This window comes from Oryctolagus cuniculus, chromosome 15 (assembly GCF_964237555.1).
Source record: "Oryctolagus cuniculus chromosome 15, mOryCun1.1, whole genome shotgun sequence".
Classification (NCBI taxonomy): domain Eukaryota; kingdom Metazoa; phylum Chordata; class Mammalia; order Lagomorpha; family Leporidae; genus Oryctolagus; species Oryctolagus cuniculus.
This window is the reverse complement of record NC_091446.1, coordinates 20,347,207-20,635,564: the sequence shown is the minus strand read 5'-3', so window position 1 is coordinate 20,635,564 and position 288,358 is coordinate 20,347,207. Positions and strand designations below refer to the sequence as shown.

The window sequence follows — 288,358 nt, the reverse complement described above, 5'->3', positions numbered from 1 at the left end:
GATAAAGCCATCCTAAACAATAAAAACAAAGCTGTAAGCATCACAACATTACATTTCAAGACATACTACAAGGCTATTATAATCAAAATAGCCTGCTATTGGCACAAAAATAGAAATGGAGATCAATGAAATAGATTAGAAACATAGGAAGTTAATCCACACATCTACAACCAATATTTAACAAATGAGCTAAAATCACTCCTTTCACATTTTGGAAAAAGAACAGTCTCCTCAACAAATGGTGTTGGAAAAATTGGGTCTCCATATGCAGAAGTATGAAACTACGCCTAACCTATACCCTACACAAAATCAACACACAGTGGATCATGGATCTGAACTTAAGACCCAAAACCATCTAATTACTAGAGGAGAATATCAGGGAAACTTTGCAAAACAATGGCCTAGGCAAAAACATCTTGAATAAGACCCCAGAACATAAACAAAATTAAAAATAGGCAAATGGATTACATCAAGTCAAGAACCATCTGCACAGCAAAGGAAGCACTCTACAAAGTGAAGAGGCACTTGACAGAATGGGAGAAAATATTTGCAAATTATATATCTGATAAAGGATTAATATCCAAATATATAAGGAGCTCAAAAACAAAACAAACAATCCAGTTAAGAAGTGGGCTAAGGACATGATTTTTTTTTAAGATTTCTTTATTTACTTGAGAGGCAGAGTTACAGGGAGAAGGAGAGACAGAAAGATCTCCCATTTGCTGGTTCATTCCCCCAAATGGCTGCAATGGCCAGAACTGGGCCCTACCAAAGCCAGAAGCCAAGAGCTTCTTCCAGGTCTCCCATGTGGGTATAGGGGCCCAAGCACATGGGCCATCTCCTGCTTTTCCAGGCCATCAGCAGGGAGCTGGATCAGAAGTGAAGCAGCTGGGACTTGAACTGGTGCCCATATGGGATGCCGGCAACACAGGTGGATGCTTAACCTACTGTACCACAGTGCTGGTCCCTAACAGTCATTTTTCAAAGGATGAAATACAAATGGCCAATAGACGTATAAAAAGATGCTCAGGATCACTAATCATCAAGGAAATGCAAATAAAAATCACAATAAAGTTTCATCTCATTTCAATTAGAATGGCTATAATCCAAAAATCAAAATATATGCTAATGAGGATATGAAGGAAAACGTACCCTAATACACTGTTGGTGGGAATATAAACTAGTACAACCATTATGAAAAACAATATTGAGATTCCTTAGGAATCTGAAAATTGATTTTCCTACCGTATGACCCAGCCAGTCCACTCCTGGGTAACCAAAGGAAATTAAATCAGCATACAAAAAAGTTATCTGTTCCCCATGTTTATAGCAACTCCATTCACAATTGCTAAGTTATGGAATTAACTCAGATGTCCATCAACAGATGATTAGATAATGAAAATGTGGTATATGTACATGATGAAATACTACTCAGTCATTAAACAAGAATGAAATCCTGTCTTTCATTACAAAATGGATGTGACTGGAGATCATTATGCTTAATGAAATAAGCCAGCCCCTAAAAGAAAAAATATAGTTTTTTCTGATTTGTGGCAGCTAATATATATAGTACAAAAAATGTACAGAGAATGTATATGAATGAAATAGACATCTTGAGGTTTGATTAGTCTTTATAACCATTTGCATTTATCTATATCTCTGAGGAACAGTGGTCTTTCTGCTTAGTACATGTTGAATTCTTTATTTAGTAGACATTTGAGCTTGTGATTGAATAGTGTATTGAGGTTATGTCATCACAAAGATTAAAATAAGGGAACATGAAAGAGATGGGAGAGAGTGAGGGAGAGAGGGTGAAAATATCACTATGTTCTTAAAACTGCATCTATGTTATATATGTAATATACGCCCTTTAAATACATAAATTTAAATTTTTTAATTCTACAAATTCAATTAAAGCATAGATTCATCATGGGTGCTCTGTATTCTTAAGAACTCATCCAATTTCTTTAAAATAAACTTCCACAAAGCTGAGGTTCAAATACATTTTTTCAGCTTTTTTAAGGTATAATTGACAAAAACAACATATATTCAGTGTAGAGTGTGATGTTTTAATATAGCTGTGCACTGTGAAATAACTACTGTAATCAGTGAATTAACACATTGGTCACTTATCATAGTTCATTATTTGGTGGTGAAGATACGTGCTATCTGCTCTCTTAGCATACTTCAAGTATACAGTACATTATTACTATGAGGCACTTCAAAAAGTTCATAGGAAATGTGTATTAAGCAAAAACTATTAATGGATTCCAAAATTTTTGCACCACAATAAACTTAAAATTTAATTCAACTTTTATGAACTTTTGAACTTTTCAAAATACACTCAAATAGTTATTATGTTGTGCACTATAGCTCCAAGCACATACAAATTTATATGTACCCTTTGACCAAGAGTACCCCATTTCCTATAATCCAATTCCTCTTAACCACCCTTCTATTTTGCTTCTATGGGTTTAATCTGATTAGATTCCACATACTCATGAGATCACAGAGTCTCTTTCTATGTCTGACTTATTTCACTTAACATGATGTCCTCCAGTTTCAGACATGTCATAAATGGCACAACCTCCACTTTTCTTAAGGCTGAGTAATATTTCATTGTATACATGAGTGCACCACAGTTCCTCCATTCATTCAGCAGCAGACACTTAGGTTGATTGAACATCTTGGCTTTTGTGAACAATGCTGCAGTGGACATAGGAGTGCAAATATCTCTTTGGCATACTGATTTATATCCTTTGGATGTATACCCAGTAGCAGGATTGCTGAATCACATAGTAGTTGTATTTTTATTTTTGTGGACTTCCATACTGTTTTCCATAATTTCTCTATCCTCCACACTCTCACCAGCATTTGTCCCTTGATTTTTTGTTAATAGCTATCCTGAAAGGTAGGAGAGAACACCTTATTGTGGTTTAAATTTGCATTTCCCAGAGAGTTAGTTATGTTGAGCATTTTTGTCACATACCTACTGACCATTTATGTGCCTTCTTTGGAAAAAAAATGCCAAATACCAAATTTTTGCCTGTCTAACATCTAAAGTGAGTTTCTAGACTTATTTTAATTTTACTTTTTCTGAACTTATTTTAATCCAATGAGCTACTGTGCATTTTTAATTGGAGAGGTTAGTCCATTTATATTTAAAGTAATTATTGACAAGAAAATAATATCTCCATTTGGTTAAGTGTTTTCTGTTTCCTTTGCAGTTGTTTTATCCACCTCTTTCTTGATGCATTCATTTCTGTTTCATTCTTTCTTTCTTTTGTATTGATAGACTTTGATTTCTTTCTCTTTTTCTGTGGGGTAATTTGTATAGGTTATTCTTTGTGGTTATCAAGGAGTTTACATAAAATATCTCATTACAGTCTATTTTTACCTGATGCAACTTTAACTTCCCCTGGACATAAGAGCTCTCTACTATTACCTCTCTTATCCCCAAATTATATACTAGTGATATCAGAATTTATAACTATTTATATTACATATACAAATAATTTATATTTTTTTGACAGGCAGAGTGGACAGTGAGAGAGAGAGAGAGACAGAGAGAAAAGTCTTCCTTTGTCGTTGGTTCACCCTCCAATGGCCACTGCGGCCGGCGCGCTGCGGCCGGCTCACCGCGCTGATCTGATGGCAGGAGCCAGGTACTTATTCTGGTCTCCCATGGGGTGCAGGGCCCAAGCACTTGGGCCATCCTCCACTGCACTCCCTGGCCACAGCAGAGAGCTGGCCTGGAAGAGGGGCAACCAGGACAGAATCCGGCGCCCTGACCGGGACTAGAACCCGGGGTGCCGGTGCCACAAGGAGGAGGATTAGCCTAGTGAGCCGCGGCGCTGGCCTATATTTTTTCTTAATACTCTTCTCTTTCAACTTTTTTATGTTTTATTGTTTATTTTGAGGCAAAGATATACAGGCAGACAGATGTCCCATCCAGTGATACACTCCCAAATGCCTGCAACAGCCAGGGCTATCCCAGGCCAAAGTCAGGATCTGGGAACATAGTCCCGACTTCCCTGTGGGCAGCAGGAACCCAACCACCATCTGCTGCCTCCCAGGGTGTGTAGTACCATAAAGCGGGAACTTGGAGTTGAGCTGAGGTTTGAACCCAGGAACTCCAATGTGGATGTGAGCATTCCAATGAATGCACTGCAGACCTGCCTCTTTCAGTTTATAGAATTAAAAGTGGACACACTGACCCCTGCTACAGTAATGCATTATTCTGTTTTTTTGTATATATATTTGCTTTTACCAACAAGTGTCATGCATTCTTATAGTCTAATGTTGCTCTTTCACATTCTTATGCTTAACCTTAAGAATTCCCCTTAGCATTTCTTGTAAGGTGAGTCTAATGGAAAAAATCTCCCTCAGCTTTTGTTTGAGAAAGTATATTACCTTAATTTCTAAAGGACAAGTTCACCATTTATTTGACAGAGTTAATTTTTCAGCCTCTTGAAAATATCACCCACTCCCTTCTCGATGGCAAAAGCATTTGCTGGGACAAACACTGATAATCTTTTGGTTGGCTCCCTTGTATAGAACAAGTTGCTGGCCGGCGCCGCGGCTCACTAGGCTAATCCTCTGCCTTGCGGCGCCGGCACCCCGGGTTCTAGTCCCGGTCGGGGCACCGGATTCTGTCCCGGTTGCCCCTCTTCCAGTCCAGCTCTCCGCTGTGGCCCGGGAGTGCAGTGGAGGATGGCCCAAGTGCTTGGGCCCTGCACCCTCATGGGAGACCAGGAGAAGCACCTGGCTCCTGGCTTCAGAGCAGCAGCCACTGGAGGGTGAACCAACTGCAAAGGAAGACCTTTCTCTCTGTCTCTCTCTTTCTCTCACTGTCCACTCTGTCTGTCAAAAAAAAAAAAAAAAAAAGTTGATATAATCTTGCTGTTTTCAGAATTCTTCCTTAGTCTTTAATTCTTAACAGTTTTGCTATAATGTGTCTTATCACAGGTCTCACCTAATTTCATGTCACTTGGATATAGATATAGATTTCTTCCCCAGACTTGAGAAGTTTTCCACTAGGGCGAGGTTAATGGTATAAGCACCTGCCATCTCCTACCCATTTGCTGTGACTATTTCCTCAGTTGCCTGATGTGTGGGAGTCTGTCAGGCAGCTTCTGGATTCTCTCAGAGAGGGCTGACCCATGCAGAACTGATTATTTGGTGCATCTGTGAGGAGCAGGAAAATCAGGAGCCCCTGTTCCACCATATTGCTGATATCCAGAATGAATAAATATGTCTACTAAAAGAATAAAAATACCTACTGAGGGCCCATTATGTAAGAGGTGTTCCAAGTATATTATTTTAAACCCTTGCAATAATCCTGAAATGTAGCTTTTCTTAATCCCACTCTGTTGAGGGTGAGACCCAAGGATGCTCAGTAAATTGCAGAACAAATCTTTAGAAGGTGATGGATTCGAACACAGTGCTGCCTGTTTCTTACACATGATTGTAACTGCTATGTGCTCCTTAGATACAAACCAAATACACACTCACAAAACTGACACCACACATAGGCACAACACAGAGACACAAGTAAACACATATACACACACCCATTACTCACATATACAGTATAATAAAATCAATAGTATAATGCACTCCAAGTGCCCTAGGGCAAAAGAGAAGGATAAATGAATTCCAAATACAGAAAAACATCTGGAATATGTAAGCTGACTTTCACAAACTGTGAGTTAGGAAAATAGACTCTAATAGGAATACATTAAATCTACTATATTATGACAATATTGCAACAAGATAAATACATCTTCAGACACAAACTAAATAACTCACTTTTTTTTTTTTTTTTTTGACAGGCAGAGTGGACAGTGAGAGAGAGAGACAGAGAGAAAGGTCCTCCTTTGCCGTTGGTTCACCCTCCAATGGCCGCCGTGGCCGGTGCGCTTCGGCCGGCTCACCGCACTGATCCGATGGCAGGAGCCAGGTACTTCTCCTGGTCTCCCATGGGGTGCAGGGCCCAAGCACTCCTGGGCCACAGCAGAGAGCTGGCCTGGAAGAGGGACAACCGGGACAGAATCCGGCGCCCCGACCGGCACTGGAACCTGGTGTGCCGGCGCCACTAGGCGGAGGATTAGCCTATTGAGCCGCGGTGCCAGCATAACTCCTGACAAATCTAGAACAGCAATCATATTTGGTTACACGATATTTATTAGCGTTTTTATTTAAGATAAGTGAATGTCAGGGCCAGCACCATGGCTCACTTGGCTGATCCTCCACCTGAGGCGCCAGCATCCCATGTGGGCACTGGGTTCTAGTCCCGGCTGCTCCTCTTCCAGTCCAGCTCTCTGCTGTGACCCGGGAAGGCAATGGAGGATGGCCCAGGTGCTTGGGTGCCTGCACCCGCGTGGGAAACCAGGAGGAAGCACCTGGCTCCTGGCTTTGGATCAGCCTAGTTCCAGCCATGGTGGCCATTTGGGGGGTGAACCAATGGAAGGAAGACCTTTCTCTCTGTCTCTCTCTCTCACTGTCTAACTCTGCCTGTCAAATAAAAAAATAAAAGGGGTAGTGAATGTCAAATTTAACTTTATACCACAGGTCTTATTTTCTGAAAGATTTCAAAATATATGTGGTAAATCAGGAATTATACAATTAAAAAATTAATGGAGTTTCAAAATCCAAACATCTAAGAGCATGATTTCCTTTTACTCCAAAGGTTTAATTAGAGACACCTTCAACCAATGGCGAACTAACTGACTTTCAGTTGATTTTAAAAACAAAGGTGTAGGCCGGCGCCACGGCTCACTAGTCTAATCTGTCTGCGGTGCCGGCACCCCAGGGTTCTAGTCCCGGTTGGGCCGCCAATTCTGTCCTGGTTGCTCCTCTTCCAGTCCAGCTCTCTGCTGTGGCCCTGGAAGGCAGTGGAGGATGGCCCAAGTGCTTGGGCCCTGCACCTGCACAGGAGACCAGGAGGAAGCACCTGGCTCCTGGCTTCGGATCAGCGCAGTGCGCCAGCCATAGCGGCCATTTGGGGGGTGAACCAACAGAAGGAAGACATTTCTCTCTGTCTCTCTCTCTCACTGTCTAACTCTGCCTGTCAAAAAAAAAAAAAAAAAAGGGGGGGTGTAAAAGTAAACATGATGTTAAAGTAAAAATCACTGAGAATAGTGCCTAGCAAACAGGAAGTACTTAACAAACATTAGATGAAAACTGAGTAAATGACAAATGCAGTCTATCAACCTACCACTGCGTTGTATGTGGAATGTTTTTAAGGTTCTAACATACATTTAGTATAAGTAAAATTTCATTATCTTGCTATTTTATTTTAAAACAAATATAACAAAGGAGTTTCTATGAACTATGTGAAGAAAAATATCAGTTTCTTTCATTTTAGCAAAAGCACAAAAGATCAGAAAATCTTTCAAGAAAAATTATTATTGTTTAATCAATAAGGAATATTTGTGTAGAAAGAAGTAATGCATCCCTGTTTTTAAGTGCTTTTCATAACACGTACGGGATAAAATTACCACAGAAAAGAATCCTATTTCTAGTCCTAAGCACTGGAATTGAGTGGACTACTTAAGTGACTGAAGATTTTCACGTGGACAATAATCTTAAACTAAATATGAAAGGATGCAATGTTTTTATTGACACTCATTTTTTAAAGGAAGATTCCAGAAACAATCCTACAATTGTTCAGTGGTTCGCCTAAAATAAAATGTTTTGTTTAGAAACAGGAAGCAAATAACATAAAATAAGGTTTGGATTGATTTTAAAGACAATGCTGCTGGCTAGCTGGGAAATAACAGAAGAAAATACTCGGCTCCTTTTTGATAAATGATTAATCTACGTTTTTAAAATCTGTGACAGGAAGGCAGAAATCAAAGCCTGACTTTGTTAGCCAGCAGACTGTTTAGAGAAGGAAATTCTCTCACCTGAGAGTACATTTTGTTTGCAATAAATAATTTGTAATACAAATAAACAATTTTACATCTCATTTTATGACTGCATTTTTAATGAAATAGGTAGAAAAGACATTAAATAACACCCTTTCCTTTATTTTACAATTCTGTGACTGTCAGAGTTCTGATGGATGAGCTCCAAGTTGTTACAGTAGCTACACCCTATTCCATTTTCCTTGCATGTTACAGCAGCTCTTCACAGGAAACTTCCCGTGTGCAAGGGAACAAAGAGACTGGGGATGGAAGAGATGAGGAGTGGAATCCTTGTCCTCAAGAGCTTCTAATGGAGCTGGGGGGAGTGACACGCACTTCGGAAGGAAAATAGCAGTTCCAGATGGTGTGGGCTAAGAGCCAAAGCAGCGCTGTGATCATTCTGCAGGAGCCGCAGGAAAATCACCCCTCCCAACTCTTGCTGTAAGCTAGTAGATGCTAACGTCCCTTGCTCCTGTTACCTATTTTTTATAATCTCTCTTAGCACTTTATTTTAGCATCCTTGTTATTCTATGTCATCCTAAATTTATATGTTTACTCATAAGATCAGGAGAATAAATCTTGCCGCAATACATATAAGCACAAATTTGGCTCACAACCTTAGTGAAAACAATCGTGTTCTCCCTCTCTGGAATATGACAGAGAATGGTAATACATTTAGGAAAAAGACAAATAATGAGAATAAGGATTCTCAGCCTCAACGCTATTGGTGTTTTAAGGCCGTCAGATATTTTTTGCCATCCTGTGCATTATGGAAGACTGACCAGTCAGTATCTGTGACCTTTACCCATTAGCCACCAGTAGCATCCAGGCCAGTTATAAAAACCAGAAATGAATCCAGATGTAGACAATGGTATAAGTGGAGGCAGTGGACAATATTATCCCCAGTTGAGACTACTGCTCTAGAATGATCAATTATACCTCAGAAAAGAGAATTATAGATACACAAGGGCATTTCTAAAAGTTCATGGAAAGATGGCGTTAAAAATAAGTTTATTTTCATGCAAAAAATGTTTGAAACCTATCATGGTTTTCTCATATTACATATTTTCCATGAACTTTTTAAAGGAATTTTCATAAGATGAAGAAATGAGGTTTTACTTTTTTTTTTTTTTTTTTTTTTTTTTTTTTTTTTTTTTGGAAAGGAGACAAGTGAGAGTGTTCTCTCCCATCTGCTGGTTCACTCCTCAAATGCCTACACTGGCCCCAGGCCAGGCTTCAAAGCCAAAGCCAGGAATTGGGAACTCAATCCGGGTCTCCCATGTGGATAGCAGGAGCCCAATTACTTGAGCCATTACCATTGCCTCCCAGGGTCTGCATAAGCAAGAGCTGGAGTCAGAAGCAAGAGGTGATTACCAACCCCAAGCACCCTGATATGTCATATGGGCATCTAAACCTCTAGCTAAAATGCCTGTTTCCCTATGAACTTTTTGAACACCTCTTGTGTATATGACTGCAAAAATTTTTATGACAAATCTATGAAATTTTTGGAGTACGTGTGTATGCACTTGCAATCCTAGCCAGTCTCTGGAATAAAGCAACAAACAGTATTAAGAGATTTCAGTCACACAAAACAAAATAACAGAATTCAAAACACAAGCAATTGCATCATTTACTAGAATTAATCACTTCAGTAGTACTTATAAGCTTTTGGTTTTTTTCAGGGGTTCCTATATAGAAGCATTCTAACCAAATCACAGCTTTGCCCATCTGGAGAGCAGCGAATGAGTTGGATACTGAAACTTGATTCCTGCGCCCGAAGACTGCCAGTAATCTTGAGGAGTCGTCTGTGTGTCTCCCCTGCCACCAAGGAGAACTCTCTCTCTCTAATCAAACTTAAGACTGTGGTTTGAGTTCATTAAAAGCAGTGCCATTTTTCTTACACTTTGACAATCAACCCACAAGAAAATAAAGAGAAAATAAGAAGAGGAAACTATTATATTTTCATATGTAGCAAATGGAAGGTTTCCCCTTAATCATTCAGTTACCAATTCTGGAAAAAAATATATTAAAGCATATTTTTGAAGGGAAGAGAAATCACCTTGTTCTTATAGTAAGTTTTTTTTTTTTTTTTTGAGAGGCAGAGGTAGAGAGTGAAAGAGAGAGAGAAACAGAGAGAAAGATCTTCCTTTTCCGTTGGTTCACCCCCCAAATGGCTGCTACAGCCGGTGCGCTGCACCGATCCAAAGCCAGGAGCCAGATGCTTCCTCCTGGTCTCCCATGTGGGTGCAGGGCCCAAGCACTTGGGCCATCCACCACTGCCTTCCTGGGCCACAGTAGAGAGCTAGACTGGAAGAGGAGGAACTGGGACAGAATCCGGTGTCCCAACCGGGACTAGAACCCGGGGTGCCGGCGCCGCAGGCGGAGGATTAGCCTAGTGAGCTGCGGCACCAGCCCTTATAGTAAGTTTTTAACATTAGGCTTGTATATCAATTTACTAGTGAAAGTTTCTGGCCACAAGTAACTGAAAGTTGGCCACAATCAAATACCTTGGAATAAATTTAACCATGGATGTCAAAGCTCACCATGGTGAGAATTACAAAACACTAAAGAAAGAAATAGAAGAAAATACGAAAAAATGGAAAAATCTTCCATGTTCATGGACTAGAAGAATCAATATCATCAAAATATCCATTCTTCTAAAGGAAATTTACAGACTCAATGTGCTATCAATCAAAACACCAAAGACATTCTTCTCAGATCTAGAAAAAATAATGCTGAAGTTCGTATGGAAACACAGGAGACCTCAAATAGCTAAAGCAATCATATACAACAAAAACAAAGCCAGAGAAATCACAATTCCAGATTTCAAGACATACTACATGACAATTATAATCAAAACAGCCTGGTACTGGTACAAAAACAGATGGACAGACCAATGAAACAGAATAGAAATGTCAGACATCAATAAAAATATCTATAACCAACTTATATTCGACCATGGAGCTAAAACCAATCCCTGGAGCAAGGACAGTCTCTTCAACAAATTGCTCTGGAAAAACTGGATTTCCACATTCAGAAGTATGAAACAGGAACCCTACCTTACATCTTATACAAAAACCGATTCAAAATGCATTAAAGACTAAACCTACCACCTGATACCTTCAGAGTATTAGAAAGCATTTGGGGAAACCCTGCAAGACACTGCCATAGGCAAAGAGTTCTTGGAAAAGACCCCAGATAATAAGCAATCAAAGCAAAAATTCACAAATGGCATTACACCAAATTGAGAAGTTTCTGTATTGCAAAAGAAACGGCCAGGAAAGTGAAGAGGCAACGGACAGAATGGGAGAAATTATTTGCAAACTATGCATTGGATAAAGGATTAATAACCAGAATATACAAAGAGATCAATAAACTCCACAACAACAAAACAAATAACCCAGTTAAGAAATGGGCAAAGGACTTAAACAGACATTTTTCAAAAGAGGAAATCCAAATGGCCAACAGGCACATGAAAAAATGTTCAAGATCACTAGCAATCAGGGAAATGCAAATCAAAGCCACAATGAGGTTTCACCTCACCCCAGTTAGAATGGCTCACATACAGAAATCTACCAACAACAGATGCTGGCGAGGATGTGGGGAAAAAGGGACACTAACCCACTGTTGGTGGGAATGCAAATTGGTTAAGCCACTATGGAAGTCAGTCTGGAGATTCCTCAGAAACCTGAATATAACACTACCATTCAACCCAGCCATCCCATTTCTTGGAATTTACCCAAAGGAAATGAAATTGGCAAACAAACAAGCTGTCTGCACATTAATGTTTATTGCAGCTCAATTCACAATAGCTAAGACCTGGAACCAACCCAAATGCCCATCAACAGTAGATTGGATAAAGAAATTATGGGACATGTACTCTATAGAATACTATACAGCAGTCAAAAACAACGAAACCCAGTCATTTGCAACAAGATGGAGGAATTTGGAAAACATCATGCTGAGTGAATTAAGCCAGCCCCAAAGGGACAAATATCATATGTTCTCCCTGATCGGCGACAACTAACTGAGCACCAAAGGGGAAACTTATTGAAGTGAAATGGACACTATGAGAAACAGTGACTTGATCAGCTCTTGTCCTGACAGTTGATGTACAATGTAATACTTTATCCATTTTACTATTTTTTTTGTTCTAGTACCATTGGTTGAACTCTGTAATTAACACACAATTATTCTTAGGTGTTTAAATTTTAACTGAAAAGTGATCCCTGTTAGGAATTTGGAAAACATTATGCTGAGTGAAATAAGCCAATCCGAAAGGGACAAATACCACATGTTCTCCCTGATCAGTGACAACTAACTGAGCACCAAAAAGGAAACCTGTTAAAGTGAAATGAACACTATGAGAAATGGTGACTTGATCAGCCCTCGCCCTGACTGTTGATGAACAACTTAATATGTTATCCCTCTTAGTATTTTTTGTTTGTTTGTTCTACTTAATACTTTTGGTTGAATACTGTAATCAATACACAATTCTTCTTAAGTGCTGAAACTTAACTGAAAAGTGATAACTGTTAAATATAAGAGTGGGAATAAGAGAGGGAAGAGATGTGCAATTCGCGACATGCTCAAGCTGACTTACCCCAAACGGCAGAGTTAGAAACATCCCAGGGGATTCCAATTCAATCCCATCAAGGTGGCATGTACCAATGCCATCTCACTAGTCCCAGTGATCAATTTCTGTTCATAATTGATCATAATGATAGGACTAAGAACCAAAGGGATCACATAAACAAGACTAGTGTCTGCAAATACTAGCTGATAGAATAAAAAAGGGAGAGAATGATCCAACATGGGAACTGAGATACACAGCAGACCCATAGAATGGCAGATGTCCTAAACAGCACTCTGACCTCAGAATCAGCCCTTAAGGCATGCGGATCTGGCTGAAAAGCCCATGAGAGTATTTCAGGCATGGAAAACCAAGACACTCTGGCAAAAAAAAAAAAAAAAACAACAACAACAACAACAACTAAATAAAAGATCTCCGTGAGTGAGATCCCAGTGGAAAGAACAGGTCATCAAATAAGGAGGTACCTTTCTCTGAAGGGAGGAGAGAACTTCCACTTTGACCATGGCCTTGTCTAAATATGATCAGAGTCGGTGAACTCAGGGGGCTTCCATAGCCTTGGCAGCTCATGACAAGAGCCTAGGGTGATTACTGACGCCATAAACTAGAGTGTCAATTTGTTAAGTCAACAACAGGAGTCACTGTGCACTTCCTCCTCATGTAGGATCTCTGTCCTTAATGTGCCGTACATTGTGATTTAATGCTATAACTAGTACTCAAACAGTATTTTTCACTTTATGTTTCTGTGTGGGAGCAAACTGTTGAAATCTTTACTTAATGCATACTAAACTGATCTTCTGTATATAAAGAGAATCGAAAATGAATCTTGATGTGAATGGAAGGGGAGAGGGAGTGGGAAAGGGGAGGGTTGCAGGTGGGAGGGACGTTATGGGGGGGAAGCCATTGTAATCCATAAGCTGTACTTTGGAAATTTATATTCATTAAATAAAAGTTAAAAAAAAAAAGAAATTAAAGGGATACAAATTGGGAAGGAAGAAGTCAAACTATCCCTCTTTGCAGATGATATGATTCTTTACTTAGGGGACCCAAAGAACTCTACTAAGAGACTATTGGAACTCATAGAAGAGTTCGGCAAAGTGGCAGGATATAAAATCAATGCACAAAAAATCAACAGCCTTTGTATACACAAGCAATGCCATGGCTGAGAAAGAACTCCTAAGATCAATCCCATTCACAATAGCTACAAAAACAATCAAATACCTTGGAATAAACTTAACCAAGGACATTAAATATCTCTACGATGAAAATTACAAAACCTTAAAGAAAGAAATAGAAGAGGATACCAAAAAATGGAAAAATCTTCCATGCTCATGGGTTGAAAGAATCAATATCATCAAAATGTCCATTCTCCCAAAAGCAATTTATACGTTCAATGCAATACCAATCAAGATACCAAAGACCTTCTTCTCAGATCTGGAAAAAATGGTGCTGAAATCCATATGGAGACACAGGAGACCTCAAATAGCTAAAGCAATCTTGTACAACAAAAACAAAGCCGGAGGCATCACAATACCAGATGTCAGGACATACTACAGGGCAGTTGTTATCAAAACAGCATGGTACTGGTACAGAAACAGATGGATAGACCAATGGAACAGAATAGAAACACCAGAAATCAAACATCTACGGCCAACTTATATTTGATCAAGGATCCAAAACCAATCCCTGGAGTAAGGACAGTCTATTCAATAAATGGTGCTGGGAAAATTGGACTTCCACATGAAGAATCATGAAGCAAGACCCCTACCTTTCACCTTACACAAAAATTCACTCAACATGGATTAAAGACTTAAATCTATGACCCGACACCATCAAATTATTAGACAGCATTGGAGAAACCCTGCAAGATATAGGTACTGGCAAAGACTTCTTGGAAAATACCCCAGAAGCACAGGCAGTCAAACCAAAATTAACATTTGGGATTGCATCAAATCGAGAAGTTTCTGTACTTCAAAAGATACAGTCAGGAAAGTGAAGAGGCAACCGAAAGAATGGGAAAAAATATTTGCAAACTATGCAACAGATAAAGGGTTGATAACCAGAATCTACAAAGAAATCAAGAAACTCCACAACATCAAAACAAGCAACCCACTTAAAAGATGGGCCATCCTCAATTTATGGATTTTGCTTTAAATATTAACTCATGATCCATCAAAGGTTGCAATGTTCCAGACCTCTTATCTGCATCCCATCAGGAAGAGGGGAAAAAAAGGCAACAGAAAGAAACAATGCACTTACATTTATGTCTCTTTGGCCAATACTGCATCACACTGGCTCCTTTTACTATGAGAAAACTTTGAAATCTGAGGCTTTATATTTGAGTCTAAGGAGATTAAACCACCCAACCTACAGAATCACTCAACATAGGAATTTTTATCCCCGTTATTATTTGCCATTTTTCCTTCCAATCATGCTGTACAAGTTTTTACTAAGAAATTAGAATCCTCTAAAATGGTATTTAATATCCAGAGTGCCTGCTACACTTGCTTATGACATGTCCCCTGTAAAAAGAGGTGACAGGGTGTCTCTGTCACCATCTCTGTGGATTGCACTGCTTGACCTTATTGTACTGTATCCAAAGACAGACTCGGTGCACTTGGTAAGAATCAGTGCCCCTCAACATCTGTAGGGCTACGCTCTTGACTTGATTCTCGCTATACTTCCTGTTGTTCTTTCAGGTGGACCCAAGTGGGCTGTTACTCTGCCAAGGCTGGACCCAAAGGGTTGGTACACCCAGGGAATGGACACAATGCTCTCCAGATGCTTTACTGCTCATCTTGAGACAGTCCTAACTCCACACTGACCATGTGGGATATGTCCTGACCAGCCAAGCCCTTTGCTATGTTGCTGAGTCAGAGCCAAACCCAGATCTTGACTCAACCGGACTTTCCACCTCACTCTCCTCTCTGCACTTACAGTTCATTCCAGGGCCCTAGAACCCTCGCTCTCTACCTCCTTCAGCTTTTCTTTCCATCTTAGAGGCTGGAGAAGAAGGGGGTCAGTTAACAGTTGTTCCTGTCCTGGATTGGAAGGGTAAAAGCATCTTCCAGAACTGAGAAAGCCATAGCTTTCTTCACTACCATGGTCCTTTGGAGCAGCTGGAATTTTCTTCTGCATCAAATAGAAACATAAGAACTTTCCACTATTTAAAAGCTAACCAAAGAATCATAAAAAGTCCATCAAGGATCTTTGTGTGCACTTAAAAATCAAAAGCCTTTGGCAAAGGCAGCTCCAATGAAGCAGGCTTTTCTTTAAGTGACCAAATCAGAGGGTACCAAAAGGTTAGGAGGCCATTAGCAATGGAGCTGTGTGTACTTTATAACCTGGTAACAGAAGAGACAGATCAGTCCAACAAGGTGCAGGCAGAGTCAGCTCCCACCCCACCCAAGATTGGTCCAACATCCTACTTCCTACCCCAGCCCCATACAACCAGTCCTCCTCTTCCAAGGTTCCATCTACAGAGAGTTATGTATTAGAAGACCTGGGGCCAGTGCTGTGGCACAGTAGGTTAATCCTCCAGCTCAGTGCCAGCACCCCATATATGGGCGCAGGTTCTAGTCCTGGTTGTTCCTCTTCCCATCCAGTTCTCTGCTATGGCCAGAGAAAGCAGTAGAAGATGGCCCAAGTACTTGGGCCCCTGCACCAGCGTGGGAGACCGGAGGAAGCTCCTGGCTCCTGGTTTCGAATCAGCACAACTCTGGCTGTTGCGGCCATTTGGGGAATGAACCAGCGGATGGAAGATCTCTCTCTCTGTCTCTACCTCTCTCTGTAACTCTGCCTTTCAAATAAATAAAATAAATCTTTAAAAAAAAAAAAAAGAAGAAGACCCTGTTGATGGGTCTGTGTCAGTCAATATTAAACTCAACTTAAAACCATGGGCAGTCTACTATGTATATCTCAGAAAGATTTGCAGATGAATAGAGCATTGTAAATAGCAAAAAATGACAGTGGTCAAAAGAGATGGAGGCGGTGGAAAGAGCAAGGCTTTGGCATCAGGTGACCAAGTTTCAAATGTTGACTCTACTACTGGCTCCTGCGAGACCTTGGACAATTACTTAACCGCTGTGAGCCTCATTTTCCTCATCTTTAAGATGGTAAACATGATGTCTTAAGACAGTTAAATGAGGCAAGACAAGGTATACTGATGTCTACCAAAGTAACACACCTGGTACACAGGACATGCTTACAGAGTGGTAGCCAACGTTATTAAAAACAAATAGTTAAATTTCGTAGGCAGGAAGCTCAGAATTCAGATAATCTTGGTGTCATAAGTATTAGGATCAAACAGGCAATGGTGGGGTGGGTGTTGTGGCACAGCAGGTTAAGCCACAACTTTGGGCACCCACACCCCCTATAAGAGTACCTATTGAGTCCTGGCTACTCAGGCTCTGATCTGTCTCACTGCTAATGTGCCTGGGAACCAGCAGATGATACTCAAGTACTTGAGTCCCTGCCGCTATACAAGAGACCCTGATGGAGTTCCAGGCTGCTGGCTTTGGCCTGGCCCAGGTCTCACTGTTGCAGCCATTTGAGCAGTAAACCAGCAGATAGAAGATCTCTATCTATCTATCTATATCTGTGTGTGTCTCCTTTTCTTTCTATAACCCTTCATTTCAAATAAATAAATAAATCTTTTTTAAAAGGGGATGGGCAAGAGCCAGTGGTGTAGCATAGCAAGTAAAGCCGCCACCATCCCATTTGGGCACCTGGAAAAGCAGTGCTTAGGCCCCTGCACCCACATGGGAGACACGGAAGAAACTCCTGGCTCCTGACTTGTAACTGGCTCAGCTCCAGCCATTGCAGCCATTTGGGGAGTGAGCCAGCAACTGGAAGATCTCTCTGTCTCACCCTCTCTCTGCCTGTAACTCCACCTCTCAAATAAATAAGTCTTTATAAACAAAAAGGGGATGAGGGCAACATGATTTACTTTCCTTTGCTTTCTTGCCTTCCCCTCTGACTTCTGTACACTAAGGGAGGAATTACTTGCTTCTGGCTGAGAGGTTTTTTTTTTTTTTTTTTTTTTTTTTTTTTTTTTTTTTTTTGACAGGCAGAGTGGACAGTGAGAGAGAGAGACAGAGAGAAAGGTCTTCCTTTGCCGTTGGTTCACCCTCCAATGGCCGCCGCTGCAGCCGGCGCACAGCGCTGATCCGATGGCAGGAGCCAGGATCCAGGTGCTTTTCCTGGTCTCCCATGGGGTGCAGGGCCCAAGCACCTGGGCCATCCTCCACTGCACTCCCTGGCCATAGCAGAGAGCTGGCCTGGAAGAGGGGCAACCGGAACAGAATCCGGCGCCCCGACCGGGACTAGAACCCGGTGTGCCGGCGCCGCAAGGCGGAGGATTAGCCTATTGAGCCACGGCGCCGGCCTGCTGAGAGGTATTTTCAAAACCCCTCAATTCATATTTTTGTTTATTCCTCAACAGTATTTCCACTGCTCAGTGTTAAATCTTGTTTTTCTCAGATCCTGCTGTCTGTAAGTAGTTTATTGGAATTTAATTATAATTGATGCATTATGTTTTCATGCAATATGTTATTTTATAGTATAGTACATTAATTGATACCACATCTAAGCATTAACAATCTTATATATCATGATGTCAAGAACACACATGGTCTTTGACATATGGTAGTGTAGACCACTTAAGTGTTTGCAGTGAGGCCACAGTCTCCTGAATATTGGACATGGCTGTGGTCCTGCTTCTGCCTAAGCAGGCCTTGTGAAGGCACACCTTCCTACATGGAATGCAGCTGCTGTAAGCAGAAGGTTATTGGGTTATTATTAGGTATGGCTTTAAGGCAAACACCTTATCATATTTCAAGGGTGAGCCAAGAACAACATGAGCTTTTTTTCCCACCGTAAATATGTCACATGATGCTAACCTCCCTTGCTTGTGCCTGCTTGGTATTCCTTTACTATGATTAGTCCAGCTGGGCATTCCTGAGTGTTATTTTACTAGATGAACCCTAGACTAAGTAATAAAAGGGACTTGCTGGATCTATGCAGCGGTGTTCTCTGATGAAGGCTCCTGTGTCCCAGCTCATCATCTGATGCTCCACATACTAGACTATCTCTCTCCACAATTGTTGTTATCTTTCTAACACAAAAGGACATTTTAACGAACAAAGAATTTTTAAATCCTATCTTACCAGTAAAAACCACAATATCTTCTGGAGCCTTCTAAGACAGGTATCTCTCTTTCTCATTAACTTTTCTAGCAAAAAGAGGTAAAGGACGATGTTGTGTTTGCAGAAATATGGAACTTTGTTGGGACTTCCCCCAACCTCTTGCTTTACAGGGTGGATTTCCTTTTTGTTATTTACATCTCGTGGCTTTGCTATCTTACTTTGATAACTTGAGTTCTAATTCCAATTCAAAGTCACCAAAAGCCCCAGTGTCAACCCATCCCTCATTTATGAGACTTATATTTCCTCATCTTTAATGAGGGAGCTGGACTACTTTGCTTTTAAAGTAAAATCAGAATGAAATTAAACACAATTAGCCCTTATTATCAGTCACAGACTAAAGCAGCACATCATCAACTTAGTGTAAACTAAAAAAAACTATTGTTCAACAGCTGGAAACTGTCACAAATATACATCTAGACCAACTCTGCCTATAAAAGTGAGTGACACCCCCTAGAATTTCAGTTCACGACTTTTACTACCACATGTGGTAGCCAAGACTAAACCTCATTTGTCAAGTGACACGGTGGCAGCTTGACTGGTTACAAGCTCATCAGTGAAGAAAGGGAAGAAGAAAATGTCATAAATATGGGAAAGAGTGCTGGTAGGAGATAAGGCAAATGGTATACTGAGAAGCAAAAAACATACCAAAAAAAAAAAAATACCAGCTATTTGAAGAGGGAACTTAATTAAAGAATTTTCAATTCAGTATAAAGTTGTAGTTACTCAGGCAAAAGAGACCCAAGTATCCTATCAACATTTCAGATGAGCACATCACACTGAAAACTTCTAAAGGGCATGGTGGCTTTCATCTGAAATGATCTTCTCCAGGATAAATAAATCCAATCCCTTCAAATTTTCCCAAGGAAAAAACCCATTGCAACCAACACAAACTACTGGTATGTTTCCTTGGAACAATGGCAAACATCTTTGTGAGTGTTTAATAAATTAGAAAATTAAACTCATACTTGCTATCATAAATGCATGCTCCATGCAAAGAAGCTTAAGTCAATTTCAGCACACTGAGCTGCAAATTTGTTATTATTCCTCCTTCTCAATAAAGATGCCATAAACCACATCTAAGTGCACAGGAGACATTTACTTCCACTACATTTTTTAGTCAGATAGATGCTATAAGTGGTTCTGTTCTACACTTTAACTACATTTTAATTTAAATATATTTTTCATCATAGCTTTAAAATTATCTTCACTAAGTAACCCAAGTTTGAAATAATGGCATACATTATTTTCAAAATACATTTAAAATCCTCTGAATCCAGATATTTATATATTCCACCTGTGCTATTTCTTTTAGATTCACTCAATGGTACTATAATTTTATGGAGTTTTAAAGTTGTAGGCCATATGATGCAACTGCCAATTATCCAGGCCCTATTTCTGGAGCACATTATCAGAAAATTCTATGAAACAACAGGAAGTTTAACAAATATAGACATCTTTAAGAAGCTACCTGATGAAAATTTAGCAGATACAAATTTCTGAAGGTTAAGGGATGAAAAGCAAATATAATTAAATATGAAGAAGTCAAAGGTGTGATGTAGAAAAGAATAGGAGGTATTCTGACTCATACACACCACACTGGAGACTAGAGAATCTGTAAGATTAAACAATGCCCTTTAAATTCTTATATTCAAGGAAAAAGCCTCACTTCCAATGAAATTATTTTGAAGGCCTTAGGGATTTGCCACTGAAGTGGGAAGGAATTTTTTGCAGGTACAAAAATGAGTGGTCAGATATGCGTTATTTCAAAGGGAAAGAGAAAACAGTCTGAAGACTGTATTGGTCTTCTACTGCTACTATTACAAACCAACACAAACTCAGTGGCTTGAACAATACTTCTGCATTAGTTTTCAGTTCTACAAGCCAGAATTCTGCCCTGGATAACAGCCATGTAAGCCAAGATGCTGGCAGTGAAATTGGGAATGACCCCCTAAAATTTATACTAAAATGTGGCCCTTTAAAGTTCCCCAGAAGATGGCCGTTGCCATGACTCACTAACTAGGTTAATCCTCTGCCTGTGGCGCCGGAACTCCGGGTTCTAGTCCCGCTTGGGACGCCGGATTCTGTCCCGGTTGCCCCTCTTCCAGTCCAGCTCTATGCTGTGGCCCTGGAGTGCAGTGGAGGATGGCCCAAGTGCTTGGGCCCTGCACCTGCACAGGAGACCAGGAGGAAGCACCTGGCTCCTGGCTTCGGATCGGCACAGCACGTGGCCACAGCGGTCATTTGCGGGCTGAACACACGGAAGGAAGACCTTACTCTCTGTCTCTCTCTCTCTCTAACTCTGCCTATCAAAAAAAAAAAAAAAGAAGTTCTCCAGAAGCGCCATCTGGGATGCCACATATGCTACCAGAATTTGGGATACCATTAATAAATCCCCAATATTAATAAGCCTGAGAGGGTTCTTGTGGGTTCATCTGGGTTCCCCAGATGGCACTTCTGGGAAACTTTAAGGAGCTACATTTTTGTATAAAATTTAAGGGGTCCATCTCCGATATCAGAAGGACTTCATTCTCTTCTGGGGGTTCCAGGAAAAATCCATTTCTTTACCATTACCAACTTTAAATACTGCCTGCAGTCCTTAGCTCATAGCCCCTCCCTCCATTGTCAAACATTGTCAAAGCCAGCAAGACTGCATCTTAAACTAATTTCAGTTGAGAAAATGATCCACTTTTTTTTTTTTTTTTTGACAGGCAGAGTGGACAGTGAGAGAGAGAGAGAGACAGATAGAAAGGTCTTCCTTTGCCGTTGGTTCACCCTCCAATGGCTGCTGTGGCCGGCACGCTGCAGCCGGTGCATCGCACTGATCCGATGGCAGGAGCCAGGTACTTATCCTGGTCTCCCATGCGGGTGCAGGGCCCAAGCACTTGGGCCATCCTCCACTGCACTCCCAGGCCATAGCAGAGAGCTGGCCTGGAAGAGGGGCAACCGGGACTAGAACCCGGTGTGTCAGCACTGCAAGGTGGAGGATTAGCCTATTGAGTCATGGCGCCGGCCTAAATGATCCACTTTTAAGGATGCATGTGATTACACTGGGTCCACTCAGAGTTTCCATGATACTCCAACACAAATTTCTTAACTATGCCTGCAAGATCTGTTACCATGTAAGATGACATACTCACAGGTTTGGGTTAGGGCATGAACTTCTTTGGGGGTCATTGTTCCATCTACTACACCATAAAGCAACAGTGAAAAAATACTCCAGGAAACAAGCTGCTCATCAGAGCCTTCCTCTGGTGAAGCTGGGCTCCCTCCACCTAAAGCACTTGTTCAAGACAAAATTCAGATTCAGGGACAGGTGTTTGGCCTAGCAGTTAAGACACTGAAGTACCCCTTCCCCATATTGGAGTACCTGGGTTTCATGCCTATTTCCAGCTCCTTATTCCAGCTTCCTGCTAATGCACACCAGAGGGGGCCACAGTGCTGGCTCAACTAGGTGGGGTTCTGCCACCCACATGGGAACCAACACTGAGTGCCTAGATCTTGGCTTTGCTCACCCCACCCTGCTCTAGCCATTTTAGGCATTTGCAGAGTAACAGTAAATGAGATCATTCATATTTCTCTCTCTCTCTCTCTCTCTCTCTCTCTCTCTCTCTCTCTTTCTCTTCAGGATATGGGATGTCCCCTCCAGAAAAGATGACATTTTTCTATAAATAGAGAAATGGGAACTGACTTAGCAGGATGACTGAGTAAAGATTAGGCCTAGAAAGTATTGACGAGGGTTCTTCTAGATACTATACATACATGAAATCATCCAGTCCTCACAGCAGTGTTATACAGTAGGAATCTTATTATCATTCTGTTTGCCAAATGAGGAAACTAAAGCACAGAGAATATGTCTAAAGCTATGCATTGGGTAAGAAACAGAGCCCCTGCCCAAGAGTCTGAACAATACACAATCAGACAATACATAAAAACCCTCACAATACACAACTCTATTGTTGATCAATTCTGGGGTAACTTGCAAGTAATTCGTGACTAACAATGTTTTTATAAAAGTGTCAACAACTTATATTTGAGTCAAGATTATGACAACACTCTTGTCAATACACTTTGTTATGGATTTCTGGTTGCTATCTACAAGTTGAAGAAGGAACATGCTTTAACTAGTCAATTAATCTAAGTCAGTTGTTATCATGCTTCACTAGGTATAAGAATCACCCGAAATACTTTTTTAAATGTAGATTTGCTTGGCTCTAACTCTAGAAATTCAGTGTTTATTCATTAGAGTTTGTAAATTGTATTTTTAACACTGAAGTCTTTCTGATACATAAGCCTGGCACACATTAAGTACAATGTAGGGCAACTAGAAAAATGACCTGCCCGAGCCTCCCCATGGCTCACCTTACAAAAAAGCCCATAAATCAGACCAAAGCACTCACTACAGCACACAGCAAAAGTCTGCTTGTCTGTCTGCCTTTCCGCCTTTAAAATCAACATTGTATCTCATTGCCTCATCTCTACTGTTGTCTCCGGCACTTGCATGTGTCTCAGGGCTGAGTAGGTATCTGCTGTTCAATGAATGTACAGTTGAATGAGCAAATTAATGATGATTTGGTCTCAGATCTTGCAAAAACATATTCAAGTGGATCAATTTAGGATCCCAAAAGTCTCATTTACTTGAATATCTGCAAGCAACTGGGAAAAGAAATTGAAAAACGAAAAGGAACACCATAAGCTAGGCTCACCACTTCAGGTCCTAGAACAAAGCACAGGAGCGGAAGCTGTCATGCAGCAGAAGAGACGGGTGACAGCCTCAGCCTTGGTGAGTGACATCTCCTACCAGAGATGGTCAGCTTCTCCGGGGTAGACAGGTGTCCCCTGTGCCACCCACAGAGCCTGATTTACAAGGAGGTGATTCCAGAGGGACCAGGAAATAGGTCCCTTGATTAAGAGCTTGTGTTCTAGCTGGGATGTAGGTTCTGTATGGGCGCCTTTATTAGGAGGTGCTCATGAAGAAGTTCTCACTGTGGGGGGGTCTTTGTACTCATAAGCCAAGATAAGTTTCTTTGGAAGTTTAAATTGTTTCCAGAGAATTTTCAAATGAAATTATTTACTTATTCAGCTCTGTCCCTCTACGAGTAGCTACCTGCCTGTGGAAGTGTATGTCCTTTCCTTTAGCAACACAAAGCCCACCTCCGTTTTCGCAGAAGTGAAATCCGATTGGCCCTCTGACTGCAGCACCTGGCCAACACTGGCTGTGTCATTTGTTCCACCTGCAGAGTTGCACGCTCCTCCCGTGACACTGAGCCTCACGTTTACCATGTATAAGCAGGCTCCTTATGCCTAAGGTGTGACCTTTTTGTTTCTCAGCTCTGACACCCACTCTGGTGTTAAAATTCTCTTTCATCTCCAGCACTCCTCCGCCTCTAACATCCATGCTCTGTGCTCAGACTTTATGTAGCTATTCTGTCAAGATTTCATCTCACCCTACGACGGTACAGTCTGTCAGCAGAGGACTAGTGAGAAACTCGCAGACCAAGTGTCCTTCCCCACAGACTGCCCCTTTACAACCCCACACTCTGACATCATTATAGAATTCCAAATAAAACCTGGGTGTGCTCACCTAATGCACAAAAAGTCAATCGTTGACACCAGTGTGGTGGAAGAAAATACGAATTTATTTTGTCAAGCACAAAAAAAAAAAAAAAGCATTTGGACAGCTATGACTTAATTCCTGCATTCCCCAGTGAGTAGAGTGTGGTAAATCCTGCAGATTGAAGTCGGAGTAAAGCAGTGTGTGACCAACTCCTGTGCGGGGGTCTGGTTGATCCATAGTGCCTGTGGCCTTCCTTTGATTGCTCAGGGATAGGACAGCCAGTGCGTTCCAAGAATGCTGTGATGCACAGTCGTCTCCATCGATCTGGGGTCTATGGGTAGATAGTCTATGACTTTGATGAGCACCTGGGGTTCCTATGCAGCATCTCAAAAATAAGGTCTAGGCCGGCGCCATGGCTCACTAGGCTAATCCTCCGCCTTGCGGCGCTGGCACACCGGGTTCTAGTCCCGGTCGGGGCACTGGATTCTGTCCCGGTTGCCCCTCTTCCAGGACAGCTCTCTGCTGTGGCCAGGGAGTGCAGTGGAGGATGGCCCAAGTCCTTGGGCCCTGCACCCCATGGGAGACCAGGATAAGTACCTGGCTCCTGCCATCAGATCAGCGCGGTGCGCCGGCTGCAGCGCGCCAGCCGCAGCGGCCATTGGAAGGTGAACCAACGGCAAAGGAAGACCTTTCTCTCTGTCTCTCTCTCTCACTGTCCACTCTGCCTGTCAAAAAAAAATTAGAAAAAAAAATTAAAAATAAGGTCTAGCATTAAAGATGTTGACTATAGACAATTTTGAATCTCGTGGACTCTGCCTGACCCATGCACTGCTCCGTTAATTCCCAGAGTTTATCTTTAATGAGGAATTGACTTGAAAAAAAAAATCAAAGTGGAGAAAAAAGAATTGAGCCGGCGCCGCGGCTCACTAAGCTAATCCTCCACCTTGCAGCGCCGGCATACCGGGTTCTAGTTCCGGTCGGGGCGCCGGATTCTGTCCCGGTTGCCCCTCTTCCAGGCCAGCTCTCTGCTGTGGCCAGGGAGTGCAGTGGAGGATGGCCCAAGTGGGCCCTGCACCCCATGGGAGACCAGGAGAAGCACCTGGCTCCTGCCATCGGATCAGCACGGTGCGCCAGCCGCAGTGCGCCAGCCACAGCGGCCATTGGAGGGTGAACCAACGGCAAAAGGAAGACCTTTCTCTCTCTCTCTCTCTCACTGTCCACTCTGCCTGTCAAAAAAAAAAAAAAAAAAAAGAATTGAAAGCCACGGGCGATAAATTCTACCCCAAAGACATAAGGAAAGGGCCGTGGCTTCGACGTCTGCCTCCCCCTATCCACAGGCTGGCCCTGTTCCTCTGAAGCTCCCGCACTGCATCACACAGTGGTGCCCAGGTGAAGCCTCGCTCACCTACTGAATTTCCATTCACTCGTCCTGCCTGTCACTCAACACCTGAACACATCACCTCAAGGTCTGCTGTTTATGTAGATTTTGTGAAGCGGGGTGGGGTTTGTATTGGCTGTACTTGGACAAGAGGATTAATCTGGTGCCAGTTGCTCCCGCATGGCCACAAGCAGAAGTCAGCTTTTGTGTTAAAGTAATCCTTTATTTTTTAATCCAGAAAAACTTAATGCTTGTGTTTGAATTTTGGTATTAACTATTCCTCTCAGCTTTGTATCCTACTAAAACCTCATCCAAGACAAGAAACAGCTGTCAAATAGTATCTCACCCCATCCCTGGTATCCCATCATGGTGACCCTGCACCCTCAGTAACTGTGAAGGATGTGACCGTGTTCAGTCATTATGCACCAATAAAGACCAATAATCAATCACACCTCTTCATTCCTTTTTGTGCTTTAAATTCAGTGGTTTTTACCTTCTCCCGGCTTCAGCATCATTTTTATCTCCACCTCTTAGATCTTCCTCCTAACTCCCATGGCCTTCCTACCCTAATTCCAGAGCTCTTTTCACAGCAAAATGTTGACTCCAAGTCTACTTTGTATTTTGGAGAGAGGGTGATAAACCATAAGTAAAGTCAATAAAAAAGGAAAAATATTGTTATGTCTTGACCATTTCCACCATGACAAGCTAAGAGAACACAAGCTCTTAAATCATGGCTTGATTTTCTGTAAGTCACTCTCTCATTAAATTTTAGCATTTCAGCCAGCGCCATGGCTCACTAGGCTAATCCTCCACCTGCAGTGCTGGCACACCGGGTTCTAGTCCCGGTCGGAGTGCCAGATTCTGTCCCGGTTGCCCCTTTTCCAGGCCAGCTCTCTGCTATGGCCCGGGAGTGCAGTGGAGGATGGCCCCAGTACTTGGGCCCTGCACTCCATGGGAGACCAGGAGAAGCACCTGGCTCCTGCCTTCGGATCAGCGCAGTGCGGTGGCCGCAGCGCACCAGCCGCAGTGGCCATTGGGGTGGGGGGGGGGTGGGGTGAACCAACAGAAAAAGGAAGACCTTTCTCTCTGTCTCTCTCTCTCACTGTCTACTCTGCCTGTCAAAAAATAAAAAAAAATAAATTTTAGTATTTCTTTTTTCTTCTGGAATGTTCTTCTTCCTTAAAGTATGTTATCACAAAAATTAAAAGAAAAAGAAAGAAAGAAAGAAAGAAAGAAAGAAAGAAAGAAAGAAAGAAAGAAAGGAAGGAAGAAAGAAAAGAAGGAAGGAGAGAAGGTGGGAAGCACATTACAGGATTTAAATTGTATTTATGAGATACATGAGATCTGTTCTCTTTATAAAGAAAAAAATTCTTAAGCCCATTTTCTCTTGTTTCACTCTGCCAAGAAATGTAAGTACCTAATTTTGGGAGTAAACTGTGACTCAGAGAACAGATTGCAACTGCAGGTATTTCCTTAGACCAGAACCCAACAGTGCTACCACCAGTGGCACAGTGCATTTCAGTGGCACAAAATGCACGCCTGTAGGTCATCAGGTTGTAGAAATCGTTCCCACAGTTACTGTAACACCAGGTAATTCCCTGGTGCATTTCAGCATTTATAGTCATTCTCCATAATACAGCTAAGGGAGTAATCAAATGTTCTATGTCAGCACATAAAACAAATGCCTAAAGGATCAAAAAGTAATCTTCTCTTCCATGGTCCATTGTTGTGTAATTTCCTGGTTGCCTCCAATATTGGTGCTTTGAGATACTGTTAATTGTGAGGACGGATTAGTGGAACTGGATAGCACTGCTTTACTTCCAAAGGAGGAATTCACACCTAAGACCTCACAAAATTGCCGAGATCCCCTTGCATCTTGGCACAGAAGCTCTGAATGCAGTCCTCAAAATATAATTTATTCTCATTGTTCCCAAACTTTTCTCTTCATAGTCGACCCTTTTTAAGATCAATTTAGAACAGAGTCCTCCATATATAAGATCATAAAGGACAAGCACTCAGCTGAAGCTCCGAACTCTTACCTTTCTCCTCACTCCTTCCTTTTGTCTTCTTAATATTAGAATGAAAATAATTACATGCCTTATAATTGCTTTAGGGTAAAACAAGTTAACATTTAAGAATATTTTATAGGCCGGAACCGAGGCTCTCTAGGCTAATCCTCTGCCTGCGGCGCTGGCACCCCAGGTTCTAGTCCCGGTCGGGGCACTGGATTCTGTCCCAGTTGCTCCTCTTCCAGTCCAGCTCTCTGCTGTGGCCCGGGAGTGCAGTGGAGAATGGCCCAGGTCCTTGGTCCCTGCACCCCCATGGGAATCCAGGAGGAAGCACCTGGCTCCTGGCTTCTGATCGTTGCAGAGCGCTGGCCGCAACGTGCCAGCCATAGCAGTCACTTGTGGGGTGAACCAACGGAAAAAAGAATACCTTTTTCTCTGTCTCTCTGACTTCAGATTGGTGCAGCTCCAGCCGTTGCAGCCATTTGGGGAGTGAACCAGCAGATGGAAGACCTCTTTCTCTCTTTCTCTCTCTCTCTCCCTCTCTCTCTCTCTCTCTCTCTCTTTCTCTGTGCCTCTGCCTCTGCCTCTCTGTAACTGCCTTCCAAATAAATAAATCTTTAAAGGGGGGGGGGCATTAGTCCCATTCATAAGGAATCTGTCCTCATGACCTCGTCCCCGCCCCAAAGCTGCATGTCCTAACACCATTACATAGGGTTAGGATTTCAAATATGACGTGGGAGATACAAGCATTCAGCCCAAAGCCACCTCCATTGCTAAACCTGTGCCACCTGCTTGGCAACTATCCGTGCACTGAGAGAAGGCAATAGCTGAAGTGTGTGGTGTGTGCTTTCAAAGACCTTTAATGGATCCAATGAAAATGCCAACTGCCTAGGCCCTGGAGGCAGCTTGGCTGGTTTCTAAAATCAGAGGTTGATTTTCTGCCATGATGTCAAAGTCTTTCGCGTATTTGCATGCATTCTGTGGCTTGAGGCAATTACCTTAATCCTGCCAAGGAAGAGCTGGTGACAACAGCAGCTCTACCTCTAAATCTTGCCTCTATAATCACCGTGGTTCAAGGATCTACAAAGTTTAAGTTAAATGCATAATTAACAGAAAACAGTCATTTTCCTTTCCAAGGCAAGCTACAATGAATGATTGCAACGTATATAAAAATCATGTTTTTGCTTTATAGTATGTTTATCAGTAAACATTTTAAAACATTCTAATGGTAAGCATGGAAATGACTGTATCCACTACAACTAAAAGAAACAAAATTGATGTCTCTCAAATTTGAACAGTCTAAAGCTATACAAATTCTCCATTCACAAGCTGACTCCACAAATGCCTGCAATGGGCAGGGCTGGGCCAGGCCAAAGCCAGGAGCCAGGTACTCAGTCCAGACTCCCCACATGAGTGGCAGGGATCCACCTACTTGAGCCATCACTTGCTGTCTCCTAGGGTGCACAATAGGCAGCAGCAGGAATCAGGAGCAGAGCCAGGACTCAAACCCAGGCATTCTGCTATAGAAGAAAGCATGCCTACTGGTAGCTTAACATCTAGGCCAAATACCCACCTCAGAAGTTCACATTTTAATCTCTCATGGAGATCCTAACTTTATTAGTATTTTTATGCTTTGTTATTGTTGTGTTTCTCAAAAGTTTGAGGGAAATACTAATTTTGACAGAAATAATCACTAATATGGGTCAGGTTAATGTCTGATGAATCATGAGAACTCTTCATTTGATTATTACATTGTACTAAATTTTTTTTTATTAAAACTGTCACCATGGGATGGACAATGTGGCACAGCCAGTAAAGCTGCCGCCTGCCGTGCCAGCATCCCATATGCATGCTAGGGTTCAAGTCCTGGCTGCTCCACTTCTGACCTAGCTCCCTTCTAATGTGCCTGGGAAAGCAGTGGAAGATGCTCCAAGTACTTGGGACCCTGCATCTATGTAGGAGACCTGGATGAAGCTCCTGGCTTTGGCTTGGCCCAGCCCCAACCATTGTGGCCATTTGGAGAGTGAACCAGCAAATCGAAGATTTCTCTGTGTGTGTGTGTGTGTGTGCATCTCCCCTCTTCTCTCTCTGTAACTCTGCCTTTCAAATAAATAAATATTTGTAAAAGTAACTGCTGTCAGGTTCTAAGCCTGAGTAGCATGAATTAACTATGTCCAGTGACCAAATCTAAATTTGAATTAAATGGTTAGATGCGGGTCCAAGAAACACAGTTCCTGAGAAGGACACAGCTTCTGTATATTTTTTATGATTTATTTATCTATTTGAAAGGCAGAGAGAGAGAGAATCTTCCATCTCTGCTGGTTCACTCCTCAGTTTCCCAGAATAGCCATGGCTGGGCCAGGCCAAAGTCAGGAAACAGGAACCCTATCCAGGTCTCCCACATAGGTGTCAGGAACCCAAGCAGTTGGGTCATGGCCTGCTGCCTCTCAGATGTGTTAGCAAAAAGTTCAATAAGAAGTGGAAGCAGAACTCCACCCCAGGCACTCTGATATGGGATGTGGGCATCCCAAACACAGTTTAACCCACTGTGCCCCATTGCCCAGCCCATTTATTCTCTTTTGATTCAGGGAGATTCTATGGAGTTTTCTTCAGTCATTGAGCATTTCTGATTATAGATAACAAGACCTAAAAGAGCGGGTAAAATATTAAGTGTACTGTACACACCTTTTAGGCATGACTTCTCCTTCCCGCCCTAGTTCTGCTTCCAGTCACTGCTGTGGTGAATTTGCTTGGTTTTTCATAGATGCAAGCTGATGGTGCCGCACACTGGTCCCTGGTCCAGCACCTCTTGCTCCTTGCCTCGGGGTTCCTCTGAAGTGATGCCAGCTGATACCTCCGGATCCACCCAGCACTCATACATATGCAACCTGGGATTGCAGAGGAGCTAGCGTCTATGGAGATGCTCCTGACTGAGGGAGGAGGAAACCTATGTGGAAATACTTCCCCCAGGCAGTAAATTGGAGGGCATATTTCCTAAGTCTCCCCATGGGGGGGTCCTGGAGAAAAGTGCAGTCACCAGCAGCCAAGAGAGCAGTGCATTCGTGAATTGGATCTAACTCATTTGAAGGCTTCCTGGAATCACATTCCCAAAAATCTCCTCTGTGCAGCCTTTATTTCAGCCTTTGTCCCAGAGTAAGTCTGGGATAAGCAAATGTCCCCATCACTACTTCAAGGATGGTCTTTATAAGGCATACATTACCTAATGAGAACTACACGTATGACTAACGGATAATGGAGAGCATTAGTGTTCTCCATTCAAGCAATCATGGAATCCCGCTATGAGCAAGACCTCAGAACCCCTCTAACACAAGTGTCAAAGAAGGCACCGTCAGTTTATTGAATCTGGCATCACCAGATCTGAGGACTCTCATTTTGGAATCAGTTGATTTCTGTAGACACAAATTTGTTTTTAAAGACTGCTTTTATTTATTTGAAAAGCAGAATGACAGAAAGAAAGAGACCTTCCGTCCACTGGTTCACTACCCAAATAGCTACAAAAGCCAGTGCTAGGCCTGGCTGAAACCAGGAGCCTAAACTTCATCCCGTTCTCCTACATGGGTAGCAGGGCCATCTTCCAGTTCTTTCCCAGGTGCCATAGCATGGAGTTGAATGGGAAGCATAGTAGCTGGGACTTGAACTGGCACTCCAGTCTGGGATGGAGGGTCACAGGTGGCAGCTTAACCCACTGTGGCACAATGCCAGTCCCAAACACCAGCAATTTGAGCTACCCACACCAATTTGGAGGGATGTCCTTTATTGTGATGTGGATGGTAATCACTAGGCTTAGTGAAGTCAGACCTGTGGTTGGCATTTGGGATTCAAATCCATACCTCAACAAACATACAAAAAGTTAACCTTAGTATTACTGTTATATATAATATGACAGTCTTTAGTAAAGAAATTCCAAGATTCACCAAAAAAAAAGGTAATAAAAACCCACAATCAGATGAAAAAAAAAAAAAAGCAGAAGTAGACTATGACAAAGATATTGGAACTATCAAAGAGGGATTTTTAAAATAACTATTTAAAATAGTAAATGTTCTAACAGAAAAGGTAGACACTATGCAAGATCAGAGAACACCAAAAACGTTAACTACTACTAACACATAAAGAAACCCTGGGTATGGCATTTTCAAACCACTGCTACACAAAAGCAGAGAGATAAGCCACAGCACCATAGAGGAATGAGGCATAAAAGCAAAGCAACCTTTTTATCAGAAACCATAGACGTAAGAATGCACTGAAGTCACAAGTTCAAAATACCGAGAAGAAAAAAAATAAATTCAACCCAAGATTTCAATAACCAGCAAAAAGATTCCTCCTAGGTGAATGATAAATAAAAACTTTTCTAAAAAAAAAGAAAAAAAACTAAGGAATTCATTTCTAGATGAATGTATAAGAAGAGTTGAAGGAATTTCTTCAGGCAAAAGGAATATGGCATAAATTAAAATCTTAGACTGACAAATAGGAATGAAAAGCAGTGGAAATGGCATAAACAAAGGTAAAATAAAATTTTCTCAATTCTAATTTTAGAAGGTTTAAAGAAAAATTTTTTAAAAATCAAGTGTTTATGTAAATATAAAAATAAAATAAATAATAAAACAAGCATAAACGATGAGTGGTCCTTCAAGGTCCTTACAATTTATATGAAGAGGTACAATTTATATGAAGAGGTATAATGTTATTTTAAGGAAAACTTGGATTACAATTATATATATTATTATATATAATATATATTATAATTATATATATTTATAATATATATAATTATATATATTATAAATTCTAGGGGAAAAATTTTTTTAGAAATGTATAAAAATAGGATCACAAAAACTGCTCAATTAAACTGTGGGAAGGCAAAAAAGAAGAAAAAATGTATAAAAAAATAGACACAGGGCAGCAGTGTGACATAGTAGGTTAAGCCTCTGCCTGTGCTGCCAGCATCCCATATGGGTACTGGTTCATGTCCCGGCTGCTCCTCTTCTGATCCAGCTCTCTGCTATGGCCTGGGAAAGCAGTGAAAGACAGCCCAAGTCCATGGGCCCCTGCACCCACATGGGAGACCCAGAAGAAACTCCTCGCTCCTGGCTCCTGGCTTCAGATTGGCCCAACTCTGGCCATTGAGGCCATCTGGGGAGTGAACCAGCAGATGGAAGACCTTTCTCTCTGTCTCTGTCTCTCCCTCTTACTGTCTGTAGCTTTATCTTTCAAATAAATAAGTAAAATATTTTTTTAAAAAATCAAATAGACAACAGCTAGCATTACGATAGATTTTGAACCCAACCACATCCAAAGCACTCTAAATAGGAACAATGATTAATCCTTCGTGTCTAATATCAGGAAATACACATAATAATCAGAGGGGCAAGCTGAGGGGTTTAATTAGCAGATCCATCATGGGCTAAAATGACAGCATGTGAGGCTAATGGAGGCAATGCCAAGTTGAAACAGAAGGACAAGTTGTTGAATATGCCTATCACACTCCCTTTCCTTTTATGCCTTTGGCTGGACATCAAGTCTCCAAAATCAACCTACTTTTGAGGAGCGCACTCCGGATCAAAAGGGAAGATGAATTGTGTGTCCTTGCACTCTCTCCAGCTGTGCAGGGGGGACACACCTTTCCTTATTTGTACAAACAGTAAAGAACAGGAAAAGATGTATTTTTAACAACTAAACATTTATTTAACTTGCACTGTCTGTTTTACGGTTTCTACTTAGGATACATTTCACATCTGGCTGCTTTCTAAAGACTTGCTATCTTCCTGGCCGACAGTCCCTCATCTCTTCCATTTCTTCTTCACTTGATTAGTCCATCTGTCAGCAAATCCATCTTTTTCTCCCTCTTCCCCTCATATTCCACCTCACAAAGACACTTCTAACTGCACCAAGCAAATGAATCCTAGACAACACAATTCCACTAAGAGGAATATAATGTGTTTTTAATGTATCCACCAAATGACACATTCCCCACTCATCTCATTCTCATACAGAAAGCAGTCACTTGTCTGCCTTCACATCTTAAGTGAAAGTAAACTTCATTCTTTAGTTCTGTCTTCTAACAGCCATAACTTGTGATAATAAAGGTTAATATACTGGGTGGAAGGGAAGTAAATTCAAGATAATGATGAGAATGATCCTATATCACCCATGACAGATTCTGAACTCTGTGTAGGCAGCAATTAAGGAAGAGCTTCAGAAACCACAAACACATAAATAATATTCCTAGGAAAACATCTTCGTTGAAACTATTCTTGCAGGCTTCATTGAAGAACTAGTTCAGAAAGAATGGGATGACAACGTTGGGGTCCCTATCAGGGGCAGACCTGTCCTCAAATATGCATAGAAAATACGGAGGGGTCTCAAAAATCGGCCAGAATGGGTTCCTAAAAAAAGCCTCAGACAGCAGGACAATCTCCAATTCAAGAACCTGGAGAGAAGTAAAGAAAAACACTGGTGGTCTACAAATGTGAATGACGCCTGTGGCGGCTAGATGGCAGCCAGCTGCCCTGAATATCTGCTGCGGTCTAGCTGTACACTGACAAGGTGCAAGGCTGCCAGTAGAGAACCTTCTGGCCAGGTGAATCTTCATGGCAAGTGTTGAAAGCTGCTTTCACATGGGATGAAGTTTCCTCCAGTGAACTCTCAGGATTTCTTCTCTTCACAAATAAAGTTTTGAGGCATGTATTTTAGAAAAAGACACTAAATGAAGGGGTAATTTTTTTTTTCTATAGACCATTATGCATAAGAAAGAGAGAGGATATGAAGAACAGGAATGAATGGGCTAGGGAGGGACAGGACAGTCAGGAAAATGCTGCAGGAAGGCTCAGAGTAGGTGCATCTACCACTTGCCCACCCTGTAGGACTGGGTGTGTCCTACAAAATCAAGATGAAATATACACCTATACATGAAGGGAATAGGAGAGGATCAGGCACAGTACTGGGTATCAACTTGCAGCCCAGTGATAAGAATGTTTGGGAGCCAAGAGAGAGTGCTATTCTGAGGCAACCTATCATAGCCCTCCACAAAGTTAGGGGCATGTCTGGGGACCTGGACTTACCTGCCAATGATACAAATCCCCAGTTCAATTGGCAATATCACCTTCCTATTCTCTCGGCTTCATTTTTTCATTCAGTGCATCTAACCTCCATTCTCCAGAGCACCATAGGACCCAGCCAACCCACCCCAGTTTACCACACTCCACTGGGAACTGAAATGTAGGAGAAAGAACTGACCTGAGTCACTAGGACTGGGTTAGGGGAACAACATTGTCCACTGTGGAAGAAGTAAGTCCATACGTGGCTTCACTGGGCATAAGGAAGCAAATGGCAAGGAGTGGTTGGGCTTCTGGTTTCAGGGTCAAAGTGGAAATTCCACTTCCAAATTTCCAGGAGAAAGAAGGTGATTGACTCAACAAGAATCATGTAGCAGCCAGTCCACTGTGACCAGAGGGTCACCAAACCCTCCTTTGGACAAGTGAACCAGTGCCAATAAGGGGATCCAACAGAAGGAAATGAAACAAGAGCTACAGACCCAACCACAAAGAGCACCGCACCCTCCACCCTACCAAGTAGTCACGGGACTGCCAGTGCCTCCTTCAAATTTTCCCACTTATGCCACAGGTCAGGTAAGACAGGGCTGAGGTAGCAGTGATGGACTCAGGAAAGGCTACATGAGAGATAAGTAGAGAAGCCACAATATCTGGGACTGAGTTCCACTAAACATTAGGTCAATGGAGATCTTCCCACACCTAACCATGCTTTTCATTTCACTTCTAAGAGTATTCTTTTTAGAACTGCTTGTTCATTCATTTTCATATGCTTGAAAGGAAGAGAGATGGAGATAGAATTAGATAGAAATCTGCTGTCAGCTCACTCCCCAAATGCCTACAACAGCCAAGGCTGGGCCAGGAAGAGGCCAGAAGCTCAGAATTCCATATGGATCTCCAAAATGGGTAGAAGGGACCCAAGAACTTGAACCATCACGTGTTGTCTCCCAGGGTATGCATTAGCAGGATACTGGATCAGAAGCAGGACTCAACCCAGGTACTCTGATAGGACATGTGGGCATCCCATGAAGTGATTTAACTGCTATGCCTTCCTCTGTTTTGCTATTTTATTAGGACTTTTCATAATCAAAGGTCATCCAGATTACAGTGCTGTAAGATTGAATCATAAAATTGTGCATCTAATCCTTTCTTTTCTCTCTATAATTTCCACATTGTTTACCAGCCTTTCCGAAACTGAAACAATAGATGCAAGAGTATTTCTCTACGCATTAAAGCAAACTGCCAGCTGACACTCTTTGCAGTACCCACCCCACCCAGTTGCATATATAAATTCTGCTGTCATTTTTACAGCAGCTCTTGTATAAATCAGGACATTTTATTGTTTGATATTTTACATTGACAAATTTCCAAAATTAGCTCATTTTATGTTCCTGCAAATCATCACACTGGGGTAATGAAGGATGAGTGTTCAGGACAGGCAATGGCATAGCAGATGCTACCGAGTACATCAGGCATTGCATTTTTTTTGTCTTCTTCCTGCCTGCCCTAGCTCCTTCTCCACTCAGCTTCTTCCTTCAACTATGGTAGTCTTATTATAATGAATTTCTAGAATGAAGATGGCAAATAGCTCACCTCTCAGGAGCTGACACTTGTGCTGTCCTGACTGTTGAGAAGAAATCTGAGGCCTTATTTGGGCTCAATTGGACAGAGTTCTGGGATGGATTAGTGATGACTGCAACAGACGTAGGAAGGAAGAAGTTTTCATGCAGAGATGGCCTGTCCCTACATCGTTCAGAAGAGGGGGATATATAGATCAAATATCATGGAGCCTCGTATCTGAGGGGATGCTGTTGCCACTGTACTGGCATTAAATTATGTGAAACAAAGTTTAACATTGGCACTCATGAGGCGTGCAGTTTTGCATACACACAATCTTGGAAACAATCCTTTGTACTTGTTAATTTGTGTGAGCCAAGCACTATTCTAAGTGTTTTAGGTGTAGATTTTTCTTTAATTTTCATAATAGTTCTATGAACCAATCACTACTACTATCCCTGTTTTGCAGAAGAGAAAACAGAGAAGTTAAACAACACATCCATATTTGAAGACCTAGTGGATGGTGTAGATGGGAATTCAGGCCAGGCTGTCTGAGTCCAGTGCTGTTACCTCCTGTGTTGTATGCACTCCAGACTACAGGGAACTAATAATGACTGAGACTTACAGGCAGGACAGCCAGGAAGGGACAATTATTAACTGCATAACACATTCCTTCACACCAACCTCATGGCTGATTTGATTCAATCCTGGTCAAGCACTTTTAATGTACTGTCTCATCGAAGCTCCAAAACAAGTTCTATGGGGTCATTGTGATTATTCTCAAACACACACATTCAGCGTTGCAAGCAAGCATTCAAAATCGTGAATACTGTAGACACAAAGCTCAAATAGGCTATAGAGCCAAGTAACTCTTATCACTACATTTAGAAGATCAGATGAAAACTGATAATAAAATCAGGTATAACTCCAAGAGGAGACAATGGAGTAGAATCAAGCTGAGTCTATAAGGAATCACATTTGAATGGATGGCATACATATTTATGCTGCATCAACATCACTATCTTCTTAACCACATCAAGTGAAGATGTCAGCATTGTCTGGACAGCTAGATATGTTTGACTAGGGCTGTGACTAGTGGGTTGGTTCAGTAATAAATATGCGAGGAAAGAGGAAAGAAAGAAGTTATTTCAGAGGATAAACACTGAGTAGAAAAAAATGCATTCTTAGAAAGGGGCCTGAATTGAAGGAGATGGAGCCAATTAATGATATTTAATTACTTTTATCCAATAGAAAAAGTAAAAGCATTTGCTGCAGCTTCCTCTTTCTATTCCAAGTCCCTAAACACTCTCAAGAATATATTTTAAAATAATAATTATTGAATATAAGCAAAGAGAGTCCTCAATGGAACAGACTTGGCATCCAAAAAACATGGAAATCAGAAGGAATGGGTTGAAGAAGGAAATCACATCCCCTGAGCAAGAGATGGGAGCTTCAACAAGTTTTCCATCCCTGGAGGTAGTGAAGGCTAGAAGTAGAAGGGATCCAGTGGCATTAACCCCAACCAACTTTGTTCTTTTATGGAGGTGAAATTCATATGACCTAAAAATTATCATTTTAAAGGGGACATGATCTCAGTATAGTGGAATCTTCATGATGTAGTACAACCATCACTTCTAGCTAGTTCTAAAACATTTTATCAGCCCAATAGAAACCCTGTACCCATTAAGCTGTCACTTCCTATTTTTCCCTCCTTACAATCCCTGGAAACCACCAAGGTGTCTCTTGTCTCAATGGATTTGCCTGTTCTGGGTATTCCATATAAAGGAATCATTTAATATGTATATTATTTTTGTATCTGGTCTCTTTAACTGAACTTAATGCTTTCAAGGTTCATCTGCATTGCATCAACACATCATCCTTTTCAGGAAGAACTATTGCATTGTAGGTATATGCCATATTTTTTCATTCATTGATGTACATTGAATTGCTTTCACCTTTTAGCTACTGGAAACACTGCTGCTATGAATATTCAATGTAGAAGTATTTGAGTATCTGCTTTCATTTATCTTCGGTGTGTGTGTGTGGAGTTGCTGGATCACATGGTAGTTCTGTTTATCTTGTTGATCAAATGCCAAATTGTTTTTTGCATTCAATGTATCATTCTAGGTATAGGAACTGTGGTGCAGAAAGTTAATGCATCACTTGGGATATCATATCCCATATGAGCATGCCTGGGATGGAGTTCCACCATGCTTCTATTACGGCTTCCTAATAATGCATCTGGAGGGCAACAAATGATGGCCCAAGTACTTGGGTCCCTCTTACCCACATGGGAGACCAGATGGGGTTCATGATTCCTGGCTTCAGTCCAGCCCAGTCTCAGCTCTTGCAGGCATCTGGGGAATGAAACAGCAGAGGGAAGATCTTCATGTCTCCCACTCTGTCACTCAAAAATAGACCTTCAAAAATATATAATTCTCCATTTCTGCTGGAAGTGTATAAGAGCCCAACCATCTCCTATGTTTGTATCCTCACTTAACATTTTCCACTTTTTAACTGTTATCATGGTCATTCTCTTGGAAAAAGCATTATCTTGTGCTTTTGATTTGTATTTCCCCAGTGACTAATGAGGTAAACCATCTTTCTCATGTGCTTATTGGTCATTTGTATATTTTTATAGATACATTTGTTCCAGTCTTCAATTCATTTTTTAATCAGACTGTCTATTGCTGTTAAGTTGCAAAAGTCTTTTATCTATTCTGGATTCTATACCCTTACCAGATTTTTGACTTGCAATTTTTTTCTCCCGTTCTATAGGTAGTTGTTTCACTGTCTTGATAATGTCCTTTATTGCATGAAAGTCTTTAACTTTGATTGGGTCAAATTTATTTTTTCCTTTGTTGATTGTGCTCTACAAGTCTCAATAAGCCTCTTCATGGCTGTCCATATCTGTTGCCCCTAGATCCTGTGTTTTCCTAAACTACTAATCTTCTCATCTTCTGCTCTCTCTTGAACCCACTCAGTAGAAACTTCTCATAGACTGATCAGCCCCTCTTCATCCCACTCTGGAAATTTTCTCTTTCATCCTTGCCTGCAAAGATCCCTTCATTTTACCTCTCTTCTCCTCATAAACCCCTTATTTTGAAAGTCTTTTTCTTTATTTTTAACCTAGAACCAAGTTCAAGCTATGTCCGTTCACAAATTCCTCTCCAATTATTCTACAGCTTTCTCTAAAGGGCTCCCTGCCTACCCCCTTCTCTCAACAAAACTTCATGAATCACCTGCATTGACTTTCTGTCTCCCTTCTCACTGAGATGCAGTCAAGCCTTGGCCACATCTCTGAAACTGCTCCCACAGAGACCCCTCATAATCTCCAGCTGGCCAGTTTTTTAGGACACTTTACAATTCCATTATGACAGGTCACCTCTGAAGCATAAGACATAACTTGTCAGTGCTTCCTTGTTATCCTTTGTCTCTCTCACTCCCTTTGGCTTCTATGACAAAAGTCTCCCAAAGCCGAAGAGATGTGCAATTCGGGACATGCTCAAGCTGACTTACCTCAAACAGTAGAGTTAGAAACATACCAGGGGATTCCAATTCAATCCCATCAAAGTGGCATGTACCAATGCCATCTCACTAGTCCCAGTGATTAATTTCTGTTCACAATTGATCATAATGATAGGACTAAGAACCAAAGGGATCACATAAACAAGAATAGTGTCTGCAAATACTAGCTGATAGAATCAAAAAGGGAGAGAATGATCCAACATGGGAAGTGAGATACACAGCAGACCCATAGAATGGCAGATGTCCTAAACAGCACTCTGGCCTCAGAATCAGCCCTTAAGGCATTCGGATCTGGCTGAAATGCCCATGAGAATATTTCAGGCATGGAAAGCCAAGACACTCTGGGGAAAAAAAAAAAAAAAAAACTAAATGAAAGATCTCCACGAGTGAGATCCCAGTGGAAAGAATGGGTCATCAAAGAAGGAGGTACCTTTCTCTGAAGGGAGGAGAGAACTTCCACTTTGACCATGGCCTTGTCTAAATATGATCAGAGTCGGTGAACTCAGGGGGCTTCCATAGCCTTGGCAGCTCATGACAAGAGCCTAGGGTGATTACTGACGCCATAAACAAGAGTGTCAATTTGTTAAGTCAACAACAGGAGTCACTGTGCACTTACTCCTCATGTAGGATCTTTGTCCTTAGTGTGCTATACATTGAGATTTAATGCTATAACTAGTACTCAAACAGTATTTTTCACTTTATATTTCTGTGTGGGAGCAAACTGTTGAAATCTTTACTTAATGTATGCTAAACTGATCTTCTGTATATAAAGAGAATCGAAAATGAATCAATGATGTGAATGGAAGGGGAGAGGGAGTGGGAAAGGGGAGGGTTGCGGGTGGGAGGGACGGTATGGGGGGGAAGCCATTGTAATCCGTAAGCTGTACTTTGGAAATTTATATTCATTAAATAAAAGTTAAAAAATAAATTAAAAAAAAGTCTCCCAAAGCCAACAGTGTCTGGAAAATGAGCAAAATTTCTCTTTATTGAGCACTCACTATACATTTCATTAGAGGAAGAAAGGATGTTATTGTTATGAGCATTTATTTTATTCCTCTTTTATAATCTGACTTAGGCACAAATAAAAAGCTTGTCTGGCATGGTTTGACATTGAAAATCAATCTAGGATGGCCGGCGCCGTGGCTCAATAGGCTAATCCTCCACCTTGCGGCACCGGCACACTGGGTTCTAGTCCCGGTCGGGGTGCCGGATTCTGTCCTGGTTGCCCCTCTTCCAGGCCAGCTCTCTGCTATGGCCAGGGAGTGCAGTGGAGGATGGCCCAAGTGCTTGGGCCCTGCACCCCATGGGAGACCAGGAGAAGCATGGAGCCCCTGCCTTCAGATCAGCGCAGCGTGCCAGCTGCAGCACGCTGGCCGCGGCGGCCACTTGAGGGTGAACCAATGGCAAAAGGAAGACCTTTCTCTCTGTCTGTCTCTCTCACTGTCCACTCTGCCTGTCAAAAAAAAGAAAAAAAGAAAAAGAAAATCAATTCAGGGGCTGGCATTGTGGCATAGCTGCTGTCTGCAGTACCAGCATCCCATCTGAGCACCAGTTCGAGTCCCGACTGCTCCACTTCCAATCCAGCTCTCTGCTATGGCCTGGGAAAGCAGTAGAAGATGGCCCAAGTCCTTAGACCCCTGTACCCCCATGGGAGACCTAGAAGAAGCTCCTGGCTCCTGCCTTTGGATCAGTACAGCTCACCTTCGGCTGCTGTGGTCATTTGGAGAATGAACCAGTGGATGGAAGACCTTTCTCTCTCTCTCTCTCTCTCTCTCTCTCTCTCTCTGCCTCTGCCTCTCTGTAATTCTGCCTTTCAAATAAATAAATAACTCTTAAAAGAAGAAAATCAATCTGATATAGAAACATGACAATTCTGCTATAAGTACTGAGTATTTGGAAGATTGGTATTATACAAGGAGGCTTCAAAGAGTTCTTGAAAGAGTGGAATTAAAAGGTGATGTGAGGGGTCACCATTGTGGTACAGTGTGTTAAGCTACTATCTTTGACACCACATCCCATACTGGTGCTGGTGCAAGAACTGGCAGCTCCACGTATGATCCAGCTCCCTGCTTATGTGCCTGGGAAAGCAGCAGACAATGGCCCAAGTACTTGGATCCCTGCCACCCAGGAAGGAGACCAGGAAGGAGTTCCAGGCTCCTGGCTTCAGACTGGCCCAGCCCCAGCTCTAGCGGCCATTTAGGGGAGTAAACCACCAAATGGAAAATCTCTCCCTCTCTCTCTGCTTTTCCCTCTCTGTAACTCTGCTTTTCAAATAAATCAATAAATATTTAAAAAAATGATGTGACTTTTCCATGAACTTTTTGAGCTTCCTTATAAATTTTGGGAAGTACCAGGAGAACCACAAGCCAGAGCTCAGAGATGGGCAAGTCTTAGGAGTGGTACCTGCTCAAACAGAGCAAAAACAGAGCCTACAAAGTGGATACATGAAATGGTAGCTAGCAATTTACAAGAGGATATTCTGACTTACAAGTGAATATAACTATGAGGTTCTTTAAGCAGCTTTGCTCATGTATCTAAATGTTTATTAATAACACATTAGCTAGAAACAAATTGAGGGAGCTTAAAAGCACTCAGAATTTAAGTATGATTACATTGACCCTCTGGGATTCGATGTAAAACAAAGAGGTAGTGTTTCTAAAGTGGTTGATTAAAATCAGAAGCAGCAAATGCTTTAATAAGAATTCAACATACAACCCAACCATAAATAACATAAACATAATAAGATTGTCCACAGAAATAAGAAGTCTAAGGGTATTATCTTCCCCCAAGTGGCTTGATAGAGAGGTCAGATGTTAGCCTCCTCTCAGTCCCCCTTCTCCTCCAGGTTGGCCCCTGTCTCTTCTTCTCATGACAAGGAGTTCCAGGTTAGTCCTCAAACATCAGTATCATCAAGGGCATTTATTTAAAAGGTCCTTGTGTTTCAGTACATCAAAGGACAGGGGAAGGGGAAGAAGTGAGAGAAAATCTGAAATATATATATTTTTTCAAGTGGAATTATACTTATCTGGTTAATGCCCTGGGCTACCTCCTATGTTTAATAAAACTTCCCTCTCAGAATCCCACAGAGTTTGCTAGAAGGAAGTGGTGGGCAGAAATGTGATGAATATGTAAAGCAAACTCAATAACATAAACACAATCAGAGGGACCTGTTTCAGAGGGGCAGTGCCCCTGGTGCTGTGAATTTCAATTCCAATGCCTCCCCAGTTACAGAAAGGTAGAGCCAGCGCTTTCTGATGATCAGGCAGCTCTATTCACCTCATTAGTTTGTTTTTCCCTCCAGGATAGGACAGTGGAAAGGAGAAAGTCAATTTTCTTTTCATCCAAGCAGATTGAATTTTGCTAAACTAAAATGAGCTCTGGATAAGTAAAGGTCAATCCAGCCTTGGATCTTTTTCTTCATTAACACAAAATCAACACCAGCATAATTGTTTTTCAGGTCTTTTACCAAACAGAGATACTTGGAGATGCTGTCAGCAGAGCCCAGTGATGCATGCATTATTTCACCAAAATCATGAAACTGCAAGTCAACGGTCAATGCATACATGTCGATCAATGCATATGCACTTGTATATAAAAGCATGGTTAATATATTCCACCTTGTTAAATATACTATCATTAAGACTAGAGAAAATGGTCTTTTTTTAAAGAATGGGACCAATTCTGTTGTGCAATTTTGCTTACTCAATTGTTTTACCTCCTTCAGATCTCAAAGTATCAATAAAAGAAACCAGATACTCTGACATGCTGCACTACCTCTCCCTTGACCAGAATCTTCACCTATGTTCATATCTTCTTAAAAGTGAATGTTGCTAAACTGAATAGAACTTGGCAGTTCAAGGCCGGCGCCGTGGCTCAATAGGCTAATCCTCCACCTTGCGGCGCCAGCACACCAGGTTCTAGTCCTGGTTGGGGAGCCGGTTCTGTCCCGGTTGCCCCTCTTCCAGGCCAGCTCTCTGCTGTGGCCCGGGAGTGCAGTGGAGGATGGCCCAAGTGCTTGGGCCCTGCACCCCATGGGAGACCAGGAGAAGTACCTGGCTCCTGGCTTCGGATCAGCGCGGTGTGCCGGTTGCAGCGCGCCGGCTGCGGCGGCCATTGGAGGGTGAAACAACGGCAAAGGAAGACCTTTCTCTCTGTCTCTCTCTCTCTCACTGTCCACTCTGCCTGTCAAAAAAAAAAAAAAAAAAAAAAAAACAACTTGGCAGTTCATTGAATAAAGATGCTACAGCTAATTTTAAGTTTGAAATTTACATGATTGTAACGTGGACAAGGGAAAATTTGGGTTTAGGGTTAGGTAGATGACCAGCTAGCTTTTAATAAATTGGCTTCACCCCAACTCCTGCTGGAACCCTGTCTTGACTCCCCTTCCCAAAGTCACCCCTTTTTAGCATGAAGCAGCCAGAGCAATCATTGTCCAGTCCACCCTACGAGGTGTTAGGGTACATTTGTGTTAAAGGGGGGATTTGAGGAGTCAAATGGTAATTAATAGGTAGTCAGGGTGGTCCAAATGGAGTTTAGCAAGAACAAACAGACCCCCCTGCTTCTTTCAGAATCTCCAAATGCACCATGAGAGTAGTGGGGGAGCTCTTCTCCAGCTCACAGCCTTTTGTGAGAACAAGTTACCTCTCCCACCCTTCTGGGTGGTCTTTTGTTTTTTCATGAGCAGGCCAGACAGGAAGGAGAATTGTAAATCAAGTCCTTTAGGTTTTGTGCCCACCTGGTAACTGAATGCCAATCTGATTGTCAAGTTTTTTCCCTAAAGGCACTCGGATCTGGCTGAAAAGCCCATGAGAGTATTTCAGGCATGGAAAGCCAAGACACTCTGGCAAAAAGATCTCTGTGAGTGAGATCCCAGTGGAAAGAACAGGTCTTCAAAGAGGGAGGTGCCTTTCTCTGAAGGGAGGAGAGAACCTCCACTTTGACTATGACCGTGTCTAAACAAGATAAGAGTCGGAGAACTCAAGGGGCTTCCATAGCCTTGGAAACTCATAACTGGTGCATAGGGAGATTACTGATGCCATAAACAGGAGTGTCAATTGGTAAAGTCAACAACAGGAGTCACTGTGCACTTACTCCTCATGTAGGATCTCGGTCCTTAACGTGCTGTACACTGAGGCTTAATGCTATAACGAGTACTCAAACAGTATATTTCACTTTGTGTTTCTATGGGGGTGCAAACGACTGAAATCTTTACTTAATGTACACTAAACTGATCTTCTCTTCTGTAAAAAAAAAAAAAAAAAAAAGAAAGAAAGAAATTTTCAATTCCCAACTTGACTCTCACTGGGATTAAACATGACAATAGGTCTGATCTGATTTCATCATCATTTAAAAAAAATCATCTATTAGTTTTCACTTTATGTTTCTGTGTGGGAGCAAACTGTTGAAATACTTACTTAAGGTATACTAAGCTGATCTTCTGTATATTAAGATAATCGAAAATGAATCTTGATGTGAATGGAAGGGGAGAGGGAGTGGGAAAGGGGAGGGTTGTTGGTGGGAGGGACGGTATGGGGGGGGAAGCCATTGTAACCCATGAGTCGTACTTTGGAAATTTATATTCATTAAATAAAAGATAAAAAAAAAATTATACTTAAAAATCCAAATGCTGGCCGGCGCCATGGCTCAATAGGCTAATCCTCTGCCTTGCGGCGCCGGCACACCGGGTTCTAGTCCCAGTTGGGGCGCCGGATTCAGTCCCGGTTGCCCCTCTTCCAGGCCAGCTCTCTGCTATGGCCAGGGAGTGCAGTGGAGGATGGCCCAAGTGCTTGGGCCCTGCACCTCATGGGAGACCAGGATAAGTACCTGGCTCCTGCCATCGGATCAGCACAGTGCACCAGCCGCAGCACGCTGGCCACGGCGGCCATTGGAGGGTGAACCAACAGCAAAGGAAGACCTTTCTCACCTGTCTCTCTCTCTCACTGTCCACTCTGCCTGTCAAAAAAAAAAAATGCTGTGGGGCCTTTTGGGTTCTTTCTTCTCTTAGAAGGCCTCCTCCATGCCGCTCCAACTGGAGGTCTTTGATTCCAGTAAATCCTTTTAAATCTCAAAAAAAAAAAAAAAAAATTGGCTTTACCTATTAGGGTTATTACTAGTGCAAACCAAAGAAGAGAAACAGTAGAAGACATGATAGGAAACTATAAATTGTAATATATCATTATAACATCAACCCGCTACTTTTGAAATGATGCCCTTTTAATTTATACATATGGTCTTTATATTTAATTTGGGGAAAAACTTTTTTTTAAAGATTTATTTATTTGAGATGCAGAGTTATAGGGCAAGAGAGACAGAGAAAGAGATTTCCATCCACTGGTTCACTTCCCAAATATCCCACAGCAGGACTGGGTCAGGCTGAAGCCAGAAGCCTAGAACTCTATCCGGGTCTCCCACATGGGTGGCAAGGGCCCAAATACTTGGGCCAACTTCTGCTGCTTTCCCTGGCACATTAGCAAGGAAGTGGATGGGAAGCAAAGCAGCAAGGACTCAAACTGGGGCTCATATGGGTATGTTGGCCTCACAGATGATGGTTTAACCTGCTGCACCACAATACCAGCCCCAGGAATACTTTTTTAAGATAGTAAGTTTTTTAAAATTGTAACTTATGGGCACCATTTGGCCTAGCAGTTACAAAGCATATCCCATATCAGAGTGCCTGGGTTCAAGTCCTGGATCTGTTCCCAGTTCCAGCTTCCTGATAATACATACTCTGAGAGGCAGGTGATAACTCAGGTAATTGGGTTCCTGCCATCCACATGGAAGACTAGAATTTCTGGACTCCTGGCTTTCACTTGGCACAGCCCCAGCTGTTGTGGATATCTGGGAAGTGAACCAGAGAATATCAACTCTCACTCCATCTCTGTCTCTATTGCAAACTCTGATTTTCAAATAAAATGAAAATAAATAAGTTAATTTTTAAAGGTACAGAAATAAATAAAATAAAATTATGAACTGAAGCCCAAGGACATAATCTAATAGATTGTAAGGTAGAAATAAAGCCTAACTGTTATTTAGACTAAAATAAAATCAATGTTATCAATTTTTCCCAGTCCATGAAGCTATTTTCATGAAGAATAAAACAATGTTTTAGGATGACATCTGATTCAGAATCCATTTGGGAAAACAGAAACCATATTCTACATCTACAGAATTCATTTAGGTGAGGTTACCACAAGGTCTTCACGGAAGGGAAAGCTGGATTCCCCAAAAAGACAGGAAGGCTGCATATGCCAGCAAAGGCATAGAAGGAGCTGGGGGACTGAGAGAGTCTCAGCTTCACCTGTGTCTGCACAAATGTCTCCATTCCAACTTCAGCTGCCTTGTCTTTCCAAAGCAATGTCCTGTCTTAACTTGGAACGTGAGTTCAACCTTTTATAATTCTGCAACATGTGCCACAGTTAAATTATGAGTATGATTTTCAGTAGAGTGACAATTTACTGAAATTATAAGAAATCACATTGTTTTAGGACTCATGAGTGTGTTTGCATGTTTCTAGATTTTTACAGCAGCCGTTTATATTTGAATATATACTTAATCAACTATACATATTTACACTATTTCTATATCTGATTTTTAGACAATTACTTGTATTAAATGTAACGTGCTATAAAATAATAATTATATAAAAGACATAAAAATTTTAGAAACAGATAGTGGGAGTTTATTGAGATTAGCTTATAGCAGGATTCTGTTTTTCCAAAGGGATTCATTGTTTATTTTAAAAATAGTGTAGTTGGGACCAGCATTGTGGCATAGTGGGTTAAGCTACCACCTGCAAAGCCAACATCTCATATGGGCACTGGTTTTAGTCCCAGCTACTCCACTTCTGATCCAGCTCCCTGATAATGTACCTGGAAAAGCAAGGGAGGATGGCCCAAGTGCTTGGGCCCCTGCATCCACATGGGAGCCTAGAAGAAGCTCCTGGCTCCTGGCTTTGGCCTGGCCCAGCCTGAGCTATTGAGGTTTATTGGGGAGTGAACCAGTAGATGGCAGATTTTCCTCTGTCTCCCTCTCTTCCAATCTCTCTTTCTTTCACCATTACTTTGCCTTTCAAATAAATAAATCTTTAAAAATGAAACTACTTGAGATCTTTACAATGGGTCCTTCATTTCCTTCACAGTGGGTTACAGGAAGTATGGCTCATTTCAGTACAAATCCTGTTTTCCTGTCAGTGACATTTCAACATTTTTTAAAAAAAAATATTTTCCATTTTGAAGCCTGATCTGCAAATATATTTAGATCTTAGGTATATGCACAATAACTCAGGAATGATCGTTCTGCTGAATGCTTTATGTTTTTGTTCTTGTGCTACTCTTCTTCCACCGCAAATAAATGTTATAAAAGACAAACCTTCTGTTACCAAGGAAACTATGCCACTTTGCATGGTTTGTTAATAGTCTCCAGTGTCATCTCCGACGCATGTCCTAGCACACTCTGTATTCCAGATGATGTGGTGAGAATTCTGCTTTTGTTCATCTGTCAGGCCCTGACACATCAGGTAATAACTGGTTTCATTTATTCTCTATTTGCCCTAAACATAATCTAGAATAGCTGATTTACTGCATCTAACATTTACCATATTTATAGAGATGCCAACATATAGAGATGCATTTCAGGAAACAAGCATGTTGACTCCAAAACAGAAGTAACATTCACCACTTAAAATAAAGAAACACAAGTCTAAGAAGCAGAACTGTTCTGAGAGGAAACTTTATACAGGTTACTCAGTACTTTTCTGAGAGCCATGGCTTACCACAGAATAAGGGGGGTCCTTGAGCTGACAGTCATTCACTCCAGGCTTCTCTCCGATAGCAAGCTGCTCTGTTCTGAAAGGATTTCAGCTTATGAAAATTAAACTACTCCACCCTCAGGAATCTGAACATGGCTTCTCCCTCCTTCATTATACAGTATGAAAGTGACTTTCATCCTATGAGTACTGAAAGGAAAAGGAAGCGAAATTTTACAGAAGAGAAACCTGGCCAAACATGAGGAAAATATCAAACAAACCAAGGAAAGGGACTTTCTACAAAATTTCTGACCACTGAGAGGAACTCCAAGGACCCCTAGAAAGGAAAGAAAAACAAAGAAAGAAAAAATATATGATGTAACTCTCCAGGAGCCCTGAGACAGGGGGAGAGAGGAGACAGGGGAAACATACAGTGTAATCTTTACATGTTGTTGAGTGAAGAATGGATCTGATTGAGCACTCTATATACTTCTATGCAAAACAGGCTAATCCCTGAAGGATTCATATAGCATCTCATTAGCATACACTTTCAGTTCCCTGATTGGTTGTTATCCTGGCCTCTTGATTGGTTGTTATTTTGGGCTCCCCCCCCCCATTGGTTAAATCTGTACTCACTTCTCAGAAAGGTGTCAATCAGAGAGAGAAACTTTGTGTATAAAAGAGCTAGCACTTGCAAGTTTCTCTAACAACTCCTCCCTTGAAGTTCTTCTCCTGAGTGCTGCAGCCTACTATCCCTGTTCCCCTGGAAATTGTTATTCAATATGAGACAAGACCCTACATCACTCTCATCATTCCCTACCACTACTACCAAAAATTGCCAATGTCATCAAAAATATGGAAAATCTGAGAAACTGGCCAACCAAAAAAAACTTAAAGAGACATGGCAACTAAATACAGCATTTGCCATCTGGAGTGGAATTCTGCAACAGAAAATGGACTTTGAGTTAAAAACTAAGGAATGTGAATAAAATTATAGTATTTGACCATAGTATATCAGTACTTGTTCACTGATTACAACAAATACACCATACTAAAATAAGAGGTTGTTAATAGGGAATGCTAGGTTTGGGATCTATGTGAACTGCCTGTGCTCCATTGCCTTTTTTCTTTAAGTCTAAAACTGTTATAAAAATCCAGTATATTTTGAATAAAAATCTTAACTACCTTTGTTGTTGCATGAGCACAGGTGATGACCCTTGTATAAAGCCAGAGAGAACTGGGTGGATTACAGTACTGTAACCAGGAGTGTAGGATTCAGGCAAAAAAGGGGTCCTGGAACAAAAGTTGAGCATCTCAAACAATTTGCTAAGTATTTAATCTCTTGAGCTGGCTTTTCAGAGCATGTTCTAGATAAGCTTATCTTGCAATAAAGTACTCAGATAGGGTTGGAGCACCAGATACAAGGAAGACAGATTTTTTTTTATATACAATGTAGGAAGAGCAGAAAGGGCCCTCCCCTCCCTTTCTATATCCAGGACACTTACTTAACCCTGGCTATAAAAACCCTAGCAGGGGCCGATGCTGTGGCGTAGTGGGGAAAGCCCCTGCCTGCAGTGCTGGCATCCCACATGGGCACTGGTTCGAGACCCAGCTACTCCACTTTCGATCCAGCTCTCTGCTATGGCCTGGGAAAGCAGAAGAAGATGGCCCAAATCATTGGGCCCCTGCACCGGCATGGGAGACCCAGAAGAAGCTCCTGGCTCCTGACTTCAGATTGGTGCAGCTCTGGCCATTGCAGCCAATTGGGGAGTGAACCAGCAGATGAAAGAGCGCTCGCTCTCTCTCACTCTCTCTCTCGCTCTCTCTCTCTCTTTCTCTCTCTCTCTCTGCCTCTCCTTCTATCTCTGTGTAACTCTGACTTTCAAATAAATTAATAACTCTTTTTAAAAAAAAAAACCTAGTAAACTACTCTTCAGAGAGGCAGTTTATTTTCAGAAACTATACCTACCTCCCCACAGTCTCCTTTACTTGTCATGAGTAAATTGCAAGTCCAGACTAAGGCTAGTTATTTGGTGACACCCCAAGCAACGAACTCTTTCTGTCCGATAACAAAATTGGCTATCAATATGGGACTGTCCCTCGTCTAGGATTGGGGTGCCCAAGAAGAGACAGAGGGCAAGGCAACTGGCAGCAGCAGCTCACCCAGGGCTTACCTGCTCTTAGGGAATGTTGCTCCATCCATTGTCTGGGCGGTTTTTCTTAGTGCCTGGTGATACAGTTTCTAACTAAGAGATCCAAAAGGAAGCTGTTCAGCTGGACCCCTTCCTGTTCAGTCCCTAATGGAATCAGAGAGTGAGTCATTTGGGATTACTGCTCCAATAAGTGACCAAAAGTTGCTAAAAGTGAAAACCAGGACAGAAAGCATACTATTAGAAATAACCATGAACCACAGAGAGTCAGCATTACAAGAATAAAGGAGTCGGCCGGCGCCACGGCTCACTAGGCTAACCCTCCGCCTTGCGGCACCGGCACACCGGGTTCTAAGTCCCAGTTGGGGTGCCGGATTCTGTCCCGGTTGCCCCTCTTCCAGGCCAGCTCTCTGCTGTGGCCAGGGAGTGCAGTGGAGGATGGCCCAAGTGCTTGGGCCCTGCACCCCATGGGAGACCAGGATAAGTACCTGGCTCCTGCCATCGGATCAGCACGGTGCACCGGCCACAGCGTGCTGGCCGCGGCGGCCATTGGAGGGTGACCCAATGGCAAAAAGGAAGACCTTTCTCTCTGTCTCTCTCTCTCACTGTCCATGCTGCCTGTCAAAAAAAAAAAAAAAAAAGAAAAAGAAAGAAAAAAGAAATAACGGAGTCAGGTGTTGCTCTGGGAGAGGAAAGATCATCAAAGGGTGGTCCAAGAAATCTCTGGGTGAGGCTTATCTGTCAGTCTGGGTTACTCAACTCTAACCTTCTCTTTTCCCATATTCATGTTTGGAGATCTCTACATGGAGCAAATAGAAAGTTATAGAGAATTTCTTGTCCCAAATAATAAAAGCTTTACCTTATTAACAAAACTAACTACAGAAGAGGGAGTTTATTGGGAAAGGCAGTGATGCTATTTGTAGGCCAGGGAATGTATCCATAACCCAACACCAAGGAAATTAGAAGTGATTATCTAGGAAAATGGGAAATACCCAACCCAGTGCCTCCCCTCCCAAGTCCGAAGGCAAAGCACTTCCATGCTGCTAGAATCCCCAGAGAGGAGATCTCTTTAGACCTGTAAGAGAAGGGATAATGGGGCAGGGCCACAACCAGTACCTATCTCCGGGCCTGAACCCTCGGCTCTTATTCCCCTGACTCCATGGCTATCCCTCCATGAACAGGACGGCTCAGCCAGCACCGTCTCCAAGGCTCATCTATCTCTCCTTCCCCAGTAGCATGCCCAGGATTACTCAGCACAGGACTGGCTAGAAGCCAGGGAAGTAATTCCCCCTCCATTAGGTTGCAGATGGGGAGGGAGGGTTGATAGATAGGCATGTGTCAATCACTACCTCTGACTTGTATAATTAGAAGGCACACTTTAAAGGCCTGACAGCCAACATGATGAATTCTTGGCACTGCTCAGGGGCATTTTGATAACACAACCCCACCAGGGCACATATTCAAATCTTAATGACCACCAATCTGACAGCTGAGGCAAAGCCAGCTGTGCTAGCAAGGGCCCAGGAGGAAGCTGATTAGCAGCAAACTTGACAACACGGCAACCACGTGAGAATGACAGCTGAGGAATCAATCCCAGTGATGGCCCCAAGTTACCCCAGAATACAGAAATTAGAGCACTGTATGAATATGTTGCTAAAAGGAATGCAAGGGGTAAGTAGGACCCCACAAATCTGGAGCAAGCTGAGACAGACACACCAGCAACTGGAAAAGAATCCCTTTGCCGTCCTAGAGAGGCTAAGAGAGTGTCTCAGACAGTAGACTTCTTGGTAATCTAAAGTCAAGGGAAGTTGAGTAGTTCTAAACACCTACCTCCTATCTCAGAATGCTCGGCACATCTAAAGAAAGCTTCAGAAATTAGCCATTGGTTCTTACACCAATCCCTCTCTAATTGGTAGAGATTGTCTTTTTTAAGATTTTATGTATTTATTTGAGAGGCAGAGTTACAGGCATAAAGAAGGAGATACTGAGAGACAGGTCTTCCATCTGCTGGTTCACTCCCCAAATGGCTGCAACAACTTGAGCTGGTCCAGTACGAAACCAGGAGCTGCTTCTGGGTCTCCCACATGGGTGCAGGGGCCCAAACACTTGGGCCATCCTCTACTGCTTTCCTAGGCCACAGCAGAGTTGGATTAGAAGAGGAGCAGCTGAGACACAAACCAGCACCCATATGGGATGCCAGCAACACAGGCGGAGGCTTACACCACCGCATTGCCCCAAGATTGTCTATAATTTGTCTTTTTTTTTTTTTTTTTGGACACGCAGAGTGGACAGTGAGAGAGAGAGACAGAGAGAAAGGTCTTCCTTTGCCGTTGGTTCACCCTCCAATGGCCGCCCCGGCCAGCGCGCTGCGGCCGGAGCACCGCGCTGATCTGATGGCAGGAGCCAGGTGCTTCTCCTGGTCTCCCATGGGGTACAGGGCCCAAGCACTTGGGCCATCCTCCACTGCACTCCCGGGCCACGGCAGAGAGCTGGCCTGAAGAGGGGCAACCGGGACAGAATCCAGCGCCCCGACCGGGACTAGAACCCGGTGTGCCGGCACCGCAAGGCGGAGGATTAGCCTAGTGAGCCACAGCGCCGGCTAGAAATTTATCTTTGAGTGGGAAAAAAAAAAAACTAACCATAAATTGCAGTATTGTTGGACTGTTTTACCACAAAGATCTGAAAACTCTTCTGCATTTTTTCAGGGAAACTCTGAGAGCTGAGAGAGCTAGGATTAAAGGAGAGAAGTCTTACAATATGTAGATAATATTCTTATCTATAGCCCCTCAAAGGAGGTTTCTGATAACACCAGGATTGAAACCTTGAATTATCTAACAGAGAGGAGCTATGAAGTGAACTGTGAAGTAGTCTTGCTTTATAATAAACCAGGCACAACAGAGCCCACCCAGGACTACAAGTTGGCCATCTGAAACTTGGCTCTGCCCAAGACTGAGAAATAGTTACAGGAATTCCTGGGAGTGGCCAGCTTTTGACAGATTTGGATACCCAATTTGGTGCTAATAACAAAACCCCTCTGTGACATGTTAAAAGGAAAAGAAGCAGAACCCTTTGGATGGGATAAACAGTGTGATCAGTTTAAAAACTAAAGGAGCTTATGTTAAGCATGCCCACTTCAGTACTACCCACACCTGGAAAATTCCTTTGACTTGTACCTACCTGAAATACAGGGGATCACAGTGGGGGTCCTAACCCAGATGTCGGGATGATGGAAACAAGTGGTGGCTTACACAGTATCCTGGGGATGACCACCCTACTTGCAGATGGCTTGCAGCCACCTGTCTGGTGGTTAGAGAAGTGGAAAAGTTGGCCATGAGCCAATCCCTAATTGTCTGGGCCCCATACCAGGTGGCAGGTGATCTGGAAACCGTTGACTGGTGGCCAGCTGCCTCAGTGTCATGCTTGTTGTTGGAGACTCCAAACATCACTCTAAAACTCTGTCGGACTCTGAATCTGCCACACTGTTGCCAGGGGTTCAAGACTCCCCAGCACAAGACTGCCCCAAAATGAAAGAACTGATATACTCATGTAGGAAAAACCTGAGAAGTGAACTCTAACACAGAATAAATGTTTGTTGATGGTCAAGTAGTTTTATCATTAATGGTCAGTGGAGGGCAAGGTACACAATGGTATCTTTTCCTGGACTGCTGACACTAAGAAACTCTAGGGATATCTGCACAGAAGGCAGAAATAGTAGCCCTGACTAAGGCACGAGAACTGGGAATAGGAAACTCTAACAGTCTGTCCCAGCTCCAGGTATGCCATCTCAGCAGCCTGTGCTCATGGAGCCTCCTGGGAAAAAAGAGGGGTCTTAAATGCTAACAGCAAAGTAAGTAAATATGGTAAAGAAATTCTGAGGCCACTGCAAGCTGTAGCAAAGCCTAAAGAAACAGCTGTTGTACAATGCAGAGAATGCCGGAAGTAGGATTATGAGATAATAATAGGGAAAAGCAAAGCCATTGTTCTCACAAAGATAGGGCAGCCATGAGAGAGGAGACCCTCAGTTACCTCTCATCCCTTCCCTGAGACTTTAGAAGTTTGACCTAGTTACTCCCAGGCAGACTCTCAGGAAGCCCACCGAGGGGGTTTTCAAAATACACAATCACCAGCAGGTATACAGCAGACAGCAGGAAAAACATCTGGATCCCCCGGAGCCTAGAGTGGGCTGTTAATTATTAATTATGCCCATGGCTCCATACATTATGGTAAGGAAACAATGTATAACCAACTACAACTACTGAAGGTAATCAGAACCCCAGGGATGAAGGAATTGGTAGATAAAATACCAAACAATAGACCTGTTGTCTTACAAGTGATGTGCGACCCAGCCTCCCTTTCCACAGCTAACCAAAGCAGTGAAGTCAACTTCACCCAGAGAAGACTGGCAGGTCAAGGTCACAGTTATGCCTACAGCCCCAGGCGGATTTAGATGCCTCCCCCGGCAGAGCTGAAAAGGCTGGAGAAGTCATTAAAACCATGCTAGAGAAATTGTCCTGAATTCAGTTTGCCTACGACTATACAAAGTGATAATGGGTCAGCTCTAAGGCAGAGTTAGATTTTCATGCGGCCTGGAGACTCCCAGCCATCCAGAAAGATTGAAAAAGACCATTGGACCCTAAAAATAACCTTAGCTAAATTTTGCCAGGAAACATAACTGGTTAACGCTCATACCATCACCTTAACCCATGTTAGAGCAGCTCCCAAAGGAAAATTAAGCCTTGTCTCTTTCGAGTTGCTCTGTGGGAGACCCTCTCCCAGTACATCTGGCCCCTAACCCACCCAAGAATGGAACAAAACATGTAACAGGGTAAGTAGGGACTATTCTGAACAGATAGGGAAATATGGACCTACCCTCACCTAACACGGTAAAGGGCCACCCATATGAAGCAGAGAGTGAGTCTCCTTAAAGACTTGGAAATTGGGCTCTTGGAATCAATACCATTGGGACAGGACCCTACCTGATTCTACCAACCACTCATTCTTGTCCAAAATTACAAGATGTGACTCCTTGGATTCTCCAGACCCAAGTGACAGAAGCTCCTGAGCCTCCCCTGGTCCCTCCTGATAGATATTCCGGTGAGCTGGTATCAGACCTAAAATGCATAAATAAAGCTTTCCTTTCCTCCCACTCGAGGCTCACTGTTTGGTGACGCCCCATGTGATGGACCCTCTGTGTCTGCTACCAGCACCATCTGCGGCATAGTTGGGTCTCTTCTTCCCAAGGAGTGCCACAGACCTGCATGCACTCTTACCCACAGTGTGTGTGGTAAGAGGGTAATGTGTAGCCCCAGAAAGAAGCCTTCCAGTTCTCTCCCTGGAAATCACCTTCTTAATGCTGCTTTTGCCTTTGTAATCGTTCTCAACAGAGGTGAAATTTAACACAGCAAATACAATCAAAGGCAGCCCCAGGCTGGGCGAGGCCTCTGCCCACTCCTGGGAGTGTTCCTGAGGCTTTGCAGCCTTACCTTCTTTGTCTGGCTGCCATTCCTTGAAGATGACAGAAGATGTTACTCATCGAGGACTGTGCAGTCTTATAAGGCCACTGTCCCTTATGAAAGTGCATGCGCCTGTGAGGACAGCCAGACTGAAGCGGGGGTCAGGAGTGAGAGATGGGTTCTCCCGGCCCAGCTGCTGCTGCTCACGGAAGATTAACCTGCACTTGACCGCCATCGTCTTCTCTCTGGTAGTGCAAATGTAGCATCCACAGGGATGTCTGTCGTGTTCCCCAGAGATGTTTGCTTTCTGTTAATCCTGGTTTAAAATGGCAGTCATTAGCTTTACTACAATTTAAAATGTGCCACGTTCCAGCTGCCGTGTGCTGGAACACAGAGGGTTACAGGACATGAGGGGCTGTAGTGGTCCAGAAGCATCAACCGCATTCTGGATCCAGGGAAGTCCTTTTGGCTCAGAGCCACTGCACCTGCAGCATGGGGGCAGCACCACGCTCCACAATCACTAGAGACTCCTTCTGGCTTTGTCTCTCCTTTGAAACCAGAGCTTTGGATCCACATGCCTTGTCGCCAGCTTCATGCCCACCCAACTGTCTTGTGCAGCAGTCCGACCACACATGAGTCTTGACATAACATATCCCAGGTTGTGTGACTTAAATAACAGTCACTTTTCGCTCTCATAGTTCTGGAGGTTAGAAATCCGAGAGCAAGGTGCAACCGGGGTTAGTATCTGGTGAGGCCACTCCTCCTGGCTCCTTGTCTTCAGCTGGCCTTTCCTCTGAGCCTGCAAGGAAGAGAGAAGGGGTGAGGATGAGGAGAGGAAGAGGCCTGGAGGAAAGAAAGAGCAATCTGGCTTCTCTTTCTCCAATAAGGCCACCTGTCCCACTGGTTTAGGGCCCCACCACTATGACCTCATTTAACCTCAATTACTTCCTTAACAGCTCTATCTCCAAATATGAGCACATGAGAATCAACACAAGAATTTCAGGGAGACCCATTTCAGGAAACCTAGGGTAACTTTAATAACGCAGTAGAAGATCACTGGCTTTGGTATCAGAAAAGCCGAACTTGAAACCAAGCTCACTAAAGGAATCACAAAATATAGGTCACTGCCTTCTCTAATCTGTTTTCTGGAAATAGGAGTGCACATTTAGCCCTAGCACTTGAAACATCCACGTCCCACACTGAAAGGCCTAGGTTCAATTCCCAGCTCCAGCTCCGGACCCAGCTTCCGGCCAATGCAGACCCTAGGATGAAGCAGCGATACCTCGAGTAGTGGATTTCCCACTACCCACATGGGAGACCCGTGTTCAGTTCCTGGATCCCAGCTTCAGTCTGGCCCAGCCTCTGTCATTTGGGGCATCTAGGGAGTAAGCCAGCAGTTGGGAGATAGCTAGCTAACTCACACAAGCTCACTCTCTTCCTCTCTCCTCAAATAAATAAAAATAAATAATTTTAAATAAGAACAAAAACAATACCTACAAAATCACAGTTGTCACAAAGATAAAAATGTGATGAACTCTGTGAAAATGCATTATAACTGTTAGCAGTTCTCAATTATGAATTATGGATCTGCTGGTTCTGGAAATAAGTGCAAAAAAATAAAGTATTAGGAGGAGGGAAGCAACAGATTACAGATGTGTCAATTACAGATGTCTCAATCAGCACAGCAACCCGGCCAAGCTCTGGGCATCCCAGAGTGCAGTCAGCTGTGTACTTTCAGTATCTCTGCAGCCCCTATCTGAACAGGTTCCAAATACAAGGCTCAATCAGCTAAACTCTGCACCCTGGGGCATTGACTGCAGCTAATAGAAGGAATTTGGAAAACTGGGTTGAAGCCACGGAGCGCTCCTCACTGAAACAGTTGAGTGCTAATTGCTTTCTCAAAACTTAGACTTCTGCTTGTTGGAGGATGAACTGGGTCCTCAGTGGGCAAGATTTTTGCATTGTACAAATAAATCTCAATATAAAGAACACAATGTCTTTGATCCAAGCAACAGCTCTTTACCCCTGAAGTCATACAGTCTTCCAAAGCAAAGCCAAGACCTGCTCCAGACTCATGGTTTACAATTATTCTAGGAAACCAATATTCAGCACCAACTGTACTGGGTTTCAAGACTACAACAGAGAAAATAGCCAGATACACATTGTTCCTGCTACCATGGATCTTACATTCTGGGAGAAGACACATTAATCGAGTAATTGCATACTTTTTTTGATAAGGGGCTATCATTTGGCACAGCAGTTAAAATGCCACATGGGATACCCACATCCCTTATTATACTGCCTGGGTTCCAGTGCCTGTTCCACTTTCAATTCAACTTCCTGCTAACACACACTCAGAAGGTGATGGGTCAAGTACTCGGGCCCTGCCATACACATGGGAGACCTAGCCGGAGTTCTTGGCTACTAGCTTCAGTTTGGCCCAGCTGTTGTCAGCATTTGGAGAGTGAACCAGTGGATGGAAGTGCGCCCACGCTCGTTCGCTCACTCGCTCTCTCTCTCTCTCCCCCCTCTGTAACTCTGCATTTCAAATAAGTGAAAATAAATAAATAGAAATTCTTAAAATAATTACTCTCAGAAGAATACGTTAGAATTGAGTGACCCTGAGGACATAAGTGACAGGTGAGCTGAGTGACTAGTTAACTAGAAAGTGATTAGGGCAGGGAGAGGAGAGTGGATCAGGTCAAAGTTCTCATGGCGGGTGGGATGGGGCGAGTGTGAGGGGCGTAGAGCACAGTGTTGTGGTTGTGGTGCTTGACCAGAGTGGGGAATGTGGTGTGAGTTGAGGCTGGAGCAACAGTAAGAGAAAAAAACTCCCCAGGCCCTTGTAAGACATATTATATAGACCTGTTTTCCAAGGAGCATAAGAAACCATTGCAAGGCTTTAACTTGGTAAAAAGAGGAAGATATGATCAGATTTGTTTCTTTAGTTTTGTTTGGATGGATTCCCTTGGTTATAATATAGAGAATTGTTTAGACTGGAGGGAACACATATTGTCAAGACACATATGAGAAGGCTCTGGAAGCTGTTCTGGCTAAAGCAAACAGTAGCCCGGACTAGGCTGTCAGTGGTAGATATTCATTCATTAATCCAATATGTATTGAGTTTCTCTGTATGCTGGGTTCTGTGCCAGAAGCTGCAGATGGATAGAGGTAGAGGGATTTGAGCAACAGTAAGAGATAAACATGACCTTCTGATGAATTAGACCTGGCATGCAAGGGCAAGCTGTTAAAAATAATTTCTAAGTTTCTGCCTCATTAAATACAGAATGCAGGGGTCTTTGGGGAAGAAGATTGGGCAAATGGACCTAGATGGTTTGAGTTTGCAGTTAGAGAATTTGCGATATCAAGGGGCCAGCAAGTAGAGGAAATCCCAGTTTAGAGGGGAATATGACACATAGATGGCAGGTAAGGTTATGGGTGTGATCAGATCCTTGAGCTGATCCTGAAATGAAATCAGCATATCTCAAGGATACCCGCACTCCCAATTTTATTTCTGTACTATTCACAATAACGTAAGTATGGAATCAACCTAGATACCTATCAGCAGATAAAGAAAACGCAGTAGATACGCATAATGGAATATTATTCAGCCACAAAATACATTTCAGCAAAATGGATAAACTGGAGGACATGAACTAAATCAGACACAGACAGAAAATACTGCATGTCCTCTCTAATATGTGGAATCTAAAAAAAATGTCTGAATGTAGAATAATGATTACTAGACAGTGGGAAGGATCATGAGGAGAGAAGGGATAGCTAACGTACCAGAACACATGTATAGGAGTAGTAAGTTCTTGTGTTTCCTAGCACAAAGCAGGGACTATAGCCCACAATAACCTCTAAGGTATTTTACAAATGGCTGGAAGGGAGAAGCTCAAAGCCTCCTAACATGGATTGGTGATAGAGAGATGGCAATGTTGATTGTCCCGACGTGATCACTGTACACTGCACACTTGTGCATGTACCAGAACTTCACATTGTACCTAGAGGCATGTGACATTGTCACATGCTAACAAAAAGAATTTTTTTAAGTCTAAAGAAATGGAAATGCCAACTACAGTTTGATAATTACACATTTAATACAAGTAATAAATTCCCACACTTACACCACAAAAATATACAATAAAAAAGAAAATTCAAAGGACAACCAACACTTAATGGCTGAGATTCAAGTAAAAAAACCTGAAAAGAAATCCAAAAAATTAGTAGCAAGAGGATCGAGGAAAACTTGGCTGATGGAGTTATGGGAACCAAGAACAATGGAAATTAGTCAATAGTGGAAAATTCCAATCCTGGGTCAAGGTAGAGAATTTTTTTCTGTTTTTGTTTGTTTATTTGACAGGCAGAGTTAGACAGTGAGAGCGAGACAGACAGAGAGAAAGGTCTTCCTTTTTTTCCATTGTTTCACCCCCCAAATGGCCGCTACAGCCAGTGCGTTGCGGCCGGCGCACTGCGCCAATCCGAAGCTAGGAGCTGGGTGCTTTCTCCTGGTCTCCCATGCAGGTGCAGGGCCCAAGGACCTGGGCCATCCTCCACTGCACTCCCGGGCCACAGCAGAGAGCTGGCCTGGAAGAGGGGCAACCGGGACTAGAACCTGGGGTGCCAGAGCCACAGGCAGAGGATTAGCCTAGTGAGGCACTGCACCGGCCCAAGGTAGAGGATTAAAAATACTCACTTGTTCCAGACCTGTAGACCACTGATTTTGTTAGAACAAGAGAATAGAGTGTGGGGACAATATTAGGGAACATTCTCCACAGACATATGGTGTGGGGAGCAATCCGGACTGGACTGAGTTACTGGAATTAAGACTTATTCTATGCATCTGCTCTCCCACAATATGGCGCTGGGAGAGAAGTAAACAGCTTCCGCACAGCTGCCTCCAGTTCAACCAATTAACTGTAGGACTTGCTCCTGATTGGAGAGCAGCGTACTCGGCATGTGGGCAGCCGAGTTGGGATTGGCGGAGGAGGACTATAAAGGAGGAGAGAGACGGCATGCACCAGGAACATCTATGGGGAACATCTAAGGGAACCCGTGCAGCCCCCGAGAAAGCCGGCCGGCGGTGTGCCGCTCCCCTGCGGAAGTGGGGAATGCGGCCAGGGGGAACTGCCCTTCCACGGAGGTGGAAGGGATAGTAGCCAACCCGGGAAGAACCAGCAGCAAACCCGGGGAGGGCCGAGCAGACGAAAGAACAGCGCAGGGTCTTGTGTCGTTCCCCCACGAAGACGGGGAGCGACAATATGGCAATGAAGAGAGAGAAACTGGAGCTTGGGTACCTGGATACATCCCCACTTCAACCCACAGCTTTGCTTCATTCAGTTCAGAAATTCTGGAATTTCTACCTCAGTATTCCCGCTTCACAAAAGTACATCAACTCCGAGATCAAATTATCACAGGGGTACCCTGGAACTCAGCCAAGGGCATCCACCCTGGCTCAGAAATGCAAGGGAATATACTGCATTTGTCAAATCAACTCAGGAAATAACGCCCCAGGAAGGCCATGGTCCACAGTCAGGAAGTCATTTGGAAGGGTTCCAAGGATAGGAAGGAAACATTTGACAGCCAACACAAGGCTTTTATCTTTATTAACAAAATCACTGCTCTGGGTAATGTTTCAAAATGAACAAATGCTTCTGTTAATGCAGTTGCATTCATAAGTAACAAACCCACTGTTTTACATGGCAAGCAATGGTGACAGATCTATGTCCCTAAATACTTCATTTCATTAACTAAAGCTGTCTACTTCTTTAAGCATTAACTCACTGAGTCCTGCCACTTAGATAAACTGCCTGAAGCAGACATATATTCCTTATGATCCCACAAGTCTTGCTTTGCTATAGCTCCTCTTTGTTTTATTGCATGAGCTTTATGGTTGCAAAAGGTTGCAAACTGTCATTTGTTGGTGGTAGTAATTTAGCGTCTAATGAGCAAAACTCACAAGCCACCCAGGAGGTGCAGAGGCTCAGGAGACATTTGCAGCACAAATGGGAGAGACTGTGTAAAGAGAGCATTTGTGGCTCAGTTATGGAAATCAGTCTGAGAAAACAGGCTCCAATGTTGCTTGAAAAGGAAATACAAGGAAAGAACTTTGAAGGCAGGTTATTGATGGAAGGAGACTAGGCCAAAGAGAGTCAGCTGATGCCATGGTGATTGTAGGAATACCGTAATAATCATATCATTGATAGTATCAAGCACTCATACTCTGGTCCCATATACTGTGCCAAGGGCTTTGCAATATGATTTCATCTGATCATTATAGTAAAACTCTGATTGCTTAAATAACCCAACTGCTCTGAACTTCACTTTATAAATCTGCAAAAAAGAAATTATAGTGGCCGGCGCCGCGGCTCACTAGGCTAATCCTCCGCCTTGCGGCGCCGGCACACCGGGTTCTAGTCCCGGTCGGGGCGCCGGATTCTGTCCCGGTTGCCCCTCTTCCAGGCCAGCTCTCTGCTGTGGCCCGGGAGTGCAGTGGAGGATGGCCCAAGTGCTTGGGCCCTGCACCCCATGGGAGACCAGGAGAAGCACCTGGCTCCTGCCTTCGGATCAGCGTGGTGCACCGGCCACAGCGCGCCAGCCGTGGCGGCCATTGGAGGGTGAACCAACCGCAAAAGGAAGACCTTTCTCTCTCTTTCTCTCTCTCTCTCTCTCACTATCTACTCTGCCTGTCAAAAAAAAAAAAAAAAAAAGAAAGAAAGAAAGAAATTATAGTAATGGATTATAGTAATGGTCCCAGGAAACACAGACAGGAAAATCAAAACTAAGTAAATGCCACTACATCAAACTAAAAAGTTCTGTACAAAAAAAAAAAAAAAAAAAAAAAAAAAAAAAAAGACAAACAGAACATCTGTAAAGGGTTAATATCCAAAATATGTGAGGAGCTGTGGCAACAGTTGGCCTAGAAGTTAAGACACCTGCATCCCATATCAGAGCGCACGGGGCTGAGTCTCAGCTCTGCACCTAATTCTAGCTTCCTGTTATTGCATTCCCTGGGAAGCAGCAGGTGATGGCTCAAGTAGTTGAGCCTGCCATCCAACCTGAACTGAGCTCTCAGCTCCTGGTTTCACCCTGAGCCAAACCCAGCGATGGGAGACCTTTGATCCCTAAGTTATATTTATATAAGTATATATACACATACAAAAGAGTACATGTAGGGGCTAGCAGGTAAGGTCGCTGCCAGCATCCCATATGGACGCTGGTTCAGGTCCCAGCTGCTGCACTTCCCATCCAGCTCCCTGCTATAGCCTGGGAAAGCAATGGAAGATGGCCCACCTCCTTGGACCCCTGTATCCACGTGGGAGACCCGGAAGAAGCTCCTGGCTCTCCTGGCTTCAGAGTGGCGCAGCTCAGGCTGTTGTGGCCATTTGGGAAGTGAACCAGCAGATGGAAGACTTATTTTCTCTCTCTCTCTCTCTCTCTCTCTCTCTCTCTCTCTCTCTTTCTGCACCTCTGCCTCTCTGTAAATCTGCATTTCAAATAAAAAAAAATCTTAATAAGTATTTGTAATGAGTACAAGCAACTCAGTAGCAAGAAAATAAACAACCCACTTGAAAACTGGGCAAAGGACTTGAATAGACTTTTCCACAAAGAAGACACAGAATTGGCCAATGTGTATATGGGAAAAGGCTCATAGTCACTAACCATCAAAGAAATGTGTATTAAAATCACAATGACATATCACCTCACTCCAAAGAGGATGCTAGTTACCAAAAAGACAAAGGAGAACAAGTGCAAACGAGGATATGCAGGAAAGGGAACCCTGGTATACTGTTGGTAAGAATGTAAATTTGAGCAGCCATTATGGAAAATAGTACGAAGTTTCATGAAAAAGCAAAATTAGAACTTCCATGTTATCCAGACATCCCATTACCAGGTACATATCCAAAGAATGTAAAATCACTATATAGAAGAGATATCTGTACTCTCAATAGTCACAATAGCCAAGATACAGTGTTCATCAGTGCATGAATGAGTACATGAAGTAAGACATGTTTACACTGTCAGCCTCAAAAAATAAACTTCATCATTTTGACAATATAGATGAAAATACAGGCACAGAAAGACAAAGACTGCATGATGTCACTTACACAAAAGGTTCATGGAAAATGGAATTGTAAGATAGCTTATTTTGGGGCTGGTGCTTTGGCATACTGCATAAAGCCACCGCCTGCAGTGCCAGCATCCCATATGGGCGCCAGTTTGAGGCCCAGCTGCTCCACTTCCAATCCAGCTCTCTGCTATGGCCTGGGAAAGCAGTGGAAGATGACCCAAGTCCTTGGGCCCCTGTACCCACGTGGGAGACCCGGAAGAAGCTCCTGGCTCCTGGCTTCAGATCGTCATAGCTCCAGCCATTGTGGCCAATTGGGGAATGAACCAGTGGATGGAAAACCTCTCTCTCTCTCTCTCTCTCTCTCTCTCTCTGCCTCTCCTTCTCTCTGTGAATAACTCCAACTTTCAAATAAACAAATAAATCTTTTTTTAAAAAGATAGCTTATTTTGTCACAAAAATATTTTGAAGTATGTATCAATGAGATCCTGCATCACCATGTTCACAGCAACATTGTTCACAATAGCCAAAATTTGGATCCAACCAAGGTGGCCATCATCAGATGAATGGATGCAGAAAATATATATACAATGGACTACTATTCAACTTTAAAAAATGAAATTCTACCATTTGCAGCAAAATGGATACAATTGGAGGACATCATATTTAGTGAAACAACCCAGATCCAGAAAGATAACCACTGCATGTTCTCCCTTAAATGTGGAAGCTAAAATTTAAAAAACAAACAAGAAAAGAAAAGAAAAACAAAGAAATGCCTATGTGTATCCATACTGCTGCATATATAGTTTTATAAATCTTTGTTTTATAAATTTGTCAAACCAATGGTTAGGAATGTTATACTACTATATTTTTTTTTCAAATCAATAATCTTTTATTGCATTATTAAAATACCACAAGACACAATCTGGGTTCTTGTTTCTGCAGCCGGATAACTTTTAGGTCTTATTCATCAGCCTGTTGAACTGTTCCTTTTTCAGAGACATAGATACCATCCAAAAATTTTCTGATATCTTTATTTTTAACTGTTGTTGCCTGCTGAATCAAAGCAGCTGAATTTGAAACAAGTTCAATGTCATTTCCTTCAAGCACTAATTCATCTTTCTGGGCTTGAGACACTGAACAGGCAACACCTGGCCTCATCCGAACCCTTCGGATGTACTTTTCACCCAAGAAATTTCTAATTTCAACAAGAGACCCATTCTCTTGAATAACCACGTTGATGGGGAAGTGAGCATACACTGACCTCATCTTGTATCGGAAGCCCAGTGTAACTCCCTTGATCATATTCTGTACGTGACTACAGATCGTGCGAACAGTTGCCAGTTCCTTTCTATTTCCCCACCATTTGTCAACCCGGAGCCTCTTCTTTTTCTTTCCCAGGAGACTGAGTTCCACATTGATGTGATTGAAGTCCCTCCGCAGGGTTCCTCTGGGCCCCTTCACAATGACTGTGCGCCCCTTCAGACTGATGTCGACATTTTCTGGGATGTCGACCGTCTGATTGCTGAGAATGGTCTTCATTCTCGCAGTAGATGCGGCAAAGAGAGCATACTACTATATTTTTTAATGCTCTGTGATTACTTTAAAATTTACTGCATATGGGTGAAATGGTCATTTTTCCATTCAGTTATTTATAACCATTGTTTATATTGCCACTAAACTAGGATCTTTTTGTTTTTTACCTATTAAATTTCTTATTTGGTGAAGTATTAAGCCTTTTTACCATAATGTAATTTTAAAATGTTATCTCAAAAACTGAAGGGGAAAAATAAATAAATGGAGAAGAAAAGGGGGTGGGGGAGGGAGGGAGGAAGAGAATTTTATGAGGTTCTTAGAATTGTATCTATTTTTAAAAATATTTTTAAAAAAATATTTGAAGTCCATGCATACAAAGCTGTCTTCACATAGTTCATCAAAATGTGTATTATGAAAAGATTGTGAATGGATTTCAGAAAATTTTGCAAATAATTAACTTATCTTTTAACTCTGTCTTCCACAAACCTCTTGAGGTGCGTTCATACATGGAATCTCAAAAACTCAAACCCACAGAAGCACAAAGTAGAATGGTGACTTCCAGAAGCTAAGGCAATGGAGAAGATGACACCGGTCAAAACACACATAATTCCAATTAGAAAGAGTAAGTTCAGGAGATCTATCGTACAACATGGTAACTATACTTAATCACAATTCATTGTATACTTGAAAATCACTTAAGATAGTAGATCTTAAGTGTTCTCACCACACCAAAAAAAAACTAAGTATGAGAAGTAATGGGTATATAAATTAGCTTAATTCACTCATCTAATAATGTATACATATATCAAAACATCCTGTTCTACATCATAATCATATAAAATTATTAACTTAAAATATTTTAAACTTATTAAAATATGAAAAAATTATAATAATCACGAAGATCACAAAAATAACATCAAGCACTGCAGATAGATTTTAAATCCCAGTCTAGGGGGTGGCACTGTGTCACAGCAGGTTAAGCCACCGCCTGCAATGCTGGCATCCCATAAGGGCGCCGGTACGAGGTCCAGCCGCTCCTCTTCCAATCCAGCTCTCTGCTATGGCCTGGGAAAGCAATGGAAAATGGCCCAAGTCCTTGAGCCCCTGCACCCGCGTGGAAGACCCAGAAGAAGCTTCTGGCTCCAGGCTTCGGATCGGAGCAGCTCCAGCCATTGCAGCCAATTGGGGAGTGAACCAGCGGATGGAAGATTTCTCTCCCTCTCCCTCTCCTTTTCCCTCTCCCCCTCCCCTTCCCCCAGTCTATCTGAATTTTTAGCAATAGTGCCACATATCAGACCAGGAATACAGAACAGTGAAACTGTTTTATACAAGTGACTCCAATGAACTGTGTGACTCAGGATCAGAAAAGTGAAATAGTCTTTTTCTAGCTTCACCTCTGAAAAATCTGGAGGTTGGACTACACAAATGCACTAACTCCTCTGCACTTTACCATCCATATCAGGCCATATCCTGATTCACTGTTTGAAAGCCTCCAGAGACTAAGGAGACAACTTCAAGAGCTGGTCCATGCTATTTCAAGAATAGAAAAGCAGTTTGTCGGGCTGGCGCTGCGGCACAGTGGGTTAAAGCCCTGGCCTGCAGCACTGGCATCCTATAAGGGTTCTGGTTCACGTCGCAGATACTACACTTCCAATCTAGCTCTCTGCTATAGCCTGAGAAAGCAGCGGAGGATGGCCCAAGCCCTTGGGCCCCTGCACCCATGTGGGAGACCCGGAAGAAGCTATTGGCTCCCAGCTTTGGATCTGCCCAGCTCCAGCTGTTGAGGCCATTTGTGGAGTGAACCAGCAGATGGAAGACCTCTCTTTCTCTTTCTCTATGTCTCTACCTCTCTCTGTAACTTTTTCAAATAAAATAAAATAAATATTTTTGAAAAAAAAAAAAAAGAAAAGAAAAGCAGTCTGTGTAACAACCATTATGAAATTGAAAGACCTGAAAAGCCCCCTGGAAGTTTTAGGACTGCTAAAAACACTTCCAGCCTCCACTCTCAGCTCCAGCTAACTCGTAACAGATAGTTAAGAACAAGAGCTAAATAAGCAGGATACTGATTTCCTTGCCAACTCCTACCACTGGTAAAATGGGAATAGAGAATACTTTGTGACTTACTCTCAGGTTGTTCTTCTATTCTGTTAACAGTTCTATTCAGGTACAGTTGACATAAACAATACATACATAGAGAATTTGAAAATGTTGACACATGTACTCCTATAAAATCATCAGCAGTCAAGACAACAAGCAAATCCATCACCCACGAGATGTCTTGTGCCCCTTTCTCCCTCCTCTCTGATCTGCTCTGTCACTACAGATGTAGTTACTTTTTTTTTTTTTTTTTTTTTTTTTTTTTTTTTTTTTTTTGACAGGCAGAGTAGATAGTGAGAGAGAGAGACAGAAAGGTCTTCCTTTTCCATTGGTTCACCCCCCAATGGCCGCTGCGGCCAGCGCACCACGCTGATCCAAAGCCAGGAGCCAGGTGCTTCTCCTGGTCTCCCATGCGGGTGCAGGGCCCAAGGATTTGGGCCATCCTCCACTGCACTCCCAGGCCACAGCAGAGAGCTGGACTGGAAGAGGAGCAACCAGGACAGAATCTGGCACCCTAACTGGGACTAGAACCCGGTGTACTGGTGCTGCAAGGCGGAGGATTAGCCTAGTAAGCCACGGCGCCAGCCAGATGTATTTACCTTTTCTACACTGTCATATAACTGGAATTTTACAGTTTTGGTCTAGGATTTTTGAGTATAATGATTTTGAGATTCACTGATCTTGTAGTATATACCAGTTTTTCTTTTTATTGCTGAATATTCTATTATATGCATATAATAGTTTTCTATTGCTGACTATTCTATTGTATACACATAACAAAGTTTGTTTAGTTACCCATTTGTTCATTTAAGTTGTTTCCAATTATTGTCCATTAAAATACAATTGTTGTGGGTATTTATATGTCAGTCTTTGTATGGAAGTGGGATTCATGGATAGAGATGAGACACCAAGGCCTATAACAGGAAGTAGTCTTTTATTATTATTTATGCAGGCATAAGGCCCAGGTGGATTTTTATCCAAAAGCCTCAGTTCTGAACAAAGAGGATTATTTCCTTATGTATGGTTTTAGCTTTTGTCTGCCTTATATGGCTACATGCATACATTTGATTGGATATTCTAATGCTACATGGCAGCCACAGGAATTGCTACAATACTACCCATGTGTACATGGTTACTGATTTTTTTTCCCACACACTTACTGAGCAGTACACTGTCTAGCCAGGGTTAACACCACCCCTTCGTGCTAACAAGCAGGAACCACAGCAGACAGTAACTTCCCAGGCAAGCAGATAATAACTTATTTCATTCCCAGGATGGGTGCCTCCTTTCTCTTCTTCTGAAGAAGGCCTCTACCACAACTTTAATCATGTTAGCTAGAAACAAATTCAACCAAAAGACAAAGGCCCCTACCGCAGTATGGCCAGGTGCTTCTATCCCTAGGACCGTGATAGCTATATCCTAGGTCAGGTATGTGTGTAACCTTTTAGGAAATTGCCACAAGTGTGTCTTAATTTCACATTACCTATGGTAGAACATGATACTTCCCTCTCCCACAACCCTGGCCACCTGAGGTATGGTTAGTGTTCTCCTAGTCTAGCAGTTCCAATAGGCAGTATCTCATTATGGTTTTAATATATGTTTCCCTATTGACTAATAAAGTTGAGCATCTTTTCATGTCCTGTTATGCCACCTATAAATCTTCATTAGTGAAGTGTCTATTCAAATATTTGCCCAATTTTTAACTGGGTTGTTTCTTTTCTTAAGTTTTGAGATTTTCATATATTCTGGATATAATTATTAGCAAATATTTTCTTCTACTCTTTGATCTGTTGTTTCATTCCACTAACAGTGTATTTCAAAAACAAGCATTTTTAATATTTATGAAATCTAATTTATGGATTGTCTTTTATGGATTGTTGCTTTTGTTTTCATATCTAAAAAGGATTTGCCTAACCCTAGACAACTAGGAGTCTTTTTGAATATGTTAATAATTTTTCAAGTTTTATTTGTGTCTATGATCCATCTGGAGCAAGTAAGTGTTTAAGCATATCATAAATACAGATCTCAGTTTGTTTTGCTGAGTGTGGATACCTGTGCTCCTTTGCAAGGGCCACCATAACCAATTGCCACAGACTGGCAGCTTACATAACAGAAACTAATTTTCTCACACTTCTACAAGCTTGCAGTTGAAAGTCAAGGGATCAGCATTGTTGGTTTCTTCTGAGGCCTCTGTCCTTGGCTAGAAGAGAGCTGTCAGTGCCGGCACTGTGGTGTAGCCAGTGAAGCCACCATCTTCAGTGCTGGCATCCCCTATGGGTGCCAGTCTGAGTCCCAGCTGCCCCACTTCAAATCCAGCTCTCTGCTATGACCGGGGAAAGCAGTAGGAGATGGCTCAAGTCCTTGGGCCCCTGCACCCACGTAGGAGACTTAGAAGAAGCTCCTGAGCTCCTGGCTTCAGATCAGTGCAGCTCCAGCCATTTTGGCCATCTGGGGAGTGAACCAGTGGATGGAAGACCTCTCTCTCTCTCTCTCTCTCTCTCTCTCTGTTTCTTTCTCTCTCTCTCTCTCTTTCTCTCTCTCTCTCTTCTTTGCCTCTACCTCTCTGTAACTCTGCCTTTCAGATAAATAAATAAGTCTTTAAAAAGTCTTCACATGGTCTTCCTTCTTCCTTGTATGTTCTTTCCTATATATGTTCTGTGTTCCAATCTTTTCTTCTGACGTGGACACCAATCTTACTGAATTAGGGATCATCCCAAGTATTTCACTTTAACTTAATCACCTCTTTAAAGACCCTATCTCCAAAAATAATCACCTTCTAATCCTGGGGCTTAGGACGTTAACACATGAGGTTTTGAGGAATACAATTCAACCCACAACAAAACAAAACTGTGCCAGCAGCACCAGGTAAAAAAAAGACTATCTTTTCTCCATTAAATTGGCTTAACAACCATCACAGTCAATTGTCCATATGTTTGTGGTTTATCTGCTGAACTCAATCTTCTATCCCATTGAACTCTTGTCAGTCTTCAAGCAAGTAACACACTGTCATCACTGCTCTAACTTTTTAAGTCTTGAAGTCAGGTAGTGTTAGTCCTCCAACTCTGCCCTCTTTCAAAGTCCCTTGAGTCATTACAGGTCATTTGCATTGCCATATGACTTTTAATATCAGCTCATAAATATATACCAAAAAAATGGAACGTTTTATTGGGATTGCACTGAACTTATAGGTCAATATGGGAAGAATTAACATCTTGACAAGACTGACTTTTTCAACTCATTAAACAAAATACCCGTCTTCATTGATTTAACACTTCTTTAATTCCCTCCTCAGTATGAGGCAGTGTACAACCTTTGTCATATTTATCCCTTAACATTTCACATTTGATGATACTATAATTTCAATTTCAAATTGTTCATTCCCAGTATATAGAAATATAGTTAATTTTTGTACATTGATCTTATGTTTTGTAACTTTTCCTAAATACATTTACTAGTTGTGCTAGCATTTTTATAGATTACACTGAATTTTCTACATAGAAGATCATGGTATCTGTTTTCACCTCACAGGGGCAGAATACATATCCTTTTCATCATGGAACTTTCTCCAAGATAGACCATATGATAAGCCACAAAGCAAGTCTCAGCAAATTCAAGAAAATCCAAATCATTTCATGCATCTTCTCTGACCACAATGGAATGAAGCTGGAAATCAACAACTCAAGAGCCTTTAGATCATGTACAAACACATGAAGACTGAACAACATCCTCTTAAATGAACAGTGGGTCATACAAGAAATCAAAAGAGAAATCAAAAAAATTTTAGAAACAAATGAAGATGACAACACATCATAGCAAAACTTATGGAATATAGCAAAAGCAGTGCTAATAGGGAAGCTTATAGCAATTGGTGACTACATGAAGAAGCTAGAAAGGTACCAAATAAATGAGCTAATAATGCATCTCAAGGAACTAGAAAAAAAAACAACAAGCCAAATGCAAAATCAGTAGGAGGAAAGAGATAATTAAAATTAAAGAAGAAATAAACAAAATTGAAAACAAAGAAACAATACAAAAAATCAGTGAAATGAAGAACTATTTTTAATAAAGCAAACAAAAATTGACACAATTAATTCAAAAAAAAGGAAAAGACCCAAATCAATAAAATCAGAGACAAAAAAGGAAATGTAACAAGAGACACCACAGAAATAAAAAGAATCATCAGAAATTACTACAAAAAGCTGTATGCCAACAAATCAGGAAACCTAGAAGAAATGGATAGATTACTAGAAACATACAACCTACCAAAATTGAGTCATGAAGATACAGAGAACATAAACAGAACAATAACCAAGATGGAAATTGAGTCAGTAATAAAAAACTCTCCCAACAAAGAAAAGCCCAGGACCAGACAGTTTCCCAGCTGAATTCTACCAGACATTTAAAGAAGAACTAATTCCAATTCTTCTCAGGCTATTCAAAACAATTGAAAGGGAAGGAAACTTACCAAACTCCTTTTATGAAGCCTGCATCACCTTAATACCTAAACCTGAAAAAGATGCAACAGAGAAAGAGAACTATAGAACAATATCCCTGATGAACACAGACGCAAAAACCCTCAACAAAATACTAGCTAATCAAATCCAATAATGCACCAAAAAGATCATTCACTTAGAACAAGTGGGATTTACCACTAGTATGCAGGGATGGTTCAACATTAACAAATCAATCAATGTGATACATTGCATTAAAAAATTGAAGAACACAACCAAATGATCATCTCCATGGATGCAGAGAAACCATTTGATAAAATACAACATCCTTTCATGATGAAAACCTTAAACAAAATGGGGATAGAAGGAACATTCCTCAACACAATCAAAGCAATATGTGACAAACCCATGGGCAGCATCCTACTAAATGGAGAAAAGCTGGAAACATTCCCCTTAAGATCCAGAACCAGACAGGGATGCCCATTCTCGCCATTGCTATTTAATATAGTCCTGGAAGTCTTAGCCAGAGCCATTAGGCAAGAAAAAGAAATCAATACAAATAGGAAAGGAGGGAATCAAATTATCCCTATTTGCAGATTACATGATTCTATATAGAGAGGAAGCAAAAGACTCCACTGAAAGACTATTGGAACTCATATATGAGTTTGGTAAAGTGGCAGGATACAAAATCAACACAGAAAAATCCATAGCCTTTGTATACACAGACAATGTCATGACTGAGAAGATCAGTCCCATTCACAACAGCTCCAAAAAGAATCAAATATCTTGGAATAAATTTAACCAAGGATGTCAAAGATCTCTATGATGAAAATTACAAAACACTAAAGAAAAAAATAGAAGAAGACATTAAAAATTGGAAAAATTTGCCATGTTAATGGATTGGAAGAATCAACATCATCAAAATGTCCATACTACTGAAAGCAATGTATAGATTCAATGCAATCCCGATCAAAATACCAACAACAATCTTTGCATATCTAGAAAAAACTATGCTGAAATTTATATGAAACACAGGAGACCTTGAATAGCTAAAGCAATCTTATACAACAAAAACAAAGCTGGAGGTATCACAATACCCGATTTCAACACATACTACAAGGCAATTATAACCAAAACAGCCTGGTACTGGCACAAAAACAGACTTGTAGAGCAATGAAACATAATAGAAACTCCAGATATCAATCTACGCATGTATAGCCAACTTATCTTTGATAAAGAAGCTAAAATCAACCCATGGAGTAAGGACAGTCTCTTTAACAAATGGTGCTGGGGAAACTGGATTCCCATGTGCAGAAGTATGAAACTAGACCCCTACCTTACACCTTACACAAAAATCCACTCAAAATGGATGAAAGCCCTAAATCTACGGCTTGACACCACTAAATCATTAGAGAAAATGGGAGAAACTCTACAAGACATTGGCAAAGCCAAAGTTGACAAATGGGATCACATCAAGCTGAGAAACTTCTACATGGCAAAAGAAACTCAGCAAAGTCAAGAGACAACCGACAGAATGGGAGAAAATATCAGCAAACTATGAAGTTGTTAAAGGGTTAACATCCAGAATATATAAAGAGCTCAAGAAATTCAACAATAACAAAACAAATGATCCAGTGAAGAAATGGCAAAAGACTTGGGCATTTTTCAAGAGAGGAAATTCAAGTGGCCTACAGACACTTGCAAAAATTCTCAGGATCATTAACCCTAAGGGAAATGCAAATCCAAATCACAATGTGGTTTCACCTCACTCCAGTCAGAATGGCTTGCATACAGAAATCATCAAATGACAAATGCTGGCAAGGATATGGGGAAAAAGGTACCCTGGTCCACTGCTGGTGGGAATGTAAACTGGTGCAACCACTACGAAAGACAGTATGGCGATACCTCAGAAATCTGAATACAAACCTACCATATGATCCAGCCATCCCACTCTTAGGAATTTATCCAAACAAAAAAAATCAATATATGAGATTTGATGATTGCTTACGTCCCTCGTCTCTACCATAGAGGAAGTGTTTTGTTTAGGTTTGTTCTATTCTGTTTTCTTTTTCTTCATACTATTTGTTGAGCTCCATTACTTAAAGTAGGGTTAACTATAAGATCATTTAGCATACTGAAAATAGATCATGGTAAAGGTTAAGAGTCAGAATCCAAGAGGGAGGGGGAAGAGAGGCTGCAGAGGTGGAAGGGGTGGGAGGAGATCCCACTATGTTCCTGAATACATATATATTAAACTTGTATAACAAATAAAATTTACAAAAATAAGTCAATGGTATCTGAAAATTAAAAGATATTCTTCTTTATTTCCAATGTGGATACCTTTTCTCCTTTCTCTTGCTATATTGCTCTGGCTAGAGAACTTCCAGTATAACACTTACTAAAAGTATTGAGAGGGCCAATGCGGTGGCACACTAGGTTAATTCTCCACCTGCAGCGCCCGCATCCCATATGGGCACCGGGTTCTAGTCCCGGTTGCTCCTCTTCCAGTCCAGCTCTCTGCTGTGGCCCAGGAAGGCAGTGGAGGATGGCCCAAGTGCTTGGGCCCTGCACCTGTGTGGGAGACCAGGAGGAAGCACCTGGCTCCTGGCTTCAGATTGGCGTAGCTCCGGCAGTGGTGGCCATTTGAGGAGTGAACCAACGGAAGGAAGCCCTTTCTCTCTGTCTCTCTCTCACTGTTAGTAACTCTACATGTCAAATAAATAAATAAAAATCTTTAAAAAAAAAAGTATTGAGAGCTAAATCCTAATGTTTTTTCTGATCTTGGAAGAAAAGCATTTGATATTTCACCAAATATTTTGTAGCCAGTCTTTTATCTTTTTCTTTTAACTTAGAGCTATCTTTATATTTAAAGTATGTTTCTTGGAGACAACATACAGGTGGTTACTTAATTTCTTCAACTGCTTTAACAAAAATGCCATAGATTGGGCAGCTTATAAACCAGAAAATGCGGTTGTCAAAATTTTAGATACTGGAAAATGCAAGATGAAGGCAGAATGAGTGCCTAGCAAAGGCCTGCCTCCTGGTTCACAGATGTCCATTTTCCTACTGTATCCTCACATGGTAGAAGAAGAAATGGAGTTTAGGACACTAGTCCCATTCATGAGAGCTCTGCTTCCCAAGGACTGCTTCTCCAAACATCATCTTAATGGGGATCAGATTTAGTTAAATTTAGGGGGACACAAACATTCTGTTTACTGTAGATAGGATTTGCCTTTTTATTAAGATCACAATCTTTACTTTTAAATTGGGCTTGGGCCACTTACCTTTAATGAAAATATTTTATGATTAGCTTTAAATCTATAACTTTCCTATTTTCTTGCTTTTGTCCTATAAGTTCTTTGCTCCCCGCTTAGGACAGTTTCCTGGGGGCAGACGCGGAGCAGCCGCTGCCTTCAGGCTCTGCCCACTCCATCTGGGCACTCAGTACCTGAGAAGCCTGCAGCGCTCCCGTCACCAGGGAGACCATTTCCTCCTTGTTCTTTTGTGATCGCCTCCACTTTCAGGATGCTGTGGTCACTCCTTTTAATCTGATCTAGTTTACAGGAGCTTGTGGAAAATGGAGTTAAGGATAACCCTATTTTTGGTGCAAACACTTTGGAGTCCATGCAGTTTTTTCCAGCATACGCATGTCTTGTGAACTTTTGAAAGACCCCTTATATGCACGGATGCCTGGCACACAGCAGGCTTGCCACAAATGTTTGTTGAAGAGGAAACTCTGATTGCAGCACCTGACGCAGTAGAAAGGATCAGCAAGAGATGCCTCGGACGCCAACCTACAAATGCAGTCTGGAGCCATCTGTCAGGCTCTGGAAGGTCCTGACAAAAAGCCATCAATTTTCCGGAAGTAGCAGACGCAGGCTTTCCAGAAGGGAGCTGGGCTGCAGAGCAGGCTGCGTGGGGGAGAGGAGAGCAGCCTGGCTCGAAGTCTGTATCTGAATGGGTTGGTCTCTGCTTGACCTTGTGCAACCTGGGAGCAGGCGGACACCGTCGCCTGTTGGTGAACCTGCCCCTCACATAAACCCCTGGGCTTGGCTCCAGTCCCTTCTCCACTTAGCCCCTCATCCTGTCCTCTGCTCCTCTCTGACTGCAACTGCCCCCTCGGCCCCCGGGGCGCAACGCCTGGGGGAGGCACCGCAGTGTGTGCTCTGGCTTGACCGTGGCTTGAACGCACCCCCCACACACAGTCCCTGTGCCAGGAGGCGGGGCAGCCTGCAGGGGTGCGGCCTGAGGGGAGGCGTGGCACTCAGTCCCTTCTGCACACAGTGGGTTCCCCAGGTCTCTGCCGAGCTGTGACTCAGCAGAGACTGCCCCACCCCCAGGACTAAAGAAGGAGCCAGTGATCTTAGACTTTGAGCCTCCAGAAGTGGGGTTGAAATAAGCTTCATTTCTTTGTAAAGTGCTCGCTCCCAGGTGTTCTGTGATAGTAACAGCAAACAGACTAATACAGAACAGCCGGGCTCAGTGTCCTCACCTGTAAAATGGATATAAAAGCAGCATCCCCCTCAGAGGGTTGTGGGAGGATGAACAAAAACAAAGCATTTGGAAGGGCACCCACAGCCCGTGCGCTGCTAGCCATTAGCTGCCTTTCCTTCTGCCCCCTCCCCGTGTGTGCCCCGCCCCTGCCTCCTCACCCACACTCTGCCCCAGCTTCCTGTTTGAGCTGATTGACGATGCAGCTGCCCACCCAGAAGTCTCCAAGGGGGAACCACCAGTGTCCAGGAGGCCAGAATACCGCAGCCTCTCTCCTAACCACGAAGGTGCGTTCTGCGACCTGGCGTGGAAGCCTGAAGCCCTGGGCGGTACCAAAGTGCGTGTTCCGAACCCCCTCTCCTGCGCTGCTTCCTGCACCTAGGCCCTGCAGCATGGCCTTGCATCCCCAGTTCATCATCTGCCACAATGTCGGCCCTGGCGCCCTCTGTGCGTCCCGACTTTTGCACTTCGAGGCCGTTAGTAAGCAGAGCACGGGTCGCTGGAACCCAAGCGCTGTGATATCATGACACTCAGCTGACAGCTGAGAAGGCCGCTAAGTGACTCCTGCGCGCGTGGGGCATACAGTGTGGGCCGGCACAGGACGTCAGCCCAGCACTCAGCCCGGTGCACACCCCTGGGGTTTCTGTTCAGTGTTTTTAATCTGTGACGGCAGAGACTTCCCCGCTCGCTGCTGAGTCAGCACTGGGGATTTTGAGTTGGCTGCCGGGCCCTCCAGAGACACAAAGGACCAACGTGCTGAGCCAGGGATTCCAGGCGACTCCCTGAGGCTTTTTTTCCCCCTTCCAAACGGCTTCATCAATAGGCTGCAGGCCCAGCGAGCACTGTGTTTCCTCAGGTGGCATTGAACCCAGCGGACTTGCAATGCGAAGGAAGCCGGTGGCCTTGCCCTTAGCCAGCGCCTCCCCAGCCAGGGCCTTCCCTGAGCCCGGAGGCTGTGGCCGCGGCCAGCTCCAAACAGGCATTAAGTGAGCTGGCGGGTGTGGCGTTCATGCTCCTGGACACGAGGAGCACGAAGGGAAAGGGGGGGGGGGGGCATCCATCTGGGCCGGGGGTCCTGAGCCAAGGTACCCCAGGAGTCCACAGGCTGGATGGAGGCGGGGCGGGGTGGCGCCAGGGACATGGAACAGTTCCAAGCAGGCCAGAGGCTGAGCTCGGATCCCCTCCTACTCACCCTGAGCCTGAAAAACTGTCCCCTGCCCCAAACGGTACAACACGGCGACACGCACGACACCCAACACTGGACAGAGGAGCAGGGCAGGCGCTGGCGGGTCACTTACCCCTACAGCCCAGGTGCCATGTGGGATGGTGGCATAGCAGGTGGCGACTTCACCTGCTGAGCCACAACACCAGCCCCATCGCGGATATTTTAGACCCTGAGATCCAAGAGACAAAATCAAGGATCTGAGCTAGAATAAAATCCAACATGTAATTGAGTACAATGTTTCATAATTTAAGTCTATTAATGAGAATGAATTTTGGGGGAGGCAGGGGAATAACACTTTGCTACTCGGGAGTTCAAAGTCACGTCTTCCACCAAGTTGACTGCAGATGTTCACATAAAGTCTGTTCTTGCTCAGAGCCCACACAACAGAGGCAGGTGGCAGGCGGCAAGCTGTGGGTGTGGGTTTTGACCTCTTGGCTGCATGAACATTCACCCCACGCTGGATGCTGCTCAAGGCATGAGTGGATGGAGCAATAGCTGTGTCCTCAGGATACAGTCTGGGTAATGGGGGAGGCTCACAGGTAAACATCAAGCACAAATCACTATGATCAGAACAGTAATGCAGACACGGTGACAGCTCCAATTAAGGGGTTCCGTGCGCTCGCTGATATCAGAGACTTCCTGGAAAGGACCTCTTAGGTCTCAGGGATGAACTGGTGTTTGTATGTCCTGTGTGCGTGTATGGGAGAGGAATGGGGTGGGGAGAGGGAGGGTGAGAGAGAGAGGGAGAGGCCAGCCTACACTTGGGCCTTAGAAAATCATACAGTTGTTAGAGAGCTGCGTGGCAAGGAGCTTGACGGGGATGCTACTGCAGGAGCCCCAAACAGAGGTGAGACAGGCTTGTCTGGAGGAAGAGACGGTGAGGATGGAAAAAGAAGAGAGGTCTGCAAACTGCTGGAAACAGCAGAAGGGTTGCTGGGACTTCCAGGGCCTTGGGAGAGACTCATTAGGGGTCCCCCAAAGGAGGGACCTGAAGCAATGAAGGTGACAGAGTATCCCAGGCTTTGGTCATCTGGGGACTTGGGGTCTCACGTTACAGAGCCAGCAGCTGTGGGTACAAGAAAGTGTCTCACTAGTGGATTGGGAGGGAGGCCCTCAAAGTCGAAGAAGTCAGGGAGACTTGACCAAAAGCTCTGGGGAGCCGTGGGGGTGGAACGGAGGTGCTGAGGGGTCTAGCAGGGTGCCGGGAGCTGGGGGCAAGCGAGGTCGAAGCCAGGCGCTGAGCTTGGGCTGGCTGCCCTGTCATCCACTACTGTGTAACAGGCACTGAAGACAGGGATTCATTGGGCCTCTCACAGTCCCCTGAGCTTCCTGGGTGTGCCTGGGACTCTCCCCAGAAGTCTTTGCAGCTTTGTCCTTTGTTTCTTTGCTCAGATGTCACCCAATTGTCTTTCCTATGGCCAGCGCTCCTTATCCACTTCGATGGCCCCAGCTTACTTCCTCTTGCTGCACTTTTTCTTCTTTCCGTTGCAATTTGTTACTTTCTAGAATTTAAAGCCATTTATTTATTAGGTCATCGCTTAGCTCCCTTATTCCCAGGTGCCAGTTCCATGACAATGGGGAGTGGCACAGCTTTATTCTCTGATAAATTCGGGCTGCTCCTGAGCAGTGCTCAGTGGGCCTCCGGCAAATGAATGAATAACTCCCCCGGGCCTCAACTCACCTGGCACAGGACCAGAGAGGCATCTGTGGCCATCCAGTCCTATCTCATTCTCCTTCCAGAGGGATGCTGGCTACTACTGCCTGGTCATTGGTTTGCTCTTTGTCCCCTTGCTGGAACATAATCACCATGAAACCAGGAAACACCTCTCCTTGTCCAGTGCTGTGTCCCTAAAACAGAACCTCGCCTAGCACATGGCAGATGCGTGGAAAGTAATTTCTCGCAGTTTCCATCAAATGCCTTGCACTATCATCCTGCTTCCCAACCAACCCTGATGCTCAGCCACACCTAATAAAAGGCCTGTGTACACAGCCCTTGGTCAATATTTCCTGAATCCCTGGCATTTGTCATTTCCTGTCTCCAGGTAGGGCACTGGCTGGAAGGGTCTCACATTCTCCCGGAGCCACCATGGGATCCAAGGATCCTGGAGGCAGGAATGGGAGGTGCCCTCGGCCCCGCCTGCCCAGCTGTCCACAGTGTGGTTTCACACACTCTGGAGTCAGCAAGCCTTCCTGTGAGCAGGATCCACAGTGGACCTTGTTCCACGCAGTCCTCTGCATGAACCCTGCTGGCAGGTCCGCCCTCCCCTGGGCCTGGTTCTGCATCTGTAGCCTGGCTCCAGGGCCCTATGTCTGCTTTCTGTCTTATGGTGGATTCCCAGAGTGTGAGGTGTGCATATCTATGGCCAATTTTAATACATTGTAATTAGTCATAGCTGTCTTTACAATAGTGCAAAAGAGGAATGGGGAAATGCTTGACATAATTTTGTAACTCCCCAAGTCGACTTGAAGGGGCAGCCTGGGTCGCATATATCTGAACACCTGTGTCAGTCTTTCTGTTACACTCCTTTTGTGGTGTATCTCATCCTAACAAGAAGACGTGATTCTCAATTCATGAATAAAATAAGAAGACTGATCATGTAAGTTCTCACTTATGTGGAAAAAGGCAGAGAATAGCTCAGCTCTGCAAGTCACTCATTGATACACCTAATTGGACTCTTTTCAAACTGGATAGCACACAGTTTGTTTTGTCCCCTAAGTTTTCATAAACAAAAGTTTTCATTGTCCAGTGCTCTCCCAAGGTAGCCTGCCTGAGTCATATTTCATGTTTTCTAAGTGTGGTCCCCAACACCTAATACAAACCAGGTGTGCTTTGAAATCGTTCAGTTAATGACAATGGATGCAGGAGACCATCTGGGGAGTCCAAATAAATGCACATCAACTACGCTGCTCTAGTACACACATGGCAGGATGAAAAAGAGATGCCAGCAGCGACTCTACGCCCTGGTTCTAGACACCAGATCATTGTCTGTCTAACGAATTATGTGCGAAATGTCTGAGGTGATAAGGAAAAACCGTATGTAGACCTTGAAATAGCTTAAAGGGTAAATAGTGCATGCCCTATATGTAATGCATGAGAATGCAAAACATAGAAAATTGCACAAAAGAAGTCAGACTCCGATTTCCTGCAAGGATGCTTGCTGTCTACCAATGAATGAATCATATGTTGTTACATATTTTAAACATCTGAACAGCACCACAGAGATTCATAAAGGCTGATTTTCTCTGATCTCTTTGTTGCAAGCCATCTTCCTTGTCACGCACATAATCACATCTGTAACTGATGCCTTGGATTTTGCACCCTTCTAAAAGTGAACGCCACAGCTATGTCTTCCATAAAACTGGATGTCATGTTGTAATTAGAGGAAAAATAAATCTTACCGTCTTGATGACAACCTGTACAACTGACCCAGAGGACAGAGATGGCTCTGAGAAAATAGGGACTTCAATAGCATAATTTTAACATTGTCAGGTTATTCTGATCTGTCTTAAAACTCACATGGTCTTTGCCATAGAAATTACTTTCGCAATCATGTATCACTTTGGAAAAGTTAGTAATTCAGGGACTTCTATTTTCAATGGCCAAAACAGCAAATGTACGAATGCTGTAACCAGATAGCTCGCCCACCCTTGTGGGCTTTGCATGATTGCTTCAGCCTCAGCCTCGGGCATCTAAGAGAAGAGGGCAGCAAGAGTCACCGTCGGTTACCTGGAGGCAGCTAGGCAGCAACAGAGTTGGAAATGCGTTAGACTGGTGCTGTGACTTTTATGTGGAGAAGATGCTTTTCCTACTTAGCAATAGTCTGACTTTCTCAATAAAAAAAAAGATCTTAGTACAAATATTACATAGCTCTGACTCAGATCCTGTAGGACTTTAATCAATAAGCTTTTAAAACTTTTTAAATGAAATAAAAGATCTTGTTATTGCAAAGACTTAACACTTTGAGCTAAAGCTCACTGACAAAGGAAAAGGAAATTTTAATGTAATGGTGATGATGACAGTTCAGTTGACTGAGTGCCCACCATGAGGCAGGCACTGTCCCTTAGGTATTACATGGAATGTGTGAGATCATTACCCCCATTTTACAGATGTGAAAACTGAAGCACAGAGTCACTTGACTGAAGTGACAGCTAGTGTGAGTCACAGCTGTTACAAACACTACACTTACTGCTTCCTAGCGACAGCTACCAATTAAGGACATGCCAGGGCCCCCTATGATAAGCATTTGTTCATTTGATAAAATGAGGTAGAACTTTGCATGCTCATTTAATGTGTGAGGCAGCTTTAGAATAAAGAGATCAACAACTTTTCCCAAGCACACTGCTCTCATACCTCATTTTTAACTCTATGCTGTGTTAGAAGTGTCGATGCATTAAAAGGATTTGCATTTCATCCTTTTCAGAGGTGAAACTTTTCCTGTTTCCTCCGGTGGCATTCCACTCCCAATACATCTCCACATAGACAGAGCCTCTGCAATGAGAAGGACAAGTAGAAGAGGGAGTGGGAGAGGGCAGTGTTGTGGGTGGGAGGGAAGTTATGGGGGAGGGAAGCTATTGTAATCCATAAGCTGTACTTTGGAAATTTATGTTCATTAAATGAAATAAAATAAAATATAAAAAAAATTAAAACAAACAAACAAACAAAAGACAAGTAGAAACCTTCTAGCTTCTGAACACAACCACATACGACCTGGTCACTGGCCACTGGGAAGCAGAGACCCACAGTGCTGCCCCAAGGGGTGCCACTGAGGACGCAGACACGAGGTGAGACTGCAGTATCTGTGGTCTCACTGAGCCTGTGACTTTCTTCTGCCGCCTCTATTTACCCAAATTACAACTGTGCAACAGGGCAAGAAAGGACTGAGTCAATAAAGCCTTTGTTTTCTGACCCTTAGAGAGATAACCCCATGGAACCTTCCATCTGTCTTCTCCAGGACAACTCTCGCCCTCAGCACTTATCTCCATGGCAACTGGGGAGTGCATCCATGAAGCGGTACTTCTCCATTTTACACCTGTCTAAGGGTTAAACTCATTAACCACTTTCTTTGTCAGAACATGACAATTTCCAGCATCTTGAATTTACCTTTTGATGAATTACAAAACCCCAGGAATCACATTGTATTCTTTCATACCCTTGCTGCACGGCTTGTCACCTATGTGTGAACTTGTACAAGTTAAGCCCAGTGAGACCCAGCCTCCTTTCTCACCCCTACAATGAGCATGGAAATACAAGAATAGTGGCAGGATTTGGATGGCATAATGTATTGGGGGTGGGGGGTGGAATGTAGAGCAATAATTGGTATTTAGAAAGTGCTCAACAAGTGTCAACTTCACCCTTGGAGAGCAGAAGGCAACTTTGCATCCCTGTAGCAGGAGCAGGCACTGACTGATCAAGCAAGGCAGATGTAACTGATCCTTTAGTCCCAAAGGTTCCCAACCCTTCTCTTTTAGGAATGCTGATAGCACTTCTCACAATGTAATGCTCCAATTAGCTTTTCCAATTGAATACCCAGGCTTGATAGAGTTAATTAGGTAAGATTCATATTAAATAGCCATGTGGCAAAACATACAGTTTTAATAAACTAGCCAACCTCACATCCTGACAGCCAAGTACCTTTGGTGATTGAAGAGAATATTCCTTGCAAAGCACTTCTGGATTGAGAAAGTAAGCTAGGAGGAATTGAAGAAAACCACTTCCTTCCCATCTTCAGGAATGGAACTGAAGTTCTCACCTCTGCACACTACCAATCAGTGGGCAGAACTTGCTTCTTTTCTTCTAGGGAATTGGACAAAAGTGATCTGAGTGAATGATCATGAATAATCAGCTGTTCCCTGATAGGTGCCTCCTTGTAAGGCTCAAAATAGGATTAAAAACAGGCAAACTTCACTGACGTGCACTAATGGAAGCAGAGCCGTGTCTGTAACTACTGACAAAGCTGAAAAGTTCTGTGTGCTGTACTTATTTAAAGATTTATTTTATTTATTTGAAAGGCAGAGTTACAGAGAGGCAGAGGCAGAAAAAGAGAGAGAAAGAGAGAGAGAAAGATCTTCCATCTGCTGGTTCACTCCCCAGCTGGCTACAATGACCAGAGCTGAGCTGATTTGAAGCCAGGAGCCAGAAGCTTCCTCTGAGACTCCCACAGGGGTACAGGGGCCCAAGGACTTGAGCCATCTTCTACTGCTTTCCTAGGCCATAACAGAGAGCTGGATCAGAAGTGGAGCAGCTGGGACTCGAACTGGTACCCACATAGGATGGCAACACTGCAGGGGGTGACATTACCCACTACACCACAGTGCTGGCCCCACATACTATACTTTTTAGATGATGTGGTAGTCCAACTAACCATGAAGTGGTACCAAAATCAATACTTCCCACATTTCCCCAGTGCACACCATCTAACTAAATGAAACTCATTGACCTACTGTGACATAAACACAAGCAAATTCTTTACACCAAGCTCTGTCAACTGTGGGACACGTCTCTTCACCCCATTCTTCTCTCTAAACCCAGAACAATCGGTACATTTTACACACAGATTACTCATTTTCTTTATGCACTACAAAACTCTTTTCTTCAATGACATGATCAGCCCTTGTCTTGACTGTTGAGGAACAACTTACTATTTTATTCCTTTTAGTATTTTTTGTTGTTGTTGTTCTTTTTGTTCTACTTTAATACCAACTGATTGAACACTGTAATTAATACACAATTATTCTTAGACGTTTAAAATCAACAGAAAAGTGATCTCTGTTAAATATAAGAGTGGGAATAAGAGAGGGAGGAGATATACAGGTTGGCACATGCTCACTCAGACTTACCTCCAATGGTAGAGCTAGAAATGTGCCAGGGGATTCCAATTCAGTCTTATCAAGGAGGCATGTACCAATGCCATCTCACTTGTTAAAGTGATAAGTGTTAGTACATAATTGATCAAAAAGATAGGGTAAGTGTCGAAGAGATTTCACAAATAAGAGCAGTGTCTGCAAATAATGAAGGATAGAATTAAAAGGGAGAGAATGAGCCTGCGGGGGAAGCAGGACACACAGCAGACTCATAGAATGACAAAGGCCCTAAACAGCACCCTGGCCTCAGAATCAACCCTTGGGGCATGCGAATCTGGCTAAAAGGCCCATGAGAGTCTCACAGGCAAGGAAAACCAAGACACTGTGGAAAAAACAACCTGAATGAAAGATCTCGATGAACAAGACCCCAGCAGAAAGAATGGGCCATCAAAGAAGGAGGCACCTTTCTCTGAAGGGAAGAAGGAACCTCCACTGTGATATGGCCTTGACTAAACAAGTTCAGAGTTGGTGAACTCAAGGGGCTTCCATAACCTCAACAGCTCATGACAAGAGCCTTGGGTGATTACTGACGTCATAAATAAGAGTGCCAATTGTTAAACCAACAATGGGAGTCACTGTGCACGGTGCTCCCCATGTAGGATCTCTGTCCTTAATGTGTTTTACTATGAGAGTCAACGATAATACTACTAGTCGAACAGTACTCTGTATCTTGTGCGGGTGTGTGGGAGCAGTCTGTTGAAACCTTTCCTTAGTATATACTAAGTTGATCTTCTGTATATAAAGATAATTGAAAATAAAACCTGATGAAGAGTGGGATGGGAGAGGGAGTGGGAGATGGGAGGGCTGCAGGAGGGAGGGAGTTGGGGGAAGCCACAACAATGCAAAAGTTGCTCTTTGTAAATTCACCTTTATTAAATAAAAAAGGAAAAAAAAAGACACATGGACAATATCACCAAAAAAAAAAAAAATGCTTTTCTTTCTATTAATTACTTAAATACAAAGACCATGTCATCTATTTCTTCCATCTTTTCACAGCATAATGGGTCCAGTAAACATTTATTGGCTGGTTTATCATAACTTCTATGTAAATAAATTCTCTAAAACTTGTAATGAAAGATTAACCTGAAATACTTCACAAGAAAATATTCCCTCCCCTTCCCTGATCTTAAGCACACAAAATTTTTAAGCCAGAAAGGACCCGAGAAATTCCTCACCAGATCTCCTCGTTCCTTATGTGAATTGACTGAGGCTAATTTTGTAATAGTCATACAGCTAAGAGGAGCCAATCTGGGGCCCGTGTCCAGACCTGCAGACGTACATTTCCTGATACACAGCACAGTGCCCCAGGATTGGACTGGCCACTGCAACTCAGCAGAGAGAAGACCAGTCCTGGAGTTAACGGACATTTGACCAAGTTTCTCTCACTAATTCGTCTTGGGAAAATCATTTAATCCTTTGACCACAGAATCCATAGCTGCAAAAAGGGAGATGATAACTCCTGCATAATCTAGCTCAGAGTCTGGTAAACTTCAGTCCATAAACCAAATCCAGTATGCACTTTCCTGATAAAGGGTTTCATTGGTGGGTCTATTTGGTTACCTTTTGTCTATGGCTGCTTTCATGCTACAATGGCAGAGTTAGTAACAGTTCATACGGAAACCATATGACCCACAAAGCCAAGCTATTTACTACTATTTGTCTTTTTACATAAAACATCTGTTGACTCCCAATCTAATCCACATGTGGTATGGTTGTATGAATCCAACATAGTTAAATAGTTTATACAAAGGTTCTGAAACTGCAGAGTGCTATACTCTCATTCTAAAAATTCCTTTTACTGACAACATGAGTAATATTTACAACAGTAATCATAAAAAATCTTTACAAGGACAATTGAAATTTTCAGTTTAACAGGCAGCATCTAAATGGCAACATTGCTTGATATGAGGTTGTTTCCGAACTGTTCATAGCAATGCGTTTTTGCAGAGCCAGGTGATATCTAGATTCTAGGAATATTCCAGAAATAATTAAATTATGTATTTATACAAGATGACTTTTCTTGGAATAGCAGATCATCCACAGAAGGCATCTGCCCTCACTTTCATCATGAACCTGAATTGCCACATGGGCACCACACTAAGTATCTGTAATTATCATAAGTTGTAATTAACATTCACCTGGAAACGCTGGCTGACACAAACTAGCCTTTGGCATTGAGCTGTTGCCCTAAATATTTAAAGCTTTTCCACTGGCATTTTTGAGGGGTAGGTTGGTGGCTCCAAGTGATTTTGCCCTAGCTTGAGCTCTGAGAACAGCATCAGCCAAACAGGATGAACTGTCCTCAGCGAGGTGAGCGAGGTAACCATGGGCCATGCGAACTCACCGCCCTTCCCACTCTTGGACCAGGAATCAAACTGGGGATTACAGGCTCAGGAGTTAGGAGACGAAATTCTCTTCAGTAGTCCCCGGATGGAGGACCAGGGGTCAGTTATTTACCCAACCTCAGTTTCCTCAATGTGGACAGGGAGCTAAAACCTGAAGCAGATAAAGAGAAAAGAAAAAAATAGAAGTGATAATACACACAAACAGGGCAGACATCTGGCACAGTGGTTCAGATGCTACTGGTTAGCCTGCAACCCATGTCAGAGTGTTGGGGTTGTCGTCTGCCTCCTGCTGCAGATTCCAGTTTCCTGATAATATGCACCATTTCAGGTAGCAGGAAATAGGTTAACTACTTGTGTCCTTGACCCAGGTGAGAGACCCAGATGGAGATCTGGGCTTCTGGCTTCAGCCCAACCCAGCCTCAGCTGTTATAAGCACTTGGAGTCTCTCTCTCTTGCTCTCTCTCTCTCTCTCTCTCTCTTGCTCTCTCTCTCTCTCTCTCTTTCTCTCTGAAAACTAAGGCACAAAGAGCTTAGGTAGCTTGTTCTAGATTTAAGCCTTGATCATCTGCTCTAGAACTCCCAATACTAACCACTGTGCTTTTGCCATCAATCTATGTGAGATGGGGTAGAACAGGTACAGCAGTGGTTACACTCTAGTCAGTGCCACCCAAATGGCTCACAGATACAAGCTGCAGAGAAGGTAGATGGTTAATCAAAAAAGGAGTGCGATAATAGCATTTTCTCTCTCCTTATTGGTGTGTAGATATAGAACTTCACAAGCATGAGTGAGTGGAGTCATCTGCAGCTAACAGAAATGGCATGAGTAAAGTCATCTGAGTGCAGATAAAAATAAATATAAAACTCATTCATACTAGCTAATAAATGTTCACCATTTCCAGTGTACAGTGGCCTGTGGCTTATAGCCTGTCACTTGATTTGCATGGTCACCTTTTCAGGGTAAGTTGGAGATACTATATCACTTGCAAGTATTTCAGAATTTATCTCCTTGCGGGGGGGAAACAATAAAAAATAAAAAGAAGGAAAAAAAAAAGAATTTATCTCCTAAAATTTGCCTCTTACATTTGAGAGTATTTTCCCACATATCTAAAGAACCATTTTCACACTTAACAAGAATTATAATTCACTAATATCATCATTGAATTAATATTTGAATTTTCCCATTTTTCCAAAAATAACTTCAATTGCTTTTATTTAAAAAAAAAAAGATAGCTTCCTGGCAAACTCAAAAGGCTTCCATAGCCTTGGCAACGCATGACAAGAGCCTTGGGTGATTACTGATGCAATAAACAAGAGTGTCAATTGTTAAATCAACAACAGGAGTCACTGTGCACTTTCTCCCCATGTAGGATCTGTCCTTAAGCTGTTGTACTATGTGAATCAATGGTATAACTAGTAATCAAACAGTACTTTACACTTTGTGTTTCTTTGTGAGTGCATGAAATCTTTACTTAATATATACTAAATTGATCTTCTGTATATAAAGATAATTGAAAATGAATCATGATGTGAATGGGATGGGAGAGGGAGCGGGAGAGGGGAGGGTTGCAGGTGGGAGGGAAGTTATAGGGGGGAAAAAGCCACTGTAATCCAAAAGCTGTACTCTGGAAGTTTATATTTATTAAATAAAAGTTAAAAAAAAAAAAAAAAGAAAAAAATAGCTTCCAACCAATGTGCATCCCATGTGTTTGGCATTTATTTTAGCACAAGTTTTATTTCCTCTGTGTTTTCCTTTCCCATTCCCCTTTGAATGGATGGACTTTTCTTTTCACACTTTTATTCCCATCAGTTACAAAGTTCTATCAGTGTTATGTTCTATTGCTTCCGCAATTGCTCAATAGTATTAGCATGCATGCTTGCCTTTCAAAGGATAAAATTAATTACTAACTTTCCGACAAAATAGGGACTTAAAAAGGATTTAACAAAAATTATACCATGATATCTTCCAGTGGTATCTTCCCTGCTATCTTCCTAGTATTCTAAATTTAGCTTTTAAAATTCTCTGTAGGGGGACAGTGTTGTGGTATAGCAGGTAAAGCCTCTGCCTGCAGTGCCGGCATCCAATATGGACTCCTGTTCGAGGTCTGGCTGCTCCACTTCCAATCCAGCTCTCTCTGCTATGGCCTGGTAGAAGATGGCCCAAGTGTGTGGGCCCCTGCACCCACATGGGAGAGACCTGGAAGAAGCTCCTGGCTCCTGGCTTTGGAATGGCCCAGTTCCAACCATTGCAGCCAATTGGGGAGTGAACCAGCAGATGGAAGACCTCTCTCTCTCTCTCTCTCTCTCTCTCTGCCTCTGCCTCCTTGTAACTTTGCATTTCAAATAAAGAAAGAAAGAAATATTTTTTAAAAAGGAAAACTTCTCTCTCTCTCTCTCTCTCTCTCTCTCTGCCTCTGCCTCTGCCTCTCTGTAACTCTTTCAAATAAAAAGGCAAATCTTTAAAAAAAATTCTCTATGTGGTAATACACAATGTAGTTGCAGTGAATATTGGAGTTATAGTCAATGATTTAGAATTATCTATGTAGTTACCAACTTGTATATTTCTTTTGGGGTTCCTATTTTCATATTGAAGTATAGTCTTAATTCTTTCAACATCAAATAAAAACAAAACAACAAAGTAGGGAAATGCGTGTAGAACTATTGAGAGCTGTGTACCATAAACAAGAGGTGCCTGGTGCTGTGAAGCCAAAGAAAGGAGGCATGATCTGGGCAGGGTTTCAGAAAGATTTCCCTGAAGAGTAGCCACTGAGGCCAGATACATAGGCTCAACGGGAAAGGGCAGTGAGTGCAAAAGACAAGAGGCATCCCAAACAGAAGAAAAGCACAGCCATGTGCCTCAAGGAGGAAGAACAAGATCTCTTCCAGCGTGGTGCTGGAAGCCAGAGGACCTGCATGGAATGAGCAGATCAAGATAGGCAGACACGAGACCGCATACAGTGTTGTGAGCCATGGCAGGCAGTCACTGAAGGACCTTCCTAGGAACCACAGCATGGAGAAGGGTTCCAGTGCAATAGCAGGAGAAATGAGGAGTCTGCCAGACTAACACATGCAAGAGCAAAGAGTGGCTTTGACTCCAGTGGACGTGGACATGATGCTCAGCAAGCCGTCAGTGACAAGCTGAAGGTGCATGACATGGAAAAGGGGGAGGAGGTAGGACAGACACTGGCTTTGCCTTTGTCCAAACCTAATCAATACTGCACAAGGGTAGCTGATGAGAATCCAACCAGATGGGACTTTCCCTCAGATTCACTGCCTGCCCCTATTTAAAATGCACTTAGAAGCCCATAAAAACAACTTCCATTAGGGCCCTTTATTCCTCTCCAATAAAACTTGAAGCTTTCATTAGATCCAATGAAATTCTTAATAACATCTTCTTAATTATCCCATTTAAGAAAACATTTTACATGGTCTAAATACAGTAGTTATTTGGTATGGACAAATGTATTCCCAATTAAACAATCATTTTGTTATATGTTATCAGCTTTAAAATCTGTAGTCTGAGACCTTTCAGAGAAAGAAATTACTTTATTTATAAGAGCTGGACTGGAAAACCTGACCTTCCCAGCACAAATAAGGCAGAACTGACCGCTAGGGTGTGGAGCAGGCTTTAGTAGGCTCTATGGCCCAAGTTCTCATTTCCTCTGATGTACTTCTCTTCCTATGATTTATTTGTGCCCATATCTACATGAAAGAGAGGTGTCTATGACACATGGATCCTCTCCTATTTGCATCATCAAAACCTTCCTCTGAAATCTCTGTGTCAGATGAGAGTCTGAAACCTCTGAAAACTAAAGGCAGAGAGATGAAACACAGAAGTTTGGCCAGCTAGCAATGACCCAATGGGAGCACGTGTCAGATTTCCATCTTCAACAGCTCAGAACAGAGTATCAAAGCCAAAGGAGTTTGGATGGAGGGGACGTTAAGAACTACAGAACTGGCACTTCCAAGTGCCACCATGGAAATATCTAGAACACCAGCATTAACAGATTCTTGGCTGACAGTCACCAAAAACAAAATTTTCAGCACTGATTTCTAACCAAACCCTACACTAAATATGGACTTGATTTCTGCCCATGTGAGCAGGCTCCTGCAAGGCTTACTTTGACCCAGCCCACTGCCCAGGAGAACAAGGAGACTGAAATAGCATGACCATGCACTTGGCCTGTGACTTTGTGCTATAACAACAGAAACGGAAATGCACAAATCCACCCTCCTCTTTTGCCTGAGTCACTCTGAGTTCAAAATCTGGATGAAGAACTGGGGTGAACGGGAGGCTGTCTTTTTCTCATGGAACTGAGAAGAATATTCTAAATCAGGCATCCTTCTTTCTATAATTTTTCATTGATTTGTCTGTTCAACTCTTCAGCTGCTATTTCCTGAGTATCTGTCTGTGCTGGAGTCTGGGGCTATGAGGCAAACAAGAGAGTTCTGGTCCTGCTCTCACAATGACAAAAGCCAGTGGTGATCACATCATTTATATAACGGATACAAAATAGTCAAACTCCGAGCTTTGTGCATGTCAGTGATACCCCAGTAAAGTGTGCTTTAGAAAACCAGGATTAGACCACAACTTAATTTCACTGACAACACATTTTTGTGGACGCTGCACCTTTTTCAGTCTGTGACCTCAGAGAACTCCGTTGACCTCCAAGCTTCAGGCTCCTCATCTGGACTTTAGACCACATGACCTGCAAAGTCTGTAATTCTGATTTTTGTGGACTCCAACCACATATGACTGCTGATTCAAAGTCATGCTTCTCTGGAACAGACACATCTGGATTCCAAGAAGCCCCTCTGAGGGATGGAGAAGACGAGCGAGACTGGGTCCTTGGGGTGCTTTCGCTGGGTCTCCGGCTTTCCTCCATTCTCCCTCTACTTTCTAAATCTCTCCTGTGCACTGGCTAGAGAAAGGAAGGGGCACCTGCAATGTGTTGCTTTTGTTTCTGATAAGAATGGAAAGACAGTGGTGAGAGATTTAATGACCCCTGATGCAATCCCCTGACATTTCTAGTAACTAACCTAATATCCAGGGAGCGAAGTGACTTGAGGAGGATCTCTCCACAGAAAGGAGTAGGCCTGGGACAAAGATGTCCATGTCCAGACTTGAGGGGCAAGCTCCTCCTGACACCAGTACAGTGCTACATTGTTCCAATGTCTCTGTCCTTTGGTCCTCATGGTTCAGTGGCGAGAAGAGTAGACCAGTAGTCCTGAATATTGCAGTGATCCACTGTGTGGCCAAATCACTTAGCTTCATCAGCCTCATCCCCACAGTCAGCAGGGCCAGGGAAGGACTGGCTAACACATATGGCCATTGTGTGAATAGAAAGAAAAAGGGAATTTCAATCTGGACAGTGTCCCACCCACACATACCAGTGAGATCATTACTCTTGGGAATGGTGGTAGTAATGACCATAGTGAATTATAAAGGATAAACTTCACCCAATCCAGTCAGGATTTTTGTCACTTAAATTTGTGACCTCCAAATTGCCTCTAAACAAGGTACCCACGAGAAACATATCTTGTAAAACTAGGTGAAAATTTTGAGAAAATTCCAAAATAAATCTAGTTGGCATAAGGGTTTGTGTATAAAACACAAATGAACATGATCCAAAGACCAGAATTTCACCAGGGGAGGGCTCCTGTCGCCCCTCTGTCACTGATGTGATTGCACAGTGGGCCCCCTAGTGAGCCAGACAGGTGGAATGACTGAGTGGGGAAGCACTCACCTAGGACACTAAGCGTGGGGGCAACTTTCCAAGTTTAGATTTGTTGCTCTAATGCACTGGATTTATTGTTGCTATTAGCATTACTATTAGTAGCTTGGGATTAACAACAGCATTTTTTAGAGGGAGGTTTAACTCTCCAACTATTTTTCTCTTTTTCCTGGTATGCAGTTGTCTTAGTCACAGACTGGATAGTGTATAATGAACAGGAATTTACTGGCTCACAGTTCTAAGGCTGGGAAGTTCAATATTAAGGTGGTGGCATCGCAGGGTGGACATTGTGCCACAGCAGGTCAAGCCACTACTTGGGATATCCACATCCCATATCGAAGAGTCCCACCTCTGCTTCTAATCAAGTTCCTTACTAATGTACCTGAGAGGCAGCAAATGATGTCCCCAGTACTTGGGTTCCTGACTCCTATGTGGCAGATCTGGGTAGAGTTCCTGGCTCTAGGCTTTGGCCTGGCACACCTTAGTTATCATAGGCATTTAGGGAGTTAGAACTAGTGGATCAAAGACCCATATATCTATCTACCTATTTCTAGCTTTCATACAAATGAATAAACTTTTAAAAATTTAAAGGTGGTATCATCTGATGAGGGCACTGCATTTTACATGGTGGAAGGCATCCCATAGCAGAAAGGCAAGTAAAGAGAGAGGGGCTGGCACTGTGGCATAGCGGGTAAAGCCACCGCCTGCAGTGCCAGCATCCCATATGGGCGCTGTTTCAAGTCCCAGCTGCTCCACTTCTGATCCAGCTCTCTGCTCTGGCCTGGGATAGCAGTAGAAGATGGCCCTGGTGCTTGGGCTCCTGCACCTGCGTGGGAGACCTGGAAGAAGCTCCTGGCTTCGGATCAGCGCTGCTCTGGCCTTTGTGGCCAACTGGGGAGTGAACCAACGGACAGAAGACCTCTCTCTCTGCCTTTCCTTCTCTCTGTGTGTAACTCTGACTTCCAAATAAGTAAATAAATCTGAAGAAGGAGAAGAAGAGGAGGAGGAGGAGAAAAGAGAGAAGAAGAAGAGAAAAGGGAGAAGAGAGAAAGAAAGGAAGAGGAGAGGAGAGACAGAGAGAAAGAAAGAGCAAGAGGGGGAGAATCAACTCCTGAGATAATGCATTAGTGAGAACTCTGCCCTCATGACCTACACATATCCTAAAGGTCTCACCTCCCAGTACCATCACAATGGCAATTGAACTTCAATGTGAGCTTCGGAGTAGATGAATCTTCAAACCACAGCAGCTTTGGACATGGATATCAGTTAAGGAAAACAATTATTGTCAAGAAAATGGTAAGAATAACCAGTGGTCCCACCCAACCCTCCCTCCTTCCAGGCCTTGGGTGAAGACTTACAGTCCTGAAGGAGAAAACCGATTTTCACTTTTTGATTAGCATCCTCCAACCATACTTCAGAAACAATTCACGGACAACAGAATTAAAAGGTAAGCTTACTTGGGTGCAAAAATTTTTTGAAATCCACTCACATGAGGAATATTGAAAACATTCACAGAAAATGTGTACAGGGAGGGGGGGCGCCTTAGGGTGTGATTGGGACTTTGGGCAGTCACTACGGGAGGCTCCATACAATCTGGCTCCCTGATTCCCTGGTGAGGGTCATCGCTGTGGAATCCATGCTTACATCAAGTACTGCATGAATGCTTTGTGTGGTTCTTGTGGCAGTGTAGGCAAATATTATACCCATTGGAGCAAGCACCAAGGCATTGGTCTCTGAGGAGGTAAATGTGAGACTATGCCAACAGAGCAGAACTAACCTGCCATTTGATTAAAAAACAATGAGAGATTTACCACACCCAACCTGGGAGTCACCTTGGACACTCTTCACACTAGTGCACTGAACAGAGCTCCCTGGCCACACCAACCACACACCTCCAGGTAGTCACTGAAAATTCAGGCACTCCATTAAGCCACAGAGGGATAGTCCAGAGATAAAAGCCATCACAGGGAAAAAGCAAAACAAAACAAAAAAGAAACTGATGAGTACCTCCCACAAATGCAAAATAATGAATGCAGCAATTCAGAAAAAAAGAATAAAGAAGACAACATGATGTCCCCAAAAGAACACAACACAATGAACAGATTAAAGAAATGACAGAAATTAAATTCAAAAAATTGATCATAGGATTATTTAGAAGTAATCAGAAGCAAATCCATGAACTAATGAAATTCATACATGACATGAAAGAAAATTTCTCTCACGAAATTAGATCTTAAAGAGAAATCAAAATTAAATCCTGGAAATGAAGAATTCAATAGAACAAATAAAGAACATGGTGGAAAGCCTTAACAATAGACTCAGTGAAGCAGAAGACAGAATATCCAAGTTGGAAGACAAATCTCTGGAAATTTTAGAGTCAGACCAAAAAAAAAAAAAAAAAAAGAAACTAGAAAACTAAAAAACACTAATGGAGATTTGATTCTATCAAACAACCCAACATACAGGTCTTAGAAGTTCCTGAAAGTGTGGAAAGAGAGAATGGAATAGAAGGCCTTCTTATAGAAATAACTACAGGAAAAATCCCTAATTTGGAGAAAAAAGGGACATCCAAGTACAGCAAGCACACAGAGCTCCTAATAGAAATGACCAGAAAGGTCTTCACAATGACACATGGTACTCAAACTCTCCACAGTAAAATATAAGGAAAAGATTCTAAAATGTACATGTGAGAAATGCCATATTACTTTCAGAGGATCTCCAATTAACTCTCAGTTGACTTCTCATCAGAAACCCCACAGGTTAGAAGAAAATGGTGAGATATACTCCAAGTCTAAGAGGAAAAAAAAAACTGTCAACCCAGAATACTATATCCTGCAAAGCTCTCATTTGTGAATAAAATGAAATAAATACCTTCTATAACAAACAGAAATTGAAAGAATTTGTCACCACCAGTCCAGCCTTACAAAAGATGCTTAAGGATGTGTTACACCCAAAAACACAGAAACATGGTCATCACTAGGAAAGAAGGAAAAGGCAGAAAATCTCCCAGTAAAAGTACAAAATAAATCCAAAGTAAACAATAGGAATATGTATCTAAAAATGGCAGGGCCAAATGAGTACTTATCATAGTCATCTTGAATGCAAATGGCCTCACCTGGCAGAATGGATTAAAAAACAAAACCCAACTATTGGCTGCCTACAAGAAACACATCTCACCAACAAAGATACATGCAGAATGAAAGGGAAAGCATGGAAAAAGATATTCCATACTACCAGAAACAAAAAAGAGCTGTTGTAGCCATCCTAATATCAGACAAAATAGACTTTAACACAAAAACTGTCAAAAGGGACAAAGAAGGACACCATGTAATGATAAAGGGATCAATTCAACAGGAAGATGTCACTATTGCAAATGTATATGCATCTAATTAGAGGGCACCTGGATATTTAAAAGAAATATTAAGGTATCTAAATGATGACATAGACTCAAATACAATAGTAATGGGAGACTTCAATATCCCACTTTCAGCAATGGACAGATCAACCAAAAACTCAGCAAGAAAACAACAGAGTTAATTGACACTATAGACAAAATGGGCCTAACATATATCTACAGAACTTTCCATCCTACAGTTGCAGAATATACATTCTTCTCACCAGTACCTGGAACTCTCTCTAGGACTGACAATATGCTAAGCCATAAAGCAAGTCTCAGCAAATTCAAAAAAATTAAAATCATGCCATGCATCTTCTCTAACCACAATGGAATGAAACTAGAAATCAACAATTCAGTAATCTCTAGAAGATATGCAAAGAAAGGAGACTAAACAACATACTCCTGAATGAATAGTGAGTCATTGAAGAAATCAAAAAATGTATGAACACAAATGAAAATTATAATAAAACACAACAAAATTTATGGGATACAGCAAAAGTAGTGTTAAGGGGAAAGTTTATAGCAATTGATGCCTACATAAAGAAATTGGAAAGGCACCAAGAAAATGAGCTATCAATGCATTTCAAGGATCTGCAAAAACAGCAAACCAAACCCAAAACTAGTAGGAGGAAATAAATAATAAAAATTAGAGAATAAACAAAAGCAAAACAAAAAATACAAAAGATCACCAAAACAAACAGCTAGTTTTTTGAAAAGATAAAATTGACACAACATTGGCCCAAATAACCAAAAAAAGGAGGGAGAAGACCCAAATCAATAAAATTAGAGATGAATAATGAAATGTAATAACAAACACCACAGAAATAAAAAGAGTCAACAGAAATTACTACAAAGAGCTATATACCAACAAACCAGGAAACCCAGAAGAGATGGATAGATTCCTTGACACATACAACCTACCTTAATTGAGCTGTGAACAAACAGAAAACCAGAACAGACCAACAACCAAAATGGAAATTGAATCAGTAAGAAAGACCTCCTCAACAAAGAAAAGACCAGGACCTTATGGCTTCACTGCCGAATTCTACCAGACTTTTTAAAAAGAACTAACTCCAATTCTCTTCAAGCTATTCAAAACAATTGAAAGAGAAGAAATCCTCCCAAATTCTTTCTATGAAGCCAGCATCACCTTAATTCCTAACCCTAAAAAAATACAACAGAGAAAGAGAACTACAGATCAATTTTCATGATGAACATAGACACAAAAATCCTCAACAAAATTCTAGCCAGTTAAATCCAATAACACATCAGAAAGATCATTCACCTGGACCAAGTGGGATTTGTCCCCGGTATGCAGGGATGGTTGAACATTTGCAAATCAATAAATGTGATATATCACATTAACAAATTGAAGAACAAAAACCATATGATTATTTCAATGAATGTAGACAAAGCATTTGATAAAATAAACACACTTTCATGATGAAAAATCTGAGCATCTTGGGTATAAAAGAAACATTCCTCAACACAATCAAGTCAATTTATGACAAACCCATGGCCAACGTTCTATTGAATGGGAAAAAGTAGGAAGCATTCCCCTTGAGAAATGGAACCAGACAAGGATGCCCATTCTCACCATTGCTATTCAATATAGTCATGGAAGTTTTAGCCAGAGCTAGTAAGCAAGAAACAGAAATCAAAGGGATAAAATTGGGAAAGAGGAAGTCAAACTATCCCTATTTGCAGATGACATAATTCTATATATAGGAAATCCAAAAACTCCACCAAGAGACCATTCGAATGTATAGAAGAGTTTGGTAAAGAGACAGAATATAAAATCAACACAAAAATATCAACAGCCTTCATATACACGGACAATCCACAGCTGAGAAAGAACTTCTAAGAACAATCCTATTCACAATAGCTACAAAAATAATCAATACCTTGGAATAAATTTAACTAAGGATGTCAAAGCTCTCTATCATGAGAATTGCAAAACATTAAAGAAAGAAATAGAAGAGTATATAAAATCTTCCATGAATAAATCTTCCATGTTCATGGATTAGAAGCATCAATATCATCAAAATGTCCATACTACCAAAAGCAATTTACAGATTCAATGTGATACCAATAAAAATACCAGGGACATTCTTCTAAGATATAGAAAAAAATGATGCTGAAATTCATATGGAAACACAGGAGACCCCAAATAGATAAAGCTATTTTATATTATAAAAACAGAGTCAGAGGCACCACAATACCAAATTTCAGGACATACTACAAAGCAGTTCTAATAAAAAACAGCCTGGAACTGGTTCAAAAACAGATGAGTAGAACAATGGAACAGAATAGAAACTCCAGAAATCAATCTACGCATCTACAACTAACTTATCTTTGAAAAAGAAGCTAAAATCAATCCCTGGAGCAAGGACAGTCTCTTCAACGAATGGTGCTGGGAAAACTGGATTTCCACATGCAGAAGTATGAAGCAAGACCTCTACCTTACACATTAGACAAAAATATCCACTCAAATCAATGACCCAATACTATCAAATTATTAAAGAACATTGGGGAAACCCTGCAAGACATTGGCATAGGAAAAGAGTTCTTGGAAAAGACCCCAGCGGCACAGGAAATCATACATAAAGGGAGCAGTCCAATTTAAGGAAAACATTGCATCGACTGGAGAAAAAAAACAAAAAAGATGTTTAACCTGGATGTGGAGAATATAATGACTGAAAATGACTGAAAGGGGTTGAGGTTCTGATAATATTCCGTTTCTTTCTTTGAAAGGCAAAGAGATAAAGGGGTGGAGAGATAAATAGAGATCCTTCCTGCGTATTGATTCACTTCTCAAATGCCCATGATAGCAGGGCAGGGACATCCTAATGCCAGGAGCTAGGAACTTAATCCAAGTCTCCCTTGTGAATGGCAGGGACCCAAACCCAAACTACTTGAGCCATCACCTGCTGCCTCTCAGAGTGTTCATTGTCAGGAAGCTAGGACCAAGAGAAGAGCCAGGAATCAAACTCAAGCTGTCTACCATGAGACACAAGCATCCCAAACAGTGGCTTAACTTAGGCCAAATGTCCATCCCAAGGTTCTATTTACTGGTACAAGTGTGTGCATAATAAATCATCAATCTGTGTGCTTATTATTGGCTCGCTTTCTGTATGGATGCTTTTATTTATTTATTTATTTATTTTTGACAGGCAGAGTTAGTGAGAGAAAGAGACAGAGAGAGTAATAGACAGTGACAGAGAGACAGAGAGAAAGGTCTTCCTTCCGTTGGTTCACTCCCCTAATGGCCGCCATGGCCGGTGATACGATGATCTGAAGCCAGGAGCCAGGTGCTTCCTCCCAGTCTCCCATGCTGGTGCAGGGACCCAAGCACTTGGGCCATCCTCCACTGCACTCCCAGGCCACAGCAAAGAACTGGACTGGAAGACGAGCAACCAGGACTAGTGCCTGGCGCCCCAACCAGGACTAGAATCCAGGGTGCCAGCGCCGCAGGCAGAGGATTAGCCAAGTAAGCCACAGCGCTGGCCGGATGCTTTTCTTTTTTTTTTTTCTTTTTTTTTTTTTTTTACAGGCAGAGTGGACAGTGAGAGAGAGAGACAGAGAGAAAGGTCTTCCTTTGCAGTTGGTTCACTCTCCAATGGCCGCCGCGGCCGGTGCACCACGCTGATCCAATGGCAGGAGCCAGGTACTTATCCTGGTCTCCCATGGGGTACAGGGCCCAAGGACTTGGGCCATCCTCCACTGTACTCCCTGGCCGCAGCAGAGAGCTGGCCTGGAAGAGGGACAACCGGGACAGAATCCGGCGCCCTGACTGGGACTAGAACCCCGGTGTGCCAGCACCGCAAGGCAGAGGATTAGCCTAGTGAGCCGCGGCGCCGGCCCCGGATGCTTTTCTTAAAGAAGAAATTTAAATCAGAAATAAACAAGCCAGAAAAATGTATTAAACAATTCAATCCTAATTGGAAAAAAAAATCAAGTATAAACATGTGAGGCAATGTTTTCAAAAGTGTTTAAACATTGTGTGAATCCTCATCTCATTTGAAGGGGAAAAGTAACTATTAGAGGAGAAAAAAAGCCTCAGTCCAAGTCATGAGGGGATTCTTTGGGCAGCAAACCCTTATTTACATGGTTATCCAATACCCATTTCCTTTTAGAAATATGCCTTGAATACTACATTTCCTGATTTGTCTTAATATCTATCCAGAGGTACTATGGTATTTAAAAAATTGCTGTTAGGAGTCATTAAGCTGAAAAATGCTGCTATCAAACCACAGAATCTGAGCAGAAATACTGTGACCCTGTGGTGCTATGACCCCGTATCAATTTGATGGGGGATCAGAGCAGATGACAAAGATCTCAATCAGTCAGGCCCTTCAAACCACATTTACGTGAAAGTAACTCTTGGCTGTTGAAGGCAACCTCCTATTCCAGCGGAACCTTGTTTACAGTGAATAGGCTGTAGCCAGTTGAGGGTAAAGAGGAAGGAACTCCAGTGCTTCAATGAGTGAACATGACGGCTTCAGCTCATGAAATGGCATCAGAGCAATAGGAACCCACTCGGGCCACAGCAGGCCAGAGCCCTGGCCCTAGAACAAACACCAGCACATCTAGGAGACCCACAAGCAAGATTGGCAGCAAAGACCACCCCTTGCTGAAGTGAGCGCCTGAAGAGGTAAACACTGATAGAAAACAGAAAGGCCGATCCACGACAGCGTAAATTGGTACAGCTGCAATGGGCTGTTACCCAGAAGTCCCAGTAAAGGACATGCATAACCCCTGACCCACACATTCGGCTCCTCAGGATCTGCCCCGGAGAATTCTGACCACAAGTGCCCACAGAGACATGAATGAGAATGTGCTTCACAGACTTGTATGTAATTCCATCCACAGGAGAATGGAAAAATAAATCAGATACATTCATACAATTAAATGCCATTCAGCAGAAAAGATGCCGAACTAGAATGCATATCAATCTGCCTTTACCTTACAAATATGTTTTTGATTAAAAGAATGCAATCATAATTTACAAATTTTAGAAACAGGAAAAAAATTTTATTATAGATGATAAGATAAAAAGATAGAAAAGATAACTATCCAAGTTAAGTACAGTGACTTCCTTGAGAAGAAGAGAGGGAGATATGAATAGGGAGGGTATGAGGCATTCATAATGCCTCAAGGTAAAGAGCTCACAGATATTCATCATGTTAATCTCCATACCTTTTGTATATCTGATATTTCATAGAACATTTAAAATGTAATCTCGGCCGGCGCCACGGCTCAATAGGCTAATCCTCCACCTAGCGGCGCCGGCACAACGGGTTCTAGTCCCGGTCGGGGTGCCAGATTCTTTCCCAGTTGCCCCTCTTCCAAGCCAGCTCTCTGCTGTGGCCAAGGAGTGCAGTGGAGGATGGCCCAAGTACTTGGGCCCTGCACCCCATGGGAGACCAGGAGAAGCACCTGGCTCATGCCTTCGGATCAGCGCGGTGCGCTGGCCGTGGCGGCCATTGGAGGGTGAACCAACGGCAAAGGAAGACCTTTCTCTCTGTCTCTCTCTCTCACTGTCCACTCTGCCTGTCAAAAAAAATGTAATCTCAAAAATAAAATTAGAATTCACTCACTCATTCATCCATGTATATGTTCATTTATTCAATAAATATTTATGAGCATCTACTTCATGTCAGCCACCCTTCTAGAAGCTAAAAAGGGAAATGAGAGTAGCAGTAAGGGTACTCCATGACCTCAAAGTTATATGGTCTATTTGGAATGAAAATACACACAGGGGGATTCAGACAACAATGTAAGCATTTAACAGTGGAGGAATGTGTTGAAAACAAAGGCACCGCTTGAAACAGAACTTGGCTGTCAGGCACGTGGCCACAGATGAGGCAGATCCTGGAGATGAAGCAAGACCAATCCCACAGAAACAAAGAGCATAAATTCTGCATTGGGTTCCATGCAGTTCTTTCTGGCAGGTGGCTCAATCCAAGTGGCAAGGACTCCCACTCAGGCTTGGGAACACTTTTTATAAAGGCTAAAATTCTGCAGTGAGGGTGATCTCATGCTTTGTTGTGCTTTCTTTTCAAGACCAATGCCACAACTCTTTTCATGAAGGTGTAACAACGATGGGGCTGGATGCATCAGTCATTCTAATCTTTGTGTTCAAAGAGCACTCTGCAGCTGTTTTTCCCAAGGAGCACTTAATGTAAGAACGTATTTGTTCTCACTAGTCTATGCTCTCCCACTCAAAAGAATCAAGGGGCATCACAGAAGGGTTCAGTTCTTCTTGTTGACAACCATTTGTGTAGGACCAGGGAGGGAGTGTTACTGGTCATCACACGATGCCAGAGTTGTCTAAGAGAGGAGATAAGACAGCTTCTTGAATTCTATCGGCCCCAAGGGAAAGAACAACTTGCAACATTATTTATAGCCTGTATGATGCTAATAACAGCAGTAGCCAGCAAACTACATAGTGGTCTGACTCTAAGAACAGGCAGTTCAACTCAGCAGGGAGTATCCACAGGGCTGGCACAACAGCCTCTCAGAGCGCTCCAGGTCTCACCTATGCACCTTGGGAAATGCTAGCTTTCCCAATGTACTGACCCCCAGTCTTTGGATGCTCCTCTTGGGACTACTAAGAGCTGTACGTGCCTTCTTGATTCTCTGAATCCAGGTACCATCTGTTATTTATATTCTCTTAGGATTGGATTAAATATTATGTTTACCTTTATTTAATAGTTCTTTTTTCAAGATTTCATTTTCTTATTTTAATTTTTATTAATATAGAGAACAAATTTTATACATTTCACAAGTACAAGTCCAAGAAGACAACCACACTTCCCTCACTCCCCTGCTCTGCCCCAAACCTCCTCTCTTTTCTTAATTTTTTTTTCAGAGAAATAATTTTAATCCACTCTACATTCACAGGCTTAATTCATGACTAACCACAATAGTCAACAAGTAAAAACTAGGAAGACCACACTTCCCCAAGAGTATTAACATTAGTTAAAAATGACAACCATATATCAAAATGACCATTTTATTCCTATACATCCTTTTGTATTCCATATTACCTGCTATATATCAGAGAAAACATGATATTTATTTTTTTTACTTTTTTTTAAAGATTTATTTATTTATTTGAGAGGTATAGTTACAGACAGATAGAGGACAGACAGAGAGAAAGCTCTTCCATCCATTGGTTCACTTCCCAAATGGCCGCAATTTGAAGCCAAGCATCAGGAGCTTCTTCCGGGTCGCCCACATGGATGCAGGGGTCCAGCACTTGGGCCATCTTCTGTTGCTTTCCCAGGCCAAAGGAGAGAGATGGATCAGAAATAGAGCAGCCAGGACTCAAACCAGCATCCATATGGGATTCCACCACTGCAGGGGGCAGCTTCACCCACTATGCCACAGCACCAGTCCCTGATATCTTTCTTTTTGAAATGGGCTTATTTCAGTAAGTATAATGGTTTCCACTTGCATCCATTTTGTTGCAAAAGACAGGATTTCATTCTTTTTTCTGGCTGAGTAGTATTCCATTTTGCATATATGCCACATTTTATTTATCTAGTCTTCAGTTGATGGACAATCAATCTGGGTTAATTCCATATCTAAGCTATTGTGCTTTGAGCTGCAATAAATATGGAGTGCAAATGGTATACAAATGACTCTTTCATATGCTGATTTCATTTCTCTTGGGATAATTCCCAGGAGTGGGATTTCTGGGTCATATGGTAAATCTATTTTCAGATCTTTGAGGAATTTCTATAATGCTCTCCATAATAGTATTAATATTAAATTTTCACTGGGGCCAGCGCCTTGGCTCACTTGGTTAATCCTCTGCCTGCAGCGCCGGCATCCCATATGGGTGCTGGTTCTAGTCCTGGTTGCTCCTCTTCCAGTCCATCTCTCTGCTGTGGCCCAGGAGAGCAGTGGAGGACAGCTGGAGCGCTTGGGCCCCTGCACCCACATGGGAGACCAGGAAGATGCACCTGACTCCTGGCTTCAGATTGGCGCAGATTCTGCTGTTGCGGCCATTTGGGGAGTGAACCAATGGAAGGAAGACCCTTCTCTCTGTCTCTCTCGCTGTCTAACTCAAACTTTCAAATAAAAAAAAGTCTGTGTCTAACTCTAGATCATGAACATGTCATGCCACAAATTTTCCCTTTAGTTTTTACATGAATGTGATTCATCTTGAAGATCTGCTCAAAGTAGGGAGAGGATATCTCAATCTGTCTCTCTCTCTCCCTCTCTCTCTCTCTCTCTCTTTCTCTTTCTCTTTTTCTCACACACACACCTCAAAAGTACCACATGGTAAAGCTAGAAGCAGAGGGCACATTACCCTGCTTTTAAAATATGTCTGGCAGATTTCAAGGATCACTTTCACATTTAAAAGAAACAGTTAAGGGGTCAACATTGTGGTATAGCAGGTAATGCCACTGCCTGTGAGGCTGACATCTTATGTTGACATTGGTTCATGTCCCATATGATCCACTTCTGATCCAGCTGCCTGCTAATGTCCTGGGAAAAGCAATAGAACATGGCCCTGCCACATGGGAGACCTGGATTAAACTCTTGGATCCTGGCTTCAGGCTGGTCCAGCTCTGGTCATTGCCACTATCTGGAGAGTGAACCAGCAGATGGAAGATATGTGTGTGTGTGTGTGCACGCGCACGCGTGTGTGTGTGTCCCTCCTCTCTTTGTAACTCTTAACTTTCAAATAAATAATCTTTTTAAAAAAGAGAGAGAGAGTAAACGGCCAGCACCGCGGCTCACTAGGCTAATCCTCTGCCTGCGGCGCCAGCACACCAGGTTCTAGTTCCAATCGGGGCACCAGATTCTGTCCCGGTTACCCCTCTTCCAATCCAGCTCTCTGCTATGGCCCGGGAGTGCAGTGGAGGATGGCCCAAATCCTTGGGCCCTGCACCCCATGGGAGACCAGGAGAAGCACCTGATTCCTGGCTTCAGATTACTGTGGTGTGCCAGCCACAGCGCGCTGGCCACAGCAGCCATTGGGGGGTGAACCAACGGTAAAGGAAGACCTTTCTTTCTGTCTCTCTCTCTCTCACTGTCCACTCTGCCTGTCCAAAAAAAAAAAAAAAAAGAAAGAAAGAAATCCCTCCCCTATACCCAGGGAGGAATATTAAAAAAAGAGAGAGAGAATAAACAAATGAATCAGACCACCTTCTATTCAAAACACCATCTCTTATGAAGTAGCAGTGAGGAAGCTCTAGAAGAGCAGATGTGGGACTGGCACTGTGGCATAGTGGGTAAATTCACCGCCTGCAGTATCAGCATCCCATCTGGGCACTGCTTTGAATCCCGCCTGCTCTACTTCCAATCCAGCTCTCTGCTATTGCTTCCTGCAATGATCTATGATTCATTCATTCCCATCTATGAGCTATTTAGAGGAAATTATCCATGGATTGTATCATTAGTTTAAAAGCCACTGCAGCTGTTTTTCTGTCAGTATAATGTTAAGGCATGCAGGATCATTAGTTGAGAAAACATATTTTGGAGAAGGTATATAACTGGTTCTCTCACTGGAACACTATGATTTATGTTGGAGAAACACAGCATTAGAAATTAAACTTTTAAGCATAAGTCATCTTTAGGACTAACATCTGAGTCTCTCTTCTCCCCTGACACACCCCACTGCAACCCATAAGGGGAATTCATAGGCTGAAAGACGGCCAGAAAGAGCAAGAACATTTCGAGAAGTGCCAAACATACTATGAAGACATTCCCATAATAATTGCAAAACTATGGATCCAATAAACTATGTCTCTATTGATTCATGCTGCTAAAAAGCAAGAAGCCAGTCTAAAGTTTCATTATTCTACTTGCTATTATTCTGTTGGACCATAACAGCCTATCTTTCTAGGTTTGGATCTGACTACTGACAGCTCTCTAGGCCATGAGGAGGGTGGCAAATGTGCCTATTACACCTCTGCCCACATTACTGATGCTGCTATCTTATTTTCAACTCTATTCTTGACTTTCACATCATCTCTTCTCCTCTTTTCTACATGAGAGTGAAACTCAATATGAGATGGCATTCAATGAAATCTATAAATGTCATGTTATTGTTTTCCAGCAAAAAATCATGGAAATGTATATTCAGAATATTATCTTACATTCTCATTATATTTCTTACTACCCAACACCAACCGAGCCATTCAAGTCGTTCTAGGGAATGGAATGTAGTCTGAAACATCTCCATAAACAAAGCAGATATGGAAAACTTAAGAGTAAGGGGAGTCAATCAAGTTTAATAGAAGGCAAAGACTAGGTTTGCTTGAGTATTTCGCAGGGCTATTGTCAGAATCTTGATTTCATGGCTTGCTCACATTAAGAGGTACAGAAGTGCATTTTATTATGTTGATTCTCAGGGAATCCTCCCACCTGTTCCACTGTTTTCCATGATTCACCTATGACATAAGGGCAGGAAGCTCAACGTCAGCTTTGTCACATTAAATATTTTGTGATTTTGAGTAAATCATCCCATCATGCTGAGCTTTATAGTCTTTACATGTAAAGCTGAAGATGTAAAAACTAAAAAAACTAAGGCCGGCGCCGCAGCTCACTAGGCTAACCCTCCGCCTTGCGGCGCTGGCACAACGGGTTCTACTCCCGGTCGGGGCACTGGATTCTGTCCCGGTTGCCCCTCTTCCAGGCCAGCTCTCTGCTGTGGCCCGGGAGTGCAGTAGAGGATGGCCCACGTGCTTGGGCCCTGCACCCCATGGGAGACCAAGAGAAGCACCTGGCTCCTGCCATCCGATCAGCGCGGTGCGCCAGCCGTGGCGGCCATTGGAGGGTGAACCAACGGCAAAGGAAGACCTTTCTCTCTGTCTCTCTCTCTCACTGTCCACTCTGCCTGTCAAAAAAATAAAAAAATAAATAAAAAATAATAATTAAAAAGAAACAGAATTTTGAGATCTAAATAAGATAACACGTGTTGATGAAGGGCGGGATGGGAGAGGGAGTGGGAGAGGGGAGGGCCACGGGAGGGAGGGAGGTTGGGGGGGAAGCCACAACAATACAAAAGTTGCATTTTATATTCTACTTAAAACTATTGGTTGAACTCTGTAATTAATACACAATTACTCTTAGGTGTTTAATTAATGCTATAACTAGTACTCAAATAGTATTTTACACTTTGTGTTTCTGTGTGGGAGCAAAATGTGGAAATCTTTACTTAATATACACTAAATTGATCTTCTGTATATAAAGATAATTGAAAATTAATCTTGATGTGAAGGGAAGGGGAGAGGGAGTGGGAGAGGGGAGCATTGTGGGTAGGAGGGAATTTACGGGGGTGGGGGGGAGGAAGCTATTGTAATCCATAAGCTGTACTTTGGAAATTTATGCTCATTAAATTAAAAAAAAAAAAAAGATAACACGTGTAAAGTACTTAACATAGTACCTGTTTTATAGTAAGTAAAGAATTCCCATTGCATTGTTATTAGAATTGTTCCTGGGAACTCAGTGACTAATTTTCAAAAGTGAATCTCCCTTTTTTTTCAGGCAGCCGGCAAGATGGCGGATATCCAGACCGAGCGCGCCTACCAGAAGCAGCCGACCATGTTCCAGAACAAGAAGAGGGTCCTGCTGGGGGAGACGGACAAAGAGAAGCTCCCGCGCTACTACAAGAACACTGGGCTGGGCTTCAAGACGCCCAAGGAGGCTATTGAAGGCACCTACATCGATAAGAAATGCCCGTTCACCGGAAACGTCTCCATCCGGGGCAGAATCCTGTCTGGCGTGGTGACCAAGATGAAGATGCAGAGAACCATCGTCATCCGCCGCGACTACCTGCACTACATCCCCAAGTACAACCGCTTTGAGAAGCGCCACAAGAACATGTCCGTGCACCTGTCGCCCTGCTTCCAGGACGTCCAGATCGGCGACATCGTCACGGTGGGCGAGTGCTGGCAGCTCAGCAAGACCATGCGCTTCACCGTGCTCAAGGTCACCAAGGCCGCCGGCACCAAGAAGCAGTTCCAGAAGTTCTGAGGCCCACGCCCGCCCGCTCCCCAGACAAATAAAGCGATTTTCCCACTCAAAAAAAAAAAAAAAAAGTGAATCTCCTTCATATGTGAATAAAGGAAAGTATTAACAAAGTCCTGATTCATATGATTACATAACCATAAAGGGTTTTTAAAGCAGCCCACATTTTTTGAACTGAGCATTTATAGGAGGTGAATCCATGCAATCCAATATAATAGTGGAAACCATTGCATGTGTCTACAGGGTTCAGGTGAACAAAAACACACACCGGTGTGAAATCGTTTAGAATATGCACCAGAGTGTCTGTAATTAATGTCTCTTGGCAGTAGGTTTGGTGGATTTGACTTTTAACATTAAGTAAAAACTAAAATTGGGGAAAATGGAGTAAGAAAACTGGAAGAATCACGTTCTTATTTTTAATATCTCCTATTACTTCATTATGATGATCAAGGAAATAGATATTTAGAGCATAATGCTGATGAACTATACACAAGGGAAAAGGCACTTAGGTGAAAACAAAAATGAGCCATAATCTTGCTGTAAAAGGATTAATGCATCCTCTTCCAAATCCTTCTACTCCTTTATATATGACTATGCAGCAATATTTATGATAATACCTAATAATGCCAGCTACCCAGCAGATTTTTTAATGAGTTAGAGTTTATCATGGATTCATAATGTACACAGAATTTTTTACTAACTTATATCTTGGCAACTTTTTCCTATATCTTTAAATATTCACATAAATAATACTAATAATTGCTTAATATCTCAAAATAAGAATGCATAATTTTTTATATAACCAATTTTGGAAACATTAGATTCCTTCCTTTATAAAATACATAAATAATGCTTTCATGCCTCAGTTAAAATTGATGTGTCTACAGCATATGTATGTATTTTAAGAGTGGAAAGACAGAGGTGGAACCATTCTTTCTAAATAAATATTTGCAATGTGTAAGTTCAAGATTCATATGCCGACTTGAAATGTGGTCCTACAGAAAGGATTCCCAGAGAACAACACATCTGGCACATAATTTTTCACTTTTGCCACAATCCCAGACTAGCATGTACACCTGTTTGCAGTCTAACCTCCCCTCTCCAGTACTGAAGGAGTTGGATGTTCTTACAGGCAATGCAATAAATCTTTAGGAAAGATACCCATAAAGTCTCATTCAAGATACTTAGTGTGGGAGACTGGCAGAAACAGAAAATCCCAACTATAATATCACTGAGCCATTTGAGAAATAGGCAATCAAGTCTCGATTAATGAGCATTTCCCACATCATTTATGCCCAATGTCACTGCAGCTTACTTGTGAAAACTCTTACATCGTCCCAGAAGAAATACCATTTTCTCTGGTTCTGAAATCTGTTCCCTCCGATGTCCAATACTGTTTCCTATGCTGCACCAAGAACAGTCAGGTACACATAAAAAAGTAAAAGAATTATCAGATTTAAGCAAGACAAAGAGAAAACAAATAGCTCTGAAACACAGAGGATGATTTTTAAATTGCAGCCCGAGGCTATCTTCAGTTTCCTTAAAGGTTCTCTTCTGTATCTCTGAGCCCCAGATAATTTCATGTTTCTTCCTTACAACTCAGGAGTAGCATCAGTATGAGTTAGCCAAGCAGAAAGTGGAAAATGTGTATCTTTAAGGTCAAGCTCAAATGCACTTTTTTTTTTTTTGACAGGCAGAGTGGACAGTGAGAGAGAGAGACAGAGAGAAAGGTCTTCCTTTGCCGTTGGTTCACCCTCCAATGGCCGCCGCGGCCAGCGCGCTGCGGCCGGCGCACCGCGCTGATCCGATGGCAGGAGCCAGGAGCCAGGTGCTTTTCCTGGTCTCCCATGGGGTGCAGGGCCCAAGCACCTGGGCCATCCTCCACTGCACTCCCTGGCCACAGCAGAGAGCTGGTCTGGAATAGGGGCAACCAGGACAGAATCCGGCGCCCCGACCGGGACTAGAACCCGGTGTGCCGGCGCCGCAAGGCGGAGGATTAGCCTAGTGAGCCGCGGCGCCGGCCTTCAAATGCACTTCTTCACAATTGTGTTTCTCAATCCTTTTTTCATTATCATCATGCTAAGAAGCCCTTCTTGACACTTTTTTCCTAATTGTTGCCCTCTGGTGAGTTTGCAGTCCTTCAGATATACTGTATATTATACACATTGGATATCTATAAACTTAAAAATCTTACCCAGGGGCCGGTGCCGCGGCTCACTAGGCTAATCCCCTGCCTGTGGTGCCGGTACTCCAGGTTCTAGTCCCGACTGGGGCGCCAGTTCTGTCCCGGTTGCTCCTCTTCCAGTCCAGCTCTCTGCTGTGGCCCAGGTCCTTGGGCCCTGCACCCGCATGGGAGACCAGGAGGAAGCACCTGGTTCCTGGCTTCAGATCAGCGCAGCGCACCAGCCGTAGTGGCCATTTTGGGGGTGAACCAACAGAAGGAAGACCTTTCTCTTCGTCTGTCTCTCTCACTGTCTAACTCTGTCTGTCAAAAAAATATTAATTAATTTTAAAAAATCGTACTCAGGGGCCAGTGTTGTGGGTTAACAGTGGGTTAAGCTGCCACCTGCAATGCCAGCATCCTACATCAGAGTACCAGTTTGAGTCCTGACAGCTCTGCTTCTGCTCCAGCTCTGTGCTAATGTGTCTGGGAGAGCAGCAGCAGATGGCCCAAGTACGTAGGCCTCTGCAACCCATGTGGGAGACCTGAATGGAGTTCCAGACTCCTGGCTTCAGCCTGGCCCAGCCCTGGCCATTGGGGCCATTTGGGGAGTGAACCAACAGATGGAAGATCTCTTTCTTTCTGTCTTTTCATCTCTTTCCCACAATGCTTTTCAAATAAGTAAAATAAATCCTTAAAAAATACTCTTCTAAAATAAAAGCACACTTTTTTGAGTGTATTAAATATTCAAGTTGGTATTAATAAACACTTCTTGAACCATTCTTGATGCAAATATATAGCATTCCCAAGACAGTCTCTTTACAATTTCTTATTTATATAAGGTGAACATATGTAATGTATTTCATATGTACAGATTTAGGAATATAGTGCTACTTCCCATCCTACTCCCCTACCTCCCTCTCTCCAACCCTCCTTCCTCCTTCCTTTCTTTTTCTTTCTTATAATTTTTACAATGACATACTTTCAGTGTACTTTATAATCATAAGCTTAACCTTCCACTAAGTAAAGAATTCAACAAGTAGTAAGAAAAAAAATGTTCCTCAACAGTAGAGACAAGGGCTGTAAACAATAATCAAATCTCAAAATGTCAATTTCACTCATATACGTAACATTTTTATACACAATTAGTAAATACAGATCAGTAAAAACATATGATATTTGTCTTTTGGGGACTGGTTTATTTCACTAAGTGCAATGGTTTCCAGTTGCATCTATTTTGTTGCAAAAGATAGGATTTCATTTTTATGGGTGAGTAGTATTCCACATTTCTTTTTTATTTTTTAAAGATATAATTTATTATTAATTTAAAAGGTAGAGTTAGAGAGAGAGGGAGATACAGAGAAAAAGGCCTTCCATCCACAAGTTCACTTCCCAAATGGCTGCAACAGCCAGAGCTGGGCCATTATGAAGCTAAGAGCCAGGAGCCAGGAGTTTCTTCCAGGTTCACCACACAGGTACAGGGGCCCAAGCACTTGAGCCATATTCTACTGCTTTCCCAGGATGTAACAGAGAGCTGGATCAGAAGGGGAGAATCCAGGATTTGAACTGGCACCCATATGGGATGCGGTGTCACAGGCAGTGGTTTTACCTGCTACATCACAGCGCCAGCCCCATATACCACATTGCTTTATTCAGTCATGAGTTGATGGAAATCTGGATTGATTCCATATCTTAGTTATTGTGAATTGAGCTGCAATAAATGCAAAAACATGGGGGTACAGATAAGTCTTTCATATTCTGATTTCAGTTCATTTCAATAAATTCCCTGTAGTGGGATGACTGGGTCATATAGTAAATCTATCTTCATCTTTCTGAGGAATCTCCATACTGTCTTCCACAATAGCTGTACTAGTTTACATTCCCATCAACAGTGGATTAGGGTATCTTTTTCCCCACATCCTTGCCAGCATTTATTGCTTGTTGATTGCTGTATAACAGCCATTCTAATTGGGGTGAGGTGGAACCTCATTGTGGCTTTGATTTGCATTTCCCTGATGGCTAGTGATCTTGAGCATTTTTTCATGTACCTGTTGGCCATTTGGATTTCCTCTTGAAAAATGCCTGTTCGAGTTGACCATTTCTTAACTGAATTATTTGTTTTGTTGTTGTTGATTTTCTTGAGCTCTTTATAAGTTCTGGATATTATCAGTTGACTAGGTTGTCAATAATTTCTCCCATTCTGTAAGTTACCTCTTCATTTTGCTGGTTCCTTTGCAGTACAGAATCTTCTTAACTTGGTATAACTACATTTGTCTGTTTTTTCATTCATTTTCTGTGCTTCTTAGGTCTTTTCCAAGAAATCTTTGCCTAAGCCAATGTCTTGCAGAATTTTCCCAATGTTCTTCTCTAGTAATTTGATGGTATTAGGTTGTATATTTATATCCTTGATCCTTTTTAAATTGATTTTTGTGTAAGGTGGAAGATAGAGGTCTTGTTTCACACTTCTTTTTTGTTTTATTTTTTTAAATATTTTTATTTATTTATTTGACAGGTAGAGTTACAGACAATGAGAGAGAGAGACAAAGAGAAAGGTCTTCCTTCCGTTGGTTCACTCCCCAAATGGCCACTATGGCCGGCAGCGTGCTGATCTGAAGCCAGGATCCAGGAGCTTCTTGCCTGGTCTCCCACGTAGGTGTAGAGACCCAAGCACTTGCGCCATCCTCCATTGCCTTCCCAGGCCACAGCAGAGAGCTGGACTGGAAGAGGAGCAGCCGGGACTAGAACCCAGCGCCCATGTGGGATGCGGGCGCTGCAGACGGAGGATTAACTTAGTACGCCACTGTGCTGGCCCCTTGTTTCATACTTCTGCACATGGATATCCAATTTTCCCAGCACCATTTGTTGAAGAGACTGTCCTTTCTCCAGGGAAAGCACACCTTTTAAAAAAAAAGTTACTGGGGCTGGCATTGTGTTATAATGGATTAAGCCACTACCTGCAATGCCAGCATCCCATATGAGCTCCACTTTGAGTCCCAGCTCCACTTCCAATCCAGCTATCTGCTAATGCAGCAAATGACCCAAGTGTTTGGGACCCTGCATCCATGTGGAAGATCTGGAAGGAGCTCTCGGCTCTTGGCCTAGCCCAACCCTGGACATTGTGGCCATTTGGGGAGTACGTAGAGATGGAAGGTTCCCTCCCTCTCTTCTCTCTCTCTCTCTCTCTCTCTCTCTCTCCTTTTCTCTCTGTAACTCTGCTTTTCAAAGAAATAAAATAAATCCTTTTTTAAAAAAAAAGTTACTGAACCAACAGGTTCTTGATTGGTGCATGTGGTCAATGAAACACTCAAACAAAAGGAATCTCACATTAAGAAAGGTTTATTGAGGCTGGCGCATGGTACAACTGGCCAATTCAGAGGACTGAGCCCTAACTGCTCCACTTCTGATTCAGCTCTTTGCTGATATACCTGGGAAAGCATCAGAAGATGGCCCAAAGATATGGAACCCTGCCACCATATGGGAAACCTGGAGGAAGTTCTAGGCTCCTGGAACCGGTCTGGCCCAGCCCGTCTTTGAGGCCATTTGGGGAGTAAACTCTATGTCACTCTGCCTGTCAAATAAACAATTTTTTCAAAAAAAAAAAAAGATACATTGGGAGCATGCAGACAAGGAGTACACTAGGAAGAGTTCCCAAATCGGGTTTAGAAGGAATCAACACAATAAAGACAATTTGTGACAACCCATGGTCAGCATCCTATTGAAATGGGAAAAGTTGGAAGCATTTCCACTATGATCTGGAACCAGACAAGAATGTTCACTCTCACCATTGCTATGCAATATAATCCTGGAAGTTTTAGCTAGAGCCATTAGGTAAGAAAAATAAATTAAAGGAATACAAATTTGGAAGGAGCAATTCAAACTATCCCTACATGCAGATGACGTGATTCTATATATAGGGGACCCAAAAGACTCCACTGAGAGACTATTGGAACTCATAAAAGAGTTTGGTTAAGTGGCAGGATATAAAATTAACACACAAAAATCAATAGCCTTTGTATACACAGACAATGCATGACTAAAAAGGAATGTCTATGATCAGTCCTATTCACAACAGCTACCAAAAATATTCAATACCTTAGAATAAATGTAACCAAGGACATAAAATATCTCTATGATAAAATTACAAAATATTGAAGAAAGAAATAGAAGAAAACACAAAAAATACAAAAATCTTCCATGTTCATGGATTAGAAAAACAAAAATTATCAAGATGCCCATACTATTGAAAACAATTTACAGATTGGATATGATACCAATCAAAATATCAAGGACATTCTTCTCAGATACAGAAGAAACAATGGTGAAATTCATATGGAAACACAGGAGACCCCAAATAGCTAAAGCAATCTTATACAACAAAAACAAAGCCGGAGGCATCACAATTCCAGATTTAAAGACATACTACAGGGCAGTTATAATCAAAACAGCCTGGGACTGGTGCAAAAACAGATGGCTAGATCAATGGAACAGAATAGAAATTCCAAAAATCAATCCACACATCTATAACCAACTTATCTTTGAAAAAGGAGCAAAACTCAACCCCTGGAGCAAGGACAGTCTCTTCAACAAATGGTGCTGGGAAAACTGGATCTCCACATGCAGAAGTATGAAGCAAGACCCCTACCTTACCCCTTACACAAAAAAACCACTCAAAATTGATTACAGACCTAAATCTATGACCTGATACAATCAAATTATTAGAGAACACTGGGAAAATCCTGTAAGACTTTGGTATAGGCAAAGAGTTCTTTAAAAATACCACAGAAGTACAGACCATGAAAGCCAAAATTGACAAATAGGCATAAAAATTGCATTAAAAAATTACATAAAATTGAGAAGCTTCTGCATTGTAATAGAAACAGTCAGCAAAGGGAAAAGGCAATTATTTGCAAACCATGCAACTAATAAAGGATTAATACCCAGAACTTATAAAGAGCTCAAGAAATTCAACAACTAAAAAAGCAAACAACCCAGTGAAGAAATTGGGCAAAGGACTTAAATAGGCATTTTTCAAAAGAGGAAATCCAAATGGCCAACAGACATGTGAAAAAATGCTCAGGATCACTAGCCATCAGGGAATTGCAAATTAAAACCACAATGAGGTTTTACCTCATCCCTCTTAGAATGGTTTTCATACAGAAATCAACAAACAACAAATGCTGGTGAGGATGTGGGGAAAAGGTACCCTAATGCACTGTTGGTAGGAATGTAAACTGGTACAGCCACTGTGAAAGAAAGTATGGAGAGACCTCAGAAATATGAATATAGACCTACCATATGACCCAGCCATCCCACTCTTGGGAATTTACCCAAAGGAAATTAAATCAACATATGAAAGAGTTATCTGTACCCCCATGTTTATTGTACCTCAATTAGTAATAGCTAAGACATGGAATCAACTGAGATGCCTATCAACTGAAGACTGAATAAAGAAATTATAGTATATGTGCACCATGGAATATCACACAGTGTCAAAAAAAATTGAAATCCTATCATTTGCAACAAAATGGGTGCAAGTGGAAAACATTATACTTAGTGAAATAAGCCAGTCCCAAAATGATTGCTATCCTAAGTTCTCCCTGATCTATGGTAACTACTAGATTACCTAATAGTCAATCTATAGAAGTGAAATTGACACTTTGAAATACAATGACTTTGAACAGCCCTTGTCTTGAATGTTGAAGAACAGTGTTTTTTAATACTATTTGTTGAACTCTGTACTTACTGTAAGATTAATCTTATGTGTATAAAGTTAATTGAAAATAGATCTTAGTAAAAAATAAGAATGGGAATAGGAGAGGGAGGAGGAAGAAGGGTGGGAGAGCAGACTGGAGGGAGGGCAGGATGGGAAGAATCACTATGTTCCTAAATTTATACTTAAGAAATGCATGAAGTTTGTATACCTTAAATGAAAGATTTCTGGGGGAAAAAACTATGGGATGCTTTCCTCGATATTACATGTCACAGATTGAGTCCCCCCCCCCCAAAAAAAATACTCTGACATGGAGGGGTGTGCAGGCAACTCATTGGATAATGTACCCTTGATCAACATCTATCAGAGAAAAAGAGGAAGGGGTGTGAGGAAGGGGAACTGGACTTCAACACAGTTACAACAAGGTTTTCAGCTGATTCCCACAGGGAGTGGTGAGAGCATGAGACAATGCCTTCAACTGAGAGCAGTTTCCAGTGACTCAGCTGAGAGCTGTTACGTGCCAACAGTCCCAACAGCTGGAAGAATGAACGTGTCAGTCCTAAAAGGGAGAAGGGCAGGGCTGGGAGGTAGAGCACAACATCCACTTCAGTCTACCCTTGGTCTGATTGGATTCACTTTTTCTGTGTAATAAAATCTGGGAGCAACTCCTTCAAGATTCTTATTGACCTCTTTTCTTAGTGTAAGAGTCAAACTCATACAGTTCCCAAGTCCTTTATCCCTAGGACTATTTTCTTACTAATATATTGGCTTTATTTGGAATGGGGCCTGCATATCTCTTATGTTGAAAAGTCTCATTTGTTTTTATAAGAAGATCAATAGAGAATAAATGATAGGGTGGGAATTTGGTCTAGCAGTAAAGATGCCAGCTACACCCATATCCTGTATCAGAGTAACTGGGCTTAAGTCCAGGTTCCACCCCCAAATCTAGCTTTCTGCTAATGGAGACCTTGGGAAGCATCAGATGATGGCACAAATGGTTAGGCCTTTGCCACCCACAAGGGAGATTTGGATTGAATTCCTATGACTCAGTTGCAGCCTAGCCCAGCCATTGCAGATGTTTAGGGAGTGAACAAGCAACCAGCAGATGGGACTCTTCTCTTCTCTTCTCTTCTCTTCTCTTTTCTCTCTCTCTCCCCTCTCCCTATTTCAAGTTAAAAAGAAATAGAAACTATATTAGAATGAGAATGAGACTATATTATAATTAGAAAGAGAGGAAAACATTGGATGCACAGAAAATGCACTCACTTTCAAGTTTTGTGCAGCTGAATAAAGATGAGGCATGAGTCATGAAAGAACATCAAGAAGGTCAACAGTGAAAGGCAAGGGAAGGTGGCCTCTGTGCAGGTTGAGGACTGGAGTGGTAGAGAAACCAATGGACTTAAAGGAGTCTGAACTACAGAAATGTAAAGGGAATGTGTATGTGTGTGAAGTCTGGTCATCCATTATGAGAGCTATGATATCAAAGTACTAGGTATGAGCACATCTTATATCTGAAATCCAGACTGACACAAGGACATGATACCTAGCATATAATAAATACTCAAAACATGTTACTTCCATTCTCCTTATTCTGAGTATCGTGTTGATTCTTACAATTTTATCTGGAATTGGAATGTGGATGAGGCAATCTCCTTCCAATCTCACAACTCAGATAAAAAAAAAAAAACTAATACTAATGTTCCTATAGCTAAGCCAACTCGGAAAGCTTCCTTCTCAAGTACTAACCACAGGCTTTGGGTTTTCCAGGTTCTGTAGCTGGCGAAAACTTCAGGTTATCCCCATTAATGAAGGCGTATGCACACCTGATATAACCACACACTGAGAGTACAGTTGTGAGTAAGACAAACCAGGGTCCTGCTCTGAAGGGTTTAACCTCTAACAATAGACAAAATCTCTAAGTATGAAATAAATGTTAAGCTTATTGTAGACAAACATCAAGTCATGAAGGTTATGAGGAGGAAAAAGTCATGGAATTTCACAGATACTATCTGAGCAGGGATTGTATCTCTTATACTACAGCAAGGAAGGGTCTGTGAGAAGGTGGTATGAGGGCCAAGAACCTATGATGAGCACCCAACTTTGTGAAGATTTTGGGATGTTCCTTCAAGGCTGAGGGATCAATGAGCACAAAAGCCTTAAGGTAAGAATGAATTTGGCATACAAAAGGAACTACAGCATCGTGACCTTGGTGTAGCAGGCTGGAAGGGAGGTCAGGCCAGGGCAAAGGCCAGATTCCAAGCATTTATAGAGCTTGGGGGCATCTATATTCACCCATGGGCAATGAGAAGCCATAGAGGAGTTTTAAGCAAGGGGCTGGCCTAATCTGAAAATAACATTCAATTCCAGGCTTGGGAAAAAAACCTAAAAGATCCCTTAGCCCTAAGCATTTAATTTTAGGGGTGATCAGTTAGAAAGAGAAAAGAGGAGGAGGCCTTGCCCAGAGTCACCCATGAGGCTGGGAGAAGTATCAGATCAAGGACAACCTCTGTCTCTTGACCTCTAGTTTCTCCACAGCTGCCTGTCACCACCCAAGTCCTTAATACTGGTTACTGGTGACAGAGAAATGAGCCCCATTGCATTCTAAGATGTCAACTAGCCTGTCTATTCCAGGATTTCTTTTTCTTCTCAGTCCTGTGCTCCTAAAAACACCAGGGTCTGTGCCTAAGATATTTCCTAAGACACTAGGGCTGGAGGTGCTACAGGGGTTCTCTGCAGAAATGGGCAAAATGTGGCCCAGCGCTGTGGCATAGTGGGCTAAGCCCCTGCCTACAGCACCAGCATTCCCATATGGATAGTTCTAGTCCTGGCTGCTCCTCTTCCAATCCAGCTTTCTCCTATGGGCTGGGAAAGCAGTGGAAGACGGCTCAAGTGCTCAGGCCCCTGCACTCACATAGGAGGCTGGAGGAAGCTTCTGGCTGCTGGCTTTGGATAGGCTCAGCTCCAGCCATTGCAACCAACTGTGGAGTGAACCAGCAGATGGAAGACCTTTCTCTGTCTCTCCCTCTCTCTATCTGTAACTCTACCTCTCAGATAAAAAATTAATGATCAAAATATTCCATTCTGAATTCCACACATTTCCTCTCTTGGGTTCTGAATGAAGGTGTTCAAGGCCAGAGTTTCATGGAGGCCCTGTTACAGCATCTCCTTCCTAATCTCCCATAACCCCCTCTTTCCAAGCACCAAAACCAGAACAAAAGATTGACTAGGAGTAGGACAGGACTTTGTTTCTCTTCCCAGTCCACAAATACTCTTTGTCAATAATAATAAAAACAATAAACAAGAAGCCACGCATTTCAATTCAACCAATTCTGTCCCACTCTGATCCCAGCCAGGCCCCATGTTATATAACAGCCAAGAGAAGCCATGACTCCTCCCCAAAGCCTTCCTTACTGAGGCTTTACCAAGTGAAAATTTACTTTTGGGGACAGTGTCACCCTTGCAAAGGGCAGCCCTGTATTTCTCTGTGACTTGAGTGCTGTCAGCACTGCCCAGAGCATGCTGGGAGAAAGGATTTACCATTTAAACACTTCTCGATAATTCATGGGCCTCAGCACAGATGCATGCTCATGGAGGAAATAATCAATCACTAGGAAAGACCTCCCTCCCATTCAGATGAGCCCTGGGCCTCCTGCTAGCCCATTCTACTAAACTGGAGGACAGCCTGCCCTGATTATTGGTTTTCAGGACACAGATGGGAATTTTGTCATTCCCTCAAGTTTAAGGCCTAATACAAACTGGGGTTTGGAAAAATAGGTTCATATAGGGAAAATAGGAGAGGAGGTGTCGCTCCCCCTCTTCGTGGAGGAACAACACAGGACCCTGCGCTGTTCTTTCTGTCTGCTCGGCCCTCCCCGGGTTTGCTGCTGGTTCTTCCCAGGTTGGCTACTATCCCTTCCACCTCCGTGGAAGGGCAGTTCCCCCTGGCCACATTCCCCACTTCCGCAGGGGAGCGGCACACCACCGGCCGGCTTTCTCGGGGGCTGCACGGGTTCCCTTAGATGTTCCCCATAGATGTTCCCCATAGATGTTCCTGGTGCATGCCGTCTCTCTCCTCCTTTATAGTCCTCCTCCGCCAATCCCAACTCGGCTGCCCACACGCCGAGTACGCTGCTCTCCTCCAATCAGGAGCAAGTCCTACAGTTTATTAGTTGAACTGGAGGCAGCTGTGTGGAAGCTGTTTACTTCTCTCCCAGCGCCATATTGTGGGAGAGCAGATGCATAGAATAAGTCTTAATTCCAGTAACTCAGTCCAGTCCGGGCTGCTCCCCACAGATCCCCCTTTCTTTTTATTTTTGGCGTTGATACGCGCCTGTCTTCGGTGTCCCGCAGCACACACTCTGCTCTACTTGCTAGAGTTGCCACAGGCTCTTACAAGTCCTATCCATCAGGCAAACCGAATCCGGGTCCTCTCTTCGCCATGTTGTGAGGAGGTTTTTAGGCGCTGATGCGTGCCTGTGTTCGGTGACCTGCGGCTCACACTCTGGTCGAGCCGCCTGCTGGCGCTTACCGCCTTAATTAGGCAGACCGAATCCAAGCCTCCTAATTGTTGTATTGTGGGGGAAGCCTTACTGATGTTAATTCGTGCCTGTCTTCGGTGACCTGCGGCGCATAAGCTGCTAGCCGCCCAGGTGCTCATCGCCTCACTTAATCAGGCAGACCGAATCCAAGCTTTCTTATTGCCATGTTGAGGGGAGGCCTTTCTATTTCTCTATTTCTCTATCTCCGGGCATTCCTATTTCTCCCATTCCACTTCTATCTTCCAGCATTCCTATTTCTCTCACTTTACTTCTAAAACTTCTGTTTCTCTTATCCCTGCGGCTTCCCGCTCTCATTCTTATCCCCGCGGCTTCCCGGCTGCGCCCGCCCCGAGGCTGCTTCTCGGCAGCTTTCCGGCTGAGCCGCTTCAGCCTGCGCCTCTCTCATCTGCGCAGCTTCCCGGCTTTGCGCGGCTTGGCTTCGCGCGCTCCGCGGTCTCCACGCCCTTCGCGTCTGCACCACGGCCTACGCCAGCCCCGTTCCCTATCTATTCACGCCCCGTGCTCTCTCTGCACGCGGCGGCTTCCGCGAGTAACACAGCGTAGCTTACGTGTCCGCCACTAGCATTCAATCTAAGTTCCCCGGGCTAGCCTGGCGAATTCAACCCAGCTTACGTCTCCGCCCCACGATCTGGCTTCCCGTCCTTTGCTCCCCGGGCTAATCAGACGGATCCCAATCTGGCTTACGTTTCAGCTTCTGGTTTCAACTTTTCCGCCCCCTATTCCCGGGCTAACTTGAGAATCCCAAAGTGGCTTTCGTGTCCACCTTGGCCTGCCCCCCACGGCTTCAATTTCCCTAACATTTTTCTCTACCCGGTATGTTTCCCCAAACTTTCCTCCAACGATATTCCTCCCTCATTTCTCCTGGCCTCTCCCCACAGTCCGTGTCCGAGTCTGTTTGTTCTAGCTTTCACTTTCGCTTTCGACCTTAGAGATTTCTCCCAGCTTCCCCCCGTAGTCCGTATCCGAATCTATGCCTAGGCTTTCAATAGCTTCTTCCGGCACCCTTTTCATCCGGCTTTCCCCTAGGCTTTTGCTAGTCTCTCTCTCCGGTATTTTCCCAGTTCTTCCCGTTTCTTCCCTCTTAAGTTTGCTATCCGACCTAGGTTTCCTAATCCGAGTCATTTCTTCCCTCCTAAGTTTCCTATCCGCCCTAGGTTTCCTATCCGAGTCACGGCACCATTATGTCGCTCCCCCTCTTCGTGGAGGAACGACACAGGACCCTGCGCTGTTCTTTCTGTCTGCTCGGCCCTCCCCGGGTTTGCTGCTGGTTCTTCCCGGGTTGGCTACTATCCCTTCCACCTCCGTGGAAGGGCAGTTCCCCCTGGCCACATTCCCCACTTCCGCAGGGGAGCGGCACACCGCCGGCCGGCTTTCTCGGGGGCTGCACGGGTTCCCTTAGATGTTCCCCATAGATGTTCCCCATAGATGTTCCTGGTGCATGCCGTCTCTCTCCTCCTTTATAGTCCTCCTCCGCCAATCCCAACTCGGCTGCCCACACGCCGAGTACGCTGCTCTCCTCCAATCAGGAGCAAGTCCTACAGTTTATTAGTTGAACTGGAGGCAGCTGTGTGGAAGCTGTTTACTTCTCTCCCAGCGCCATATTGTGGGAGAGCAGATGCATAGAATAAGTCTTAATTCCAGTAACTCAGTCCAGTCCGGGCTGCTCCCCACAAGGAGGAGAGATGTTTCCTTCATCAGGTCAGTCTTAAGGGAGAAGCTTCCAAGTAGCCCTGCAGGCAATGAGAAATCACGTGTGAATCTGTGAGCCTTGTATCTGAGCCAGACTGAAGCTTCCTAGTTACGCTGGTGATGTGGACGTACATTGAGCAGTGATTAGCTAATCCGCTAGCCGAGTAAGAGGAAAGCACAGCAGAGAGACTGGAGGGAAAGCAGGAGATTACGTAGAGGCCAGAAGCAACCAGAGAAAAAGAAAATCACTATTCATGAATCTGACAACCAAAGGGAGAGAGGAATTTGAAACCTAGAATTGCGTGTGTCTCCATCGCTCGAAGTCCAGCTACTTCGGTCGGAAGCTAAGGTCATTCTCCTTTGCAATGCTCAGGAGCTCTAAGAGATACCCGTTTCCTGTCTCCATAGGCTACAGAGATCAGAAGGTCCTCACTTTCCCTGTCACGTGTGTCACACTGACCTGAGATCCGTGTTCTGATAGAGGCAGCTCTGGGTCTGCTGCTTCCTGTGAGCTCCTTGCCTTCCGGAGCAGAGGAAGACTTTGGCCTGTCAGAGCAGCTGGGACATAGTTCTCCTCCCTGTTCTTCTTAGGCATTGGTGTAAGAGCCTCTGTGGAAAGGAAAAGTGACCCCGCCCCTAGGACTTTTGTTCATTTCATTCAGGGCTCTCACAAGAGAAAATACTCACGCCTCCCCGGTAAAACCCACTGAGGCAGATCTCATTTACACCACAGATACCAGTGGAATTTGACATTTCAGTTGGGCTCAAACTCTAAAATTTATTTGCAAAAATAAATTGTTAGAGAGGAATTTTAGTTACTAACCAGTCTTTCAAGTAGGCTGGTCTCCCATGAAATCACCCCTGACACGGCCTTTGAGACCCTCAAGGACCTGATCTCTGTCCGGATCTCTGATATTCTAGCACTCATCTCCTCCCTTGGGTACAGGGCCTTTGCACATGCTCTTCTTTCCAGCTGGAAATTTCTGCAGCGCTGCCCACAGTTAATAGTGCCGCTTAGTCTAGTGGCCTCAGCCTCCCTGCCTCACAGATGAGGTCAGGCCTCCTAAGTAGAGGTTTCTCAGACAGCACATTACTCCTCCAAGCATGTAGGATTTGGTCCTACTGTATCTTAAAGGTTCCAGGTCAGAGCAAGCTTCACAGTTTCCAACTAGCTAAAGAGGACCAACATGGTTGGGAATAGTGGGAAGGGAGAATAAGTAGATCAGAGAAGTGAAGATATCAGGTGAGTCAGGCCATGAAAGTTACAGTCAAGTTTTTATTTGAGAGCAATCAAAAAAAAAATGGAGGATTTTGGGTGGTAGAGAGACATGATTTGTATTGATTTCTATTGTAAATGATTACTATATCTGCTGTGTGGAAATGGATCAAGGCATGGGGCAATTTTACAGACAGTTGGAAGGCTATTATTGCACTCGGTGTATTTAGTGGGGCTCTACTGTGCTTATTTAGTAGAAGTGCAGAAAAATCAATGGATTCCATGTATTCTCAGGAAGAAGACACCACACAATATACCAACAGACTAAATGTGGTGTGTGAGGGGAAGAGTACTAGGTTTTGGCTTGACTAAGTAAATGCAACATTTATTGACACAAGGAAGATTAAAGGGAGCAGCAAAGAAGGAAAAGGCAATGTTCCTTTGGTAAGCTCAATTTGTCTTTTAGGTAACCAAGTGGAAATATCAAGAAAGCAGGCGGAATTTCTAGTAAAGGTCAGAGCTGGAAAAAATATTGGGCAATTATTGACCCATAGATGGGTTTACCAGAGTTGGCATTGCTGCTTGTGTGAAGTGGAGGGAGAGGCCGCCATCAAAGATGCTTGCAAGAGAGTAGACATAAAGGACCACATGACCTAACTGAAGGACAAGAGGGGAAAGGACCTTGGAGCACCGTGAACAGGAGAAAAGCTAAAGGGTGGAGAATTGAAAGTCGTGATGAGGTTGTGCAGTTGCTAATGTGGGAGATCTAGAGTGGATAGGATAGAAGGACAGGAGGTGGTGGTGAAAAAGACTATAAGGAGGCGAAGACCACTGCAGAGCCACCTAGGTAGGCTTGCTGGCACATTCTGAATCCCTGCCATTTACTGTGCTGCTGCAAAATGGCTTCTCTCTTCTCTCCTTTTATTCTTCTGATCCATCCTCGAGCGGTGTCACTGACACCATCACTTTGAATCAGCTTGAAGTGTCTGTGGGCTTCCCATATATCGCCCGTTGAATGGGGATTAAAGCTGCTCCAAAATAATCTGTGAAACCTTCCTTCCAGCTTTCCATTGCACTGCTTGATTTCTGGATGGAGTTAGTTGAATCTGCCTGACTCTCCTACTCAACACTATAGTCTAGGTTCTCCGCACTACTACCTGTGCAAGATCATGCCCCCTGCTGTGGATTCTCTTGGGTGATAATTATGATTCCAGTCAGCTTCTTAGAACTAAACCACTGGCCAACATGGCAACCCAGCTGGCTCGGCTGCTTGTCCAGGAGGGAGAGGATTAGGAACCACTCAGGACTTCCTTTGCGATCCCCTCCATGGAATGCCTTCTCCTGCAGACACAGCTCCGCACTCACCAGCTCCTCTTCCCATTTTCTCTCTGCCCATGACAAATATGTTCTCAAGAGCTTTCACATGTTCTGCCTGGTATATTTTAATTGTTTATAGAAATGGCATTACATATTCGTTACTCTACTTTCTTCTTTTCAATATCTTTTTATGGAATTAGAACTCAATATTTTTGTTCCTCATTTTTATATGAAATTTGGTTACCTTCCTCCCTAACTATACAACCCTAGAGCTCCCTCTTCTGCTGTTTCTGCAAAGTGCTCATAGTGTATCATCATTTTCTGGAAAAATTTTCTAGCTCTGGTCTACTCCCATAGCATCATGTGGACTTTGTTTCTGCTTTGTCTCTGTTGACCCCAGGTTGCCCACTTCGGATCTTAGTGCTGGCAGTTCTTACCCATTGTGAGGTTTTGTCCGGTAAATTATGATCATTTTTGGGACCCAGAGAGACTCCCAAACCCCTTCAGATCTGACCATCATTGTACATTTTAGCGAAGTCTGTAAAATTCTTCCCAGTCTAGCAATTGTTCTCCGAGGCTCAGCCCTCTGAGGTTTCTGGTGAACACCTGCCTGCTTATCTGGGGCACTGGGACACGCATTTGATGGCCCATTGCTTTGCTTCACTTTCTCTAGCACAGCTATTGACACAGTTCAGGTCTTGAAGCATTGCTGGTTTCCCCCTGTCTACTCATATTTAGCATTCATGAGAAATCCTACCATTTAGTTTTGTTGTAAATGTTGACCACGGACTGTGGGAGGCTCTTGTACCTAATTGTACCATTTAGTTTTTTCAGGGCATAAAATATATTTCATGTGGGCATAAACACTTGGAGAAAAGTTATGGCACCACTGCCATTTTCCCAGACCCTTTTGGGTTATCTGTTTAAGCCATTTAACAACACTCTGGGGTACTTACCGCTATTATTCCCATTACACAGATGAGGAAACTAAGGCTAGAATTTTAAGCAAATTCCCAAGATCAACATTTTAAGTGGTTGAATTCAGATACAAATCCAGTCATTTTGCCACTAAGCACAGACTACTCACCACTCTGCAAGGCTGTATCCACCTGTCATTAAGCTATCTAAGGAACGAATAGAAATTGAACAAATGAAGAATAGGAAGAAACTTGTTCTAGGTGGACAGAATAGGACAAAGACCCTGGGACTTCCATGCTTCAGAGGACTAGAAAGAAGCCAGTGAGGGTGGAGACTTGTGAGACATGGGAGGAAATCATGAAAAGGAAGCCAAAGCAGACTGTTCAGGACACCGCGCACCATGGGACAATTTTGGATTTTATCCCCTATGCAAAACAAAGCCACCGAAATAACCATAATGCTCATTCAACATTCCAAGAAAGCTTGGAGGAGGACCCTTTATTCCACTTAGAAAATGGGGTATCACAGAAACTTGAGAATAATTTGGAGACAGCAAGGCTGGGTGCATGGCATGGTATAGAGCATTCATGGTCCTTGGGGAGAGAACCAAGACATGGGAGGGTTTGAGAACTTGGCCATTGGGTGCCAGATTGACAAGGACCTGGGCAGTCTTTATCCAGGGGCCCCTGAGAGCAGGAGCCTTTCTCCATGGTCGCTGCTACTCGGAGAAAAGTGGGAACAGAGCTGTGAGGCACAAACAAACCCAAAAAGAGCCAGTACTTTAGACTGAGCAGAGCTGCACAGTTCTCTAAGCAGCTGTAGCCCCTTTTACAATTTTCAGAACTCTGCCTCAGAAGGTCAACCACCTGCACCTGTCAAGATATTTCAAGCAGTAATGACTCCCCTTTCTTGCTATTCTTATTAGTTGCCTTTTGCTGTAGTTACCGAGGCCTTGTGAGCTGGTTTTGTGGTGAGTCTTCGGTATAATGTAATAGTTGGCAATTTTCCCATTTCCATTCAAACTTCAGCAAAAATACCAAGAAAAATGGGGGGAAGATGATGCCTAGAACTTGGGTATTGTTTTTCTACATCACACAGAGTACACTTGCTTACATACTGTGGAATTGTCTTTCTGGAATTTCATGGATTCAATAAATATATAAAGCAGTACAACCTTTCCACACTTGGCTGACCATTTAACTCCTAGAATACTCTAAGTTTCCATTTAAAAATCTGCCTTCTTAATCTAAGGTTGAAATCATTAGGAATTATTTGTGCAAACACTGGAGGACAGGGCACAGGCTGAAGGGAAGTCAGGACCGGCATGTGGAGAAGGGTACAGGTAGGAGCTGTGAGCTGCCTACACCTGCAGCAGCCTGGTCCGGGGAATCTGTGTGGGGCAGCAGCAGCATCCAGCCCACAGGCACACATCTCTAATATTTCTACCAATACTTTTGTCTAGCCGAAAGAGTCTACTTGAAAATTCATTAATCTTTTAAGAAGTGTTAGCAAAGGCTGAAGCTTTTATTTGCTTGGAGGCTGTCTCTAAGTAAGCAGTGCTCTGAATCTGGCCTTGGTCCTAAGGCTGTGGTTTAACGGCCACACCTTTGAATAAACAGTTTCATTTTCCAGTCCTGAAAGTCCCAGAATCTCCAGGTTGTCTTCATCCATCTGAAATCATTTGTAACCTTTTCATGGAGCTAGTGTCTCCCTTGTAGTTGGTCCCTGCCACCCACATGGGAGATGTGGGTTGAGATTTAGTCTCCTGGCTTCAGCCTGGACCATCCCTTGCTGATACAAGGATTTGGGGGTATGAACCAGTGGAGCAAAGATATTTCTCTGGCCAGCTGGCTGGTTTGCTCGCTTGCTTTCTCTCTCTATCTCTCTCTCTGCCTTTAAAATAGATTTTAAAGTTTAACAATAAAAGAATAGAAGTGCGGGATTTGGGGACAATGCTGGGATATGCAACAGGGTCACTCTGTCCTGGTTGGGAGGGGACGCCCATATAGCTGTGAAATGCCCAAGTAAGACTTGGCACCTGACACAAGCATGATTTGTTTCCTACCCAGCAGCGCTACTCTGGGGATGGAAGCAGGTGGCCTCCAATCCTCTTCACACAACACAGCCTGAAACTTCCTGCACCCTACACCACAAGGGCCAGAAGCTGCTCTGTGGAGCTTATGAGTGCTTCCCAACAATGCGTGTGACCTTGTTGGAAATGTGAAGTACAGTCCCAGCCCAGAACTACTGCATCACAAACTCTCAGAGTAAGGCCCAACGATCTGTGTTTTTAAAAGTCCTTAAGGGAATTCCAGAGTTCCCTGAAGATTAAGAATTCCTGCACTATCCTGATCCTAGTTGCTAAGCAGAAAGCATGAAGTGCTCCCCAAAGTTTCCTGTCTCTGAGGGTGCAGTGCTTTTCCTTCATGGCCTACACAGACCACTTTTGTATTCTCTAGTCCAGGCAGCCTTCTGTGGAGGGGTCAGGAGGCTCAGCGAGCTTCATTTTCCATGAGTTACAGCGGGCAGGCTGTAGAGCGTGCCTTGTTCCAAACTCTTCCTCCTCCAGTCTCATCATTTACTGACATTTCCTGGTCACAGACTGAAGGCCAGTCTCTCTGCATTGTCCCCAGCAGCAAATGCAGGCAATTTTTACAGCATCAGGTTTAGGGAACTACACTGCTAAATCCCACTTCACATGTGATTATGATGGTTGCGTTACTCTTTTCTATTTTTTTTTTTTTTTTTTTTGACAGGCAGAGTGGACAGTGAGAGAGAGAGGCAGAGAGCAGAGAGAAAGGTCTTCCTTTGCCATTGGTTCACCCTCCAATGGCCGCCGGCCGGCGCACTGTGGCTGGCGCACCGCGCTGATCCGATGGCAGGAGCCAGGTACTTCTCCTGGTCTCCCATGGGGTGCAGGGCCCAAGCACTTGGGCCATCCTCCACTGCACTCCCTGGCCACAGCAGAGAGCTGGCCTGGAACAGGGGCAACCGGGACAGAATCCGGCACCCCGACCGGGACTAGAACCCGGTGTGCCAGCGCCGCAAGGTGGAGGATTAGCCTAGTGAGCCGCGGCGCTGGCCATCTTTTCCATTTTTTAAAAAGTTTTTTTAAACATTTGTTTATCTTTTTGAAAGTAGTTACAAAGCAAGAGAGAATCTTAACATCCTCTGGTTCTCTACCCCAAGTAGCTGCTATGGTTGGGGCTGGGTCAGGCTGAAGCTAGGAACAAGGAGCTTCATCTGGGTCTTCCATTGGGGGCAGGGGCCCAAAGACTTGAGCTGTACTCCATTGCTTTCCCAGGCACGTTAGTAAGGAGCTGGATCAGAAGTGGAGCAGCGGGACTCCAACCAGTGCCCATATGGGATGCCAGCACTGCTGGAAACAGCTTAACCATTATGCCACAATACCAGCTCCATCTTTTTTTCAGTATTATAACAGAATACCTGAGCCAGGCTTACTTTATGAAGAAAAGAGATTCATTTAGCTCACAGTTCTGGAGGAGCAAACTTCAAGATCAAGTGGGGCCCCATTGGTTGGCCTTTGGTGACGGCCTAAAGGTAGATGGCATCAAAACATAAGACTGTGTGTGAGGAACAGATAACATCTCAAAACAGGGAGCCAGACAGTAGACTAGGCTCCCAGAATCCTTTCCAAAGACAGCCCCCAATGACCCAAGAATCTCACTAACTCCCACCTCTTGAAGGTTCCACATTATCTTCCAACACTACCATCCTAAAGAGCAAGCTTCCAATATGTGAGCCCTTGGAGAACAAACCAATCCAAACCATAGCAATGATAATAATGACAACACAACCCCACTGGAAAGATATCTTCCTCAGCAGTAATAAGGCCGATATACCATGGAGACTTGGAAAAGATTCTTAAAAGACCATCTCCTCCAGGAATCTCCTCTAGTAGTAAAAAATGAAACATTTCTTTCCTGTTTCCCATTTCTCACCAGGTTTGTAGAATCATTTACATGAAAATTTTCAGTAAATCCAAGCTGCAGGTGGTAGAGCCTTCTTACAGATTTGTAGTGTTTTGTTTTACATAGAATTTTAGAATAGAAACTTTAGAATCAGAAAAATTCAGACTGGAATCTGAGATATATAACTTACTTTATATCTTATAATTATACGCACTTTACTTGACCTTCCTTAAACTTCCTAAGCCTCAGTTTTCTCAACTGTCAAGTGGGGATTGTGATGTCTAATTTAAAGACTTACAAAAATCAAAAGATAATTTATGCAACATGTTTAGCACAGCTTACTTTTACTATATAGGGTAAATACTATTTTTGTCTTTCCTGCTGTTCTCTCTTTTACTTGCTTTATATAATAGCTTTGCACACAAGAATGTCATAGGGGAAAATGAAGGGCATGACCTTGTGGTTATTCAAATTTATAATGATCTTTATATTGTGTTCAAACCCCCATTGGACTAGCATAATTCCATTACTCTGTAAGCTATAAGATACATGTCCATGTCTCCCTAAAATGTTAGAAACAAGAAGCTCCTTAGAATTGATCGATTTAATGTAATTCCTTTGTTTTATAGACTAAAAAAATAACCATGAAAGTTTAGGTTATTAGCTTAAGGTCTTTTGTCTAGGTAGTGGCATAGTATACATTAAACGTATGCAGTGCCAGCATCTCATATGGGCACTGGTTTGAGTCCTGGCTGCTCCACTTCCAATGCAGCTCTCTGCTATTGCCTGAGACAGCAGAAGATGGCCCAAGTCCTTGGGCCCCTGCACCCACATGGAAGACCTAGAAGAACCTCCTGGCTCTTGGCTTCGGATCGGCCCAGCTCTGGCCATGGTAGCCATTTGGGGAGTGAACCAGCAGAGGAAGGATGTCTCTCTCTCTCCTCCTCCTCCTCCTCTGCCCCTCTCTCTCTCTCTTTCTCTCTCTCACTCTCTTGCACTCTTTCTCACTCTCTCAGCTTCTGCCTCTCTGCAACTTTGCCTTTCCAATAAATAAATCTTTAAAAAATAAAAACAAAAAAACCTATTCTAATACATCTTCCATTCTATTGTCCTACCTAAATTAGCTTAAATTGAGATTCTATAATTTTCTCTTCATTCACTTCCAGCTAAAGTTTTACTTCAAAGAAGTAGGAAAAGAATCTAATTATTTTTCCCACATCATCTTGACTCTAGATTTTGCATCTAAATTTTTAAATCAGAAGATAATGAAATAGGAATAATTAAGGACTTATTTCAAAAAAGCTGCAAAAACAAAGTAATTTCATGGAGCCCAAAGATTTTTTTAAAAAGTAGTGATCTTTGCAGAGTCCAGTAATGAAACACAAGAGCTATCCCAGACCACCAGAACACCCAGGAAGAGGCCAACCGCATGGCCAAGAAAGGAGGCTAATTAAAGCCTACAGCAGGGAATGAAGCTGAGCCACCTGTATCCTCAGTACCAGTGTGTGTTAAAATCAACTGTAGCATTGGTTGAACACTGAAAAAAGAAGAAAAAGTAAACTGCAAAATTAAAATTGATTTTCAGTGAGGCCTGCTATAGTTTGTGATATCTGTGACAAGCAGCAAGGTGAAGAAAGATAGAGCTGTTCAGTTGAGCTGTCATACTCATGTTAGATCCAAACAATATCAGGAGAGTTTAGCAGGCTGGTCTTTGTGCAGGTTGGATGTACAGCAAGACCATTCTCAAACATAAGTCTTGTATAGCAACCATATCTGTACCATTCCCTAAGGTGACCATAACAGTGTCCAATGAACTACGGTCTTCTCAACTTAACCACAGAGATACACTCGTGGTACTGACCACTGAAAACATCATAACCTCAATGCCAAGTGAGTGAATCAGGCACTGAGAATGGGAGCCAAGAGGAGACACCTAGGGTGAGTCCAAGGAGAACTCAACTGTGAAGATGAGATTCTAGCTGTCTTTGGACCCACCAGTCTTAAACTTGTTGATTCATTTTGGGTGATTATCGTATCAGCCACTACTGACTCCTTGGTGTTCTTCCTCGGACCTTAGAGAAGAGTTGGGGACATGACCTCCCACTTCTATACCACCTCCTCACGTCCCCAGCACCAAAGCTTACAAGAAATGCCTCGCCAACTAACACTTAACACCACACATTCATGATGGTATCATATTCTTCTCAGACACTTTTCAGGCCTATGTCTTTCTTTCAGGACCCTTAATACTACTCACTGTGATTTCTCCAAATCTTCTAGACCCCTTTCCCTACCAAGGCCTTCGGAATAGTGTCCTCTCTCCCCAAAGGACAAACTTGTTCACATGTTTCAGTAAGTCTTACAACCACTAGGCTTCCCATTTACCATTTCCCTTTACTGTGTCTTTGGATGATATGGCTTCTGGATAATTGATTATGTGTGTTTGCCTATGTGAAACCATGGAATCTTCATTCTTCTAACGCACATTTAACTTTGACTTAAAAATCCCAGTGAGCTACCTGCCGTAGAAAACAAATAAAAAGGTTCTCTAAGAAACTCTTAAATTTCCCAAGACACGGGCCATGGTTGTTTTCCTTAAATATTATTGTAGGCATTATTTAACAGTGTGCCTGACCCTATGAAAAAATAAGATGTGTTCCTTTCTCAGTGTTTTGGCACTCTAAAGAAGGTATGAGCGTGTGTGTGTGTGTGTGTGTGTGTGTATGCATGTCCGAGAAAGCATAAAATACCCAGGAAACAGATCATTAATTTGTGACGATGTTTTAACTGCACAGAGAGGTATACATTTCTTATTCTGTGTTTAGTAAAACCAGGAACTTGTGAGACCCCTGGATCATTGCCTTGATGACTTAAACTAGCAACAAATTAGTTTCCAGTTGGTAAAGCCTTTTAGTTGTTTAGACCATAGATGTTATTGATTGTTCTAATCACTCTGAATGACTCATGACAGGCCCCTGTATCCTGGGGTCATTCTCTGGCCATTCCCAGATAGGTCCACTCTGCTATAAGCAGGCTGATCCCTGAGCCTGAGACTTAACCTACAGCATCATTCTTCTTGCAGAAAAGATGAAGTTTCCAGTATGCATGAGGCACTAACAGGCCCCAAGGCAACAGTGGAGAGTGGCGTAGTCCACGGGAAAAGGATACAGTACATGTAAGTGTCATGTGTTTGATGACTGCTATGGTTTGTCCCCTCTGAAACCCACATGGAAATTTAATACCTATTGTGAGGTAGAAAACGGCTGGATCAAGTGGGACCTTTAAGAGGTGATTTCGGCTCTTACTATGTGAATGGATTAATCTATTCATTTGATCAATCGATTAACAAGTTATCTCCAGAGGGAGTATGCCATAAAATCCAGTCTGGCTAGGTTTTTCACCATGTGGTGCCTTGCACCACCTCAGCACTCTGCCAGCAAGAAGGCCATCACCCAGGGGACAGCACTGTGGCACAGCGGTTGAGCTGCCACTTGCAATACCAGCATCCAAGTCGGAGTGCTGGTTCCAGGCCCAGCTGCTCCACTTCCAATCCAGCTCCCTGCTACAGGGAAGGCTGCTACACAGAAGGCTGCTTTGGCCCTGGTGACACAGAGCCCTCTTGTGTGCTACAAGCCTGCCCTCTTGTGTTTCCTCCAGAAACCCACAACTCCGTAAGCCAGCAGTCAACTGCAGAGCCACAGATGAGAGTGTGAATGAGGGAGGGGAGGACGGGCTAAGTTGCAACGTGGATGAGGGTATCTTCCACACCCTCACACGCCAGTCTTCCCAGCACTGACGTGGAAAACCAGGGTTATGCTGGCTAACATGGACAACTATGGAGTTTTGAGATGGATTAAACATCAGTTTGAAGTTGGCAACTTGAACATTGATCAAATCTACAGAGTACAAAAATCATCCAATTGAGGCACACATAAGTTTAAAGAGAGCTCAAAATCGGGAAGGAAATGTGCTTCTGGTACGGAGCTGCTGCTGCCTCCTGGGCTCCATTCTGAGGGTCATTTTCCGAAACTCAGTCCTTTTTTCAGCGTATCCTGAAGCAGCGGCTCCCCCTCCCTCTCCCCCCTCCCACCAGCCAACCACGTCTCCTCTTCTGCCCAGTCCTTCTCCTAACTATGTTCTTTTCTCCTTTCTCAGTCCCATTGATTTCTTCATGAAAGTAAAATTGAATAAAGAAAATGTATAAAGAAATTACACACAATCACATTATGAGCTCAAGATGAACATCCTAAGAGTCAGCTCTATTACATGGTAAAATAAATTCCCAGGAGAAATAAGAAGACGCCAACCAGTCAAGCTATTTAAAAACCAACTGGACGTAGTCACCAAGGATGTGCTGCCAGGAAGGCCTCTCTCTCAGCCGTGTTGGAATGGAGAAAATGATCCTAATAGGATTTTTCTATTCTTTGTCTCACTTTTTCTCCAGGCTAAATTCTTTAACTCCTGCTGAAATCAGCTATATCCATAGACAGCAAGATTCACTGCTTTCCTGTGGCCAAATTCATCAGAAAGTAGAACAAAAGCATGGGAAAGAATATTAAACAATCCCTCCTCTACTATCAAGAAGCACCCTGGTCCCACGGGAGAAAAATCAATGTGAAACTCTCAGCTTTTATTCTAGTCTGCTCTTTATTCTGTGATCAAAGGAAAAATTCTATGAAAACAAAAGGGAACATCCTGCTAAAACTTCAGGTAAAAATTGCCCTGTTACACATGGCTTCCTGCTGTGACTGAATGTAATTTTTGTCCACTGGCAAGTAAGTTTTATCCCTTAAACAGCACCTGTTTTCCAATTACAAATTTAACATAATTTCTCTGGGGCCTATTTATTAATTTATTTTACATACAGTCTTGAAGAGCATTGGGGAAATCTTATCAAATTCAAAATATGTGAAATATATATCTTGCTACATTGGAGCAAATCAAAATCCTTACTGCATAACCACTCTAGGGTTTAAGGAAAAGTGTTGTAGTTTTCTAAATTAACATTGTCAATAAAAATATCCCTTGACTTTACCCAAAATATCAATGAAAAATCTGCCATACTTTGCTAACCCAGTAGTACCTCATACATGGAGCATTTGTGCTTTACAAGCTCTTTCATATGCATCCACACTTTTGATCTTAAATTTGGGCTTTATTATATATATTTTATAAATGAAAGGTCTAAAGCTCAAAAGGAGGGAAATGATTTGCTTGATGACAGAGCTAGCAAGGAACAGACCAGATCCAATCCCCTATCTGTCTCTAAACCCCTGCTTGATCCTATTCTACTGCTGTGCCCTTCTCGGGGCTTTTCGGAGCCTCAGCCTAGAAATATGCAGATAATAAGTTTTCTGTGCTGCCTCTACACAGGCTGGGCCAAAAACCTACAAACAAATAGACACAGTGAACATTTTCATCAGTGGTCCAGACTAAATAGCTGCCTGTCTGCTAACAAGCATTTTTTACCAACAGAGAAATAATCATGCAAATTAATTAGAACTTTATGTCTCTGGGGTTGAAGAAATGAAACCTACACCTGATCACCTGAAAATTGGATCAATTCTTTGTACTGTTTTTACAGAACCCTCCTCCCCTAGCCTCTTCATCCAACCCCTTCATCCCACCGATCGCAGAAGCCTAGAGGTGTTCCTCTGGGCTTTGAGAAAGCCGTGCCTGGGGATATCAATAACTGACAGCTAGTCAGGCCTAACTGCAGGGCGAATCGGTGGAAACCCTCACAACACACTGAGCAGGAGTTCTCTGTCTTCTGCAGCTGACTAGTTCTCTTTGCCCGTTTAAGGAATCACCAAAATCGGAGGCAGGGCAGAATGACACTAAAGATGACATGAAAGAAGGAAGCAACTGTTTGAACATAAAATTAATGCTCAACTAACGAGAGCTCAGTTGGTACCTTTGATCAGCCTCTCAGAAGATGGCAGTCCTGGTTGGTGGAAGGGTCTTTTTCCTTTCCATTGTAGAACTCTTGGGGATTCACTACCTCAAGAAAAGCAAGAGACAGACTCTAATTTTAAGTAGAATCCTCAGTCCCTCTTTTTTTAAGGCTTTTATCTGATTTATTTCAGGCCCATTCAGAAAAATCTCCCTTTTGATTAAGTCAACATCTAAAGATTTTAGAAGTCAGTACTTTGGCATAGTAGGCTAAGCCACCACCTGCAGCACCAGCTTCCCATATGAGTGCCAGTTCATGTCCTGTTGTTTCTCTTCAGATCCAGCCCTCTGCTATGGCCTGGGAAAGCAGTGGAAGACGGCCAAGTGCGGGCCCTGCAACCACATGGGAGACCCTGAAAAAGCTCCAGGCTTCAGATTAGCCTGGCTCTGGCCATTGTGGCCATTTGGGAAGTGAAGCAGCAGATGGAAGACCTTTCTCTCTCTCCTTGTCTGTCTGTCTGTAACACTACCTCTCAAATAAATAAATATTTTTTTAAAAAAAACTAAAGATTTTATAATAATAACTTCAAAATCTCTTTATTTTTGTCATATTCTATTGGCTAGAACAAGTTGCAGGTCCTCCACACACAAGGCAAGAAAATCAAAGGGCTTGACCGACTGGGGGTCACCTTGATATACATATATCCAAGATAGGCATGTGCACTCCAAACTTTTTGATCAATGTTAAGTACTCTCCTTTCATTTAAACATATTATTTTATCAATTTTCATTAACTTTGAGTACTTTCATTTAGCCATTATTATTCTACCAATTTTTATTATCTTTATGACAACGATCTATGTCATATATATTGGCAGATGATTCTCCACTATGTGTCAGCATCCTAATTAGGTTACTTTGGGGCACCTACTGATTTCCATCCTTATTGAATACACAGAACTCAATTTATGGGTGAACCAAAAGGATCTTACAGGTCCACTGGTTGTTCATTTTCATAGCATTTAAGTGTTAATTAATCTTATAAGAGGCAAATCTTGGGACCTGGAATTGACTGCCTAAGATAAGACTTCTGTAACAGGTCATATTGACCTGGTGCACAGTCAGAGTGCTTTTTTCACTGTATTTCTCTTCTCCAGTCCTGAGCACAAACAGTAACCACAAGGTCAGGGGAGCAGGACTCACCTCTATCCTTTGTTCTAACAAACAAACGGGTGGATGAACTTCAAGAGTGGAGTCTAGCTAAAGAGAAACTGTATCTCCTCCCCCAGTTAAAAATATCATCATCATCCACTCATGTCTGTTACACAACACATATGTCCTGAGGAGCTACTCTGGGCCAGCAAGTGGATGAAGTTCAGGGCTTTCTTCAGTGCCTAAGATACAGGCACTACTCTCAAAGACCCTGATGATGTGTGGGAAGGAAAAATTATATCCCAGAAAGCTTGTATGTTGAGGTTGAAAATATGCTGGAGAAACACGGAACCAAATCTCAACTTAGTGGTTTCCTAGCTATATGACCTGGAAATGATTAAGTCACCTTTAAGGAGATTTAGTAAATCTACATATCCTTATGTTTATACGAGAGCAATACTACTTACTATTCACTTCCTTGAAACATTGTGAGAACAGGATACATAAAATATCGACATAGTCCCTAACATAGAGAAATATATTTTCTCTTCCTGATCTCATCACTTTTTTTAAGGATTTTGTTTATTTATTGGAGAGGCAGATTTACAGACAGAGAGGATGTCCATCTTCTGGTTCACTCCCCAAATGGCCACAACGACCAGTGCTCAGCTGATCTGAAGCCAGGAGCATGGAGCTTCTTCTGGGTCTCCCAACTTGGTACAGGGGCCCAAGCACTTTGGCCATCTTCCATTCTTTCCTAGGCCATAGCAAAGAGCTGGATCAGAAGAGGAACAGCCAGGACTAGAACCGCTGCCCCTATGGGATGCCAGCAAAGTAGGTGGAAGTTTAACCCACTACACCACAGCACCACATGCCCTCCCCTCCATCACTTTTTTCTCTAAAGAACCTTAAAGAGATGAGTGCAATGAGAGAACAGTATGTAGAATGGGTGTATTTAGAGTCATTGAGTATCTGGGAGGCCAGGCAAAGGAGTGTTTTCAGGTATGAGAACTTTTTTTGGCTGGAGCACTGAATGGAGAACTGAGAACCTCACCAGGCATCAATACAAGACTCTTTAAATTGATGGCAACTGGAGACCCTCTGAGATGTTGAATGAGGTCAGTATCAGCCTTGGCAACAGTCTTTGCCTCCCACAAAATACAGTCAGTGTTCTGGGGGTTAACTCTCATCTTATTTTTCCTGGTATGGTGTATTTCTTTCACATGATTTACTGCCTGAAAATACAGATAGCTTATGAATCTAGGTGTTAATGTCCTTTATTTTCATAAAACTGGAAATACACCTTCCCTAGGGAAAACAGGTTGGCCATAAAATGCATTACATTTCAAGAGAAAATAGAAATGGTTTGAATTCTGGGAATGGAATTCACAGGTAGGGCTACCTGTATTTGACTTTTTTCACTACTGTACAATTATTTAATAATATATTAAGAATCTATTAGATGGTGATTTGTGAGAACCAATTATGCTCAATTCTATGGGTTCTTTCCTGGACATGAATAAATAATAGCCATGCAATTATCCATTATCCTCACCAATTCTTTGATGTGGAAGAAACTATGACGTAGAAGAAGGTATGGTTGCCATTTTCACAGAGTTAGCATTCAGCACCATAAATGTAAGCGATATCTACTTCTATCTACCATATATTCTCCTATAAGCATGTGGTTAATGGTAAACCATGCAGAGTTGGAGTGAAACCAACCCCAGATTTAAGTCTTCCCCCTACCGTGTTATACCACCTACTAACTTTTAACCTTAAATGATCTACTTACTTTATTTTTTTTCTATTTGACAGAGTTATAGACAGTGAGAGAGACAGAGAGAAAGGTATTCCTTCCACCTGGTCGCTCCCCAAATGGCCGCTATGGTCAGTGCTGTGCCAATCCGGAGCCAGGTGCCTCTCCCTGGTCTCCCATGCAGGTGCAGGGGCCCAAGCATTTGGGTCATCCTCCACTGCCATGCTGGACCATATCAGAGAGCTGGACTGGAAGAGAAGCAACTGGGACTAGAACCGGTGCCCATATGGAATGACAGCGCCACAGGCAGAGGATTAACCAAGTGAGCCACGGTGCCGGCCCCTCTACTTACTTTATTTAACTTCTCCAGTTTCTCATCTTAAAATTTAGTTCATGTATGCCTTCTTACAGCAAATTTTCAGTTAAATTCCTCAGGTTGAGTATCTAATGCTATATCTGTTTATTATCCAGTGAAAGAACTAATGTTCTCATTATATACATGACGAGCTATATAATGTAATGCATGGCTTAACAATCACACACTCTGCCCTGAAGTATATTGGATAGCATAAAACACTGTGTGCTAATTGATGGATATGTGGCCATCAGAGTTTGCAAATTTTTAGCCTGTGGGCTGAATTCATTTGGCAAGCATAGTTTGTGTGAATCACACATTGTTTTTTGAAACATTCAAATTATTTTCTAACACCTAAAATTTTCACTTCTCCTGAGATGATCTTCCCGTCGAAAGATCTGATGGTCCTGGGGCTGCACTTTGGCACAGCAGCAATTAGCTGAAGCTGAGAACATCTGCCCGGTCCCAAAGAACCCACCTTGCACCTGTGTCACAGACCCCACTCATTTGTATTTTTTGTGCAGCCCTCGTAGACAGTTGAAATTTGAAACTTAAATCAATAAATATTAACACAGATATTCTTAGAATCCCACTTGTACTCTGTGTTAACACATTTCCACACATACATAAACACACTGTCTCCTTGGTCACATACAGTGGGAAATGCTTTATAATAAATCCTCAGCCACTTGCTGCTTCACAATTCATTTACAGCTCTAGAATCATTACCAGAAAGAAACCCATCAAGATTATTTTAACTTGGTTTTTCCTAAATATATTTGACTATAGAAAATTTTGCTCCAAAGAAGACCTGGTAACACCATCTTCATCCCTGTTTTGGGAAGATCACTGAGGATTATCAGAATATATTTATAGAAGGCATATGTTCATGAGAAGAGAAGAGTTATAAGATATAATGTATATGATGTTCTCTGACCAATGTGTGGGCATATTCTTCAAACCAGGGAAAACACAGTCTGGGAGTAAAAAGAAATTGGGGAAATGGTATATATGAGAGATATAAGACAAAGGTCTATCTTCTGATTCTTTCATTCACTTATGAAAAACAGTTGGGAACTTCAGCCAAGCAAATGCGCACTACCATTCTTGAAGAAAAGCAATTCCATGACACCCAGAGAAAGCGCAACTTGCTGCCAGCATTAGAATAGAATCTCAGCTTTGATCCACAGTTTGTTTGCTGCCTCTTTGCTCTGTCTCCATATGCTACCTTATGACAAGTGAATAACAGGCTTTCTTTTTGGAATAAACAGACTGGAGAAGTTGAATTCTGAAACAACCTTGTCAAACTCAGCTCATTGATCAGTAAACTTTTAGCTACATTGGCCAGCAGAAGAGTCATTTGTTTACTGACAGCTGTCACTCAAAAAAGTTCCACTCAAGGTTCCATGGGTGTTGCTCATCAAATATTAGAACATGCCAATAATTTATGGCCAGATTAATTTGGCAGGGCTTAAGCCTTTTATGTGGCACATTTTTGTTCTGAGTACTGAATGAATACATATTAATTAGAGAAAATTGGAAAGTGCAGATAGAAAAAAGAAATATTTAAAAATAGGAGCCAGTATTGTGGTTTAACAGGTAAAGCCACCACCTGAGACAAAAACATCCCATATGGACACCAGTTCAAGACCCAGCTGCTTCACTTCCAATCTAGCGCCCTGCTGATGTACCTGAGAAAGCAGCAGAAAATGGCCCAAATGCTTGGGCCCCTGCACCCAGGTGAGAGACCCAAAGAAGCTCCTGGCTCCTGGCTTCTGTCTGGCCCAGCCCTGGCTGTTATGGGCATTTGGAGAGTGAACAAGTAGTTGCAAGATCTCTCTCTGTCTCTCCCTCTCCCTCTGTAACTCTGACTTTCAAATAAGTTTTTAAAAATAAATCTTTTTAAAAGATGAATTAAAGGTAGTATTAAGCATTAATATTTTGGTATATTACCTAAAAGCTTTTTTACAAAGAATATGTAACATGTAGACAGATAAATCAGAGGGGTAGAGATTTCTGTATAATATTAATTTTTCACCCTAGATTGTGAAAGATTCTAGAAAACATATTTCTAAAATGTATTCAAATTACCCAAAAGCCCATCAACAGCAGAATGATAAATTGATTTGTCATATTCATATAATGAAACTATACACAATGAGACTGCAGATTTCTAAAATAGATATCTAAAATCACATGCTATGGACAAATACAAATATAACATTAAGTACGTAAAAACAACCAAGTACAAGCTATGAGTTCCTGCTTTTCTTAGGACATAAGGTACAGAAATAGACCAAGCTGACTGATGCTGCTGTAAGTCAGGAGCACACTTTCTCCTCGAGGGGTGACAGCCAGGAGGGGACACAGGAGGACCTCCCGGAGCGCTGCCAGGGCTCTGCTCCAGGTCTGGGTTGTGTCTCCACAGAGGCTTCAGTGCACGAACCGTCATCAGTATGATACTAATGTGCGCTTTTCTGTATATATTTCTGAATAATATTCTCATTGAAAGCTTATTTTTTCAGGCTATATAAGTTGTTTCTAAGAATCGATGTGGGACAGTTTGCAGACAGCCAATCATTTCTTTCTGTTTCTCCTTCAAGAAAGACTGAATCATGTTTCATGCTCTCTTATTTTGCTTCTTTCTTCATTTTTCTCAGCCACAATTACCTCCATTGTTATTTAATAAGAATATTTCTTACTTAGTCAATGACCTTGATTATAGATCAAATGTAATTGACAGGTTTGTTAATGTATTTTAATAGAGTTATTTTAATAGGAGTTTGGATTACAGATGGAGGTCAAAAATTCCCTATCTTGAGCATAAGTCTCAAATTCCATGACCATATAATAAATAATTTCTGAATAATATCCATGAATAAAATTATACTCTCTATTTCAAAGGTAAAATTAACACTATCTAAAAGTTGTTTTTCTCTGGTCATTTTCAATATTTAGTTCTAGAAGGTATTAGGATCAGAAGGAAATAATCTGGACCTCCTATTTTATTTGCTTGCAGAGGCAAGTGTGTGTGTGTGCGTGTATGTTTGCAAACATTAAGTCATTCTTTTTAGCAAGTAACCAGTGGAAAGCACTAGATCAGCGATAATCTCTAAATATGCTTCAGTGTTATATTTGATTCCAACTGGCTTTGGTGACCTGTTTCAATCTGTTTTAATTGTAGCACATACCATGGAACATAAATGAAGGAGATTTTGCTTCTGGTCATAATAGAAAGCTATACCTCGTCGTATCTTATTCTATTCTATGGCAAACTTGAACTAACAGATATTTCTGGAACATCCCACCCAAAACAGAGGGCTCCTTACTTTCATGTGTAACATTCAGCACAAACCAGATGCTAAGCTATGAAGGAAATGTCAATAAATCTTTAAAAAAATAAAATCAAACAGTAGATTCTCTGACCACAATTGAATTAAATTAGAAATTAATAACAGGAAGATTCCCTGAAAATGTCCAAATATTTTAAAATTAAGTAATATAATTCTAAATAACCTATGGTCAAAGAATACAAAAGAATTGTAATAAAAATATAGCACATCAAAAATGTATCATGTCGGCTGGAACTGCGGCTCAATAGGCTAATCCTCCTCGTGCAGCGCCGGCACACCGGGGTTCTAGTCCCAGTCGGGGCACCAGATTCTGCCCCAGTTGCCCCTCTTCCAGGCCAGCTCTCTGCTGTGGCCCGGGAAGGCAGTGGCGGATGGCCCAAGTGCTTGGGCCCTGCACCCCATGGGAGACCAGGAGAAGCACCTGGCTCCTGCCTTCAGATCAGCGCGGTGCACCAGCCACAGTGCGCCGGCCGCGGCAGCCATTGGAGGGTGAACCAACAGCAAAGGAAGACCTTTCTCTCTGTCTCTCTCTCTCTCCCCCTGTCCATTCTGCCTGTCAAAAAAAAAAAAAATGCATCATGTCCATTTAAAAAGCATCCATGGGAAAAGTTATAACTTTAAATGGTTACATTAAAAATGAGAGGTAATGAAAATCAGCAATCTAAGGTTTCCCCTTAAGAAGGTAGAAGAAAAATGAAGCAAATAAAATTAAGAAAAAAAAACAAGAGGTTTTATACAGTTATGATGGAATATTATTCAGCTTCAAAAGAGAAAGAAGTTCTGTAATATGCAAAAACTTATTAAATTTAAGAAAAATAAAAGGCTTTATATAGATACAGTGGCATATTATTCAACTTCAAAACAGAAGGAGATTCTACATTATGCAACAACATAAAAGAAACTTGAAGACATTTGTGCTAGGTGAAAAAAGGGATTCCTTTATATAAGGTTCCTTGAGCAGTCAAATTCATAGAATCAGAGTGGAACCATGGTTGCCAGGACCTGAGGGGAGGGGAAAATGGAGAGTTATTAATCAACAAGCTCAAAGTTTCCGTAAAGCAAATTTAAGTTCTAGAGATCCATTATACACACTGTGCTGAGAGGCAGTAACAGCGTATTGAGAACTTACCAGTTATTTAAGAAGGTAGATCTCATGTTAAGTGCTCTAACTACAATAAGTTACTTTTATTTAAGACTAAAGTGTAAAAAAAGAGCAAAAAATCAATGAATAGAAAAAGATCAAAGAATAGAGAAATGCAATCAAAATTAGTTTACCAAATAGTTCAATACAGCTGATAAACCTTAGGTATATCAAGAAAAATAGAAGAGACAAGGCAAATTACTGATATAAGAATAAGAGAAAAAATTGCCATGTAACCTACAGACATTAAAAGAGTAGAAAAGAAAGATTGTGAAAGACTTTATGTCTTTAAACTCAACAATTCAGATGAAATAAAAAAAAAACTCCCAGAACAGATATTCCCAGAAAGATTAAATTGCCACAAGAAGAATAAAAATGTGAACAACCCTGTATGTATTAAGGAAACTGAATTCTTAAAGTATTTCCATAAAAGAAGTTCAAGACCAAGTTAACTTCACTGGTGAATATCATTAAATATTTAAAGATGATATAATACAATATTAAACAAATTCTTCCATAAAATGTAGAGGAAAAGAACACTTCTCAAATCATATTATAAGACCAATATTAGGGGCCAGCATGGTAGCGCAGTAAGTTAAGCCTCCACCTATAGCACTGGCATCCCATGTGGGAGCCAGTTCAAGTCCCAGCTGCACCACTTCCCATCCAGCTCTCTGCTATGGCCTGGGAAAGCAGTGAAGATGGCCCAAGTCTTTGGGCCCCTACACCCATGTGGGAGACCAGGAAAAAGCCCTTGGCTCCTAGCTTCAGATCAGCCCAGCTCTGGCCACTGCAGGCATTTGGGGGAGTAACCAAGCAGATGAAAGGCCTCTCACACTGTCTTCCTCTCCTATAACTCTGCCTCTCAAATAAATAAATAAAATCTTAAAAAAAAAAAAAAAGACCAATAGTGCTCTAATACCAAAAACAAATAGAGATCAAGAAAAGAAATCTACAGGCCAGCATCCTTGGTAAACACTAATTTTTTTTAATATTTTATTTATTTGAGAGGTAGAGTTACAGATGGTGAGAGGGAGAGACAGACAGAAAAGTTCTTACATCTGTTGGTTCACTCCCTAATGGCCGCAGTGGCCGGAGCTGTACCAATCCGAAGCCAGGAGCCAGGAGCTTCTTCCGGTCTCCCACACAGGTACAGGAGCCCAAGCACTTGAGCCATCTTCCACTGCTTTCCCAGGCCATAGTAGAGAGCTGGATTGGAAGTGGAGCAGCCAGGGCTAGAACCAGTGCCCATATGGGATTCCAATGCCACAGGCAGAGGATTAACCTACTGCACCACAGCACCGGCCCCAACATTGTTTTGTTTTGTTTTTTTTAATTTATTTTTAAAAAATTAGCAAGTGAATTCAGCAAATGGATTTTTTTTTTTAAGGCAAAGTAACAGGGAGGCAGAGGCAGTGGCAGAGAGACAGAAAAAGACAGAAAAACCTTACATCTGCTGGTTCACTCTCCAAATGCCCACAAACAGCAAGGGCTGAGCCAGGCCAAAGCCAGGAGCCACTGTCTTCTTCTGGGTCTCCCACGTGGGTGCAGGGGGCCAAGTACTTGGGCCATCTTCCACTGCTTTCCCAGGTACGTTAGCGAGGAGCTGGATAGGAAGTGAAGCAGCCTGGGACTTGAACCTGCATCCATATGGGATGCTGGTGTTGCAGAAAGTGGCTTTACCTGCTGCACCACAGTGCCAGCCCCAAAGCAATAGAGTTTTTAAATCAATAAATTATGATGAAATGGATGTTTTCCCAGGAATTCAGGTTAATTTAACATCCAAAGATCAATCAAAGGGTGGACATATAGTCTAGCAGTCAAGATACCTGAGTCCCATACTGGAGTTCTGAGGTTTAGTACCCAGGGGCTCTGGCTCCTGACTCTAGCCTTCTGCTAATGCAGACCCTGGGAAGAACAGAGATGGCTCAACTAATGGGGTTCCTGCCCCCTGCGTAGGAGGCATGGATTCAGTTCCTGGTTTCTGGCTTTGGTGGTAATCGAGCCCAGCCACTGTGGGTGTTCGGGGAATAAATCACCACACAGGAGGCCCTTTCTTTAACAGTCTCTCTGAGACCTTATCCAGGAAAACCAATGTTTTGTAAATGTGTTAATAATATATTAATATATTCACATATTCTTATTCATATTAACAGAATAAGGGAGAAATATGGTCATTTGGATGCACAAAAAGTATTTGGCCATATTCAGCATCTGTTCATAATAAAAATTCTCAATAAATTAGCAACAGAGAAAAATTCCCTTTCCTATGAAACTCCTACTGCTAACATTGCAGTAAATGATGAGACTGAATGCTTTAGTTCTAAGATCTGAGACAAGGACATCTGTCCTTACTACACCTGTTCACTGTTGTCCTTGAGGCCCTAGCTAATGAAATGAGCCCAGAAAGACAGAAAAAGAAGTAAAACTGTGTTTGTTCACACGTGATATAATTGTGTGGAGAAAAATCCTAATAATACCCCAAAAACCTAGTAGAACTGAGAAGTGAGTCTAATCAATTTGTAGAATACACATAGAAATACCAGAGGCATTATGCATTATGGTCGCCACATAATCCTAGCATTTGTCAACATCTATCGATTCTCTAGAATCCAGGCATGCTTCTAAAATGGCAAACAGTTGTTTACTGGGGCCAACATCGGTCTAGCAATTATAAAACTAATTACTAAGGCCAACAAAAAAAAGGAAATAGTGAATAAGTATTCTGTCTACAGTTTTTTCTCCAAAATGTTATCAAGATGCGATTAGCTTAGCAGGCATCCACTGAGAGGGATACGGCATGGTTTCAGCAAGAAGGCTTATCTGAAAAAGAATTTTCCCGGTTTATACCTAAACTTTTTTTTATTTTATTTATTTGACAGATAGAGCTAGACAGTGAGAGAGAGAGAGAGACAGAGAGAAAGGTCTTCCTTCCATTGGTTCACCTCCCAAATGGCCGCCACGGCCGGCACTGCGATCCAAAGCCAGGAGCCAGGTGCTTCCTCCTGGTCTCCCATGCAGGTGCAGGGCCCAAGCATTTGGGTCATCCTCCACTGCCTTCCCGGGCCACAGCAGAGAGCTAGACTGGAAGAGGAGCAGCCAGGACCAGAACCCAGCTCCCTTATGGGATGCTGGTGCCGCAGGCAGAGTACTAACCTAGTGCACCACGGTGCCAGCCCTATACCTAAACTTTTTCAGGCATGTTGAGAATCATGGTGGCCAGGAAGGAATAAGTCAAACAATGGGGGATGCTTTACAGAACTTAAGAATTTGCTGGAGAATTCCATAACCGTTCACTGTCCTCTTGAATTTCTCAAGAAAAAAAAGGTCAGATCAAAACATTGTGAACAAAGAAAAGGAATGTGGGTTTGTTGGGAGGGTCAAGGGCAAGGAATGGGAGGAGCTCTCTACTTCAACTTTGTTTAAAAATCATGAGGTTGTAGGAGCCAGAAGAGACCCTGGAGTCATGAACCTCTGAGGTTCCCAACATCCAAGGATGCCATGGTCAAGTGAAAAGGGACTAGAAAGCCAAAGCACATGTGGCTCAGCTCCCCAGATAATCCTGTCTCCTTAGAAGGTTTTGTGCACACATGTTATAGCAAACACAAATATAGTATTCAGTAAAATGAGCAATTTGCATGAACTGTTAAAAAGTGACATTGTCAAAGAACTTTATTGATTGTGGTAGAGGCCTCCAGTGATGCTGCAAATCCACAGGCCTTTGCTCCCCTCTGCTAGCATGGGAACAGAACATCAGAACAGCACGGAGTGGACTGGCTCCCTGCCAATCCCAGGAGGATGAGAGGGGCACCGAGAAAGGAAAATATGTGCGCAGGCCATGCTGTGTCAGAAGGCAGAGAGGAACGCCTTCTCTTTTTGTCTCCTCCAGAGGCCCTTCCTCTGAGCCTCGGCAGGGTGAGAGGTGTCACCAAAGATTACCAGGCAAAACCCAGGGAGGCAAATCTACTCAAGCCTACTGGCTCCTCAGGGCAGAAACAGACTAGCTGGGCTGATTCCCTGGGGGAGGATTGGGCGTCTGGGTTAATGGGGGCCTCATCTTCCTATCACTTCCCTTAAAATAAAGCCCACTCCCCTTCTCCCTGTGTGGATAGTTTTTAGAACTCATTTATTCAGTCCAGCTCCCAATTCCACCCCAGCAGGAGTTTGAATGATGAAGAAAACCGCACTCCATCCCACATCAGCAGCTGGGGTTGCTCTGCTCTGTCTCCCTGGCCACAGAAAGCACCCCTCCGTGGTCCTGCCCACACCACCAAAAGATACAGGCACCATAAACAACGTTTGCTAAATATTTGCCTATCAATCATGACGCTTCAAGTAAACTCTGTGGATTAAGTCCTAGTGCTAAGACCAAGACTCAGACAACTTTGGGGATCTAAGATTTTATCCCTTGTTTGTTGATGTGTGGCCTGTTCTCTGCCTCCCACATGTGTCCATATGAGGGGGCAGGATGGAGATGAAGGCTGACCATGCCTGAATAACCACCGAACCAGCAGTAACAGAGGGTGGCCCAGGGTGGCCTCGCCAAGCAGCCTGCTCTCGCTGGCCTTTCTCTGAGCTCCTTGCTGCTTCATGCTTCCCTTTATCACTCTGAAGGAGCCAGCACCACATGGCAACCGACTCCTCCCCACCAGCCTTCTAAGAAGGAGAAGACAATGCATTTCAGAAGCTGCCTTGCCACACAGACTTCAAGAGTATGACAGAGTCAGTATTGGTAAGTAGAGTTTCTCAAAGGTAGATTTTGTTTCAAAGTGTCATTCTACCATGCCATGTATTCTCTCTCTCCAAGCTCTACTTTTTTAAAATAAGGCAATAGTTTTCCCCCTTTGACGCATGGTAAGATGTGAGGTGGATCATCATGATCTGCACTGTCAGACACCATCTATGCCTATATGGGCAGCAGTGAGTTCTTCCCCAAGTTCTCTTTGTCCAGAGGGAGATTATAAAAACACGTGATATGCATACAGCTTGTTAAAGATACTTTACTACTTGTAATTTCACTTTATATTTGGCCACAATTCTGTGACAATTTTTGTCCTCACACTGAGGAAGAAACTCACTGGGCCAGTATTTACTAAATGTCTAGCAACTGCCATCACTGTTGGATGGGTGGCAAGTTGAGCCAGGCACATCTTGTTTATTAAGTCACCTGCAGTCTGATAGGGCAGGCAGCAAGTAGATAAACAGCCGCAATGCCATGTGACAAATTAACCCCACTACAACTCTTCTATCTTAGATGCACAGTATTAATAAATGTTAATGGTTGACCCTAGTCTTAGAGAGGAGATTTTACTATCTGCTCTACGTGGACAGATCAGGATATATAATGAGGTCATATTCTAGCAGAAACTTGAAGGAAGACAAGTGACCAAGTAGATCTTTGGGGAAAATGGAGGAGGCTTCTCTCCACAAAGAGAACCTGGTATTTGAAATCTGACAGCATGAATTTAGTGTGTTTACAGAACTTGACAGGGGGGCTGGGGTGGAGGGACTTGTCCAGGGTTCTGAAACTACTTACCAGCAAGGCACGGGGTCAAGGATAGTTCTCTTTCCACAGTGCCCTTCTCCCTAGCAATAAGTGTTCAGGCTCCCTAACGCACTGAGCTTCCTGAATGGAATGCTGCCTGACCGATTGCCCTCCAAATTGCTGCTCACAGCAAATCATCTCTCTGTTATTCTTGATTCTGAGCTGTATTGCTTTGGACAAGCCATCTCTATACACTGGCAAATTGTAATAGTTATGATCATTGTAATAACATCACAAGAATAATCAAATGCTATTGAAACAAAAATGTACCAATTTAGCTGGGCTTCAGCTACTGTAATGTGCATTTAAGTTTATGCACATTTGTGATTTATGGTAAAGATCAGGGCCTTTATGACTCCCTGGAAGCTGTGATCGACAGACCTCTGCAACCTGGTTTTGTTTGGCAATTTATCTCCCTTTACCCCCTTCCTCAATTTTTAAAGGAAGGGAAGCCAGCATACTTGCTGCAATTTGAGCCTGTGCAAATGAAGCCAGGGCTACAGTCGTGATGAACTACTAATTGATAATTCCGTTCAATCACTTCCCACTGGCAGGACCAGATTGGGCTTTTGTAAATAACCTTCAAGCAGCAATCAGTTCAGCACTTCAGTCCTTTTATTGCTGTCCTGAGGCTGGCAGCATGCTATGTTCCCCCTCTCTCATGTCATTTGGTCGTATTCTGGCTGCTCTGGTAACTTTCAGACTCTTGAAAGGAGATGGTCTCTGCCACGGATTTTTTTCTACAGATATAACTACTCTGGTTGGGAGTTGGGAGCCAGAAGATGTTTTTTGAAGCTATCACATTTGCACTTCAAGGACATGGGTTTATCTGACTATGTGTTTATTGGAGATGGCTTGGGGAGAGTTGATGGCAAGGCATCATTACAACTCTCCCAGCTCAGCCCTCAGTACCACCAGGTGGAGATCACTCACTAGAAGGACTGCTTTGTTCTTCCATACATATTTCAAACCCCATGTTTCCCAGGGAGAATTCCTCTCTGTATCCCTACAGTTACCCAGGCACTTGCCACATACATCTGAGCACTTTCTATAGCTTGCCAGGAACCAGCATGACTTATGCTTGTGTGTATTTTCTCCACTGCATGGTGAGCTCTTCAAGGAGACGATGCCACAGTTATCACTCCCATGTATATGTGGGAGGTTAATAAAACCTGGGGTGCCCAGAAGAAAGGAGGGGCCACCAAAGAAGGACATACTTTTCTTATATAAAGATTTATTTATTTATTTGAAAGTCAGAGTTACACAGAAAGAGAAGGAGAGGCAGACAGAGAGAGAGAGAGAGAGGTCCTCCATCCACTGGCTCACTCCCTATTTGACCTCAATGGCTGGAGCTGTGCCCATCCAAAGCCAGAAGACAGGAGCCTCTCCTCCAGGTCTCCCACATGGGTTCAGAGGCCCAAGCACTTGGGCCATCCTCTACTGCTTTCCCGGGCACGTTAGCAGAAAGCTGGATCAGAAGTGGAGCAGCTGGGATTCGAACCGGTGTCCATATGGAATGTCGGCACTGCAGGCATTGGCTTTACCCACTATGCCACAGCGCCAGCCTCATGGATGTACTTTTCTCTGAAGAGAGGAGAGAACTTGCACTTTGCTTATTGCTCTGTCAAGCTGGTGGATCCAAAAGCCTTCCATAGCCGAGACAGCTCACGTCCAGAGCCTTGAGCAATTACTGATGTCATACATAGAGTGTTATTTGTTAAATAAACAAGGCCGGTGCCGCGGCTCACTAGGCTAATCCTCCACCTTGCGGCGCCGGCACACCGGGTTCTAGTCCCGGTCGGGGCACCGGATTCTGTCCCGGTTGCCCCTCTTCCAGGCCAGCTCTCTGCTGTGGCCAGGGAGTGCAGTGCAGGATGACCCAAGTGCTTGGGCCCTGCACCCCATGGGAGACCAGGAGAATACCTGGCTCCTGCCATCGGATCAGCGCGGTACGCCGGCCACGGCGGCCATTGGAGGGTGAACCAATGGCAAAGGAAGACCTTTCTCTCTGTCTCTCTCTCTCACTGTCCACTCTGCCTGTCAAAAAAAAAAAATAATAATAATAATAATAATAAACAACAAGAGTCACTGTGCACTAACTTCCTCTGTAGGACCTCTGCCCCCAAAGAGTTGTATCAAGAGACTTAATAGTAAAACTTGCTCTCAAGAATCACTTCCTTTTAGGCTGGCACCATGGCTCACTAGGCTAATCCTCCGCCTGCAGTGCCAGCACCCTGGGTTCTAGTTCTGGTCGGGGTGCTGGTTCTGTCCTGGTTGCTCTTTTTCCAGTCCAGTTCTCTGCTGTGGCCCAGGAAGGCAGTGGAGGATGGCCCAAGTACTTGGGCCCTGCACCTGCATGGGAGACCAGGAGGAAGCACCTGGCTCCTGGCTTCAGATTGGCACTGTACGCTGGCCGTAGCAGTCATTTGGGGGGGGTGAACCAACGGAAAGAAGACCTCTCTCTCTCTCTCTCTCTCTCTCACTGTCTAACTCTGCCTCTCTAAAAAACAAAGAATCACTTACTTTTAGTGTATTAAATGGAGAATATTACTGTGTCTCATAAGTAATAGTTATGTCCAAGAGCTCACAAAAGACGTAACATCCTTGGGTTCTTCTTTAAAGATAACTAAGTTTCTAAAAGGAAAGAAGGGGGAGAAAGGTAGGGACAAGAGGAAGGGGGAACAAAAAAAAAAGCAAAATCACCTTCAAGAAGCAATAACGTGGTCAGCCCTTGTCTACAGTTGAGGGGCCGGTGCTGCGGCTCACTAGGCTAATCCTCCGCCTAGCGGCGCCGGCATCCAAGGTTCTAGTCCCGGTCGGGGCGCCGGATTCTGTCCTGGTTGCCCCTCTTCCAGGCCAGCTCTCTGCTGTGGCCAGGGAGTGCAGTGGAGGATGGCCCAAGTGCTTGGGCCCTGCACCCCATGGGAGACCAGGAGAAGTACCTGGCTCCTGGCTTCAGATCAGCGCGGTGCGCTGGCCGTGGCGGCCATTGGAGGGTGAACCAATGGAAAAGGAAGACCTTTCTTATTTCTCTTTCTTGGATAAAACAAGAGAGAGAGCAGAAAGGGGGGAGGATTGGTGAGAGAGCTGGCACAGTGAGAAGAGTTACTATGTACATAATGTTGTATTTATGAGACACATACAAGTTAAAAATAAATTTTAAAAAACCTGGGGTGCATATCAAAGACAAAAACCAAATAGCAAGATTCATGTTATTCAGGTTATTTCGATAAACAGAACATCCCAGATCAGAATATCATCACGGCAGCTTTTCCTTAAACTTTTATGGAAGTCCAGCAAAGGAGGGCAAGTCAGTTGCAGATGAGTTGGGAATGTCTGCAGTTGGGAATGTTTCACAAGCAAGCAAGTCCCAGTCAGTTACAACACCAAGAAATGCTTTCCCATTAGCTCGTTTCAGAGGGACAAACAGTTCCAACATCAGCTCATCAGTCATGACACGAACGAGAGGCCCCTGCAGGAGGATGCCCAAGCCGGTCAGCAGGTTCAGACAAAAATGGGAAAGGCCTGTGTTTGGTCTTGTCACTCAAAGTCTTAGGAAGCAATGAGAAAGGAGGGACACCGGGTCTAATGGGGAAGGGTGGGTCCTTGTAGGATGCTATTTACTAGAACACAGAGGCTGGAGGGATTTCCTAACCACTGATCTCCAGAGGCAGAGGGCTGCTGAAAGATGCGATGTCATCCAACTGAACAAAAGCAAGTGTTTGTCCTGACAGGTGAACATGGCCTGCTCTTTCTCTGCCCAACTCTCACTGTGCCCCATAGGTAACAGTCTACATCGGACAGCGTTCTCCTATATTCTCTCTTTCTCTTTCTACCTCTACATCTACCTCTACCTCTATCTCTATCTCAGTTCATTTTTTATGACCTATTTAAAACAAGAAATTTCCAGAAAGAATATTGCCTGTAAGGTTATTGGACTTTAAAACTTACAGTAGGGGCCAGCACTGTGGCACAGCAGGTTAGCGCCCTCACCTGAGGCGCTGGCATCCCACATGGGCACCAGTTCGAGATCCAGCTGCTGCTCCACTTCCAATCCAGCTCCCTGCTATGGCCTGGGAAATCAGTGGAAGATGGCCCAAGTCCTTGGGCCCCTGCACGCACATGGGAGACCCAGAAGAAGCTCCTGCCTCCCAGCTTCAGATCAACACAGCTCCAACCATTGCAGCCAACTGGGGAGTGAACCATCAAATGGAAGACCTCTCTCTTTCTCTATCTGTCTCTCTCTCTTTCTCTCTCTCTCGGCCTCTCCTCTGTGTAACTCTGACTTTCAGATAAATAAATAAATCTTTTTAAAAAAAAGCTTACAGTATAATTATTGTACTGGCAACTTTTCCACCAGAATTACAAGTGTGAGAAGCAATGAAAACAAAGAGTACTTCTGGATGGCAGAATAGGGAGGGAGCTTACTGCACTAGCCTAGGGGAAGTTAGTTTTTTAAAAAAAAAAAAAGTGGAGAGTGCGATCTCAGGGAAGAGTTAGGCAGAAAACTGCAGAGGAAACTACACAAATTAGAAGGACACTGTGGATCCGTGCTGAGGGTGTGGACGCACACAACTCAGGACCACAGCAGCGGAGACCAGCTTTGGAGAGTGAGGTGAGACCAGACTGCAGGAGCCCAAGTCACAGCTGCGGGAAGAACCTGGTATGAGTCCAGCTTGAAGCCCTGTGGAGGACAGTATAACTGCCAACCTAGAGGAAAATAAGAGGGGCACATTTCTCTTTCCCTGACAACCTGGCATCAGTGTCCTGTGACTAGCCGAGAGAGGGCAAGTGCCATTTTAGACATAAGTAACAGCTTCCCCAGCTCACAACTACATGCCCAGCAACCAGCTGAGAAGAGACACTTGAGTGTGATTGTGAGAACTAATGGGGAGCTGGGTGCTCGTGACTGTTGGAGCCTTGTATGCTGGGACTGTAAAAACACTGTGGCTGCATGGAGGGTGCAGGGTATGGCTGGGACTTTCAGCAGTCGCTGTGGATGGCCCTGCACACTTGGGACTCCAATTCCCTGGTGAGAGTCATTGCTGCAGGATCCATGCTCCCACTGGGGATTCCACGGATCCTATGTGTGGTTACTGTGGCAGTGCAGATGAATATTGTACCCAATGGGACTAGCACCCAGGCATTGGTCTCCTATGAGGAGAGGAGGTGAGTGTGAGACTTTGCCAACAGAGCAGAACAAACCTGCCATATAATTAAAAAGAAGAAGAAAAAAAGAGGAGATTCACCATGCTCAACTCGGGTGTCACCTTGAACACTCCCTTCACCCTGGAGTACTGAACAGAGCTCCTTGCCTACAGCCTGCACACGCCTCTGGGTATTCACTGAAAGAGCAGACACAAGCCACAGAGGCGTAGTCCAAAGATAAAAGCCATCAAAAGTAAAAATAAAAAACAACAAATATTAGAATGTGAAGATGAAGAAATTGAAAAAATCCCAGAAATAGAATTCAAAAAACTGATTGTAGGATTATTTAGAAGTAATCAGAAGCAAACCCACAAATTAAAGAAATCCATAATGACATGAATGAAAATTTTTCCCATGAAATTGAGATTTTAAAGAGAAATCAAAATGAAATATTAGAAATGAAGAATTCAATAGATCTAATAAAAATGTGGTGGAAATTTTTAAAAACAGACTCAGTGAGACAGAAGAAAGAATATCCAAGTTAGAAGACAAGTCTCTGGAAATTTTACAGTCAGACCAAAAAACAAGAGGAAGAAATTAGAAAACTAAAAAACAGTATTAGAGATCTATGGGACACTATCAAACAACCCAACATACGGGTCTTAGGAGTTCCTGCAGGTATGGAAACAGAACAGATTAGAAGGCCTTTTTAGTGAAATAAGTACAGAAAATTTCCCTAATTTGGAGAACAAAAGGGACGTCCAAGTATAGGAAGCACATAGAACTCCTAACAGACATGACCAGAAAAGATCTTCACAACACATTGTAGTCAAACTCTCCACAGTAAAATATAAAGAAGAGATTCTAAAATGTACATGAGAGAAACGCCAAATTACTTTCAGAGGATCTCCAATCAGACTCACTGCTGAATTCTCATCAGAAATCCTACAGGCTAGGAGAGAATTCCAAGATATACTACAAGTCTTCAGAAGAAAAAAAAAATGTCCAACCAGAATACTGTACCCTGCAAAGCTCTCATTTATGAATGAAGGTAAAATAAAGACCTTCCATAACAAACAGAAATTGAAAGAATTTGTCACCACTTGTCCAGTCTTACAAAAGATGCTTAAAGATGAGCTATACACAAAAACATGGAAACATGGCTATCACTATGAAAGAAGGTGAAGGCAGAAAATCTCCCATTACAAGTATAAAGGAAATTCAAAGCAAACAATAGAAATATTTATGGAAAAACAGCAGGGCCAATAGTCACCTTGAATGTAAATGGCTTCAACTCTCCATTTAAAAGATACAGACTGGATGAATGGGAATGGGAAAAAAAAAAGATCATCTATTCACTGCCTACAAGAAACATCTCACCAACAAAGATACACCCAGACTGAAAGTAAAAAGATGGAAAAAAGATACTCCATGCCAACAGAAACCAAAAAAGAACTGTTAAAGCCTTGCTAATATCAGAAAAAATAGACTTTAACACAAAAACTGTTAAAACAAACAAAAAGGAAACTATGTAATGATTAAGGGATCAATGCAACAGAAAGATGTGACTATCATAAATGTATATGCACCTAATTACAGGGCACCTAGCTATTTCAAAGAAATGTTAATGGATATAAAGAGAGACGTAGACTCCAATACAATAGTATTGGGGGACTTCGATACCCCACTTTCAGCAATGGACAGATCAACCAGACAGAAAATCAGCAAAGAAACATTAGTTGTTAGAAGTTAATCAACATTCTAGACCAAATGTACCTAGTGGATATCTGTAGCACTTTCCATCCTACAGTTCCAGAATACATATTCTTCTCACTGGTACATGGAACTTTTTCTAAGATATACCATGATAGGCCATAAAGCAAGTCTCAGCAAATTCAAAAAAATCAAAATCATACCACGCATCTCCTCTAACCACATTGGAATGAAGCTGGAAATCAACAACTCAAGAATCTCTAGAACATGTGCAAACACACGGAGACTGAACAACATGTTCTAAATGAGCAGGGTGTCACAGAAGAAATCAAAAGAGAGCACCTATAGAAGTGAAACTGAGGGGGCTGGTGCTATAGCACAGCGGGTTAACGCCCTGGCCTGCAGTGCCAGCATCCCATATGAGTGCCAGTTCTAGTCCTGGCTGCTCCATTTCCAATCCAGCTCTCTGCTATGGCCTAGGAAACCAGTAGAAGATGGCCCAAGTCCTTGGGCCCCTGCACCCATGTGGAAGACCAGGAAGAAGTTCCCAGCTCCTGGCTTCGGATCAGCACAGCTCCAGCCATTGCAACCAATTGGGGAGTGAACCAGCCGATAGAAGATCTCTCTCTCCCTCTCCCTCTCCCTCTCCCCCTCCTCTCTCTGTGTAACTCTTTCAAATAAAATTAATAAATCTTTAAAAAAAAGTTTAAAAAAATGAAACTGACACTTTGAGATGGGATGACTTTAAACAACCCTTGTCTTGTCTGCTGAGGAACAGGGGTTTTTTATACTATTTGTTGAACTCTTTACTTAGTATAAGCTTATGTGTATAAAGTTAACTGAAAATATAGCTTAGTAAAAAATAAGAATGAGAATAAGAGAGGGAGGAGGAAGGGGGTGGGAGTATAGATGAGAGGGTGGGTACAGTGGGAAGAATCACTGTTTCTAAAGTTGTATTTATGAAATGCATGACATTTGCATACCTTAAATAAAAGGTTTTTGGGGGGCCAGCGCTGCAACATAGCGGGTAAAGCCACTGCCTGCAGTGCTGGCATCCCATATGGGTGCTGGTTCAAGCCCTGGCTGCTCCACTTCCAATCCAGCTCTCTGCTATGGCCTGGGAAAGCAGTGGAAGGTGGCCCAAGTCCTTGAGCCCCTACACCCATGTGGGAGACCTGGAAGAAGCTCCTGGCTCCTGGCTTTGGATTGGTACAGCTCCAGCCTTTGCAGCCATTTGGAAGTGAACCAGCAGATGGAAGACCTCTCTCTCTCTCTCTCTCTCTCTCTCTCTCTCTGCCTCTGCCTCTCTGTAACTCTGCCTTTCAAATAAATAACTAAATCTTAAAAAAAAAAAAAAAGGTTTCTGGGAAAAAAAGTATTTGTGTATATGTGGTGGGGTGAAGTCATTGGCCAAAGGAGCTGTTATTTCAAGGACTGTCTTCAGGGAAATTATAAAGACTTGGTTCAGTTCTTGTTTTCTCTGCAGTGAGTGGCCCATTACTCACCATATCTAGAGTCTGGTGGAGTTGAAACTCATATCCAAGTTGATTCTGCAACCACCAACCTATAATGTGTCTCACTGGGTCAGGATCTCCTGGGGTAAGAGTGATGCTTTTTTAGGCCCATCCTGCTCAAGCATTGAATTCTTTCTTAGAATATAGAGCTTTTGTTTATGTTGCTAGCCCAGATGGGAGAGGAGAGAATTAGGGAGTTTTGGAAAGAATGAAAAGACTTGCAAGGTAAGGAAGCTCTTTGAAAAGCAAGCTTTGAAAAGCAAAGCAGATGGTCTACTTGCCTCTTCCATTCAATTTATAATCAATATTTTTAAATCTCTAACAAATAGTAAATGAGTAGTTCTAGGGTAATTATCTTGAAAGAAAAAAGATAACCCTACATGTAAAGAAACCTTAAGCTTGTTTTATTTGATTGGGTACTGTGTTTTATCATATTCTAATATCCTTTACTTATCACAGTCTTTGGCATTTAATGGGTGCTCAATAAATTGCTATTAGCTTACTATTAATTACTTGGAAATGTATTAATTGCCTTTTCATAGTGTTTATCTTTCTTCTCTCATTAGGGGGTATAGTTGTAGCTCCCAACATTTTTATGTGGCTTGTCAAAACACAGCCAGGTTGGAAATGGCCATCACTGTTTATCTGGTTCCAGTGTTTTTAATAAGTCATCTTCATCAACAGCATAGCAGGTGGAAGGCTTTACCTGCAGGTACAAGAGGATGTCGACCAAACTTGCCCAAACACAGCTCAGGCAGATGCCCAGACAGTGCTAATTCTTGGTCAAAAGAAGAAGTGTTCTTTCACACTTGCCTGATAATGCTTAATATTTCTTTCTGAGAGAGTAAGGCTTTTTACACCATGGTCCTTGTCCTTGGCAGCCTGGGTCCTTCTCCTCCTGTGTGACCCCAGCTCTTTAGTCACGTAGTTCACTGGAGCTGAACAATGATGAGGCCTAAGATTCTCTTGAAATCAGGGCATGCCAAGTGAACCTTGGGAATGGTCATAATATGCCCAGGCTTGTGCCAGGATCCATGAAATCTGTGAGGCTAAGCAAAGCAGAGTTTCCTTCTCTAAGAACAAATTTCAAAGTGCAGCCACCAAGGCAGATGTTAGACCTAGGAGATAAGTTATCATTTGGGACCCCAGCTTCCCAGATCAGAGTCCTAGGTTCAAGTCCCAGCTCTGTTTTCCATTCCAGCTTCCTGCTAATGAGCATCCTGGGAGACAACAGATGATGGTTCAAGTACTTGGGTCCCAGGGGAGAGCTGGATTGAGTTTCCAGCTCCTGGCTACAGTCTGGCCCAGCACCAGTAAATGGAAGCATGCATGTTCATTCTCTCTCTCTCCTCTCCTCACCTTTCAAACAAAATAAACAAACAATTTTTTAATAGAAGAAAAGTACAAGCCTTACAAGAGGCTGCAACCTAAGATATAACTGGCATTCTCAGAGGCCTTCTGCAGAGTGAAGTTTGGGGTTCGGGTACTATCAGGAGCACTCTTCCATGACTGAATTCACACTGGAAATATCAACATTGGGCTGAGAAGAGAAGCTTAGAGCTCAAGCCTAATCCTCCCAAAGTGAGACTTTGGAAGACACCAAGGTCAAGTCAAATATCTCCTCCAGCTGGTCACTCAGAGCCGAGCATCATCTGGAAAAATTCAGTGCCTTCCTTCGTTTCTTGGCTTGGAGGAACCATCATTTTTCTAACTTTCTCAGGGTAATTTAGAGATTTTTATAATGTTTCTCTCATGCTGATTAGCCATCTGAGTCCTGGTGTGATCTGTTCAGCACCAGATAATCAACCCCATGGCATACAGCATGCAATCAAAAACTTACAAGTCAGGTGGAAATGCATGGAATTTGACCCATAACCAAGAGAGAAATTAGCCAATAGAAATAGACACAGAAATTAAAGGAATAATAGAATTAGCAGAAAGGACTTTTAAAAATCCATTAGAGAGGCTGATGCTGTGGCATAGCGGGTAAGGCCTCCTCCTGCAGTGCCAGTATCCCTTATGGACATCAGTTCTAGTCCAGCTGCTCCTCTTCCAATCCAGCTCTCTGCTTGGCCTAGGAAAGCAGTTGATGATTGCCAAAGTTCTTGGGCCCCTGCACTTATGTGGGAAGGCCCAGAAGAAGCTCCTGTCTCCTGGCTTTAGATCAGCTCCGGATGTTGCAGCCATTTGGGGAGTGAACCAGCAGATTGAAGACCGACCTCTCTCTGCCTTTGCCTCTCTGTAACTGTAATTCTGCCTTTCAAATAAATAAATAAATCTTAAAAAATCCATTAGAGGGTAGAAAAATCACACACACACACATACACACACAATGACCTCAGTTAATCCTAAAGAATGCAGAAAAGGAAGTAAAACAGAACAAAGAAAAGATATCTCAATTAGAAAACACAGAACAAAATGGTAGACTCAAACCCAACTAAAGGAAACAGACTAAAATGCCAATTAAAGGAGTTGCAGTTAAACAAGATAAAAATAAAATTGAAAATAACCATATGTGAAATGAAAAGCATCCATATGAAAAACTCATCAGATCAGGAAAGTTAAGTAACAGAAGATAGACTGGGAAGTTTGGCTAAAGCCAAATTACTTGGGTCAAAATATCAAATCCTATACTTACTACAGGCACCTGTGCTTTCTGTGTACAAATAAATAGTCCAAGTTTATTTCTGAGAAATCGGATGACCTTTTGGAAGAACAGCCATAAAGCTGATTTGCTTTCCAGAATGTTTTACTTCACAGGAAAAGCAATCTTCCTCCCTTCTCCTCATTGTTATCATCCTCATGAAGAACCTAGTGACTGGGGCCAGCACTGTGGCATAGTGGGTAAAGCCACCTCCTGCAGCGTCAGCATCCCATATGGGCACTGGTTCAAGTCCTGGCTGCTCCACTTCTGATCCAGCTCCCTGCTAATATGCCTAGGAAAGCAATGGAGGATGACCCAAGTCCTTGGGCCCCTGCTTCCACATGGGAGAGCCAGAAAAAGCTCTTGGCTCCTGGTTTTGGATCAGCTCAGCTCTGTCCATTGCTGCCACGTGGGGAGTAAACAAATGGATGGAAGATTTCGCTTTCTCTGCCTCTGCCTCTGCCTCTCAGTAACTCTGACTTTCAAATGAATAAATAAAGCTTAAAAAAAAAAAAAAAGAAGAAGAAGAAGAACCTGGTGACCATGGTCATGTGATTCAGCCATGCAGAGCCACAATGTGTAAATAAGCCATGACAAGAGCCTAGGGAGATTACTGACGCCATAAACAAGAGTGTCAATTTGTTAAGTCAACAACAGGAGTCACCATGCACTTACTCCTCATGTAGGATCTCTGTCCTTAATGTGTTGTTCAATGTGAATTAATGCTATAACTAGTACTCAAGCACTATTTTACACTTTACGTTTCTGTGTGGGTGCAAACTGTTGAAATCTTTACTTAATATATAATAAATTGATATTCTGTATATAAAGATAATTGAAAATGAATCTTGATGTGAATGGAATGGGAGAGGGAGCGGGAAATGGGAGGGTTGCAGGTGGGAGGAAGTTATGGGGGGGGAAGCCATTGTAATCCATAAGCTGTACTTTGGAAATTTATATTTATTAAATAAAAGTTAAAAAAAAATAAGCCACATGACAAACAAAATGTTAACCTTTAAGCTACATACAATGAATCATTCTTAGAGTGAAAATGAGCTTGGAAACTGAAGAAAGCAGTAAATACAATTGTCGTTTGTCATTAAGTCAATGAAGAAAGTAAAGACAGCATTGCTCAAAACTGTGGTTCTTGGACGTTATCTCCTCATTTGTAGCATTGTCATTATTAATGGTCTATCTCATTTTTCAGTGGCCACTGAGTATGAAGGTTCCTGCAGTTAAAGGCGTTGTGAGATATAGAAAAGATATTGCTTTTGCCTGAGTTTCACGAAGCTGATATCAATCTTTTATTTCATAAACTTCAGGCTGGTTATTGCTTTAAACGCAGGCTTTGCTGCATTAAATGTGGCACTGACAGGAATACAAATAAGAGAATTCCCGGTGATACGAACCAGTGGGGCTGAGGAAGGACCAACTTCCCCCCACACCCCGAAAATGGAATGTGGGAAAGGTCATCAAGCGGTCAGACTTAGCAATAAACTGAGCTCGGCTGACTCCTTCACCGACTCAGAGGTGCAGCGTTTGCTGTTGCTTGTTCCCGGACAGAGGGGAAAGGACGAACGATTTGACTGAGACTCAGGACAAGATCTGGCTCTGGTGAGACAGAGAAGGCCCAGACCTCAAGAGTTAGATTTGGATTTGTCCCCAAATTCGGTCCCTAAATCACCACCCTTGCTGAGCCTTGGTTACGTATCTGTGAGATGACAGCGTTTTTGCAACAGTTAACCTCTAAGCATCATTTCTGGTCTCAAAGTTTAAGAACGAAGTGCAACCTTATAAGGAGCAACCATTAATATCTGGAAAATGTTCATACCTTCCAAAACACTAGCTGTCTTGATGCTAATCATAATTTTGTAAAGAATAAAAGGGGGGGGGTGCTGGTTACAGCTGAGTAACCTGAGGTTCAACTAAACTGAAAAGTATAGCAAATAATCACTAACCAAATAATAGATTTAGTCCTTTTTTACAGATATTTTTTAATTTTTATTTTATTTGAAAGGCAGAGTTACAGAGAGTGAGAGAAGGAAAGGGAGAGGGAGAGAGAGAGAGGGAGAGATCTTCCATCTGCTTGTTCACTCCCCAAATGGCCGCAACAGCCAGGGCTAGGACAGGCTGAAGCCAGGAATTCTTCCTGGTTTCCCACATGGTTTCAGGATCCCAAGGACTTGGGCCATCTTCTGCTGCTTTCCCAGGCCATCAGCAGGCAGTTGGGTCAGAAGTGAAGCAGCCAGGACAGAAACTGCAGCCCATATGGTATGCCGGTATTGCAGGCAGTAGCTCAACACACTACAGTACAATGCCGGCCCCTAAATCAGGTCCTATGCCACAAGTCTTTGGGCTTCTAATCACGTGCCCTTTATAAAACCTATCCCATCATGCCTTGTTTGTTTATCTTTTAATTTCGCTTTTCTTTTTTTTTTTCTTTTTCTTTTTTAATTTGACAGGTAGAGTTACAGACAGTGTGAGAGAGAGGGATAGAGAGAAAAGTCTTCTTTCCATTGGTTCACCCCCCAAATGACCACTAGGGCTGGCGATTCCTCTTTTCTATAAACTTTTTTTTTTTGACAGGAAGAGTGGACAGTGAGAGAGACAGAGAGAAAGGTCTTCCTTTGCCATTGGTTCGCCCTCCAATGGCACCGCGCTGATCCAAAGGCAGGAGCCAGGTGCTTCTCCTGGTCTCCCATGGGGTGCAGGACCCAAGCACTTGGGCCATCCTCCACTACACTCCCTGGCCATAGCAGAGAGCTGGCCTGGAAGAGGGGCAACCGGGACAGAATCCGGCACCCTGACCGGGACTAGAACCCGGTGTGCCGGCGCCACAGGCGGAGGATTAGCCTATTGAGCCGCGGCACCAGCCTATAAACTTTTTAATATTTTTTTATTTATCTGAAAGGCAAGAGGATAGGAATAGACAAAGAGAGAGATTTTTCATTTACTGATTCACTCCACAACGCCCACATCAGTGGGGCTGGATCAGACCTAAACCAGAAGCACAGAACTCGATCCAGTTCTCTCACTTGGGTAGCAGGGGCCCAGATACCTGAGCTCTCATCTTCTGCCTTCCAGGGTGAACACTGGCAGGAATCTGAAATAAGATGAGGAGCCAGGACTTTAGCCCAGGCACTCCGATCGATCGATCGGGGATGCAGACATTCCCAGCACTGTTTTAACCACTAGCACTGAATGCCCACTCACCCCACCCACCCCCCACATACACACTGCCTTACAACAAAGAGGATATGGAACTTATGTAAATGAAACACTCAAGCCAAAGAGGAAATGGTGATCTGATTCCCTCCCGGCGGGTTTGGATTCAGCATCAAGCTGTAAAAGTAGAACCAGCTTGTCCGTGGGACAGGATGCAGAATGAGGTCCCGAGCAATGGAAGGCAGGGACTGAAACACATCACTGCACATGAACGCCATCATGTCGGGGATAAGCACAAGTCTTCCCCTTGATTGACACCTGGATGGTTCTCCGAGGACTACAGAATAAAGGACAAAACACGCACCTCCGAAGTCCCCAGCCACCTGGCCTCCCCTGCCTTTCCAATTCAAGCCTCACAAGGCCCCTTCATCTAGCACGGCCCGCAGGCTGACTCAAGGACAGTGGCTCCCTGGCACTGCCCCACACGCAACCTACTGCCTCAATCCCAGATACATCTCTGCCTTCCTGTCCACATAGCTCCACAATGTCAAGAGGCAATCTCTCCCTCCTCCAGCAGGAGGCGCTCCTCTGGCCAACTCCTTCTTTCTCATCAGCAACCTCTCCTCCCTTATTAGCAGCATCGCTGAACCTGCCTTACCTCCCCTCTCCCTTTTTCATTCTTTATTCACATTTGGAGTAATGTCATCAAATATCAAATTACATGTGTGAATAAGTCAAGGACTTCTGTGCAGATTTTCCGGGAATTTTCTTTTTAAAAATGGGAGCGCTAGGCCAGTGCCGCGGCTCACTAGGCTAATCCTCCGCCTTGCGGCGCCGGCACAACGGGTTCTAGTCCCGGTCGGGGGCCGGATTCTGTCCCGGTTGCCCCTCTTCCAGGCCAGCTCTCTGCTGTGGCCAGGGAGTGCAGTGGAGGATGGCCCAGGTGCTTGGGTCCTGCACCCGCATGGGAGACCAGGAGAAGCACCTGGCTCCTGCCACCGGATCAGCGCGCTGCGCCGGCCGCAGCGCGCTGGCCGCGGCGGCCATTGGAGGGTGAACCAACGGCAAAGGAAGACCTTTCTCTCTGTCTCTCTCTCTCACTGTCCACTCTGCCTGTCAAAAAAATAAATAAATAAAAAGGGAGCGCTAAACACCAAGACTCAAGATCCTGTAGCTCAGCTCTGACACAACCGGAAGAACTCTGGCTGTGGAGGTGGAATTTTCTTCATGAGATACAGAATTTTCTTTGTGATATATTTTTAAAGCCCCCCCCCCCAGATGAAAACATGTTACACTGAAAGGACATCTTTCATTCCATTGCTTTAAAACCTTATTCAGTTGACTGCTAAAACACAATCCTAATCACGCTACATATTTAATGCCATGAAATATTTACAATCCCCATGCCTAAGAGAGATGATGTGTAGTATATTCAGTCTACAGTTCAGTAAATTCTGTTTATAAAGACCTAAAGTGATGCTCTCAAGTTATCCATGTCAGTACAAACTTTTCTTTAAAAAAAAAAAAAAAAGTATCCTGTCTCCAGAATTGGATTTTCATTCTGAAGGATGCTGTTCTCTAGTTATGTCTGAGATGACATAAATAAATCTAGGTTGTAACTCTTTCCTACAGCCCATCAAAGTGCATTCTGCCTTGTGGCTGAATCATTTCTGAACAGGTGAGATTGTTCCTGCAGCTCCTAACATTTTAGATATAGTCCCATAAAAGACTACATCTCAGTACATATTTGCTAAGTGAAATAAAAATTCTCAGTTGAGTTTCCCAGAGGTCTGAACAATTCCCCACTGCAGTTTTCTCATCTCATAGGAAGTGCTGGCTGCACCCTGGAGTTTGTAACCCTGGGAAACCAGAACACTCCGTAGTAGACATGAGTTAAAGCAAGACCTGCCAAGAACCTTTCTTCGTCAGACTGAAACTATTTTCCCGACTTCTATGTCCAGCTCATTTGCCTCTGTAAATCACGTTGCCTCTGCAACTCCCTTTTCTCAGCAGTTCTGCCTCACTTCACACAAAACAAATCACTAAAATCAGTTCATGAGTACTCAATAAATATTTGTTCAATGAATAGAAAATTATTGATGAAACTTCGCTACCACCTGCCAGGTATAGAGATGAAACTGTGGGAAGAACCAATATGAGCTCTTGTGCCATGAAGCTAAAGGCTGAGAGAGTAAGACAGACCTTCAGGCAAATCACCATGAAGTCAACACTGACCCATCAGTGTCCTAAGGACTAAGAAGGAGCCTTGCATGTGGTACTAAGAGAGCTTCCAGTTTGGGGCTGAAGCTGGCTAGGGAGGTCAGGTAGTGTGCCCTGAGAAACAGAGGCTGTGGCTAAGATCTGAAAGGTGAGTGGGAGGTAACAGGTGGAGACAGGAGATGAGCACACCAGGCAGAGCAAGCGGCATATGCAGAGGCCTGTGGGAAGGAATCTGCTGGTTACCAGGGGCTGCAAGAAGGGCAGAGTGCTCCAAAAGAGAGTTAAGGAGAAGGAAGTGGGAATTAAGTCTGGGGAGGAAGGGTGACATCAGGTCACGCAGGTCTTTTTTCTGTATCCCAGCAGGTCTAGTCTAAGAGCCACAAAGGTAGAATTGGAGGAATTTTTTTTAAAGATTTATTTTTTATTTATTTGAAAGGCAGAGCTACAGAGAGACAGAGATCTTCCATCCGCTGCTTCACTCCCCAGACTGCCACAACAACCAGGGCTGGGCCAGGCTGAAGACAGGAGCCAGGAGCTCCTTCTGGGTCTTCCAAGTAAATACAGGAGCCCAAGCACTTGGGTCATTCTCCGCTGCTTTCCCAGGCCATTAGCAGGGAGCTAGATCAGAAGTGGAGCAGGGGCCGGGGCTGTGGCACATCAGTTTAACGCCCTGGCCTGAGGCATCGGCATCCCATGTGGGTGCCAGTTAGGACCTGGCTGCTCCACTTCCAATCCAGTTCTCTGCTATGGCCTGCGAAAGCAGTGGAAGATGGCCCAAGTCTTTGGGGCATTGCAACTGTATGAGAGACCAGGAAGAAGCTCCTGACTCCTGGCTTCAGATCGGCTCAGCTCCAGCTGTTGTGGCCAATTGGGGAGTGAACAAGTGGATGGAGGACCTCTCTCTCTCTCTCTCTCTCTCTCTGCCTCTCCTCTCTCCATGTAACTCTGACTTTCAAATAAATAAATAAATCTTATAAAAAAAAAAAAAAAGAAGTGGAGCAGCTAGGACTCAAATTGGTGCTCAAATGGAATGCTGGTGTCGCAGACAGAAGCTTTACCTGCTACACCAGAATGTCAGCCTAGGAATTTTTTTTTAAGTCAGGGAATCAGAGACAGAGAAAGATCTCCCATCCACTGGCTCACTTCCTAACTGCCCAGAACAGCCAGGCCTGCACCAGGCTGAAACCAGGTGCCTGGAACTCAGTCCAGGCCTCCTACATGGGTGGCAAGGATTCAGCTACTCAACTCACGCACATTAGCAGGAAGCTGAAATTACAAGTCAAGCCAAACCAGGCACTCTGATGGAGGATGCAGGTATCCTAAGCAGTGTCTTAACTGCTGTACCAAACAGCTCTTGTTAGAGGAGTTAATGCAGACAGTTGACATAACTGGATTTGAAATTTGAATTTCAAAACTAGTGGGAAATTACTAATACAAAAAAAGGATGGCAACAGCAGAAAGGTCCTGTGAAACTGACACTGATTAGGCAGGGAGCCGGTCAGTGAACACCGGAGCTGAGACTTCCAGCAGTCTTCTTGCTGGAGCCACGCACCACGAAAGCCCCATTCAACATGGCTGCAGGCTCAGCACACCCACTTCCCATGATGCACTTGAGCCTCACTTTCTCCCTCATGCAGACGTGGTGATGTCCACGAGTATACTCAGTTCCATGTGGAAACACCATAAACCTTCACAGAGATCACACGCACTAAAGTCCAACCCACGCCCCACCCACGCCCCACCCTATTTGTATATTCAATTAGGGCACCACTCTTTACCGCATAAAGGAGACAATCTGAACTTGGGTGGGCACAACAGTGACAATAGAAGCTATGCCAGCAGACACCCTCTCTCCTCATAAAGAGAGGCTGCCTGCACTCCTGTGTGTGCATGTTCTACCTCCTTAATCTCTTTAAATAAACTCTGCTCCCATTCTTGCACTTTATTTATGTCTCTGCTTGGAATTCGTCTCTCACCCAGAGACAAGAATTTAGAATAAATCCAGCTGAGGACCACCTACTCCACAACAAGGGGAGGGAGCTATGACCTGGCAGGTTAAAAATAGCGGAACTGGTATTGTGCACAGCATAGCAGGTTAAGTTGCCTCCTAGGACAGCAGCACCCTATATCAGAGCACTTGTTTGAGTTCTGGCGGTTCCTCTCCTGATCTAGCTTCCTGCTATTTTGCCTGGGAAGGCAGCAGAAAATGGCCCAAGGGCTTGGGCACCTGACACCCATGTGGGAGACCCAGATGGAGCTCCAGCCTCCTGGCTTTGAACCTGGCCCAGTCCCAGGCATTGCGGTCATTTGGAGAATGAACCAGTGGATGAAGATCTCTTTCCCTCTGTGTCATTTTGCTCCACATATAAATAAAATCTTTAAACAAAAAGACAACATCAATGACTATGCTTCCGCTACTGAGTTCTGTGCTCTGCCTCTCCCTGTTCGACTGGCAGCTCTGATTCTAGAGGAACATTCGCTCTGAAATCCTCCCCAGTGCATCCCTGGCAACCCTGTCTCCCGTGTGGGCCTCGGGGCACTTAGAGATGCTGCCTTTCTCATGAATACCCTAGCGAAAAGGCCATTGGTGTGCGGCCCCTGCACCTCCTGGTGCTCATTAACTCAACGCAGTTTCACAGACAAACTGCAGCTCAGAGGCAGTTCTGTAGCCACTGGAAGGTGCAATGCCACTGTATAGTCCAGGTCAAGGCCATGCTGCTGAGCCAGGAGGACCATTACTGAATGACAACCTCAGTCACCTGCCACCTCACTCCTACAAGAATTATAGCTATGATGTGGGGTCAGAGGTCTACCAGATTTGGTCTGCACACTAATCAATGGCCCTGTTTGCTCATCCAGAGTCTTTTAATGACAACTGACTGATTCTTCACTGTGCCCCTGAGCTTCTAGCCACAGAACTGAACAAGTTGTTTAAGAGACAATGTTACCCACTTGTGCACTTGATCATCGTCATGCATAACAAGGCTAACGTGGAGAATACTGTTTATCTATGAGGGCTCCCTAAGCACCGACCTTCTTTCTAAGAATATGGGCTAGAAGCACCAAGATGGCAGAATAGAGAGGAATTTTACTGCTCTAGTCTAAGGCAAGATACTTTAAAAAATGTGGAGAAAGTGCAATCTTAGGGAAGAGCTAGGGAGAACACAGCAGAGGAAATTAAATTAGAATTAAATAATTCTCTATCAATGACTTATTTATTTAAGCAGTTCTTGCTTTGTTTTGTTTACAGAAACACACTGTTAAGGTATTAGGCTACTATATGTTTGTATCCACAGTACCCAGAACTATGCCTCGTTGGGAGTAGATGTTCCACACACACTTGTGGAAACTGACTGTGGGTATCTTCTGCCACCATAACCAAAATAGAATACATTACTAACAATGTGTTACTGCTTCCCATACCTATTTGTTAGAAAGGATAACTGTAGGAGATAAAGTACAATGTGGATCTTTTAAAAAGTTGACTGCTTGGGCCTCTTCAAGCCATACACATAGGATGTCCCAACCCCCCAGTTCTCCCAGCTCTATTTTGAGTTCTTCAATGGCAGAGAGGAGATCTTCCCAGTGTTCCTCAGCCCCCAGGCTCAGAAGTGGGCACTCATAAGGGGGCAACAAAGTGCCTCTGACCAATATCGTGGGCCCAGTCTCAACAGCCTGTGGGAGACAGTAGCACCGGGTTGTCCCCACCAAGCCCAGAGGCAGAAATGGACTCCACCGGGTGCCGAGCTAACCTATGCCAGAACATTCTCACCCCCCCAGGAAGAAGGTACATCCAGGTCTTCAAAAAGCCAAACAGGGCAGGAAAAAAGCATAAGCAAAAGCCACTTGGTTCTGTCACTTGCAAATTTACTTTCTTTTAACCATATCCTCACCAAGAGGTCTTCAAACCAGTAAACATGGGTGCTCCCTAGAGACCCTCACAGAGTTCAAAGTCCACCTCTGAACAGCTCCTGGGGAGCCTGTCTTCCCTGCAACTTTCTCCTGTTGATGGCAAAAGTTTTTGTCTTTCTTTCGCTGTTCTGTAATTCCAGTGTCTGGGACAGAACCCGCTATAGAGTGGCACTCCATACACTTCATTTGAATGAATGAGACTTAACTCTGCCTTTCAGAGTCACATGCATAAGTCTGACCCCCTCCCACACACCATCCTTTCAGACACTGATGTGCAGTCACTGGACACTGTTAGCTATATGCCTGAGCTTCTTGCTAAGAATTCTCTCAAGAAAAGTTTCCAAGCTGCTTCTCCATCCTGGTCTGTCCTCTAACTACAAAATAAAATAAAGGTGCTCAACAGGTTGCCTCCCACTGTCTTTATCCCTCAACCAAGTTATAAGCCCTGTAAGCAGAAGTCAGCCTCATAATCATTTCTGCAATCCTCACACCACCCGGTACTACACATCTTGTCACAGCATGCAGTAAATGCTCAATAAATGCAGATGAATAGAGCTGTTACCTTCTCTTTAGGACTGTAGACTGACAGCAAGGGGTAACGAGATTTCCATGCTAACATCTTTTCTATTTTCTTCCTTTCTGTTCTTTTTCTCAAAAGGATGCATCCTCAGGGAACTCCTCTCTCCCCATATCTAATTAGAGTTTATTATTAATTAGGGAAACTGATAACAAAACACACTGTAACTACAGAGAATACTTTCTTAAAACCAAGGCTATTCACACACATCCCACCTACACACACACACGAGCACGCGCGTGCTTTCAACCTGTACAGTTGGAATTTAGATCCACAGGAGAAAATTAGAATAATCAATGGTACAAAAATAGAGAATGTGGTGGCAAAAGCTTTGGTCTCCTCATTCACAATGAGTAAAATCCTTAACACATGTTCATCTGATATCCGTATGAAAGTCACGATTTTAAACATTTAAAAACTTACCCTTTAGCACTTTCTACAAGGGTGGAAAGAATTAATTAAATAGAGTGGTACCAAGTGTTTTTAATTAACCCCAAATACATCTTGCTTTGGGATATAAGTTGTGATTTAATTGAGTGCTGTGTATTTGGTCCTTACAGAGTCTGGAACAGAACAGTTCATGGAGAACTATTTTATGGATGAAGAACTTGAGAGTCTCTCTCACTGAATCCTAAGTTTAGAAGGACACCCAGACTCACTACTTCCCTCGACTCCAGAAATCTTGTTCAGATGAGAACAACGAAGCTCCAGTCCCTTCCCCAAGGTCACTCAGCAAGAAGGAGATACAGGATTTAAATGGAGAAGCCTATGAGGATGATGAACATCATCCCAGGGGGTGTTCAGTGTCCAACTTCTTAATGGGGCCAGTGAGGAAGTCGCTGCTGGCATTTTGTGTGCAGTAGTGGATGAATGGCTGAAGGACTGTAACTATAACACGCTCACTACTTGCTATTGTTTTTGTTGTAATATTCAACTACAGTACTGTTTAGTGTTTTAAAAGCTAAATAAAGAAAAAATGCAAATATAAAAAGCTCTTAAAAAAAAAAAAAGGAATTGTGCCTCAGACCAACAATAGACTTGCCTGCCCCCTGCCCTGGTCCTCATCTGCTGCCAGCCGACCCTTGTTCCCTCCTGCCTTCACGGCTCTGTGTAAAAGCCCCTTCTCTGCCGGGCCTGCCCCAGTGAACACAAGGTTGAGTTCTCCCCACTCTGCAGACTCCGCTCTCCTGCCAGTTCTCTGGGGTCCTGAAGCAAGTCATCACCGGAATGACATGAGGGGAAAGAAGAACTCTGTTAGCTGGATCGTGTGGGTGCAGGAAGAGTATAGCAGGTGCATGGAGTTGGTTATGAAGGTGGGGTCTGGAAAGGAGAAGCTTCAGTGGCAGGGCTGGGGATTGGATCTCTAGCCACGGGAGATTTTAGAGAAGGGGAAGTGGCCTGATCCAAACTGAACTCCAAAAAAATCCAGCTGTTATTAATATAGAAAACAGATTTAAATGGAAGCCTTGCAGCAAAAATACTTTTATTAGTTAGTATTTGACCATAAAAACTAAATAACCTGAAAGAAACACTTCGGAAGGGAGGTGTGCTTTGACTCACAGTTTTAGAAGTTCACAGTCCATGATCAGGAGGGCCCCATTCATTCAGCCATTTGGTGAGGCTGAAGGAGGACAGTGGTGAATGAGCACATGGCTAGCCAGGAAGAGAAGAGACAGGAGCACATTCCCCTATGTCTCTGTGGTGTCTCCTTACAAAGCCACGATTCAGTCACCCCTGAAAGCCCCAACTTCAGACACCATAATTGGTTGAAGCATCCACCCGCCTAGCACCACCAACCCATGACTCTGGGGTTGAAATGTTTGTACGCCTTGGGGAACCAATTCAGGATCAAACTGTAGCAACACTGGTATGAAATTGTTTTAGTAGATCTAACATAATGAAGCACGATCTGAGTTTAGGATATGTTAGGCATCATTTGTTTGCAAAAGAATTCACCAAGAGTTCCTTTTAAAAGGTAGTGTTCCAGGCCAGTGCCACGGCTCACTAGGCTAATCCTCCGCCTGTGGCGCTGGCACCCCAGGTTCTAGTCCCGGTTGGGGCACCAGATTCTGTCCCGGTTGCTCCTCTTCCAGTCCAGCTCTCTGCTGTGGCCCCGGAGGGCAGTGGAGGATGGCCCAAGTCCTTGGGCCCTGCACCCCATGGGAGACCAGGAGAAGCACCTGGCTCCTGGCTCCGGATCAGCGCAGCACGCCAGCTGCAACACACCAGCCATAGAGCCACTTGGAGGGTGAACCAATGGAAAAAGGAAGACCTTTCTCTCTCTCTCTCTCTCTCTCTCTCTCTCACTGTCTAACTCTGCCTATCAAAATAAATAAATAAATAAATAAAAATTTTTTAAAAAGGTAGTGTTCTGGTCCATCTTACATAAGCTTTCTCTAAACACAACTTATTAAAAACTCTATATATTACAAAACATGATAAACATATACCAGCATCTCTCTGTAGTCGGTTGTTTTGCCATTTTTCCTAGAGGGCACAGTTTTATTTTCTTTTGGCTTTGACTGTCCAGCACCCAACACCCACCGCTGCACTTCTGTTAGCACCTCCATCTTCTGTTTGGGAGAATTCCCCAACTTGTAAAGTCGTGGCAGAAGGTAAGCTCCAGCTCCTGCCACAATGGACTTGTTCCTTCTAGTAGTGGAAGTCACAGAGGCCACACTGTTTCTTTCCTTCTTTTTTTTTTTTTTTTTTTTTTTTTTTTTTTTTTTTTTTTTGACAGGCAGAGTAGACAGTGAGAGAGAGAGAGAGAGAAAGGTCTTCCTTTACCATTGGTTCACCCCCCAATGGCCGCTGCAGCCGGCGCGCCGCGCTGATCCGAAGGCAGGAGCCAGGTGCTTCTCCTGGTCTCCCATGGGGTGCAGGGCCCAAGAACTTGGGCCATCCTCCACTGCACTCCCTGGCCACAGCAGAGAGCTGGACTGGAAGAGGAGCAACTGGGACAGAATCCAGCGCCCCAACCGGGACTAGAACCCAGTGTGCCGGCGCTGCAGGCAGAGGATTAGCCTATTGAGCCACGGCGCCTGCCACCACACTGTTTCACTGGCAGCCCTGTGGCATGCCAGTAACCCACACTTGGCCTTGGCCATGGGATCCTACGTCCAAGGGAAGATTTGAAGGGTGGATTCAGCACAGCGACTGCAGCCTTTTCATGCCAACTGATGCCCAACATCGACGCCACCAAAGACTTACTATAAATCCCTCCTGTCCACCCTTTCTTCCCAAATACAAGCGGAGTTGGTCTCTTGCCAGTGAGAACCCCTGGTACAGTTTCTATCACACATACAATGTGACCATATGTCTTCCCAATAAACTGTATCTATTACATGCAAGTTCTTCAATGAACAAGGCCACATTTTCTATTCTCTTCCCATTCCACCACTGAAATAGCTGTTCAATTAAAGAGTTGAGTGGTTAACCCTGACCAGTATGGATGAAATTACCTGACAAACCAACATATCGAAACTCTGCAGGAAGTTTACTGAGAAGAGGCCAAACAGGACCATCTTAAACTCTAGAGTGGATTTGGTTTTAAATAATATAATAGGTTAACATTCTAAAGTGCATGTCTGCCTCATGAGATACTATATCTTAGTATTTAATTTTAAAGTCACAGTGAACATTACATTTTAATTAATGAACCTTGCTTCAGAAGGCAATGAGGAGTATTTCTACCAATTAGTGTCAGGTCTACCTCTTATACATTTGTCTTCTCATTCCGCACTTGCACAACAATGTGAAGGGAGGGGGGATTAGCGACCTCTCATTCACTGCACGCACTTGAATTTTTTCTTCCACTGGTAACTCACTTTTTGTAATCTTCCTGCCAAGGACAGCTGAAATATCTACAGCTGCATCTGTAAGTGTCTTTGCTTGGCCTATGATCGTGGCAAATTCCATTTTCTCCTAACAAGCACTGACAGAGCTGCCTACCTGAGATCTGCCCAGGACGGTGGCCATCTTGCCTCTCAGACTCGCGCTGTGGCCAGTCAGAAGAGCAGGTGAAATCCCTGGCTTCATCACTTGCTTATTAGCTGTGCACCTGCACAAGCCATTTAATCTCCCTCAGCTTTAGCTTCTTTACACTTGAAACTGGGCTATGAATAGAGCCCATGGTGTAGAGTTTGGAGGAGGATTAAATGAATCAACGTGTGTAGTACTTAGAGGCAGATCCAGCAGTTACGGAGTCTTGGGTAAAATAAGTATTTGCCATCATTCTGCCTTCAACACGTGCACTTTGTGAAAACCTTTCATCTGTCTTCACAGTCACCCCATAGAACCATATATTCCTAGTAGGGTTTTGCTTTGTTTTGCTTTTGTTTTTGACAAGTGACTGCCCTTCCTCACCAGATACTCCATGAACCAGGTGTCAGGGATGGTGGTGGGCCTCCCTAACTTATACACACTGCCTTGTGGTAGAATGAGAAGGCCATGCCACTGGCAACAGAAACTGCCTGGCAACAGGCTATGATTGGATGGCTTTGGAAACTGCCTGGCAACCAGCTGTGATTGGTTAGGGCATAGACCGTCCCTTGACCAGATTGGCTGCCTTGGCTATTTAAGCTGCTGTACCAACTGATATAAATGAGTCTGCAGGCTGCTCGCCTCTGGCCTGCTTTCACCAGACTCCCGGGGTCTGTGTGGTGACTCCGTGCCTCTTGCCCTCACTGTGCTCCTCCTCTCAAAACAAATCCACCTCAACACTGCCTCAGCTGGCTGACAGAGTCCAGTGCTGCAGAGGGGTCATGATTCCCCAGGGGAGAGAAGGGTAGGAAGTAGACTGGCCAAAAGAAAACTCAGAATCAGCTCAGAATTCAGCTTGACGGAGGACGGGCATGGTCCTGTGTCCAGGTGAGCCCAGTCCTGAAGTGAGGGACTTAGGGAGCTCATCTGTGGACTAGAGAGGTGGGAACAGGGGGGCTGAAGCCAGGACATCACAAAGTTAAAGGTTCTGCCTGTGATCATGGAGCAAAGGAAATCCACTGGATTGCCCAAAGTCTTGACCAAGTTTCTTTCTTGGTCAAGTTTGTCAGGCTTCTGAACCTTCTCCTAGGCTCATCGGTGTACTTCCTTGTAAAATCTACTTTAAGCAAGGAACCCTTCTAATTAAGCCTAGCAAGGACTCCACCCTGATATCTGATCACCCTCTACATCTGGTTGTGGAGTGATCCTCCACCATCACCAAGTTGATGTCTGACCCTGGCCTGCCTCCATCAAGAATCCTGTTGGGTCATTTTAGCCAAAATCCCCAATCCCTGATGGTTCCTCTTGGCATTTTCCACCCACTGAGCCCCACCCTGTTCCTTGGCATAAATCTCCATTTGCCCATGCTATATCCCAAGTTGAGCCTAATCCCTCTTCTCCATTGGAAGACCCCACTGCAGAAGTCACTACAGCTTTCAGGATGTCCCCAGATACAATCTTCCTTAGCAAGTTTTTCAGGTACCATTGAAGAATTCTGTAACAGCTTTAACAAAGGTTTCGTATCTTATTGGTGCTGAAAACCAAACACAGAACTCCAGACTACCTGAGGCTACAGACTAAAAAGCACAACACGCAGAGAGAACAGAAAAAGATTCTAGGGTCAAAGTGAACATAAATGTCTCAAAGGCTTTGTTTTAATGGAAAACAGCACAACAGAAGGGAGCCCTTTGCCTTCTCCTACCTGCTGCAAAGAATGGCGCCCACACTGGGTGCACCGTCTAAGACTAAACGGGACGGAGTCGGGGGAAAGGCACAAAGACCTGCAGAGGAAAAAGCCCAGAAGGAAAGGGAGCAGAGGGCAGATTGGTGACACTGCAGACAGAGAGGCTGGCGAGTCCGGCTGTGGTGACTTCCTAGCATGGTGAGCAGTCTTTTTTTTTTTTTTTTTAAGATTTGTTTATTTATTTGAAAAGCAGAGTTACAGAGAGGCAGAGGGAGAGAGAGAGAGAAAGAGTCTTCCATCCACTGGTTTATTCCCCAGATGGTTGCAACAGCCAGAGCTGCACTGATCTGAAGCCAGGAGCTTCTTCCAGTTCTCCCACGTGGGTACAGGAGCCCAAGGACTTGGGCCATCTTCTACTGCTTTCCCAGGCCATAGCAGAGAGCTGGATCAGAAGTGGAGCAGCTGGGACTCGAACCAACTCTCATATGGGATGCTGGCACTGCAGGCAACAGATTTACCCAATACGCACAGCACCAGCCCCGTGAGCTGTCTTACATAAAGGACAGAGGCAGGCTGTTGACCCAACAAAATGGCCTTGGAAAGTCTGAACCCAACACAAAATGTGCCAATGGGACAAAACACTAAGACCTGACCAGGGGACAACCTACAGGACTCTGCTCCACCTCCATCATAAACTCTCCTGTCCTGGGGCCCCTTTTGGACATGCCCTGTCTCCACTGAACCCCACGCTCTCTTAGGGGTCCCAGAAGCTGCTTCGCTCTGTTCTAATCACGCCCAGGTGAGGGTCCCATCAGAGCTGACACATCAGTCCAGCTGTTAAGGGAACTCTCCCTATACTCCTGCCTACAGTTAAGCGACAACGCCTCTGAGAGGACACTGAGTGGCAGCCACATGCAGCCTCCACACCTGTGTGTGAGAGCTAACCAGGGTCCTCCCCACAGCTCAACATCTATAATTTCACTCCCTTCTTCAGCGCCTGGTCGCCCTCACTCTAAGAACCACACTGCCATCTGCTGGCAGAACAGACAGGGTGCCTCGGGGGCTGCCGTGTCCGCCCTGCGTGTGTGCTGGAAATCCTGGCTGCCTGACGCCTGTAGCAATGCCCTCCTAACCTGGGGCGTGTGGCACTGCCAGCTGTGGGAACGCTGGGCGCTGCCCCTGATCTCCCTGGACTCTTCGTCCCTTCCTTCAAAACCCCTTCTCTTGTTCAGAAATGTGTGTCCTCTGCCACCACCCCACCTGGGCATGCTGCCCACTGTACAGGAGAGAGCTTGGTGCTCTGGGGAGGGCCAGACACCTTCCACTGGGGACTCAGCCCTGCTCCCAGGGGGCTACAAGCCACAGCTCCGCACCACAATGCCCCAGGCACACCTGGCCACATCTTCTGCTGCGAGATGTGTTATAGGTTTGTTCCTTGCTTTAACAACTCAGAAATGAGGGCGCATCTTAGAGCCATGATATGTCTGAGGGGGAGCTCTCCATGATACCTTCTAGAGAGGTCAGGGGAGCGCCAGCATGGACACATCTTGCTGTCAATAGATGGATGGTACAGGGACGTGAATTACGCATATCTCAGTACAGCTGCAGTTCATTTTGTAAAAAGTGCCGTGGGTTGAGTTGAGGACACGGGCGTACATGCAGAGCTGACATTTGAAGACAACCTGTAGGGAGCTTTCTCAGCCCTCAGACCCACGCTGCAGGCAGATGTTACCACTAACCCCATGCTGCAGATGGGAAACCATGGGCCCAGAGAGACCATGTTCTTGCCCAAGGATTCTCAACTAGTACACAGTGCCATTGCTCCGGAACCTATGTTCCTATTACAGTACTCTGCTTATACATGTTACTTCTGTAGTGGAAAAATAAAAAAAAAAAATTCTTTGTAAGAAAAATATATCAGGGCTGGAGCTGTGACGTACAGGGTAAAGCTGCCACTGGGACACCAGCATCCCATATGGGCTCCAGTTCGAGTCCCGGCTGCTCCACTTTCGATCCAGCTCCCTGCTAATGCCCCTGGGAAAGAAGCAGAAGATGGCCCAAGTCCTTGGCCCCTGCCCCTTTGTGGAAGACCCAGAAGAAGCTCCTGGCACCTGGCTTTGGCCAGGCGTAGCCCTCGCCATTGTGGCCATTTGGAGAGTGAACTAGCAGATAAAAGATATTTCTCTCTCTCTCTCTCTCTCTCTCTCTCCCTATCTATCTCTATCTCTCAACTCTGTCTTTCAAATAATTAAAATATTTCAAAAAAATCTCTTTGGGATAAAAAAAAAGGTTGATAGGAAGCAACCATATCTTTCCATATTATTCAATGATAAAAAGAAATAAGCCGTCGAGTCACAAAAAGACATGGAGGAATCTTACCTACCTATTTCTAAGTGAGATAAATCTCTCTGAACAACCTCCATACTTTTTTTTTTTTTTTTGACAGGCAGAGTTAGAGAGAGAGAGAGAAAGGTCTTTCTTCCGTTGGTTCACCCCCAAAATGGCCACTATGGCCGGCGTGCTGCGCCAATCCAAAGCCAGGAGCCAGGTTCTTCCTCCTGGTCTCCCATGCAGGTGCAGGGCCCAAGCACTTGGGCCATCCTCCACTGCCTTCCCGGGCCACAGCAGAGAGCTGGCCTGGAAGAGGAGCAACCAGGACAGAACCCAGAGTGCCAGCGCCACAGGCGGAGGATTAGCCTAGTGAGCCGCCGGCACTGGCCACAACCTGCATGCTTTATGGCTCTAATTATGTGACGTGGGAAAGGCAAAAGTAGAAACAATGAAAAGATCAGTGGTTGCCACAGGAAGCTGCGAAAAGCAGAGAGATTTGAATCGGTGAGACCCAGAGGATATTTGCTCAGGTGGGGAACCTGTTCTATATGATGCTATCACGTGGGCACGGGACACTGCATTTATCAAAACCCATTGAAACGTGCAGCACAGAGACTGGGCCTTCATGTAATCACATCCTTAAAACATCGTTGAGGAGGTCAAAAGACTCCCAGTGTGGAATGCAGTGTCTGACAAGATGATCTGACTGTATTAAAATGCATGGAACAACCTCACGGGAGGGGAGTAGGGGAAAGGGTGCTAATCTAAGAGGCTCTGGCGAAAACTGAGTGGGCTCTGTAGACCCACAGCAAAAGGAACTGCACCTGAGCACTGGAGTCTTGTTGACAAGCTCCCTGTAATGGTACAGGTCAACAATCCCAGTAGTGCCGCACAAATACAGCAGAATGCATGCTGGCTGCTGGGTCCGTGTTTCTCACTGAGGAAGTGAGCGGTTACAGGTAAGCCGGGGCGGTGACCATGGATTAAAGCAGGAGGCAGTGTGAATTCACGTTCAGCCTGATATGCACACAGAGCGTAACGTAGGGAAGCATTTCTAGATGTGCGTGTACACACACACACACACACACACGCTGACAGGGGCATACATGAGGGACAGAGGGGCCAACAGAAAGAGCTTCCAATGGCTAAAGCTGGAAGATTTTAAACCACAAAATAAATAAGGTAGTATAAACTAATTATAACCCAAAGTACAAGATAACTACGTATAAGTTATATGTATGTGAAGGAATAAACAAATGTGGACCATGAGATGAATCTCCAGGGAGGAAGAATTCCCAGGAACTTTTGTAGATTCCCTGCACTGAAGGTTAAGTGCAAATTTCCACCCCAGTGACTGACTTTCCAGGAGTGCAGTATGGACGTGGGGGTGAAAGAGTTAATGTCCAGTGGAGAACGATGACAAAGCTACCTCAGCCAGCTGCTCCTGGCCAACCCCGGCAGTGAGAAGTCACGCTGAAAGTGTGCCCATGGCACCATGTGATGCAAATGGCCTTTCCTCTCTGGTCCTCCCGCAAACCCGGAACCACCGTTTAAAATCCTCAATATAGGCATAGTCTACAAATGTTTGACCAGCATTCCGTAAAACTGCCAAGATCATCATAAACAAACTTGAAACGCTGTCACAACTTTATGAAAAGAAAGGTTTGTTTAGCTCGGTTTTGAAGTTTCATGGGCATGATGCCTGCGACAGTACAGTTCAGGTCTCATGGAGCCGGTAATGGTGGGAACACAGGTGGGAGCCGGCAGGTGATCACCTCTCAAACAGGCACAGAGCGAGAGGGCAGGCAGGGTCGAGCTTGCTCCTTTTACATCAACCCTCTCTAGAATTTCAAAGGGGTCGCAGTAGAACTGCATTCCCCTAAGGACCTCCCTCTGTGTCTCCCCTCGCAAAGGTTCCACCATCCCCCAGTAGGATTCAGATTCCAATTACAAAGGACCCTGCAGGGAAGCACTCCAGATTCAAACCGCAGCAACAACCCAGTGCAATGTGGTATCCTGGGACGTTGGCACAGAAAAAGAACATGAGGGTAAAAACTAAGGAAATCTGAATATTTAGTTGCTAATGATGCATCTACATTGGTTTATTCATTATGCAAATGCCCCCCAGGAACATAAAACGTTAACCACAGGGAAAGCCTGCTGCAGCGTGCAAAGGAGCTCTCCTCACTGTTTCCATGGCAAATCTCGAACTGTTCTAAACAACAAAGCTTGTGTTTAAAAATCGTGATCTAGGAAAAGTAGGAGATACTTTGGAAGGAAGGAATAGCGGACAATAAGCAGAGAACTCAAAACAGAACATGTATCTCTCCTTATTTTAAAATGTCAGCGCCTGCCGCGTGAACAGCTGGTGTCCCCGTAGTGCTCAGGCCGAGTCCCGCGCTGTGCTGAGTGACTTTCGCATCACTTCACTTCACTCTCCAAAGATGCCATCAGTGGACATCGTCAACACCCCCACTTTGTAACTGATGAAACCAGAGGTCAGACGAGATCAAGGTACCCAGTTATTAAATGGTGGGACTGGGGGCCGGCGCTGTGGCACAGTGGGTTAAAGCCCTGGCCTGAAGCTCCAGCATTCCATATGAGCACCGGTTCTAGCCCCAGCTGCTCCTCTTTCAGTCCAGCTCTCTGCTGTGGCCTGGGAAAGCAGTACAAGATGGCCCAAGTGCTTGGGCCCCTGCACCCGCATGGGAGACCAGGAAGAAGCTCCTGGCTTCAGATCGGCACAGCTCTGGCCATTGACGCCATTTGGGGAATGAACCAGCGGAAGGAAGACCTTTCACTCTGTCTCTCCCTCTCACTGTCTGCAACTCTACCTCTCAAATAAATAAATAAAATCTTTTAAAAAATAAAATAAATGGTGGGACTGGATCCTACTCTTCTCCTACTATCCTGTGTGCTTTGAATATGCTTGCAATGTCATCATCCATTATACCACTAAATATTTCCTGTATGAGCCCAGCCCTGAGCAATAGCTGATGATGTTGGACCCCAAAGAACTACAAGTCTAGTTGAAGAGACACGAGGAAAACTAAATAGTTTCAAAGGACTCTCACATACGGTCTGTGAAGGAAGTAAATGCAAATGAGAACTTAGAGTGGGAACTTCCTGCTGGAACAACTGGGGGACACTTCGTGCCAGGATACGTGGGCCTTGAGCTAGATTCTGACGAAAGGAAGGCGTGGAGGAGGAAGGGCAGCAGAGGGCTCTGCAGCCAGCGGCTCAGTGCTCTCTGTGACCACACAGCAGGGAAGCAGCTCTCTGGGACTGTGAGGGCTCGGACACCAGGAGTGGCTGTGATGCTGGTCTGGGCCGTCAATCGAGACCTCAGATAGTCCCTTCCTGCTCTAGCAAGAAGGATGCGCAAGTCCACTCGAACAATCTGAACACAGAGCATTCTACGTTGAGAGATCCTCAACCAAGCAGACTGTCTTTTTGCAACTTCTCCTTTCAAAGAGAACATGAATAATTTTTTATGAATAATTTTTTAAACTCCTCTCTCTCTCTCGCCATTTCTCTCTCACACACACAGGGTTTCAACTCCTCTTTAAAATCATGTTTCTCTCTCTCTTCCCTGTGAGCACTCTTCGGTCCCATAGCAAAGTGGCAGGAGGTGGTACCCATACTCTCCCGTCATCCTAGCCTGATCCCCCCAGCTCTGACTCACCTACCTTGCCCTCCTGGCCACTGTCAATACTGCTCTATTTTGTTTTCACTTTATTTTGTTTGTAAACTTACCACAGATTCAAAAAACCACATAAAAACAAACGCGGGGCTCAGCGAACACCCTCATAACCACAACCTCACCTCTTTCCATTTTCTTTCTTTCTTTTTTTTTTTTTTTTTTTTTTACAGGCAGAGTGGACAGTGAGAGAGAGAGAGACAGAGAGAAAGGTCTTCCTTTGCCGTTGGTTCACCCTCCAATGGCCACCGCGGCCGGCGCACCGCGCTGATCTGATGGCAGGAGCCAGGTACTTCTCCTGGTCTCCCATGGGGTGCAGGGCCCAAGGACTTGGGCCATCCTCCACTGCACTCCCAGGCCACAGCAGAGAGCTGGCCTGGAACAGGGGCAACCGGGACAGAATCCGGCGCCCCGACTGGGACTAGAACCCGGTATGCCGGCGCCGCAAGGCGGAGGATTAACCTACTGAGCCGCGGCGCCGGCCTCCATTTTCTTCTAATCTGAAGACTTATTGGAGAAAATTCTGAAAGCAACCTAATATTTTTTCCACTGTAAATTACTGAGTCTTGTTTGAACAGTGGTAGCTTTGGGATCCGCAAGGAGGGAAGGCCTACACTTCCGGGAATGGAGAGTCCCTACCTGTACTTCCGGGGAAGAAAAGTCCTTGTCAAGGTCCCTGTGGGTGCCTAAAGGTCAACCAATGAGGATCAGACCTGCCTCAACCTTTAACCCCCATGTCCTGAATCTATAAAAGGAGCCCTCCCAATCTCTGACGCGCCACTTCCCTGGCCCTCGCTCTGTTGGGACCGGGGACCCTCGCCCGGGAGCGGAATCCCAGTAAAAGCCTGTGAATTAATTGATTCGTCTGCCTGGGAAGATTTGTTACATGCTGGACACCTTGCAAACAGCAGAGAATTGTTTTTTTCCTTAAAGCACAATACTTTTACTGCAGTACTCATAGGTCCTCCTGGCCATTCTGGATTTATTTATTCTGTTATCTGCTGTGTCCCCTTAAAGAATCGTTACAAGCGTTTTTATCGCAGGAATGTTTTCTTTAATTGTGGTCTTTAAATATTTATTCTATTCTCTCGCTTTCTTTTTCTTTTTTGGAGAAATCTATTATACAAACGGAAAATGTTTTTGCCCATCATCTGTATTTGTCACTTTCTCTAAATAATTTTTGTTCATGTTGTCTTGATTTTTTAGCTTGTCTTACTCATCTTCTATTTACGTTAAGATATTATATGTAATGGTTATTCGCTCCTTGGGTTCTTCATACTTTAGGATTCCGTCTTTAGATAACTGGGTTTTTTTCTTATCTTTTCCTAAGTTCTTCCTGTTTCTCAGATTTGTTTCTCTGTTGTATGTTGCTCTTGCAAACATCATTGGTAAGCGTGTCAATGTGCTTTTGAAACCATGTCGTTTGCATCTGTCCGTGGCCCTGTCTCTGTGACGCGCTTGCCTTGTAGCCAAGTCATCCTGCGCGTCGCTTTCCTTTGCAAATCTGCACAGCGTCCGACCGCAATCTTCGTCTCTGTTGCTCATGTTTATGTAAAATTACTTTTTTTCTGAACTTCTGGAAGGAGACTTGACCACAAACAGTTTTTCCGACTTAGGGCTCTGAAACTCCATTTCCTGTGGCTGCTGTGAAGGGTTCAAACCCAGAGCTCTTCCTCTCTGAGCGCGCCTCGCTCTGCTCGGCCTCCAAACGAGTCTTCCCCTTGCTTCGCCCCTCCTGCACCTGCCCTGACCCGTGTGCTCCCTGCCTCTTCCCAGCAGCTTCTCCTCAGTGCCGGGCTTTGTCCAGGGGATTCCTAAGATGCTGACTGCTCCAGCCCCTGCTGCCCCTACCACACACCCCTCACACACACTACAGTGTACAAACTGCCCCCAGCTCCACTGCTGTACTCCAGTCACTCTGTTTTCGAGTCCCTGATGATCACTTGGGGTTCTCCTGTTGGCAGGTGCATCAGACTCCCTGTCTCTCCCTTTGTCCTCCTACATAGATGCTGGTCACACACTGGTTCTTCTCCCCCAGCTCGTTTAAGGCTTTGGGAAGATGCTTGTCACCTGCATCTGGTGTAGATCTCATTCACCAGTTTGAGTTTCGCTCCCTGTTTCTCTGTGTTTAATGGAGTGATTTGGAAAGATTCCAAAACTGTGGCAACAACTTGCCCTGATCCTGTGAATTTCTTAATCTCGGTTTGCCGGCTACTTACAGGAACTGGAAACCACAACATGGGCTTTAAAATTACCGAGCACCCCCGCCCTCCGTGCCCTCTCACGGCCCTCCCAGCACCCCCACTCACCTCCCGCTAGAAGCCAACTGTGCTCAAGCACTGCCAGGTGCTGCCTGCTGGGTCGTGTTGAGTCTCCACGTCACTGCCCGAAGGCCCGCAGCACCACACCTCACTCAAGGCTTGCTAGGACAAACTTCGTTCCTGTCACAGTCGCCCACTGCTAACCCAGAATGAGCCTTAGGAGAAACGACCAGTGGTTACCGTGGGGCGGCCAGAGCCCAGGTGGGACACTCAGGGTGGAGAGGCCCGGAGGGCTGGGAGGATGGAGCAGGCCCCTCCCGCTTCCAGCAGAGGGCCAACAACCTTCCCAGAAGTCACGCGGGGTTCAAGACAAGGGCCCTGCATCTGCGTCTCTCCTCGAATCCTCACATAAAATTTCACCAAAGAATAAAGTGAGCAAGACACACAAATATCAGGTTGCCGGAGTGATTCCATGAATGTAGCATGATGCCTGTTTCCCCACCCCTGGGGTTCCGTTCTCATTCATTTTCAAGGGAGGAAGAAGGAGTCTTTCGATCTGCCTTTTACCTGCGCATCTTCCCTCCCAGCCCAGGCACATCTGGTTTCACTCTGGTCCTCAGTCTGTGTGGGACCCTCTTGCCTAGTTTACGTCTCTTGGACTTAACACTGAGTGATGCACGTTGGGAGAGGAAGCCCCATGCTCCGAGCACAGCTGACTTTACTTCTCGGGCTTGAGCCAATTAAGTCAAACGTGGCTCTGAGGCTGCCTCGGGAAGTGACAGTCTGCACGGCCTGGTGAACAAACAGCAGAGCTCCTGTCACACTTGAGTTACAAGTTGCCCAAGCTCCAGGTCAGCCGCGATGCACGACTCCCGCCGCCTTCGACAAGGCAGCTTTCAGGACATCAGAGGAGACGACAGCCTGAGGCCTGAGGCGAGGACCCCTGATGCCTGAGGGATGGCAGCTGAGAAGCGTGGTTAGTATGTTCTAAGACTTGGGGAAAGCGTTCCCTTTGAAGATCAATCTAGGGGCCGGTGGGGTGGCGACTGGTAAAGCCGCCACCTGCCTTGCCGGCATCCGGCTGCTTCACTATCAATTCAGCTCCCTGCTGATAGCCGGGGAAGAGAAGCAGAAGGTGCCCCAACTGTTTGGGCCCCTGCCACCCACATGGGAGACTTGGCAAAAGCTCCTGGCTCTTGGCTTCAACCTAGTCCAGCCCTGGCACTTACACACATCTGGGAGTGAACTAGCAGATTCTCTCTCTCTCTCTCTCTCTCTCTCTCCGCCCCCCACTCCTTCTGTAACTCTGATTTTCAAATAAATAAATAAATCTCTAAAAAATAAAAGATCAATCTTTTATGGAGAAAGGCACTTTAGAATTGATCTTTAGTGGATCAAAACATATCCTGTCATTGGGAGGCACCTCATTAGGAGTGTAACCTGAGAGTAACCTGTAGCAAGTGGGAAACAGGCATTTTGGACTGACAAGAGGAGGAGGGAAATACAAACAGAAAGTGCTTGCTATTTTGTCTTCACGTAATCTGTCAACCTAGGGTCATCCCACCAGTAAAATTTTCTTTGCTGCCACCCTGGTTCTGAATGGAAATGAAATATATTATTTTCTGTTCCTTTGATTGGAAAAAGTGCTGGACATTACGAACTATGCTTTGATGAGTGGCCAAAGCATACACGTTTGTCTGTCAAAGTCATTCAAATTAAAGACATGTAGGTTTCCTGAGAGAGAAGATGGCCGAATAGGAAGCACCAGGAACTCGTCCCCCGCCTGGACAGTAACTATAATGGCAGGGTCTGGCTGATATAACTGTTTGGCAACTCCGGAGTCCACAGAAGGCTTGCATCTTGCAGGTGAAACCTTCCAGTAAACTGAGGTTAATTTTGGTCCATTCAGGTCTGAGCACAACAGCAGCTGCCCTTGGGCAGGCAACTGTGCCCATGTTCCTGGAGCAACCTGCATGCAGCTTGAAGGATGCAAAGTAGGCAAAAGGGGCCTTGCCCTCCAAATACTGAGAACGTGTGTTCTGACTACTGCCCGCCTATCTGATCACAGGTGGGCAGCTGCTCCTGACTGCACCTCCCCCACTACCACAACCCCTCCTTTCCTGCCAGCTGGAGGGACTTCCGGGGGATTGAAAGGGTCAGGGTCTATTTGTTTCCTCTCATTTTTCTCTTCTTCCCTTTTTGGGAGCTACACATTAAAGACCAGAACATTCAAAAATAATTGCAAATTAAGGAAAAATTACAAAGTGACTGTACGTGCCCAGGAAAGGGTTCAAGTGCAGAAAAGACCTGAGGAGACCTTAGATTTACACCTCAGACTTCTCCTTGACCACCCACAACTATGTGTGTGTACACACACACACACACACACACGTGCACACACTAAGTAACAACAAAAAGCAAACCACAGAGAAAAGAGAGAATCTGATTTCCAGACCAACCACATTATGAGACTCAAGCATCTAGTCTTTTTTTTTTTTTAAGCATCTAGTTTTCAACAGAAAGTCACAAGGCATACAAAGCAACAGGAAAGTATAATCCATTCAAAGGAAAAAAATTTAAGAATAGAAACTGTCTTAGAAAAAGACTTGATAGCAGATCTGCTATACAACAATATTAAAATGGTCTTAAAGAAGCTCAGAGAACTAAAGGAAAATGTAGATGAAGTCAATAAAATATTTTGAACAAAATGTAAGTATCAATAAAGTGAGATAAACACTAAAAAAAAGCCCAAAAACTTATGGAGCTGAAAAATTCACTAAAAGGATTTAAAGGCAGATTTGATCAGCCAAGAATCAATGAACTTGAAGGCAGGGCAATGAAAGTGACCAAGTCTGAGGAACAGAAAGAAGAGTGGAGAAAAGTGAACACAGCTTAAGGAACTCGTGGACACCAACAAGCAGAACAGAAGAGAGAGAAAAAAGCTGGGAGAATTTAAAAAAAAATAACATTTCTGGAAAATTCCTAAATGTGATGGAAGACATGAATAGAAACATAGAAGAAACTCAACTAACTCGAAGAGACACCAAGACACGTTGTAATCAAACTTTCAAAAACCAAAAACAAGGAAACTTGAAAGCAGCAAAAAGAAGTGATTTATCATTGAAATTAAAGGAACCTTCAGTAAGATAAAATATGTGCCTGCAGCGCCAGCACCCCAGGTTCTAGTCCCGGTTGGGGCGCCAGTTCTGTCCCGGTCGCTCCTCTTCCAGTCTAGCTCTCTGCTGGACCTTTCTCTCTGTCTCTCTCTCACTAACTCTGCCTGTCAAAAAAAAAAAAAAAAAAAAAAAAAGATAAAATATGAAGAATATCGGCAACTTTGGAGGCCAGAAGGAGCAAGCCAATACTTTCAAAATGCTAAAAGAAAAAACAAAACAAAATACATTGTCAACAAAGAATCTAATAGCTAGCAGAACTGCCCTTCAAAAGTGGAGGAGAAACTAAGATATTCCCGGATACAAGCTGAGAGAGCCAGATCTACCTTGTAAGAAATGCTTAAGTGGGCCCTGCAAAGTGAACTGAGCAAACACTAGACAGAAAGCTGCAGTCACCTTTAGAATTAAAGATCTCAATCAAGGTAAATACATGGGCAACTACAAAAGCTAGTATTATTGTAACGATGGTTTGGGACTTCACATATTCTTTTCTCCATGATTTAAGAGACAAAGATATCTTCAAAAAATTATCAGCTAGGATTGTTGTGAAAAAAGAAATTCAATGAGACTAGTTTAAATAAGAACATAGCTATATAAGGGAATAGTTTAGTCATTAAAAATAATTATATCTACAAATCAATATGGAAAAATAGCTTGAAGAGATTCTCAAGTAGAAAAAGCAAATTGTGTATGCAGAGTGAGCCAACATTTTGCACTAAATATGGAAATGTATGCATATATATTCTTTTATACATATGTATGTTTTCATTCAATATTTGAATGAATACGGAATACAAAGAAAGACATTCACAAAAGTTATTCTATAACAGGTACTAAGGTACTAGTGGTTACACTTAAAGAGTGTATCTTAGGCTGCGTTTCCAAGGAAGCAGGCCCTGTAAGTGGCTGACTGGCGTACTAGGAAACACTGATGGAAGAAGGGAGAAGTGAGACAGGCAGGAGAAGGAAGAAAATACAGGGTTTGTGACTGAGCAGTTACCACGGTGGGCAGCTGAGGCTCCGTCCCACTGGAGAGATCCAGGACACACCCCAAGGAGTGAGCCAGTCTGTCTGCCCACCTCCCACCCTGACGGTGCCTCCTGGCGACCATGACTCTCCAATCCTGGTGCCTGCTCCACAAGTGCAAGTCAGGAGAAGGCCCACGGGGTAGGCATTTGGCCTGGCAGTTAAGATACCACTTGCAGCACCTGTATCCCACACAAACATGTCCGAGTTTGAGTCTTGATTCTGCCCCCGATTCCAGTTCCTGCTAATACCCACCCTGGGAGGCAGCCGGCGAGGACTGATCTCTCACCCGCGTGGGAGACCTGGAATGAGTTCCCCGCCCCCACCTTCATCCTGGCCCAGCTCTGCCTGGCTACTGTGGGCATTTGAGGGAACAAATCAGTAGATGGACGCTCACTCACAGTCTGTCTCTATCCCTTTGCCTCTCAAATAAATTAAATGATTTTGTAAAAGGTAAGTTTATTCTTAAGAGAGAGGCACACAAAACAGGAATCGCAGGCCCTTGCTGCAAGTGTTGGGATGGCAAGAGCTGTGCTGAAATGTGGGCTCCATAAGACTGTCCCTTGTGACGTCACTCAGTATCTCTATTTTCGGAACTGGAGAGGGAGTCTTCAAAAAGTTCATGGAAAGTGTACCTTATTAAAACATTGCACATGGATTGCAAAATATTTTTGCATGAAAATACAAATAAACTTATCATTCCCTTCTTCCATGAACTCTTTTTGAAGTACCTTTATACATTAATGACATTTCAAAAATTTGGGGGGGATAATAAAAAATACCAAAACACTAGGTTTTCTAGATAAAGGGGAAACCCTTACAGTTAAGGCAGAGTGTGTGCCAGGAGGCCAGGGACCTCTGCTCAGGCAAAGGCAGCTGCCACAGAGGCCGGCTGAGCCCAGGCCGCCTGGCGTGCCAGGGACGTGAACTCAGGCAAAGAGACAGCAGGACACTGTTTGGACATTTTTATTCACTGATCATAAATACAGGCTCATGAACGGGAGGGTGACCACGAGCGAGGGCTAGCACCTGGACGTGACCGACGCGGAGCGCTCATTGTCTCACCAGCACTGTCCGGAAACCGGGGGGGGCGTCTCCCCCCTTTGTCGAGTGTTCGGCTCCATGGGGACCCTCCTTCTGGTGCCGCAATTTTATTCTTGGCTCATTCTCAACAATTAAAAAAATCATAAAAGATTGAGTGTTTACAAGAAAATATCAAAGAGGATAAGAAGATGTTCAGTTCTTCTTAGCGTCTAAAAGTAAAAAGGGGCGGGGGGGCAGGGTGAGGAGATGGGAGAGGTGTCAGGGGTCTGCCTTGTTTCTTCCTTTCCCCAGGGCATTTCACGAAGCGGAACCAGGCCGGCATTAATGCTGTTTGGAGATGGGCTGCGTCTCTCTGATGAGCCACTCGAGAGCTTCCTGGCGGCCCTGCTTCTGCAGTTCCTTGCCGATCACGTCCCTGCAGGTCAGGTGGTAATTGTTGAGCCAGTCGCACTGTACAGGAAAAAAAGACAGTCATGGCATTCACCACATCTCTATCAGAAGGCTACACGGGCCGCCAGCAAGGGGCCCAAGTGCTGAGAGCGCAAGCTCAAGAGGAAAAGATACACGAACTCCTTTCTCCCTGCTCAAGGACAAGTGATCTCCTTGTGTCTGTTTCCCTGGAAACAGATGGGCTACACGGCTTAGGGTGAAAATGTTCCCAGAATAATCCAGCACATGCGGACTGGCAATGACCGTGAAGGAACCATGGATACCTGGCGCAAGCCGTGGCTGTGGCTTCCCTGAGTGCAGAGCCACTTGGCATCAAACATTCCTCTTTTTATTTATTTATTTATTTTTTTACAGGCAGAGTGGACAGTGAGAGAGAGAGAGACAGAGAGAAAGGTCTTCCTTTGCCATTGGTTCACCCTCCAATGGCTGCCGCAGCCGGCGTACCGCGCTGATCCGAAGGCAAGAGCCAGGTGCTTCTCCTGGTCTCCCATGGGGTGCAGGGCCCAAGTACTTGGGCCATCCTCCACTGCACTCCCTGGCCACAGCAGAGAGCTGACCTGGAAGAGGGGCAACCGGGACAGAATCCAGCACCCCGACTGGGACTAGAACCCGGTGTGCCGGGCTGCAAGGCGGAGGATTAGCCTAGTGAGCCGCGGCGCAGGCCAAACATTCCTCTTTACAGGACCCTGGGCATGACAGGAGAAACGGCGCAACCAGCTCTCACCAGCTCCCACCACGTGGCTTCACTCCCTCACACCTGAGCCATCCCGGGGTGGGCGGGGGAGGGATGACTAATCCCAGATGAAGAACGGATGGACTGGTGTTTCTCTGGATTAGGCAAGGACTACCATTAAGGACACGCAGGGCTTCCTATCCAGTATCCTATTCAGTATCCACTGACAAAGCACAACCAACTAGGGGCTGCCGAGTCCGTGTGTGCCTTCTGAGTGTGGCTGTCTAGATGAACCTGAAATCCCTGGTGATCAAGGCCTGGAAGTGAGCTTGACCTTCAGCTCCTCCACATAATGTGCCACACGAGGGATGAAAAGGAGAGTAAAAAGGAAAGAGACGCGGACAGGACTGGTGCCTGGGTCGGGGCTGATCCCCCAGACCTGACAGCAAAGCCTCTGTGGCTGGAAGAAGGGTGAAATCCCCCCTTGGTGGGTTGGCACAGGGACGAAGGCTGGAGTGAGGCAAGTTCTACCAGGAGGACAAGACGCCCCGGGGTGGGCAAGACCAGACACCTAGCTGCAGCAAGGCTAATGAGGTTGCTACTGCCACTGCTGTGCTAGTTATAAACGAGCCACAGGCCATTCAGGGAGGCAGGAGTGCTCAAAGGCACTGGCTTCAGGGGATACAGGCTGCATCAAGCACCAGACTCCAGTTAAGGGGTCAGGATGGGCACCTCGACCCAGAAAGGAGTGAGGGAAGACAGGTGGGATGGTGTTGTCAAGAGGCTTCGACCCAGCCTATTGGGATACTGATCTAATCCCCACGGACAAAAAGCCTAATAGCCCCGCTCAGAGTTTGGGAAAAGAGAGAAGGGAGGATTGAAAGCAAGACAGTTGCTCTGTACCAGGAGCAAGGTCAGGCAGGGATACAGGCAGACTGCCCTCCAAACAGCTCAACAGTGACAGCAGCGGTGCCAGCAGCCTGGTGCCACAGATACTCCCAAAACCCTTTTGGTTTAGGGGAATGGAGCAGCCTCAGTGGGCCCTGAGCAACATCCCAAGGCCTCAACAGTCTGACGGAGGTCCTCTGCTGCCATCTGGTGACAGTGATGGGGCTGCAGACCCAATCCAAAAGCTCCCTGAAGTGACTGCTAAAAATCACCTGTCGAGGAGACAGTAAGGGGCAATGAAAAGGCATTTTAAAAGCCCAATGGACAGAGCCTTGTTGTGGATATTACTGTGCCTACAGACAAAATGAAGCCCCAGACGTAAGCAATAAACAGGAAAGGGAACTTCTACTAAAACAGATAATAAATGATACTGTTCTCTGCTCACAGTGTTAAACACTGTCATCTACTATTATTTGTGGAAATGAGCTGATGACCCCAGTGTACAAAGACATTATCTGCCCTATAAGGAGCAGTTGGCCAAAATAACGGGGCAGTGAGCTGGGTATGCAAGGCATGGGTCAGGCAGATGTGATCAACGTCATGGGGTAGGTGGGGTAGACTGCGGGTCGCAGGTTAACAGAACTCTCCTACCAAGAAAGAAGATCTCATTCATCCCTCCTCATGCACAATTTCTTGGGATAATCTGAAATGTCACGGGGAGAAATGTCTCTTAGTCTTACATTTTATGTGGACAGAAAGAAATGTATGATCCTACCTGGCAGGAAGTCACACAGCCTTGGGCTTCCAAGAGGGCAAAGTGACTTGCCACCAGACCCGTGAAGCTGTGCCCAAGGGCCATTACAAAAGGCTTTGGTTCCTATGGGGCACTTAAGTGCACTTAGGTGTTCTTGTTCCCTTTCACCTAAGGCATTGCTTACGGGGAAAGAACTCTTGCCACTGAAGAGACACAGTGACACTGTGCTACTGATATGCTGAGTGTCCTGTTGTAAACCCATCTATTAACTAACAAACCAGGATCTGCAGGGCCAATTTCAGGCCTGAGTGGGAATGTGGCTGAGGCCAGGACACTTATGGTCAAGGAGAGGTGCCCAGCATGGAGGAGAGCTAAGCAGGAAGTGGACGACCTTCCCGTCACCCACCTGCACGCTGGAAGAAGCGGAAGAGAGGCTTCTAGCTGGGAAAACCCATTCCGCAGCTCAGGCAAACACCTCCTTAGCACAGGGGCCCTTCCGTTTAGAGCCAAGAACGAGGTACAAATGGGCCCCACTAAGGATACAGCTCTGCCTCCAAACACCCTTGAAGACTCCTGGGATGAGATCAGTGGCTGTCTCACTAGCACCATCTTTCCTTCCCAGAGCAACCCGCCATGCCTGTCCTCCTCTGGCTCCCACCAGTCACTTGCTCTGTGCTGAGACTTCTGATCCCCGCCTTGCTCTGGAATTTGGATCCCTCCGGCTCCCAGCTCCCTCCTTTGGAAACTACTTTGTCCAGTGCTAACTGCTCCTGCCCATTTCTGATCCTTATTCCTGCTCTGACCTCGGTCACCTGCCTGATCCCTCAAGCCATACCCCAGGTCCCTGTCACCTCTCCCAGCCTCATGGGCCTGGGGATCTACCCTAGGACTTGAAAGGGTTTCAATACCTGCAAAGCTGAGCTTGTTAAGTGGGCAGCATTGTGGCCTGGACTTTGCAAAGGGTTTCTTTTTTTTTTTTTTTTTTAAAGAATGGGTAGGGAGGGATTGATGAGGGAAGGTGGGAAGCAACATTCTTTTTTTTTTTTTTTTTTTTTGACAGGCAGAGTGGACAGTGAGAGAGAGAGACAGAGAGAAAGGTCTTCCTTTGCCGTTGGTTCACCCTCCAATGGCCGCTGCGGTCGGCACACCGCGCTGATCCGATGGCAGGAGCCAGGTACTTCTCCTGGTCTCCCATGCGGGTGCAGGGCCCAAGCACTTGGGCCATCCTCCACTGCACTCCCTGGCCACAGCAGAGAGCTGGCCTGGAAGAGGGGCAACCGGGACAGAATCCGGTGCCCTGACCAGGACTAGAACCCGGTGTGCCGGCGCCGCAAGGAGGAGGATTAGCCTAGTGAGCCACGGCACCGGCCGCAAAGGGTTTCATAGCCCCAGAGTGACCACAGCACTAACAGGGAGGGGCTAGTACCCACTTTCCTTGTCTATGTGAAAACTGGGCACATAAGAGATTTTGCCTCATTTCCTTAATGTTTCATGCAACACTAGACAACAATCTGGCATGTGCAGTGGCCAAGGGGCCTCACCACCCATCTGGCTTTTTGTAGGGAAGACAGGAGCCTGTTTGCTAAACAGGCCTCAGTGCAACTATGGAAGAGCAGCGCAGATATGTCACCCCGGGGAGCAATGGCACAGCATGCTGGTCCTCCCCACAAAACCCGACAGACACACGACAGCGCGGGAAGCGGACCGTTTACCAACAAACACAGGAAAAGCTACAGTTCCCGGAGACAGAGGACTCAGACTCAGTCGGCCAAGAACCCTAAATAAAAAAATAAGAAAACCCTCTCCCCCATTACCTCTTTGTCTGTAAGAGAATCCACATCTATCATTTTCGTCTGAATTGGAACCAAAGTTAGAGGTTCAAAGGTCAGGCTTCCCCGGTTATTGAAATTATACTGTGGGAGAAAGAAGAAAACAGGCAATTTTACTCATCTTGACCACAGTGAACCACACCATGAAGTCATTCCACCAGACATGGCCACCTCTCACAGCCAGAAGTTAAGTGGGAGCCAGGAAGTGGTCAGCTGGTCACCATTTTTAATGGGCACATGGAGCAGGTTCACAGTTGATGCCATTTTCCAAGAACTGCTACACTGGGCTCAGCAAGAGCCACACACAGGCTGCTGTGGGGCTCCCGGCAGCAGCCACAGGGCTTCTGCTGTGAGGGGAAGGAAGTGGGGCAGGGCACAGGAGTGCCAGGCGCAGGGCCATCTCTGGATTGGGTTCAAAGACTCTGCTGGGGTATAAGACTCCAGCATCATTGTGTTAACAGCCATGCAGCCTACCTTACCCTAGCAAGGCCCACAGGGTGTGCATGCTGGGTCTCTCTGTTCACTGCAAGCCCTTTGGGACTTAGGTAAGAGGCCAGTTCCAACAACAGTGCCTTCCACAATGAAGCAGAGAGCAGATACTGCAAGTCACCTCCCTGCAGACACAGGAAGCTCCTTCCCTCCAACTGTTCATTTCCATAGTCACAGTGAGGAAGGAGAAAACAGGCCTCTCAGGTAAAGCCTGGCACCTAAAACCCTGAAGCCGCTTGGTAACACTGACATGGGAGAGGGTGAAACTCCTTCTTTGTGTTGTCTTTGAAGACTGACTCATGCAATATCTCAGGGTTCTTCAATTATTTGATAAAAATCACCTGAGACTGTGACAAAATTACAGTGTCCACACCCCTGCACTGCAGACTCTGATTCAAGATCTGAGAAGGACCTAGAAATCGCCCTTTGAACAAACACCCTCTACAGATGGGACTTTCCGACAACAGGCCACCTGTCACAAACTCAGACTCCCAGATCATGCCAAGCAGGCACCATGAAATCCAGTTCAGTCTCCTAGTTCATCAAGGTTTCTCTTCCTGGCATTGTAAGGGAGGGGAGGAAGTCCCGAGGAAGTCCTAGACACCAGATAAAGGAGGCTCCATTGTGGCCTTAGAATTGCACACTCTTAGCGCCATGAAAACAAGTCTTAACTTTCAGCGATAAAGAATGGGAAATGTTTTTAAATAAATAAATGCATAATCAATTACCTTGGTCTTCACAGGAACCACCAAGACAACATTCTCAATGCGAATTCCAAAAGCCCCATCTTCATAATAACCTGGCTCTAAAACGAAACAAACCTCACTGTGAAACAGGGCCCACTGTAAAGACGTGCACAGAGGGGAGAAGCTTTCCCTCCCGGAGGACCACCCTGCTCCAAAGCAGAAGAAACAGGGGAAGGCCCCTTCCGCCAGGTGTGCAAGCCAGATGTGCTGGCTTCCCCAGGATGGCTACGGTGTCGCAGGCACCTGAGGTTCCCGAGGACAGGCTATGCAGTTCCTGGAAACTGACTACAAGGTGGGGAGCGCAACAGAGAGCCCACTAAATAACTCATGGTGTATATGCATAAGACACAGTGATGCAGACACTAACTGACGCTTATAAAATTTTGCAATGACATGGGAAAGGGCAATATATTAAGAAAGCAGAATGCGGACAGTATGTTCAGTATGACCTCACTGATTAAAAAAAGACCATCTCTACCCATCTATAAGACTACCTGAGAACTAATGCAGTAAAATATCAAGTCTTGTTTCTCCTGCTGCTTGGGTTGCAAGTGATTTTCATCTACTCTTTATACTGTTTCATTATTTCACTTTCTCTAAAATGAACATGCACGCATTACTTTGATAAACAGGAAAGTTTGTTAATTCAATGTGACAGCAAGGGGGAAATTACTGCCAACTTACTCTAAAATAATTTTAGAATAAGAAACGGCAAAGACCCTCCACAAAAGCTCAAGGACCCACACGTGTGCTCCAGGTGGGGGCTACCTACCGTCAGTGACAATCATGCCAGCCTCCAAGGGTTCATCGGAGAACGTTTTATAACTGATGCCACAAGGCCCCTCGTGAACATTCAGAAAAGACCCAACACCATGTCCCGTTCCATGCAGGTAATCCAGACCAGAATCCCATAAGGCTGAACGGGCAAAGGAGTCTAGAAGGTGGCCTGAAAGACAGATGAAGAGCCACTCGATGACAGCACACACTACCTTTAAGGCTGGATTATGTCAGCTCCAGAAGCTGACCCAGAATCCTCTGGGCAGAAGTTCCCGGAGGGTTCAGATTGCAGCCCAGCACAAGGAAGAACTTTCTAACAATCAGAGCTCCCGATCTAATCAGACTGAAGGCCCAAGTCTTGCCAAGTCCCACCACAATGCCCCATCCACCAGTCCTCAAGCCAAGTGCTATACAGTAAGAGTCAGGCTCACGTTAAAATAAACCCAACAAGGATCCCTAAAGGAGGCACTGGCCTAGCACTAGACCAATTCCCCCACTCAGGCCCTGAGGCCTTCATGCCTAGTTTGCCCTCTCCTGGGAGCTTCCCACAGTGTCATCCAGCATCATACGGGCCAGGAGAGAAGTCCACAGCTGACACCAGGCCCAATCCTAAGCCAGGCTGCCTAGGAAGCCTCTGAGCTCAGCCATGGGGTCCAGGAGCCTCACTCCACGCAGCACCCCCAACCTGTCCCAACAGAGCCTGAGATGGGCTGGAGCTGACGTGGTGACAGCAGGACGTGTTCTTTTGCTCCAAGACACAGCTGATTCCCAAACAAGAAAAAGAGGTCGTCGTGTGGCAGAAGGAACCACCTACCTTTGGTTCCAGTCGGGAAAACGGCTGCGCTCACAGCTATGTGGCCTTTAAGGACATATGTGAAGCATTCCTGCCAAAGAAAACCGGAGTGGATGAATGGCAGCAAAGACAATTTCATTCTGGCAGTTTTCTGGGAGTTCAGAAAATTTTGCCCATTAAAGTTTTTAACAACATTACAGAGAAAATCAGAAAAAAAAGGAAAAAAATTAAATTTAGAAAACTTTAAAAGCCTGGCCATAGACCAATGAACCCTAAAATTAAACTAAGTAAAAAAGAACTGTCAAAGAGATGATCCCACAGGACTTGATCACGTGGTGAACATTCGGACATATTCTAAGTCACGTGTACCCTAGAGAGACTGGGGAAAATCATTAAGACCAACTCATGATCCTGGCTAACATTTGCTGAGCGAGGCCTCTGTGCCAGACACTCCACTAAGTAGACACTGAACCCCGCACTTCACAGTGGATGCGCTATCATTAGCTCCACCCTACAGAGGGAACGAGCAGCACGCCCAGGGGACACAGATCCTAAGTGGCAGCATCTGGCCTCAACATCTGGACTCCCTGCCACCATGCTGTCCTCAGGGTTATCCCCACTGCTTGCAAGACTGATGGTTGGCCCTGAGGTGCAGAGCCAGGACTTGAGCTGCACACCCCGTCAGTTTGTCTGGGGCTCTTTCCACAGCACAAAAAGTCATATTAAAGGGATCCTGAGCTTGAGGTCCAAACTCAGAAAGGTACTGGTGACCAGAAAAGGAAGGGCAAGGAACAAGACTGAAATCTGCCCACCACATCACATAAAACCCTCTTCCAGCCGGCGCTGTGGCTCACTTGGCTAATCCTCCACCTGCAGCACCGGCACCCTGGGTTCTAGAACCGGTTGCTCTTCTTCCAGTCCAGCTCTCTGCTGTGGCCCGGGAAGGCAGTGGAGGATGGCCCAAGTGCTTGGGTCCCTGCACTCGCATGGGAGACCAGGAGGGGGCGCCCGGCTCCTGGCTTCAGATTGGCGCAGCGCCGGCAGTAGCAGCCATTAGGGGAGTGAACCAACGGAAGGAAGACCTTCCTCTCTGTCTCTCTCTAACTCTGCCTGTCCAAAAAAAAAAAAAAAAAAAACAACCTCTTCTTTCTTCTTAGGATCATCTTCCTGAAAGGGTTCCCCTGAACAGAGATTCAACCATCATCTGCTGAGTGCTTATGATCTGGGAACTCCCTGGGTTCAGGAATTCACACGAGCAGCCAGGGAGGTGGGTGCACAGCAAGGAAGATCAGAAGCTGCCTCCAGACTCCTGGTACACATTCACCCTCACAGCCCTGCTTGCCCTTTCCATCCTGTTCAAACCACAAACTGACAGCGTCTGCCGCTTCAGAAAGTCCCTACAGAGTTGAGCCTGTAAGTGTTCATGCTGAACTTGAAAAAAGAAGGGGGTGGCTTTCAGAATCAAGTTCAGACACTGCTGGTAAAGCATGTATTTTACCACACCACCCCCGGCCCCAAAGAGATTTCGTGACTCCAGAAAGGCCAGAGCTATTTAAACTGGATCCTGAGCTTCCTTGACCTTAACAGAATGCTCTTAAAAATATCTCCAAATGTCTTACCCTCCAATAATTAATTAAATAAACCTCATAAAGCAGATAAGCCTGACTCCACAGTAATGAGCAATTTTATGATCCCACATCTAATTTTTATTTATTTAATCCTTTTTCATAAAAGCAATTCTCTTAAGAAAGCAGAGAGTCTCAAGTTTTTGGCTCTATCTTACCTTCTCATAGGCTGTAGGAGTTCCAAAATGCATGGTCCGGGTTACATCTGTGGTTCCATCCCTTTTCAAAAGAAAGGATAAATTAGTTTTTAGTCAAAGTAAGTTTTTCCTAAATATGAGACGAGTAAGGATGTGGAGAAATGAAAACCCTCATACACTGCTGGAGGTATGTAAAATGGTGCAATCAGTCTGTAAAGTGGTTTGCATCAAAGATTAACTATACAGTGAAGATGTTACTCAGCAATATTACTCCCATGAATACATGCTAAAGAACTGGTAACACACCCACACAAAAACTTAGATGTGGGTTTTCATAACAGTATTGTTTGTACCCCTCAAAATGTGGAAATCACCAAAATGTCCATCAGCTAAGGAACGGATAAACAAAACGGGGTACATACTGTGAAGTATTAACTCAGTAACTAAAAGAAGGGATACTTATACATGCTGCAACCTGGGTTAACCCTGAAGACACTATGCTAATTGACCAAATCCAGACACAAAAAACAAGATCTTATTTGTGTCAAGTACTCAAATTAAATAAATACATATAAACAGGACTAGTTGGTGGTGGCCAGGGACTGGGGGGACAGGGAAGGGGAATGATGGCTACCAGTATGGACTTTCCTCTGAGGATGACAAAAATGTCCTAGAACCAAGGGTAATGGTTGCAAAATGCTGTGAAGATGCAAATAAAAAACATTATAACCCATCAAGTAGGTACATTTTATCTCAATAAAAATTATTATATCAGGGGGCCGGTGCTGTGGCATAGTGGGTTAAAGCCCTGGCCTGAAGCGCCAGCATCCCATATGGGCGCCAGTTCTAGTCCCGGCTGCTCCTCTTGCGATCCAGCTCTCTGCTATGGCCTGGGAAAACACTAGAAGATGGCCCAAGTCCTTGGGCCCCAGCACCCACGTGGGAGACCCGGAAAAAGCTCCTGGCTCCTGGCTTCGGATCGACACAGCTCTGGCCGTTGCAGCCACCTGGGGAGTGAACCAGCACATGGAAGACCTCTCTGTCTCTACCTCTCTCTGTAAATCTTTCAAATAAATCTTAAAAAAAAAAGAAAGAATTATTAAAAAAAAATTATTATATTGGGGCTGGCGTTGTGGCACAGAGGATACAGCCATCGCCTGCAATGCCAACATCCCATTTGGGCACTGTTTCACGTCCCAGCTGCTCCACTTATGATCCAGCTCCCTGCTAACATGCCTGGGAAAAGCAGCAGAAGATGGCCCAAGAGTTTGGGCCCTGTACCCACGTGGGAGACCCGAATCACGTTCCCAGCTCCTGGCTTCAGCCTGGCTCAGCCCTGGCCTTTGTGGCCATTTGGGGAATGAATCAGCAGATAGAAGATCTCTATCTCTGCTCTCTGTAGCTCTGACTTTCAAATAAGTAAATAAATCCCTTTTTAAAACAGGCCTTGCTAGTGCTCTCTCAGAATAGATGATAGTCTCACTCCTTCTCATAGGTTCTAAATCCAGACACAACCAAACCTTAGGTTCTCCTCTAAGAAACCATTCTAGAGGGGATGACTGAGAAAGCGAGAAGGCACAAAGAAGGAAATTCAGAGAAATGCAGGGGGAGTCCACATTTCTCATTCATTCACTCAGAATTAATCTTTACTTCATTAGGCCTTGGGGCAGCTACGAACACAGGGAGCTGGCAGGCAGCTGATGGGCTGGGGTAGAAAACTGGCCAATATTTCTAAAAATTTGCTTCATGTCATTATTATACGGGACTTTAACAACTTCCAGTCAAAGACTAAATAGTTCTATCAAACAGTCTTTTGTGGGGACAGAGTCAACAACTAGGCCATGTCAACTAGGTAAAAATACAGAGCACACACAGGACAATTCCAACAGCGGTCAACAGTGCAGAAAGAGGTTCCCAGCTGGGAACTCTCCGTCAGAGCACACGTGTCCACCTGCTCAACTGCCTTGAGTCTGTGGAGTCAAGTTCACTTACTTGTATTGAGCGCCCGAGTCAATGAGGTATACTTCATCCAGGGACAAGGTCCTATTCGTCTCAGGGACTGGCCTAACAAAGTTAATTAAAAATTTATTCCACAAATGGAAACATCTGAAGAATCTGGGAGGAGGGCATATAAGAGTTTTTTGTACTATTTTTGTAACTTTGTCTGAAATTATATCAAAATTAAAAGTTACCCAATAAAGTACTTATTCCAACTAACTTTCAACTTCTACTACAGAACCCATTGAATTTCTCTACCTAACCAGAGAAAAAAATTGAAGAGAAGGAAGACTAACACATTCCTCACTACCTACCTTTGTGTCTAGAACAAAATGGTAATCAAGAGATAATTTTAAAAGGCACAGAAATAAGAACTGATGCAGGCAACAGGACCAAGCTAGAGACACGGGAACCGGGCATGGGAGCAGCCTGCAGTCTCCACAGCCTCACTGGTCTCTGCGAGTCCCAGCGCCTCCTTCACTCCTGGCCTCATCCTGTGCCTCCCCCCTCTTATTTCCAAGGCCACCAGACAGGCAGAGAGTGAATGTCTGCATTCCAGAGACAAACTAAAGGGATTTCGCTAAGAACAGGAGTGAATCGCGATGCACTAATGCTGAAGCACTTTTTTCAAAATGAACAGGAGGTACTTTTTTAACGCAATCCACTTTCCCCACACCATTTTCTAGATACTATCACTGCACTGAGGACTATCCAAACAGCTGAGAGCATTCCAAGTCCCTGCTCTGTCCTTCATTTCCAGTACCACCCCCACTTCAGAAGTAAAGCACCAGTTGGCACACAAGCTGAGCAATTAACACTCAACCAGACACCGGCCCAGCCTCCAGTGTCCTGCCTCTAAGCAGGCTTCCAAGAACCCTAATGAAGAAATGACAAGGGAAAAGCAAATCTCTTCTCCTTTGGTTTGAAACTGTCAAATATTTTTATTATATGCAAAATACTAGGATAGTCTCTAGCCAGGAAAGCCATCATTTACTTTCACCGTGAGACAAAAACCAAAATTCCTTTGATATTTTTATGTCAGAACAGAGATATTAATGGGAGAGAACTGCACTGTCACAACTGTGACTGTCTCCCACACACAGCTTCAAAAGCTGCCCTGAGACTATTAAAGAGGAGGGAAATTTGTGTGCAAGAACATCACAGAGAGACAAAGTGTTCCCTTCAGCATCGTGCAGATCACAGATGAGGAAACACGGGGCACAGAATGCCCAACACAAAGCAAAACTCTTTGAGCTAGGTGAAGTTGAAGCTGAAGTCCAACGGCCAAGCCTAAGTACACTGCCTATCATCTCCACGGGCAGATCTGCCAGTCCTAACCTATCAGCGCCCCCCTTGTCCCAGACTCCAGGGAGTCTCTGATCTGCGGATCCACAGCCCAGTGCAGACCAGGTAGTAAAACATCTCACCGTCCAGGAGGCCAGGCCCCCCGGGGGCGGGGGCGGGGGGGGGGGGGGGGGGGGCGCCTGAATACCTCTACCCAAAACAGGCTGCCCCACAACCCACTGGCAAGCTTCTTGGGTATGGAGAAGATGGAGCTCACAAGACACATGGAGAGAAAGAATTCAGTCGCTCAAGGGCAATGAATAGTTTCTGTAGCCTCCAAAGAGAAGAAGGAAATCCTTTTGGCCACCTTGTGGGGAATGTCAATGCCATACTGAGCCTAAAAGCAGGCTCCGGCAAGGCAGAGGCGGGGGACCTGGAGGGAATAAGGGAAAGTAAGACCTCCAAGGTCTGATGTCCCCTAACTGTGGGAGGTGGGCGTAGGGGCCTCTGGTAAAATAATGCATCTCCCCTGCTCAGGCTCCTGTGCAGAAACAGCAGCAAGGCAGGCCACGTGCTCCTCCGCATGCCTTACGCGTAGTGAATGATGGCGCCGTTGGGTCCCGCACTGGAAATCGTAGGGAAGCTCAGATCCACGAAGTCAGCCTGCTGCCTGGAACAGAGACACAGACAGCGGAGCGGCTTAGAGGTTTTTACCGTGCAGAGAATCAGCGTCCTTCCAGGCTCATTTCACTTGCCAGGGCAATCGGCACCAGGCTCACCAGGCCCACGGGTCCTCCAAATGGCCCCTTACCTGCGAAACTCCTCGGCTTTGTCAGCAGCTGAGATCTCCGTCACGCCACCTTTGGGAACCTACGAGAACACTGCTTATAAATCATCTGGCGAGAGAACGTCACGCATGCCTCCCACACGTCAGAGGAGGTATGCTAAAAGCTTCCTTTTCCTCACATCCTGTATCTCAGCTGTGCAGTCTACAGGACACAGCTCGTCTTCAAGGGAGGAATTTTCAAAGGCTCTCACGCAAGTCATCTCAAGTAATTTTAATTTATTTATTTCATCTATTTAATTTTTAATTTATTTAATCTATTTAATTTTTCACTCAACTCTTGCCTCAGCTCTCATATCCTCTAACCTCACAAATCTTAATGAACCTTCGTTTAAAAACCGCAAAGCTTCCCCTCCTGGGAAATCAGTCTAAGAAAATTATCCTGCAGAAATAAAAAAGAAAAGCCAGAGTTATTATTGCAGGGCTACTGATGAAATTAAGAAATTTTTTTTAGAAATTTAAATATTCAAAAATAGAAGAATGGGTAAATAAGTGAGTCCAGCTACCAGACTCAGCCCGTCCACATCTGGACCTGTGGTGAGGCCTCGGAGCACATGGGAGACACTCCTCACTGCAGTTCTCAGTGAATAAAATAAACAAAATGCAAAACTGTGTCTGTACCCTGAGAGACATGAAGAAATAATTTACATTCTGAAAAACGATTTACATAAATGAGAACAATAGCCAGAAGGAAGTACGTGGTAGAAAAAAGTTACATTGATAGGAGTACGGACATTTTGTTTACCCAATTAAACAGTTGTTTATATAATGTAATATTTAAAGGAAACATGATATTGTTTAATAATAGCACAAAGAAACCACCCTCTTGTCAATTACAGGTAGTAGAAGGGTAAGAAAACTAATGGCCAAGAGCCAATTTAATGTAAAAAGTTTTTATGTAAAAGCTTTATGGCTGAAAGTTCAAAGTGCTCAAAAATCTTTTCCTCCTAACACAATTAGATTGCCTATCACAATTTTATAAGAGCCATTTTTCCTTATAATAAAACTCCACTTAGCTATAATTTCCCAACCCAAAAATGGATCCGCTCTGATGTAGAATTTCTTTCTTCCTCCTTATCACTATACTTTCCACAATTGAGGAATTTTTTTAACACATGCACCAAATTTCCAGAAAGAACTACTAAGAGAGAACATGAAAATTAGATCAAGACCTCAGAGCACAGAGGATGCCACAGTTGGAATCACTGTGGATTCCTGAATGAACACTGTAATTACCAACCTCTTTCTCCAGCCAGTTGAAGAGTTCACAGAGGGCAACAGCATCTTTAATCTGTGCAAACAATACAGACATGTTCAGCAGTTATTTCTGAAGATCAGATGGCCACGTTCAGAGCCTAGTCCTAACGAGACCCCACGAAGGCTGCAGCTATGGAGCCCCACTCTCAGCAAGCAGGGTTTTACATGTGGGGATTCCCGGGGAGCCAGTTTGCAACAATTCCCACGAACAGGGAAAGGGCTCTTCTCAGGGAAAGGGCTCTTCTGCTCTTCAGCAGCTCCGGCACAACCCCAAAGGGCCCCACCTAGAGCACGGTAGCGCCCCACAGGGACAGGAAAGTCAGGTCAAGCTTTCTAGAACCACTTTTGCCTTGAAACACAACCTGGACCTTTAAGGAGGCTCCGCTGTCATCAACTGTCACGGTCACCTGCACAAGCATCACCAGGATCCCTTATGCTGCATGGCACGCTTGCTGAAGATCTAACCCACTGAGTGCCTTTTCCACTCTCTTACCAACTCTGGAAGGCCAGGTGACTCAGAGACCCCAGCCTTGTGCAGGCCCAGGCCACACAGCAGGTGAAGCAGCTGGGCCCTCCACCTACTTCACACCCCGTCTTGCGCAAAGCGTGCTCTACTCACGTGAGCACGCCTCATGCCTTCGGACTCGGCTGAGTTCTTCACAGCTTTGGCGATGCAGATCGGGGTGTAAGGCATACAGCAGCGATGATCCTGGAGGCAAAGGGCAGAGCAATGGGGTGGGAACTCAAGCCTGCCCCACCCACCCTGGACTAAGGCAAGCACCTCTTGGCCCAGCCAATTGCGCTTGAGACAAATTATACAAAGAATTCCCACGCAGGCCCCTCCCAGCTGACCCCTGCGGCCTGAAATCATGCCCTTTTGATTGATGAAAGGGGCTTGCACGCATGGCGAAAGAGTAAGTTCCTCAAACAAGGTCTCTCTCTCCCTCTCCTCCATTCCCACCCCTGAGCTCTCTGCGACTGCCAGCCACCAGCAAGACATCGCTTTCCAAGCCTCTGCGGTTGTGGTCAGAGTTCACTAACTGCTCAAGGCCTGACTGAAATAACCCCGCTCTAACTGCACAAAGGGGGCTTTTAGCCTGGTCTGGGGCACACATGGCCTGTGAAGGAGGCCTCCCAGCCCCAGGGGTCACATCACAACTACTACTAAGGGTCTGATCTTAAAGAGGTGGGGAAGACCCTTCCCAACTGGAGAGCAAACTCAAGTTTAGCCTAGAGTGGTGAGAGAAAGGGGCCCTCTGCACACCTGGCACTTGCCCAGCACTTCTAAAAGGGCTTTCACTCTCTTCACTCTTCTTACTCTCCTCTCTCTCTCTCTCTCTCTCTCACACACACACACACACACACACACCCCTCTCATGAAACAGAGAAGGCACAAGTGATCCTCACTTGAGTGGCTTGCTGGAAGTCACTCACACCGTGGCAATGCCAGGGGTGCAATAGCCAGCCAGGTCTGGAGATCCAGGCCTGGACTCTTCCCAAAAGGGCCCACTGCAAGGTGGAGAAGGCAGGAACTGCTAAGTTTCTCAAAGGCCACTTGGCAGCCAGAAGCCCAGAGGACAGCAGGGAAAAAAAAAAAAAAAAGGTTCCATCAAAAGAGGCAGGGAGGCCAGCGCCGCGGCTCACTAGGCTAATCCTCCGCCTGTGGCATCGGCACCCCGGGTTCTAGTTCCAGTTGGGGCGCCGGTTCTGTCCCAGTTGCTCCTCTTCCAGTCCAGCTCTCTGCTGTGGCCCGGGAGTGCAGTGGAGGATGGTCCAGGTGCTTGGGCCCTGCACCCGCATGGGAGACCAGGAGAAGCACCTGGCTCCTGGCTTCGGATCGGCGCAGCACACTGGCCGTAGCGGCCATTTGGGGGGGTGAACCAACGGAAAAGGAAGACCTTTCTGTCTCTCTTTCTCTTACTGTCTAACTCTGCCTGTCAAAAAAATAAATAAAAAAAAAAAAAAGAGGCAGGGGTTCAGTCCTACCCAGAGGACGCTAATTTAAAGGATGCAACAGGTGTCAGCTGCTTAACATCACCCAGCAGGGGCTCAGTACAGGGCAAAGCTGTCACTGTCCTCTGATCTCTGACAAATGCCTGACTTCCCAGCCTCAAGTCTCTGGACTTCAGAATGTGGTGGGGTGGGAGTGGGGGGACGGGGTCAACGGAACTGGTGCCCAGCTTTCAGGCATTCTCATCGCTCCTGCACAGCTGCTAACTGGTTTGATTCTTCTCTACCACGCACTGAAAGCTGTTACACACACTTAAATAAACCTGAGTATTAATGGTGCCGCCTAGGACTGGGCCTCATGGTACCCTCAGGAAAACACAGAACTCCTAACCCGGCTCCAGCGCTCAGGGCTCAGCCCGGGAGAGGAGCTGCCCGAACAGCCTGGGCTTTGAAGCAGAGCGAGAGCGATGCCAGAGCTGGGAAGGGGCCCATAGGTTTTCCGGGGCCAGCGTGGGGCCACCAACCTTGGGGATGGCCTCGCTCACGGCATAGCTGGCCTTGTCGCTGATCCACACCTTCTCCCGCGGCGACAGCTCGGCACACAGGGTCCTGAGCTCACTCAGGATGGACTTGTAGGGAAGCACCTGGATTCTGTACTCGGCCTCCAGGCCCAGGTCGAGAAGCAGGTGCTCCTTCACACTGGGGGCGTCTATGCGGTCCCCATCGATGAAGAGCCTGCAGAGGGGCCACAGAGAGGGGGTGACAGAGGCAGCGGGCACCTGAGTGAGAGACACATGACACATCGGCCTCTACCTTCTGCCTACCCAGACCAAGCAGCTGTCCCTTCCTCCCACCCCTTTCCCAAATCCTGCTCTCAGAACCAGGTTCCCTGCCCTGGGACTGCTGCCACTGTCTACCCCGTTCCCCACGCCAGAATCCCAAATCCTGCTCTCCAAACTGGGTTCCCCGTCCTGGGAGTGCTGCCACTGTCTACCCCGTTCCCCATGCTAGAATCCCAAATCCTGCTCTCCGAACTGGGTTCCCCGTCCTGGGAGTACTACCACTGTCTACCCCGTGCCCCATGCTAGAATCCCAAATCCTGCTCTCTGAACCGGGTTCCCCATCCTGGGAGTACTACCACTGTCTACCCCGTTCCCCACGCCGGAATCCCAAATCCTGCTCTCCGAACTGGGTTCCCCGTCCTGGGAGTGCTGCCACTGTCTACCCCGTTCCCCATGCTAGAATCCCAAATCCTGCTCTCTGAACCGGGTTCCCTGCCCTGGGACTGCTGCCACTGTCTACCCCGTTCCCCACGCCGGAATCCCAAATCCTGCTCTCCAAACTGGGTTCCCCGTCCTGGGAGTACTACCACTGTCTACCCCGTTCCCCACGCTGGAATCCCAAATCCTGCTCTCCGAACTGGGTTCCCCGTCCTGGGACTGCTGCCACTGTCCACCCCGTTCCCCACGCTGGAATCCCAAATCCTGCTCTCTGAACCGGGTTCCCCGTCCTGGGAGTGCTGCCACTGTCTACCCCGTTCCCCCCGCCGGATCCCAGGCATCTTCTTCTCCATGCTCCTCCTTCCTTCCATTAGGAACTGGGGGCCGAGACCCCACGTCTCTACCACATCTGTCCAGCTGTCTGCAGCCTCACCCAGTCACCACACGGGCTCAGGCCACCACCACCTCTCACCTGCGTTTGCGTCACCACTCCCAAGACTCACCTCATGCATCCTATTTTTCACAATCATGACATTCTTTATCATTTACCAGCCTAGTGTGTGGTTCTCTCTGGAAAATTCCCTCTAGCTCCCTGGCATCCTGAGGTCAAGCACCCAAGCTCCTGGGCCTGGGGCCTTTCTTTGCTCACTTTCTGGCCTCACACTCTGTGCTCCACCCACACGGAACCACTCCAGGTCCTCCCCACACCCACTGGCTCTCTTCCCCTCAGGGCCCCTGATGATGCTGTTCCCCCTGCTGCGACCCCACTCCTCCCTCGTCCTCAGCCCGCCATGCACCCAGCCGACTCACTTATCCTCAGTCTTTATTTCAGTATTACTTGCTCCGAGGCCCCTCTGAACCCCAGGGCCAGGCTATCCCCATCATGTGGCACCTACACCCATCCTATTGACAGGTAGGGACCCATGTATGTGCCCTGGGGAAAAGGGACATTCATCTGCCAGATCTAACCTGGGTCCTGTCTGTGCCTTCAACCCAGCACCTAATACAGGACCCCAGCATGTGGCAGGCACTCAGAGACATGTTGTCTGAAGGAAGAAAGCCATCTGAATCGAACGGCAATGGCAGGGACGCCACAAGCTATGTTCGGGAAAGATACACTGGAAATTCTACAAAGCACCATTTGGGGGTTTCCCACAGAATTTCTCACCTTCAAAATGACGAGGCTTCTATGTTTGCACTGTGGACCCAGAATTACTTAACTGAGCCATCTACCCTTCACGCTACTTGCTAGCTTGGAGTCAAATGCAAGGCCTGAACCAGACAACATAGCAAGAACTCCACGAACTAAGCTTCGTCCTCATAGCCTCGCCTATTTGTTAATCCCATAGGACTACAGACACTCTCACAGGTTGCCAAGCATTTGGGGGGTTAAAAGAGAGGCCAGATACAAATAGATTCCTACTGGAAAGGACAATAAGGGAAAGGGAAAGGGGCAGGACAAAGGAAGCGCGTCAGCGAAATGTCAGCCAGTGGCTGGGGGCAGGGACCAGCGGGGGGCTGCGGGAAAGGAAGTTCCAGGTGTGGGGCCAACACTCACATGATCGTCTCTAGTCCTACGATTGCATAGGAGAAAAACACTGGATTGTGTTCCACATCTGATCCGCGGAGATTGAACAGCCCTAAAAGGGGAAATCAGAGATCCTGTCACCTGGCGGCTTTGCGCTTTAAGAGGTCGTTTGCAGTGGAGGGAACAGCTTTGGCTCCCAGTTCAGCTGCTCTGAGAGGATTTGGGCATCTGCAGCAAAGCAGGGAGCCCGACCCAGGTTTCACTCTGAGCTGCACTTGCTCATTTCCGCCACCGGATGGCACCAGAACTGCTCCTTAGGCGGCCACTTCGCCATCCAGAGAGGGGACAAGAAGAGACGGTGGGAAAACCTGGCCTTGACAAACGCCCCCCCCCGCCCCGCCCCCAGGGCAGAAGAGCCCACCTCGTGGTGTCCCGCCCTGCTTGCCGCAGACAAACCTCTGGCGCTCCCATATAAAGCGGAAGGAGCCAAACACTCTCTCCCTTCCAGGACAAATGGCTTTGGGGAGAAAAACAGAGACCCACCCACAAGGAGAGTCAGCAGCCCCGTGGAGGCGGAGAGACCCCACGGAGGCAGAGGAAAAGCAGTGAGTCACCCCGACGAGGCCCGCCCCTGGTCGGCGAGGGCTGGCCCTCAGCCGGGGGAGGGGATCTGAGGAGGTCACTGAATGCCTGAGAAACCCCAGCTCCCCAGTGCTAGGTCAGAGGGCAAAGGGCCCTATTAAAAGTGCTGCTGTGGCCTAAGCCTTCGCCCGGGCATCGGCATCCCATGTGGGCGCCGGTTAGTGTCCCAGCTGCTCCACTTCCGATCCAGGCTATGGCCTGAAAAAGCAGTGGAAGATGGCCCAGCATGGGAGACCCAGAGGTCCTGGCTCCTGGCTTCAGGTGGGCTCATCCCTGCAGCTGCGGCCATCTGAGCAGTGAAGCAGCGCATGGAGAACCTCTCTCTCTCTCTCTCTCACCTCTCAAATAAAATCTTAAAAAAAAAAAAAAAGCAGTGCTTTTCTAAAACAATGGCTTTCCAAAGAAAGCAATGAGGCACCATTTGGGGGCTGGCGAGATGAGCGTAGGTCTATACCATCTTCCTAGCAGGTAAGCAGCCATACGAGGTCAAAGCCCTGCTACACACACACCCCAAACCCACAACACGACTCCCAAAGCCAGCCATATATGGGAAGAAAAAAATGGTCGGAAACTAAGATGCGGACTTATGAATCAAGATTTTGATGGCTGTAGTTTAATAAATTGTGGGAAACTGATTTCTCTAGGGAAATTAAGCAAATGAAGGCATAACTATGATAAGAGTATTTAATACCCATTTAAAATTATGCCTATAGTTTATCAACACATTGAAAAAAATCCAGCTACAAAATGATCTATGCAAAGTATATTAACACTAACTAAAGACTGGGTAAGAGGATTTTAGGTGAGTTGTTTTTCTTTCTACTTTGTCTACATTTTTCCAAGTTTTCCATAATCTGAGTATGTTTTTTGGAACTAGCTGTATATTTTTTTCTCTGATGTTGAGGTTATTACATTAATGAAGGATACATATCACTTTAACACTTGACAAAGTTTTGGGGGGAAATGAAATGAAACAGGGGCCAGTACATTGAATTGCCAGTTCCGAGTCCTGGCTGCTCTGCTTCCAATCTGGCTCCCTACAAATACATCTGAGAAGGCACCATAAGATAGCTCAAGTACTTGGGTCCCTGCTACCCATGGGGGAGACCAAAGGAGTTCCAGGCTTCTGGCTTTGGCCTTGCCCAACTCCAATTGTTGCAGCCTTTTGGGGAGTGAACCAGAAAATGGAAGATCTGTTTCTCTCTGTAGCTCCCTCTCTGTCACTCTCCCTTTCAAATAAATAAAACAAATCTTTAAGAAAAAAAAAAAGGCCGGCGCCACGGCTCACTAGGCTAATCCTCTGCCTGTGGCACTGGCACCCCGGGTTCTAGTCCCGATTGGGGCGCCGGTTCTGTCCCAGTTGCTCCTCCTTCCAGTCCAGCTCTCTGCTGTGGCCTGGGAAAGCAGTGGAGGATGGCCCAAGCGCTTGGGCCCTGCACCCACACGGAAGACCAGGAGGAAGCACCTGGCTCCTGGCTTCGGATAGGCACAGCAACCGGCCGTAGAGGCCATTTGGGGGGTGAACCAAGGGAAGGAAGACCTGTCTCTCTGTCTCTCTCTCACTAACTCTGCCTGTCAAAAAAAAAAAAAAAAAAAAAGATAACATAGGGACTGAAGAGAGAAGATACTAGGTAGTAGGGCACCTCTTTCCCTAGTGAGAAAGTTAAAAAATAAAGCAGGGCCTCTTCTCAGCTTCCCTAGGTCAAATGCAGTCAGAAACCCAGGAGATGGGACACAAAGTTTCAACTAGATTCCTTCAGGTCTTAGAGGACAACAGAAAGTCCTGAACAAGAGGGTGGTTTAAGGTCTAAAGATTGAGAAACCACTACTGGATCAAAGGGCTTAGTACAGAACTTTCAGTTCCTGCATTTTCTGAGGTAGACATGTTTCTAGAACATTCTCACTGTAAAGACCTTGGGAACACACAGGAAAGGTACAAAGACAAAAAGGATGCACAATCCCACTTCCACAACCGGAGAGGCAGACGCACAGCAGGTGTGTGCAGGAAATGTGCTTCATTCCCCACGTGGCACAGGCGCCACAGTCCTGAGAACAGAATTGCCCGTGGCCTCCCCAGGAGTCCGTGGCTGTGACACTGCTCTGTGCAAGGCTTCACTCCCCTCCTCTACGCCCCGTAGTTCCTCATCCTTCATCCTAACGGACAGCTCCTGTGCTCAACTGGTGACACAGCTGCTTGCTTGCTCCCTGGCCACCGAGAAAGCGCGATGGCACGAACACGCAGAGATCCGAAGGCAAGAGCAGGTAACAGGCCCCAGCGGTGAAACCGGAGCACTCACACGCAATCTCATCCAGGGCAGTGACCACAAACCACACGATGCTCCTCTCAGTCATTTTCAACCGGAGATCTGCAACCTTCTCCTTCCAGGAGATGCCTGCAAGAAACAAATGTGCTTGTTAACCCGGCTGTGGGCACGGGAAGCCATGTTAGCCAAGTGAAAGACCTCAGTCCAAACCCTCTTACCCAGCACCCACATCTTACAGGGAGCAAATGGGTCACACAGGCAGGAGGCCTGCATCCCAGCCCTTCACAAGAGGTGTGACTCTGCCCAAGCCACGTTACTGTCACGGGACCTCACTGCCTCACCAGCAAAATTCATGCATTTGTTCATCCCACAAATGCCTGGCAAGCACCAAGACTCGGTGAGTAACTGGCAGGCACTATGCTGGTCACCAGTTACAACTCAGGGCTGGAAACATCTCCCTGCCCTCATGGTGCTTACACTCTAGCAAGAAAGACAACAAAAGAGGCCGGCGCTGTGGTATAGCAGGTTAAGCTGCAGCACTGGCATCCCATATGGGTGCCAGTTCGAGTCCCGGCTGCTCCACTTCCAATCCAGCTCTCTGCTATGGCCTGGGAAAGCAGTGGAAGATGGCCCAAGTGCTTGGGCCCCTGCACCCATGTGGGAGACCCAGAAGAAGTTCCTGGCTCCTGGCTTCAGACCGGCCTAGCTCCAGCCGTTGAGGCCATTTGGGGAGTGAACTAGCGGATGGAAGATCTCTCTCTCTCTGTGTCTCCCTCTCTATACCTCTGCCTTTCCTGCCTTTCAAATAAATAAATAAATCTTAAAGAAAAAGACAAAAAAAAAAAAGAGCAATTACACAATTACATAGACTTGTACGACAGGGAACACAGGGAGCCATGTGAACACACCCCCCAGCAGACTCACCCAGAGAGGTCGGGCACTATCACCCACCAGCTGACAACTGACATCCCCGCTGGCTCAAGACTTGCCTTTCCATGCTGCCCTAGGAGTTCACTGTAGTCTGACTCGCTGTGACCGCCACTTCCAAATCACACGTGCGCTGTCACCCACAGCCTCCCTGGTGCTCCCCAGGAGAAAACTGGGGGCCCCAGGAGAGCTCACCCCACCACCACCACAACCACCCCATCATGCTGCCATCTGTAACTCAGGTGACAGTCAGCTGTGAACAGGGGGACACCTGTCTTATTCCCCCACCCCCTAGCACAGTGTCCTCCGCACACAGTGGACACTCAAATGTTTGTGGAACAAGTTTTACCAGCCACATTTTCTCTCCCCTCTCCTACAGCAACAGGCCAGGGCCTCTGCTTCACTAGGGAGGGGAAAAAAAATTCAAACCACGCGGCTGGAAAATGTTTAGCTGACCCTGGGTCACTCACGGGACCCGTCCTCCCCAGTCTGCAATGCCCTGCGGTAAGGGTGTCACAGGAAAGCATGCTGGGGGCTGCCCCCAACAAGGGTTCTGTGAAGACCAGCTCAGGACGCTGCCTGCAACGTGGCTCAGTCTGGGCCGCACAGCTTTTTTCCCAGGACCCCTCTGGGCACTCTGCCTACATTCCACAGATATCCCCATCCACCTTTCTGTTTCTACAGCAGGGCCTCCTCCCCTGCGGCCCCACCCCTCTGGCCTCTCCTTCTTTCCCTTCCCCACTCCATAAATCCACTTTCACCTCCCATGAACGGTTTGCAGAACAAGCTCCTCACACCCACCACTATCACAGAGGCTAAAGAAATGCATCCCTATTCAAAGCCTCTAAAGCAGAAGACACGAGATGGAGAGTGGGGGGCCTGGCAGCAAACCTGCCAGTGTGGGAAACAGAAAGGAAAGGGAGTCTAGAAAGCCCAGGCTCTACTGCCACTACCAGACTTGAGAGCGGCAGGCAGTGGCTGCGTGATTAAAAAAAAAAAAAAAAAAAAAACCTCAGTCTCCCCAGAAGCACCCAACATTCCATGCAGAGATTTGCAATCACAAACTAGGCCAAAGTAAGTGGCAAGCAGGTGGAACCAGCGGCAACAAAACAAGCCCTACTTCGCCCTGCTGAGCCAAGTAGGACAAGTCCTCCAAGCAGTTCAGACTCAACTTCGACTCAAGGGACTGGCTGGAGGCAAAGGCGAGAGGTGGGCACAGCTGCGGCTCTGACCTGTGTAATCAAGGCCCAACGTGAGCAGGGGCCTGCAGGGCCGCGCAGGACGGTCTGTCCAGATCTTGTCAACAAGGTTCTCCTTGACAGGAACGAGGTGGTGGCCAGCACTCCTCAGGACCTTGGCCATTTTCTTCCAGTAATCTAAGGAGACATGCAAGAAGCCCACAGTGAACTGACACCCATTTCAGCCCCTTCTGAAGTGATCCCCGCCATGGCCCACACTGAGTATGCCAGAGGGAGCTGTAAAAGGATGCCTCCACCAGGGCTGGGGCTGTGGCATCACAGCAGTGCCAGCATCCCATGTAAGCACTGGTTCACTGCTGTTCCACTTCCGATCCAACTCCCTGCTTCCCTGCTGATGGCCTGGGAAAGCAGTGGAAGATGGCCCAAGTGCTTGGGCCCCTGCACCCACATGGGAGACCTGGCTCTGGCTTTGGCCTGGCCCAGCTCTGGCTATTGTGGCCATTTGGGAATTCAATTTAGATTCGAATTTGTTCTCTCTCTCTCTCTCTCTCTCTGTAACTCTGACTTCCAAATAAATAAATCTTTAAAAAAAAAAGAAAAAAAGAGGATGCCTGCACCACTGATAGACCTCTTCTGCCTCTATTCCAGAAATCTCCTCACTCTGACCTTTACAGTGACAACGAGTCCTTCTCAACCCCCAAATACTGCCAACAAGGAGCAGAGAAGGCATCTAGAAGCCACTTTCTTACCCAAGTTGGAAGGGGTCAAACTCACTCACCTGTAGGAATGATTAGTGGGTCCACACCCACTCTGGACCCCTCAGGAAGCACACTCACTAGCCAGTCTTCCTGTGTCGGGGTGTCCTTCAGCCCTGCAGAGGGAAGAACCAACAGGAAACAATTCCCAGTGGGCCCAAGATCCTCACCCCACCCAGAAGAATGCAGTTCACCAACAACATGTTAGCAGGATCTTTATTAAGCACCTTTGTCACAGCAGACTGACAAGACTTGGAAAATCTGAACCTCCCTTAGTGCCAGAAGGCTAAGAAAGAGGAAAAGGGTAAGATGCTGTGTAAGGGAAAAATAAGATAAGGGTAAGACATGATTGTCATTCAATCCTGAGAAAAACACCATCCTGAGGACTGTGGCCACAGAGACATGATGCCATCACAGAGGTCACCTCATCAGCAAGCAGCCCCTTCCCCACAACTGCTCACCCAACAAGAACTTGGGTGGGTTTGGTAAAGGCTGGGAGCTGGGAACCTCCCCCATGTCACATGCCAAGGAAGGGCACAACATGCTACCAGTGCTCTCCCTTCATCCACTAGACAGGGTCACAGAGGAGGCAGGAGACCAAGCACAAGTCTTAACAGCTAAGAAAGCTCCCCAGTGATTACAAGAACAGCACACAGAAGCCTGTTGTCACAGCATGGGCCCTGAGTTTCCCCAAACATCAGTCAACTCTTAATTTATTTAGACCTTTGAAAGGCAGAGCAACAGAGAGAGCAGGTAAGACAGGGTAAGGGGGTGCAGAGAGATGCCTTCCGTCAGCTGGTTCACTCCCCTAGATGCCAGCAACAGCCAGGCATGGGCCAGACTGAAGTCAGGATCAAGGAGCTCCACCCTGATCTCCCACGTGGAGGCAGGGACCCAAGTACTTGAGCCATCATCTGCATTAGCAGGAAGCTGGATCAGAAGCAGAGCAGCCAGGACTCGACACGGCACTCCTCTATGGGATGCTGGCATCACAGTGGCTTAACCCAAGGTACTACAATGCCAGTCCCCAAGACAGCCCTTTCTTGTTTCCAAGACACTAGTCAGAATACACTGAAATAAGCTTCCAGAAAGGAACTAAAATGATTTTTACAGTCCAGTTCTACTTTCATCCAAGCCAATATCTTTGGAATGTATGTTTTTTTAAACCAACCGGAAATTTGCTAAACAATTAACATCTTAGTAAAATATATGTGTATTTGAAGTGAAAAGTTCACATATTCCAAAACAGTACTTATCCTTACTATTTCCCCTGCGGACTCCTGATATAACCACATAACCTCAGAAAGGAAGTTCAAAGGTTTACAAAGAAATGAGTTTATGAAGCCCTGTTCTAAAAACCTGCCTAGAAGCTGGCATTGAGTTTAATTTTGCTAATTGATTATTTCCTATCTAAACCAGTCACTCATTGATACAGTTTTTCTTAGTGCCCCTATCGTAAGTTTGTAGGATGAAGTCATGTCATTTCTTAGCCAATAGTCCTTTGACAAAACCCCAAAGCTAAATCACTCACTGGCCAACCAAACCCATTGGAATCTCCCTACACAGGAGACACACCTGAGGAAAAGTAGGTTTAGAGAGAGCAAACTAGAAAGGGGTTTGGAAGGAGACAGTTTCTCACCACCACCCACGCTGCCTACTTGGGAGAACAAGGGTACTCACTCCTCTGACACGCAAGCCAAAGGGCTAACAGACCTGACAGCTGAGTCTGTGAGCCCCAAAGAGGGAGCTGGCACCTCGCAAGTACACTCAGTGACCCAATGCATATAAGAATAAAGTCTCTAAACTTCTATTTGTATTTTTTTTCTAAAAAAATAATACATAAGTCTTTGCTAGTATTTGGAATCCAGATGAACATGAGCACATAAACAAACATATCAGGCTGAGGGTTCCCGACCCACTAGCAGATGCCTGTGATCAAAAAATTTCCAGGTCACTAAATGCCATTTACAGTAGCCTCAACTGCGTAGCTTGGGGTGTACGTGCCTGTGAGAGACAGAGAGAAAACAACTGCAGCAACAATCCAGCAGCAGCTCTCATGTTTCTGTCTGAAAGGATTTTGGAGAAACAGAAACTTCAAATACTCTCACTGCCAGAATGAAAATCCCCCGCTAAGACAGACATCCCTCATACACGCTCATGGGGCGTGTGTGCACGGGCACATATGCACGAGCACACACACTGCCCTCACTCAGCCAGCTGCCTGCGTCTCAGTGTCAAGGTCGAGGTCCCCGTTCCCTGTGAATCTGGTGACAATTTCCTTCCTCGTCACTTCCTACAACAAATAATAAACATCAGTATTTTGCCTCGTTTTCTCTTTTTCACCTGGCCCTGGTTGTCCTTTTGCTCCTTCCTTATCCTCTGTTCTTCAAGTTCAAAATTCAGAAGGGAAAGGCCTTTATGCAAACACTCAAGTTGTATGTCCAAATTCTATTAGAATGGTCAGGAAAAACAGACACGGCACAAACTTAAATGAAAAAGCACAAGCAAACACACAACTACTAGTCAGGAACACTGAGCTATGTACATTCTGCAAATGATCTCTTCAATCCTCACCACGTCACAGGGTGCTTACTATGAAAGTCCCAGCGACAGATAAGGAAACTGAAGTACTGGAAGTGAAGGAACTTGCCCTACAACCTCGAGGCCCGTGCTCCTGCCTTGTATATCGCTCTTCTCCAAAGCTGAACAGCCAGAAACAAAACCAGGATCCTCAGAAACAGCCTTGGGAACCATTTCTGGGCTTCTGATGTCGATGGCCCCTTGTCTTTATGTCTCCCTGCATCACAAAGCAGCAGAAAGTAACAGGGAGGTCCCCAGCGTGTGCATAAGATGCAGTGTGCACTTTCTGATCTGCAGCAAATCAACTGTCCTCTCTGGGCCTCCGTTTTCTCTTGAATCAGGACCCTCTACAATTGAATGTGCACTGGTCTGTATGAACAAGCATGTCATTTTCTTCATTTTTCCTTCAGTTTTCAAAAGGGTCTTTTGGGGCGGCACTGTGGTATAGGGGGTAAAGTCACAGCCTGCAGTGCCGGCACCCCATATGGGCGCCTGTTTGAGTCCTGGCTGCTCTACTTCCGACCCAGCTCTCTGCTATGGCCTGGGAAAGCAGTAGAAGATGGTCCTAGTCCTTGGGCTCCTGCACCTGTGTGGGAGACCCAGAAGAAGCTCCTGGCTCCTGGCTTCAAATCAGTGCAGCTCTGACCAAGGTAGCCATCTGAGGAGTGAACCAGTGGATGGAAGATCTCTCTCACTCTCTCTCTCTCTGCCTCTGCCTTTCAAGTGAATAAATAAACCTTTTAACAAAAAGGGAGGAGGGTGCAGTCTCTAAAAGGGTTAAGATCCAGGAATCCTGAGGAATTCCAGGGTCCTGGCCCAGATCATGCCAACTAAAGCTGGATGGACCAGGCTGCTACCCACCCATCTTCATGAGAGTCCAGTTGCTGTCCATCTGCTTGGCAGCCTGAAGAAAGTAGCGTCCATCAGTCCACATGGCCGCATGCTCCTCTGTGATGATGGCTGTGCCTGGAACAGGGGAGCAAAGAAGAGAACAGTTTCTGGCAACTGCCCAGAAGCTGCACAAAGCAGCACAGGCAGGTGAGATAGTAAGAGACACCAGCTCCCAGTGTGGCTGATGGATCTTCAGCTCCAGGGAAACCTCCAAGCAAGAGGGTGAGAATCAGGTGAAGTCAGGCTCTGAAAGAACCAGTCCTGAGACCCAGGCTGCCCAGACACTGCTCCCTGCACCCAAAGGACCCCCGTGTGCAGCAGGAGTCAAGGCCAATAGGACAGAGGGTTACAGGCCTACACAAAGTGGTCCATAATCAATCAGACAGAGGCGGGGACAGTTCCTGATCAGGGATTACTGCCATTCCTGTGCCTTGCCAGACACCCCAAAGGAGCTGTTTCACCTTTTGCAAAGAGAGACCAAGCAGCCCTGTGAGTGTTCACGGTGGCTCAATGATCACCAGCAGAGTCTGTGCCTCCTAGCTCCCCCTGCTCTCAGTTCCCACAGGCCTGGCAGGGACTCGGGACCTTCTGCAGAGGTGTCAGCCAAAACCAGACTTAATGTGCCAACCGACACGTGTACCTCCTCCAAAGGAAGCACTGTGCTAACCACAAGGGCTGAGGGGCTCCCACCTCATCTAGCTTGCTTTAGGGGGACGGCACCTGAACAGGAGACCCCCAGCCCCAAAATTCAAGGGCATAACAGTTTTGGAAAAAGATGGGACAGCTAATATTAGCCTTTGTTACTTAAGGCAAAAGTGAAAATGGAAACCAAAAGCCAAGCACTTGCAGAATTACTCAGGACCACTAAGTTAGGGCACAGGTCTGGGATGTTAATAAAATCTCACCCCTTATTTGGGGCACCTGTTACAGAAGGTGTATTCAATTGAAATGATAAAACTACCTATGCGTACGTCACATTCCATAAACATTTCAAAAGCATTTGCTTATTGAAAATTTTGAAAGCAAAGGCTGAGAGAGAGCGAAGGGTCACTAAAAGGTAACCTTGGTGAGCTGGGACAGGCTGGAACCCACACCTTTCTGCAGAGGCTCTGTGGGGAATGTCTGTCTGCATTTCCCTCTTGGTTCTATACCACAGGCTGTGCAGCTATGTTTGGGAGATGAACAGAGGTACAGCAAGAACAGAGAACCGAGCCACTCACCTGCAGAGCCATCGAACCCAGACACAAAGGCCCGCCTGCAGTCACACGGAGCAATGTACTCACTCTGGAAAACAAAGATGACAACGAACTGCACCTCCCACCCAGTGGGCACCAAGTGCTTTCCTTGTGCTCAGCTCTGGGCAAGGCCCAGCAGGGACTATAAAGGTTGGGGAATCCTTGGGACTTGGCCTCTAGGAGCCATGGGGCTAGCTAAAAAGACAAGCTGAAAGTGTGAAAAACAATTAGAACATATTGCAGAAGACTAATTAAGGGCTGAAAGCTGTTCCCTTTAGCCTTCTTATTTCTTCATCTGGAAAATAAAGTAAGTCAAGAAAAACAGATAAAAATTGTTCTTTCCTCATGAGATCCTTTCCAAAAAACAAGCAAATAGCTTGCTCCCTCCTTACCACTGACATTCAGGCATCTGCTATTTTTCTGAAAAGCAGGGCTGACTTTCTTTTTTAAGCCCCAATAGTTCTCTGACTGAAGTCTCCTAAAACATTACCTTGTTTCCTAACTTCCTGTTTGTTTCCCCCTCCATGGTAGGGTCACCAGTCTCTCCCACGCAGGCCCTGTCCCTTCCTGCTAGGGAATCAACGGAAACGCTTCCTCCAAGCCAGGAAGCGTCAGCCAAAGAAAGTGTCATTCCAAAACCTGGTCCTTCCCAGCTGATGGTCCCTGGCCTCTACATGGAGGAGGTTAGCGAGCAAGGAAGAGGCTCTCCTATCCAGACAGAGAGTACAGGCCAGGGTGCACAACAGCCAGTGACACACAGAGAGTTTAAGTAACTTGCTCAAAGTCACACAGCTAGACAGTAGCAGAAGCAGTATTTGAACCCAGGCAGTTAGCTCCAGAGCCTCTTCTCTGAAGCCCTATGCCACACCGCCACCACAGGACACATTATCTCTCTTCCTATGACTCTCCAGCATAAGGCCATGGCAAATGAGAAAAGGGGGCTCAAAGAGAGACTGGTGAGTAACTTGCCCGCTGACCAGTGAACAGCAAGGGTCCAAAGCAGCTCTCCTTCCACTGTTAGCAGGTTTCTCCCAAGCCCAGCACCCCGCAGGTTAAGAATGCTTAGGGCGGGGCATGCAGCTACTGGCAGGATCCCCAGGCATTTTTAAGACAGTCAACAAGTGCAGGAGAGAAGATATTAATGTTCTCGCTCTTGCCACGTAGGTGAGAAATGCCCCTTTCACCAGAGCAGCCCCAGAACCACCTTCCAGGGAGATGCTCGAAGGGCCAGGAGACAAAAGGACAATGGCAGGACCAGAGCACTCTCGGCCAAAACCTGCCTGTAGCCAAGGCTCAGCTCAGTGGCCTGCACCAAGTCCCAGCGCCTCTCTCAGCCTCACTTCCCCATCTCTAAAACAGGTTACTTCAGAGAGCTAAACACAAACAACAGGCCCGTGTTTCACCCCTAAGCAAAAAAGAACATTAAGCAGCAGCACTATGGAAACGGAAAGAGAACCGCACCATCCACACTTGCTAACCCAGAAATCACTAGGGGCACAACTTTTACGAAAAGCAGCAACAACGTGGGGAGGTGACCTACCCCTCTTCCTGGACTGTGGTAAGGAAGAGTTCATGTTTTAAAACTCACCAGAAGCCTGAAGGTGCTGCACATACTCAAAGGAAGAGATATTATTATCTCCTCCTCCTGTACAATGAGAAAGCATGTGAGGAGCTGGGAAAGCCAAGTGAACAAAAATAACTCTGGTGCTAAGAACCACTGTGCACGACGGGAATACACAGCGAGGGCGCTCTGGACCAACAACATGGAACACACAGTGAGGTGTCAGCAAAGAGAGAGCCCCATCTGGGCAAGCGTGGGAGGGAGGCCAGAGCACCCTAAGGGGTTTACCTGGAGGTCCACATCAGCAAGGCAGGAGGATTTCCACAAAGGGAGGTGAAATTAATAGCAGATGGACGTTTAGTCTGGGACTGAGACGAGGTCTGGGGCAAGAACCAGACATGATCTAAGTGGTCAACCCGCCAGAGAAACATCCCTGAGCAAGGCTGGCTGCAGCCTCACCTTCTCACCAACAGGCTAAGCAGAGGCCAGACAAGCACTGGGCCTGGGCCTGCCTCTCTTCCCCCAACCACGAAGCTGGCAAAGCCCAGGTACATTCTCCCTAGAACTTAGCACAAGGTCTAAAATAAGCCAAGCCTATAGCATGTGAGGGAAAAGGCACCACACAAAGAAGCACAGCTGTTGGCTTTTCCCGAAAACCACCTACTCCTCTCCAATTCCAGGAACAACACTCAGTCTAAGCATCCATCATCTCTACCTGGCCACTGCCCCTAAAACCCCCTCTGCACACACATACATGAGTGAGCTTTTTAAGAAGTGAGTACTTATATTCATATAAATAAAGCACACGTGTATATATGATCATGTTAACATCTTCCTTAAAACCCCCCAGTGGCTTCTCACCATACAGGAGATAAAATCCAGATCCCGGCCCAGACCCAAGGCCACCAACTGACCCTGCCCTGCTGTTCTCTCAGAGCGCTCCTCCCACTTTCACTCCCACTCACAATGCTCCACACCAGTCTCCTTCCTCTGCGATCCTGAATTCATTCCCACCTCAAGGCTTTTGCAGCCGTTTTCCCTTGAGCCTACGACAGTCTCTCTCTCTTTTTCTGGGGTCATGGAATGGCTAGCTCCTTATCATCCTAACATTTCAGATCAATGTCACCTCCATCAAGAACCACCCACCTACTACAGCCACCCGGCCACTTTTAACTCTGTATAGCACATTTTCTTGATGTTTTAGATGTTTCTTTTCTTAATGAACTTTTTACATTTTTATTGTATTGCTCCTCCCCAAAATGAGATCAAGGTGTCTGTGTTGTTTGTCACTGTCCCTGTGTTCATTTACAGAATAAATGAATAAGCAGAAAGAGAAATGAACCTTTTTCCCTCTACCCAGTTCAATCAAAATTTAACCATCTCAGTGGGGAGGAGGAAAGGGCCATAAGCCAAGGAATGTAGGCAGTGCCTAGGAGCTAGAAAAGAAAATGGACCCTACCCTGGAGCCTCCTCCAGATCACGCCAACCCATCTGAGACCTTGGACCTCAAGAACTTCCCATTACAAATGTGTGTTGTTTTAGGCCACTACATGTGTTGTAATCTGTTACAGCAATGATTGGAAACTAATATATTATCTAATAGAAAAAGGATCAGAAGGGATTATAAATGGAGTCTCAAACTCAAATATTTCAGGGTATAGAGACTAAGACAGATGAGGACAGTGGAACAAGGGGGTGTCTTTTCTAGGGGAGCAGCTCTTAGCTCTGTTTCCTGTCACACTGGAATGCAGGTCCCATGTCATCAACCTTCAAGATTTCAGGAGAAGCTAGAAATACATGTGCTCATGAGCAATCACCTAATTTTTAGATGTTGGCATCTAAACTCAAATAACATAAATAAAACACAGCCAAATAAAGTACATCTGTAAACAACTAAAAAAAAAAGAAAGAAAGGAAAAAAAAGAAAGCCTTAGTCATCTCTCAAAATCCAGCTCAAACGCACCCTCGCCCACAAAGCTTTCTGAGCCACTCCAGCCCAGGGGTCTCCGCTTCTCTGACTTGTGCAGGACTATCCATGCTGCCCTCCGCTCATACCCTGCCTTGGGTGATGCTAACAAGTAATACTGGCTAAGCAGTTTGGCTCAACATCTACCAGTTGCCAATAGCAACAGTGAATTCTAATTCTTATCACAACAGCAGCTCTGGAAGGCATCATCCTCCCCATCTACAAATGAAACCCAGAGAAGTAAACTAAGTACTTCCCCAAGGCACCAGGAATGTGAATAGCAGAGCCAACATCTGCACTCAAGGCAGACTCTTAAAAAGCCCACCTCCACGCCATGCTACCAGCAGCTTCTTCTAACACTGCAGAGATGGCGCACATCTCTGCTACACAACTGGACTGCAAGCTGAGAGAACAAAGAACACAAAGTACACCCCGCACACACCTCCACCTTCGTCAACCATGCAAGACATCTCTAACAATCGGAAGTCAGACCTACACTCAAGCTTATCTCCCTTGTTTATCAGCTAGGTAAACCGTGGGCTCAACTTCCTCATCCATAAAATGGGGATGGTAAGAATGGCCACACTGGAGGGCTGAGGTGTAACATCAGCATATGCTAAACCTGATGAAGTGTACCTATACTGCACACTAGGCAAGCCGCCAGACTCTATGGAAAACATAAGAAAGTATCTTCTCAGCGTAGGTAATCCAGCCAGCAAAGTAAGATATTCTATGACACATTAGCTCTAATAAACAGCCATATAAATTGTGCTGAATGTGCAAAAAAACATTTGCTGTAGTTTCAAGAACACTCAGATCTGCCTTAAGTCCATCAGGCCAAGCTCAGAAGTCTAACCCGCGCCACCAGGGACAAGGAATGAGGGATTCAGAATGGCAGGGCAGTCCAGAAAGAGGGCAAAGTGTGAGAAGGCCCAGAAACAAGAGGCCAGAGGTCTGTGGGGAGGCAGTGAGCCAATTACCCTGGTAACAGGGGCAGGAAGCTCAAAGGAGCAACAGCAGAGATTTCTGGGAAGGCTGTGTGAAGACAACTGGTCAAAGGCCTCAAACATCATCCTAAAAAGCTTGAACTTCACCCAGAAAGCTCTAGAGAGACATCAGAAGTGGAAGAGAGGGTGGTGACATGACCAGAGTTTTAAGAGTGGTCAATATAGCCACACACAGACAAAACAGGGCCAGTAAGGCTATGGCTGCCTGCCCAGACAAGTGCAACTAAACTCACTATGGGCCAGGCTGGGGAGACATCTTATTCCTTTTGACCCTCAACTCTCATAAGCCGTGAGCCAGGCGCAGTGCCTCAAACAAATCAGTTTCTCAACAAAAATGACACTGGGTGAGTAAATGGCTCTTTCCACAGGAAGTATCAGAGGTTAAGTTGTGAATGGGGACATAGGCGCCTTACTTCCAGACACTAAAGTAGCACCCAGACTTTGGTACTTTTTCTTCTCTCCTAATAAATCAAGTCAAGGTGTGTGGGAAAAGCAGATGGTTATCCAAAGACTCACACCCCTTCCTTGAAGTAGAAGAGTCACTGGCAAGTGGCTGCCCAGCCAGGACTTCATTTCCCAGGGCCCGCGCATCCAGGTGGTCACACCAATGGAATGTGAGCGGGAGGGGATGTCTTGAGATAGGACTGCCAAAAGTGATTGTGCTCGCCACATACTTTTTTTTTTTTTTTTTTTTTTTTTTTTTGACAGGCAGAGTGGACAGTCAGAGAGAGAGACAGAGAGAAAGGTCTTCCTTTGCCCTTGGTTCACCCTCCAATGGCCGCCAAGGCCGGCGCACTGCGCTGATCCAAAGGCAGGAGCCAGGTACTTATCCTGGTCTCCCATGGGGTGCAGGGCCCAAGCACTTGGGCCATCCTCCACTGCACCCCGGGGACACAGCAGAGAGCTGGCCTGGAAGAAGGGCAACCGGGACAGAATCCGGCGCCCCGACCGGGACTAGAACCCGATGTGCCGGCAACCCTCCCCATACTCTTCTACCAGCTGGAATAGTGGCAGCATAGGAAGGAAGGAGCTGAGACAACTCAATTACTTTATCTCCTTTATCTCCTACCAGGCAAGAACTACCACTCTGTACTGCTATGTGAACAGGATATAAGGCTTTACAGCAACAAACCACTGAAATTTGGAGATGGGTGACCATGGCTAGCATTACTCTAATCAGCACAGTTGGTTAAAATCACTACCCCCACAGCAGGAGAAAGACTGTTTAAGAAATACAAAACAAAACAGGAAGCTGACTCCAGTAGAAATGGGGTAGGGTCCAAAAAAGTTTAGGAAACTCTGATTCATGTCTTCCCAAAGAGGAACCACAAACACAGCCAAAAACTCACATTGGCAGAGTCACCCCTGACAAAATACAACCCTTGGAAAATGGCAAGCCCCAGAGGGGAATATGGGGGCTTACAGATGGGGAGGATGAGGGACTGAGATGTCTAAAAAGCCGTGCTGGCACAGCTCTGGCCCCCAAACAAGGATTCTCCTGGCCTGGGGACATGGTACCCACAAATGCCAACATCGAAGGTACATGAATGCATTCAGATTACCAGAGACAGTAGACAGTTCCTCACTGTAAAAATCTACCAGGGCCCAAACTCACAAAAACCATAATCCTTGTTCCAAATTTAAAAAGGAGAAACCCTGAGAGTTGCAGAGGACAGAGAAAGCAGGCCACTGGATCGCCAAGTCCTTGCGCAATTATGCATTTGGGGTACATTTTCTCCCTCAGGGACTAGTGTGTGGGTGTGTGTATTTGTATTCTGAAAAGTATACAAAGGACAGAATTTAAGATTTTCCTTCGCTTCTCCAACACCCTCCTTTCCCCACCCATCAACCCTGAATCGAGGCCGAGATGAAACACTTGGGAACAAGAGCTGCAGAGAATGGCAGCCTCTCTATCATGGAGGAGGGTGCTGCATTGGATTACACACAAAGCTGGCCCTGCCTCCTCATTCACACAGTCCCAGCAGGGCCCCAGAATCCCATGCAGTACATCCACCCTCCTCTCCAGAAGAAGTAAAATAAGGAGCCTGTCTCTTCCTGTTGATGGCACCACAATACAATTCCCCATGTTTCTTCCTGTTGATGGCACCACAATACAATTCCCCACGTTTCTCCTTGTTGATGGCACCACAATACAATTCCCCACGTTTCTCCTTGTTGATGGCACCACAATACAATTGCCCACGTTTCTCCTTGTTGATGGCACCACAATACAATTCCCCACGTTTCTTCCTGCTGATGGCACCACAGTACAATTCCCCACGTCTCTTCCTGCTGATGGCACCACAATACAATCCCCCTCATTTCTCCTTGTTGATGGCATCACAATACAATTCCCCACGTTTCTCCTTGTTGATGGCAACACAATACAACTCCCCATGGCTCCTCCTGCTGATGGCACCACAATACAACTCCCCATGGCTCTTCCTGCTGATAGCACCACATACAATTCCCCAGTCCCTCTGGCCAGCTGTCCACAAGGCCCATACTTAATCCAAGTTCTAGAGCTTCTCCACTGAATCCGTCCCCTCTTCCATGCTGCAGACCCAAAGCCCCTGCCCTTGACTCGATCCTGCAGTGGCCTCCTTACAGGTTTTTCAATTATCAGTGCCTCCTTTCTTCTGCCAACACTAAGCCCTGGTCTCTCTGATCATGACACTCTCTTGTTCAAAGACCCTCAATGGGTCCCCACTAACGAAAAGAAATCTAATGCTGGGGTCAAGGCCACCATGACCAGTCATGGGTGACCCAAAAGGCCCCTATTTTTCTTTTTTCTTCAAACTTATCATTAGGCATTTCCACCTACACCTGTAAATTTGCTCAGGAAACTTTGTTTGTCTCTATCTCCAAGAATCCAAATTCTACTTGTTCACGGTCCTAATTTTTTTTTTTTTTTTTTTTTTTTTTTTTAGGGAGAGACAGGAACAGAAAGCACTCTCATACACTGGTTCATTCCCCAACTGCCCAAACAGATGTGAATGGGCAGAAATCAAGACTGGAAGGCAGGGGACCTGCACTGTGACACAGCAGGTAAAACTGCCACCTGTAGTGCCAACATCCCATATGAGCACCAGCTCATGTCCCAGCTGCTCCACTTCTGATCTAGCTCTCTGCTATGGCCTGGGAAAGCAGTAGAAGACGGTCCAAGTCCCTGGGCCCCTGTACCCATGTGGGAGATCCAGAAGAAGCTCCTGGTTCCTGGCTTCTTACCCACCCAGCTCCAGCCATTGTGGCCATTTAGGGAGTGAACCAGCAGATGGAAGACTTCTCTCTCTCTGTTACTCTTTCAAATAAATAAATCTAAAAAAAAAAAAAAAAAAAAAAAAAAAGATGGGGCCAGGGCTGTAGCATAGCAGGTAAAGTCACCATCTGCAGCACCAGCATCCCATATGGGCACCAGTTTGAGTCCCAAATGCTCCTCTTCTGATCCAGCTCTCTGCTTTAGCTTGGGAAACCAGCAGAGGATGGCCCAAGTGCTTGGGCTCCTGCACCTGCATGGGAAACCCAGAAGAAGCTCCTGGCTCCTGGCTTCGAATCAGCCAAGCTCCTGCCATTACGGCCATTTGGGGAGTGAACCAGCAGATGGAAAACTCTCTCTCTCTGCCTCTCTATAACTTTGCCTTTCAAATACATAAGTAAACCTTTAAAAGAAAAAAAAAAAAAAGACTAGAAGGCAGGAATTAAATCCAGATCCTCCACATGGGTGGCAGGGACCCCTACCTGAGCCATCACCACTGGCTCCCAAGGTTCACACTAGGAGGACACTGGAGTAGAGCTGGAGGCAGGCGTCAAACACAGAAACCCCAATAAAGGACTAAGGACTAAGGTATCTTAACCACTAGGTCAAACATCCATCCCCATATTCCAATTTAAATGCCACTTCCTCCATGAATCATTCCTTGATCCTAGCAACTTAAAATATCTCCTCTTGCCTATGAATTCAGTCCACACTTTATGAAAACCTAAGCTTATCTACTACAATAGCCACCAGGGGACATATGGCTAATTTGACTAAGAAACAGAAAATGTATTGTATTTCACTTTAATTAATTGATATATAATTTTTAAAACTGATGCTCAAAATTCAGTTATTAGAAAACTTCTGGCCGGCGCCGCGGCTCACTAGGCTAATCCTCCGCCTAGCGGCGCCGGCACACCGGGTTCTAGTCCCAGTCGGGGCGCCAGATTCTGTCCCGGTTGCCCCTCTTCCAGGCCAGCTCTCTGCTGTGGCCAGGGAGTACAGTGGAGGATGGTCCAGGTGCTTGGGCCCTGCACCCCATGGGAGACCAGGAAAAGCACCTGGCTCCTGGCTCCTGCCACCGGATCAGCGTGGTGCGCCGGCCGCAGCGCACCAGCCGCAGCAGCCATTGGAGGGTGAACCAACGGCAAAGGAAGACCTTTCTCTCTGTCTCTCTCTCTCACTGTCCACTCTGCCTGTCAAAAAAAATAAATAAAACCACTTCTAAGGATGTTTAGAACAATTTAGGTATTATAAGTTCACTTTTTCAACTATAGATTTTATGAAAGACCTATCAACAGATGAATGGGCAAAGAAAATGTGCTATCTACATAGAGTAGAATATTATTCAGCCTTAAAAATGAAACAGATTCTGTCATATGCTATAATATGAATGAACTCTGAGGACATTGTGCTGAGTCAAATAAGCCAGTCACAAAAATATAAATACAGCTGCATGATTCCAATTTTATGAAGAATCTAAAGCAATCAAACTCTTAAAAACAGCAGAATCCTGTGGATGGAGCAGGGAGGTGGAAGGAAAATGGGAAGTTGCAATTTAATGAGTACAGACTCTTGGTTTTACAAAATGAAATAGTTTGGAGCTGAGGTTATGGAGCAGTGGGTTAAGCCATCGCCTACTGCACCAGCATCCCAGATGGGCACCGGGTTGAGTCCCAGATGCTCTACTTCCTATCCAGGTCCCTGCTAATGTACCTGGGAAAGCAGCAGAGGATGGCCCAAGTGCTTGGCCCCCTGCACCTACATGAAAGAACTGTATGAAGCTCCTGGCTCCTGGCTTCAACCTGGCCCAGCTGTTGCAGCCATCTGGGAAGTGAACCAGAATAAAAAATCTCTGTCTCTCTGTAATTCTGCCTCTCAAATAAATAAAATATTTTTTTAAATAAAATAAAAAAGATCTAGAGTCACTGCATAGCAATATATGCCTATAATTAACATCACAGTACTGTACATTTAAACATTGTTAAGACACTAAATTTCAGGTTACATGTTTTTTACCACTATTAAAAAAACAGTTCGGTTTATTTCATTATTTTCCTGACCAATGAAAATATTTTTTGCAGAATATCTTACAAGGCATACAAGAATGCTGTAGAACTGGTTTGGGGAATGCTGCTCTAAATATCACAGTATCTTCGACTTTATGCTGCTACCTCAAAATCATTTATGTATTCATTTCAGCCCCTTATTTGCTCTTAGAATCAGGGAACTCCATGTCTCTAGGCAGAGGTCCAATCTTCATGCTACTCCCAAGTTAACAGAGGTCTGACATTGTCACAACCATGTGCGCTGGGACATTTGGAGAGGAACAGAAGGGAGGCCAGCTAGAGTAGACATTTTTTGGGATCTTTACTCAGCTTACAGTAATATCTTTATCTGTCACCTTATCTGTCATCCCCTGCATCATGGTGGACCTCCATCACTCATGGTTGTGCCACATGGTATCACACACACGCACACACAAGTAAACGGGGCAAAGAATAAACACCAAACTACTTTGCCAATCAGGTTCTCACTCAGGACTCTAGATTTGGGATTAAACTTCTAGCTCAATCTGTTAAATTGAGAGTAGAAATAAATAAATGCAAACCAGGAGTAGTCAGGTTTATCCCATCTACACTGTTGGCTGAGAAGGAAACTGATGTGCACCCAGAGCTGAAAACCCTTCCACGCCAGCACTGAGGGCCAGCTGCCTTCCCAGCCTCAGGTTCCACAAGGACCCTACCTGAGGCCCAGACGCGTGCCACTCCAGAAGGCACAACTCACAACGTAGAGCTGCATCAGTGCAGTGGCTCCACCCCCTAAACCTTTATAAGGCATATTCATTGCTCAAGGTCTCTCAAGGCAGCTTTGGTCAGCTACAACTGGAGAATCCTAGAACATCAATCATATTTCCCACCATTGCTTTTCATGTCCCTGGGTTCCTGCCACATTGTTTCTGAAAAGTGCTCAAAGCTTCCTGCTTCGCTTCCTGCTTCTTTGCCTTCACTCCTGTAAGTCCTCCTACCTGCAGTCACTTCCCTCCTCCTCCTCCTCTACTTTCTACCCCTATTTTTCCAAACTCTACCCCTTCTTTAAAGGTCCAGTCCAAATGTCTCCTCCCCACCCCCACTCATGAAATCTTCCATTATCCTCCCGTCTCATTATCAAACTTCCACAGCCCTCTGGCCAGATTTTCTTGATAGCATTTACCACATCCTGCCTGGCAAGACAGATACACCTATGCATATCCTAACTCCATTACTAAACTGTGTATTCCTAGGCACTAGGAACAATCTTCATCTTTGAGTCACATATAATACCCCCAGCAGTGCCCTGCGCATAAGCAAAGGCTAAAAAATATATAACACTAAGAAAGAACAGCACTTTATACATCCAATCTTAAATTCATCTTTGTAACCTTACCGTGCCATGACCATGGTGTAGGCACTCAAAAACTGCTGACTCATCCAACCGCAGAGTACTTCCTACAGTCCCTTCCTCCTGCCTTCAGGCTTATCACATGACATCTCTGCCTATCCAAACCCAACTCTTCCCAATTTCAGTAGCTACTGTTCTCCAAGGAAAGGACACCTGCTAAGTTGCTTCTATCCAAGGATGACGGTTGGTGTCAGAGGAATTCAGGATCATCCCTAATACCAGCTAGAGCAGAAAACCATGACAACTTTCTGGCTGTTCTTCTGGCCAGGCCCGAAGGATAGGGCAATATAGATGGGCAGAAGGGCAGACAATTATGCCAATGACAGGTTGTAGTGGAGGAGATGGGATAGACGGTATCAGCAACAGAGAAGTCTAGGAGGTCTGCCCCTTAATTTTCCCACTAATTCTTAAAATTTACTCAAAGCTGGCTAGATGCATTGGAAAATAGGAAGCCAGGGCCTCTACAAGCACTTGGTGAAGAGTGAAGAGGGCCCACCGGACACAAGTCCCCGTATCAAGTCCAGGAAGACATGCTTGCTTATAGGTTGACAGCTAGAACTCTACAAACACATTAATCCTGGAGGGAAAGACTAAAAACAGAGGAGAGGCTGAGGAGTTTCCTCACCACCTATGTCCACTAAGTACCTGGTGGGCATCGCCTGATGGGATGATATAGGCCTGGATTGGTTCTGTCACGTACTCAGAGTTCCTCATGGCTTGTCTCAGCTGCCGAAGCAGCTCTGAAGTCACCTTTGGAGCCATTCTGCTATCTGCAACAAAAGGAGAGTTTGTTTCATCACCAGGCTGTTCCCTGCAATCCAATGACCCATTCACAAGCCACATTCTGCCCACCCCTTGCTGCATCTTCAAAGTGACCACCCCACCACTAGACCAAGTTCAAAGCTGCCAGTGATGCTAATGAAGTACAGTTCTTAAGTACTACTTCCAGACAGCTATTATATGGCAAGAAAATTTTAGCAATTAATACTCGGTTTCAAATTGACTGGTTACCTTTTCTACTTTTAGGACTTTATTCTAAGGAGATAATTAAACAAGTGCACAAAAATGCAGGAGTTATCTTTGCTTCCATTAGTAAAATAATGGGGAAAAATACATGACTAGTTAAATAAACTACAATGCATACAATGATACACTATGCAACCATTAAAAATTTCAAATGCCCCCCCCAAAAAAAACATAAACTTATATTTGACTTGGAAAGATACAGATGACACTGGTGGGGAATTAAAAACAGATACTAGGGCGGTGCCGCGGCTCAATAGGCTAATCCTCCGCCTGCGGTGCCAGCACACCGGCTTCTAGTCCCAGTCGGGGCACCGGATTCTGTCCCAGTTGCCCCTCTTCCAGGCCAGCTCTCTGCTGTGGCCCGGGAGTGCAGTGGAGGATGGCCCAAGTGCTTGGGCCCTGCACCCCATGGGAGACCAGGAGAAGCACCTGGCTCCTGCCTTCGGATCAGCGCGGTGCGGTGGCCGCAGCGTGCCAGCGGTGGCGGCCATTGGAGGGTGAACCAACGGCAAAAGGAAGACCTTTCTCTCTGTCTCTCTCTCTCACTGTCCACCCTGCCTGTCAAAAAAAAAAAAAAAAAAAGATACTAATACAACACACACAGATCATTCTCCCTTATTTCACATTGGATATGTGTTTATGCAGAGAGAGGTTTCTAGAAGGAAATCACCCAAGTACTAATTAATAGTGGTCACCTTTGGGTGGGTAAGTTTGTTGTGATTATTATTTTGTTCTTCTTTTATGTTGTTCTGATTTTTTAAGTTTTACTGCTTTAAAAAAAACATTTTTTTTATAAATATCTTTTGTTAAATAGCCAACCACAGATTTAGAAGAGAAAGGTCAATCTCCTAGGAGTCAAAAGCCTTAAGTCTTGGACTCTAGTGAAGACCTGCTAAACTAGCTGTGTGGCCTCAGGGGGAAAGGGACCAGCGCCTCAGCACACTGTGTTCTCCTCTCTAAAACTGTGCTGGGGGTGGATTAGAGCCAGGGTTTTTAAAGTGAGTCCCAAGAAGAACCAGAGACCCAGAGAAGCCTATCATTCCACTAAAACCAGAGCTGGATTTACCAGCTCTAGAAAATACCAAATAGGAATAGAAATACAGAACTCATTCAAAAGAAATGTTAAACATGATCCAAACTTTTACCAAAAAAATATATGTACTGAATATCTCTTATCTGAAATGGTTGGTATCAGAAGTATTAAATGTAGTCCTACTAGAAACACCTGCTTTTACAAATATGTCAGTACAGGTTGAATATCCCTCATCAAAAATACTTGGGATCAGAAGTAGCTCAGATTTCATTTTTTCAATCTTAAAATATTTGCATAGAAAACTGGTTAACTATCCCTAATCTAAAAGTCAAAATGCCCCAAAATCCAAAATTTTGAGGGTATCATGTAGATTGTTCAAAAAGCTTCCCACTTTGGAGCATTTCTGATTTCAGATTTTCAGTTCCACGATGATCAAACTGTGGTCAAAACCAAAACAGCATTGCCTCCTAGTGAGTCCAAAGAGCTATTTCTATGTGTTAAAGGTACAGATGATGCAAGCTGATTAACCACTTGAGGAGGTTCTTCAAAAACACCTTTTCTTGGGGCAGGCGTACAGCACAGTAAAGATGCCACTGTATCAGAGTACCTGGTTCGAGAGCGGACTATTCTGCTTCTGATCCAGCTTCCAGCTAATGTACACATACTTGGGTCCCTGCCATCCATGTGGGAGACCTGGGTTGAGTTCCAGCCTCCTGGTCTGGTGCCTGGCCCTGCCATAGCTGTTGTGGGCATTTGGAGGGAGAACCAGCACTTCTATAAGGAATGAATGAGACTTCCTGTTGCTCCATAACCTCATGAGCAGTGTTTAATATTTTGCCAACTCATTTTTTAAACAAAAGACATTTTACTTAGCAAAAATATTCTAAAGCACGATGTATTACACTGAGGCAATCATACTCAGGTTATCTTCAAGAACTGACACCCTGACTAACTGTGGCTTATCCCCCTGCTGAGTATGAATCCTTTTCTGGTTCTTTTCTTTTTTTTTTTTTTTTTTTTTTTTTTTTTTATCTTTTATTTAATGAATATAAATTTCCAAAGTACGACTCATGGGTTACAATGGCTTCCCCCCCCATACCGTCCCTCCCACCCACAACCCTCCCCTTTCCCACTCCCTCTCCCCTTCCATTCACATCAAGATTCATTTTCGATTATCTTAATATACAGAAGATCAGCTTAGTATACCTTAAGTAAGTATTTCAACAGTTTGCTCCCACACAGAAACATAAAGTGAAAAATAATAGATGATTTTTTTAAAATGATGATGAAATCAGATCAGACCTATTGTCATGTTTAATCCCAGTGAGAGTCAAGTTGGGAATTGAAAATTTCTTTCTTTTTTTTTTTTTTTTTTTACAGAAGATCAGTTTAGTGTACATTAAGTAAAGATTTCAGTCGTTTGCACCCCCATAGAAACACAAAGTGAAATATACTGTTTGAGTACTCGTTATAGCATTAAGCCTCAGTGTACAGCATGTTAAGGACCGAGATCCTACATGAGGAGTAAGTGCACAGTGACTCCTGTTGTTGACTTTACCAATTGACACTCCTGTTTATGGCATCAGTAATCTCCCTATGCACCAGTTATGAGTTTCCAAGGCTATGGAAGCCCCTTGAGTTCTCCGACTCTTATCTTGTTTAGACACGGTCATAGTCAAAGTGGAGGTTCTCTCCTCCCTTCAGAGAAAGGCACCTCCCTCTTTGAAGACCTGTTCTTTCCACTGGGATCTCACTCACAGAGATCTTTTTGCCAGAGTGTCTTGGCTTTCCATGCCTGAAATACTCTCATGGGCTTTTCAGCCAGATCTGAGTGCCTTTAGGGCTGATTCTGAGGCCAGAGTGCTATTTAGGACATCCGCCAAAAGGCCGGTGCTGTAGCTCACTTGGCTAATCCTCTGGTTCTTTTCTTTTAACATTTTCATTGCTTCTTCCTCTTCATCATAACCAGTACCTTGATCATTCATAACCTCAGCTATTATGGTTACTTCCACTAGATTCCTCTATGAAGAACTATATTGACCTTGACACTCACTGAAAAAGTACCCCATTCATCAACTGTAGCAAGGGGTCAGAGGTCTTGAAAAAACAGAAGTACTCAAAGGAAGAGTCACTGGAAACTGTCCTACTCAGGATTCACACATGTCCTTGTTTCTTGCATTACAACTACCTCTGAACACTGCTCAAAGGAACATCCTTTATGTCTGATTTACTGAGCCTATAATTTCTCACCTACCAGAAAAAGAGGAATCAGAAACATCAGGTGTGATCTAAGTTAGTATGTCTATACCTCCACTGGGTTCAAAATGAAGCTTATTGTGACCTCATAAGATTACCAACATCTGAAAATTTCACTGATATTTTTAGGAGCTTCAGAATATATTTATCAAGTTTTCAAACCATATTTCTGAGTAAGTCAGCATTGAAATGGAAATGAAGCAAAAATGAAGACTTCCTTCAGAGCAGTATTTCAACTTCAGCTGCATATAAAGAACTGGATAATTTGTGATTTAATTGCCCTGGACTACAGCCTGGGCATCTGGAATTTTAAAAGCAAATATATGACAGAGTCCAGTATACTTTCTTCCAAGACCATTAATTTCCTTATGGAATTTAGCATCCATTTGGATACATTCTGACTTAAGGACTTTACTGGTATGGCATTGACTGTGTGTTTTTATAGCATAACTGCAGTGCATCAACATTATCAGTCATGAATTTCATCAATAAAGTCAACATAATCAATGACAACCAGAAAATCCTGAATAACAAACTGAAACCGGGGCCAGCACTGTGGCACAGTAGGTTAAGCCTCTGCCTGTGGCGCTGGCATCCTATATGGGCACCAGTTGGAGTCCCAGCTGCTCTACTTTCAATTCCGCTCTCTGCTATGGCCTGGGAAAGCAGTGGAAGATGGCCCAAGCACTTGGGCCTCTGTACCCACATGGAAGACTTAGAAGAAGCTCCTGGCTCCTGGCTTCAGATGGAAGACCTCTTTCTCTGTCTCTCCCTCTCAGTCTGTAAGTCTGCCTCTCAAACAAATAAATAAATATTAAAAAAAAAAAAAAAAAAAAAGCTGAAAACCATCAAAGACCAAGTAGCCTAGTCAGATATCCTCCTGCTTCCTGGGCAGGATAATCTGCCTCCTTGCAACTATGTTCTAAACTTCATCACCCTCCCTGTCTCATCATCACATTCCTCCTCGTGCCTGGCATATTAGGCCTCCTTAGAATCATCGGCCCCACTCAATGGAATCTTCACACTTCCCTCCACAACTCTACCTGCCCCGTGACCACTCTTGATACTTCCTCTTCCTTCCTCCTCATCTTTCATGTCTACCTTATTTGGTTGATGCCCTTGGTCAAATGCATCTACTTCTTTATCACCTCTACCAGATGTGATGAAACTCCCAACACTATAAACAGCAGTTAGGATTGGCAAGGAGCAGTGTCAGCAACACTGAAAGTACAGAGGGAGGAACACAAGCAAAGGCTGAGGCAATGGGCTGCGGCGTTAAGAGCTGCTACCACTGGCAATAGGCAATGACAGCTGGGGCAGAAGTGAACACAAGCACAAAATGCCTTGGAAATGACTGAATGGGTGAGCAGGTGGAGCTGAGGGAAAGATAAAAGTGGCACAAATGTGAATCCCAGCCACTGAGGGGGCAGCAGCTGGAAAGGTAACCAGGATAGAGGAAGTAAAATTCACGGCTAGTGAATCTTGTTGTTGTTGTTACTATTATTTGTTTGTTTAAGAGAGAGAGTTTCCATTCAATGGTTCACTCCCCAAATGCACGAAATGATCAGGACTGGGAGCTAGGAGCTCAATCCAGGTCTCCCATGGGGGTGGCAGGGAGCACATTAACTGAATCATCACCACTGCCCTCCAGGACCTACACTGGCAGGAAGATAGAGTAGAAGCCAGAGCCAGGTATCGAACCCAGACAATCTAATACAGCATAGAGGTATCATCACCAGCATCTTAACTGCTAGACTACATGTTCACTCCAGGGTAATTTTTATGATAATTGAGTTACTGATATAAAACACTTAGAAACTATACCTGTCACATAGCAAAAATTATGTATCTGCAAATATTATAGTTCAGTACAGAGCTAACAACAAATGCAAAGTGATAAATAGTTTAACAGGCATGTACGCTGCTTTCCCCACCTGGAGGCATCCCATCATTTCTGTATCCATGTATCTAACCCAGCACCTAACACATACATGTACTCACTCAGATGGTTGAGTGAATGTAACAACTTTATGTCTATGATCTTTTCAGACTCAATGTAACAAACAGTAATGAATCTTCAGTGAAAGAAGAAAGCTAGTATCTCAGAAAAGGCCATATTACAATGTCTGTTCATCCCATCCTACTGCTTTTCAGAAACGTTAGAAGCAGCCAAACGCTAAGCATAATGTGCAGGGAAGTAAGAAGCCAAGAAAAACAGGCCTGGCCCACGATGTAAAATTAGCCCATACACTGTCAGGTATTTTTAAATCATGTCTTAAAGAGAATGACTCACATAAAAGTGAGCCTTGCTTAAATGAGTCTGCTTTTAGCAATAAGCTCCCAAATCTTCAGCCTTGATCACAAACAAGACTTTTCACTGCTTGAACATGAAAAGCACATCACGTTTACCTCATTGGGTGGCAAGGAGAATTAAACATGATAATGCATGTGAAGGCACAATGCCCAGCATCTAATATACTTTAGAAGCTCAAAAAATCATTTTATCTGGAGCTAAACACCAGCTGGGATTCCTACACACCTTGTTTTAGGGCCTGGGGCACTGGTTTACTTCACTTTCACCATCCTAACACGTGCACAGCTGTTCTTCCAGAATCAAGAACTTTACAGGTAGTAGTTTCTTTCTCTGTGCTTTCCATATATCAGTGGTGTATTCTCACAATAATCCTCCAAGGGAGGTTTCGCGATTTCCATTTTACACAGAAAAGGAATTAAAAAGGAGCTTAGTAGTCACCCAAGCCAGTCACACCACTGGGAACCAGGCCCACCCAACTCTCCAGTCCACGCTCTGTGACACCATATTGAGGAGCAACAGAATCAAACAACCCGGCTCCAGTTTCCAGCGGGGATCTACACCCCCACACAGCTGAAGCTCCTGAACTTCTACTTCCTTGTATACAATGAAAAGGAAGAGAAATCCTCTTCCAACTATAAATGTGCTTATTATACCATTTTCCCTTTGTTTACTTGCTCTTTTTCCCACTCCTTCTTCCTCCTTCCTCTCTCACCTTCTAAAATAGCCCAAAAGGTATTGAATACATCTATTTTTTTTTAACAAAAGAGAACCAAAATTGCATGCAATAATAGCACTGATCCTCCAAAGCAATTAGATAGTTACAGTTTCTCATGTGCCTCAAGGGGTCCATTTTTCAGTCAGCTACAAGGAAACACTGTTTCTCCTGGATAGTCCATGGAAAAACACTGGTTTATATGGGACAGAAACAAACTCACCACTTCTCAGAACTCTGGTTTCTGGCAACTCCACCAGAACAAGTTCTAGGGAGAAGGGTTGGTCACAGGAGTTTTTCCCAGAAAGATATTCCTAAATGTACACCAATTTAAAGCACTATAAGTTTTTTCTCACTTCCTAATCTGAAGAAAGTTGAAAGCTAACTTCAAAGGTAATCAATGAAAGACTGTAATAGTGACAGAAGATAAGTTTAAAAAAAACTAGGACAGTATATTTTCATTAATACCCTATCTCCACCACCATGACCATAGCCCTATAAGAATGAGAAACACCTAAAATTTTAGTTCTCTACTTATTACCTTAAAAAATGGTAATTATACAGAAACAGTAACCACCCACCCAGGGAACCAAAGAACAAAATGGTTTTTAGTCACCAGACACCACCCCCTCATTCCCAATCATGATCAGTTACTACTTCCTTACCCGCACTTCTCATTCAACTTAGGGTTGAGATAAGCAGTTCTAAACTTCTTCTGAAAGGTTCCATCTAATTTAAACACACAGTTATTACCTTTTTCTACTTCTGTGGCTTCTGAGTGTATCCCCTCGTTAGGCTCAATTATCCTCAAATTTCGCAGTTGAAAATCCTGGTGATTAGCCCTTAAAAAGAGAAGAATAGGATGTTGCAGACTTTGACCACAGTAAACGTGGCAAGACTCAGTCACAACATCAACTTGACTTAGCAGTTTTCTTAGGTGAGTCATGAGAACTCTCACCCCAATAACCATGACAGCACAAAAGCTTCCGCTAAAACGTCCAGGTGCAAAATGTCTCCAAGCAGGCAAACCTTCTCAATTCTAGCTTCCAGTTCATGAATATTCCTCAGCAATGATTAATCTATACAACGAGATTATGTGGGATCTTCAAATGCTTATGAAAAATATGTATTACAGTAAAACAATGCATGGATTTCAAACCTTGTTGCACCAAAATACTCATCTTTTGATTCCATTTTCCAGTAACTTTTTGAAGCACCCTGACAAGATTTTCTTTTTTTTTTTTAACAATTTATTTTATTTAGTTGAAAGGCGGAGTTACAGAGAGGCAAAGGCACAGAGAGAGAAGAAAGAGGTCTTCCATCTGCTGTTTCACTCCCCAAATGACTACAACAGCCAGAACTGCACCAATCCAAATCCAGGAGCCAAGAGCTTCTTCTGGGTCTCCCACGTGCGTGCAGGGGCCCAAGGACTTAAGCCATCTTCTACTGCCCTCCAGGCCACAGCAGAGAGCTGGATCAGAAATGGAGCAGCCAGGACTTGAACCAGCAACCATATGGGATGCCGGACCACAGGCGGCAGCCTCACCCACTATACCACAGTGCCAGCCGCTTGGACAAGTTCTATTTGGCGCTTTCTCACAATTTCATATTCTCTGTACTATCCTATTCTTTTCACTCTGATTTCTACTCATATTTCTTCACCAAGAGTTTTAAAGATTTTATGCCCTTATTTTATTTATAAATTTCTTTCAGACTTTCCATTAGAAAGTCTTGAGATAGTAATCCTCATTCATGTTTGCTAGGTTTGCTGTTTCTTTCTCATAAAGGCAATCATTCCATGTGTACTTTATCTCTTATTAAGAACTTATTTTCACAAGTGGGTATTTAACCTTGAGGCTAAGACATCCACATCACATAACAAAATACCTGAGTTTAACACTTACTTCTGGCTCCTGACTCTAGTTTCCTGCTAACGAAGACCCTGGGAGGCATAGGTTGAAGACTCAAGTAATTGGGTTCCTGCCACCCATGTGGGAGATTTGGATCATTCACTTTAGTTTCCCAGCTCCTGGCTTCATCCCAGCCATTGAAGGCATCTGAGTGAAGCCGGGATGGGGGGGGGGAGGGAGGGTTTGTGCCGGTGAAGGCATCTGTGTGTCTGTGTGTGTGTGTGTGTGTGTGTCAGTGAAGGCATCTGTGTGTGTGTGTGTGTGTGTGTCGGTGAAGGCAATCTGAGTGAAGCAGGGATGGGGTGTGTATCGGGATGGGAGAGGTATGTGGGTGTGTGTGTGTGTGGATGTGTGTGTCGGGATGGGAGAGGTTTGTGTGTGTGTGTGTGTGTATGTCGGGATGGGAGAGGGGTGTATATGTGTGTGTGTGTGTCTTTCTGTCTCTGTGTCTTACTGCCACTCAAGCAAATTAAAAATAAGCAAGGAAGCCGGCGCCGTGGCTCAATAGGCTAATCCTCCACCTTGCGGCGCCGGCACACCGGGTTCTAGTCCCGGTTGGGGCGCCGGATTCTGTCCCGGTTGCCCCTCTTCCAGGCCAGCTCTCTGCTATGGCCAGGGAGTGCAGTGGAGGATGGCCCAGGTGCTTGGGCCCTGCACCCCATGGGAGACCAGGAAAAGCACCTGGATCCTGGCTCCTGCCATCGGATCAGCGCGGTGCACCGGCTGCAGCGGCGGCCATTGGAGGGTGATCCAACGGCAAAGGAAGACCTTTCTCTCTCTGTCTCTCTCTCACTGTCCACTCTGCCTGTCAAAAAAAAAAAAAAAAAAAATAAGCAAGGGGCCAGCGCTGTGGCATAGTGGTTAAAGCCACCACCTGCAGTGCCAACATCCCAATGGGTGCTGGTTCAAGTCCCGGCTGCTCCACTTCCAATCCAGTTCTCTGCTATGGCCTGGGAAAGCAGCAGAGGATGGCCCAAGTCCTTGGGCTCTTGCACCCATGTGGGAGACCCGGAAGAAGCTCCTGGCTTCCGGCTTTGGATCAGCTCAGCTCTGGCCGTTGCGGCCAACAGGGGAATGAACCAGCGGATGGAAGACCTCTCTCTCTCTGCCTCTCCTTCTCTCTGTGTGTAATTCTGACTTTCAAATAAATAAATAAATCTTTAAAAAAATTAAGTGAAATTTTTTAAAAGAGCTTATCTTCAGTAGAAACTCTTTATTTATGAGAATGTGCCCTGGTATGTACACACTTAACTGTCACTGTTATTTACTTCTGATACTAATTTTCACAACAATTTCTTAGCCAGAAGATATGCACACAAGTTGCCTGTCCCCCATATGGGAACAGTTTAATGCCATGGACCTCAGACAAGAAGCCCTCTATCTCGGTCTGATAATTTCCCAGGCTCAGCTTACTCATGTACCATTCAAGTTTTAAGGACCCTCTAAATTCCTGACACATGAGGACTTCCCTTTCTTTCAAGTTCATTTGGTCAACAAATATTCACTGAGAATCTTCCATAATCAACACCCTAATATAAAAACCAAAGTGAACAAAATAGACAACAGTCCTGACTTCAAGAAGTGTACATGGGGTAGGGTGGGAAGGTAGGAGAAAAATAGAAAAAAAGAAGCAACAGATACAAAACAATTATCCAATCAGTTAATTCGTATACATTCTATGAAAACAGGCAGAGCACAGGAAAAAGAAGAAAGTGTCAGGGAGGTAACGTTATTTCATATGGAATAACCAAAGAAGGCCTCTCTGATAACAGATGACATTTGTCAGAGACCTAAAAAAAGTGGGGGTGGAAGACATGTGATTTTCTAGAAGAATACTCCAGAAAAGAACAGAAAGCACAAAGGCCTATTCAATGGATTTGTGTTGGGGGAGGGGGATGTAAGTGGTAGAAGATAAGGTCAAACAGGCATCAGAGAACCCACTGTAGGTCACTGAAAGGATTTCAATTTTACTCAGCAATGAACTTAAAGGTAACTAATTAAATCTTAACCACATTTTTGTGTGTTGGCAGAAGCAGAGAGATCCACATTATCTCAATCTATCACATGGCCAAAAGCAAAAGACAGACATTTTCACCAAGCACTCCAGGCCTGCTCTCAGATGGCAGCTGTTTTAGCAGAAGGAGATGTTCTCCACTGGAGGAACCACATATTCCTTCATAAAAAGTAAGACACCGCTCTATCTCTGATAAAAACAAACATAATCAACAAAATTACAGCAAAATGAATCTACCAACAATATAAAAAGGATCACACCCATTACCATGTGAGCTTTATTCTAAGAATACAAGGTTGGTTCAACATATGAAAATCAAGTAATGTAATATATCAGATAAATAAAGAATAAAAACCACATGATCATTTCAACAGACATAGCAAAAGCATGTGAAAAAATCCAACGCCCCTTCAACAAACTAGAAGAGAGATTCTTCAACCTGACAAATGGTTATTATAAAGGCCATAGCCAACATCATCCTTAATGTTGAAAGACTAAATCTTTCTCCTACAATCAGTAACACAAGAATGTCAGCTCTCATCACCTCCATTCAACACTGTACTGAAGGTTATATCCAGGACAAAAAGGCAAGAAAATGAAACAAAAGAATCTAGATTAGAAAATAAGTGGAACTATCTCTATTTGCAAATGACATTTATCTTGAATACAAAAAACATCCTAGGGACTGGCGCTGTGGTGCAGCGGGTTAATGCCCTGGCCTGAAGAGCCGGCATCCCATATGGGCGCCGGTTCTAGTCCCACCTGCTCCTCTTCCAATCCAGCTCTCTGCTATGGTCTGGGATAGCAGTGGAAGATGGCCCAAGTCCTTGGGTCCCTGTGCCTGTGTGGGAGACCTGGAAGAAGCTCCTGGGTCCTGGCTTCGGATCAGCGCAGCTCCGGCTGTTGCAGTCATCTGGGTAGTGAACCAGCAGATGGAAGACCTTTCTCTTCTGTCTCTACCTCTCTCTGTAACTCTTTCAAATAAAATAAATCTTAAAAAAAAAAAAAAATCCTAAAGAATCCATATGAGGGCTTCTGGAAGATGGTGGAATAGGGAGGGAGCTTACTGCTCTAGTCTAGGGGAAGATAGTTTTTAAAAAGTGGAGTGAGTGCAATCTCAGGGAAGAGTTAGGGAGAAAACTCCAGAGGAAACTCCATGCAAATAGAGGAATACTGTGGAACTATGGGAAGGGTGGGGATGTGCACAACTCAGGACCCCAGCAGCCAAGAGCCCCAGCACTAGCCTTGGAGAGTGAGATGAGACCAGTCTGCAGCAGCCCAAGCCACTGGAGATAAAGCTGAGCGTAGGAGCCTTGCATGAGGCCAGCTAGGAGCACTGTGGGATACAGCGTACCTGCCATCCCACAAGGAAAAAATGGGGGGCACGTTTCTCTCTCCCTAGACGCCAGGCACCAGCACCCCATAACCAGCCAAGAGAGGGCAGGCACCATATAAATATAGGGAACAACTGTGCCAACTTGTGTCTGCTCAATGAGCAACCAGCCAAGAGGAGACACAGTGAGTCTAACTGGGAGAACGGACAGGGGGCTTGGGTGCTAGTGACTTTGGAAGCCTTGTGTGCTAGGACTGAAAACATTGTGGCTGCTTGAGAGGGTGCAGGGTGTAGCTGGGACTTTGGGCAGTCACTGTGGGAAGCTCCACATGCTTGGGACTCCCTGATTCCCTGGTGAGGGTCATTGTTACAGGATCCGTGCTCACACTGAGGGCTGCACGGATCCTTTGTGTGGTTCTTATGACAATTAGAATGAATACTGTACCTACTGGGACTAGCACCCAGGCATCAGTCTCCTAAGAGGAGAGGAGGTGAGTGTGAGACTATGTCAATAGAGTTGATCAAACCTCTCCTCTGATTGAAAAAAAGAGATTTACCACGCCCAACTTGGGCATCACCATGGATACTCCCTTCACCCTGTAGCACTCACCAGAGTTCCTTGGCCACAACCAGCACACACCTCAGGATATCCACAGAAAGAGCAAATATTCCACTAAGCCACAGAGGCATAGACCAAAGATAAAAGCCATCACATGGGGAGAAAAAAAATATATCTCCACAAATGCCTAAAAATAAACGCAGCAATTCAAGAAACAAGAATGAGGAAGATAACATGATGCCCCCAAAGGAACCCAATGACACTTCAGTGCTAGAATGTGAAGATGAAGAGATTTTTTAAAAAGCCAGAAAAAGAATGCAAAAAATTGATCATAGGATTACTTAGTAATAATCAGAAGCAAATCCAAATTAAAGAAATCCATACATGACATGAATGAAAATTTTTCCCATGAAATTGAGATTTTAAAGAGAAATCACAATGAAATACTAGAAATGAAGAATTCAATAGATCAAATAAAAATGTGGTGAAAAGCTGTAAAAAAACAGACTTGGTGAGGCAGAAGAAAGAATATACAAGGTTAGAAGACAAATATCTGAAAATTTTACAGTCAGAAAAAAAAAAGAAGAAATTAGAAAACTAGGGACCAGCACCATGGCATAGAAGGTAAAGCTGCCACCTGAAATGCCAGCAGCCCATACAGACACCAGTTCAAGTCCCAGGTGCTCCACTTCCAATCCAGCTCTCTGCTGTGGCCTGGGAAAGCAGTAGAAGATGGCCCAAGTCCTTGGGCCCCTGCACCCATGTTGGGAACCCAAAAGAAGCTCCTGGATCCTGGCTTCAGATCAGCTCAGTTCCAGCCATTGCAGCCATTTGGGAAGTGAACCAACAGGTGGAAGACCTCCCTCTTCTCTCTCTCTGCCTTTGCCTCTCTGTAACACTGCCTTTCAAATAAAATAATTAAAAAAAATATATTAGCAAACTGAAAAACAATGTTGGAGATTTAGGGGATACTATCAAATGACCCAACATGTAAGTTTTAGGAGTTTCTGAAGGTGTGGAAAGAGAGGACAGATTAGAAGGCCTTTTCAGTGAAATGATTACAGAAAAGGTCCCTAATTTGGAGAAAGGGACGTTCAAGTACAGGAAGCACATAGAACTCCTAATAGACATGATCAGAAAAGATCTTCACCATGACACATTGTAATCAAACTCTCCACAATAAAACATAAAGAGAAGATTCTAAAATGTGCATGAGAGAAACGCCAGATTACTTTCAGAGGCTCTCCAATTAAAGCAACTGACTTTTTTTTTTTTAAAGATTTATTTATTTATTTGAAAGTCAGAGTTACACAGAGAAAGAGAAAGAGAGGCAGAGAGAGAGAGAAAAGTCTTCCATCCACTGATTCATTCCCCAATTGGCTGTAACAGCTGGAGCTGCGCCAATTCGAAGCCAGGAGCCAGGAGCTTCTTCCAGGTCTCCCATGCAGGTGCAGGGGCCCAAGAACTTGGGCCATCTTCTACTGTTTTCCCAGGCCATAACAGAGAGCTGGACTGGAAGTGGAGCAGCCGAGTCACAAACCAGTGCCCATATGGGATGCTGGCACTGCAGGTGGCAGATTAACTCACTACACCACAGCACCAGCCTCAAGCAGCTAACTTCTCATCAGAAACCCTAAAGGCTAGGAGAGAATGGTAAAATATAGTCCAAGTCTTAAGTGAAAAAAATTGTCAATCCACAATACTGTACCATGCAAAGCTCTCAGCTCCTGGCTCCTGGCTTCAGATCAGCACAGCTCCAGCTGTTGCAGCCATTTGGGGAGTGAACCAGCAGATGAAAGACCTCCCCCCCTCTCATTTGGGGAGTGAACCAGCAGATGGAAAACCTCTCTCTCTCTGCCTCTCCTTCTCTCTGTGTAACTCTTTCAAATAAATAAATAAATCTTTTACAAAAAATCAGCACGCAAAAATCAATAGCCTTTGTATACACAGACAATGTCACGGCTGAGAAAGAACTTTTAAGATCAGTACCATTAACAATAGCTCCAAAAACAATCAAATACCTTGGCATAAATTTAACCAAGGATGTCAAAGATCTTTGCAATGAAAATTATAAAACCTTAAAGAAAAAGATAGAAGATGACACTAAGAAATGGAAAAATCTTCCATGTTCATGGATTGGAAGACTCAACATCATCAAAATGTCCATATTACCAAAAGCAATTTACAGATTCAGTGCAATCCCAATCAAAATATCAAATGACATTCTTTGCAGATCCGAAGAAAACTATGCTGAAATTCATATGGAAACACGAGAAACCCGAAGAGTTAAAGCAATTTTTACAACAAAAACAAAGCTGGAAGCATCACAATGCCTGATTTCAAGACATACTACAGAGCAGTTATAATAAAAACAGCCTGGTACTGGCACAAAAACAAAATTATAGACCAATGGAACAGAATAGAAAACTCCAGACATCAATCCATGCATTTACAGCCAACTTATCTTTAATAAAGGAGCTGAAACCAATCCATGGAACAAGGACGTTTTCTTTAACAAATGGCGCTGGAAAAACTGGATCTCCCAGTGCGAAAGTATGAAATTAGACCCTTACCTTACATCCTACACAAAAAAATCCACTTAACATGGATCAAAGACCTAAATCTATGACCAGATACCATTAAATTATGAGAGAACATGGGGGAAACTCTACAAGACATTGGCATAGGTAAAGACTTCTTGGAAAAGATCCCAATCAAAGCCAAAACTGACAAACGGGATTTCATAAAATTGAGAAGCTTCTGCACTGCAAAAGAAAAACTCAGCAAAATCAAGAGGTAACCAATAGAATGGGAGAAAATATTTGCAAACTGTGCAACTGATAAAGGATTAACATCCAGAATATATAAAGAGCTCAAGAAATTCAACAACAAAACAAGCAACCCAGGCATTTTTCAAGAGAGAAAATTCAAACAGCCAACAGACACTTGCAAAAATGCTCAGGATCACTAGCCATCAGGGAAATGCAAATCAAAATCACAATGAGGTTTCACCTCACCCCAGTTAGAATGGCTTTCATACAGAAATCAACAAACAACAAATTCTGGTGAGGATGTAGGGGAAAAAGGTAACCCTTATCCACTGTTGGTGGGAATGTAAACTGGTACAGCCACTGTGGAAGACAGTATGGAGATACCTCAGAAATCTAAATATAGACCTACCATATGATCCAGCCATCCCACTCCTGGGAATTTACCCAAAGAAAATTAAATCAGCATATGAAAGATGTATCTGTACTCCCATGTTTATTGCAGCTCAATTCACAATAGCTAAGATATAGAACCAACCCAAATGCCCATCAACTGAAGACTGGATCAAGAAATTGTGAGATATGTACACCATGGAATACTACACAGTGGTTAAAAAAAACGAAATCCTGTCATTTGCAACAAAATTGATGAAACAGGAAAACATCATATTTAGTGGAATAAGCCAGTCCCAAAAAGACAAATACAGATATTCTCCCTGATCTGCAATAATAAAGCACCTAAAAGGTCATCTGTGGACACGAAATTGGCACTTGGAGATGCAATGACTTTGAACAGCCCTTGTCTCTACTGTTGAGGAACAGGGGTTTTTTTCCCCATACTATTTGTTGAATTACTTAGTATAAAGTTAATCATATGTGTATAAAGTTAATTGAAAATAGATTATAGTAAAATATAAGAATGGGAATAGGAGAGGGAGGAGGAAGAAGGGTGGGAGGGCGGATATGGTGGGAAGAATCACTATGTTCCTAAAGTTGTACTTATGAAATACATGAAGTTTGTATTCCTTAAATAAAAGGTTTCTGGGGAACAAAAAAAAAAAAAAAAAAAAAAAAAAAAGAATCCATATTAAAAAAAAAAAAACCTAGAACTAAAAAATGAGTTCAAAATGCAGCATACAAAATCAATATATGAAAATCAATTATTTCTGTGTCCTTTCAATTAACAATCCAGAAATGAATAAGAAAAGCCCACATAAAATAGCATTAAAAGTACTAAAATATCTAGGAATAAGTTTAGCAAAAGTGCAAAAAAATATATATACTGTGAAAACTGCAAGAGACTGCTGAAGGAAATTAGAAAAGACCTAAATAAATGGAAAGACAGTCCATGTTCATGGATTGGAAGTTTTAATATTGTCAAGATTTCAATATTTCTCCAACTGATCTGCAGATTCAATGTATTACCTATCAAAATTCCAACTGGTTTGTATGCATAAATTGACAGTAGATCCTAAAACTCATTTGAAAAGCAAGGGACAAGGGCCAGCACTGTGGCACAGCAGGTAAAGCCACATGCCAACACCCCATATGGGCACTGGTTCAGGTCCCAGCTGCTCCATTTCTGATCCAGTTCCTTGATAATGTGCCTGTGAAAGTCCCAGATGAAGCTCTAGCTCCTGGTTTCTGCATGGCCCAGCCCTGGCCATTGCAGCCATTTGGAAAGTGAACCAGCAGATAGAAGACCTCTCTCTCTCTCGCTTCTCGCTTCTCTCTTTTCTCTCTCTCTCTCTCTCTCTCCCCCCTCTCTATTTCTCTCTCTCTCTCTCCCCCTCCCTCTTTCTCTCTCTCTCTCTCTCTGCTTCTGACTCTCCTTCAATGTAACTCTGATAAATAAATTTTTAAAAAAGGAAGAAATGCAAGAGACAGGGAATAGCTAACCTTGAAAAAAAATTCACTCTTCCTGATTCCAAAGTTAAATACAAAACTACAGTAATGAAGACACTATGGTAACTGGCATTATGGTAACTGGCAGTTTCCGGCCAATAAAGACCCCAGGAGGTACTGGTGATGGCTCCAATAATGAATTCCTGCTATCCATGTGGGAGACATGGATTGAGTTCCCAGTTCACAACTATAGCCACAACTAGGAGCGACTGCAGGCACTTAGGAAGTGAAGCAGCAGATGCGGGGGCAGGGAGTCATATATGCTCTCTCGCTCTCTCACTTCCCCATCCCACAAATAAATATTTTTTTTAAAAAGAGAGTCAAAAAAATAAAGCCTCACATTTACTATTAACTGGTTATTAACAAGGATGTCAAGATCATTCAATGCAGAAAGAATAGTCTCTTCAACAAACATTGCTGGGACAACTGAATAAGCACTTGCAAAAGAATGAAGTTTGGTACACCTCACACCGTTTACAAAAATTAACTCAAAATGGATCACAGACATAAATATAAGAGCTAAGTTATAAAACTTTTAAGAGAAAATGTAGGGGCCAGCACCATGGTGCAGCAGGTTAAAGCCCTGGCCTGAAGCGTGGGCATCCCTTATGGGCGCCAATTCCAGTCCCAGCTGCTCTTCTTCCAATCCAGCTCTGTTATGGCCTGGGAAAGCAGTAGAAGATGGCCCAAGTGCTTGGGCCCCTGCACCTACGTGGGAGACCCAGAAGAAGCTCCTGGCTCCTGGCTTCAGATCATCTCAACTCCAGCCGTTGCAGCCACCTGGGGAGTGAACCAGAAGATGAAAGATTTCTATCTTTGTCTCTACCTCTCTCTGTAACTCTTTCAAATAAATAAAATAAATCTTAAAAAAAAAAAAAAAAAAAGAAGATGGCCCAAGTCATTGGACCCCTGCACCCGCATGAGAGACTCAGAAGTAGCTCCAGGTTCCTAGCTTCGGATCAGGCCAACTCCGGCCATTGTAGCCACTTGGAGAGTGAACCAGTGGATAGAAGACCTCTCTCTCTCTCTCTCTCTCTCTCTCTCTCTCTCTCCCCCCTCCCTCCCTCCCTCCCTCCCTCCCTCTCCCCCTCTCTCCCTCTCCCCCTCTCTCCCTCTCCCCCTCTCTCCCTCTCTCCTTTCCCTCTCTCTCTGTCTTTCAAATAAATAAATTAATCTTCCAAAAAAAAAAAAAAAAAAGGAAGAAGAAGAAGGAAGGCAGAAAGACAACCCACAACCCACAAAATGGGAGAAAATATTTGAAGTCAGCATCTAGAATTTATAAAGAATTATTACAACAACAACAAAAAGATAACCCAGTTTTTAAATGGAGAAAATATTTGAATAGATATTCTTCAATAAAGATATATAAATGGTGAAGAAGCACATGAAAAAATGCAACCACCATTAATCATGGGGGAAATGTAAATCAAAACCACAATGATTCACATCCACTAGGAAGGGTATAATCTAAAAGACAGACAATAACAAGTATGGGTGAGGATGTGGAAAAACTAAAACCCACAGACATTGTTGGTGGGAATATAAAATGTAGGGGTTTTGGAAAACAGTCTGAAATACACAGAGTTACCACATAACTCAAGCTAAGTATATACTCCTAGGCATGCACTCAATAGAATTAAAAATAAATAACCTCATAAAAACTTGTACACAAAAGTTTATAGTTCTAATAGCCAAAAAATGAATCAACCTAAGTGTCAATCAACTCATCAACTGATGAATGGATAAATGAAAGCATTCTATCCTTCTAATGGAATATTATTTGACAATTTTAAAAATCACACCTACTGTGGTATTTTAGGTTAAGCCTCTGTAATGCCAGCATCCCATCTGGGGGCCAGTTTGTGCCCCGGCCACATCACGTCCGATCCAGCTCCTTGCTAATGATCCTGGAAAAGCAATGGAAGATGACCCAAGTACTTAAGCCCCTGCTTAGGAGACCTGGATAGAGACCTGGATGAAGCTCCTGGCTCCTGGCTTTGGCCTGGCCCAGCTCCAGGCATTGTGGCCATTTGGGGAAGTGAACCCATGAATGGAAGATTCTCCTTTCCTCCCTCCCTCCCTCCTTCCCTCTCTCTCTCCACCCCTTTTTCTATCTCTGCCTTTCAAATAAATATTTTTTAAAAAGAAGACCTCTGTCACTTTCAAATAAATAAATCTATAAAAGCAGCAGCAGCAGCCACAGTCCCAAGGAAGCCCAGAAGCTCTGCCCCACCACCCTTAGAGGGTCAGAAGGGGCTGGGCAGTGGGACAGCCTCCCCATGTAGCCACCTACAACATACATGAACCTTGATACTACGCTAAGGGAAACAAAGTCTGTCACAAAGACTACATAGTGCATGATTCCATTTATATAAAATGACCCAAAGAGGCAAATCTTTGGAGACAGCAAGTAGACTAGTGGCTCCCAAGGGCTAGTATAGGACTAATGAAAATAAGGAGGGCTTGAGCATAGGTATAAGATTTCTCTTAGGGGTGATGAACATATCCTAAAATTGTGGTGATGGTTGCCCAACTCAGTGAATTAATTTTTTAATTATACATTTCAATAGATGGAATGTATGATAATGAATTGTATCCCAAAAACATCACTACAAATTTTACAAAGATGCCTCTTTTTCTTTTGTAAAGATTTATTTATATATTTATTTATTTGAAAGGCAGAGTAACAAAAAAAAAAAAGAAAGAGAGACAGAGAGAGATCTTCGATCTACTAATTCACTCCCTAAATGGCCCTAATAGCCAGGCTGGGCCAAGCCAAAGCCAGGAACTCCATCTGGGTCTCCCACATGGTGGCAGGAACTGAAGCACTCGGGTCACACATTAGCAGGAAGTTGGATCAGAAGTGGAGGAGCCAGGACTTAAACCAGCACTCTGATATCGGATGACAGCATCCTAAGCAATAGCTTAACCTCCTACACCACAGGACTTCCCAGACCTCTTTTTCTTATATAAGAATACAAATTACCTTCTCATTCAACTTCCCATGACTTCATAAGTTGACATGATGAGTCAAGGAAGTCAAATTTTCTGTATTATACATGTATAAAACTAACTGGACCCAATCACTGGTTTAGACACATAGGACTCGGCAGAGTAGTCCTATTAATTCACCTGACAAAAGAAATAAAGAGAACTTTACATAGCCCATTCACTTTTGTACCTACAAAGTGAAGATCAGAAACCAGTTCTGCCAGGCGGGTTCAAGCTCTCTCTGTGACCACCACCACCCCCATCTCTCTGTCAAGATCACAACAGCCATAAAAGCAGATAAATTGCCTTGCTCTTATAACCCCCTGGTCTCTGTAGTGTCAAACAGCCAACCTCCCCTCACTTTCTTGGACAGCTTCTGTCAAAGCAGGATTATCAATAAATGTTAAATCTACAAGAATGTACCTCAGAGACCATGTAACGCAATTCCCTCCTCTGGACAAAGACGGTGAGAAACAGAGATCCAACGACTCGCTCAACACTTCAGTGCTATTTGGTGACAGAGCTAGAACTAGAACTCAGGCCTCCCAACTTCCAGCTAGCATTCTTCCCCTTCCTGGGGCTTCTTCAGCCTACACCTTTCTCCATGTCTTGAAGAGCCACAAGGTGAGTAACAGTGGGGGAAAAAAAAAACAAAACTGCACAGCACCTCCTGGTTCAATCTTTATATAAGATCATTATGGCAGAAGTACTAAAGACCTCGTTTTTCTTTCTCTTTGCAAAAGAAATCCCAGGAGAGCTCTGGATACCCATCCCTCTACCTCCCCCTCTACACCAGTCCATGATGAGAATCATACATGTCTATTACTCAGGACAGTGCAAAACAAAGATCAGCATGCTCAATCTACCTGGTAAGATGACACAAAGGTAAAATGGAACAAGTTCTGGGGGAGGAAGTAAGCCAAACTGTCTTGTCTACCCAGAATCCAACTTTCCTTTTTGGATAAGCACCCTGGTTTTTCCTTTGAGGCTGTCCCCCCTTGATTTCAGTCAAAGGGGTTGGGATAAGTCTCATCCACTCACCCACTAGGTTCTGGGACCCAGGCCTGGCTAATCCATCCTTCTGGCTATAATCATTGATTCAGGGATGGACGATTATATAGAATCAAGTACGCCAGATGGGATTCAGAGCTGGGGCTTCTGCCCCAGTCATCAGGAAAGAGGACTCTATTTCTGCTGGGGCTGTCAGCTAAAACTGCCCCTCCTTAAGGAGAAAGTCAGCCTGAGGACAAAGCCAATGCTTAGGAAATCAGAGCCAAGAGTTGCAAAAGAGAGGCCAAGTCTGATGCCAGTGTTGGTGTTCCTGGGCTCAGCTAGCTCAACTCCACTTTACCAAGACAATTTTGAGTTCAGTTCCTATCACTGAAACTGAAAGAAATCTTCACTTCACACAGAAGGCACTCAAAATCCTACCACCAGCAGAGGCACCCGGGACAAATGGCCTTCCCTCTCTCCACCTTTCAGTGGACTCTGGTGCCAGGTAATTAGGCTGTAGCAGCTGATATTGAAAGACCTTTCTGATCCTAAAATACTGTGATTCTATGAATCCGGCAAAGACTGCCTTGTCCTCAAAGATGATCTCTGGGCCTACAACCTCAACTCATTATTCACTCAGCTGACTCCATGTCCAGGACTCAGTTTACAAAAAGCTCCTTCCCCAAGGAGGTTTACCCCTCTCCCTATAGCCTTCCACGGGGCAACTCACGTTCTCTGTTCACCTCTAACACACTGCAGCAAAGACAAGCTCTGGTGAAGGCGGGCTTGAGGCCAGTCCACTCACAAACACAAGCACAGGCCATGGTCTGCGTTCAGAAGTAAGCTTGCTCTAACTGCAAAGTGAGTTCTCCCACCTCTCAACTGATTAGAGGGTGGGTGCCCCCACCCCCCGGTGCGTTGCCAGGGAGAACTTAGCTTCTGACCTCTGAATTCTGATCCTATCTCTCCATCTCTCACCTTGCTAGCTGCTCTGGTAAGTATGCTCTAGTTATGGGGAGTTGGGGGGAATAACACATGTTTAACGTGAGGTCAGGGGATTATCCCTGTCCCTTACCTGTGCCCAGGGAGAAATTCCAGGCATATCCCTCAAGGTTATGCCAATATATTCACTCACACAGCTTCTGAAACCTTTTGGGTGGGGAGGGCCCCGCGGCTGCCCAGCTTCAGGGCAGTAACAGATCAGTCGGGCAAAATGCAGGTGTCAGTACTGTCAGGGCTGTAACTGGAGGACTGGACGCCCAGACAGGGGCGAAGGCAGGGGGGCTCGCACATCTCCCCAGACCCGAGGAGGAGCCAGGAGGAACCAACTTCCTGCAGTAACGGGGCCTTCCTGTGGGGCCTGGGGGCGGTGAGGGCCACCGCGCCCGGGCCGAGTACGGCAGGTCTTTGGGAACACTCGTCCCAAGGCCAGGATTGGGCTCCCGCAGCGTGCCCGAAGCTCCGCCGGAAACGAACCGGATCTCGCCCGGCTGCATGGCTCCGTCCCCCGGCTCCTACTCTCAGGGATCGGGCCAGCATGGGCCCTAGCCCCACCGCGGCCCGCCCACCGCCCCTCACTCGCTCGCCCCTGCCCTCCCGGGTGCAACACGCGCGATCGGGCAGGGTGGCCGCACACAGCGCGGGCGCCGGCTCCCCGGCAGAGTCCCCTCACCTTACTCGCGGTGCCTTTCTGGAGGCTGCCATTCGGCAGTGACGTGCCCCGGCACACGTCAGGGGAGCGCAGACCAGCTGATCACCCGCGGCAGGGCAGGAGGGAGGGCGCCGCGCGCCAAGGCCGGCAGCCCGCGCGCCACGCCGACCACGCCCCCCTCTGTGGCGTGCGCTCGCGCTTGGCCCCGCCCACCCTCAGGCCCCGCCCGCCCGCCCGCCGGTCGCGGGTCCGGGCTTCGCTGAGGCGCCGCGAGGCTGTGAGGCCTGGGGCTGGACACGGGTTCCACGCATGCGGGCGATGCCTGTCTCCCGGCCTTGAGTTAGAGAGAGGACGCCGTACCGCAGCGCGCCGTTTCGTTTCTTCATTTTTCTCGCCATTTCCCTAACAAGAAAGAGAACGGCGTCGGCAGCTGGAGGGGTTGCGGAGCCAAGGATGTGTCGGCCTTTATGAGGGCCGAAAAGAGGGGGGCGCGATCGCTTCAGGAGACCTCCACGGGGTCGTCGAGGCTTTGGAGCAGGGTTCCAGGTCCTGAGACTCTAGAGACGACCCCAAAATTATTTCCCCGGCTTGAAAATCCAGCTAGCGAATGGACCCCCCTCAACCCCAGCGTGCCCAAGTGGAGCTCCTGGTCAAATGCACTGAAAGAAAACGAAACCGTTCTCTCCCAAGCGATGGCTACCTCCATTCTTCGTGGCCAAAAACCTTGGAGTCATCCCTGCCTCTTTCGCATCATCCTATCGGCTGTGACTTCACCTTTGATCCCGAACCTGCCCACTCTGGTCCCCTTCACTTGCCACCCCTCTGGTGTGCACCACCTGTGGGATTGCACTGGCCTCCGGGTTGATTGCCACCCTGCACCCACACAGTGCAGCCTGAACCCAGCAGCAGATCACTCCCTCAAAGCCATCAATCAAACTAGCTCTCTGCTCAGTGCTTTCCAAGGATCCTCAGTTCAGATCGGCTGAGAACTCTCCGTGATCTGCCCCTAACCATTTTCTACTGTTCCCACGCTGCTCGTTCGGCTTCAGCTAAACTGGCCTCCTTGCTGTTCTTTGGGAAAGCTGTTCACACTCATGCCCCCCGGGCCTTGGCGCTTGAGCTTTCCCCAAATATACAAGCTGCCTTCTTTTTCCACCAGTCTTTGCTCAAGCATTGCCTTCTCAATGCGACTTACCTGACCATTCAATTTCAAATTGTAAACCCCTTCCAACATTCCTAATCCCCCCTTATCTTGTTTTCTTTCCCTAGCATTGATCTATCACTTTTTAACATAATAAAATATTTACTTAAGTATATTGTACTCTGCCTCCCCCAAACACACACACACACACACACACACACACACACAAATATAACCATCAGTACAGAGATTGTTCCTGATTTGTTTAATGATGAACCATATCTAACATGTACTAAGTTCTCTTTATAAATTTTATTCAGGAGTGAATGTCCCCGGAATGTACACTCCTTAAGAGCATGGACAGGAGCTCTCTTGTTCATTGTTGCTTAGAGCAACAACTGGAACTAAATGAAAAGCGACTACATTTTCAAATGGTGACCTGCAATTCTTTCTGCTTTGACCTTGGTGAAGGCCTAATACAGCTGTATCAAGTAGATTCTGCTGCCTGCAAGAACTTGAAGTTCTAGTTAGTATTCAATAATCATTTAACCAAGTCAAATTAGACCCTGGAGGAAAAGCATCAGAGAACAAAAGATGTGGTACAACAGATGTCTGTTCCATTTCCCCAAATTTGTGGAGCCAAAAAAAGAGAAACTGTAAAATGACTGTTTTCCAGCCCTCATCTGAAAGATGGTGGGAAAAACCAAGTTGTGAAGAAGAAAACGTAAGATAGCAGAAAGGGATGGCTATGCGGACAAAGGGGACAGGCATTTCATAATCACATTGCCTGGGAGAAAACGACTTGGCTCAGAGTTCATGGCATCTGGCTTTAGGGGAGAGAAATACTTCATGTTTCTTCAACCGGATTTGAATTTCTGTTTGATGGATGACAAAGCACCCTTCCCTCTGCTGGAGTTCTTTGCAGAGGGCCTTGGGGAGAAGGGAAACAGTGGGGTTTATGTCAGCCCTTCCCTGACTGCGTCCTCACATGTTTAAAGAGGAAAATAATCACACTGACTGACATTTCCTGAGCGCTGTGTTTCTAGCCCAAAACAGCCCAGTGAGTGGAAGACTATTATCCTCATTTACTGATTGCAGAGACTGAGGTTTGCAGAGTTAATTCCTTTGCCCAAAACCCTCACTCTAGCCTCAAGTCCTTTGCCCACAACCCTCACTCTAGCCTCACACTCAACCTTTTCACCAGCAAAAGGAAGGAGACAGCTGGTTTCAGCATTAAGACTCAGACTGGATGAATCTGAAAGGTAGGCAGAAACAGTAACCATGCAGGGATGTGCTGGGGGAGCAAGCCTCTGGCATAACAGTTAAGATGCCTGCATCCCCATCGGCGTGCCTAGTTTCAAGTTCTGGCTCCACTTCCAATTCCAGCTTCCTACTAATGCACACTCTGGGAGACAGCAGGTGATGGCTCAGGTGGTTGGTCCCTACTACCTGCATGGAAGGCCTAGATTGAGTGGCTCCTGGCTTCAGTCTGGCCCAGCACCAATTGCTGCAGGCATTTGGGGAATGAACCAGCAAATAAGAATAGAAGAGAGCTTTCTCTCTCTCTCTCTCTGACTTTCAAATAAAAATACATTTTATAATTTAAAAATAGAATTATGTTGGAAATATGTCCCCCAAAATTCATATATTTAAACCCTAACTCCCAGTACCTCAGAATGTAATCATATTTGAAAATAAGGTCATTACAGATGTAACTAATTAGAATAAGGTTCTATTAGAGTAGGGTGGATCCCTATTCCAGTAGGACTGATATATATTTTTTTAAAGAAATTTGGAAACACCATGAACAAAGGGAAAACACCTTGAGAGCATGAAGACAGAGACTGGGATGTTACCTCTTTGGGTCAATGAACACTGACAAGTCCCAACAAACCACCAGGAGCTAGGAGAGAGGTATGGAAGGGATTCTTCAACACAGCATCAGAAGAAACCAACTCCATGGATACCTTGATCTCAGACTTCCTACCTCCAGAATGATGAGACAATCCATTTTTGCTTTTTAAAGTACCCAGTGGTGGCGCTTTGTAATTTAAGCCCAGGAAACCAGTACAAAGTAAGTATAAATGTCCAAATGTGCGAATTGTGGCTCTGATGTTTTGATCACTCAATTGTTTTGACCATTCAGCATACGTTCTCCCTCCAATATACTCCTGTGGCCCAGGTCTTCCTCATCCCCTCCCTCCCTCATTCTCTGTCTGTGTCATCCTAGTAAAACACTTGGATTCCAGAGGCAAGTCATGTGACCTAAGCCACAGTTGATAGGCTCAAAGATTGTTACAGGACAATGAAGTTTTCATGGTAAATGCAGGAACAGGCCTTGCTCTTCTCTGCCAGGCAAAATCCTGGACACATGTGCTTCACATGAACTTCAGCCTCCACATGCAACATATGAATAGCACCAAGACATCAGAAGGCAGAGCAAAGAGGAGAAAAGCAGACCTCATAACATTATTTGAGACCTGAATCCTACCACACCTTAAACCAGATCACTCACTGGACTTTCCAGATGTCAGTCAAAAAACTTCCTTTTGTGTTTAAATAAGTTTGACATGAGTTTTCTGTTATTTGCAATCAAGACTCTACTGAATCATATAATCATCTGTATAATTAACTTTATGGATGAGTAGCTATAGTTTTATTAATATAGACAACCATGAGTTAACATAGAAAAAGATCACAATATAATATCCCATTTCTATAATAATATGTCTACATATACAGATGTCCATACTGATACAAATATATAGATGCATATATTTATTTTTATTTCAAAGGCAGAGTTACAGAGAGAGAGAGAGAAACAGAAACAGAGAGAGGGCCGGTGCCACGGCTCGCTAGGCTAATCCTCCGCCTTGCGGCGCCAGCACACCCGGTTCTAGTCCCGGTCGGGGCGCCGGATTCTGTCCCGGTTGCCCCTCTTCCAGGCCAGCTCTCTGCTGTGGCCAGGGAGTGCAATGGAGGATGGCCCAAGTGCTTGGGTCCTGCACCCTGTGGGAGACCAGGAGAAGTACCTGGCTCCTGGCTTTGGATCAGCGCAGTGTGCCGGCCGCAGCGCGCTGGCCGCGGCGGCCATTGGAGGGTGAACCAACAGCAAAGGAAGACCTTTCTCTCTCTCTCTCACTGTCCACTCTGCCTGTCAAAATAAATAAATAAACAGAGAGAGAAGATCTCCCATTTGCTAGTTCACTCCTCAAATGGCCACAACAGCTAGGGCTGGGCCAGGCCAAAGCCAGGAGCTTCCTCCAAGTCTCCCATATGAGTAAAGGGGCCATCTCCTGCTGTTTTCCCAGGCAAGTTAGCAGGAAGCTGGATTGGAAGTGGAGCAGCTGGGACTGGAACCTGTTCCCTTAAGGGGTGCCAGCATTGCAGGCAGGAGCCTAACCCACTGCATCACAATGTTGGTCCCCAGATATTCATTAGAAGAAAAGAAAATTTCACAGTGATTTAATTTTGCCCTTTTTTTGAATGTGTTTTTTATTATTGTTAAAAAAAGAAGCTCAAAGTACTCATCAATCATTTATCTGGCTTTTTCTTCTTGGAAGGCAGAATGAAAAAAAAAAATCTGTTCCAGCCTCCAAAACTGAGCACTACAGGCAGTAATATTCCTCTAGTATTCATCTGGTTGATGGTCTACTTGGTGAGGAGTTGGGGGGCGGGGGGACCATCCTTTTCAATAAACTCCCAGATGAGAGGACTAAAAAAATAGAAATGCTTATAGGAGATCAAACAGACTTACAGCTTCTGAGAAGGGTTTTAACATTTTCAAACATTTCAATTTGTTCTAATAAAATTGATAGTCCAGGACCAATGATGAGTGAGGCTCTCATAAATTGTTATAATAAGGCCGTATTTTTTGTAATGTTAACTAAAAGATAGGCTTGTGGTTACACCCTAGAAAGGAATGAAAGAAGAAAAGCCAACTTTCAGAATTGCAGAGGCTGCCAGAACAATGTACTGTAAATTAAGGGTGGGAGAATGCATTTGGCTCAGTTCAGAATCTACTCACCCTTTGTATTCAATGAAAACTGAACTCAGACCTTTTGATATCTGAGTTCCATTTACTCTTGGCAAAGTTCAGTTCTCTGCTTCAAATAAAAAAAAAATCTTAAAAAAAAAAAAAAACCTTTAAGAGGCCCACGGGGTTTCTCGGACATCAAATGGTTCTTGCACAAACAACATATTGATGAGCTAAGTGTAAATGAATCAGAAACAAACAGATGAAGATTGTCTGGAACATGCAGACCCACCCATGCTGCAAGAAAAAAGGCCCAGGGAAGCACTCACTCTAGTTGTCTCTTCCTTTAAGGAGTATCCTATTTTTACCCTATTTTTCCCTTCCTCAAAAAGCCTTCAGGGGACCTTTGCAAAATGTAGGAAAAGGAAGAGAGCATATCCAGCTGTTCATCATGTTGATTTCTCACAATCCCTTCCTTGGCTATGCATTGAAAACTGGACTTTGGGTGGAAGCCATTTGGCCCAGAGGTCAATGTCAAGAGACAAGTACTGGCCCTGTGCCTACTACTAAATAGGTGTGTGATTTTAGAATGGACAGAGTACCCCCTCTCTATTTCCCTAAGGGGTCAGATTTGATGACCCCCTTCCAGGTTTGCTATGCAGTGATCAAGTCCTATCCAAAGAACTTGAAGATGACAGCCTGGAAGATAATATTTTGTGTGGGCCTCTCTGTATCCTTTTTTTAAATAATAGCTCTATTGAGATATAACTCACATACCATATAATTAACCCATTTGAAATGTGTAATCCAGTGGTTTTTATTATATTCCCACAATTGCACAACCATCACCACAGTCTTAGAAGAGTTTCTTCGGGGCTGGCGCTGTGGCACAGTGGATTAACGCCCTGGCCTGAAAAGCCGGCATTCCATATCGGCGCCAGTTCAAGACCCAGCTGCTCCACTTCCCATCCAGCTCTCTGCTATGGCCTGGGAAAACAGTAGACGATGGACCAAGTCCTTGGGCCCCTGCACCCATATGGGAGACCCAGAAGAAGCTCCTGGCTCTTGGCTTCGGATTGGCACAGGATTGACACAGCTCCGGCCATTGCGGCCATCTGGGGAGTGAACCATCAAATGGAAGATCTCTCTCTTGCTCTGCCTCTCCTTTCTCTGTGTAACTCTGATTTCAAATAAATAAGTAAATCTTTAAAAAAAAAAAAAAAGAGTTTCTTCATCCCAAAAAGAGATCTATACTCTTTAGAGTTAGTTATTTCTCTCCTCCTATCCCAACCCTCCTCATCATAGGCAGCCACTCATCCCCTACTGTGTCTATAGTTTCACTTCTTCTGGGCAGTTCACACAAGTGGAGCCAGTGTTGTGGCATAGCAAGTTAAGCCACCACCTACAACACCAGCATCCCAAATGGGTGCCAGTTCAAGACCTGGCTGCTCCACTTTGGATCCAGCTCCCTGAGAATGCATCTGGGAAAGCAGTGGAAAATGGTCCTAGTGCTGGGCCCCTGCCACCCACATGGGAGACTCTGATAGAGTTCCAGCCTCCTGGCTCCAGCCTGGCCCAGTCCAGCCACTGTGGCCATTTGGGAAGTGAACCAGTGGGTGGAAGTTCTCTCTCTCTCTCTCTTTTTGTGTGTGTATGTGTATATACACATACTTTGCCTTTCAAATAAATAAAAAATATATCTTTAAATATAGATATAGATATATGATGTTTTTAACTGGCCTCTTTCACTAAGCATAGCATCCTCAAGATTTACCCATGTTGTGACATGCATCAGTACTTGATTCCTTTTTTATTACCAAATATGACAAATAATATTCCAGTGTCTAGAGTAGTATTATTTTGTTTGTCCACTGTTTGATGAACACTTGAGTGGCTCCCAGTTTTTGAATATTGTGAATATGACACCTATGAACATTCACGTACAAGTTTTTATGTGGACATGCGTTTCAGTTTTGGTTTGTTATTTTTAAGATTTTTTTTTAATTTGAAAGGCAGAGTGACACAGAAAGAGAGACAAATAGAGGGATCTTCCATCTGCTGCTTTACTCCCCAAATGGCTGCATCAGCCATATCTGGGCCAGGTTTAAGCTAGGAGCCAGGAATTCAATGTAGGCCTCCCATGTGGGCAGCAGGGGCTGAAGCATTTGGACCATATTCCATGCCTTCCCAGAAGCATTAGCAGGAAGCTGGATCAGAAGCAGAGCAGCAAGGACTCAAACCAGCATGCTGATATGTAGTACCAGCATTGTAGCAAGTAGCAGCCTAAGCCACTGCACCACAATGCCAGCCTGTTTTTTTGCTATCTTTAGTACACACCTAGGAACGGGGATTGCTCAATCATGGGGTCATTCTACATTTAGCTCTGGAGGAACTGATGCACTGGTTCCCCGTGAGGCTCAATATTCTTCAGTATTCTCAACAATGCTTATTACAATCTTTCTTTTTTATTCTAGCCTCCCTAGTGGATATGAAATACTATCTCATTGTAGTTTTGATTTCCACTACCCTGATGCTAATGATATTGAGCATCTTTTCATGTTTTTATTGGTCATTTATATATCTCTGTAGAAACATATGCTCTTTTCCTGTTTCAAAATTGAGTTTTTTTGTTTGTTTGTTTTTGGACAGGCAGAGTAGACAGTGAGAGAGAGAGACAGAGAGAAAGGTCTTCCTTTGCCATTGGTTCACCCTCCAATGGCTGCCGCGGCCAGCGCACCACGCTGATCCGATGGCAGGAGCCAGGTGCTTCTCCTGGTCTCCCATGGGGTACAGGGCCCAAGGACTTGGGCCATCCTCCACTGCACTCCCTGGCCACAGCAGAGGGCTGGCCTGGAAGAGGGGCAACCGGGACAGAATCTGGCGCCCCGACCGGGACTAGAACCGGGTGTGCCGGCGCCGCAAGGCGGAGGATTAGCCTAGTGAGCTGCGGCGCCAGCGAGTTGTTTTTCTTACTGAATTGTAAACATTCTTTATATATTATAGATGCAAATCTCTTACCAAATATATGATATGCAAACATTTTCTACAATTCTATGGGTTGGTGCATTTTTTTATTCTAATTAGATGGCAACATTTAAAACTCTATGCCTTTGGCTTTGTTGAAAAAATCAGAAGGCTGTTTGGCAACACTAGTCCTTCTTTCTATACAGCAATAAGCAGCATAAACACAGCAGGGGCTCCAGTGAGATGCTGCAAAGAGCCCTCCGTCTGACCAAGTAAGCCCTTGTATTTTACCTGCCAGACCCGTGTTGATAAACGAATTTGTGACTCCTCCTCATAGAGAATCTGACAAAGCATGGCCCAGATTTCAACTCCACTGAAATTGCCTCTGATTGAGTTAAAGTAACTACTTCTTGCCATAATGTTTTTACCTTTGCACTTAAATGCAGAATCCCCTAAACTTAGCACCAACTAGCAAGTCCTCCACTCTTCTTGTTTTGCAATTTGGATTTTGCAAGGAATGGGGCAACTGACTGGGCTTGGCAGAGACCCCAGGATTTTGGCAGCTCTGTTGGTACTGATGTCATAAATATCTCTTGCCATAATGCATCCTCATTACTAACTCAGACCAGCCAAACAAACAAACGGAGCTGAAAAACAAGAGTAACAGGCTGCCTGCACTTCAAACACTGCATAAAAATACTCAGAAAAACAACGTAGTGCTTAGGACCACATCCAAGAATGAAAATTACTAGTTCTCATCCCTTTCCATTCCTTTCCTTGATCACAATTTGCCTGCTAAAAGTAGCCCCCTCTCAGAATAAATATCTCTAAAAAGATATTAGTAATATACTCTAGTCATATGACATTCTTTTCACACTCATCATTAACATTTGTTTAACTTTTTATTCATTCCTTTATTTAAATATTATCTGTATCCTTAATATTCCTTTTTAAACAGAATTGATGATATATACTTTATTTTATTTTTTTAAAGATTTATTTTATTTATTTGAATGAGTTACAGAGAGACGTGGAGACAGAGAGGTCGGTCTTCCATCCGCTGGTTCACTCACCAGATGGCTGCAACAGCTGGAGCTGCACCGATCGCTGCGCTGATCTGAAACCAGGAGCCAGGAGCTTCTTCCGGGTCTCCCACATGGCTGCAGGGGCCCAAGGACTTGGGCCATCCTCCACTGCTATCCCAGGCCATAGCAGAGAGCTGTATTGGAAGAGGAGCAGCCAGGACCAGAACCAGTGCCCATATGGAATGCCGGCGCTTCAGACCAGGGCTTTAACCCGCTGCTCCACAGCGCCAGCCCCAATGATGAAATATACTTTATATATTGCACAATTCACCTACTTAAAGTGTATAATCCAATGGATTTTAGTATATTCAGAGTTGTGCAATAGTCATTACAATTTTAGGAGATTTTCATAATCCCAAAGGAAACTTCATGTCCCTTAGCATCACTCCTCATTTCTCCCATCCCCCCAAGCCCTAGGCAACCACTAATCTGATTCCTGTCTTTATAGAGTTGCCTCTTCTTACCATTTCATCCAAATTAAGTCATTCAATGTGTCATCTTCCGTGACTGGCTTCTTTTACTTAGCATAATGTTCTCAAGATTCATTCATGATGTCGTATGTATCAGAACTTCATTCTTTTCATTGAAGAATAATATTCATTGTGTGAATGTACCACATTGTATTTATCCATTCTAATGGATTTTGGGTTGCTTCCACTTCTTGGCTATGATAAATAATGCTGCTATGAACATTTGTGTAATGGTTTGTTTGTTTGTTTATAGATGTATATCTCCACTTCTCTTGAATATATACTTAGGAGTAGAGTTGCTGGGTCATGTGGTAACTCTATGTTTAATATCTTGAATCCTTTTTAAAATGGCTGCACCATTTTACGTTCCCACCAGCAGTGGATAAGAGTTTCAATCCTCCACTTTCTTGCCTATTCTTACTACTCTTTGTCAGTATATTTATCTTCCTTCCTCCATCAACCCTTCCCAGACTTCAAGTGAAAATCTTAATGGCTATTGCCTCTGGGAAAGTGCATAGCATTTCATTTCAGAGTAAATCTTTTCTTAGCCTCATCCTTTAGGGAATCTACCAGAAAAATCACATATCAAAGATGCTCTCACTCTTGTAAATCTGATTTGTTTCCACAGTGTAGCTTAATCCTGAGTCTCTAACTACTTGGACTACATATTCCAGTTACAAACAAAATAAAGGAATTTGATTATTAAAATTACAGCTATAAACATAGAATTTTGGAACTGGAAAGAGCCCTAAGGATACCTTCAGCAATGCCTTCATTTTATAGATGAGGATGGTCAAACCAAACCAAGAAATTCACATGAGCAAGGCCACAGCTGTTTATCACAGAATCAGACTGGAACCTGAGTCTTCTTATTCCCTTTCATTCCTCTTATCAGTCTACCTAGCAACCTCTTAACCAGCTGGGCTTAGCAAATACTAGGACGTTATAATTTCAAGAGTAAGGGCTGCACACACACACACACCACCACCACCATCACCACCAACAACAACAGCATAGTAAAGAGTTAGGTGATTTCCAGGTTTCTGTGGGCTAATTCTAGCCCCTAGATGTGTCTAATTTGCCCTACATAGTATTTTAGGATTTTTTTAAACAGTTAACCACTGTGGTTTGGATGTGGTATGTCCCAAAAAGGTTTATGTTCTGGAAGCTTGGTTCCCAATGTGACGATGTTTAGAAGCAGTGAAACCTTCAAAAGATGGAGCCTCATGGGAGTTGGTTGTGTCATTGAGGGTGCTGCCCTTAGAAGAATTTCAGAGAGTTCTCATGGGACCCTGAATTAGTTGTCATGAAAATGAGTTGTTATAAAAGGTAGTGCCTGGCCCCTCCCAGCTTGCTAGCCTGCTATCTCCCCCTGTACTTTCCCTGCTCACATGCACTCCCACCATTATGGTGTCAACCACTTTGAGCCTCCACCAGAGGCAAGCAGAGGACAGTCAATGCTTTTAATATCCAGAACTGTAAGCTAAACAATTTATTTTCTTTATAAAATACCCAGTCCCAGGCATTTTGTTATAGTAACAGAAAACTGATCAACACAGTTACCAACTCATGAAAATGAAGAGCTTTTAATCCAAAATATCTTCTGATATTGAGTCCATGGTTCCTGCTTAAGTTTTGTAACAAACAGGTTAGAGTTGAATATTACCATCTAATTGAATAATACTCATCATACCACCTGCTTCATTTCTGAAAGTATTTGAATTTTTAACCCTTAAGCCAGATAACTAAGACGTATTTGAGGTGTTTGTGCATTTGTTGGTCCTGATTAAAACAGAGAGAGATGTCAGACAAAAACGCTCATGAGAACTGAGGTCTTTGTAGTCAGCAGGACTTACCATGGAAGCAGCAACGTGAAGAGAAGGCACTGGGGCCTCTACAAGGTCTCCCTTTGGCCTAAGTTCACAAAATAAACAACAGATGCATCAAGGCCTTAACAGATTCCAAGGAGAAATAATGACAGTTTTTGCATCAGACCTAAGTCCCCAAAAGAAAAAGTCTTGGAATAGCACGCAGTCATGGAACTCAAGACTGTCGCATCCCCAGCTGCCATGAGCTGGGCCTCCCTTGCTTCCAGAAAGCACCATTTAGTTCCCTGTTGTGCAGCAAGCACATCAGCTCTCCTGATTGATTGCTGAGAGCCTGGACCATGGTAGCCTACAAGCCTCAGTGGATCCCAGACCTACAGATCCTATGGAACAAAACAGCCTACAAACTGAACTCCTCTTTCAGCTGGTATCTTTGGACTCCTGAGGTGAGTGTGAAAAGCATCCTGCCAGGGCAGGCATTTGATGCAACAGGTAAGTGCTTCTTGGCACACCCACATGCCATACTGGGAGTACCTGGGTGAGTCTTGGCTATTCCATTTCTAATTCAACTCCCTAATGTGTACTCTAGGAGGTAGCAGACGATGGTACAAGTGCTTATGTACCTGTCATCTACACCAGAAATCCAGACTGAGTTCCAGATTCCCAGCTTCAGCCTGGTTCAGCCATTTGGGGAGTGACCCAGCAGGTGAGAGATCTCTTCACTCTCTGACTTTCAGAAAAAAGAAAAATAAGTAAATAAATAAAAATTAAAAAAAAAAAAAAGAAAAAGGAAAGCACGCTGCCCGTTTTTGGTTGTTGTAGTCCTTGGAGGTAAGCAAAGCTCAGCTTGCCACTGGGTAACAGAAAAGCCATTGAGTCACACCAGATGCCTTGACGTCAAGTGTTAGAGTACTTCAAAAGTTGGTGGAAATGGAATTAAAAGAAAACTTTAGGGGAAGGTGATTGGCCTAGCAGTTAAGACACCTGTTAGAACACCTGCATCCCACATCAAAATTCCTGGTTCTGGGTCCTGACTCCGGTTTCCTGATGATGTGGACCCTGGGAGGCAGCAGCAATGAGTGAAGTAGTTGGGTTCCTGCCACAGATAGTGGGAGACCTGAATACAGTTCCCAGATCCTAGCTTCAACCTAGCCCAGTTTCAGCTGTTGTAAGCATTTGGGCAGTGAACCAGCAGAGGAGAGTTCTTGCCCTTTCTCTCTCTCTCTCTCTTTTTTTTTTTTTTTTTCAGGCAGAGTGGACAGTGAGAGAGAGAGAGACAGAGAGAAAGGTCTTCCTTTGCCGTTGGTTCACCCTCCAATGGCCACTGCGGCCGGCGTGCTGCGGCCTGTGCACCGCGCTGATCCGATGGCAGGAGCCAGGTACTTCTCCTGGTCTCCTATGGGGTGAAGGGCCCAAGCACTTGGGCCATCCTCCACTGCACTCCCTGGCCACAGCAGAGAGCTGGCCTGGAAGAGGGGCAACCGGGACAGAATCCAGCACCCCGACCGGGACTAGAACCCGGTGTGCTGGCGCCGCTAGGCGGAAGATTAGCCTATTGAGCCGCGGCACCGGCCTGCCCTTTCTCTGTTTATCTCTCTCTCTCTCCTCTCTCTCTTTCTCTCTCTCTCTCTCTGCCCCCTCTTCCCAAGTAAATAAATAAGTTAATTTTGCTGCAAAAAAAAATTGAAACTCATGCATATGAAGGGTGTTCAAAAAGTTCACGGAAAATGCATATTATAAAAAACTATGTGGGGCCAATGCTGTGGCGCTGTAGCAGGTGAAGCCACCACTTACAGTGCCAGCATCCTATATGGGCACTGGCTCCTCCACTTCCAATCCAGCTCTCTGCAATGGCCTGGGAAAGCAGTGGAGGATGGCCCAAGTCCTTGGGCCCCTGAACTCACATGGGAGACCTGGAGAAAGCTCCTGGCTCCTGGCTTCAGATTGGCGCAGCTCCCGCCATTGCAGCCAGTTGGGGAGTGAACCAATGACGGAGGACTCTTTCTCTCTCCTCTGCCTCTTCTTCTCTCTCTGTGTAGCTCTGTCAAATAAATAAATAAATCTTAAAAAAAAAAAAGAAACTATACATATACTTCAAAATTTTTGCACCAAAGTAAACATATCTTTAAAATCCATTTCCCACAAATTCTTTAAGGCCCCCTCACACCTGACTCAGATTACTCTAATGACTAAATGAAAACACACAGGAAGAGCTCTTTGCCCTGTGGGGCACAGAAATAACAAAATAAATGCTGGCTCTTACCACAGCACATTTCAAAAATCTGATACCTACACATCTTCATAAAATCGTGAACTGCCAAAAGGAGGGGAGTCTTGGGAGACCGTGTAGTTTACGAAACTTCTGAGAAAAACAGTTTCCTCCTCCATAAGAAAAGGTGGTGGCCCTGACCAGCGTGTGGTCCCATCCATCTAGGTTTTGTCAATGCCTTTATTGTGTAGAGCAAGGCACACCTGCACACACTCCAGGAGATTTGCCCATGGGGTAGGCCTGACTGTTATGCTAAAGAGTCACCTTTCCCACAGTTTTGGCTCAATACTTAATAGTCAGCGTTTAAGAGGTCCCTGGGTGAGACTCAGAGACAAACGAGCTGGGAACATATGTGGGCAGGCATGATTTACGTCCTTCCCCCTTCACCAGAGTCGCCAGTGTGTGAGGAGTGGGATGGACAGCTCTGGGACTGGAGTTCAGCACAGCTGTGAAAACAGCTTATCCCCCTGGCTTCATCCAGCCCTTTGGCACAAAGAGGCCTCCCAGTGGCTTCAAGCAAAAGATGGTCTTAAATGAGGAGAGAGCAAAACAAAAAGTTGCTATTACATGATCTCATCTCCAACCAGGTCTTCCTGGCTTTCTTTGAAGTTAAGTGGGATTAGAATCATGTGGGTGAATATAATGGGGAAAAAAGTAATACTGTCCACCATGATCACTGATTCCCAGGCCCTGTCAATGGCAAACAGGTTGAATATGTGGACACAACCTAAGTGTCTGTTGATGGATGAGTGGCTGAAGAAACTGTAGTCATACAAATGGGGCTCTTTGGAAAGTTCCTTGGAAATGTACATTATATTTCAATCCCATGTGTTTATAAACTGAAGTGTATGTACTCACATGGACACATGGAATTAAAAGATAAATTGGGGCCGGCACTGTGGCGTAGCAGGTTAAAGCCCTGGCCTGAAGCGCCGGCATCTCATATGGGCGCCGGTTCTAGTCCCGGCTGCTCCTCTTCCCATCCAGCTCTCTGCTATGGTCTGGGAAAACAGTAAAAGACGGCCCAAGTCCTTGGGCCCCTGCACCCATGTGGAAGACCCGGAAGAAGCTCCTGGCTCCTGGCTTCAGATCGGCGCAGCTCCAGCCACTGCAGCCATCTGGGTAGTAAACCAGGGGATGGAAGACCTCTCTCTGTGTCTCTACCTCTCTCTGTAACTCTTTCAAATAAATAAAATAAATCCTTTAAAAAAAGATAAATTTATTTTGGTGAAAAAAGAAGTACTTTTAGGGGCAGGTATTGGAGTGGGCAGGTGTTGGAGCATAGCAGGTTAAACTGCCCTTTGGGACACCCACATCCCATATAGGAATAGCTGGATCCAGTCCTGGCCACTATGATTCCGATCCAGATCCCTGCTAATTCTACTGGGAGGCAGAAGGTGATGGCTCAAGTATCTGGGTCCCTAACATCCACATGAAAGACCTGGATGGAGTCCTTGACCCCTGAATTTGTCCTGGCACAGGTGTTGCTGTACCTTTCAAAAAATAAAAATAAACTTTTTAAAAAAATTTCATTAAATCCATGTATCCCATATTGGAGCAAATGATAGCCCAAGTCCTTGGGGCCCTATCACCCATGCAGAAAATTCAGATGGAATTCCCAGGTCCTGGTTTTGGCCTGGCCCAACCCCATCTATTACAGACATTTAGGGAATAAAACAGAAGATGTGTGTGTGTCTCCCTTTCTCTGTTACTCTGCCTTTCAAATAAATAACTCTTTTTTTTTCAAGATTTATTGATTTGAAAGATAGAGTTATAGAGAAAGGGGGACACACACACACACACACACACAGAGAGAGAGAGAGAGAGAGAGAGAGAGAGATCTTCCATTCTCTGGTTCACTCCTCAAATAGCTGCAATGGCCAGAGCTGAGCCAGGTCAAAGCCAGGAGCCTGGAGCTTCTTCTGAGTCTCCCAAGTGGGTGCAGAGGCCCATGTACATGGATCATCTTCCACTGTCTTCCCAGGCACATCAGCAGAGAGCTGGATTGGAAGTGGAGCAGCTGATGTGTCCAGATGGGATGCTTGCATTAGAGGTAGCAGCTTCACACACTATGCCACAATGCTAGCCCCTAAATAAATAAATCATTTAAAAATAAAAAAGCCAAGGGAAGTGGAGTGGAGTAGAATCTATCCAGGACTATCAGGAAAGGTCTCTCTGGAAGGCTAATAGCTAAAGGCAGTTGGGCAGGTGTTGTGTTACAGCTGGTTAAGCCATTACCTGGAATGCTCACATCCCATATCAAAATGCTTCTTAGAATTCTGGCTCTTCTACTTCCCCTCCAGCTTTCTGCTAATGTGCCTGGAAAGGGAATGTGCTTGGGTCCCTGACACCCAGGTGGAAGAGCTGGTGGAGTTCCTAGTTTCTAGTTCCTGGCTTCAGCCTGGCCAAGCCTCAGCTGTTGTGATCATTTGGGGACTGAACCAGCAGATAGAAGATTTTTCCTTCTCTGTCTTCCCTCTGTCACTGTGCCATTGAAATAAACAAATAGATACATTTTTTTTAAAATAAAGTTGGTGAAGGCGAAGGCTCTCCCCATATTATCTTCATCAGTTTAGCGGCGCCAAGTTTCCAAAGTCACTGAACAGAAGAACTTCCATGGGTGCAGCGTGCTACTGCCCTAAGACAGTGCCCGGCCCAGAGGACTCAGCCCACTCTAGTCAGCTTGCTTCTAAGCTGGGTTCACAGCATCTCTGCCTCCCACATCAGCACCACCCAGGAAACACAGCATTACAGCTGTGGACATTATGAATCCAATGCTGGCCATTGGGAAGTGCTTAGGTCATGGAGTCGAATGCATTTATTTCCAATAGTCAAGGGGCCAGGCAAGGAGAGGAGGTCCCTTATTACTCTGGATTATCCACCAGGTCCATACCACACGCCACACAGTACTAGCAACCCCTAGAGAAGCTATGCTGAATATGAAAATGAGGCAAAGAGGAGTTCAGGAAAGTCCATGGAAGACAAGAGTTAGAGTAGAAGCTTAAACCAAAAGACACAGAGGTGTTCTGGGCTTTTAGAGAAAGTTTCACTAAAAAAGAGGAAACTTGAAACTGAGTCAAGAAAGCAACATTAAAAATGCCCCAAGAAAATCAAGGACACAAAAAATAGAATGATATTCCTTGCTCATGGATTAGAAGAATCAATATCATTAAAATGTCTATGCTACCTAAAGCAATCTACAGACAGAGTGCAATTCCTATGAAAATACCAGTGACATTCTTTACAAATTTAGAAAAAGCAACTCTAAGATTTATATGGAATCACGAAAGACCCAGAATGGCCACGGTGATCCTGAACAAGAAAAATCAAGCTGATGATATCACAATATCTGACTTCAAGGCATACTACAATGCTACAGTAATTAAAACAGCATGGTACCGGCATAAAAACCAACACATAGATGAATGGAACAGGAGAGAGAGCCCAAAAATTAGTCCAAGTACATATCACAAACTGACTTCTGACAAAAGTGCTCAGATCATACAGTGGAGTAAGAATAATCACTTCAACAAATAGGGCTGGCAAAGCTTTTTATTTGTGTGTAGAAGAATGGAATTAGATCCATACATCTCATACAAAAATCAACTCAAGATGAATCAAAGACCTAAATTTAAGACCAGACTATGAAGTTACTGGAAGAAAATATAGAGAAAACATTCTAAGACATTGGTGTAGGAGACAACTTCTTAGACAAGAACCCCAAAGCACAGGAAACAAAAGCAAAACTAAAGCAAATGGGATTATATCAAACTCAGAAGCTTCTGTGTGGCAAAGGAAACAATCAATCAAGTGAGGAGACATCCAACAGAATGGGAAAAAATATTTGTAAGCTACTTATTTGACAAAGGATTAATATCCAGAATATATCAGCAACTTTAAAAACTCAACAGCAAAAAAAAAAAAAAAAAACCAGCCAATCCAGTTCAGAAATGGGCAAAAGATCTCCAAAGACAATTCTCAAAAGAAGAAACTGTGGGGAGCAATCCAGACTAGACTGAGTTACTGGAATTAAGACTTATTCTATGCATCTGCTCTCCCATAATATGGCGCTGGGAGAGAAGTAAACAGCTTCTGCACAGCTGCCTCCAGTTCAACCAATAAACTGTAGGACTTGCTCCTGATTGGAGAGCAGCGTACTCGGCGTGTGGGCAGCCGAGTTGGGATTGGCGGAGGAGGACTATAAAGGAGGAGAGAGACGGCATGCACCGGGAACATCTAAGGGGAACATCTAGCTGAAGGAACACCTGTGCAGCCCCCAGAGAAAGCCGGCCGGCGGTGTGCCGCTCCCCTGCGGAAGTGGGGAATGTGGCCAGGGGGAACTGCCCTTCCACGGAGGTGGAAGGGATAGTAGCCAACCCGGGAAGAACCAGCAGCAAACCCAGGGAGGGCCGAGCAGACGAAAGAACAGCGCAGGGTCCTGTGTCGTTCCTCCACGAAGAGGGGGAGCGACATAATGGTGCCGTGACTCGGATATGAAGCCTAGGCAGGGCTTTGTGTCGTTCCTCCATGAAGAGGGGGAGCGACAAGAAACAGAAATGGCCAAAAAGTACATGAGAAAATGCTGAACATTACTAGCCATCTGAGAAACGCAAATCAAAATCACAATGAGATATCACTCCACCCCTGCCAGAATGGCTAAAATCCAAAAAATGGGAAGTTATAAATGCTGGTGAGGATAGAGAAAGAGGAACACTTGTACGCTGTTGATAGGAATGTAAATTAGTGTAATCACTGTGGAAAACACCATGGAGAATTCTTAAAATACTAGAAATAGACTTGCCATACAATCATACAATCCAGCAATCTCACTTCTGGGTATATACCCAAAAGACATGAACATGTTATATCAAACCACCATGTTTATAGTAGCACTGATCACTATAGCCAAAATTGGAATCAACCAAGGTGTCCATCATTGTGGTGGAATGAGAAGGCCATGCCAAGATGGCCACTGGTAATGGAGCCTGCCTGGCAACAGGCTGATTGGATGGCTTCAGAAACCACATGACAACAGAGCCTGACTGACAACAGGCTGTGATTGGATGGCTTCGGAAACAGGCTGTGATTGGTTAGGGCATAGACCGCCCCTTGACCAGATTGGCTGCCTTGGCTATATAAGCTGCTGTACCAACTGAAATAAATGAGTCTGCAGGCTGCTTGCCTCTGGCTTGCTTTCACCCGGCTCCCGGGGTCTGTGTGGTGACTCTGTGCCTCTTGCCCCCACCACGCTCCTCCTCTCAGAACGAATCCACCTCAACATCTGGCGCCCAACATGACTGAGACCCGTGGGATGAACTTAGATGACCTCGAGGTAATAACCCATGCAAGATCATCCCATCTGCACCCAGTGAGGATCCCCACATTTGTGGCAGTCCTCGGGCACCCCAGGCTCTCAGGGCAGCCGCTAGACCCCATCCCACCCGTATTTTGCTGTTAATGTCAAAGTGGACACAGAATTCAGGCCCTGGATTCCAATGCCTGTAAAAAGGCTTCTGCTAACTGAGGGCCAAGGATATGCTTGTGTCTTTCCAGAGAATGCGAGACAGCCCATTTGGGTACCAGCCAGAAACATCAAGCCTGCAACTGACAGTCAACCAGAACCAGCTGACCAAGACTGAAAGTCTGCCCTGTTAGCAGACGTACCTGCCCTATCATCCTACCCTGAGAAACTGCCCGTAGTCACATCCATTATTGTTTTATACCCCACTAGCTCTGGTCAGCCACTCAAATGGCCCACAGCCTGCATATGGTCATGCCATTCCTGATTACCATTGTTCCTCATTCCTACCCCATCTGAGCAAGCACTCCTGTGGTCTCCCATTTTGAATGCTGGTTAGTCAACAACAGGTAAGATCCCCTGGGGGACAACCTAAGACAGGCACAGCAGTATACAAAGACCATATGGAAACAGGTTCAACAATGGTATGGCCAAGATTCATGCCTCCTGTTGCTCAAAAATAAACGAAAAGGGGGAAATGTGGTGGAATGAGAAGGTCATGCCAAGATGGCCGCTGGTAATGGAGCCTGCCTGGCAACAGGCTGTGATTGGATGGCTTCGGAAATTGCCTGGCAACAGGCTGTGATTGGTTAAGGCATAGACCACCCCTTGACCACATTGGCTGCCTTAGCTATATAAGCTGCTGTACCAACTGATATAAATGAGTCTGCAAACTGCTCGCCTCTGGCCTGCTTTCACCCGACTCCCAGGGTCTGTGTGGTGACTCTGCACCTCTTGCCCCCACCACACTCCTCCTCTCAGAACGAATCCACCTCAACACATCATCAGATGTATGGATAAAGAAATGTGGTGTATATACACAATGGAATATTATTCATCTATAAAGGAGAACAAAATTCTACCATTTGCATCAAAACAGATGCAACTGAAGTACATCAAGTTGAGTGAAATAAGCTGAACAAGGAAAGACAAATACCATACATTCTCCCTTATATGCAGGAGCTAAAATTAAAAAAATAAGAAATGCCTGTGTGTATCAGTATTGTTGCAAATATAGTTTTGTTAAACTTTGTTTTATATCTTTGTCAAACCAGTGGTTAAGAATGTTAGACTACTATAGTTTTAATAATCTGTGATTACTTTAAAATTTACTGTGTATGGATGAAATGGTCATTTTTGCACTCAATTATTGTTTATATCCATTTTCTATATTCCCACTAAACTGGGTCTTTTTGCTTTTTACTTGTTAAACATCTTCTTTTTTTCTTGTTTGGTGAAGCATTAAGCTTTTCACTGTAATGTAAGTTTAAAATATGTTGTCTCAAAAACTAAAAAAAGAAAGAAAGGGAGAGGAAGGATGGGAGGAGGAAGGAGGGAGGGAGGGATAGAGGCAGGGAATACCATTATATTCTTAGAATTGCTACCTATGAACTATATGGAATCTGTTAAAGACTAATTAAAGGCTGGCGCCACAGCTCACTTGACTAATCCTCCGCCTGCAGTGCCAGCACCCAAGGTTCTAGTCCCGGTTGGGGCGCCGGATTCTGTCCCGGTTGCTCCTCTTCCTGTCCAGCTCTCTGCTATGGCCCAGGAGTGCAGTGGTGGATGGCCCAAGTGCTTGGGCCCTGACCCACATGGGAGACCAGGAGAAGCACCTGGCTCCTGGCCACAGTGGCATTTGGGCGGTGAACCAATGGAAGGAAGACCTTTCTAACTCTGCCTGTCAAAAATAAATAAATTAAAAAATTTTAAAAAAAGACTAATTTAAAAGTTTAAGAAAATTCAGATAAGTAAATAAATGTAAGTAAGAGGCTGCAGATGCCTGAAAACAGCAGCTGCGCTCCAGATGGGGGATGAGAGGGGGAGGGGGGTTGCCATGGAGTTTGACAACTGACACACCCTCAGAGGTGTAGTAAGACACTCCTGGCCCCCAGGAGACCTGATTCTGCCACATGTGAGCTGGGTGACCTCAGGCCCTTGCCCACACAGGGCCATAACCCCTTATCTGCACTATAGTAGACAGATGTACCCACCTTTCTTCCTGCTGTAACATTTGATGACTTCCTCTCCTAGTTCTTCCTCTCCTAGGCCTACACACCCAACAGAAGCACGCAAATATTCCCCAAAAGGCACCTACAATTGCAGCACTGTTATGTAGTCAAAAATTGGAAATTACCGAAATGTCCAAAAACAGTAGAGTGGATAAATAAATTGGGGTATATTCATGCAACTGAATAGTATAAAGCCATGAGAATGAACAACACACGATAATTCAGGCACAACTTGAATGAATCTTAGAAACAGCACCCTAAGAGCATATGCTGGCTGAATCCACCTTTATAAAGTTCAAAACCAATAGACTAATATGTGACACTGGGAGTCAGGTAGGGGTCACTCTGGCCAGGGGAGTTGTGAGTAATGGAGACTCCAGGGGGACTTTCCAGACATTCGTTCTTGATTGGGGGCAGGTTACATAGATGTTTCTTGACAGTGAAAATTCAGGGAGTTGCACACATACCTTGTGCATTTTTCTGTGTTAATACTTTAAAAAAATTTACTCAAACGCTTTTAGAAGAAAGCACAGACAGTACACTCTCTCTAAGATCATGGGGAAGGGAACTTTTTTTTTAACATAAAACAAACACAAAGTTGATTAAATCAATTACAGAAAAAAAAAAAAAAAAAAAAAAACCCAGAAGATTTTTTTTTAAGATGAGAGGGAAGCAGGAACAATACCAACAGTGAGCCTGCAAACAGCTTAAGGATAATAAGGAACAGCATTGCGAACAGTTTATAGTCATTTGGCCATGAACTATGGCAACTCTTCTTAATCAAAACCTTATAACTACCATGTGAGGTCAGAACTGTTATTATCCCTGTTTTGAAGACGGGTAAACTGAGATTTGGAAGAGTTAAAATGCTTACCTGAGGGCACTTGACAGGTGATTAGAAGAACCAGTGCTTGTACTCAGGCTGGTCTGATTTCTGAGCTTTGCATCATTCCCCAGTTAGCAAAGGAGGTTCAAAGGCCAGCCTGGGGACAGGGGAAGGTTAACCGGTCACAGGAGCAGATCCCTAGCAGTGTTTGCAGAGAGAATAGATAACTAGAGTTAGGATGCCAACCTGCTACTACCCCAAGAGCAACCAGAAATTTCTCCTCCCAATGGGATAAAGTAAGTGTGAAAATTGGTATCATGGCATTGAGAACTGAGAGGAGGAGGGTGGGCTTCTTCACCCCACTCTCTCTACCTGTCTACTGGAGTGATGAGGGCTCTCACATTTCCTCAAAAAGAATGCTCTGCTCCAGCTAGCCCTCCCCTGGGTGTTGGCTGAACATGCAATGTTCATTCCAACCACTGAGCACTGCTTTTCCCACCTAGAAATCCCTTCCCCTCTTTTATGTAATTCTAGTATCCTTTCAGTCCCAGCTGGAGCCACACCTATACCTTGAAGTTGGCCTTCGTTACTCTAGGTCAACACTGTCCAGCAGGACTTTTTCATAGGGTGAATGCTAATTTCATACTGTCCAATAGGGTGGTCCCTAGCCTCACATGGCTACCGATCACCTAATATGCCTAGTACAACTGAGCAAGTGAATTTTTACTTTCATGCAGTTGTACTTAATTTACATCTAAATAGCTGCTTATGGCTGGTATCTGCACCATTTTAGACTATCCTGATTCCTTATATTGCCTTGATCTTTTTCCTTCAAGAATTGAATTCAAAATTGATTGGTTCTCTAATTATTCTACATGCATTAGTCTTGTCTTTGGAGCTGCACCATTAGCATAAGAGAAGAAGGGAGTTAAAGATAGGAAAAAATCTACTTGTATGGCTCTAGGCCCCACTACCAGTACACAATGCTGAGCACGGAGAAGCCCTGTCTCAATGAATTCCTGCTAAAATCATTTACAGACTCAAAATAGGCAGAGGGAGAAAACAAAGCCTGGAGCCCTTGAAGCCTTAAGTAACTCAAGTTCGCCATCCAAGTATGGGGTGGAGTCGGATTCCAAGGAAGAAGCTAAGAACTCCCCTGTTGCAGAAGTCATCACCTGGGGCTGGGATGAGGGCAAACTTTAGTCCTGGCCAATTACTTACACTCCTCTGAGGCCTTCCAGCCATTCCCGGGAATCCTCCGATGTGTCAGAAATAGTCCAGAGCCCCAGAGTAGAGGCCTGAGAAGGAGTGCAGAAATGCCAGCCCTTGCAGCAGGCCTCGGGGAGCAGGGGTCTGGGGGGCTCAGTGGAGGGGTTCACTGTAACAGTCCTGAGGACCCCTGAACTCTCGCTGTCCCGGACCATGCTGCAGAAACGCCCTCCCTGGAACTCTGAAGAAATGACTCAACAGCACAGGGTGAAAGAGAAGAATCCAGGCTGAGGGGCACCTTCGACATGGGCCCTGTCATACCTGTCCTCCTCAGCCTCTGCCCACCAGGCTAGGGTGTTTTCCATGGGGACAGGCAGTAAGGGAAGGGGTCAGTGGGGGCACTGTCAGCAACAGAGAGAAAGGAGAAAGCTCATGGGTCCCTTGAGACAAGAAAACAAAGGGGCTAAGGCCTAATAAAGAATGTTTAAGATCCAGGTCTTTACACAAGTGTAATATGGATTCTGGAATAGATGAAAGTCACGCTGCAAGATGAAAATAGGAGTGAAAGGGAGAGGCCTTGGGGAGCCCGAATACTGTGCCAAGTGTGCCAAGTAGTCCACACATTGGGCAGTCTGGGAGTTCCTTATATGGAGTTTGAATGGGCCCTAGTATCTTCCTGCAAGCTGAGGTGGGAGGTGCAGAGTAATGGAGACAGCTACTATCACCTAGAAGGCCCAAGATGCTGCTGCCAGATGCCCCTGGCTGGCTCAGGGCAGAAAGGCAGAGCAGGAAGGTGCCTGCGTACCTGTTCACATTACAGATGCACACTGTGCAATCGTATCCACCTTACCCTGTCTAGGAAGAAGTATCTGGGACCTTGATGCTGTGCTCCACATGAGTAATAGGTCATAGCCAGCACCTCCCATGTCCACACCAGCCCCTGCCCCATCCAGGGAGAGGAGCATCATCAGGTTAAATGGTCTAAGACAAAGAGGACTTAGCCTCCTTGGGGCCCTTTGGGGAAAAAGTTAGCCTTCCTTTTCTTCTCTGAGTCCTGCCCTCTCCTCCTTGTCCCTTGGCCTTGAGAGATAGGGCGCTGCAGGATGTGGTTCCCTGTCACTGCGGGGCCATCGCTTCCTGCTCTCCTCACTGGCCACCAGTGACCCCTCAGTTGCCAAACTGAACACAGTGACGCCTCTGAGACAACTCCTCTCTCCTGCAGGACCTCTCTCCTCCCCTGGTCTCCATGACGCAGTGTTCTCTTCCCTTTTCTGAGCCCCTTGTCCCCCTCTGTTGCTCACCTTTGTAGAGGTCAAGGCTCCTTCTCACTTGCCTTGCACTATCCACGCCCCAACCCGGGGTGGGGAGAGTGCTCACCATGCACCTTCTCACCTCCTCTGTCATTGTTTTAGCTACCGGATGTGTGTCTCCAGTCCAAGCCTGGATTTCTGAAACCAGAGTCATTATTTTTGACTTTCCCCTCAACAGCCTTGCCCAAATATTTTGCAAATACTTCAGATTCAATATGACCAAAGTGAAAATGATTCTATCTTCTCACCTTGGGACTGATTCTCTTGTATTTATAAATATTGAGTGCCGCCTTATTCAATAACAAAAGCCCAGCTCCTAATGAATGCATTTGTGCATTTACTCCCTTTCTTCCTTTTCACAGTGTGTGGATATACATTCAGGCAAGACCACCCCTCCCCCCACCTACAGCCCATTTGCCTCTGAGGAAGTGGGTAGCAGGCATGGTCCTTGGTTATCAGCCTACACCCCCCCACCCCCGCTCCTAGCCACCAAGTTTCGTTAGGAATAAGTAGTACGTGGCACAGTTTGGACTAAGGGGATGTGAGGAAATGCTCCCTGGTAAAGAACTACTTCATGCTCATAAACTCCTTGCACAGCTGCTTTCTCATTCTGTATATAAATAAGGAAGCGTGTAGCTCTCAGAACATTCTGGCAGCTACCCTGGGATCATGAGACGACAAATCTTGTGATGAAGCGGACACCCTGGAAGAGGAGGAAGAAAGAAAAAGTAAATAATAACTGGGTCTCTGGTGGCAACGTTGGACTTCTGAATCAAGCCTCACCTGAATGCCACACTGCTGGGATTGTCAACAAACTCCTTTTATATATCAAGACTTTTGGAACCAGGTTTGCTATTACTTGCCACAAAAAGCACCCTAGATGATACAGCTAAAGTTATGTCCTCAATAACTATTTGTTGTATGGAACTGACTCCTAAAAATGCATTAATTACATGTTGACCTCCAATTAAAGTGATGCTTTGATCCAGTTAAGCTCACTCATTTTATTAAGATACCACTTCCATGGCAAAGACTTTTTGTTTTGCTTTGTTTGCAAAGATCTATTTATTTGTTTGAAAGTCAGAATTAGAGAGAGAGGAAGGGAGAGAGAGAGAGAGAGATCTTTTATCCACTGGTTCATCTCCCAGATGGCCACAACAGCCAGGACTGAACCAGGCTGAAGCCAGGAGTTCCTCCAGGTCTCCCACGTGGGTAGCAGGGGCCCAGACACTTGAACCATCCTCCTTGCCTTTCCAGACCATCGGCAGGGAACTGGACCAGAAGTGGAGCAGCTGGGACACAAAACAGCACCCATATGGGATGCTGGTGTTGCAGGCGGCTGCTTTACCCCTTTATCCACTAGGCCACCATGCCAGCCCCGAGACTGCCAGTTGTAGAGGTTTAAAGTAATAGTAGCCCTCATGAAGTACCTCAAATCTCACCAAGGAGGTAGCTGGCCATGCTGCCAGCCTCCTTAGCTTGATTCTTTATTTCAGTTTCCTTGCCTCTAAACTTACGTGCTAAAACTTACTCTTCCTTCTAGACCTCTGGATCAATGAAAAAGTTGGGAAATCAAAGGTGTTAAGTTCTATAAGGTTTTGTTTTTTTTCAGCAAGAAGTACAAATGCCATATATGTAAAGGAAGTCCCTTACCTTTGGAGGGTCACTTGCTCCCTGGGGACTGTGAGAAGCACCCTTCAGTTGGTTTCTTACACTGAGAAAATCTTTAATGAGGTGTCAAAATCACAAACAAAACTTCAACTCATTAAGCCCCCAACAAACTTATCAAACACTAACATCTTTGAAATGAGAGGTTTGAGCTAGATCAGAGGTTTTCAAACACACAGTTCTAACACAGTGGTAAATCACAACGCGTTGGGGACATGATGTTATAAGTAATTGCTCACTAGTAACTGTTGAAGTATCAGGTTTACTACGATGAACATCTATCTGTCTGTTGGTATTATCCCATTCAGCTTCATTCATCTATTTTCTAGTAAGAGCCCCTCAGTTTCCCTTTGGGAAATAACAAACAGCCATCTTAATGCAGATGGTTCACATGTGGCTCATCCTACCTCTATCCCCTACGCTGAGAAAGTGAGAGAAGGAAGGGGGAGTGGAGAGAGAGAGAGTCCATGGCCCATCAGAATATCCCACTGCTCTTAATGTAGTGGCTGACCCAGGGACAAGGGGCAGTGATTCCAAGTTAGTCCAGTGAGTCTTAATTCTAGAATTACACTGAAGCTATTGAGAAAAGAAAGCTCTCTTTTCACGGAGAAGGCTAATGTTTGAGGATAAGAGCCTAAGAGGGTCGGCAGCGTCGATGCTCGGGAAGAGCCCACACAAAGCAAAGCAGAAAGTAGAGACGGAGCACTAGTCCAGGTCCCGGTGAAGCCGTCTGACCCACGACTGAAGCATCCACTCCTGAATAGTTATTTCACAAATCAATAGACTTAATCTTTTGTTTAAGTCAATTTAGGTCATGGTTCTGTTCACATATGAGAATCCCAAGTTTTCATTTTTGGAAAATAAATTAGAGTGAAATTAAGGTTACCATTATAACCCTTCAAATAATATCTCTCTTATTTGCATTCTGATATAATTTTCTTGAGTAAGTCAGATAGAGAAAAAGCCCATGCCAACAGTATCATTTGAGCTACCATTTAGGTGTCTCTTGAAATGAGAGATAAAAAAAGTCAGTGGCCGGCGCCGCGGCTCACTAGGCTAATCCTCCGCCTTGCGGCGCCGGCACACCGGGTTCTAGTACCAGTCAGGGCGCTGGATTCTGTCCCGGTTGCCCCTCTTCCAGGCCAGCTCTCTGCTGTGGCCAGGGAGTGCAGTGGAGGATGGCCCAAGTGCTTGGGCCCTGCACCCCATGGGAGACCAGGAGAAGTACCTGGCTCCTGCCATCGGATCAGCGCGGTATGCCGGCCACAGCGCGCCGGCCACGATGGCCATTGTGGGGTGAACCAACGGCAAAAGGAAGACCTTTCTCTCTGTCTCTCTCTCTCACTGTCCACTCTGCCTGTCAAAAAAAAAAAAAAAGAGTCTGGGACTGGCACTGTGGCGCAGCAGATTAAAGCCATGGCCTGTAGCACCAGCTATGCCATATGGGTGCCAATTCGAGTCCCAGCTGCACCACTTCTACCCAGCTCTCTACTATGTGCCTGGGAAAGCAGAAGAGGATGGCCCAAGCCCTTGGGCCCTTGCACCTGTGTGGGAGACCCAGAAGACGCTCCTGGCTCCTAACTTCAGCCTGGCCTAGTCCTGGCCATTGCAGCCATTTGGGGAGTGAACCAGTGGATGAAGATTTCTCTCTCTCTCTGTAACCCTGCCTTTCAAATAAATCAATATTTTTTTAAAAGTCAGAGTCTACCAAAGTAATGTGTCCCGTTCTTGCTCATGATTCATCTGTAGTCTTCACAAATAAAGGTTAAAAAAAATTGGGCCGGCGCCGCGGCTCACTAGGCTAATCCTCCGCCTAGCGGTGCCGGCACACCGGGTTCTAGTCCCGGTTGGGGCGCCGGATTCTGTCCCGGTTGCCCCTCTTCCAGGCCAGCTCTCTGCTGTGGCCAGGGAGTGCAGTGGACGATGGCCCAAGTGCTTGGGCCCTGCACCCCATGGGAGACCAGGAAAAGCACCTGGCTCCTGGTTCCTGCCATCGGATCAGCGCGGTGTGCCGGCCGTAGCGCGCCGGCCGCAGCGGCCATTGGAGGGTGAACCAACAGCAAAGGAAGACCTTTCTCTCTATCTCTCTCTCTCACTGTCCACTCTGCCTGTCAAAAAAAATAAATAAATAAATAAATAATCTCTTTATCGTGCTATTTCTTAAACTGCTTCCAGCTCTACAACTTCCAGAGTGTGTCAACGGCTTTTATCACCAAAGCACATTTCCTTCTGTAGTTTTTATAGTCCCCAAGGTGCTTCCCCAACACACAGGCACATTTGCGCCTTTACAAACAACCTGAGAAGCCAACAGCAATTGTTATACCATTTTACAGATGAAGAAACTGAGCCTGAAGAAAGTTGCTGTGATGTGGCCAGCCACAGAGGAGAGGAAACCCGGGTTTGCTTGTCCTAACCAGTTCCCTTTCCTCCTCCTATGAGGGCAAAATGAGATCATAAATAGGAAAACACTCTGGAAAGAAAGAAAGTCTATAGATGCCAGATGTATTATTGCAAAGCCAAACCTAAGTACAGGGTGACCTTGTTATCACCCCTGGAGACGCAGATGCTTGCAGATCAGGCCTGCCTCGTCTCCCGTGCCCTGGGGAAAGTATCCGGGCCAACTCCAGCAGGGGTACGTCTTCCACGTTCCTGACATCACTCTCTCCAGAGGACACCCATCAGGAAGGAAAGAGTGACATCCGCTTCATTCTTTCAAAACATCACCCTCCAATTATGCCCAGCCAGGCCAATCCGAAAGGCTCGGGGTAACCGCTTAGGTGTCAAGCTTCACAATTTATAGACAGTGTGGACATATGTGATGGTTTGTTTGGGGAAATGGATTCGTCATGTGCAAGATCTATGGCAGCAGATAAAACATCCTGACAATATTACACACGTGGGGGATGGGGGCACATGAACATATTATTTTGAAAGCACACTGTTAGGACATTTTAAAAATTCCAGAGTGAATGCTGAGCAGATCCAGAGGCTAATGCGAAGCTGGAACATGCAGCTGTACAGAATCATTTTAAAAATCACCCATTTTGCATCACAGAGTACGTTTCTCATTTTCTTCTCTCTCAAACCATGGAGTTCAGTCCCAGGGCATTTTAAGCAAATTTGATTTGAGTATACAAGTATTTCAAAGAGTTTAATAGAAAAAAATAATGAAGACTCATTTTCTGAAAAATTTTGAAGGTCATGCAAGCAACTCTAAAATTAAAAATTTGTCCCAAATTGCAAAATTTTCCACTTGAAAGCCCAGCTAACTATAAACTTCACTATTCTCTTGCCAGCTGGCCAACACAAATGGTTGCCTTCCTTTGCCAGGGGAAGTCTTGCATTGTAAGATTTGCTTGTTTTCTACTTACAAGAGTACTTCAAAATGTTCATGGAAAACGGAATTGAAAGATAGTTATTGGGGCTGGCATTGTGACTCAGCAGGTTGAGCCACTGCCCTGTGATGTCCCATATGCATGCCCATTTGAGTCCCAGCTGCTCCACTTCTGATCCAGCTCCCTTCTAAAGCACCTGGGAAGGGAGTGGATGATGACTCAGGTACTTGGACCCTGCCACCCATATGGGAGACCACATGGACTGGTTACCTCTTTTCCTCAGCCTGGCCCAGCCCTGTCCATTGTGGCCATTTGGGGAGTGAACTAGCGATGGCAGGTCTCTCTCTCTCTCTCTCTCTCTCTGATCGATACATCAATCTATCTCTCTGTCTCTCTGTCACTCTTTCAATTAAATTAGTAAGTCTTGTAACAAATTAGTTGCTTTGGTGCCAAAAATGTGAAATCCATTTATAAAGTGGATATCTGAAAAGTTCATCAAAAATATGAATTATGAAAAAATGAGGGGCTGGCACTGTGGCATAGCAGTAAAGCTACCACCTGTAGTACTGGCATCCCATGTAGCTGCTGGTTCAAGTCCTGGCTGCTCCACTTCTGATCCAGTTCTCTGCTATGACCTGGAAAAGCAGTAGAAGATGGCCCAAGTCCTTGGGCCCCTGCACTCACATGGGAAACCCAGAAGAAGCTCTTGGTTCCTGCCTTCAGATTGGTGCAGTCCTGGCCATTGTAGCCATCTGGGGAGTGAACCAGCGAATGGAAGACCTCTCTTTCTCTCTTTGCCTCTGCCTCCCTGTAACTCTGCCTTTCAAACAAACAAACCTTTATTTTTTTTTACAAAAAAAGAAAAAAGATACATGGATTACAACTTTTCACATCAAAATAAATTATGTTTTAATTCTACTTTCCATGAACATTTTGAAGTACATTTGTATGTGAAATTTTATAAAGTGCAGTACATATATAAAATGTAATATGCTTATACTCAGATGCAATTGGTGCTTTCATATCAGTTATAAGCTTTCACACAACTGCCTTTTTTAAATATTAATTTATTTATTTGAAAGGCAGAGTGACAGAGTGTCACATGGGTGGCAGAGACCCAAGCACTTGGGCTATCATCCACTACTTTCCCAGGCACATTAGCAGGGGGCTGATTCAGAAGCTGAAGTAACCTAGACTTAAAGCAACACCCTGGTATGGAATGAGAGTGTCCCAAGTCACTGTTTAGCTGGCACCACAGCATTTAGCTGGCTCTACTTCAGCTATTATAAGCCTCACAGCAACTCTCACGGTTGGTAACATCAGTCATTTTACAGGGGAGAAAGTGGAGATATAAAGAGCCTCTCCCAGACAAATGGTCCCAGGGTGCCTGCATCAAACCTGTGAGCCACAGATAGGAGCGAGGAGTGCTGTTTGATTTGGGCCTTGCTTTGGTTTTTTTATCTTTTTGTGTCACAATCCACACTTTATATACCAAACCCGCAAGAACACATAAATAATTAAAACACAATTATACCAGGTGGTTTGTATGCTGTTAATTCCTAATCTCTTTCATTTCATTTTTATGTTTTTTAAAAGCATGACTCATTAAATTGATTTTATAGCCCATTAATGAGTCATAGCTCACAGTTTGAAAAACATTGGCTTAGATTATATTCTATACTTCTTTTGTTTATGAGTTTTTTCCATCACTGGCTCTTAACAGTGTTTTATTTTGAGATGTCCACCCTTCCTGGACAACCACTTCTCTGAAAACTATTTCCTACTCCCCCCAGATGAACTCCCCAAAAAGAGTGAGCCTCTGGATTCATGTGTCTAGAACATGATGTTTCCAATCTGAGCATATCTGATTGGATAGGAGTGTGAACACCAGATTCAAATTTTTTTTGAATAACCAAATGTTTTCTCCTAAGAGTGTGGAATTAGACCCTTGAGATGATAGTTGGATGGTGGATGGTCCTTGAGACAGAGCCATAACATGGTTGCACAGGGCGTTAGTCTACTTCTTGTTACATCAAAATACCTGAGAAGAGCTTCTTGGGAAGGAAAGTGTTTATTTTGGCTTACAGTTTGGAGGTTCACAGTCCAAGATCGGGTGGTCCCATTAGTCTGACATCTGGTGGAAGCTGGCAATGGCACAGCAAGTGTGAAGGAACAGTCACACAATGATCCAGGAAGCAGAGAGGAGCCTGACCAAACTCAGCTTAAATGACTGACACTGTGGCAAGCACTACGTTCTAGGGGCAAAGCCCCAGTGACCTAATAGTCTCCTACCAGTCTCTCTTCCTGGCTGCCATAATTAGATCAAATCTCCACCCTAATCCATCAACCATTAGCATTACTCCATCAATCATTAACATAAGGCTTTGGGGTGTAAATGTCTGCATGTGTTTGGGGAGGCAAGTTCTACTGAATCCAGAACATACAGGTTGTGGTCTACACAACTTCAGGGATTACCAATCACATAGACTATAACTTAAAATGTGCCTCCTAAAGTTGTTTATTGTACAACCGTACTAAACAACTCTGCAGGAGCTGGAGTCAACTTACTTTAGGGCTAAATTGATCTTATGCTGTCATATGTATGTAAAACAAGGTTTCAGAAAGTTCTAATGCTATTACCAGCTGGAACCAGATTCATTTTAAACAAAGAATTACCTTTGTATGAGAAAGTGCCTTGATAACCTGCTCAGGCAATTCTTCAATAACAAACGTTAAGTTCGTACCAAGACCTCAGAGGGGAAAGGAAGGTACTCTGCTTGAGACAAAGAAAAATTTTCTTGTCTTTTCTCCTAAAATGGAAAGAGAGGGAGATTTGTGTAATATTATTTTAGAGGAAGTTGATATGCCAGTATCTGGAATGCCAGGCTACAAGAAATAGTGAATCCACATTAGAGTAATAAAAATGTCACTGAAAAAAGGAAAATTTGAAGTTACCAGAACTCAGAAAATTAAGGATGCATTTGTGATACTTTGATAAGCCACACGGGGTTGAGGTGAGTCTCCAGAGACATGGCTGCATAAAAACAAATAGTTGATTTTAAACAACTTATAAGGAGGATGAATTGAGATCAACACAGCTTTGTTTTGTTTCATTTCACTTGAAAGGCACAAAGACACAAAGATAGAGGAGGCAAGCAGAGAGAGAGAGAGAGAGAGAGAGATATCCTGTCCACTAATTTATTCTCCAAATGCCTGCAACAGCTAGGATTGGGCCAGGCCAAAGCCAAGAACTGGTAACTCAGCTGGGGTCTGCCATGTGGCTGGCAGGAACCCAAGTCCTTAGCTGACATGTGCTGCCTCCCAGGGTGCACATTAGTAGGAAACTTGAATTGGGAGTGAGGCTGGGACTTGAACCCAGGCACTCTGAAATGAGATGCTGGTGTCACAAGAGGCATCTCTAGTGCGGCGTCAGACCCCAGCACAGTTCTTCTGTTTTACTAGGTAAGGTGTACATATCTGGGGCCCGGGATGAATTGCTCAGGATGATGGAGTAAAGGCTGAGTATGGTTTTCCACCTTTATTTTTCCCCCATACACCCCACTGCAGGATTCCACCTTCCTTCCTTGGAAGGCAGATTATAAGTCATCTCAGGGCACCAACTTATTAACCTGTCCATAATATCCAAGGCTTTTGTCTACCTCTTGGTACAAGTTAAAGGGAAAAGAAAAATGGTAGAGATGGGAGAGGGAGAGGGAGAGAAGTGAAAATTGAGGAAACAAGAAGGACTAAGTGACGTGAAGGGCCAGAGACACTCACCAGTAATGAGTGATTTAAGATTGGTGACATCTACTGTTTTATTTGAGGTGTATGTTACTGTGGTTATAAGCTCTTCATTTCTTTCTCACCAATTTTTCAGTATAATCTCTGATTTTCATGAATAATTTGAGTGAATGAGAAGTGCATGTGTAACTCAAAAAAAGGGGGGGGGGGACTGAGTTTCATGTTTAGTCTTTGTGGCAAATAACAGAGACAATGTAAGTTGAAGATGTCAAGGGGAGAGAATTCTTAGAAAAAGCTCTGCTGGGCCAGCGCCGTGGCTCAGTAGGCTAATCCTCTGCCTTGCGGTGCCAGCACACCAGGTTCTAGTCCCAGTCAGGGCACCAGATTCTGTCCCGGTTGCCCCTCTTCCAGTCCAGCCCTCTGCTGTGGCCAGGGAGTGCAGTGGAGGATGGCCCAAGTGCTTGGGCCCTGCACCCCATGGAGACCAGGAGAAGCACCTGGCTCCTGCCATCAGATCAGTCGGTGCGCCGACCGCAGCTCGCCGGCCGCGGCGGCCATTGGAGGGTGAACCAACAGCAAAGGAAGACCTTTCTCTCTGTCTCTCTCTCACTGTCCACTCTGCCTGTCAAAAAAAAAAAAAAAAAAAAAAAAAAGAAAAGAAAAGAAAAAGAAAAAAAAAAAAGAAAAAGCTCTGCTGGAAATTCAGAGACATCTTGGGAGAGGCTTGAGTTTCCACAGGACAGAGCTCTGGGAAAACGGAAGCTCCAGCTAACATCTGGGTTACATGCAAAGGAGCAATGAAAGCCGGCCTGCAGAGAGAGAAAGGGTTAAGTAGTCACACAGAGAAACCAAGTTGTTCTTGAATTAATTAAGTAGATGCTGCTGTGGGAACAAGGACACAAAATTTCTAATTGATTAAAAACAATAGAAGTTTATTTTTTGCTCACCCAATAAACAGTCTGAAGACAGCTCTCCTCCACTGCATGATTCAGAGTCCAGGCTCCGGCAGCGTGGGGCTACCCCATCCCCTAGGATCTGGGGCCTCATCATTATCCAGACCCGCCCAACAGCAGAAAAATGAGAGCGAGGAGGAGACAAAGCAGCTTCTCTGCCTGGAAGTAGCCCACATTTCCTCCCTCGCAGTCTGTTGCAAGTACTCACTCATGTAACTGCCTGTACCACAGTCCAACCAGGTGTTCCGGAAGAAGAGGAACTGGATTTTTAATAAGAAACTATTGGCCGGCGCCGCGGCTCACTAGGCTAATCCTCTGCCTTGCGGCGCCAGCACACCGGGTTCTAGTCCTGGTCGGGGCACCGGATTCTGTCCCGGTTGCCCCTCTTCCAGGCCAGCTCTCTGCTGTGGCCCGGGAGTGCAGTGGAGGATGGCCCAAGTGCTTGGGCCCTGCACCCCATGGGAGACCAGGAGAAGTACCTGGCTCCTG

At 44.4% G+C, this 288,358-nt stretch overlaps 3 protein-coding genes and 2 long non-coding RNA genes across 22 annotated transcripts; 2 read left to right on the top strand and 3 right to left on the bottom strand.

Moving 5' to 3' along the window:
- Positions 1-65,085: 65,085 nt before the first annotated feature.
- On the bottom strand, positions 65,086-65,786 carry LOC100347148 (large ribosomal subunit protein uL6). The gene has a single exon (XM_051848314.2). The coding sequence runs from the start codon at positions 65,757-65,759 to the stop codon at positions 65,181-65,183; it is 579 nt and encodes a 192-aa protein (XP_051704274.2). The 5' UTR covers positions 65,760-65,786; the 3' UTR covers positions 65,086-65,180.
- Positions 65,787-107,850: 42,064 nt separating this feature from the next.
- On the top strand, positions 107,851-108,419 carry LOC100352531 (small ribosomal subunit protein uS17-like). Its single transcript, XM_002718735.5, has one exon. It carries the CDS (start codon positions 107,873-107,875, stop codon positions 108,347-108,349), a length of 477 nt encoding a protein of 158 aa, XP_002718781.2. The 5' UTR covers positions 107,851-107,872; the 3' UTR covers positions 108,350-108,419.
- An 80,622-nt stretch (positions 108,420-189,041) lies between these two features.
- On the bottom strand, positions 189,042-253,748 carry XPNPEP1 (X-prolyl aminopeptidase 1). 18 transcript variants are annotated; one of them, XM_070057257.1, is made up of 23 exons: positions 253,588-253,662; positions 249,734-249,838; positions 248,644-248,711; positions 238,196-238,284; positions 230,747-230,871; positions 218,856-218,919; positions 217,606-217,710; positions 214,188-214,280; positions 213,443-213,586; positions 211,317-211,412; positions 208,408-208,489; positions 206,154-206,364; positions 204,299-204,388; positions 203,663-203,713; positions 202,390-202,448; positions 202,171-202,248; positions 200,289-200,360; positions 198,318-198,378; positions 196,556-196,625; positions 195,737-195,910; positions 194,947-195,023; positions 193,715-193,813; positions 189,042-189,585 (listed from the first exon to the last, which is right to left on the bottom strand). In XM_070057257.1, the coding sequence occupies exons 5-23, from the start codon at positions 230,861-230,863 to the stop codon at positions 189,457-189,459; spliced, it is 1,872 nt and encodes a 623-aa protein (XP_069913358.1). In that variant the 5' UTR covers positions 230,864-230,871; positions 238,196-238,284; positions 248,644-248,711; positions 249,734-249,838; positions 253,588-253,662; the 3' UTR covers positions 189,042-189,456. The 18 variants fall into 18 exon arrangements, with proteins under 18 accessions (XP_069913358.1, XP_069913357.1, XP_069913361.1 ...); XM_070057256.1 differs by having other exon boundaries at positions 249,738-249,838; positions 253,588-253,644; XM_070057260.1 differs by having other exon boundaries at positions 248,493-248,711; positions 249,738-249,838; positions 253,588-253,641.
- A 1,670-nt stretch (positions 253,749-255,418) lies between these two features.
- LOC103351422 (uncharacterized) lies at positions 255,419-262,812 on the top strand. The gene is made up of 3 exons (XR_007911125.2): positions 255,419-255,969; positions 256,496-256,781; positions 262,672-262,812. It is a non-coding gene; the product is annotated as an uncharacterized lncRNA (long non-coding RNA).
- Positions 262,622-287,978, bottom strand: LOC127484244 (uncharacterized). Its single transcript, XR_011382285.1, has 5 exons — positions 287,864-287,978; positions 285,852-285,985; positions 275,702-275,810; positions 265,059-265,116; positions 262,622-262,866 (listed from the first exon to the last, which is right to left on the bottom strand). It is a non-coding gene; the product is annotated as an uncharacterized lncRNA (long non-coding RNA).
- Positions 287,979-288,358: the final 380 nt, after the last annotated feature.

What these genes read in the sequence shown, in the direction of transcription:
- LOC100352531 (XM_002718735.5), top strand. Translation starts at nt 107,873, where the DNA reads ATGGCGGATATCCAGACCGAGCGCGCCTACCAGAAGCAGCCGACCATG.
- XPNPEP1 (XM_051824165.2), bottom strand. Translation starts at nt 230,863, where the DNA reads ATGGCTCCAAAGGTGACTTCAGAGCTGCTTCGGCAGCTGAGACAAGCC. An exon ending in TCAACTGGCTGGAGAAAGAG is followed by an intron (nt 202,449 to 203,662) that starts GTTGGTAATTAC and finishes GTGTTCTCGTAG; the next exon opens with GTTCCCAAAGGTGGCGTGAC. An exon ending in ATTCTCTTACAGACAAAGAG is followed by an intron (nt 189,638 to 193,714) that starts GTAATGGGGGAG and finishes CGGCCCGTGTAG; the next exon opens with CCTTCTGATAGAGATGTGGT.
- LOC100347148 (XM_051848314.2), bottom strand. Translation starts at nt 65,759, where the DNA reads ATGAAGACCATTCTCAGCAATCAGACGGTCGACATCCCAGAAAATGTC.